This window comes from Cheilinus undulatus, linkage group 2 (assembly GCF_018320785.1).
Source record: "Cheilinus undulatus linkage group 2, ASM1832078v1, whole genome shotgun sequence".
Taxonomy (NCBI): Eukaryota; Metazoa; Chordata; class Actinopteri; order Labriformes; family Labridae; genus Cheilinus; species Cheilinus undulatus.
In genome coordinates, this window is record NC_054866.1 from 53941294 (window position 1) to 54229651 (window position 288358).

At 40.6% G+C, this 288358-nt stretch overlaps 7 protein-coding genes across 12 annotated transcripts; 5 read left to right on the forward strand and 2 right to left on the reverse strand.

Annotated features, from left to right (window-relative positions):
* The first annotated feature begins 22356 nt into the window (after positions 1-22356).
* Positions 22357-111671, forward strand: si:ch211-137a8.4 (golgin subfamily A member 6-like protein 2). The gene is made up of 4 exons (XM_041796252.1): positions 22357-22460; positions 91581-93117; positions 101626-102126; positions 108164-111671. Exons 2-4 carry the CDS (start codon positions 91782-91784, stop codon positions 108184-108186), a joined length of 1860 nt encoding a protein of 619 aa, XP_041652186.1. The 5' UTR covers positions 22357-22460; positions 91581-91781; the 3' UTR covers positions 108187-111671.
* A 13004-nt stretch (positions 111672-124675) lies between these two features.
* On the reverse strand, positions 124676-163488 carry zgc:162698 (uncharacterized protein LOC560165 homolog). Of its 2 annotated transcripts, none has more exons than XM_041797655.1 (22): positions 163269-163488; positions 162652-162724; positions 161574-161671; positions 160472-160591; positions 160310-160366; positions 158369-158434; positions 157080-157142; positions 156384-156449; positions 154177-154339; positions 151606-151667; positions 150577-150760; positions 150398-150497; positions 146605-146698; positions 142092-142160; positions 141609-141717; positions 141468-141526; positions 139421-139524; positions 139267-139340; positions 138456-138517; positions 135213-135265; positions 135069-135099; positions 124676-128829 (listed from the first exon to the last, which is right to left on the reverse strand). In XM_041797655.1, the coding sequence occupies exons 1-22, from the start codon at positions 163404-163406 to the stop codon at positions 128788-128790; spliced, it is 1887 nt and encodes a 628-aa protein (XP_041653589.1). In that variant the 5' UTR covers positions 163407-163488; the 3' UTR covers positions 124676-128787. The 2 variants fall into 2 exon arrangements, with proteins under 2 accessions (XP_041653589.1, XP_041653580.1); XM_041797646.1 differs by lacking the exon at positions 142092-142160 and adding an exon at positions 146466-146540.
* Positions 163489-171759: 8271 nt separating this feature from the next.
* On the forward strand, positions 171760-189483 carry capns1b (calpain, small subunit 1 b). The gene is made up of 11 exons (XM_041811925.1): positions 171760-171917; positions 174193-174247; positions 174385-174421; positions 174882-174974; positions 184908-184965; positions 185057-185121; positions 187381-187449; positions 187572-187650; positions 187730-187846; positions 188952-189010; positions 189151-189483. Exons 2-11 carry the CDS (start codon positions 174201-174203, stop codon positions 189175-189177), a joined length of 651 nt encoding a protein of 216 aa, XP_041667859.1. The 5' UTR covers positions 171760-171917; positions 174193-174200; the 3' UTR covers positions 189178-189483.
* Positions 189484-197080: 7597 nt separating this feature from the next.
* Positions 197081-221845, forward strand: zgc:101731 (SNARE_SNAP25N and SNARE_SNAP23C domain-containing protein). 3 transcript variants are annotated; one of them, XM_041799237.1, is made up of 8 exons: positions 197081-197130; positions 201605-201758; positions 205675-205716; positions 209697-209745; positions 215587-215698; positions 218434-218574; positions 218718-218862; positions 220847-221845. In XM_041799237.1, the coding sequence occupies exons 2-8, from the start codon at positions 201678-201680 to the stop codon at positions 220910-220912; spliced, it is 636 nt and encodes a 211-aa protein (XP_041655171.1). In that variant the 5' UTR covers positions 197081-197130; positions 201605-201677; the 3' UTR covers positions 220913-221845. The 3 variants fall into 3 exon arrangements, with proteins under 3 accessions (XP_041655171.1, XP_041655161.1, XP_041655152.1); XM_041799227.1 differs by having other exon boundaries at positions 197104-197208; XM_041799218.1 differs by lacking the exon at positions 197081-197130 and adding an exon at positions 198618-198691.
* Positions 221846-223469: 1624 nt separating this feature from the next.
* Positions 223470-238234, forward strand: zgc:113149 (uncharacterized protein LOC541363 homolog). Of its 3 annotated transcripts, none has more exons than XM_041803508.1 (7): positions 223470-223573; positions 228752-228923; positions 229427-229521; positions 233047-233194; positions 233320-233499; positions 234803-234856; positions 236857-238234. In XM_041803508.1, the coding sequence occupies exons 2-7, from the start codon at positions 228782-228784 to the stop codon at positions 237729-237731; spliced, it is 1494 nt and encodes a 497-aa protein (XP_041659442.1). In that variant the 5' UTR covers positions 223470-223573; positions 228752-228781; the 3' UTR covers positions 237732-238234. The 3 variants fall into 3 exon arrangements, with proteins under 3 accessions (XP_041659442.1, XP_041659459.1, XP_041659451.1); XM_041803525.1 differs by having other exon boundaries at positions 236860-238234; XM_041803517.1 differs by having other exon boundaries at positions 223478-223573; positions 228748-228923.
* A 16682-nt stretch (positions 238235-254916) lies between these two features.
* On the forward strand, positions 254917-255840 carry LOC121527169 (olfactory receptor 6N2-like). Its single transcript, XM_041813966.1, has one exon. The coding sequence runs from the start codon at positions 254917-254919 to the stop codon at positions 255838-255840; it is 924 nt and encodes a 307-aa protein (XP_041669900.1).
* Positions 255841-266857: 11017 nt separating this feature from the next.
* Positions 266858-285738, reverse strand: LOC121523723 (NLR family CARD domain-containing protein 3-like). The gene is made up of 7 exons (XM_041808727.1): positions 285624-285738; positions 285327-285531; positions 283388-285230; positions 283091-283264; positions 278792-278962; positions 278631-278677; positions 266858-267384 (listed from the first exon to the last, which is right to left on the reverse strand). The coding sequence occupies exons 1-7, from the start codon at positions 285624-285626 to the stop codon at positions 266858-266860; spliced, it is 2970 nt and encodes a 989-aa protein (XP_041664661.1). The 5' UTR covers positions 285627-285738.
* Between the last annotated feature and the right edge of the window lie 2620 nt (positions 285739-288358).

Sequence of the window (288358 nt, forward strand, 5' to 3'; positions counted from 1 at the left end):
GATTTATGAAAATAAAGTAGAAAAAATATTGATGTATGGTGATTTAATGGCATTTTTTTCAGTAGGTGTACATTTTTGCCTCGAAGGTGTCCAGAGGGTTGTAAATTTGAGGAGGGCACAAGGGTTAAATCCCAGCTCGACCATCACACTACTTTTTCTGATGTTATTCTATCCCTTACCATCTCAACAACACCTGTTATTCCAAGCACCATTTGTGATCCCTACAGAAAAAAAGCTGCCCAAGTCCTACCACGGCTGCTACTGAACCAACACTTTATTTGCCAGATATTTTTTTTAGTATTATAGTTCCCTTAATTTACACAAGTTCATTTGAAAGTCTTCCCTATGCCATCCTAGTTCAACACTGTTTATCACCCATATTGCAAATACCACACCAGTGCCATTTTATATCCCATCTCCACCTTTGACATCCACCGTCACTGATATCATTTCTGAAGACAGACCATGATTTGGATTCCAAGCGCCACATAAGTGATGTACCAATTCAACCATGTTTATTATCTATAACCCAATGTTCAACCAACAGTTCCTCTTAACCCCACAAATTAACTATTTGTTATGCCATTTCCTTACCATTTTTCTTTCATATTCACCATTTACCATCCCAGATGCCATTTATGCACCGCATGGTTGCAACATCATTCTCTCATCCCAACACAGATGTTCTTCCAATAATAATAATACCAATGCTTACACACTCAACAACTACTTTTTATGCCAGAAATTTTAGCAGGACGTCCTCTACACCATTTACTATCCCTGACGTCCTCTCTATGTTATCCTAAAGCAACACCCTCCCAGACACCAACCAGTGCAATCCTAATCCCAATTTATCCAAACTATTTTAACTTTGATGGTAACATTTTTGGTCCATAACTTTCCATATGATGCTGTTATCCCCAGCATCATATGCATGCCCTACCACATATACTACCTAACAGCCCAACTTTTAGGAGGATAACAACACCAATAAAAGTTTCACGACTGACATCCCAAAAATACTAAATGAAATCCCACCATTTCCCTCCATTCTGAGTGATACCAAAATTTAATTTCCTCATCCCAGACAGCAGCAAACACATCCCCATTGAGCCATACATTACTGTTTTCTATCCCACACTATCCCTACAGCCATGTGTTATCCCCAGTGCCTTTATCTAGTGATTCTGATTTAATCAACACATTTATTGCAAATAACTGTTGATTTCATCACAGTTTTCTGCCATCACCACCATTTGCTATCCCAAATGCAATTTCAATGTCCTCCCAATGGAGCCCAATTTTCATGTCCCCACACAAAAATCCTAACAAAAGTTAGACCAAAGCTTACACAACTTGCAGGTTCCACTAAAGCCATTTGTATTCCCCCACACCTTCTATTTTCCCAAGACCTCTATGCCATCCCAATGCAATAATTTTAACTACATTTCAAACATGTGACATATTGAATCCATTGTAACCCACTTCAACCAAATACTCTTACTGACACCATTCCTTATCCCTAACTATTCCAAAACTATTTGTTATCCTGAGTCTTCTACATGCCACCCCAGCGATATAGTTTTAACTATCTACAATGCAAACACTTAACCAGTGATATACTTAAACTAATGTAATCCAATGCATCTTCTTGTATTGATGTTATTTAATATTTCTAACCATTCCTTACACCACTGATCATCAGTGAAAATGGTTTAAACAGGCAAAAATACAAGAAAAGTTGCAAAAATGGATAAAAGAGTGGCACAAAGGGGATAAAACATGTAGGAAAATGGATTTGAAAGGGGTTAAAGAATGGCAACATTTTGATTGGAGTATCAAAAAGAGGCAAACATATAGCCAAAAATCGCATGGCAAAGTAGTGAAAAGGGGTTAAAGAGTGGAACCCAGGGGCAATAATTAGCAAGAAGGTTTCAAGGAAGGCTTTTAAGAGTGGCAAAATGGGTGAAAAGTGGCAAAGATATAAGAAAGTGGCAAAAAATGAATAAAAGAGTGATGCAAAGGGGATAAAACATGCAGGAAAAGTGGTTCAAAGGGGGTTAAAGAATGGCGAAAATTGGGTTAAAGAGGCATAAAGTGGCAAAAAGTATCAAAAAGGGGTTAAAAATGTAAAAAATGTATTAAAACTGGTGCTAAATCTCAATTGGGGAGGGCCCATGCCATGTGCAAAGGTACTCGATGACCCCTGCCTTACACCACTTGTTATCCCGAGGCCTTTATATGCCACCTTGACGCAGTACTTCTAAGTACAGTGCAAACACTTGACCAGTGGCATATTGAATCCAATGTAATCCAATGCATTTTTTTGTATTGATGTAATATCTTATTTTTAACCATTCTTTACACCATATGTTATCCCGAGTCCTCTATATGCAACACAGTACAATACTTCTAATTATCTACATTGCAAAACACTTAATAGTTATATTTCTAAACCAGTGCAATCTCATTTGTTTCCTCTTATTGATCCCTAACCATTCCTAACACCATTTGTTATCCCAAGTCCTTTATATGCCACCTCAATGCACTACTTCTGCAAACATTTAACCAATGCCACGTTGAATACATTTTAATCCAATGCATTTCCTTGTATTGATGTCATTTCCTATTTTTAACCATTCCTTACACCATTTATCAACCTGAGTCCTCTTTATGCCACCACAATGCAGTACTTTTAAGTACCGTGCAAACACTTACCCAATGCCATGTTAAATCCAATGTAATCCAATGCATTTCCTTGTATTGATGTTATTTTCTATCCCTAAGTATTCCTTACACTATTTGTTTTCCCGAGGACTACAAATACAAAACTGCTGACTTTGTCCAACCCCAAAATTCAACCAATAATTTCCACTTAAACTTCGTTAACCACCTTTTTTCCATATCAGTTTTAGTCTCATTAACACCAGTTCCTTTCAAAGTCATTTACACTCTCTAACCATGTAACACAAATATCTCATCACAACAAAAAGTCTCTCTATTACAGTAACAAAACCAACGCTTAAACATCTAAAATTCTTAGAAGTGTTCTCCTGCTGCTGACTTGGCCAACACTCTTGTCCAGGATACTCTTGTAAAAGAGATTTTGAATCTCAGAGAGAATATTTCTGCTAAAATAAAGGCTTAATTAAAATTTTAATTTAAAAAATACATCTGAGAGACCCATATTCCCCGCTCTATATACCTGAGATTTACAGTCCCCCACACATTCAGCACCATTTACCAAGCATATGACCATTTGGTGTCCCCTAATGTCTTCCTTTCCATGCCTTTATATCTGTCTGTGTTCTTCTTTCTGTATGTCTATCTGGTGAGTCCATCTCTTCTCCTCTGTCTGTCTGACACCCCAGTGACTGTTATATATCACCCAGTAGCCACAGCTTCAGCCAGGCATGCCAAGGCTGCTCGGCCGTGTCCTCAGGCAAACTCACTCTCTCTCTTTTCATTACCCCATCATCTTTCTCACTCCCATCGATGCCTCCCTCCCTCTCTCTCTCTCTCTCTCTCCCAGTCTATGCTGATGTCCCTCTAGCTCCCTCTCTCTCTCTCTCCCTCTGTCTTAATGCTACGGTCTGGCACTTTTTTCTGTCTCATTTCTTCCTCTGTCTGTCTCGCCGTCTGTCTGTTGTTTTTTTGCTGTCGCTCTCCATCCTCTGTTTGTTTTTTCCTGTGTTGGCGTCGCTGTTTACACACACGGGCACACACACTGCTGTCACCAGAGGCAGAGACTCTCTCTAGACACCTCTCTGTCTGGTGACATCCAGATGACATTGGACTGGCTCTGTTTGGATTATTTTGTGTGTTTCTGCAACTGTGCTTGAGCATGCATGTCTACGTGCATGTTTGACCTCCTTTCCTAATGTCTTTATGTATTTATGTCTGTCTGTCAGATAGATAGATAGATAGATAGATAGATAGATAGATAGATAGATAGATAGATAGATAGATAGATAGATAGATGATTTTTCATTCAGCTTCTGCAGCAGCAGGATGTTTTTAAATCAGAGAGCAGTGATGGAGTGATGGAGAAATGAAAGAATGGAGGCGGCAGGGGAATGAGGTTGAGATAGAGAGCGAGGGAGGGGGATAAGATGGGATGAGAGAGAGAGAGAGTTTATGAAAGGGCGATGGTGGAAGTTAATGCGTAGGTGTAGATAAGAGGGAGGCAGGAGGAGAGCACAGAATGAAGGGATGAGGGGAAAAAGAGGAATAGAGAGGGACTTAAGAGGGAATTAAAGATGAAACCATGTTGGCATGTTTGTCAACTTTGCCCTGAAGCTCAGTATGTGTATGTCTGAGCGCCTTTGTGTATGTGTGTGCAGTCACAGCCACTTACAGCTGTGGAGCCTAATTAGCACACTCATTAGTCTGGTTCATACTACGAGGCCAAAGAGGGACATTCTGGCTGCCTCTGCAGGGCAAAAGTGCAACGGTCCATTCTCCACTGGTGGGTCAAAGTGGGATAATCTGGTTTTAATGCAGGGCAAACTTCATAACACAATATTAGAATACCCCAGCACTTTTATAGGACTGCAGAACACAAGTTGTGATAGGGAACTCAGAGATGTGGCAACGTGTCAACAGAATACATTAAAAATGTTTCAAATCTATAAAGTAAATAATACCTCCAGTCACATGACTGCCATGGAAGCATGGCGGGCAAAAAGCTTAGGACGAGGCAGCTCTGGGTTTATCAGGGGCCCATTCTCTGTTTTATAAGGGGCCATTCTCTGGGTTACAGGGTCCATTCTCTGGATTTATCAGGGGCCATTCTCTGTATATCAGGGGCCCATTCTCTGGATTTATCAGGGGCCATTCTCTGTATATCAGGGGCCCATTCTCTGTTTTATAAGGGGCCATTCTCTGGGTTACAGGGTCCATTCTCTGGATTTATCAGGGGCCATTCTCTGTATATCAGGGGCCCATTCTCTGGATTTATCAGGGGCCATTCTCTGTATATCAGGGGCCCATTCTCTGGGTTTATCAGGGTCCATTCTCTGGGCTTATCAGGGGCCATACTCTGGGCTTATCAGGGGTACATTTTCTGGGTTTCAGGGGCCCATTCTCTGGTTTATCGGGGGCCATTCTCTGGGTTTATCAGGGGCCATTCTCTGGGTTACAGGGGCCCATTCTCTGTATATCAGGGGCCCATTCTCTGGGTTTATCAGGGGCCATTCTCTGGGTTACAGGGGCCCATTCTCTGGGTTTATCAGGGGCCCTGACAATTCTGAATGTAAACTTATTTTTTACAGATTCTTTGATTATTTTTTTAAATGCAGCATAAATCTCACCAATTGATCCTGTTTTTATTTTACGTTTAACTTATATCATTCAAATGTCTCAATAAAAAATGAGTAAAAATTTAATTTTAATTCATTTGAAAGATATTCGTAGTTTCTTTCTTTTTTTAAGGCATCTATGGACCCCCTCACAGCGTCTCTGACCCCCTTGTTGAGAACCACTTTTATAGAAGACAGTGGGTAGGGCACAAGGATGCGAGTGGGGGATGACTTATGGGACAGCAGCCAAGGTTAGTGTTGAAGCCAGGTTAAAGCTTTCAAACATGCAGCAGGGCCTGACTATCAGTGCTGCTTATGCTATTTTTACATTCATCATTTCACAAACTGCAGTGCATCAGGACTTTATCATCAGAGAAGAGTCCTCGTTGTCACCAAATATTTTGAATCCTGATACCTCTGGAGGTTTTTACCAGCACTGATAATGTTCCTGACTGATAAAGGCATGTGGACTCATCAAGGACAGCAATGGCTGCTACCTGGTCCTGCTTTCAACGCTGCATTCAACTGGTTTTAGACTGCAGCATCAACATGTGAGCAGATAGGTCAAAGTCAGCTCAAATACACTGAATGAGTGCTCATTTTTGTGTTGGGGTGCAGGTGTTCCTGCTGTCGAAGCCTCATTAGGTGAGCATATGGACCGATCTGCAGACGGTCCAGTGGTGATGTGGAGCAGAACGAGTCTGACTCAGCACTCCTGCCGCTGAATTACAGCTGCAGGTTTTCCTCCTCTCCACTTTTTAATATGACAGAGTCACTAAAACTCGCCCGACTTGCCTTCACATATCTGAGATGTTTTTATTGGCCGGCTGAGGATTTTTATGACGTCTTTAATCGTTAGAAACTGAACGACTTTAATTTTCTTTTTGACCTTTTCTCCAGACGGACAGCGAGTGTTCTCTGAGCGAGAAACAACCTGTTACTGCGGGTCACTGAGCAGCTCTTAGGAGGCGGACGAGCTTTGCTCAAAGGCACATCGAACAGAGGAGGGATGGGAGCGGAGGAAGCAGGAGGCTGGCGGCTGTCACGTTGAATCATCCTCTCAATCACTTCAGACTCAGAGACACGCTGAGTGACACATCGCTGTCTGGCTCTCTCACTCCATCTTCCTCTATGCTCAATTCTGATTTCAATTAATGAGCTTCAGAGATGAGAGGAGCACTGCCAAATCTCTCTACAGGACTTCACCCAGTAAAAGATGGCCTCTTTTTACAGCCAGAGTACAAACATAACAGGAAGCTCCATGCAGCTGCAGAGCAGCGACTCCTGCGTCTGAGGGAGGATTCAATAGAGTCTGATGTCTGAGGAAAACAAAGGAATCTATGAGGATTCTTACTCCAGTGCTTTTACTAACTTAGTGCAACAGTCTGATCATGTCAGTACATTTACATTACAACCCTGATTCCAAAAAAGCTGGGGCACTGTGCAAAATAAAAAAAAGTAAGTCAATGATTGCCAGCATTTTGCAACCAATTAGGTTCATTGGCAAAAGGTCAGTCACATGACTGGGTATAAAAGGAGCATTTAAGAGAGGCAGAGTCTCTCAGAAGTAAAGATGGACAGAGGTTCACCAATCTGGCAAAAACCGTGTCTAAAAATGGTGAAATGTTCCTCGGTGTAAAATTCAAAGATTTTAAATCTCCGACTATCTACAGTCCTAAAATCATCAGAAGAGAATCTGGAGAATCTCTGTGAGCAAGGGACGAGGCTGAGGGGGCCCTCAGGGGACACTGCATTAAAACAGACACAGACATGATTCTGGACTGAAATCACTGCATGGGCTCAGGAACACTTCCAGAAATCATTGTCTGTCAACACAGTTGGCCGTGCCATCCACAAATGACAGTTAAAGCTGGATCATGGAGAGAAGAAGCCATATGTGAGCAGGATCCAGAACCACCGCTGTCTTCTCTGGACCAAAGCTCATTTAACATGGACTGAGGAAACATGGAAGACTGTTCTGTGGTCAGATGAAACCACAGACGCCGTGTCCTGAGCATCCAGCTTGTTCTCCTGGCTCAGTTCTAAAGCCTGCATCTCTGATGGTATGGGGTTGCATTAGTGCCTATGGTGTGGGCAGCTCTAACATCTGGAAAGGAACTATCAATGCTGAAAAGCAGAGAAGAAAAGAGAAGAGAAGAGAAGAGAGTTTAGTTCGCTAGCTCCTGAGCTCATACATCACTTCACAGTATTCATCTGTTTAAACTTTGATGTAAATATTTCATTATATTTCTGCAGTCACTCCTTTAATCATCATTAGATATGAGCCCACTCATAGATATGACACTCATGACCCCTCGGTGGCTGTGCAGGCCTGTCGTTGCTCTGATTGGTTCATTACGAATGCGTCTATCAGGTGTTTCAGGTTAATATGGACAGATGATGTCACATTAAAGGCTACCTGTTAGCTGGATTGTCTGAGACATCAAACTGGCTTTTCATGATCTGAGAGCAGCTGAGGCATCTGTGATGAGTGGTTACAATGGCATTAAATTACTGAGAGGGAGGCGAAGAAGAGAGGGTTAGAGGGGACAAGAAGCTGTTCTCTGTCCTTTAGTGGACACCTATAACTGTGAATCCTAATAACTCAGTTTTTCTAAAGGTGTGTTCTTTCTCCATAGAGCAATGTCAGGATAGCATTTCTAGAGTTTATGACTCTGCATCAGCAATAGCTGAGACCTGGGGGGGGGCACTGTTTCAGACAACATCTCCACATTTTTAAAGGGATTCTCCTCAGCCTTCGTACAAATGTCCACTCAGGCTGATCAGATTTTGGAGGGCAAGGAAATTCAGCCTGTGTCCATCCCTTGCAAGTGAACATGATATCTCCAGATTGCTTTGAGTGACTATCTTCAAATTTCACCTCAATGTCAGCTCAGATTATAGGATGCACAGCTCAGACTGTGGAGATTGTAGGTCAGAGGTCAGGGTCATTGGGCCTCACTGGCACAGTCTTGATGTCCACACTCTGACATTGAGGCATTCCTGCTACGTCGGTGAGGCCTTAGCGCTGTCCCACCGTCAGATTTTAAAGTCCCTGAGGGATCTCTCGCAGACCTTTGAAGACCTTCTTGCACCCTTTCCAGGAGTGGGCATATGAGGGCACAGTATGAGGGAATTACCCATAGTTCATAGCATTGTGACGTATGAAGGCGATTCCTTGGGGAAGCACACTAGCGAATGTTAAAAAAGCGAAGTGGAAAGAGCAAAATGGTAAAATAAAAAACATGGAGGGTGCAATCAGCGTTGACGCTAGACTTTTTTGTCCCCGGTCAAGATGACCGGCAGTCCTCAAGAATTCCAGCCATTTAGAACAGCTACCGGACACCCGCTTTTATTTTGCTGCATTAACAGCAGCAAAACGCATAAATCTGATATTCTGTGACACATTGATACACAAGTCTGCGCTAAATGGGAGAGAGGACACGTTTTTATTTCCAGACCTGACCCAAAAAACCGAGACAGTAGAAACCAATCCAACAGTAAACCTGACTCAATTTTTACCCCTTTATTAAAAACTGGTAGACACGTGATTAGACCTAGAAACGACTGCACAAAGACTTTCTCTTATTGTTCTTTGTGTAAGTGGTTTAAAGTATCAAAATGAAGGCTGCGCGCTTTTCCTTACACACGCAGTCTGATGCACAATATACGCCCACGTTAATCTCATAAACAACAGTTAGCGTCACATTAGCACCGTTAGCCTGTTAGCTCATTGGCCGCTAAGTTCTTTGTTGCTCACATCAGCAAAATACAGTCCTCCACCGACAACAACGAAGTATCCAAACACATAACAAAAGTGCTCTCTTAGCTGGACACTGCGTTACAACTATATTTCATATGAAAAATGAGTCTTACCGTCAGCTGCTAATATCAGTCCCCATGATGATATCACTGTAACCTCCAATAAACCAGTAAATCCAACCATCCTGGTTTATTTGGACTAGTCCCGAAAAGATAAAAGCTGCAAAGCAGATAGTCCGGTTCAGTCCTCCTCTCACTGACGGCTTATCCAAGACTACTTCTGCTAATTAGCCAGCGTAGGCCTCTCTCTCTCTCTGCTGCTGCATCGGTGTTTCAGATGCTCAGTTGTACCGTTCCCTTTGATTCAGCCTCTTCATTACTCACAATGATGACATACTCAAAATCCCTCCATACCGCTGATGATATTAAGCCTTTGGTTAACCAGGAAAACCTCACTTAGATTAAAATTCTGCTTTATGCGAAAGCTCTGGTTAAACTTTCCCTGCAGAGCAAAGACTGTTGCAGAGTCTCCAGCAGTAATGAGCAGGCGCAGTAGAGAGATAGATTCGCTTTGACGTCATTGTGCATACATAATTAGCCATGTGCTTGCCGTCTGAGGAGATAAACAATCCCAGCATCGCAGGACAGTAGATGTAGTTAGATTAGGCAACTTTTAGTTTATATTAACGCGTTCTCGCAACATATCTTCTAGGTTACACAAAATATAATATGCAAGTATTCAGTATTTACTTATCTGGTCATTTGCATGTTTTCTGCCGGACATTTTGACCGGTTATATTTTTATCTGCCGAACTTCCGCCCTTTTCACCGGCCAATGACCGGTAATTACCAACTAACGGAAACTCGGGGTTCAGCCATGTTCGTTTGGACTTAGTGTCTCTAGAAGGTTTATAAGGATCAGCTTCAAACTTTACAAAAATGTCTGCTCCAGATTAAGGATGATCTGGTTAGATTTTGGGGGAAGTAGGTCAAAGGTCAGGGTCATTTGGCCTCATATTTATCCATTGCATATAGATTTAATATCTCAAGCATGCTTTGAGGGATTTTCTTTAAACTTTACACAAATGTCTGCTCCAACTCAAGGATAGACTCCTAAGAATATGAAAATCTTAGGTCAAAGCATGCGCCAGATTATGGATTATCTGGTTAGATTTTGGTGGACATAGGTCAAAGGTCAGGGTAATTGGGCCTCATGTTAATCTATTGCATGTACATTTAATATCTCAAGCATGCTTTGAGGGATTTCCAAATGTCTGCTCCAGATTAAAGATGATCTGGTTAGATTTTGGAGGAAGTAGTACAAAGGTCAGGGTCATTGGGCCTCATGTTTATCCCTTGCTTGTAAGTGCAAAATATCAAACATGCTTTGAGGGACTGGTCTCAAAATTTACAAAAATTTCTGCTCTGACTTAAGGATACACCCCCAAGAATGTGAAAATCTTAGGTCAAAGGTCAAGGCATGCTCTAGATTAAGGATAATCTGGTTAGATCTTGGAGGATGTAGGTCAAAGGTCAGGGTCATTGGGCCTCACGTCAATGCCGTGTCTGTGAACACAATAATTCAAGAATTTTTTTGAAAGATTATCTCCAAACTTTGCTCAAAGGTCAACTCTGCTTTAAGGACAAGCAGGAAGAATTTGGTGACTGTAGGTCAAAGGTCAGAGTATTTGGGCCTGATGTTCATCTTTTTTTTTTTTTCAGATGAATTTCTCCAAAACAACTCAGCTGATTTTCCTTAACTTTACCTAAATGTTCACTCCAGCCCTTGTCTCTCATACGCAGCATCTTCCCAGACGATATCCTGACTTATCTGCAGTTTGCAGGTGACTCAGTGGAAATTTTCTGGGTAAAGTCAGGGTTTAAAATACTCTGCTGGTTTGTTGAATTTAGAGAAGTTTCAGGAGTTTTGTGCCATTGTGAATAGGCTCTGATGCAAGAATAAACTGGTTAGATTTTGGTTGCAGGTCAAAGGTCACTGTATTCGGGCCTCATGTTGAACCCTTGCTTGTGATTGTGATATCTCAAAAACACTTTGAGTGATTTTCTTCAAACTTTGTATTAATACCGACTCTGACTGTGGGATAAACTGAAGAGCTTTTGGAGGTACAGGTTGAGGTTTAAAACCACTTAGCCATTAATCTTGTACTTTCACTTTCTGCTAATTGCACATCTCATGTAGCCAAGTAACCACCAGGTGGCAATTCTAGATCAGCCCGGGCCTTTCTGTGAGGAGTTAACATGTTTCATCCGATAACCCCTCGGTTAACTGGCTTATCTGAAGCCATTGCACCCCTCTAGTAATAAGTGGATATGAAGTGATATTAATGAAAACAGAAAAAATGCTTTGCTTTCACATCGCTAAAGTCTATAAAGAAAGAGAAGGATTGTTGCACAGTAAATATATCATTCATGGATAAAGCTGCACACTGCTCATAAATACATGAAGGAAAGTGCAAAGTTCCTGTTATCACACCGACCATAAACAGCAGCAAACTCATCCACCGTGCTGTAAAATCAACCTTATCTCCACACAATAAACTCACTGGACAATACTGCAAATCTCAGGTGCAGAGGACGGCAACCATTTTCACATAAAACTTTGGACAATGTCCAGAAAAGTGGGTGTAGACTCTGTCTTTCACTTGTTTAGAACCCAGCGGGGGAGCAGTCAACGTTTGATGTTCTAATGACAGGATGTTGTAGGTCTTTTCACGTGCATTCCTTGAAATTTTAGATAATTTCTGGACAGCCGGCTCTGAAATTTTCTTAAATTTCTCGGTCAGTTGTAAGTCCTGTAAGATGGTGGATGAAGCGTCATAGTCTGACACTATGATGACATTTTTGTCTTTCTATCCTGCATGCAATGAAACGTATTCATAGCAAAAACAAGTGAGTGGAAAAGAACACTCTGCCCTGCAGAGAGAGTACGAGGCTGCTCCTCGCACCAAGATTGCACCAGTTGCACCAGTTGCATGATATAACCTCCATGCGCCTGCCTGAATATTTCCTGTCGCCTTCACACATCAGCTCATCCCCACTTTATACAAATTTTACCAGGGAGCCAGCAGGATAACCACAGAGGAAAGTCATGTAAAAAGTGAGTCTGTCTGCTTTAGCACATGCAGCTAATCCCATAAATACTGGGACTTTTTCAGGAATTTTGTGATTACGGTTTTGATTGGTTACTGTTTTTGGCATTGGAATTACTCAAGCATTGCTGGGTTTGGAGACAGCTGAGTTAAAATCTGTAATGTGTCTCAGTGATTGTAGTATAAAGAATCTTGTGAATCTTGAAGAAATGAAGAAATATGTCACATGTGTAAATCTGCCTAGATCAGGCTGTCCTCACAAACTGAGCGAGCGTGCAAGAAAGAGGCTAGTGAGAGAGGACACCAAGACACCTATGACTACTCTGAAGGAGTTCCAAGCTTCAGCAGCTGAGATGGGAGAGACTCTGCAGACAACAACTGTTGGCCGGGTTCTTCACCAGTCAGAGCTTTATGGGAGAGTGGCAAAGAGAAAGACACTGTTGAAGAAAACTCAGATTCAATCTGGACTAGAGTTCACCAAAAGGCATGTGGGAGACTCCATGGTCAAGAAGAAGAAAGTTTTTTGGTCTGATGAGACCAAAATGGAGCTTTATGGTCATCAGACAACACTGACACCACAAAAACATCATCCCCACTTGGGAGAAGCTTTATTTTCCAGTAAGACAATGAGCCAAAGCATCCAGAGAAAGCTACACAGAAATGGTTTAAAGACACCAAGGGGAATGTTCTGGAGTGGACGAGTCAAAGCCAAGACCTTAATCCAACAGAGAATTTGTGGCTGGACTTTAAGAGGGCTGTTTCCTGCTCTGCAGCCTGACAGAGCTTGAGCAGTTTAGCAAAGAAGAATGGAGTAAAACTACAGAATCCAGATGTTTGATCCTGACTGAGACCTGATGCAATGAAATGAATGAAAACTCATGTGCAATAAGTTGTGTTGTAGTACTCGAGACCGGTCTCAAGACCAGTGTTCATTTTGTCGACTAAAACTATGACTAAAAATGTTTGTCCACAGCCTTTTTAATCCATGACAAAAACTAGACTAAGACCAACAAAAATAGATTTGTAGGGGTGTGCCGGTAGTCAATTGGTTAAGGAGTGCTCCATGTACGCGGGCAGCACAGGTTCGAATCTGGCCCGAGGCCTTTTGCAGCATGTGTCTCCTCCCCTCTCATCCCTGTTTCCAAGTCTATCCACTGTCCTCCTCTATCCAATGAAGGCACGAAAAGGCCCAAAACAAATCTTAAAAGAAAAAAAAGAAATAGATCTGTGATAACTAAAACTGACAAAAAACTAAGTTTAGTTTTTGTCAAGATGAGTAAAACTAGACTAAAACTAGACTAAAATTAAAAAGGACAGAAATGACTTAAATGTGACTAAAACTAAAATGCATTTCCTTTAAAGACTAAGACTAAAATTAAAATTAGCTGCCAAAATTAACACTGCTCCAGACCACATTTTGAATGTCTTGGTCTTGCCTCTGACTCAAGAGCACTTTTAATCAGTCTTGGACTTGGGATTTTCCATCAAGACCGGTCTAGACCAGCAATGATGTACTATTCTTCGACTTCATTAACGTAATAATAAGGAGAAACACTAGAGCAAATAGCTCCACCTGCAAAAACTCAGACATAAGTCCATCTTATTTCTAGTCAGAAATACCTCTGAACACTTTAGGCCTCATTCACCTGACACATCTCGATAAACATCTCATTTTCAGATATTTAAAATGATTGCAGACTTGTCAATGACTTTTAAATAAGTACAAGGATTTATTTTTACTAGAAGTTAGTTGAACAAATCTGTAAGATTTAAGACTTTTGCACATTGTGCTTTGAAAGAGTTGCAGACTCCTTGTGTTTATCTGTCAAATTTATTTTAAAAAATTAAAGAGGGAATTCTCTTTAAGCTGTTTAGTGTTGTCAGTTTTTTACATTGACTTTTATGGTCTTGGTCTCGTCTCAGTCTCGGTCTTGACTCGGTCTCGAGCCCCAAAAGTCCTAGTCTTGTCTTGCTCTGTACACTCTGGTCTCGGGCAGGTCTTGGTGTCAGATAGTGTGGTCTTAAGTACAACACTAGCAGTACACATCATGCACTTTCAAGAGAATTTGTGCAGTAATGCCCGTGAGTGTAAACGTCCTGTGTGGGTAATTTTTGTGTGTTTTGACTCTTTCCTCAGGCACTTTTTAATATAATTTCAGGTACTTTGGCATTTTTAGTGCTTCTGTTGTAATGGTACCATAAGGAAGGATTGCATTCAATCTCATTGCACTAGTACAATGACAATAGAGACTACTTTACTCTTGTTTTATGATGGGCCTAGCTGCCCCAGTTATATTGAAGTCTTGGACAAGAAAGGTACCCCAACATCAAACTCAGGTTCAGATGCTCGTGTTGCATGGTTTTCATTGAAACAGAAACAATGCTCTGTGCCTCTTAGAGGTTTGTTGTCAGAGTGTTAGCAGAATAAAGACCTTTAAAGGTTATCATATCTGTTCTTCTGTTGTCGGGCTGCAGAGTTACACATTAGGGGCTGTAAACAGGGCTGCAGAGTGACAGGAGAGACGGCACATTCAAAGGTAGACGTACTGTCGGCTACGTGCTGGAGAATAGCCAATGGTGAAGGAGTTGTAAAGGGTTAGTAATCTAAAGGAACTCTAATGCATTACCTTTCTTGTAGTAAGTCAGTAATCTTGTAAATAGACATTTGCACTGACAATAAACTGGAAGGAAAGGAAGCCAAATGCAGGAGCTCAAGTCCTGCTGAGTCCTCCATGCACAAAGTTTGCTAACAGCTAGGTTAGCATTGCGGTTACTGCAAGCAAACTTTGGTGCAGACATGGTTCAGGATGACGGCTAAAGCACCAGGAAGGACTTAAATTCTTGTCTCGTGCATGAAAGCCGGACACCGTCTGCTGGTTTTGAGTTGATTTTGTGGCTCGGGATCCTACAGTTTGGGATACGGTGCAGTGTAAAAAATGACATCATCTGGGCTGAAAACAAAGTGTCTGCAGGAGAGCAGACTGCACGAAGATGCTTGACTGATGAGAGGCTTTCAGTGGATGTCTGAAGCGTGACGAAGACGTGACGGAGCTGCAGTGTGGAACTGGGACGCGGAGCAGAAACATCCAGAGAACATCCGGGGCTGCTGTTGGCGAAACCAGGGCCAGATCTGAGAGAATCATGAGATGTTTTATTATTTATTTAACCAGCTCAGGGTGGACAGCTATCCGTCTCTCTGTTCTCGTCCAGTTCACTCTGAATGGTTGATATTTGAAAAAGGGGGGGCCTCCCCCTCCCCTCTCTCCCCGCTCTCCCCCCTCCTGATGCTTTGCCCCTATTGTTCTCAGCCTACACACACACTGGTACAAAACAATGCCTGAAACGTGAATGGAGCAGCCACCACAGGGAGAGTTGTAAGCTGTTGGCGCCCAGACGAGCACCGTCCCTCTCTCTCTCTGTTTGTCTCCATCCTTCTTCCTCCATGAATCCCTCTGTTTTTGAGCTCACGCGTGCATCACGGTCTGCTCAGCAGCACTCGAGCAAATGAACCCTCCAGCAGATCATTTTTCTCTAAACCCTCTTGCAGGGGGAGGAAATTTAGGGAGGGGATGGGGGGGTCTGGTGAGGGGCGGGGCTCTTGGTGGTCTTTATAGTTGCTAGGGGCAACCATAGGGGAGTGAGGGGCGTGGAAGGCGTCCTGTTTGTGCTTGCACGTTGGTTGTAAGTGTCTGTTCGATGCACATGCGTTTAACGTCCTGCTGAGTGACCCCTCGCGCCAATTCTGTCACACAACTGAGAGAGAGAGAGAGAGAGATAGGGGAGACTGGGGACAGCTGTAACTGTTTTATACATTTACTACCACCATCCATAGATTATGTGAAAAATATGAGCCATGTTTTCATAGAGAAACGCACACATGTGCTGTAATAAATGAAGCTTCTTTATTGCATTTACTAGCTTAATACCCCACAGGAGAATTAGAGATCCTTTTGAATAATATAATAATAATAATTCTTTATTAATTCAGAATTTACTCTTAAGATGAAGTTCTCTGTCAGACTGAAAAATATTGTCCAGGATTTTCCACATTCATTTTACCCTCTACTTTTTCAAGCCTTCCAGCTGCTGAGAAGCACCCCCACAGCATGATGCTGCCACCACCTTGCTCCACAAGTGGGGATGGTGTGTTTGCTGTCTTGTCTGATGGCCAGAAAGCTCCATTTTGGTCTCATCTGACCAAAGAACTTTCTCCCACTTGTGGCTTTTTAACAGCTTTTCTCCCTCATGCTGTCATAAACATGCTTTAAAAGGACACAGTGATATACTATCTAGTCAGGGTAAAATAGTATTGGTATACACCATCACCTGGGACCGATTGGGTTCACATAGTCATATGATAAACATGTTTGAACTGTAAAACAATGCAATCACATATGACAGTGTTTAGGCACCAATCTAGGCAGCAGTAATGCTTGTTTCCCAAAGACACACTAGCTTCTTCTTCCTCTCCCCATCTCTGTGCTGTTTTTAAAAATTACTCTGAATGTGGGAGCAGAGCAGGTTAAAAACAATCCTGATGCTGATGAGTAGCATTCTGAAGACTAGCACTGACATGTAGAAGTAAAGTTTATTTAAGTGCTCTGCTCAGGCTCCATCACAACAGCCCATCCTGTGTTACATGAACTAGTCTGACAATCATGAGCGCTGACTCTGCACTAAACCCCTGAGATCATAAATAGGATTGTTCTAGAATTTATTTTAGCATTCCAAACAGACATTAGAATATCCATGTCTGTGTTGCTTTTTATTTAGCATCTTTATTTGGTTTCCCTCGTTTTGGTGTCGTGTTTAATCCACCACAGACTGAACCAACTATCTCAGGTAGTTCTAAATAACCCTTGATGGTACAGACCGTTAGCGGGGCTCCTGTGGGTTTAAAGGAATAAATGAGGGAAACCCAGGGTTATAAATCCAGGACTTTTGCTTCTTTGTGCCAATGAACTGAACCTGTACCTCTGAACCTGTAAATCTTCCTTGCTAGTGGCTAGATTAAAATCAAATCCCAATTTAAGACAAGGATTTAAAAGGGTGATTTTTTTTATTTTGGCACATCTGTTTTCACATTGTCAATTTTGGCCACTTCCATTCAATTTTTGCTATTTTTGAACCTTCTCAATACCTAAACCACCCATTTTTGCAACTTTTAGCTGATTTATGCTTCTTTAAACCTCTTTTTGTATCTTCAACCCATTGTTGTCACTTTTAACCCATTTTCTTCACTTTTTCCACCATTTTAGCGCCCTTTATTGTCACTTAAAGCCAAATTTGCCTCTTTTAATTATTTTGAGTAACTTTATTCCATTTTTTGCAACTTTTTAACCACTTCACACCATTTTTAATGCCCATTTTAAGCTACATTTTTTTGCCACTTTAAACCACTTTCACCACTTCTTTCTGCCAATTTTTGCCATTTAAATCCAATTTTGCCAATTTTACAACTTTTCACCATTTTTAACACCCATTTTGAGCTATTTTTACCACTTCAAACCACTTTTCACCACTTCCTTTGCCAAGTTTTGCCTTTAAATCAAATTTTGCCACTTTTAACCATTTTTCACCACCCACTTCTGCCAATTTTTGCCATTTAAAGCCAATTTTTCAACTTTTTCACCACTTTCCACCATTTTTAATGCCCATTTCAAGCTATTTTCACCACTTTAAACCACTTCCTTCTGCCACTTTTTGCCATTTAAATCCAATTTTGCCACTTTTTAACCACTTTTCATCATTTTAAGCTATTTTCACCACTTTAAACCACTTCCTTATGCCAATTTTTGCCATGCAAATCACATTTTGCAACCTTTTAACCACTTTTCACCATTTTTAATGCCCATTTTGAGCTATTTTGGCCACTTTAAACCCCTTTTTACCACTTACTTTGCCAAGTTTTGCCATTTAAATCCAGTTTTGCCACTTTTAACCGTTTTTCACCACCCATTTCTGCCAGTTTTTGCCATTTAAGGCCAATTTAGCAACTTTTTAACCACTTTTCACCACTTCCTTACACCAGTTGAACCCATTTTCACCACCCTTTCACCACTAATTTCTGATTACTTTTTTTGCCATTTTATGCCCATTTTTGACAGTTTTCACCTTTATTCTGAAATTATTTGATCATTTTTCCATTAGAGTTATTCCAGTTCCTGTTTTATCTCCAGTGGTTGTTATTCAGGTGTAAAACGTGATTGACACAGATTAGCGTTACACTGGATCATGATTTCACTGACCTCCATGGGCCCCGGAAAGCTCTCCCCTTTATCCCCCCACATGGACGGCCTTGAAGAGTAGAGCTGGCAAGAATCTCTGTATGCCTAAACAGTGATTATTTAAGCACAGACAATGAACAGCTGATATCCACAGAAGGAGACCTAGATCACTGATGATGATCCATCACATCGTTCAGTTGTGAACCTTCCCCACCACCAGCAGATCTAGTGACGTTTCACAGTAATAAACATCTTTTTCTCCTGTATCAGAATAGACGGTGGATCTATGACTTCTGATGGAACCGTGCAGGAATAGAGAGAAAGTGTTTATCTGAGGGGTTTGAAATCAAACGGAGGAAAAATTAATGTTTTTGGGGGGGGGGGGGGTAAATTTGACCCACTTGGCAGTTCTGGGTAGAAATGTCCATTTATGGATTTTTATGACACCAGGTGTTAAAAAACAAACTTCTGGGAAAAGTCCATCACTGAGAGACTTCTACATCTTAGTTTTTAGTTAACATAAAGCCTTAACTCACTCATTCAGGTGCTGAGCTGAAAAAAAAACCAAAAAAAACAGAAAAGCACTGCTGTGATCGAAACGTCACTACTTTTGGTGCAATAAATAACTGTTGGAGCCCTGCAGAGTGGTAGACGTTTCTCTGTTCACTCAGTCATAAGGAGTCAGACACGACTGAAATCAGCCTCGGTGTTAGAGACATAAAACGGGCAAAATGGCGCCAAAGTAAGAGCTCCGCTGTAAACCAAAGACGTGCTTTTATAACTGAGCTGAACCAAGCAAGACACACCACGGCTGAGGCTGGATGGACAAAAATCAGCCATGCTTGTTGCTCACCGTCATATTGTTTCTAAAACTTTGACCAAAATGTAAAGCCCAAAACACATGGGCACCGTCTGATATGCATCCAAGCATCTTCTACGAACAACCCACACCAACGGCACCTGTATGGGACGCCCCATGGCACTTTATCCCACTGCTCTATTCCCAGCATGGCTGGTGCAGCTTTTTCCTGAGAGAACAGCTGATTTATCTAACCCGGCTGCTGTAGTAGCAGCTCTGTTGCAGAGCACAGAAGAAGAATGTAGCGCTATCTCCGTCTAAGTTACCTTATTGTTTACTCACTTACCTGGTGAGATGGGAAGGTAATTCGGCACTTCGTGAAGTTTAAATTACTGTTCTTGGAGGTGGAAAGTTTACTTCCCTGTTCTTTTTTGTCCTTTATCCCAAGGAGGGAAAAGTAATTCTGGTGTTTCCAAGACAGCTCACACTCGAGTGCTCAGCCATGACGTATGTGTGCACTTCAGAGCCTGTGTCTGTCTCTGTGTGTGCAGACGTGCTTACCGCTCTGTCACGTCGTCCGCCAAACTGGATGTTTACTAACCTTCATCAACAAGTTGTTGGCTGTGAAAGTAATGACTAACGTGTGATCTAAATTCCCAACGGTGTTATTAATTTCAAAAAGAAACGTGTTACACAACTAGTTACTGTAAAAAGTAACAGAGTTACTGTAATGCGTTACTTAGTAACGCATTACTCCCAACACTGGTGCTGGACTGTTGCACAACTAAAATCCATGATAGTTCTCCTCTGCGTGTAAGGTATGTCACTCTTTTCATTCATGCATTTTCAATCAGTTCAAGTATTGATAGAGCGCTACCATGATGTTTATATTAATGTGACAGTTTGGCTGCTTAATTAGCTCAAAGAGAATAAACACTGCAGCCTAAACTAAAGGTTACAATGTGAGGACTTTTTATTGACTAAAATGTTTTTGAGTTTTAGTGGACAAAGACTAAAAAAGGTTAAAATGACTAAACTGTGGCTTAAACTAAAGCTCATTTTAATTGGATGGCTTAGCCTAGATTTAAAATAACAGCACACAGCAGATCACCTCAGCTGATGGGGCGATCTTTAATGAGACACATCATGTCTGCACAGCCAATGAAGACATCCCAGACCGCCTCTGTAGCAGTCTGAGCAGTCAGACATCAAGTCATCCACTGTATGCACTTATCGCTTAGTATCCACTTACCCAGCGTGGCTCTTAATGCATGGTGTAAACAGGGTCTGTGTGTAATCAGCTTGTCCCTTATAGCAGTGGTTCTCAACCTTTTCAGCCCAAAATAAAGCTGTCAGAGACCAGGGACCCCCACTGTACCTGAAGGTGGTTGAACACAGCCATGAACAAACTAGAATAGTCATGTGGAGACAAGGCTGTCCATAAGGGGGGATAAAAGGGAAGATTTCTGGGACCCAGCCAAACTGGAGGCCCACAGAGGTCAGCAAAACCATGGTCCATTGGGAAGTTAAGCAGTGAAAACCAAATGTTATATCTGACCTACATATTAACCACTCTTTTTGAGGAAAAAAATATCTATTTCTTTTCATTTGTGTAGTATATAGCCTTCTTAAAATGAAAAACTTTTGTTAGAAACATATTTAAAATGGGTGAAAAAATTGCTTAAATTAATGAATAGTTGCAAAAAAAGGCTGGAGAGGGTGTTGGAATTGGATTCTTACAGAACATAAGCGAGTTAAAAGTGGCAAAAGTTACATAAAAGTTGCCAAAAAATAAACCAAAGATGGATTAAATTGGCAAGAATGGTCATCAAAAGTGGATTAAAAAGTGGCTGAAATTTAAAGTGCAAAAAATTGAGGGAAATTAGGTGGACTGGGATGAAAAGTTGATATAAACTGGCAAAAATGGGATAAACTGGGCAAAAAGGGGTGTGAAAGTGGTTAATAGTGGCAATAATGAGGAAACAATAGGCAGAAAGTGGCAGGAACTGGTTTAGAAGCAGTGGTGTGTACAGACTTTTTCAAGGGCAGGGGCGAAAAGAAAAGAAACGGCACATACAGCGCATTATCGCCCCCAAAGAGGGCACTAAGTTTCAGGTGTTTTGGAGGGCACTTTAGACATGTTTACATGTTATACAAATGGCACATAACTAACTAACTAGACAGACTACTCAAGTTAGTTTGTAGTTAGGATCAGCATCCACAAGAACTGTGTAGAGTCAACGCTGGACTGTGAAGAACACAGAAATAAATAAATAAATCCCTAGGGGGTCTGGGGGTCTTCCCCCAGAACATTTTTAATGAAGTAGATGCCATTTCCTGTATTCTAGTGCATTTTAACACTATTTTAGCACCAGATAATCCAAACTGGTTCTGTGAGATATAGTTCTGGCTCGATATAGATCAAAAAAGGGCCCAACATAAAAGTCATTGCAACAGTAATGTTTCATAGTATTTCTTGGTCCTAATGGTCTTCTGGAGTTTAGTGTGTTTTTTTCACCCAAAAGGGCAGTTTAGTGTGTTTTGCCAACCAGGAGGGCACTTTAGCACGGGTTTTGGCTCCCAAGAGGGCACTTTAATGTGTGTTTTGGCTCCCAAGAGGGCACTTTCACGTGCCTTTTTCAACAATTGGGCCACGAGGAGGGGGACGACCGCCACCCCTGTCCCCCTGTGCACACCACTGTTTAGAAGTGACAAAAACAGGCAGAAAAAAGTGATGGAAAGGGTTTAAAATGGGCACAAATGGGTTTTAAGAGGAAAAAATGAGCTGAAATTGGCAAATTTGATCTTAAAAGTGATGAAAAAGGGTTAAAATTTGGTAAAAATGGTGTGAAGTGGCAACAGTGTAATTTAAAAAATATTCTTAGTTTATTTAAGGCATCTGGAGACCCCCTTCTCAGTGTCTCGCGACCCCCAATGGGGTCCTGACCCCAACGTTGAGAACCACTGCCTTGTAGAAACTGAATGAGTAACACTCCCCCCCCGTTGCATTTTCCCCCGGTCTCCCCTACACTGAGAACGACAGAGAGAGAGAGAGAGAGAGCGAGCTAGACGCAGACGCGCAAGGGAGCGAGAGACAGACAGTGAGAGAGAGACGTAGACACAGAGGTAGAGAGAGAGAGAGAGAGAGAGAGAGGATGGCTGGTAGGATTTAGCCCCGGCAGCGTCTTTTCCCGTCCAGCACAACAAGCTTATTACCTTTCTCTCCACGCGCTTGGAAACGGATTTACGCGCACGAAAGGAGGTTTGTTTAACTCATTTATTTCTCTTTTTCTCCTCTCCCTTCATCCCCCAGCTGTTTGCACCCATCTCTGCATCTGATTCATTTTCTTAAATTGACCGTTTTTGTTTGTTCGCTCCCAGCGATTGGAGGCTACAGGTCGCGGGAATGCGTTTAATGGCGATTAGTGGGCGGGTAATTAGCCGTTAACGGTCAAATTAACCTGGTAGTAGTAGTAAGAAGGAGATGTGATGGTGACTGGGAGGGGGGGTCTTGGTGTAGGAAGGGGCTTGTTTTTGTCGTGGATGGAGGAGACGGAGACAGCCGTGGCGGCGGATGGGGACAATGAGCGGGGCTGTTGTTTGGCGACGCTGCTGCGCGCGTTATTGCCCCCAAACCGTTGATGTGGCTGCTTCTGGAAGCAACTGGAGGGGGGGAAATGAAATGGATTAGATGAGTCAAATGGGTAAGCGCGGTGTCGGGGTTGGATTGCTTTGTTCAGTCAGAGCAGAGCACGGATCAATCAGGGAGTCTGGATGTCTGCTCGGTGGGCTGTGCTGGCTTTTTGTGCGCCTTTTGGAGCAACAGAGGCGGATGAGCTTCATTTTTGACGTTCATGTTGGACGCTTTTAATCCCACATGGGGTCTTCTTTGTGCTCCTGCAGGGATGTAAATCTGCTCTTTGACATTTCTGTGATATTTCCACGTTTGTTGCTCTCAGACAGCTCAAACGTGAACTCCTGTGTGCATCTGACGTGCGTCTGTCATCCCTGTCATGTGCGCGTGAACAACAGCACATCTAAAAATCCCCCCAAAGGCGCATGAAGTTGTTTACGCGCCTGGTCGACAACAATAACAAGAAGAGTGCAATAAAGCAGAGAATATTACACAATGCGCGCGCAGAGAGACAGAAAAGGGGGCGGGGGAGGGAGGATGATGGGGGTGCGAGGGTCTCTGAGCCATTTTTTTTTCGATGAAGCGCGCACATGGCGACAGACAGGCAGGCTGAAATCACATCATAATCACAGCCGAGCGTCCATGTGTGAGATGTAAACGAGGTCAGCGAGCAGGAGGCTGGAAACGCGCGTAATCTCACTGTAAAAACATCCATTATTATTATTATTATTATTATTATAGTGACAGACTCTTCTTCTCCCCCTCTATAGAAGCTTGTTGGAGGAGTGCGCATGCCAGCCTCTCTCCCCCCACAATAGACAAGGGGGCTGCTTGTTGGGAATTTGGCGCTTCACTTGTTTTGCTCAAAGAAGAATCCAGTGTGAGCCTCTCTCTGTTGTTGTTGTTGTTCATGTCGAACCCCCTCACTCGCTGCTCTTTTATAGCTATTGATCACCATTAGTATCCCCGTCGATCGGCTGATTAATCGATCATTTATCGCTCTTTACGCGCCGTGTGTGGACTCACTCTGCCGCCCATTGTTCCTCCTGTAAATCAGATTATAATTAACGAGTTAAAACCGGTTCATTAAGTCAAATTAATCAACATTTTCACAATGAATGGAGCTTATTATATTTTATGTAACCCTGCTGGAGGATTTGCAGTCTTGTTTTGTTTGCCTGTAGGCCATCAAATCCTTATCCTCGTCCTAAATGTATCTTTATTTCCTCTTTTTTTCTTCTTGCATCCTGATGGGTTGTGAATTAAAAACACGTCGCCATATTAGAAGCTTTTTGCCCCCCAAAATGGAGGGGGAGGAGGCTCAGAGGAGCTCATTAGCAATGCAAATTAGTTTTTTTTTTCCTCAACGGGCACCTGCTGTCTCGAGCATGCGCGCCGCCGCCGACAGACTGGCTGGCTGGCTTCCTCCTCCCCTTCAACCTCGGGAGCGCGCCTCTCTCCCTCTCCGTCTTCTTCATTAGAATTATGTCCACGGCGCGCGCACCAACGCTATTGGAGCTTTGACGGATGTATGAAAAAAAAAAAAAAAACAGAAGAAGAGGAGCTCGCGCTCCTGTCTCCTTCTTTAAAAGCAGCTCTGTGTGTCTCGCGCTCTAGAGCAGCAGCAGCAGCTGTTAGCATAACAAAGAGGAAGAAGAGGAGGAAAGACAGGGGGGTTTAAAGGAGAGGGAGGAAGAGGCAGACCAAATATTAGAAATTTAGAGCATTATGAGCTGCACATTAATGTCGTGAGGTGATTAAAGGTGATTTCATCAGCTTGAGCATGCACAACAGAGAGCTGGAGTCTTAGTAGCTTTGCCCTCAATGACCAAGAATTAAACATGACAAAACAACATCTGCATGACTGGTAGGGGTGCAAGGAGGCAATGATGTATAAGACAGGTAAATTAAACTGGGCTAGTTTGAACCATGTTGAGTTTTCCTACAGTATTTATGTCACAGTTAAGTGAGTAAAGAGACAATGCAGGAGGGTTTGACACTAAAGGAGTATTTAGGAGGTACCTAGCAGTAGCAGCATTAGCCTCCTAGCCAGGAAGCTAGGCTATACAGATACAGTTTCTCCAGTTAGCGAGTTTTTGGTCAAAATGGGCCACAAAGCAATGTTGGCTCAAACCGCACTATCCAAAACTTTGTAAGCATTTTATTCCATATCCAGAAGGCATTTGTTTTTGTCACTATAAAACTGCTAAAAATACTGAGATGACTGTGAGATTCCTGTCCAGTGTTAATGTCGTCGACTAAAACTATGACTAAAATATCTTGAGTTATCGTCGACTAAAACTGGACTATAATGTCGAGTTTTCGTAGACTAAGACTAGACTACAATGTCTTGAGATTTCATTGACCAGAACTAAACTAAAATGTCTTGAGCTTTTGTTAACTATAACTAGACTAAAATGTCCTGAGTTTTCATTAGCAAAAACTAGATTCAAATGTCGGATTTTCGGTGACTTGAATGAGACTAAAATATCTTGAGTTTTCATTGACTAAAACTAGACTAAAATATCTTGAGTTTTCATTGACTAAAACTAGACTAAAATATCTTGAGTTTTCATTGACTATAACTAGACTAAAATATCTTGAGTTTTCATTGAGTAAAACTAGACTTAAATGTCTCAAGTTTTCATTGACTAAAACTAGACTAAAATATCTCAAGTTTTCATTGACTAAAACTAGACTAAAATATCTTGAGTTTTCATTGAGTAAAACTAGACTTAAATGTCTCAAGTTTTCATTGACTAAAACTAGACTAAAATATCTCAGGTTTTCATTGACTAAAACTAGACTAAAATATCTTGAGTTTTCATTGAGTAAAACTAGACTTAAATATCTCAAGTTTTCATTGACTAAAACTAGACTAAAATATTTTAAGTTTTCATTGACTAAAACTAGACTTAAATATCTCAAGTTTTCATTGACTAAAACTAGACTAAAATATCTCGAGTTTTCATTGACTAAAACTAGACTAAAATATCTTGAGTTTTCATTGACTAAAACTAGACTAAAATATCTTGAGTTTTCATTGACTAAAACTAGACTAAAATATCTTGAGTTTTCATTGACTAAAACTAGACTAAAATATCTTGAGTTTTCATTGAGTAAAACTAGACTTAAATGTCTCAAGTTTTCATTGACTAAAACTAGACTAAAATATCTCAAGTTTTCATTGACTAAAACTAGACTAAAATATCTTGAGTTTTCATTGAGTAAAACTAGACTTAAATGTCTCAAGTTTTCATTGACTAAAACTAGACTAAAATATCTCAAGTTTTCATTGACTAAAACTAGACTAAAATATCTTGAGTTTTCATTGACTAAAACTAGACTTAAATGTCTCAAGTTTTCATTGACTAAAACTAGACTAAAATGTCTCAAGTTTTCATTGACTAAAACTAGACTTAAATATCTCAAGTTTTCATTGACTAAAACTAGACTAAAATATCTTGAGTTTTCATTGACTAAAACTAGACTAAAATATCTTGAGTTTTCATTGACTAAAACTAGACTAAAATATCTTGAATTTTCATTGACTAAAACTAGACTAAAATATCTTGAGTTTTCATTGACTAAAACTAGACTTAAATGTCTCAAGTTTTCATTGACTAAAACTAGACTAAAATATCTCGAGTTTTCATTGACTAAAACTAGACTAAAATATCTTGAATTTTCATTGACTAAAACTAGACTAAAATGTCTTGAATTTTCATTGACTAAAACGAGGCTAGAATATTTTAAGTTTTCATTGACTAAAACTAGACTAAAATATCTTGAGTTTTCACTGACTAAAACGAGACTAAAATATCTTGAGTTTTCATTGACTAAAACTAGACTAAAATATCTTGAGTTTTCATTGACTAAAACTAGACTTAAATGTCTCAAGTTTTCATTGACTAAAACTAGACTAAAATATCTCGAGTTTTCATTGACTAAAACTAGACTAAAATATCTTGAGTTTTCATTGACTAAAACTAGACTTAAATGTCTCAAGTTTTCATTGACTAAAACTAGACTAAAATATCTCAAGTTTTCATTGACTAAAACTAGACTAAAATATCTTGAGTTTTCATTGAGTAAAACTAGACTTAAATATCTCAAGTTTTCATTGACTAAAACTAGACTAAAATATCTTGAGTTTTCATTGACTAAAACTAGACTAAAATATCTTGAGTTTTCATTGACTAAAACTAGACTAAAATATCTCAAGTTTTCATTGACTAAAACTAGACTAAAATATCTCAAGTTTTCATTGACTAAAACTAGACTAAAATATCTTGAGTTTTCATTGACTAAAACTAGACTAAAATATCTTGAGTTTTCATTGACTAAAACAAGACTTAAATGTCTCAAGTTTTCATTGACTAAAACGAGACTAAAATGTCTTGAATTTTCATTGACTAAAACGAGGCTAGAATATTTTAAGTTTTCATTGACTAAAACTAGACTAAAATATCTTGAGTTTTCATTGACTAAAACTAGACTAAAATATCTTGAGTTTTCATTGACTAAAACTAGACTAAAATATCTTGAGTTTTCACTGACTAAAACGAGACTAAAATATCTTGAGTTTTCTGTGACTAAAACAAGACTAAAATGTCTTGAGATCTCGTCGACTAAAACAAGATTAAAATGAGACTAATATGTCTTGAGATTATATCGACTTAAACTAGATTAAAATGACACTAAAATGTCTTGAGATTTCATTGACTGAAATTAGACTAAAATGTCTCGAGATTTCGTCAACTTAAACAAGATTAAAATGAGACTAAAATGTCTTGAGTTTTTCTCGACTAAAACTAGACTAAAATATCTTGAGTTTTCACTGACTAAAACGAGACTAAAATATCTTGAGTTTTCATTGACTAAAACTAGACTAAAATATCTTGAGTTTTCATTGACTAAAACTAGACTTAAATGTCTCAAGTTTTCATTGACTAAAACTAGACTAAAATATCTTGAGTTTTCATTGACTAAAACTAGACTAAAATATCTTGAGTTTTCATTGACTAAAACTAGACTAAAATATCTTGAGTTTTCATTGACTAAAACAAGACTTAAATGTCTCAAGTTTTCATTGACTAAAACGAGACTAACATGTCTTGAATTTTCATTGACTAAAACTAGACTTAAATATCTTGAGTTTTCATTGACTAAAACTAGACTAAAATATCTTGAGTTTTCACTGACTAAAACGAGACTAAAATATCTTGAGTTTTCATTGACTAAAACTAGACTTAAATGTCTCAAGTTTTCATTGACTAAAACTAGACTAAAATATCTCGAGTTTTCATTGACTAAAACTAGACTAAAATATCTTGAGTTTTCATTGACTAAAACTAGACTTAAATGTCTCAAGTTTTCATTGACTAAAACAAGACTTAAATGTCTCAAGTTTTCATTGACTAAAACGAGACTAACATGTCTTGAATTTTCATTGACTAAAACTAGACTAAAATATCTTGAGTTTTCATTGACTAAAACTAGACTAAAATATCTTGAGTTTTCATTGACTAAAACTAGACTTAAATGTCTCAAGTTTTCATTGACTAAAACTAGACTAAAATATCTCGAGTTTTCATTGACTAAAACTAGACTAAAATTTCTTGAGTTTTCGTTGACTAAAACAAGACTAAAATGTCTTGAGATCTCGTCGACTAAAACAAGATTAAAATGAGACTAATATGTCTTGAGATTATATCGACTTAAACTAGATTAAAATGACACTAAAATGTCTTGAGATTTCATTGACTGAAATTAGACTAAAATGTCTCGAGATTTCGTCAACTTAAACAAGATTAAAATGAGACTAAAATGTCTTGAGTTTTTCTCGACTAAAACAAGACTAAAATATCTTGAGTTTTCATTGACTAAAACTAGACTAAAATGTCTCGAGATTATGTCAACTTAAACAAGATTAAATCTAGACTAAAATGTCTCGAGTTTTCATTGACTAAAATGAGACTGAAATGTCTTGTGTTTTATTGACTAAAACTAGACTAAAATGTCTTGAGATTTCGTCAACTAAAACAAGATTAAAACTAGACTAAAATGTCTTGAGTTTACGTTGACTAAAACTAGACTTAAACTTTATAGGGGAGAAATGACTAAAATGGGACTAAAATCCACATACTATATTTAAAACAGCTGCCAACATTATCACTCCATGTTTGTAAGATCTCACAAGAACCAGTGTGATGAAACGTGACTTCAGAAGAAACATATATGGGGGACGGTCAGTGTAGCCAGCTGACTAGACGTCTCAGACGCACTTGTTTTAGTTTCAGATTTCTACAAGCTGGCCTTATTTCTTAGTATTCTTGACTCCGGGTCAGTCGTGTTAATGTTGGCCGCCATGTTTGTTAGGTCGGAGACACTTCCAGGTGTCTAAGTCTATGCTGCTGGGTTCTCTTTGGGCTTTTCTTGGGTGCCTGTGGCGTTTGGATGGTATGGGTGCTGCTGATTTTAGGAATGCAGATACTGACCTGTGTTTTATTGTAAAAACACCCAGTGGCTGCTCCAAAGAGAGACCTCATGGTGGACCTCCTGGTGCATGCAGGACCAAAGATACTTTTACCTAATATTAAAGGCAGGTAGTTGACACATACTGCTGCATGGCCGATACATTGGCTGTAAATACCAGCAGAAATTCTCATATCTGTCAATCCACTGATTCTGATGATAGTGTGCGTGCCTAGCTTGCAGTGGTGTTGGCTAGATTATGTTGTGGGTCTGCTCAAACACTTTTTAAACCCATGCTTTTCAAAGTTAGTTATTCTTATTAGCTGTTGTGAGTATTCTGAGTCTGCCCAGTCTGGAGTCGTAAATATCAGACATATCTATGATTCCAGATCAGGGAGGCCTGACTCAGTTTGCTGCAGTAAAATAATCATAAAGACACCTTATATTTTAGGATAACCTGAACAAAAACCTGCATGCAAGCAGCCAAGATAAAGCTAGTGGATAAAAAGTGTTTTTGGATTTATTTTGGATTTAGTAGGATGATGAGTTGAACAGCAGATAGACTTAAAGCTTTGATATACTCTTAATTTAAAGCAGGGGTCAAACTCAGTCACTGCAGGGGCCAGATTCTGGACTCAGGTCTAACCTGAAGGCCTAACAGGATCACCTTTTCAACCAGAAACCGTCAACCTCATTTCACAGTAATAAATATGAAACGAAACTTAGCACTGATAAGAAATGAGTTTGACATTTAAAAAGTTAAAAGATAAGTTTCAAGGCGCAAAATGTGAGAAAAGTAAATTTATTAGTTCAGAAAAGTCAAAACATGACATTGAAATTGAAAAATACTATTTTTTAAAGGCAAATGTATTAGAAAGAAAGACAAAATTAGGAGTTTAAAAGGTCAAAATAAAAAATAAAAATTGTAATCATGAAATTAAAAGTCAAAATATGATTCAAAATTTTAAATTGTGAGTCCAAGAGGTCAAACTGTGGGATTATGAAGTCAGAGTTTTGATTAGAAAAATTACATAAATACAAAACAATGAGAAGTCAAAGTTATGAGTTGAAATGCCTAAAGTATGAAATAAAAAGTCAAAATCATAAGTTTAAGTCCTAATTGTGAGATGCAAAATTAAAAATATGAAATTAACACACAAATTAATTTTTTTCCCCACATTTTGACTTTTTACTCCTTATTTTTCAGATTTTGTGACTTAACAAGGATATCTTAAATCATCAAGGTTAAGTTCACATTTTTATACTGATGGGCCAGTTATACCAGAAATATATGATAACGCTCATATCTTGCTGGCCGGATTTAACTGTTCCACAGGCCCGATTTGGCCCCCGGGCCATGAGTTTGACACCCCTGATTTAAAGCATTTCAGTGAGGAATGATTTGGCAGAACACATCTTACCTTGAAGTGTTCTGCAGTTAACACTTCTTCTGTTGCTATGAAACTTTGCTATGAAATAATAACGTATGATTATGTAACATTACGACACATGAAGCAAATACTCGGAACTATTTCTTGAGTGAACCACTGGGCGGAGTGACACAGTGCAGCAGCCATGTCTGGAGTGTAAAACATCTCCGTCTCATAATGTTCCATGATTATTTCATAGTGTGGTGAATGTGCAGGTCACAACTTGTCCACGAGAGCGTTTTGGAGTTGTTGGATTGTGTATTTGATGAGTTTGATGAGGGAAAGCCAGAATACCATGAGACACCGTAGCGTTAGCTGAGCAGCTCCTATCTCAACACTGCCGATCTAAAAGTAGCTTGCACTGACAACTAAAGGTAATGAACCTATTGGTAAGACTATAGGGATTATGGCAATGGGCAAATTTGCCAAAATGTTGAAGTATCCCTTTAACTGAAAACTATCAACCATTTTTTCACAGGTAATGAATTATAGGGAAAATTAAACAGTGATGATAAAGGATTTTAAGATTTCTAAAAAACAAAAAAACAGTCAAAAAGAATAAATATCACAGCATCAATGTTACTGTGTGTCCATGTCAAATAAATGATACATGAATAAATGAGTTAAAGGCTCAAAATCTGAGATAAAAAGTCAACTTTTTAAGTCCTTAAGGTCAAAATACAAAATTAAAAGTCAAAATAGGGTATTTAAGAGGCAAATATATGAGATAGAGAGTTAAAAACATGAGTTTAAAGGTCAAAATAGAAGATAAAATTCCAAATTGTGACTCTAAAATTTCAAAATATGAAATAAAATTCTTGATCAGGAGTTTAAAAAGTGAAAATATGGGATTAAAAGTCAAAGTTAGGAGTTTAAAAGGTCACAACATGAGAGAAAAGGTCAAAATTATGAATTTTAAAGGTCAGAATATGAAATAAAAAGTAAAAATCCTAAGTTTAAGCTCAGGTCATAATCTTGGGATACAAAATGAAAATATGACATGAAAACACAAATTAATTTCTTTCCCTCATTCCTGACTCTTTCTACTCTCTACTTTTTTCAGATTTTTTTAACTGAACAAGGATTTTTTTTTTTTATCTGCAAGGTTTAATTTACATTTCTATGCTGGAGAAAATCTGCAGACCTCATCTGGTGAGCCAGTTCTAGTTAAGATATGAAAAGGTCTTGCGGGCCGGGTAAAACTGCAACATGGGCCCCCATTTGGCCCCCGGGCCTTGAGTTTGACAGTCGTGCTCTAAAGCTAGATATTCAGGTAGACGGACACCTGCAGGGCCTGCTCTGTAGATTTATGGTTATTTTAACTGAGACTAGATGGACGCAGCAGCTCTTATTGGGTTAAAGCAGGTCTAACCTTCGACACTAAATGTCTACCTCTCATCGTAAAACCCCATAAAACAATAAAACAGGACATGTTTCATAGTTAAGTCAAACAGAAAGGAGATATGGTCATCTGTCTGCTGTGTGGCATGATTTAAACAGCCCAAATGAAAAAAATATGGCATCCCTAACAACAGCAGAATAAGAGAGTGAAAGAGGAGGAGAGAGAAGGAGGCATGAAAGACATAAGGAAGAAAGAAGCTGAAGAGATGTTTAACTCAACAAAGAGGAAACAAAAACTCACGATTGTAGGAGGGAAACCTTTAGAGGAGTTTTAAGGGAAAGAAAGGAGGATGAGAGGATGGCAACCGAGAAATAGGACATGACAAGAGGCAGAAAAGAAGACAGTAAGAAGAGAAGAACGGAAGAGTTTTAGAGGAGGAAAGCAGACAAGAAGAAGGGAGAGGTGAAGTTAATGAGGAAAGAAAGCATTAGAGGAGGACGAGATGTAAAAGTTAAGATGAGGAGACTGCAAGGAAAATGTGAAACTGATCTTTGAATTATAAGAGGAGAAAAAAGAGATAAAAAGGGACACAGAAGAGGAGGACTAGCCCTTTAAAAGCAGTTTAGAACAAGGTTAAGAAGTAGAGAAGAGGAAGAGGAAGTAATGGAGGTGAGCAGACAGGTAAGGGAGAATAGATAAAGATGAGAGGAGGTGAAGGAGGGCACATTAAAGATGGAGAGGAGGAGAGGAGGACATGAGTAGGAGAAAAAAGAGCACAGTACGGGGACGGTGAAAAATTTAACATAGCAAGTACATTTGGATAAAAGAGAAGAAAATAACTCGTAAGGAGGAAGGAGAAGATTCAGGAGGAGCAGGGAAAGATGGAGGAGATGTCAGAGCGAGGGGTTAGGAGGCCAGGGAGCTCGCTCAGTGTCGGCCTTGTGCTCGCCAACTAACCGCAAAAAATCAGACAGGCGTATAAAAGGGGCGGAGACGGAAAAAGGGTCGTACAGATGCTGAACATGGCGTCCGCCGTGGCAACACAAGGAGGAAATTGTCTGAGCGATGTATACGGTACATTTTCCTCCACTCTTCCTGCATCACATGCGCATCATGAGGGGGTTTTAAAAGCCGCCAAATGCATTAGAGCAGCGTGCAGAAGCGATTCCCTGCATTCCCATGCAGGTTCATTGGTAGTCCACTCGGCTAATGTGCACACGGGGGCTACGTTTATCCTGCATGGGCTTCCTTTTATGCACCAAGGAACTCACATTTGATTTCTCATGAGAATGAAGATGCAGAAATTCTTTAATGGAGTCAAAATTTCATGAAATGATATCCTTATATATCAGATTTTATGAAGCCAGTCAGTCCTTTATCTAAGTATCTACATGCAGCTTTAAAGGATCAGGTCAGAGATTTCAGCAGGAACAGTCAGATGGCCCAATATCACTCATGAAACATGTAGGCCGGCTCTCTCAAGGTTTTATTCATAAGTGTTTATGGGCTAGCTGTGCAGGAAACCCTGAACTCTGCTGCTTTGGTAGCACCTATAAAATCAGGCATAGTTGAAGATTTTATTCTGAAATCTTTCTTTGCAGTTTGTGACTTCCTGAAGAAAATCAGCTTCAGTTTCATAGGATGATGCAGTGAGCTTTGTTTCTGCAGGTATTTCTGTCACTGAGGTGTGTTTTGATGGAGACAGATCGTGATGGTCTGTAATCCATCATCATGCAAGCCTAGCATCAGCCTGAATGATCGAGCCCAGAGTGATGGATCGCTCAGATTCAGCAGGGATCAGGTCTACAAAAGAACATCGTCTAATGGTGCAAAAACATTTAAAAATCTAAATGAGGATTTATTTTTGGAAACAATGCGCTCTACCATGAAGTGGATTGTAATCAAAGTAGAGTTAAACTTTATTTAAACAGCACACTTGAATCAGTCTTTATCTGAATAACATGAATTTACAACAGAACTGTGTGAGGACTGAAGGTGAGAAAGAAAAAGATGTAGGCCAGCCTGAAACCTCACTATACAGCCAACACTTACAGCCGATACGAGCAGAGTTTTATTGGCTGCTCGCTATCACGTGATCCTGAATGCCTGAAGGGATACAGGAAGTAGAGGACAGCCGTTAGGAATAAATGGGAACGGAGGAAAGTTCAAACTTCACAGCTCTATATGGACCTCCACACTGAAGTTATCATCACAACATAACATAAAAAGAGATTTTTACCTCCCATTTACCTGGCAGGTGATCAAATACAAATAGTCAGTCCTGCACAGGGGCGTAGCTAGGGATTTTGGGCCCCCTGGAAGAATATTACACAGGGCCCCCCTTAAACGGCTAGCAAGGCAAAAAATGTTGCATCATTTTTACAAATATCTATGCATTTAAATGTATTTTGAACCATAATTTCTGGATTTATGAGCAATATTTTTTTCCAGTGTTTAAATTAATTTACTTGCATTATTTTGCAGCACTGGGCTATACCATTTGGACATGGTTTAGGGGGGAGTAGGGCCCCCCCAGCATTTTATTTCACTCTATATGATACAAATTTCTGTCTGTTGCTTTTGATTCAATAATGACACTAATTAATGACAAGAATAAACAAATTAGAAAATAAATAAACCTTTTTCCCCCCTGTGCTACGCCCATGGTCCTGCAGACTTACTAGTGTTGTGTAGGCCAGTGGTTGGGCCCCCCTTGGGGGTCACGAGACACTGAGAGGGGGTCTCCAGATGCCCTAAAAAAACTAAGAATATTATTTAAATTACACTGTTGCCACTTCACACCAATTTTGTCAAATTTTAACCCATTGTCGTCATTTCTACCACCAATTTTAACACATTTTGCCATTTTACACCTATTTTTGTCCTTTTTACAGCGCCATTAACCTCCCTTCCAAAGTGCTTCTCATCAGCTAGCTTGTTGTTACACAACAAAAAAAGAACCCTGCTTTCCTCGGTATAATCTGTAACGTTTTAAAACTGCTTCTTCTGCTTCTTCTGCAGCTGCACACCTGAAAACTACCCTTGAATTATGGTGGGTCAGATCGGTTCCTCTTCTGTTATTATCAGAAGTCCCACCCCTTCGTGATTTTGATTTCAGAATGCTGAAAAAGCTCGCTATGGACACAGGCCCTACTATGAGCCACGGTAGCTAGCTCCAGTTTGAGTGCCAGTTCCTTTTCCTCCATTCTTGTCCTCATTCAATCCACATTTATAAACAAACTGGTACCAAATGAAGAGCAACCAGCTCTACTGAGCTGAGCCACATGATCTGGATCTCCAAACAGAGATGGATTTCCCACCACAACGAGAGAGACTGAAAAGACATCAGCTGAGGAAACACGGGTATGATCAGGGTGTAATAAGCTAAACCAAGACGGACCTGGACTGAACCAAACCAGATCGCTTTTTGAAAACTACTTTTGGGACACAAAAGTAGCTCAAGAATGAAGAATGTTGATATTTTTGCACTTGGCATAGTTGTGAGCAGCTCTAAACTTGGCCTTTCAGAGTTTCCCTATGCAGAAATCCCTCCTTGCCCCCCATCTGGAGTTCTCTGCTGCAGCATGACATCATCTGCAAACAACAAAATATCAGCAGAAATGTTCATGTCTGCTGATACCGATATTGTTCCGATAATATCGTGCATCCCTAGATCAGCCATGCTGTTTTAGAGGCAATAAGTGTTGACGATTTTTGAATCGGTGGAAATGAAAATTTCTGCTATTTGCAGGCGGTCAATCTTAAATACTCGCAGACTGTTTTAAAGACCAAAATCTTGTCAGGTGAGGCACTACTTGCATAGAGTTTAAAACAAAACCACGTCATGATGAGTACTGGATAATACAAGAATCAGAGAACAGATACAAGTGACTAAAATGAGAGAGTAGAGGAGTTCAGAGTAGAGCTGAAGCCTCCTGGTCCTAACCTTGCAAAGCAGATGGATACGCCTGTTTGCGTCTTTCTCACTAGTGAATCCATCTTACAAAGCTCCCGTCTGAACCGTTTGGGACCGGTTAGAAAATGACAGGACCAATCAGCGACGAGGGGCAGTACTTTCAGGCATGGCGGAGTCGTGACATAAGCAAGCAGCAACAAGAGGCCGGTGTAATTATGGAGTAAGAGATTAGTGTGGATGCTGCTAAAGCACCAGTTTTATCAGAACTTGACGACATTTATTCATCAAAAGAAGAACAAAGAACAGCAGTGAGTTGTTTTCTTTTCAAAAACGACAGAAGTCGTGTACTGACATGTCTACAGTCGCCATGATTAGCGTTATGTGGTTCTTTCTACAGTCTATGGGCACACCTCGGTCTCAGTAGCTGCTATGTCACATGTTTTGTTGCTCTGATTGGCCCGTAAAGACGTGACAGACAGAACGTTCATCCAATCACCCTCTGAGTTTTTATTTCAAAGGCTCTGCCCTCTCCCAAATGCTGTCTATGAGAAGTTTACCAGATGGATGTGTGAAACACATCCATCTGGCATGCCAGGTTATCCTGGTCCCCTCCCTGTGGAGGTCCTACTGGCACGTCCAACTGGTAGGGGACCTTGATGTAGACCCAGAACTCTATGGAGGGGTACAGGAACACCTCAAAGTCCCCCAGACAGAGCTGGAAAATATTGCTCAGACAGGGAAGTTTGGGTTGACCTGCTTGGCCTGCTACCAGCATACCGGTTTATAGCAAAAGTTCAGAACATCGATCCATCCAAGCCCAGCACTATTTGAGCTAAAATCATGCAATATCAGAACATTTCATTCTAGTAAATCTTCACTTATTTGCCTAGTGATAAAAACCTTCTTGCACTGGTTTTAAACCTTCAGACTTCAGCACAGGAGAGTCTTGAAATGTTGATTACAACATTTTGACCCTTCAAAATGATATGTTTGTAATACCAGGACAATTTCTTGCTTTTTTTGCAACAAAATTAGTCATTCCTGTATCATGGTGCATGTGGTCTGATTTTCCCTGTACAAGTTAAGAATCTCCTAGTATTTTATAAAACACTGAAACATTCTCTTCATATGCCTGGTTTATACTTAGTTAAATCCCAGCTGTAGTGGCCGATGCTGTTTTGAGCGCTGCGGGTCATGGTGGCTGACCTGGAGGGTATTCTGTTGGAGTCAGAGCTGGTAAATATCCACAGGCAGATTATTCTGCAGTTACTGAAAAGACAGAAACAGGAGACATTAGAGGAGGAGGAAGTGCAGCTGCTGAATCAGAGATCTGATGCTACCCAGTGGACCAATCACTGGGCTTGGAGTCTCCACTCCACAATCAGGCACTCTGAGCAAACTCTTAAGTCTTGAATGAAAGACTTACAGCCTACAGTCTGAATGAAAGACTTATACTCCCACAAAGATTAGTCTCATTATTTTTCAATAATAGGCTTTTTGAAAGGATGGAAGCTTTTTACCATGCTCAGTATTTAGAAAAGTAAGCCTTATGTGCCGTATGAATGATGAAATAGAGGGTGAACACGTTGAAATTTCACCATAAACCCTGCTGTTGTTTGACTTTAAATCTAAACTGATTTGTTTGTTTAAACCTGAGAAGAAGTGGACTTGTGGTTTTAAGAGTGAAGTCACAGCTGAAGAGCCTTAAATGATCTTTATTCCTAAGGTTCCTACAGAGGGGGAATCCACCGACTGTAAAGTACGCCTACCTGCGTGGTAGTCCACATTAAAATGGATCTATGTCTCAGCTGATTCGTCCCTTTAGTAAAGATTTTCTTCATGAGTTTCATGGTCTTCATCTCTAGTTTGTCTTCTTTAACAGCATGATGCTCGTTTCATGAACTATTTCCCCTCTCTACTGTCTCATTTAGTCAAAAGTGACACAGCTCCATTACTATGAACATTTATAGCTTTAAAAAAGGACATTTAAAGTAAGGAGTGAGATTCTGGATGTAGATTTATTTATAGGTCATTTCCACCAAGTGGTCCGGCTCAGTTCGGTGTGGAACGGTGCACATTTTTTTGGCATTTTCATAGAGCAAATGTTGTAAATGGTCCCTAAAAGCTGACCTGTACCGTCCCACTTTTCAGCACCCTTCCATAGGGGTACCAGTCTTACCTATCTGTCCCAAAAAGGTGGAGCTAAACGCACAATGGGGTGTTGCACTGACGTCACATCAGCACGCAACACAGCTGCTCAGCTGCGGGCTGCAAAACACGGAAGTCTCTTTGAGGAGCAGCGAAAACGAGAGAAAAAAGGACTAATATCTGCTTAAATCAGAGATATTAGGACTCGACAGAGATCCAAACTGTTTCCTAGTCTGTGGATGTTGGTATTGGGCCACAAATCAAGTTTCCTGACGATTATCTGGACCTGATTTTAAGAACACAAAGCAGAGCCTGAAGGCCCACATCAACCTGGTCTATCCGCAGTGAATGAGAAACTAAATTAATGCTGAAGTTTTGTGAATACGAAGGCTTCAAACAGTTGATTCTCTGACCTGTAACTAGTTATTCATCTGCTTCTTACATTAGATAACCTGTGAAAACATCGCTCTGGGGTTGTTGAACATGTTTGTAAAACTTCAGGCTGCAGACTATTTTAAGACGAGATCAGTGCATCCCGGATTTCTGACTTAATCTAGCTTTATTTTAACACCAGCTGAACTTTTACCTTATTTTTAATGTGGCAAATTCTCACAGTACAGCTCTAAACTTTAATATTTTGTCATATAAACTGTGCTAGACTAGATATATTCACATATCAATGTACTGTTACGACTCTTCTGTTTACATATTTCCATCAGCTGAGGAGCTGTACTGACATCTGTTAACATTATTAGGATGTAGTTAATTTTTTAAAAGCACTTTCAGCTGAAATAAAGCTGTTTAGTCCTTACTCCCTCGTGATTTCTGTCTCTCATCGTTTCTATAACTCTGCAGCTAGACCAGCAGACTCGCGCTGCATGGGACTTCAGATTCATCACCTTTATAGCCCACCCACCAAGTGATGGCATGGGTGTCTGTGGAAACACAAACTATTTTGGGGTTTAGCGTACCAAACCATACCAAACGGTACTGAATCAAACCGGAGCCCCTGATGGAAACACGGCTTTAGAGAATTGTTAAAAATCATTGAAAGTGAAATCCTGCCACCATGTCTTAACTCCTCACAGTACAAGCAAGCATCAAATCCAGCCTGGTTACATTTATTTGTTTATTTTGTGACGGCCGACAGGTAATGTAGGGCCATGCTGGCAGCACAGGTAAATGTTTTTCAGTGGGGCCAAATGCGGCCTGTGACCCATTTTTGATTAGCCCGCAGCAAATTCCAGAGATAAAATGAAATATGGCCCACATTAAAACATGGAGCTTGTGCTTGACTGTAATGTACTTCTTGTTTTCAGCACAAGGCAGTGCTACCATGTTAAATCTGTAAACAAACATTTTGACAAGAAGAGATCTTGTTTAATAACGTCCTGATGGATTATCACAGCAAAGAGCAGCACCAATAACTTTTCAGGGGCAAAGCCAGTGGTAGCCAGGGCTAAACGGGGCCCCCTGAAATCTGATTGGCTCCCCAAAATCCTGAAAATGACTCAATTCACCCTGTCAGGCATTAACTAGCCATTGTGGCTCACTCACTCAATCACAAAGCATGTATTAACTTAGATTGGATTAGTCTTATGACTTCTTCATGGGGAATATGAAAGCGGCCCCACCATCCAAATATTTTTCTGTCTGTGGCCCTCTGTGGAAAAAGTTTGGACACCCCTGATCTACCCAAAGTTCCTTATTGTCTTTTAACATTCAAACAGGAAGTCAGTTACCCCTAGTCTAAGACAGTAAAGCAAGGAAGATGCAAAAAGGTGGAGTTCTGAAAGAAAGCAGAGATTAATCACAATTGAAATCTTCTGCTAGTTGTAAATATAGTCATTTACTGCATCACTCTTCTGCTTCCTTTTTCCGTGTTCACCATCATTTTTTTTTATTTAATAGTTTGATAAATGCATGTTGATGTTGATGTTGTAAAATCAAACATCAATCAAAATAATCGTGATAATGCATGACTGCAGAACTGAATCTCTCGTGCCGTGTCTGGAAATCCGCTGGATAAGTGGCGCCTTATTGGCTGATTTATGACCCACTCTCATTTAAACTCATTCATGGAGCAGAAAGAGGACAAACTCTCTTTTTCCAGATCGTCACATTTGAAGATTTACTGCCTTTATCTGTTGTTGCATCATTAGGAGAGTTTCTTTGAGCTCTTGGTCAGATAAAACAAATGATCTTAGGAGGATGGTGGGATCTATAAATATGATGGATTCCTTCTTATTGTTAAAACACAGCCAACAGTGCATTTCTATAGTGGATTTGATGTTTTAGAGGCTGTTTGCTTCATGAAACAATGTCTAGATGCTGCATTGCGACCCTTTTTTTCACATACCATCAGGGCCTAGAGCTGGAAAAGACAACGCTGGAGCTCCACCAGCTGACATGGGTCACAGTTTAGATGCAGCCCAGCAGATATGAGGAGATTATTTGACCAGAAAATAAAATATGGAGGAAAAAAACCTCTGCTGGAAGACTTAGGAGATAACATCAAATCGGTATTAAGCTACACAGACAGATAGCGTTGCCATGGATAAAATATTTAGCTGGCTTTCCAAATCAGCCTTCCTCTCCTCTCTCCCAAATCCTAACCGGCATGCCTGTGGAAAACAGGGTCAGGCTGGAGAAAAAAGAGAAAGAGAGCGAGCACATGATGGGCAGATAAAGGCTTGTCTGTGTCTGAGGGAGAAGAGAGCGAGGAGGATGAGAGGAGGAGGGCAGCGTGATGAAGGGGCCTCTCTGTTGAAGGAGGGAGTCGCGGCTCTATAGAAGGCTCCCATGGCGGACAGAAACAAGGCATTTAGTCTGTGAGTCGGCCTTGCTAACGCCATAATAGGCTCTTATAATGATGCCACTATGGACAGGGAGGGGAGTGCAGAAAGAAAGCGCAGAATGTCCCTTTAAACTGGAGGTTTGTTGTGAGGAATGTCTATAGTGTGATGGAGGAGGATGAGCTGGGAGGGATCTGGGTGAGAGTTTAGGGAGGAACATGGATGCTGTTTGATCCGAACATTCAGTCTTTTCGGATGCAGCGTGCAGGGAAATTAAGCAAAATCCCTGCACGCTGTCAGCAGTAAATATTTAAAGATCACACCATGAATTATTAGAAGAGACTGCATGGTTGGAGAGCACAAACATTCAAACCTGAGCTGGGTGTTTGTGCCTGTATTTACCGGTGAAAAGTCCAAATGATCTGAAAACATCACTGTCTTTTGTCATCACGGTGCATCCCAGCAGGTTGCTTTCTTAGTTTTAGGTATGGCTTACTTTTTCAACTGTCAGGACGTCTGCATGCACACTTCAGTCACTGGGATATTAGCCGTCTTTGTCCAAGAACACAGGCATGTGGGGGCAATCAATGTTATACTGAAGGATGTCCGACTATCCCACGGTAGAGTGGACATTAACTCTTCCAGCTAGTTCCAGTTGGACCTTTGACCTGCTGACCTTGCTGACAAGCTAGAAAGCACCAAACCTGTCATGTGCTGAATGGTGAAATCATGCACAATCATGCACAATATTGAATTTGTGCAGATATCCAATTCATTTAATTTTAAAATTTCTTTACAAGAAAGATGTGCATGTCAAAGAGAAGCTGAGACCAGCAGTGCTGAGAGGAGCGGAGAAGTAATCAGTCTGGTACGTTGGAGCTTCATCCTTCTTGATTTTGTGGCGCCCTAGACAGCCACCTTTACCTGATGGTACAGTGGTATGCTGTGCCAATATTTACAGTAAGGCTGATATTTGATTTAAAGGGCTTCACGGTGGTGCAGGGGTTAGTGCTGTTGCCTCACAGCAAGAAGGTCCCTGGTGCGCTTCCCTGAGCCGACCTTGCACATTCTCCCACGTGCATGCGTGGGTTCTCTCCGGGTACTCCGGCTTCCTCCCACCACCAAAAACATGCTCATTAGGTTGATTGGTGATTCTAAATTGCCTGTAGGTGTGAGTATGAGCGAGCCCGGTTGTCTGTCTCTCTTGCCCCATCCTCACAGAAATCATAAACAGCTACATTTCTCTGCACATTTTGTCATTGATGTTCAGGTTAAAGCTTGAAGTGGGAACTGTGGAGCGTGCACAGCCCAGTTTGGGTCTGATTAAAGAGGAAATTGATCTCCTACTGCGGGAGTGTCCAAACTATGGTCCGGGGGCCAAATGTGGCCCGCAGCTCATTTTTTATTGGCCCCCCAAAAATACTTTAAATGATTGGTTGTTTGCCTTGTCAGCCATCAATTAGCCATCTAAGCATACCCAATCCCTGAGCATATCTTGATCAAAGACTTGAGACTTGACTGGGACTTGCAAAAAATTACTTGTTTGCATCTCTGAATCTTGGCTCTAGCTTTAAAAGCTAAGCTGTTTTCTCCTTACTTCTCTGAGTTGTTGTTCAGAACCGCAAAAGTACAACAATAGGCCAAGTTAGAGAAATAACACAGGCTGAAGAGGGCTTATTAAAAACAACAGTTGCATTGTTGCATGGTCAGGCTGCACGGCGGTGCAGGGGTTAGCACTGGTGCCTCACAGCGAGAAGGTTCAAACAGCCAGGGCCTTTCTCTGGAGGGTTTGGATGTTCTCCCTCTGCATGCATGGGTCCTTTCAGGGTACTCCAGCTTCCTCCCACAGACCAAACGCATGCTCGTTAGATCAACTGGCGAATTGGCTGTAGGTGAGGGCTGATGAAGATTAGTTAGAAGGGCCCCTGAAAGATTTTTCCAAGGGCCCCAGCAGACTGACTGTCAGCTTCTCCTTGAAGGCTTTCTCACATTTGGATTTATTTGCATAAACATGGACAGAAGCAGGCATGTCAAGAGAGTAAAAATGAGCCCCATGGGAGTTTATTTATAGTAGGGAGTATGAGGTGGAGAAAAAGCGAACAGATCAGCGCTATCTTGATGTTATTTCAGGTTTAAGTGGCTCAAAATCTGATCAGTTTGTCTGAAAATGACCTAAAGTTGTATGATGGTTTGTTGAAACTTCTTTGGTTTGTATAAAGACCATACAGACACATGAAAGTGCTTCAGCTTTTAGGACAGCATCTTTAATTTGATGCAGATGAATAATGTAGGACATGTTTGGAGCAGACAGCGTGCACTTTGAAGGTGGATTTTTGGAAAAAAGAAGATGGTGGAGGTTCAGCCCATGATGCATCTCTTCCTCCAATCGCCCACAGCTTTGATCGGTATTACTGCAAATTTATTTCTGTGTGTGTGTGTGTGTGTGTGTAATGTTGGAAAGTTTCCTGCAGCTTTAGTCAATCAGAAGAGAGCAAGAGTATTAGCAAAACATTAGTATTATTTTACTTTAGTGATGATAAAGTTTAATAGTCCAAGAAGAGAGATGTGTAGGCGGAGTTTTGCAGAATGATCTAAATCTAAATCCTTTCATCAAAGTCTATCTTCATTCAAGATTGATGGATGCATGGATGGATGAGTGGTTGGATGGATGCATGCATGCATGCAGAGTTGCATGGATGGATGGATGGATGGATGAACAATGCTAAAAAAGATACAATATCAGCAGAGCTGAATTGATTCATTTTTTATTTTAATCCATCTTTATTTAGCCGAGAAAATCATTGAGGGCGAGCCTGCATTTAAAATGATGTTGAGCAATAAAAAATAAAATCCATGATTAACAGGAAATATTTACAATATATCAAACATGCCTCAAAAATATAAAAACACAGTAACATGTCAAAAGAAGACATAAAAACAATCAAGGTCAATTAATTAATTAATGCTTCTCTTCACTGATTATCTGTGGTTGATACTCTGGTGTCTGCAGCAGAGAGAAGCACTGTGTGCTCTGTAGTGTGATTATAACAGCTGATGGAGCTACCAGCCAGTAAGTATTAAGCACATCAGCACTGTGAATCAAATTAGACTCAAACGCAGCACCTTCAACTGTCTACCGTGAACTCTGTGAACTCTGCTGCTGCTGCAGGTCAGTCATCCTCCTCCACCCACAGCAGCCTTGGTAAAATCTCCAAACGTTGTATTAAATCCTGAGAAAGACATTTCTTTTTACATATTTGTAAAAACTTGATGTTTCGGATCATCAAAAAAATTAAATATTAGACAGCAATGACCTGAGTGAATACAAAAGTCAGTTTTAAATAATGATTTCATTTATGAAGGGAAAACCATCCAAACTGATCTGGTCCTGTATGAAAAAGTCTTTACCTCCTAAACTGAATACCTGGTTGTTCCATCCTTGGCAGCAACAACTGAAGCAAGCATTTGTGAAAACTGTCAGTGAGTCTTTCACATCACTGTGGAGGAATGTTGTCCCACTCTTCTTTGTAGGATTGTTTTCATTCAGCCACATTGGAGGGTTTTCCAGCATGAACAACCTGTTTAGGTCATGCCACAGCATCTCAGTCAGACCTAAGTCCAGACTTTGACTAGACCACTCCAGAACCTTCATTTAGTTTTTAGTCCATTCAGAGGTGGACTTGCTGGTGTGTTTGGTATCACTGTCCTACTCCATAACCCAAGTGTGCTTGATCTTGAGGTCATGAACTGATGGCAGGACATTCTCCTTCAGGATTTTCTACCAGAGAGCAGAATTCATGGTTCTAGTGGTCCAGGTCCTGGTCCAGACCATCACACTACCTTCACCATGTTTGACTGTTGGTCTGATGTTCTTCTGATGAAATGCTGGGTTAGTTTTTCTCCAGATGGAACAGGAAAGATTAACTTCTGTCTGGTCGTCCTCAGAATATTTTCCCGGGAGTCTTGTGGATCATCAGGATGTTTTTAGTCAAATGTGAGACGAGCCTTTGTGTTCTTTTGGCTCAGCAGTGGTTTTGGCCTTGGAACTCTCCCATGATGCCATTGTTGCCCAGTCTCTTTCTGATTGTTGAATCATGAACTCTGACCTTAACTGAGGCCAGTAAAGCCTGCAGGTCTTCAGATGTTGTTCTGGGTTCTTCTGGGACCTCCTGGATGAGTCGTCCATGCGCTCTTGGAGTCATTTTGTTTGGCCAACCACTCCTGGGAAGGTTCACCACTGTTCACAGTTTTCTCTATTTGTAGGTAATGGCTCTCAGTGTGGTTTCTGGAGTCCCAAAGCCTTAGAAATGTCTTTGTAACCTTTCCAGACTGATAGATGTCAGTGGCTTTGTTTCTTTAGATGGCAGATGGTTGAAGAAAGAAGTTACTAGCAGCATAAAAACGTCATTGGGGCGTCCTTACAAACAGCATTATGCCTAGGTGTGTTTCAGTTGTTCATCCAGGTGTTTTTCATGTGATCACACTTTGATTTTGATCAGATTTTTTGCATAGATGACTACAAATCAAAGTTTCCTTAGTCACCACTATAGATCAAACATAGATAAAGCAGTTAGTCCATGCAGGCCACATTAATCCCAGTCTAGCCACTGGTTAATCATGTCAGTCACTTATCAAGCAAAAAAAAAAGAGCTGAACCAATCAATGAATTTACAATCCTAAGAGCCTTTTTGGCTGCTTGACAATTAAATTAAACAGTGGTTTGGATATTACAGTGATTAAATGTGCCTTCTGTAGCTTGTAATCATGAGAATATGATATGCCAAACTAAATTAAAACTTTTATCAACAAATAAATCCATAAGGAAAAGAATTCTCAGCTGTCACCACAAAATCAAATCAGAATGAGTTCTCCTTCGCCTTGCATGCAACAAGTGTTTACACAGATCAATAAACGGCTCGTACAAGCACGATGTAAATACGTTTAAATGCAACTCCAAACAACAGTCAAGTGATGAATATTCTAATCTCAGGTTTAATAAGTGAGGTAAAGCAGAGTCTTGAGGCTCTCTGCTTCTAAACGATAAAAAATAACATTTAATTATCGCAGCAATCATTGGGTTGTTCTCTCCAGCTATGGCGCAGATAGTCATGGAGGAAAGAAGCATGAAAGTCTATTAAAGTGTCCGCAGTGCTGCATGAGAGATAAACTCCTGCTGCTCTCAAAGTCTCTGCATTTATATTTGTTCTGCAGTTTCTCATTAAAAACTCAGAGGACACCTGCATGGATGTATGATTGAATTTCAGACCTTTTCAGGCTGTTTTACATTTCTTTTACTGTAATGTTGATGGATTTTGTTCTTAAAAGAGGAGGAGAATATCAATTTAAAAAATCAGGAAGTGAAGAAGACAGAGGGGACATGAAAACACCTTTAATAATGTCCTTTTTAAACATGTTTAGGTAGAAACAATATAAAAGATGTGCTCGTATTTGGCTCACTGTCTATAGCACCATTCACATGGATTAGAATTACCTTTGAACCTCTGATAATTAGTGAGTTACCCTCTGACATCAGTGTTGCACTGACATTACATTGCTGCAGTGCATTCACACAGGAGAAGCTAAGTTAAAAATGTAACAATGAAAGTGCACTGTTCAGTTTTTCCTTAAATGCATACAAGAAAAAAGAAATGTGCTCAGTGCATTCTGCAGGTGACATTTCCTGCATGTTTCTCATACACACTGTTATCCACTGTGTCCAATAAACATGCACTGAATTTTCTCTCCCTATATGTTTTTTTAACCATTTTTGATTTGTAGCTGACCGTCCATGACCAACAAACTCATGAAATATCTCCTCTAAATCTTTCATAATGCATTGAGGTCTAAGTAACCTGTGAGCATCTGCAGCTGATCAGAGGAAGAGAAAGTCGAGCATCCTTCCCGTTAATGTATGAGGCGTCTAATGTTAAATATGAACTGCTCCTGTTACTTTCAACAGTCTCTAAGGGATGCTGTTGATGCTATTCTGCACTTTATAAATCTGGGATCATCATGCATACTCAACAACCCTCCTCACAGATCAGCTGTTTTAGCCTCACCACTGAATGTTGAGTGGGACATTTCATTAATCATTAATTGTGTTGTGCATGACATGAACGTCTAAATAAGCCAGATATAAGATCAGGAACTTGTAAAGAGAAGCTGTAGGGAGGAAGAGCAGCTGTGCTTATAAAGAGAGCAGCGGTGCATGCACATTTAGACAGCAGAGTTTAAATATAAGATAAAATTAAATAAAGCCATTTTACACATAAGATTAAATTAACTCAAAGAGAAACACTACTTGTAACCTATATGTGTCAAAACTTTGTTAGCAATCTCCTACACTTCCTATAGTACTTTTAGGGGCACAAAAAGCAGCACAGTCCTTTAAAAACATAATTACCACCCTAAAATTACAGAGATGAAGATTCGCATGGGATTAGTATTACCTGTGGACCTCTGTGTGCTGACGAATGGTTGGTACTTTAACCTGGAATTTTTACCCTGCAAACTACAGACATGGTCGATTCAGCAGGTTTAAAAACACAGACGACCCTAACCCAATGACCAGACGTCCCTGGGTAATACTAATCCTGTGTGAATAGAGCGTGTTATTGGTTCATGGTACGGTCTCTGCTAAAATATGAACTTACAGTGCTTTAAACATGGCCCTGTCTGGTTAAACTCTTTCAGAAATCTGAAGTCAAAGGTTTAAGCCTTGCTTTTCTCTTTGTGTACATGTCAGGTGCAATGTGACGTCTTTTGTAGAGAACTTTTGGACCTTTTGCCTTCATGTGATAGACTGTTGTAGAAAGATTCAGTATAAAGGACACTTAGAGAGAGTGAGAGTGGGGGAAGACATGTCCTGTACAAAAAACAGCATCATACCACAAATCACTACTGCAATGGATGCATCAGGGAGCTAACAGCTAGCCACATCCAGCTCAGTTGTGTTTGAGACTTGGACTTTAGAGAGCTTCTAGAGACTCTAGTTGGTGTAAGAATCTGTGAGTGTGTGCTGTGCAGTTTTGTCGGCTAAAACAATGACAAAGTTCGTTCAGTGAGGAGGCTGAAGTCTGTTTCAGACGGGGCACATGAGGCACGTCCCGGCCATGCAAGGTTGGAAATCAGCTTTTTTGCCTACCTGCATCTCACCTTTTTTTTTTTTTTACCAGCCTCTTTATTCTAATAAGCAATACAATGCATTCAAGTGAAAGGCTGTTCAATAGAGGGAAATGTCTAAATGGCATTGTCAGACTTGCTAAAAGTTAGACACAATTCCTGCAATCTCACATTGAATGCAGGCTTTTTTTTACTACTATCTTGAGTTTTAACTGAGCAAACATTGTTTCAAAGACATCTTTAGCAGATTAAGCAGCTGCAGTGCTACCTGTATGATATTTAGTCAAACCATCCCAGCACACAGCTGAGGCGGCGCTGACACAGGGAGGAGGAGGCAGACCTCTTTGGTCACTGAGAGTATGAACAAGCAGAAAACTGGGACTCAATCGTTGCCATCATGAAATCACACTCTTATGTTATTTTATCTACTTGCCCCGGTGGTGGGCAAGTTTTGTTTTATCAACACAAAACAGACTTTTTAAATAATATGACAGTCAAGGTGGCCCATAAGGGGGGATAAAGAGAGAGGTTTCTGGGTTAGGGTAAAGGCAAAGGTGGCTGAAGGGTGGCAAAAATTGGTTAAAAGTGATGAAAAATACACAGCAAAAATGGGCAAAATGTGGCAAGTAAAAGTCAAAATGGCTAACAATTGGCATTAGGGGCCAAAAATTTGGTTTAAAGTGGCAAAACATGTTGAAAGTGTCAAAAAGGTGGTAAAAAAATGGGTTAAAAGTGTCCAAGAGGGTTAAATGTTGTAAAAAGGTAGTAAAAATGGGTAAAAGTGGCAGAAAAGTGGCAAAAATGGGTTAAAGTTGCTAAAAGGTGGTACAAAAAGGGTCAAGAGTGACTCAAAAATTGGTCAAAAAATTGGCCAAACAAATGCAAAATGAGTGAAAATTGGCAAGAAGGTGGCAAAAATGGGTAAAAGTTGCTAAAAGTTGGTAAGGGGTTGAGAGTGAATTAAAAATGGTGCTAAAATAGGCAAATTGGTCAAAAAAAAAAGTGGCAAAACAAAGGCAAAGTTAGTGAAAATTGGCTGGAAGGTGGCAAAAAGGTTGCTACAAGGTGGTAAAAAAAATTGTTTAAAAAAAAATGTCCAAATAATAGCAAAAGTAGGAAAAAAATGGCAAAAGGGTAGTAAAAAAATGGGTTAAATGTGGTAGAAAGTTCCAAAAAAGTTGCAAAAATGGGTCAAAAGTATTAAAAAAAGTTGCTAAATTGCAAAAAAGCAGCAAAAATAGTTTAAGTTGCCAAAATAAGTGGCCAAACATCAGGGACCTGGAACTATATAAACTCAAGCGAACAGGACTCCTCTTGAAAAGGTGGTCTCGACTTGAAGCATGGTCTGAATCCAGCTGTGGTATTCCTTATTGAGTGGAGTTGTTAGATCAATTTTATCTTATAACCAGAAACCCTCATGCCCATTTCATCCTCCAAGCTGGCATCTTAAAATGATAAAAACATGGGGAGTTTCCTGCAGGACAGGCTGCACAGTTGTGGACTTCAGAGACTGTTTTGGCTGCTTCTTCTTCTTTCCTCTTCTTGGCGGATTTGCAAACCCCCATGTGACAAATGGCACAGAGCGATGTAGGTAATGTGAACGCAGACCAGCAAGGGAGAGGGAAGGAGGGGTCAGTTGTTCCTAATGTATAAAAACACCCAACGACTCATGTGTTCTGACTGTTAAGAAGTCATTTACTGTTGGTTTCAGTGGCGTTATGGTTTGTTAAAGCTGGTTAGAAATCAAATCTGTGGACTAAATCAGACTGCAGTCCAAGCTCAGTCGTATCCGTTTCCTCATGCTCTGCAGACATGTGGCTGATGTTGTGCTGCTCTGAGCCGCTGTGTGTTTTGCACACAGATCCTCCTTCACATGTAAACCTGTGTGAGCGCTTCGCGTGCAGTCTCTCCTGATCCCTCTGATGGATTTAACAGGCTTAAATCAAGTGTCATGTAATTTGAAACTTTATTGCTGCCTGCAGGAAAATCCTCTTTTCTCCCGACCGGCCCGCTCGTGGAGATCAGAGGTCCGGGGTGAAGGTCGGCTGCAGGTTTAGGGGTTTGATGACGGAGACGTCAGCAGGGAGGGTGCGAGGTGTGTTTTTAGTGAGTGTGTTATGTCATCCTGCAGCTCTGCCAGCGGGTTAAAGGAACAATCTGTGATTTAAATATAACAGAAAGGCAGGCTCCAGCAGAACACGGGACTGCAATCTGTCAGTTAGGGGTGGGAAAGATGTCCTGTTTTTCACCCTTAGAGCATGTTGGATTCATTTTTGGGCTTTTTAGGTAATTTTCTGTTTTCTTTTTTGATCATTTTGAATGTTTAATAGAGATTTTCTGATTCCATTTTTTCCTTCACTATCCTGATACCAAGGTGTTTGGTATCGGCCAATACCGAGTCCTGATCTGAACTTTCTGGACTGACTGTGCAGACTAGCAAAGTATTTTAGACCTTTATTTGACCCAAAACATGGCTCAACAAATAGAATCAAAAGTGTTTTTTATGTACATTTATTGATATTTTAATATGGCGACCACTTTTGTCCACTCACACCCTCAGCGTATCTTTTTCTTTTGAGGGTTGAGATATATCGACATATTTTCAAACAAGATATGAAGCCAAAAATATCCTTTCTACTGATATTGTACTGAATTAATCACAGATATGCAGAAAGTTGTGAAGTTGAGGAAAATGGGACAAAATACTGCCTTGACAGTATAAAAAACATTTTTTTTTTAATCATAACTGGTATTTGCTCATTTCTCTGCAAGAAAGTATTAACTGTAGACACAATGGTAATAAATTAAAAAAAAGAAATTGCCCTTATTAAAAATATGATTTTGGGTTCCTGTGTCCCAGCTTTACCACCAGTTAACAGCAGAGCTTTCCTTTAATGCTGACACCGGTCTATTGTGGGGTTTTGGTTCTTGTCACACAGGGACGCCGTGCTTCCCTGAAAACTGTGACTCACACAGATTTCACTGTTTACTCCGAGCTGTGCTGCCTACCGGCCCATGCTGGGGGATTTCTCTCTGCCTTAAGCTCTGTTTGTTCTTACAAATCTTTATATTACATACTGTACATCCACAGCACTCACATGATAGAGGCCGGTCTGATCTGTTGCATAACTGCAAACTAAGTCAGGATGGAAGAAAGAGGACTAAAGAAAATGCATTCTGTTTATTTTCAGGATGCTGCATCAGCTTCTTACACCTGACTCTGCTCAAGAATGGAGAGTTTCTCTTTTAATTTGTTAGAACCTTCCAAATATAAGACCTATAATCTCTAATGTTGTCTTTTACAGAGCTGCATGGCTTGCAGAATATTTTACCTTTGCGTTTCACCAGATAAGTCTTATTTTTACTGATTTCTTTTTTAGTGGTTAAATGTATGGAAAAGGCTACCAAGCAGTACATTTGTGCAGTCGAGTAACACAACCCTGTTCATACTACATATTCATATTAATTCTGCATTACGGTGCTGTGGAAGTGTGAGAAAGCACGGCACAGCTGGCTCCATCGGTCACCTCCTCGCCTCTGTAACGCCTCTCTTACAGCCGGCAGAGAGCAGGGACCACCTCATTCTCCTGAACACCTCCGTGTCGTTCATACTAGAGCAGGAGTTTTCAAAGCATGTGAGATTGAGCCTCCCCTAAGAGAATATTATTCATTCGATGGACCCCCACCCACATAAAGATTCTGATTAAAAAAAAACTTAATCATATTTTCAAAAACTTATGTCTAATTTTAAATATTTTTAACATTTTTCTATCTTTGATATTTTGGTCTGCAAATGTTCTTAAACATCCGTCTTTACCAGGTGATCAGCTATTTGGTGTTAGTAATGAATTTATTGCCAATACTACCTGATTATTCTGCTCTGATAATCCTTAAAGCAGCGTTACTCAACCAAAGAGACAAACTGTTGAAAAGTACCTTTGCAAGAGCCAAAATATAAGTGGTGAAAAGTGGCAAGAACAGCTAGAACAGTAGCAATAAAAATAGGTTCAAGATGGCAAAAATGGCCAAAAAGCAGCAAAAATGGGCAAAAATTGGGATAAAAAGTGAAAAAAGATGGGTGAGAAGTGACAAAAAATATGCGTATCAGATGGCAAAAAAATGGTCCAAAGGTGGCAAAAACAAGGCAAAAACTTGAGTTAAAAAATGGGTAAAAAGCAGTCAAGAGTGGCAAAAACAGACAAAACGTAGGAAAAAAGGGTATTTAATAACAAAAGGATGCTTTAATGGGCTAAAAGTGGCAAAAAAATGGCAACAAAAGGGCAAAAAGTAGGAAAAAAGTGGGAAAAAATGGTAACTAAGGAATGGATGATACGTATCAAAAACTGGTATAAAGGGGCAAAAAAGTTTCCCTTTTTTAAGGTTTTCCGGGGGAATAATATTTAAAATGAAGACACCAAAGAGCCACTAATAATCACAAATCACACGTTGAGTATCACTGCCTTAAAGTAACTATAAGTCTATTCATTTAGCTCCATGCACAGCAGAAGTTAGCAAAGCAAATAACTTTCTTTTTCTGGTTTATGGTTCCGCGCCTCCCCTGAAGTTCTGTGGTGCCCCCCGGGAGGCCCGCCTCAAACTTTGAAAACCGCTGTACCAGAGGACTTTATCCCCCCTGACTGTTTGTAAATTCCTCTGAAACAAGTCCCTTTCTTGGGTTCATACCTCTGAGGTGAGCATGAGTAAAGTGAAGTCAATCGCTAAATTTCCTCTTGTTGAAGTCATGCTACTCCAGGAAGCTATGACAAAGAAATGACGGTGCTTACGTTGCCACACAGAAAAGAAAGTCTTGCCCGGACATTATTGGATGTTAACCACTGGCTTATCTGGAGAAATTCTCGTCCTTTCCAAGAGGCATTTCATTCCATTTCAGTTCCATATTTACGCCTGTGGGACACCCAGCCATCACCATGACTGCTGCAGAGGCTACCTTTATGCCTTTATTGATAAGGAGGAGAGTGGAGTCAGAAACAAGGATGGGAGAGAGAGGAATGACATGCAGGAAAGGAGCCACAAGCCAGCATGTACATGGGGTCATGAGCTACATTAGGGGCTGGATCTTTGTCTGCAGAAATTGTGTGAACTTTCATATAATCTAAACCGAAGTTAATATTTGTTTGTTTGATGTTTGAATGTTTTACTTCTTTCCAAAAAGTGACACATTTTTAAATATTTGATTGCATTTTTTGAGAGCAGTCCTGATGGCCTCAGCTGCAAAACAGGCCTCGAGGGGGTATATTTCTGGGACTGTTGTATTTTCCATCACTGGGTTTGATGCTAGTATGCTGTGTGGTGATTGGTTGAAAAGGTGCAGGTTTCAGACAGGGAGAACTGAACTCTTAAAGTGCCTGAAGTGGAACATTGATGTGGAAAATGGGAGGTTTAATCAGGACTGAATGATGAGATCGAGTTCATTATAAAATTCTGGGAAGTCCCTCTGAAATTCTGCTTGCATTTGCTGTTATTTTATATTATTTTTAAACTAAGAGTAACTGACTTCCTTTTTGGATTCCTGCTTTTATTTTGAAAAGAAAATAAGGAACTTTAGGTAGAAGATTATGGCCTGAACTAAACCATGGGAAAAGGAAGTTTTCCATGGTTTGCATGGGCCAGCTGTATTGATTTACAGGCATGGTTTGTTATCTCATCATTATCAATCCATATGATGCTAACGGCACTAATATGTACGAAATGTAAACTTATGTTATTGTTTCATGGATGAATTTTGTATATTTATGGAGAAAAGATGTTTAATAGTGGCAACGACCTCCAGACTTCTGCTGCAAAGACACTGAGAGTGCAGGGGCCATGAACTTTGAAGGCGTCACCACTTTTTACAGTTTTCAGCGAAGCTCCATTACAGAGCTGTCGTTGAAATGCAACACAAAAACACAATTACTGCAGGGTTTTGAGATTTGAGACAGACAGAAAAACTCTGAGAATCACTGTAGAAGCAACATAGAAAAGATACCTTTTCCTGCACTTGTTTATTGTGTACTGCAGTGGTTCTCAACCTGGGGGTCGGGACCCCATTGGGGGTCGCGAAACACCAAGCAGGGGTCACCAGATGCCTTAAAGAAATGGAGAATACTTTTGTCTTTTGTCTTCATCTGTATTATTTGCCACTCTTCATCAATTTTGCGCAATTCAGACTCATTTTTGCCAAATTTTAACAGATTTTCATTCCTATTTACCAACAATTTTTGCCAATTTCAACACATTGTTGCCACTGTAAACCCATTTTTAGCTATTATAAACCCTTTACTCCACTTTTTACTGCCTGTTTTGCCACCTCTTAACACATTCTTGCCACTCTCCGTATGTTGTTGCCTCTGTTGACCCATTATTGCCACTATCAACCCCATTGTATTGCATTTTACACAAATTTTTGCCCACTTCAATCACAATTCACTGTATGATTTGCCCATTTTGGCCAGTTCAACTTATTTCTGCCTACTTATCTGCCCCAGTTAACCAATTTTTGCCAGTTTAAAGCACGTTTTCCCACTTTTATATCCTATTTCACCTATTTTTTGCCACTCTTTAATCCTTTTTTACCACTTTTTGTGCCTGTTCTTGCCACTTCAACCCATTTTTGCCATTTTTTTTCTCTGTTTTTGCAACTGTTATCAAATTTATTCCACTTCTAACCCATTTCTGCTACTTCTAAAATCCCATTTAACCAACTTTCCCACGACCTTTTTTGGACTTTGCTTTTTTTTTACAATTTTAATTCTGTTTTTAAGAAAAGGGATTTACATTTTTAAGATGACTATATACTATGGCACAAATGACTTAAAAAGATATCTGTTGCTATGTAAAGAGTGGTTATTATTCACGTTAAATACAAAATATGGATATCTAGCTAACTTTACAATGATCTATGATTTTCCTGACCTCCATGGGCTCCCAGTTTGGCTGTGTCCCAGAAAGCCCTCCCATTTATCCCCCTTATGGGCAGCACTGTCTCCACATGACTAATCTTGAATGTTCATGGCTGTGTTCAACCACCTTCAGGTACAGCGGGGTTCCCCAGTCTCTGGCACCTTTATTTTGGGGGTCGCAGGCTGAAAAGGTTGAGAACCCCTGGTGTACTGTATGTGAACATATCTGATACTAACAGGCCTAAAACATACTTATATGATAGCTTTAAAGGAGCTGATAGATCCCTCCAAGAGGGGAAGTGTCTGCAGCATGAGGAGCGAAATGAAACTCACTCATCAGCTGAATCATAAGGAGGATTTGAAAGTTTTGCAGCCGTGATGAATCACAAATAAGCCCATGTAATTGGAGATGAATGCAGTGCAACATATTGCTCATTAACATGGCTGCCTGTGCATCCTTTTCAATGGTTTTTGGGTGGTCTATTCAATCAAAACAGAAAATCTGTGAAAATCCTTGCAAAAATGCGAAGCTGCACCTCTCCGTCTCTTTCTTTCTCTCCAAGAATGATCATGAACAAACCATCCGCACTGAACCGCCACGCTGAAATCTCGCTCAACATTTTTCTTGTGGAAGCAGTGGATTGAAAATAAATGGACCCTAACAGTACTGCACAGGAGAGCCTTTTCCAGATCGCTCCCACCGAGCCCTCCCCAACACTGCTGCTGATGCACAGATACCAAACCTGTTTTTTAGGGAATTTTATTCCTAAATATATGAGTTTGCATGGTAATAAGGTGGGAAAATCGGCAAATAAAGAAGCCTGAGAGCAGCAGACATGACGACAGGCTTCAAGGCAGATATTTAGGAGAAAATGTGCGACTGTGGATTAAGAAGTAGATCTCTCACATGCTGTTAAGTCTCTGCAGGGCCGTGACATCTGCAGGAACAGAATAACAACTTATTAAAGTACTAAAGAAGATCACAGAGAGCCACAATATCCACGTTAGAGTCAGCTACCAAAGATCAGGAGTGTTGATTCATCTCCTCATTGTAGCACCGTCACCTCCTGATGCTGAGGGATGCATGCATGTGCACTAATATGTCGATTCTGACTTAGATTTCCATCGCAGTTCTTTGATGTGAAAGGCCCTGCTATCTGCTGGAGTGTTTTCAGTTATTTTGGTGTCAATGCAGCTAAATAAAATAACACCAGTGCAGAAAAAGTAAGGGCAAAATATGGCAAATCTAACCTAAAACACTGCAAAAATATGCATGATTTTGAGCTATAAATGCGTTTTATTGAGTCTGAAGTACAGCAAGGATACTGAGCATTTATTAGATATACACTCCTGATCATTTTGCATCTCAGACCTTCTGCATGTACACTTTGAGGAACTCAAATCTGGGCAGCATGAACACCAGCAACCGTGGACAACCACATCTGCAAACGACGCTTTGGTCATCCATGTTTCCTGCTTAAAAAATAAAAGATGCCACATCACAGCAGGAACTCCAGATGGGGGGCAGGAAGTGATTTCTGCATGGGGAAAAAGCCAAAGTTCTGGGCAGTATGAATGTTCTAGCTGTTCAGACAGTAGAAAAGAGACAATCTAAAGCTACTTTCAGGTCTTTAACACAGTGGCCATCTAAAGCCTGGACGAGTGGTGGCCTGTATGATCCATCTCCATTATAGGCTGTCACGGTTCAGCTCATTAAACTCTGGTCCGGCCTGTGTTTCTCCATCCAGTCTCACCTGTTGTGATGGGAAATCACTCTGTCTTTAGAGATCTGAACCATTTGGCTCAGCTCAGGAAAAGAAGCTGGTTTTTTGGCTCCATAGAGGCTAGTAGTTTATATCAGGGGTTAGCAGCCTTTTCAGCCCACGACCCCCAAAATAAAGGTGCCAGAGACTGGGGACCCCCACTGTACCTGAAGGTGGTTGAACACAGCCATGAACAATCAAGAATAGTCATGTGGAGACACAGCCGTCCATAGCGGGGGTTAAATGGTGCCCATCCAAAGTGGGGGCACGTGGAGGTCAACGAAACTACGGTCCACCGTAAAACTAAGCCATATTTCATATAACCGGAAAAATAACCACTCTTATCAATGAAACAAATATCTTTTCTAATCATTTGTGTAGTAAAAAGCCTTCTTAAAAAAGATAAATCCCTCTTGTTAATAAAAAAAGATCACTAAAATGCTTTAAAAATTGCTAAAATGGGTTAATAATGGCAAAAAATTGTGGAAAAGGGGGTGAAGGTGGATTTTAAAAGTAGCAGAAATGGGTTAGAAGTGGAAAAAAATTGATAAAAATTGCAAAAAAGGCTAAAATGGGTTAAAGTGGCAAAAATGGGCATAGATAGTGGTAAAGGGGATTTCAAATGTGGCTGAAGTGGCTTTAAATTGGCAAAAATGAGTGGAAATTAAGTGAAATGGGATGAAAAATTGATATAAACTGGCAAAAAAGTGTTAACTGAGAAAGGGAAAACACGCCGATATTGGCAGAAATTGGTTGAACTAGCAAAAATAGACATATCAAATGGTGAAATGTGGTTAAGATGGGACAAAATGGGCATAAAAAGTGGTAAAAAGGGGTTAAAAGTAGCAAAAATGGATCATTAGGGGCAACATTAAGCTTAAGTGGCAAGAATTGGTTCAAAAGTGGCAAAAACAGACAGAAAAAAGTGGTGGAAAGGGTTTAAAATGGACAAAAATAGGTGTTCAATGGTCAAAATAAAATTGGTGGGAAAAATTATTAAAAGGGGTTAAAAAATGCCAAAATTGGTGTGAAGTGGCAACAGTGCAATTTTCTTTGTTTTTTTTTTTTTTTTCAGGGCATCTGAAGACCCCGTCTCAGTGTCTTGTGACCCCCATGGGGGTCCCCACCCCAAGGTTGAGAACTGCTGTCTTAACACATGAGGTCGATTTTCATTGTAGTGTGTCAGCGTTTCTTTTAAAAGCATGTTTTAGACAAAACAAGGAGTTGTATGTGATCTATGTCACCTCCTCTCCAGATAAATCAGCTGAACTGTGGTCAATCTCTTGTCTGTAAATTGTAGGGATCATAGCCAATGGATGGAGACATTTTCTCATGATAACTGCAGGGTATTGCTTCATCAGCTGTAACATTTATTCCTTGTGTTCTTCACTTCCTGTTCTAACATTTGGGACAACGTGACTGCAAGTAACCTAGAGATTATACCATCTCAGTTTGGGCTACTTATATTGATTTAAACACTGTGGGCTGAATTTTATTGTATGGCACTGAGGGTCCAGTAGACTGTTTATCAAATAACCCTCAAATTCCACATACTCCGTCTGCATGCAAAGCCTACTCCGAGGAAAATCGCTCCCTCTCTAGTCAATATTTGCAGTTCAACTGCACATGCTCACCAGCAGATACAGAGGATAAAACATGTGATAAGAAAATGAATGCACTAATAATTAACCTTAGTTAATCATGATTAATGCACTAATTTTCCTGAGAAGAAGAAGACATCCAGAAACGTTCTTTAATCTGTTTGGACTGATCTTCATTTAAAACTATCACAGCTACAATGTTCATTCAGTTTGCTACAGAAAGCCAACACCTCTGTCTTCTGTTGGCATCACACCTTTTAAAAACACGCATATTTGATGGTGATAGTTTCATTTTAAAGCATGTGTTACTGATTATACAGGAGAACAGGATCTTAGTAGGAGCAAACAAACTTTGTTTTGCTGCAGATTAGAGGAAGAGGTTTGAATCTGAAAAATGTATTTCTAAAGCTAGAGGCTGTTTTCTTTTTAGGGGTATCGATGTAAATTTTCTGGCTTTAATTTGACACCCCATGCACATATGACATATGCATCCTATGACATTCAACAGGAGGACTTGCATGAGTCGGGACTATTTTCTGCAGCGGATGAATCGCCCATCATATATTTGAAGCAGTAAGATGATCTCTGTGAGAGACCATCTGCAGGATGTGCATCTATACTGATAAATGAGCATGTCACAGCGTTATCAGTGCTGCTCATCTCTGTGTTTTTGTGACATTGTAGCTCAACTGTGCAGAGGAAGGAGACAGATTCACACTTGGTGGTTAGACGTGCTGCATGTTAACAGGTCATGCCAAAGAACGTCAACAAGCTCAATCTTAAAGTGTCTATGAAATATTAGGATAACGGTGCACCCCTGTGATTTAAAGTGGAGGAAACAGCAGATAGACAGTGAAACAGTCCTCAGAGTGAGAGTGAGATAGACGGAGTGATGTGTCGTCCCGTGGGCTGAATCCAGTTTAAATTGGCTGCTTTCCGAGCTCTGGATTAGACCTGGGCTTAATACCTTTACACTAAAAGGCCTGTGTGTCCCTCAGAGGGCAATCTGCTGCAGGAACACACCAGGCTTTAATCCACAGCAACAACAACAACAACAACAGTTTATCTGCCTGAAGCTCGCCGCCACGCCAGGCCCGCTCATCCTCGCTGCATGTCAACATTTCACAGGCCGCACGCCTCGGATCGGATGTAAACACGGCAAGAACATGTAAAAAAAACACACAGAAAACAAAGAGAAATGTGTCGTGAGGGATTAAAAATCATTCAGTCTGGGTTTGTTTTTGTGTAACGAGTCGAGGGAGCAGCTTATGGTGCTGGCAGCCATCTTTGTTTGGGTCAAAGAATAACCCCTGGTAAAGTCGTTTCTAAATCATCAAGAGAGATCACATCAGCAACTGCTTTTATTATCTAATTACCATTAATCAGGCAAATACATTTCACACTGTTCTGGCACCGTAAAAAAGCGAAAAATTAGCCTTTTTAATCTATTTTTAGTATTTTTAACCAAATATCTGTGAGTTTTAGCTGCTGACAGACAAAGCCAGACATTTAAAGAGGACTGCTGCATGACTGGTGATAATGTGCATTTGTGATTATACTGTACAATACTGCAGCTTGTGACTGCAATTGCAATATGTTCAGTAGTGTGTACTTACAATCTAGTAGATTAATATGCATTCAAAAAGCTTTCAGAAAAACTAAATATTTCCAGAAAAATTAAAGGTTTCCCCTTTTTGAAAATAAATCGCATTAGTGGCACTTTTTTTCTGCAGGCATTTCAGGAAACCTTTCAGGTACTACTTAAAGCAAACTTAATTGCAATTATTGCATATTTACTTTTATGCATGTATGCAATTGCACAGCCTGACATTGCGATAAGATTAATGGTGCATCACTATTAAAGACATCAATTTAGCCAGGAGCTGATAGTTGATGTGTTTCTGCAGGATGGTGATCATTGCATGCATTTTCTTGTTTTTATTCCTCTTAAATTAAAACTATCAAATTTAGAACTGTTGTTGCTAAAGGAAGCCAAAGTCTCTGTCTTCTGTTGCTGTATTGTTGTGCATTTTCAAAGACACTGTGGCATAAGATTGCACACTGTAAAAATGATATTTTATAATGTTTATTATAAAATATTTTATTATAATATATTTATTATAAAAACCTATTACTAAGACTATAGGAATTATGGCAGTCGGCAAATTTGCCAAAATGTTGAAGTATCCCTTTAGGTCATACAAATGTGAAAAAGTAAAGAGTAAAAATAATGAGATAGAAAGTAAGGAATGAGGGAGATTAATTAATGTGTGTTTCCACTTAATATTTTCAATTTGCATCTCGAAATTCTGACTTAAACTTAGTATTTTGACTTTTTATCTCATATTGTGAACATTTAGATTCCAGTTACGAATTTTCAAGATCATGATTTCAAATTGAATCTCATATTTTGCCCTTTTAAACTCTAACTTTAACTTTTAACCCCATATCTTGACTTTTTAAACTCACAATTTAGAATTTAATCTCATCTTTTGACCTTTTAGATTAACAATCCTAAATTTTAAATTATATGTCAACCTTTTAAACTCATGATTTTTACTTTACTACCTTTTGAAAATATATCATTGATTTTGTGTTCTGACCTTTTTAACTAATATTTTGACTTTTTGTCTCAGATTTTGAGCCTTTAAGCTTATCCTTTTGACTTTCTTTAAATATCAGATATACTTCTCATCAGTTCTTCTCCCCCTTTATTAACTACCTGTGAAAATTTGGTTGACAGTTTATGGTTAAATGTTGACCCCCATTAGGCCCTAAAACTAAATTCAGATTTCAGCCCCTGCTGTGGTTGAGTTTGACACCCCTGCTTTCAGGGCTGGTGTAGTTGAATTTTGTGGTTGCTGAGTTAATTTCTCACTGATTACTTCCTGTCTTCATTAAGACCTTGCTTTCAGGATCAAGAAGATGCCGTAGTTTTTGTGCGGAGTGTCCAATCAGGAGCCTGTTAGTTTCAGGGCCTTTGTTTTGCTTTGATCTGATTGGATCACAGTCAGATGTGTGTACAATGTCCAGCAGGGACAATTTTAAAGGAGGCAAAGAATAAAGATGGAATCCAGCTTTATCATCAATGCAAGCATCAAAGTGAGAGTTTTTAATCTGGTGTTAGTGAGGAGGATGGATGGATGGATGGATCGGAGATTGAGATGGTAAATTCAGAGATTAAAGAGAAACCGAAGCCCCAGAGCTCATTCCTCAGATGAAAACCTGAACTTACATGGAAATTTAGGAGTGGTGTCGGTCAGTTAGCATCCACATTTTGACATTCAAGTACAAATATGTACATTCTAGACTTTGTATGAGAAATATGAACAGTGACTGCCCTCTACAGGCTGAAACCATGCTACTACACTGTAATTTTTCTATTGGCTGATGCTGAGGCAGAGCAGGCTTCTGTCATCACTAAGCTCAACATTTCTGGCAGCTCTAGTTTAGGATGTAAATTCAAATCTTTGCAGTCAAAACACTGAAGTTGTAACAGCTGATGGCTGAATTTTGTGAGTAGCAGCTGGCTCCACCAATCAGAGACATCCATGTGGCACTGTAGGATTATGGGTAGTCTAGTTCTTTCCCATGAGATCCTGAATAAAACATCTTTTTTTTCGAAACATAGCTGATATAGTCAGAGTTTGTGTCTTCTGCAGTAAATCTTTGAATCGTTTTTATGGAATAATCAAATCTGCAAAGGCAGCAAAGACTGAATGGTATTGTAGCTGATAAGGGACAATAGGAAGGGTGGAGTGGGCGTGTCTTATCCCTCCCATGACAGTCCAAAGGCATTCTAAAAGAGACATTTTCGAGAGTTTTCAGAGTGACCCTTTGTGCTTTTTCTGTTGCAGTTGCAGGCGAAGAGAAAGAGCCAAAGAACTGCTGCTTTAACTCAGAGAGGCAACAGAGTAGAGCTCATTTCTGCAGCTATCATTACACATCCAGCTGCTGCTTGTCAGCTTCAATCCTCCAGATGAAACTGCAGCAGGTGGAGCTCCTCGGCTGATGTGAACTCTGCCAGCAGGAGGATGAGTTTGTCTTTCGGAGGGCAGAGTTTTGTTTCTAAACCTTTGAACAAATCTACCTGAAATCTGGAAGAGAGTTTGGCCTTGAGCCCGGGAAGAATTGATTGGATTTTTACAGTGATTTGTATCTGGGATTCTGCTGTGCAGCTATGAAGGTAGAGTGGATTTTGTTTTCAATGTCTTCAGGGACGATTTTAGCAGAAAAAGATCCTCAATAGACGGAAAAGGTCTTAAGGTCTTAGGTGTAACAGTGCGCTGGATTTCTATGGAATATCAGAGCCTTTTCCCTTTATTCTTACATGTAATTATTCTACCAATGTGAAGGCAGTGTTGGCCAATCTCAGCCAGCATGAACCAAACAAATGTAAGCTGACCAAGCCAAGTCATCATGGACTGTACAGCGGGCTGAAATCTGCATAAGAGCCTAATTCTGCTGTTTAAATCTGGGCTCTATTTGTTACATATTTCAACATCTCAATGACTAATACGTATAAAAAGCTTTGGAATAACTTCAGTTGATTTCTTTGTTTGTGGTTAATCCTCGTGGGCCAAAGTCTCAGATCAAAGTTTGACCGATAGAAGTTGTTTTTGTCACCAGTGGGCTCACATTTTATTCTAGGTGTCTGACAAAGTTACAGGAAGGATCCCTAAAGAGATAAAACTTTTTGTTCAAGAGGAAGAGATTTTTTTTAACCAGGAACTGCAGTTACATCACCCTCTTTAAAGCTATCAGACTCCCCTCACAAAGATTTTAAATTCACCTCAAAGAAAATGGGAGTTACTGGTCTTCCTCTGCCTCCATCACTCTCCTTTCTGTTTAAAAGCATAAAAATGTGTATGATGATGACCGACACACTTGTTCAACCCTGCCTAGAGGACTGAGGAAAAGGCAGTCCAAATGCCATACCAACATCAGTATTGGGTCTGATATTTGCATGATCTTTATATCAGACTGTGCATTCAATGCATACACCACATGGTTGCATTTATCGTGTTGTAAACAAAGCTGCTGTTAGCTTAGCAGTGGCTCAGTCTGAGTCCTCTCATCATCATATTTCACTGACACTAGAGGGCAGTCAGGTCACAACCCAAACGTCACCTGTTCATGTCCATGTGATTAATGTGAAGCGCAGTAACGAGGTGTGTTCTCTCCTCTCAGTTTAATGTCTGTAATAACAGCAACATGAAGAGTCAGAGTCAGAGTCTGTGATGTGGCCCTCAGAGTCAGTGATGTGGCCCTCGGAGTCAGTGATGTGGCCCTCAGAGTCAGTGATGTGGCCCTCAGAGTCTGTGATGTGGTCCTCAGAGTCTGTGATGTGGCCCTCAGAGTCAATGATGTGGTCCTCAGAGTCTGTGACGTGGTCCTCAGAGTCTGTGACATAGCCCTCAGAGTCAGTGATGTGGCCCTCAGAGTCAGTGATGTGGCCCTCAGAGTCTGTGATGTGGTCCTCAGAGTCAGTGATGTGGCCCTCAGAGTCAATGATGTGGTCCTCAGAGTCTGTGACGTGGTCCTCAGAGTCTGTGACATAGCCCTCAGAGTCAGTGATGTGGCCCTCAGAGTCGGAGATGTGGTCCCCAGAGTCTGTGACATAGCCCTCAGAGTCAGTGATGTAGCCCTCAGAGTCAGTGATGTGGTCCCCAGAGTCAGTGATGTGGTCCTCAATGTCAGTGATGTGGTCCTCAGAGTCAGTGATGTAGCCCTCAGAGTCAGTGATGTGGTCCTCAGAGTCAGTGATGTGGCCCTCAGAGTCAGTGATGTGGTCCTCAGAGTCAGTGATGTAGCCCTCAGAGTCAGTGATGTAGCCCTCAGAGTCAGTGAAGTGGTCCTCAGAGTCAGTGACGTAGCCCTCAGAGTCAGTGATGTAGCCCTCAGAGTCAGTGATGTGGTCCTCAGAGTCAGTGACGTAGCCCTCAGAGTCAGTGATGTAGCCCTCAGAGTCAGTGATGTAGCCCTCAGAGTCAGTGATGTGGTCCCCAGAGTCAGTGATGTGGTCCTCAGAGTCAGTGATGTGGCCCTCAGAGTCAATGATGTGGTCCCCAGAGTCAGTGATGTGGTCCTCAATGTCAGTGATGTGGTCCTCAGAGTCAGTGATGTAGCCCTCAGAGTCAGTGATGTGGTCCTCAGAGTCAGTGATGTGGCCCTCAGAGTCAGTGATGTGGTCCTCAGAGTCAGTGATGTAGCCCTCAGAGTCAGTGATGTAGCCCTCAGAGTCAGTGAAGTGGTCCTCAGAGTCAGTGACGTAGCCCTCAGAGTCAGTGATGTAGCCCTCAGAGTCAGTGATGTGGTCCTCAGAGTCAGTGACGTAGCCCTCAGAGTCAGTGATGTGGTCCTCAGAGTCAGTGATGTGGTCCTCAGAGTCAGTGACGTAGCCCTCAGAGTCAGTGATGTGGTCCTCAGAGTCAGTGATGTAGCCCTCAGAGTCAGTGATGTAGCCCTCAGAGTCAGTGATGTGGTCCTCAGAGTCAGTGATGTAGCCCTCAGAGTCAGTGATGTAGCCCTCAGAGTCAGTGATGTGGTCCCCAGAGTCAGTGATGTGGTCCTCAGAGTCAGTGATGTGGTCCTCAGAGTCAGTGATGTAGCCCTCAGAGTCAGTGATGTGGTCCTCAGAGTCAGTGATGTAGCCCTCAGAGTCAGTGATGTAGCCCTCAGAGTCAGTGATGTGGTCCTCAGAGTCAGTGATGTGGTCCTCAGAGTCAGTGATGTGGTCCTCAGAGTCAGTGATGTAGCCCTCAGAGTCAGTGATGTAGCCCTCAGAGTCAGTGATGTGGTCCTCAGAGTCAGTGACGTAGCCCTCAGAGTCAGTGATGTGGTCCTCAGAGTCAGTGATGTAGCCCTCAGAGTCAGTGATGTGGTCCTCAGAGTCAGTGATGTAGCCCTCAGAGTCTTTGATGTAGCCCTCAGAGTCAGTGATGTGGTCCCCAGAGTCAGTGATGTGGTCCTCAGAGTCAGTGACGTAGCCCTCAGAGTCAGTGATGTGGTCCTCAGAGTCAGTGATGTGGTCCTCAGAGTCAGTGATGTGGTCCTCAGAGTCAGTGATGTGGTCCTCAGAGTCAGTGATGTAGCCCTCAGAGTCAGTGATGTGGTCCTCAGAGTCAGTGATGTGGTCCTCAGAGTCAGTGATGTGGCCCTCAGAGTCAGTGATGTGGTCCTCAGAGTCAGTGATGTAGCCCTCAGAGTCAGTGATGTGGCCCCAGAGTAAGTGACTTTGTCCTCAGAGTCAGTGATGTGGCCCTGAGAGTCAGTGATGTGGCTCTCAGAGATTGAAAATCCTTTTTTAAGTGTCCTAGCCAAAACAAGCAGCTGCACAGTTAAAGTTTGCAGTTATGATTTGAGGTACATAAATAAGCTTTAAAACATGAAATAAATAAGGAAGTGTTTGTCAGAACTGAACTACAATCATGAAAATATCATGCAGATGATCCACAGCCATGCTGAAACAGCCCAGATCACCAGTCCTGGTATTGGTTCTCTGGGTAGCATTGCATCTTCAGCATTTCCATGTTAGGACTTTTCATCTTCTCCAGTGTCTCCTCTTCTCTTCTTTGCAGTAACTGCAGTATAGCCCACTCTGTTTAAGTGCATTAGTGCATGATTTTAGGGATGTGCAAGTGAATCATGAGCATACCTGAATTTGTGCTCTGATGCTGCTCATATGTTTCCTAGTGATGGTTAAACTGTCCTAACCCTGAGCCTGTCAGTGACAGGAACACCTCTCAGCAGACAGACCTGACTGAGTTCAAGGATTTGACCACAGCAGCCGTCACAGCCTGATTCATGGCTGCTGGCTGAAGCAGTCTACGGGAGCAAATACAAAACTTTGTTTACCTTTTACTGAGCTTCGCCCAAAAATCAGTCAACACATTGCCCAGTTTTAAAATCTCCAGTGTATTTTTAAACAACATTTAAAGACAGAACTTTTCTCCACTCGTCCTGAACGGCGGGAGGAAAGCAGTCACATCCTCTGCCTGGCTGCCTCCCTGACTTCTCTGCAAGAATTCAGTCTTTTGTCTGCTTTTGTTGGATCCACACAATGAGATGTGCAAATGGAGATAATGGCGCCCACTTACAAACACTTTCTTCTCTAACTCATTCATGGTGTTACACTTGGTGGTAAGAAGAAAAAGAGCCATTGATTTTACATCACTGCACACATTCTGCCAGTTTGCTCTGGACAATTTTTAGATTTTCTCTTTGGAAAGGCACAAAAATGCTTACATGCTGCTCTCTGTGGTGCTTTAAGGGTGGTGCTTGTCTGATTGAACAGCAGACTCAGACATACTTTACCTTCAAAGGAGGGAACTTTACACTAGCTCTTCTAAACGATATAAGCATAGATGGGAAGTTCAAGTTTGACAGTTACAGACAAAACTAGAAAAATTTAAACTGTATCAATAATGTGTACAACATCAAATATGCACTGATGCTCAGATTTTAATATAAACATTTTAATCTCTATTAATTTGCAGATTTTTGTTCCTTATCTCAATTAATCTCCCCATTTCAAAATTCCACGATTTTGCATTTAAAGCACTATCCTGTTGGTTTCTTGTCAATTTATGTTGTCTGTTCTGTACCTTGTTCTGTAAGGGTTTATGACTTCCTGTTTGGACACAGACCTACTTTATTCTGAAAGAAAATACAAAGCCTTGGGTAGCTTGAAGATTATGACATTAACTTCCTGTTCTCTGACAAGAACAAAGCAGAGAACCTCACAGCAAGGCGATGCACACTGATGAAGAGGACGAGCTGTGTGTCTTTCAGGAGAACAGGTTCAAACTCTAACTCAGTGGATAACTTCACTCATGGTGCAACTATGTCTCTGAGAAATAAAGTGACAAACCCCAGCAAGGATCACTGTACAACAGACAACATCCAAACACAACTAAACATTGCCCAAGGGCATGATGGGAAACTCTGCCAACTCAAACTCCAGATTTGATTCAGCAGTGGGTAGAGCTTACACTTTTCAGAGTTGAACTAACACTGGGGGATCAATGCTGTCAAATAATGCCAACACTGAAGACTGTTTTACTCAGAATGGAGTTAGAATTCAACTTTAAGGTGCTTTCACATTAGGCCCAGTTGTTTCGAACCACACCCCTTCCCTCTCCCTCGGCTTGCTTTCACACTAGCGACATCAACCCGTGCCAGGGTGCACTTGCGTATTTACTTGGTCTGAAACAGCAGGTGGCGGTACACACGTAGCTGGTTTACAACCCCGCAAAGGAGGAGAGGGAAGAAGAAGCTACCATGGCAACCACTGGGGACATGACCTGAGTGAAGATTATTTTTGTTTTGACCCAGCAAAAAGTCCATCCTGCAGCGATGGATGATTAAAATCACTTTTAAGATGCCAGCAACTTCGCTCCTCATATCTGCACATCTACTACAGCTCAGAGGATTAAATGGGCTCACGCTCCGCAGATACAACGGTTTTTGAGGTGACAGGAGACTTTTATTGCCTTTGCACCTCCTCTCACTGACTCCAACTTGTGTTCATCTGTAAGGTGAGTCACAACAGACCATTTATTGGCTGGATTCTAATGATTTCAGCCCTGTATTGAGGAAAAATGTGAACAAACTGCCACGCTGTTGAAAGAAGTTTAGTTTTTACGAAGATGTCATAAAGCTGATATGACGCTCCGGCCCTTATCTGAGCGCGGTTGCATTCACATCTCATCCGAACCGTGCCAGAGTCCACTTGAATCGTGCCCGAGACCACCTCCCCATGTGGGCCTGGGCCCGGGCCTGGGCGTGGTTTGTTTGCATTCACACTACCCAAACGAACCGGACTTTAGGCTCAAGTGCACTCGGATCCAGGACTGGGCCCCTTGTGTGAAAGCCACCTTAAACTCTGAGTAGTTTAATCCTGAGATATCAACACTCCCAGTTGTACTGTGCTGGGATGTGGAAGAGTTCTGTACTCTTATAAAAAAAACAGTCACTCTGGTTAAAACGGACTTAAGCACTGATTTTAAAATGTACTCATAACACTATAAGTACCAAAAAACTAGTCAAGAACAGTAATCTGAGTAAATGTGATTAGTTTCTTCCACACCTGCTTCTGATTGGTTCAGACACCTGGACCATCCTAAAACCTAAAACATAAGACCTGGACTTCACCTGGAGCTTGATAAGTCCTCTAAAGTCAGCTTTAATTCATGCAGACACTTTTAAATCTGCTTCATTTCCACAGAGATCTAAAAGACTGTGAAATTAAAAATGTCTCAGATTAACTAAAGTCATGTTTTTTGTGAGATTTTATTTTGCCTTGAGTTGCAAGTGTGCTTAGTGAAATACCTGCAGTGAGTCCCAAGTATAATGGGACTTTGTTAAATCCAGTGTATCATTGAGATTAATCGCTGCGTCCAGTGAAACATGTCTCCACGCTCCTCATCTGGTCACAAGACCGCCGTCCACGAGCTGAACGAAAGGCCGCCCAGGTTTATAAAGCGTAAAACGAACCCGGCTGACTCCCGTCTCGCTCCCGACACACTTTCCGCTCTGCTTAGCCTCCGTCTGAGAGGTCAGGGGTTCAATTCCCACAGCAGCGGCTATGTCTGGGAGCCTGAGCCCGGGCGTGTGGCGGCTCTTCATCACGGTGACTCTGTCAGCTCCGTGAAGTGTGAGCGCTCACACTCCTCCTGCAGGACTGATTTCATTAAACGTGACTGATGGGTTTTATTAGGAAATACTCGACACTCGGAGAGTTCAGCGCTCCATATTTCCTTAGGACATCTCCATATATCACCTCAAATGTCACCTTCGCCGCTATTTTCATACATTAAACTTTAGTCAGCAATATTGTCACAGCATCGGAAATCAAAGGTTATCCACTTCTCCATTACAAATATATACTTTATTATTCTAGTCTTCTATCCATGTCTGCATAAACCATAAATATGAATGTGTTTTTAGTGTTAGAAGACATAAAGCACAGGTGGAAGCTGGTAGCATTCTGATTTAAGGTCCCCCAGTCATGTGCATTTTTGCTCAAAGTTCCCCTCTGACAGCGCGATGCACAGATTTGAGCAGCAGACGAGATGACAGACTTTTTCCAAAGCGGCTGAAGGTGCTTTGAAAACGTGTTTAGACAGTTGTTTGTGCACAGGTGATTTGATTTAAATGTCCGGACTCAACTCAAGATATACCATAAAGCACCAGGGCCGTGAGACTCAATAACGAGTGCCTTTAAGGCCAAACTTTATTAAACTAAGATTCTGAAAATGTAGAACTGGGTCCTTATGGAAGAGGATTTCCATCTCTAGTTGTAACCTGATAGAACAGCCCAGTTTCAGAAAAGTCTGAAAGAGGTCTCCTTTTAAAATAAGCTGCAGCCCATAGATTTACAAACACGTACAGCAACCACAGAGTGATTTTTTTCTTTTCACAAGTTACCTAAAATAAAAGATAGATGAATAACTGGTTACTGGTCAGAGAATCAACTGATCTAAATCTTCACATTCACAATACTTCAGCATTAATTTACTTTCACATCCATTGCGGATAGATCAGGCTGATGTGAGCCTTCAGGCTCTGCTTTGTGTTCTTAAAATCAGGTCCAGATAAACGTCAGAGTCCAAATATCCCTGATTAATGCCGATATTAGCCTGTTTTCTCCTGTTTTCACCGCTCCTGACAGGGCAGACTTCCGTGTTTTGCAGCCTGCCGAGCAGCTGAGCAGCTGTGTCGCACACTGGCATGACGACAGTGCAACCCTCTATTGTTGTGTGTAGCTCCACCTTTTTGGGACGGATAGGTAAGATTGGTACCCCTACGGAAGGGTGAAGAAAAGTGGGATGGTACGGGATAGTTTTTTTGGGACCCGTTCCAACTTTTGCTCTATGGAAACACAAGAAAATGTGCGCTGAGCTGCACCGAACTGAGCCGGACTGCTTGGTGGAAACGACCTATATATAATATATATATAATGCATTGATTCCCAACCTGGGGTCCGGGGACCCCCAAGGAAAAACTGCTCTAATGCATGAACATAATTCACCCAAACGTGGCTGCAGCTTTGCATGCATCACTGTCGCACAGAAAAACGTGTGATTGTCAGTTTGGGGCCGACTTGAGTGAAAGTGTCTTGTGTTTGTGAGCAGCAGTTTTCCCACACATTTTGCTCACAGGCACCGGTTCGACGCTGGCAGACTTTCAGTTACATTCAAAACGTAATTAACAGTACACTGGTGTGCAGCAAGACTGCTTTAGAAGCAAACAGCATTATCAGAAATGCATGCAGGTCAGCCGAGGAGACCTCTGGAGGAAAATGAGAGCAGATGTATGTTGTGGGGGGGTTTTTGCCTCGTACTAAAAAGTCATGATGCTGTTGTCAACGTCCTCAGAGTTCAGAATCACAAATCCCTTTTTCTCGCACTGAACAGTTACTGCATCAGACTTTCCTTGGAGGAACTTAATGTTGATTGAAATGTCGCTGTGGTAGCAAACGTTGCTTGGAAAGTCTGTTTACATGTGCTGTGGACTGAAATGTTTGCAGCATGCATTCATTTTTCTTCTTTTACTTCTTTTCAATTGTTCCCTTTTCTCTATGTGTATCATTTGCAAGTGATTTCTCGTGTTTATGAGTGAGTGAAGGCTAAAATTTTGTTTATTAGATCAAAAAATATCTGCCATTAATCTTACAATTTCTGTAATTGCTCACAGTTAAATGAATCATTTTGATTGTATTTGAAGATTCCACTATTTGGATTTAAAACTGTTTTTGTGTCATTTTGGATATTTCTGCTGTCTTAAACTTCCTGTTGAATACGGAGCTGCTTTTATAGATTTTAGTTTGAATTTAACAACCGAAAAGGAACGTGTTATGGATCGTTCAGATTTCTTCTGACTCATCCACTGTGATGTCTGTGAGATTTTAAAGTGAAATGAGACTTTAAGGAAGGAAGGACTATTTTACATCACTGTGGCTGCAGGGATGCTGATGTGGATGAACCAAAGTGTGCTGAAAGCGTGCACTTATTGTACTTATTGTGGATCTTAATTGATCCTGATTAATGCAATTAATCTTCACGGCCCTAACATGAAGCTTAGTCATGAATCTAAGGTCGTCTACACACTAGACTGGCTGCACTGGCTGCAGTAATGATTCCACAGATGTGAGATCTCACAGGAACTCACATGATCAAACGTGACTTCATAAGAATAACACATCTGAAGTCCCACCTTGTGTGGCACTCATGTTGTAGCCATAGTCCTACAGGCCAGTCCTCCTCGCTGCCATGTTTTTGGCCCCATAAAGTCCATGACATGTTGTGAGTAATGCCTCCCGGTTTCTTCCCTTTCATTGGCTGTTGCTGGGTCTATGTTTTGTCTAAGAAAGCCTGAATTATAAATATCAAGCATGTTTAGTAGCATCATGGAGGCTCAATCTGGATCAGGAACAGAAAAATAACCATACTGACACCAAACATTTGACTTATAATAATACGTTTCCAATCAGGCTTTGCTCCCCTGGTCTTTGACTTGGTGAAATCGTGGCTAAAAGCCTCTAGTGCAGAGGTTTTTCATTGAAGGTAACAGTCAGAAAAAGGATGACGGGGCCTCTTAAATAAATCCTATCTTTGAGTTTGGTTAAACCAATCCGGTTAAGATGGGTTAAGATTTGCTTAGGAGGCGAATATGCTTAGAACAGTGATTCTCAATCTTTTCAGCCCACAACCCCCAAAATAAAGGTGCCAGAGACCGGGGACCCTGCTGTGCCTGGAGGTGGTTGAACACAGCCATGCACATTTAACCTGAAAAATAAATACTCTTATCAAAGAAACAATCTTTTGTAATCATTCATGTAGTAGCATTGTAATAGCCTTCTTATGTAAATGTAAATCCCCCTGGTTAAGAAAAAAATAAATAAAAAATTAAATGGTTTAAAAATTGCTTCAATGGGTTAATAATGGCAAAAAAAATGGGGGAAAAGGTGGTGAAATTGGATTTTAGATGTAGCAGAAATGGTTTAGAAGTGGCAAAAAATACATAACAATGGCAATAAAAGGGCAAAAATTGGCATAAATAGTGGTTAAAAGGAGTTAAAATGTGACTGAAAATGTTTTAAATTGGCAAGAAAGGGTTAACTGAGAAAGAAAAGGTATGCAGATACTGGCAGAAATTGTTAAACTGGCAAAAATGGACATATCAAATGGTGAAATGTGATTGAAATGGGAAAATTGGGTGTAAAAAGTGTTTAATAGGTCAACAGAGGCAAAATTAAGCTTAAGTGGCAAGAATTGATTTGGAAATGGCAAAAACAGACAAAAAAAGTGGTGGAAACAGTTTAAAACTGACAAAAATAGGTGTTAAATGGTAAAAATGTGTTAAAACTAGTGGGGAAAAGGGAGAAAATTTTTGACAAAATGGGTGTAAAGTGGCAACAGCATAATTTTAAAAATAATTTTAGTTTTTTAGGGCAACTGAAGACTCCCTCTCAGTGTCTTGCGACCCCCAAAGGGGTCCCAACCCCAAGGCTGAGAACCACTGGCTTAGGATAAACAGCTTTCCATTTTTGGCTGACAAGCCGAATAGCAAAATCATTGATTTTGGGGTGGCCAATCACATCAGCCTTGCCCACCACTGGAACCACCCCTGGGGAGGAGGGGAACCACGCTAACGGCTCATCTCCACACACAGACAAGCAGATAAGGGAGCACATGAGCACAGCTGGCAGCTTTGAGCTGTTGTGATTCTTTAGTTTTTACTCAGGAAGGATGGAGACAGCTGTATTTTGGTTGTAAGTATGTCTATTTGTTCTTCCTGTCAAAATGTTTGTTTACAGAAACATGTTGTATATATATGATACGAGGCTCTGACATGGTGCTGGTGTGGATTCGGGCCCTTGATGTTTGGGGAAATCCGGCTTAAAGTGGATCTTAAAATGACCACCCGTAAGATATTTTACACAAACAGATTTAGCAGTTGTGTTTTCATATACACATGTTCAACACGTTCATTCAGACTATCAAAACTCAAAGTCTCATGTTGTCAAATGCCACTTTAACATAAACAAGCTCGACGTGGCTAGCTGTTCCTGCTACAGCCACTGTTGGAGTGATTTCAGCTCTCTTTGTCAGTTGTTTTATCGCGTTGTCGCCACAAATCAAGAAGTTGCTCCTCTGTTCCACACAGCTTCATCTTTACTTTCCCTGCATGGCTGTGTTTGTTGTGCTTCCTCCTTCTTTCAGCTTACTTCCTGATTGCAGAGTTAATTTTGGCAGCTATTTTAAATGTAGTATTAGTCTTTGGACTAAATTAACTTTTAATTGTATAGTTTTGGGTTCAGGTAAAATCACAGCATTCTGATAAGAGCAATGCAAGGGAGTCTGGACTCTAATTCAAATTTGACAACTTTATTAATCCCTGAAAGGGCGATTGGTGTGGAGCAGTTTGTACATGAAAACAGATCAAACTCAGTGACACAGAAAGCAACGACACCAGGCCTTAGTTAACCTTTCGCTTACTACTGAATGCTTAAATAACTGTGACCTTTCATGGTTTGCTATTATGTAACTGCACAGCCTGACGTTGCATTTGTGATTGCAGTTAGATCATTCTGCAGCAATCGTTTTAGTCTTCTTGACAAAAACTAAACCTTATTTAGTAAGAGCTCCTAGCATCAAAAATCTATTTTTACCTCATCTAAGTCTAGTTTTCCTCTTGGATAATAGTCAGTCAACTAACTGCATGGCAACGCAGGGTTAGCGCTGTTGACTCAGCACAAAAAGGATCCTGCTTCACTTCCTGGTCAGGACCTCTCTGTGCAGAGTTTGCATGTTCTAGCGTACGTCTGAGTTCTCTCCAGGTACTCCAGCTTCCTCCTACCACCAAAAAGGTTAACTGGTGACTCTAAATTGCCCGTAGGCGTGAAAGCGCCTGGTTGTCTGTGTCTATATGTCAGCCCTGTGATTGGCTGGCGCCTGGTCTAGGGTGTACTCCGCCTCTTGCCCGGTGATAGCTGGAATAGGCTCCAGCCCCCTTCGAGCTGAATGGGATATGCCAGGGGTGTCAAACTCAATTAGAGCTGAGGCCGGATTCTGGATTCAGGTCAAACCTGAGGGCCTAACAGGGCCAACATTAACCATGACTGTCAACCTCATTTTCACCAGTGATAAAGTATGAAAAAAACAGCACTGATGATAAATCATTCTGAAATTCAAAATGAAAAAAAAAAAGGTAAGTTTAAAGGCTCGAATCTGAGATAAAAATTCTAATTTATCATTTCAAAAGATCAGAACACGATATCAAAAATAGAAAAAAAAATGTTTTTAAAGAGCAAATATATGTGGAGAAAGTTAAAATCATAAGTTTGAAAGGTCAAGATATGAGATTGAATTTGAACTCATGAGTTTAAACATCAAATATGACTCAAAATTTTAAATTGTGAGTCTGATTGTTCAAAAGTGGGATCAAAAAGCCAAAATTAGGAGTTTAAAATGTCAAAGTATGAGCTAGAATTCAAAATAACGATTTAAAATTTTAAAAATGTGATCTAAATTCAAAATTGGGAGTTTCAAGGGTTTAAATATGATATAAAAAGTAAAAAAATATGAATTTAAAATATCACAAATATGAGAAAAAAAATTGAAATCATGTGATTAAAAGTCAAAATATGGGATTAAAAAGCCAAAGTAAGGAGTTGAAAAGGTCAAAATATGACTTAAAATTTAAAATTGGGACTCTGAAAAAATATATGACATAAAGTCCAAATTATGAGTTGAAAAGGTCAAAGCATGAAATGAAAAGTCAAAATCATAAGTTTAAGTTGTAATCTTGAGATGCAAAATTGAAAATATGAAATAAAAACACATTTTTCCCCCCACATTCTTGACTTTTTATCTAATTTGTCTGACTCTTCACTCTTTCTGAATTTTTATACTGGAGGAAATCTGCAGACTTCATACTGGTGGACCAGTTAGAATACAAATATGATATGATCCACGGGCCGGATATAATTGTTCCGTGGTCCGGATTTGGCCCCCGGGCCTTGAGTTTGACAACCGTGGGATAAGCGATGTAGGACATGGATGGATGGTTGGCTATTATTTCATGTAACAGTTGTCGTAGTTAGCAGTTTAATATTTATAATTTCACATCAGAGCATCTCTGATGGTCTTCTGAGCAGAGCTAAATCACTCTGACCACACCTCAAGATAACGTGTAGAACCATCTGATAATGTGGAGACGCTGACTTTGGTCAGGAGGAGGGAGTCTGGGTACTCTACTTAAGAAGTACAACACAGTCAGGCATAACTTCTCATTCCATGGCCATATTTCATTTATTTTTAGAGTTTGCAGCGGGCCAATTAAAATTGGCTGGTGGCCACAGTTGGCCAGTGGGTTGAAGTTCTGACACTCCTTGTCTGCTGTGTTGCAAACCTACCTGCATGAATCATCAGTCAGAGGGAGTGTTTGCTAGAGAGATGAGTCAGTGTCAGTCAGTAAACGGATATGACATGAATGTAAAAGTCCAGTATGGCAGCAGAAATGCGGCCTGTCTAAGCAGTGTGACACCTTAACTAGCACCTTTAGCTAAAAGAGTCTAATTACATGTCAATGCCTTCACACGGCCCTTCAGGCAGGATCTAAGCTCTGCATTTACATTTCCACTTTAAAGCGCTGACGGGAGAGGCATCTGCACCACAAAGGGTTAAACTGGCCGTGTTTGTGTGTGAATGCAGTCCCTGTTGATAGCAGGAAGGTGTGAAGAGGAGGGCTATTATCACAGTGTGAAGAGGGAAACAGTGATTGGCCACTCGGCTCCGACTCCCCATTGACCTCTATTATAGCTGCATTAACAAGAGAATTAGATTGTCATCAGCCGGCAAAAACACATGCAGCTTGAAATGCACCCGAGTGGCAGCCAGAGCGCTCACGTGACAAACTCTCCACCAACTCTGAGACTCAGTCAAATAAAGGAATAAAATCTGTGATAGGACGGCTGAAGAACGGGACGTTATCGTCTGTCTGATGAAGATCATCACCAGACTGGAGCAGAGAAACAGTCCCAATTCTGTTTGTTTCACATTAAAACAAACATAGCTTCCACCCAGTCACCTGGAAATCAGGATATTACCCAAGTTTTTATGTTTTCAAGGAATTGGATTTCAACAGAATGGCATTAAATTTGCCAAAATGACCCAGATTTACATCTAGAGTCTCTTGGTACACAGCGAGAATGACAAAAAGAAAGAAAGAAAGAAGTTGCACAGACAGATAAGATGCATTTAGGCTGGTAGTTTGGGACTGGGAGAGGGCTGCAGGGCTGATATCAGAGGAATGGTGGAAGAAAATACGGCAAAATATCTCTGATGTATGAAAGCCTGTGGCAGACGTGTATTCATAGATTTACTTTGCTCTGGTTTGCTGGACATGGAGTAAGTTTTTATTCTTTATCCTTACTTTTATATCCTGATATCTTTGATAAAATTGTCATCAGGAAAGTAGGTTTTCCTATGATTATGTCTGAATTTCTTAAGGCCTTAAAAAACACCAAAAAGTCTATTATAACAGCAAAAAAAGAGTGAAATAAAAGTTTAGCCCTGTTGTTAGTTTTGTACCATTAAAGTTCCAAACAGCAACATTTTTCATTGAGTTAATTATTTTGAAAATTTGGGTTGTAGTTTCAGATGCGATGTGACTTTCCACAAACTAAGGCTGTCAGGATTAATCGCTTTAATTGTGATTCATTAAGATCCACAGTTCAATCAGGAGACACTTAATATGTGTTTAACAATAATTCATTTTACAGTTTTAGGGAAAGAGAAATGTGCCAAGTCTTTGGATGATTTGGATTATTTCATGAATGTGAAGTTGCAGTGAGACAAACGGCAGGAATAGGATACCCCGCCCCGCCCCACTCCATGGAGTCAGATCACTGGTAGTGGTGTTGATGAGGCAGGATCAGATGAGGAGCAGTCTTATGAAAAGCTGGAACAGGAGCCAATGAGGAGGAGACCTGTGAGGACATGGACTAGATGCTGATGAACTGAATGGAGGTAGCTGGGGTGGAGGATAGTTGCAGTGTCCACACTGAGAGGACAGACCGACTGAAAGAGAGGATAACAGATCTAAATATGACAGGTGCATGACGATTGGCCAAACCAGGCTGTGGCAGAATCTGATTATCTTAGTGAATGTGTGAATCAGCTGATCACCAGAGGGGGGAGAGAGAAAGAATGGAAGAAGGGAGAGATATGAATGAGTAGAAACAGTCTTGCTGCTTGAACCTGAGGTCCATGTAGTGCAATGATTTTTCCCTCTGCCAAGGATTTATGTGATCAGGTGGGTTTGTTAGTTATTTAGTTTGTTAGTTTGTTTGTTTGTTTGTTAGCAACATCACTGAAAAAGTTATGGATGGATTTTGATGAAATTTTCAGGAAATGTCAGAAATGGCATGAGGAAGAACTGATCAGATTTTGGGAATGATCCAGATCACAGTCTGGATCCAGGATTTTTTTAAAGGATTCATTACTATTGGGAGATAGGGCTAATGGCAGAGGTCTGTGCTGTTATCACTTTACACCAGGAGATGGCGGACATGAGTAACTTCAATCCCCGCAGCATTTGTGGGTGTGTTTCTATTCAAAGTTTTGGAGTTTATAGAGTTTGAAAGACACATGCCCGGTCGGGGAGACGATTTGGAGCATAACAGAGAGAAAGGCAGTGAATTGTAGCGAGAATACTCACAATGCTGGGAGGAATAGAGGAATATTCACCCTCTGCCATGATTTCCAGTCGTCCAGTGAGACCATGGGTGAGACTGTCAGTGCGTCTGTTGGCACCGGCAGGTGATGCTTCCACCATGACAGTCCACCTATAGTGAAGCCTATGCTTTGCCTCACCATGTTTCCACCCCAACGGGGAGGGAGTAATCGGCGAATGCTGTAGTGGGGGCACATGGGGGCGGATCCAGGAATTTTTTTATGGGACTCTTCACTATTAGGAGATAGGGCTAATGGTGGAGGACTGTGCTCTCCGAATGCTTTTCTAGTTTAAAATTGTAATTGATTTCATGTAGGAGTGTGTGTAAACAAACCAACTGACAAAGCAAAGAAGAGCGACGGAGTCAGAACTACCATGACGGACTGAAAACAGGCTAATGTTGGCGAGAAATACCAACCAATGAGTCACTGACATTACCATAGCAACAGGCTAGTGTTGTTTATCATAGGGTCATTTTTTTGTATTTTAAAATTACACTTGTGTGTCATTTTACCTTTTTTATATATCTTAAAATCAAGGGGAGCAGTGGTATGCTGTTTAGCTAATGAAGCTTGTGGAGCTCTGGTTAGATCAGAACAACTGTTCAGGATGTTGACGGGATGTTTCTGAGAGCTGGCTCCTATTGAGAGCAATGGGACTATGTTTACTGTGTTCAAGAGATGAGACGATGCGAGCGCCCCTTCTTTTAGTATTCACAACTTGACAGTTGACAGTTTAGGGTTAAATGTTGACCCTGTTGGGCCCTCAGCTTAGACCTCAATTCAGAATCCGGCTCCTCGTGACTGAGTTTGACCTCTCAGCTCTATCCCCTTTTTGGGACGGGTAGGTAAGCTTGGCCCCTTCGGAAGGGTGCCAAAAAAGAAGGACGGTAGGGGTCAGTCTTTGGGACCCGTTCCAACTTTTGCTAATGGAAATGAAAAATCACGCACCGTTACAAACTGAACCAGGGAACAAATGACCTATAGAGGTCAGAGGTTAGATGTTTTTCTGTTTAACAATGCTCATAATTACCAGGAGGAAATTCAGCATCCTGACATCAGAGCTTTCTGCTGCTCTATAACATGCTGTGAACAGTCGTTTTATAAATATCTGACTACTTATGGCAGTGATGTCAAACTCAATCACAGCAGGGGCCGAATTCTGAATTTGGGTCCAACCTGAGGGCCGAACAACATTTTACCATTAACTGCCAACCTCATTTTCACCAGCAATGAATTATGGGGAAAAAACCTTAGCACTGATGATAAATGGTTCTGAGATTTAAAAAAAAGTAAAAAATGGTAAGTTTAAAGGCTAAAAATCTGAGATAAAAATTCAAACTTATTCGCTCAAAAGGCATTTAAAGTCAAAATCACGTTTTTAAAAAGGCAAATAAGAGATTGAAAGTTTAGATTATGATTTTTAATGGTCAAAACATGGGATAAAAATTTGAAATCATGAGTTTTAAAGGTCAAATTATGAGATAAATGTCAAAATCATAGGTTAAAAATGTCAAAAGCTGAGAAAAAAAATTTAATTTGGAGTTTCACAGGTCAGAATATTACTAAAAATTTAAAATTGAGGATACAAAAGGCCAAATTATGACATAAAAGTCAAAGGAGTTCAAAATGTCAAAACATAAGAAAGAAAAAAAAAATCAAAATCTTGAGTTTAAAAGGTCAAAATATTAATTTAAATTTTAAATTGAGGATCCTAAAGGTAAAACATATGAAAAAAAATCAAAATATTAAGTTTAAAAGGTCAAACATTAATTAAAATTTTAAATTAAGAATCTTAAAGGTAAAAAATATGAAAAAATAAAAATTTTGAGTTTAAAAGATCCAAAATATAACTTAAAATTTTAAATTGAGGAACTTAAAAATAAAAAATAAGAAAAAAAAATCTTGAGTTTAAAAGGTAAAAATATTAATTTAAATTTTAAGTTGAGGATCTCAAGGTATAAAAAATACCAAAAAAATCAAAATCTTGAGTTTAAAAGGTCAAAATATTACTCAAACATTTTAAATTGAGGATCCTTAGGTTAAAAAAAAAAATAAGAAAAAACAATCAAAATCTTGAGTTTAAAAGGTCAAAATAGTACTTAAAAATTTTAAATTGAGGATCTGAAAGGTAAAAAATAAGAAAAAAAAGTCAAAAATGTGAATTGAAAAGGTCAAACATGAAATAAAAAGTCAAAACCATAACTTTGCCTGATTACAGTGAGATGCAAAATTTAGAATATGAAATGAAAACAGAAATGTATTTTCCCACATTCCTGACTTTTTATCTAATTACTCAAACCAGTGAGCCAGTTATAATAAAAGTATGACATGACCTGGTGGGACAGACTGTGACACGGGCCGGATTTGGCCCCCGGGCCTTGAGTTTGACACCCCTGGGTTATGGGTTTGAACAATATTCTCAGTAGAAATAATCAATATGCCTGCTATTTTCAGAAGGTATTTGCAGCTGTAAATGATGTCTAGAAGAATCTGAGGGACCGACCATCTAAATCCAGCTTAAATAGCGGTACAGATGAGCTGTAATGGTGCAGCCACACATGAACATCCACAGGCAGGAGGGCTCTTGTCTCTCACTCAATCTGTATTGAATTTCCACTGAACCTTGTTTCAACCTGTTTAACATCCGAGCAGCGTGTCCTTGATTTTCTTTTTTCAAATTTGACTTTAAAATGAGGTTATAGGAGTGATTGCTGGGATCTCGCTTCACGTTTTAGTGATTAGAAAATGAAGATGAAGTCAGGGATGCAGAGAGGCAGACAGATGCAGACAGATCGACTGAAACCGAGATAAAGACTGACAGGAAGGAAAAGATAGAGACGCACAAATAAATAGAGATACGGAAACAAAAGGACAATGAGGAGGAGGACAAATGCCACGCAGACGATGACAGGAAAAATGTTCATTAAAAAAATATAACAGGGATGAAAAGAGAGAAACTGGAGGAGCAACAGGGAGAGAAAACAGCAGAGGAGAGAAAGGCAGCGAGAGGAGAAAGCATGACAGGGTGAAATGAGACAGACAAGGAGAATCCAGACAGTCAGACAGACAGACGGACGGATGAAGGTGAAGAATCAGACGAGACGCCTCCCAATCAGCCCATGTCTGCACCAGTCCTCCTCTTCCCCCCATTCTGCACCCCCACCCCCCTCTTTTTTCCCTCCCATCCCTCCATTTTGTCGTCCTCCTCTCTCCGTCTGATACTGCTCCAACACCTCGGGGCTTCAGCCTCACATCCACCATCCAACACGCTAATGCTCCTCTGCTGCTGCTGCTGCTGCATAATCAGCCACCAAGAAAAAAAATCCTCCCAAAATAAAGACAAACTGAAACAAAGGCAAGCTCCGTCTCGTGCGGCTCAACGTGCCTCAAACAGCTGGGTAGAATCCAGAAGAATCACACATTTATTAAAACTGTGGCACCTTTTTAAAGCTGCAGCTAGGAAGGTTTGTTTCCTCTCCTTACTGTCGTCTGATTCATACTTTTAAAGCAGAAATAAATTCTGCAACGGTTTGAGCTAATCAAGAGAACACAAGCCATGCCTTAGATGAGAGCTAAATGAGTCAACATCTTGGGAAAACAAGCAATATTTACATGAATGCACAAGAAGATAGAGAAAACTTAAACATATGGATCCACATCCTGTTAGAGAAGGGGTGTCAAACTCAAGGCCAGGGGGCCAAATCTGGCCCGTGGTACAGTAAAGCCCGGTCCGCAAAATCATTAATATATTTATTAATATTTATTAATATTTTTTATCATAACTGTCCCACCAGTATGAGGTCTGCAGATTTCCTTCAGTATAGAAATGTAAACTTAACACTAATTACTTAAAATGTCCTTAAGTCATAAAAATGTGAGAAAGTAAAGAGAAAAAGAAGTATAGCTGTGTTATAGATACTCTACATTACTATAAATATTACTTTTTATCAAACATTTGACCTTTAAGATTCACAATTTTAAAAATGTATTTATATTTTGGCCTTTTAAACTCATGATTTTAAATTCATTCTGATATTTTGACTGTAAAAAATGTATAATGTACAATTTTATCTCATAATTTGAACCTGAAAGCTCATAATTTGACTTTTTCCCCTCTTATTTTCACCCTTAAACTCATTATTTTGTTTTCTATCTCGTATTTTGACAGTTAAAACTGATGATTTACAATTTTATTTATTTACATTTTGAAATCTATTTCATAATTGGACTTTCAAAACTGGTGATTTTGGGGTTTTTTTGTTCATATTTTGACCCTTAAAACTCATTGCTTTGTATTGTATTTCATATTTTGACTGTTACATTTCAGGATTTACAATTTTGTCTCATAATTTGACCTTTAAAATGTAACATTTTAAACTCTATCTCATATTTGAACCTTTAAAACTCAGTATTGTTAATTTAATCTTGAATATTTACCTTTAAAACTCATGATTTCAGCTTTTTTTTCTCATGTATTTGACTTTTAAAAACATTTTTTTGGACTTTTAATCTCATGTTCTGACCTTTTGAACTAATATGTTTGATTTTTTTTTATCTCAGACATTAAGTCTTAACTTACTGACTGCTTATTTGACTTTAAATCTTAAAAGCATTTATAATTTGTGCTTAGTCTTTTTTTTATTACTGGTGAAAATGAGTTTGACGGTTTGTTATTAAATGTTGAAATTATTAGACTTTCAGGTTAGACCTAAATTCAGAATCCGGCCTCTGCTGGGATTGAGTTCGACACCCCTGTGTTAGAGTATCCTTATGGGCCCCCCAAAAACTGTTAAAGTACTGGAGTGACGCCGTCTGGTGCCATCTTTTGAAGGCTATCTGTGGTGGTCAGCGTATTGAAATTACATTCAGGCATGGGCCTCCCCAAAATGCAACTATGCAGACCAAAGATCCTGTGATAAATGGCCCTGGGTAACTGCAGGCCAGGAGTCTACAGGCATGCAGACGATGATACAGCAAGTCAAAAGTGCTCGCTGGAGTCCAACGTGCATTTTCTGGTCTGTTTCTCTTGAGTGCTAAAAATCCCCCAGGAACTGGCATAAAACTGCACTGCTTTTTTTTTCTTTCTTTCTTTCTTTTTCTTTGACACTCAAGGATTGTGGGTAATGTAGTAGTGTTGACTGGGATCATGAACAAGCCATGTTTTTCTGAAATTGAGGCCAGTAAGATATGAAATTGTGTCTTCTTGGTGAGCATACAATCTTTTCAAACTCATTAAAGACGTGGTCAGTCTTCCTTGAATGGTTCTGACATGATGTTGTGGCTGATAATGGACAGAGGAAGGAGGGAGTGGGCGTGTCTTATCCCCCTCCCTCACAGTCCTGTTCAAGTTGTTCTAAAGGCAGTAATGGAGGTTTCAGGATAGATGGGGTTTAGTTACTCTTTAAGGAAACGCCATGAGTCGTATCAGAGGGGAAACAAAAAGCAGAGTCTCCTTAAGTTTTAGGTGTTATATGTTTCCATACACAAGTAAACGAAAGCTGTTGTACCTTTGCCTGCAACAGTAGACAGTGAAGTCTTTATCAGGAGCCATGAATGAGGCTGGAGAATCAGGCGTGAGTTAAACATGGGTATAAAGGGACAAACAACTGTCCTTGTCATGTAAAATGAAAGTAAAGTGAGCCCTAATCTTGGAAAGGAGGAGAACTGGTGGACAGGACCGTTCATCCTGTGTGGAGAAGTGTTTCACATGTTGTTTGACGGTCTAAAAACTCTTCGGTTGGAGTAAAATTGTGCCTCAGCAGGCGTTATCCTAGGAAATACTTGTGCCATTCATATTCACGATTCATGGAGTCCCCATGGGGCTTTGGAGAGACTTTCTACAGACTTCTAAAGGGTCAGCTTGGACGTGTTAAGACTCTGCATTCATATTCATGGAAAGAAGTGAAGTGTAAAACTCCAGCTTGCATTGCACTTTCTCCACTTCAGACACAGTTGGTGTTTTAACTGGAATAATGGTGCAGTAAGAATGACATTTTCAAGACTTGCAGAAAGTTTAAGGTGATTAAGAGTATTATACAATTAGCCTGTATCCTGCAGAAGCACAGAAAGAAACAAATGGAACAGAGAGCAGAGCAGACAGGACTACAGCTGCAAGTAAAGAATATCACAAATGCAGCCACCAAGGCTGAATTATTGATTCCCAGAATACTAGATAAAGAGCTCCATGATCCGATTCAGCTGCTAATGCGGCTCTCCAAACATCCTGAACAAACGTATCGCTGAATTAATGAAAGCTTTCATGGACTGTTGTAACTGCAGACATAAACTGAGTGAGACCTGTTCAGCAATGAGCAGCTCTGACGGAGCGTGCACTCATCATGGACCCAAGATAAATCGCTCACGGATGAGGTCCACTGACCCCCGAAAGGCAAAATACTGCGCTCCAGCAGAAACAGAGGCCCTGACACATGTAGGTGGCTGATGTGTAGGACGGTGATTGGGCTTGTTTTTGCATCAGTCTCCCAGAGACTTATTGGTGTTCATCGTTTTCACCTGCTGAGTAACACTCTTGAATCTAATATTGGCTGATAGTAACAGTGTGTAACTGCTTTTGTGTGCAGGGTGGAGGTGTTCATTTCTGTCCCTAGGCTGTCAGCAGAATAAATGAAGTGCAGAGCTCACAAGCTAACAGCAATTTGAAGCTCAGAATAGTAAACGAGAGATGATGCGGCGGTGGGGGCAGGCGGAGGCCATGGGCCAGGTTCATGAGGTCATGTTTACAGGACAGACTAGTACATCTGAAGATCACGTCAGACTACCTCTCTGATTTTTAAAGGTGTTTTTACCTCTTAAAGACAGCCTTCTAGCAGCTTTTATGGTCATTTTTCCGTGTTAAAGCCAACAACACACAATCTGTTTTAATTGCAAATTCATACTTGTGTCAGGTCAATAACAAGCTCTGTAAATTTTTGCATGCATGCAAATTTGTGTCAAAAACAGCCCTATTGAAATCCATTAAACCCACTATTTCTTACCCCTCATGCATTAGGCTTTCATTCTGGAGTCTTTGCAACAGAAACAAAATTTGAACAAAAGCTGTTCAGCTTTCCATCATACCATACGAACACAGCTGAGGTCAGTCAGCCAGGTCTTAAACTGAGGTGCAGTGTCCGATTCCTAGTGATGCAGACTCTCTTTGCTTTACCGTTCCATTCATGATATCGCTTAACCTTGCAGAGCAGATGGATACGCCCGTTTCCTTGTTTCTCACTGGCGAATCCATCTTGCAAAGCTCCCATCTGAACCGTTTGGGCCCGATTAGAAAGTGACAGGACCAATCAGCAATGAGGGGCAGTACTTTCAGGCCTGGCGGAGTCGTGACATAAACAAGCAGCAGCAAGAGGCCGGTGCGATTGGCGGAATAGCTTAGCGTAGATGCTGCTAAAGCGCCAGTTTTATCAGAACTTGATGACATTTCTTCATTAAAAGAAGAACAAAGAACAGCAGTGAGTTGTTTTCTGTTCAAAAATGACAAAAGTCATGTACTAACATGTCTACAGTCGGCATGTTTCGCGTTATTCCTCAGTAGCTGCACACGCGCAGCTCAATAGCAGCTATGTCACGTGTTTTGTTGCTCTGATTGGCCCGTAGAGATCTGACAGACAGAACGTTAATCCAATCATAGTCTGAGTTTTTTTCAAAGCCTCTGCCTTTTCTCAAACGTTTCCTATTGAAGCTTTTCCAGATGGATGTGTGAAACACATCCATCTGACGTGTCAGGTTAGATAGCGCTCTAATGCAGACATGATGCCATCTCTGGGTCAGGTTTGGACACACAACCATGCATTCCAGAAAACCAGCTGAATATCTCATTCCAGTTATCATTATGTTATGTCCAAAAAGGTGGGACAGAGAGCCTTTGGCAAGTGTTCTAGGTGACTAGAAAAGTCCAATAACCGCCCTCCCTTGCCCCACCTACAGGAACTCTGGAGCTCACAATTTGGGTAGCACTGCACTGGGCAATCCTTACCATGCCTGAGCATGCTTGATCACCAAAGTCCAGTTTGTTTAACCAGAGTGAGTGCGCCATTCCGTGCTCGAGTATGGGACACTTCTTTGGCTCATGCACCTTGGGTAGAGGTGGTCTTTGACACAGCACAGTTGCTCATGTTTGCACACAAGCACAGGTGCACAGATCAGAAATGGCATTATTGATGTAACTTTTCCTCTCAACAATAATTTTAAACAACGGCGGAGTGTTAATCCGAGTTTATACAAAGACTCGTGATGAGATAAGTTGAAACTGCATGCATATTTTACTTTGTTTGCATTTGTTGTTAAGATAATCCTTAACATTTCAATCATATCTGGGTACTAGAGAGTGATTCATCAATAAATCATTGTCATCACCTTTGTTGGGTGGCAGTCAAAACTGCACATACGAACACAAAAATGCTGTGCTAGCTGTGAGTGGTTGTAACCAAGCTATCTGCTGAGAATGATTAATTCTCCACAAATTCAGCTCCTGCAGGCTTGAATTCTCATGCATCAGCAAGTATAGCACTGTACTTCCTGCTTACATGCTCAGCTGATGGAGGAGACACTTATCATTTCAAAATTTCCCAGCATGAATATTCTACTGTGGACAAACATTTGTTGGCATTTGTAGCGTTTCAAAATAAGATTTTCATTTCCCTGCTACCAGCTGTCTACAACTTGAAAAGCTGAACTATAGACACCATCAGATGGTCTGATTCAAACTGTGACAGCTCAGATCAGGCAGCTGTGGCCATCGCCAGAGACGGTCTGACATGTTTGCATGGCGTGGAGAAGCTTTGGTCTGAACTGAGTTTTAGAGATAACCTTGCATAGCAGATTGATTTGACATTCAGTCGGTTTGTGCTGAACAAAAAAACCTCTCAGACCAATCAGCATCGTTTAAGGAGAATGAGGCGGTAGGTATTTGTTGTGTGAGTGGGTGGATATAACGGCTGCTGGTGGGGTGACTAGCCTGGATTTAGCCATAGCGACAGTTTTGTCAGAACTGGAAATGGGTTTGCGATCGTTACTGGAGGGATCTGTTAGTGTTTCCAGTGGCTGCTGCAGGGGTAGCTGTTAGCTCGGATGTAGCTGCAGGAAAGTGGCAGTTTGAACGGAACTGGACAAAAGCTTGTCTTGGCAGAGAAGACGTTTTTGCACATCTCTGTTGCCTTGCCATCAGTTTTGTTCACGAGATGCTCCACCATCAACAACCTGAGGCAGTGGTAGCCTGTTAGCTCAGGAGAAGCACATGCGTACAACCTCATTTTGTCTTGTTGCTCTGATTGGTTCTGAAAGTGGAAGGCAGAACATTTGTCCAATCAGCTTCCAAGAATTTTTTTTTTTTTTTTTTTTTTTTTTGCCTTCCCAGATGAATGTGAAAAATCCATGCTGTCGAGATATGAAACAGTCTACTCTGCAAATATTTTAGTGATAATGCCTCAAACCTAGCAAAGCACTTTTGCCTTTATATGTGTTGGGAAATGTTCCTGCCACACTACAATGGTGAAGACAAAGGTTAACCCTTAAGAGTTCCTTGAATATCCTAAAAAATGTGTCCCTAATAATAAAAATTGCCAATTTCCTAAAATCAGCTATAAAAATATAATGTATTAATGTTTATTTTTCATCTTTAAACAAGTCAGTCTTTTAAAACTATTTTACCCTGAAATATACATATCAAATATTAATTATATTTTGTGGATTTTAACCTTTTAAAGGCCAGTATGTTTACACAACTCCACTGTTTTTAATAGAAAAAAATCACAAAAACTCAATTAAAATGCACACGCCACTGTCCAACATCAGCAGTCACACACACTAATCAAGTCAGTAGCAAGGCACCCTTGAAGAAAAAAGAAATTTTGCTGCACAAACTGGGAAAAGTAGCGCCATCTGGTGGACAAATACAAAAATCCAAAATTTAAAGCTAGTAGTCAGAAATGAAATCTTAACATGAAGGAATGCATTAGTTAACATTTAGACAGATGTGGGATCAAGAAATGTAATTTTCAGTGGTTTTCAATGGGACATTTTTGGTCCTTAGGGCCAAATGTGTCGGTTTTTTTGTGTAGTGTAGACATTTCAGGCTAATTTAATGACCCGAGACAGCAGTTCTCAAAGTTTTTAAAAATGAATATACTCTAGCAAATTTAAGCTATATCCATTCAACACAGACAAAAAAAATTGAAAATAAAAAAAACTGAATGGTGCAAAATGTCCCTATGGATTTCTTAAAGGTTAACAGGATAGACATGCAGGAATAAACAGTAAATGTGCAGTACATTCCTTTTTGTAAATGATGGCATAAAGGGACTGGTGTTTAGAGCATTGCAGAGCGGGTCACTACAGGAAGTTGCAGGTTTCAGTTCGCCTTGTCTTGAAGTTTTGATCCTGGCTTAGGAGAGTCTGGATGGTTTGGATCGGGACAAAAGTGTAAATATTCATAAAATAACCAGAAATATGCAGTAGCTTGTAGTTGCCAGACAATGTTTGGTCTCAGTTACATTTTTCTGATGATGGCCCATGTCTGTCTTTTCCCCAGCGTCTCTGGGTCAGTAACCTCGCCGTACCATCACAGTTGTGTCATCCCATCGATTGAACAGTTGCGTTTTTTCATGCCGTGCTATTGCTGTTTAAACAATCAATGAGCAAACCAACCAGCCAGCCAGTCCATCTGTTAGTGTATCAGTCAGTAAATTAACTCGCCAGACAGCCATCTCGTCAGCAGTCAAGAGCTAATGGCAGTAAGCCGTCCAGTCAGTCAGTAAGCCATTCAGCCTCGCCATCTCCCAGGCAGTAAGGCACAGAGTACAGCCAGCGAGCCAAGATGGCAGCCACTCAACCAGTAAGCCTTCCAGTTGGTCACCCAGTCAGTCGGTTGTGGCAACAACAGAGTGAGATTATCTGGAGCATGTGATGTATGTGTTTACACCTCTCTCTCTCTGTCTGTCTCACTGTACTCCCCTCCCTCCCCCGCTCGGCCCTCCGTCTCCCGGTGAGATTGTTTCTCCACCTGAGTGCCTCCCTGTCGGCGTCTCTCTGCCTCCTTCAGTCTGACTCACTCTTTCACTCTCTCCGCTGAGAGCGTGTGACTGTGTTCACTAAACGTCTGGACTCTCACAGCTGAAAGTCGGTTACTCCACATCAGCGTGTGACTCACAGATTCATTGATCTGCTGATTCATTCATTGACTTCTGCAAAGGTGTTACAACCAGCCGCGCTGCATTTAAAGGAGAAGTCAACAAAAATCTAAAGGAGACCTTGTAGCCCTCACTTGTTTAAAGGGCCATTCTGCAGTTTTAATCAGCTTGTAAAAACAGTTCTATAATGTCTTCTTCTGGCATCAGAGGGTCTGACTGCGATGATATAAGAGTCATGTCATCAAGTTTGCCTTTGTTTGAGCTTCTTCAGTGGCTCTGGTTTTTGGAGTAATTTCCCCAATTAGATCCAACAATAAGAAAAAACTCATACATTAGCATTAAATCATGAACCAGGCTATCAGGCCTGTCTCACCTCTCAAAGTAAAGTTCCCTTCAACTTTCTTCATAGTGGATTTGATGATTGTGCATTAGTATCCAAGTTAGACCAACCACGAGCTACCTGAGCGTGGACTAAATACAACAACACCAACAATTCTAGAGCATCAAAGCAAAGTTTCTGATTGCTGGGGTCATGGAAATGTCTACCATGTTGTTGTTGATGCCGACCATTCAACCCTTCAGCACAGGGCTTGACATTAACTTTTTTTGCTCACTGGCCACTGCGGCTACTTGTTTTGGAAAAGTTACTAGCCACTAAGCATTTCCACTAGCCACAGATTTGTTGTTGGGAAACTATGTACTATTTGCCAAATTGGGTACATCTGGCATGAGATGAAACACATGCTCCATTTCTCTCTTTAATGGACATTAGGTTTAAATGGCTATTAAAGCAATTACTAACTTAATATAAAAAATCAGAAATGCAGCTGATTTCATAAACATATCTAATTCTCACTCAGACAAATCTCGACCAGAGAATGCTGAGGTTGTGGCACTAATAAATTCCAATGGCCAAAGTGGCTCGTTGAAGTCCATCCACAGCCTAAATCCACCTGCATTTGGCTAGTTGGTGAGTGTAAATGTCAAGCCCTGCTTTTGCAGCTCTAACAGCCTCCACTCTACTAGAAGGCTTTCTACAACATTCTGGAGTGTTTCTGTGTGAATGTGTGTCCATTCATTCTGTAGAGCATCTATGAGGTCAGGCTCTGATGCTGGACCAGGAGGCCTGGCTCACAATCTTTATTCCAGTTCATCCCAAGGGTAGGGTTGGGTATTGGTAGGGTTTTTTTCTGATACCAGTGCTAAATCAATACTGCCTATAAAGTGCTGGTGCCTAAATGGTGTCCAAATCTCTTGCCTTTCACTGGGGTGGCAGGGTATTGAAATTAAGTATTGATATCTGTGTTGTAATTCAGCGCGGCAGGTATCGTATGTTGTACCATGTCGGTTAGGTTTTTGATACTCATCCCTACCCAAAGGATCTCGATGGTGCTGAGGTCAGGGCTCTGTCAGGCCCTTCCACACCAAACTCACCAAACCATGTCTGCATGTCAGAATAGAAAAGGACCTTCCCCAAACTGTTGGAAGCATAGCATTGTCCAGAATGTCAGGGGATAAGGGGTCTAGCCCAGACCCTGAATAACAGCCTCATACATTATCCCTCCTCCACCAAACTTCACAGTTCCACCATAGTCCATGTCGCTTGGCACTGGACTTGGTGATGTGAAGCTTGCATGCAGCTGCTCCCCATTCATGAAGCTCAGTTTTAGTGTTTGCATTAATGCCAGTGGAAGTTCAGATCTCTTCAGAGATGGATTCAGCAGACTTTTATGCAGCACCATGAGCCTTAGCAGTCGTTAACCCCACTTCTAGCTGAGCTGCTGTTGTTCCTAAACTCTTCCACTTTCTAAAAATTGCAATTACAGTTTGCCTGGAATATCCAGCAGGAAGGAAATTTTACCGTCTTATTGCAAAAGTGGCATCATCACAGCACCATACTTGAAGTCACTGAGCTCTTCAGAATGACACATTTAGGATCACACACATCTGTAAATGGAGATTGCATGGCCAGGTGATGATTTTATACACCTGTGGGAGCAGGTCTGATTCAAGCATCTGAGTTTAATGATAACTTTTGTGTGTCTGTCACAACCAAACAACCCCCAGAATACTGATGATGTTTTTTAGGAGCTCCTCTATTGCTCCTGTCTGAATCCTGCGGCCTCCATTATCAGTGACAAAGGAAAAAAGGAAAGTGCTGGTCCCACGTTGATGAACACATGGTGTAAATTTAGGATGTGTGACTGATCAGGAAACATCATAATTGCATTGCATTTCCTGCTGAGATTTTGATCGAATTCATTCCCATTCAGTGCACAGTCTAGACCAGACTAATTGAGTGTCTATGGCACTGAATCAGACTATTAACCATCTGCTTCTCTCTCTCTCTTTCCCTCTCTTTCCAGGAGTTCGGAGGACTAGTAGGATGCTGATTATCTTTCCTCCTCGCCACTGTTCTCCACCCTGCTCTCCATGACCTGAGAGCACCACCACAGCGGGAGGAACGACACACCTGAGAGAGAGCGAGGAAGAGGAGGGCAGAAGGCCAGGGAAGGAAGGAAGGAACCCACTTTTTTTGTTGTTGTTGTTTGTTTTCCTTTTGTGAAATGGCGGCAACGGAGGCCAATGCGGCGCCGGTAGTCCAAGAAGACGGAAAAACCCCTGAAAGCAAGCCGGCGGAGGCAGAGCAGCCGACTAAAAACGCCAACGCAAACTCAGAGACTGTCAACAGTGAGGTTGTCGATAAAGATGGCACAGCTGTCAACAGCGAGGTTGTGGATAACAAAGAGACTGTGAATAATGACACAGCTGCAGGAGCTGAGGAGGCCGAAGCAGCAGAGAGCGGGGACGCAGCAGCTCCTCAGAGCGCAGAAAATGCCTCCGCAGAGCCCAAGACCTCCTTTTTGGACTCCTTCCTCAACAAGAGCGGCCTGGGGAAGGTGATGGCAGGAAGGAAGAAGAAGGAGCAGAGCACAGCGGCTGGCGGAGGAGAAGAAAACGCAGCCGAAGCAGGAGAGAAAGAGGGAGAGAAAGGAGAGGAGGCTGCAGCAGCCGAAGGAGGAGCAGAAGGAGGTGCAGAAGGAGAGGCAGCTATAGAGAAAGCTCCAGAAAATGGAGAGAAAGAGGAGGAGAAGAAAGCAGAGAAGAGCAAATCAGCAGAGGCCAAGTCCACGGTGCGAGACCTGATCAGGAAGCCCGTGGCAAGGATTTTCTCCCATCGCAGCACTGAGAAGAAGGACGGCGCTGCCGGTGAGACCCAGAAACCTGTGAAGGTTCGGTCCAAGTCCCTGGACCGGCTGGAGGATGCTGAAGCACTTAACACCACTGCTGACTCCACCATAGAGGAGGGAGGAGCAGCAGGAGGCGCAGAAGGAGGCGCGGAGGGAGAACAGAAAGCTTCGTCCTCCTCGGCAACCACCAAGCACATGAAGCGCTGGCACTCCTTCAAGAAGCTCATGGCCCAAAAAGCTCATAAGAAGAGCGGCGGAGGAGAGGAGGGCAAGGAGGAGGGAGCAGATGGAGAAGGAGGCGGAGACTCCTCCACGCTGGACTCCAAGGAGTCGGGGCAGAAAAGGTGGAAGCTGAAACGCTCCTGGACATTCCAGGGCCTGAAGAGGGACCCGTCTATGGTCGGCATCAGCGGCAAGGCCAAGGGCTCCGACAAAGACTCTGCTGACAAGCCGGAGGAGGGAGCGGCGGGAGGAGTGGAGGAGGGAGAGGAGGCCAAGCCTGATGGGGGAGAAGAGGAGGGGAAAGCAGAGGGAGGGGAGGAGAAGGCTGAAGGAGGAGAGGAGGAGAAGGCAGGAGGCGGGACAGTGACACAACACGCCAACGAGATCTGGACATCCTTCAAGAAGCGCGTCATCCCCAAGTCCAAACGCGCCAACACGGAGTGTGCCCCGGGTGCAGAGGATGACGCCGCTGCAGCTGCCGCCGGGTCGGGTAAGATGGCAGTTAAATGAGCCTGATCATGATAAGCTGCAAACATTTAACCCTTTAAAGGGTGCTCTTTGAAAATACTTTAAACCCTAGAATATTCTAAGACATTTTTACTGTTTTCTTCATGATTGGTGAAAACCAAAGTCCCACATCTTTACAGTAAAATAGATTGTTTTGGCCTTCTATAGATCTGATTGGATAATTCATCAACCAATCAATGTATGGATAAATATTGATGGATTATTACACCCCTACCAGCAGCCTTACCTTTTAGGAAACCTAAAAAATATATAAAAGCTATAATAATTTTATCAGTAATGTGGCAAACCATAAAAAACTGATACATGCCAATTAGGCAGAATTAAGGTGTGACTATCAGTCGAAGGGTCTGACAACATTACCGAAAAATCCCTTCAAAGACAGACTTTTATTTTGAAAGGGGATGTTGATTTTTTAACCACAAACAAATGTTTCAGTTGCTTTTTCCCCAAGCCACCAGACTGAAACAGCGACTTCACCACAGATCAGCTGCTGGTGTAATTCGGCCCCGATCGGTGTGTCTGTTTGGATTTTTGTGTGGTTCTGGTGTTTAAAAGGCAGAGCCTCGATCCAGCACGATATTTGTGAAGATATTCACCAAGCGGAGCCGTGATAGACCGGCAACTCTTGTGTTTAGCAGAGCTGAATCACTGTTTTTACCAGTGTAGTCTGGCAGCTTTGAGGAGAGCCAAGTATGACTGTTTCTGCTCATCAAAGAGCGGTGTATCTCTAAATCAGCCTTTCCTGTGAAGTGATGCAGTTTGATCAGGTTTCAAGATGTCAGTGCCATGGTTGCAGGCTGAAGAATTCAAACCTAAAAATGTCTGAAGAGAGGAAAGACAAGGTTTAAAAACAAATATGCTTTAAAATGTCTTTAAGGGTGCACTCAGAAAAGGGCCTGTTGTTCTATACTGTGGTCAAGCACCCCTCCTAAGTTCTCCACAGGCCTCTACTCACATTGCTCCAGGCTTATTTAAACCCCATTTACACAATGCATCAACAGGGATTTACGTACATCAGTCTTGGGAATATAGCCATGTTTCCATCAGGGGGTCCGGTTTGATTCAGTTCAGTTTGGTATGGTTTGGTACGCTAAACCCCAAAATAGTTTGCGTTTCCACAGACACCCGTGCTCTCACCTGGGTGGGCGGGGCTGTGAAAGCATGCATGTAAAGTCACAGACAGCGCAAGTCAGCTGTTCCAGCTGCAGAGTTATAGAAAGGATGAGTGACAGAAATCAGTCAGGAATAAGCAGTAAACAGCTTTATTTCAGCGGAATGTGCTTTTTTAAAAAATAACTACATTTTAATGACGTTAACTGCTGTCAGTAAAGATCCTCAGCTGATGGAATACGTGTACAGAGACGGTTTGAGTCGTAACGCTCATTAATATGTGAATATATCTAGTCTAGAACAGTTCATACGACAAAATATGAAAGTTTAGAGCTGTACTGTGAGAATTTGCCACATTGAAAATAAAGTAAAAGTACAGCTGGTGTTAAAATCAAGCTAGATTAAGTCAGAAATTCGGGGTGCGCTGATCTCATTTTAAAATAGTCTGTAGCCTGAAGTTTTACGAGCCCGTTCAACAACCACAGAGCGATGTTTTCACAGGTTACCTAACATAAGATGTAGATTAATAACTAGTTACAGATGAGAATGAACTATTCTAAGGCTTCGTATTCAAAAAACTTCAGCATTAATTTAGTTTCTCATCCATCGTGGATGGATCAGGCTGATGTGAGCCTTTGGGTTCTGCTTTGTGTTCTTAAAATCATCCAGATAAATGTCAGGAAACTTGATTTGTGGCCAGATACCAATATCCATAGACTATGAAACAGTTTGGATCTCCGTCGAGTCCAAATATTTCCCATTTAGGCAGATATTGGTCCATTTTTCTCCCGTTTTCGCCCACTTCTCACAGCAGACTTCTGTCTTTGAAGCCCGGAGGTGAGCAGCTGAGTCGCACGCTGACGTGACGTCAGTGCAGCCCCTATTGGTGTGTGTAGCTTCACCTTTTGGGTACATTTAGGTAAGATTGGCACCCCTACGGAAGGGTGCCGAAAAGTGGGACGGTACGGGTTGGTTTTTTTGGGACCCTTTCTCTATGGAAACGCCAAAAAAAAGTGTGCCATACCGCACCAAACTGAGCCGGACTGCTCGGTGGAAACGACCTATATGAATACCAAGTGGCAATCCTTAAGGCTTTGAGTGGAGGAAACAGTTAGAAACCCAACAGTTGAGGCTGCATGCTGAGGTGGTCTTGTGTAATTAATCAGACTTCTGTTGTAATCACAATACTTCCTCGTGCAGTTTTCAGACAGATGAGGTGCAATGTCTGCTTAAGGCGATGTGTGTGTCAAAGATCCATTTCAGTTATCATTTTAACTCAAATATTGAGCAGCAGACATTTTTGGTGCACATTGCACACACATATGCTTACACATATGTTTGGACCAAAAATTGAGACTTTGCATATAACCAAGGAGAAGGGAATATAGCAGAGAAAGGGGAGGATGTGGTGAGTAGGCACATGGCCTATGGTACTGTCTGGGCAGGTATGCTGAGCATGTCCCAAGGCCCCGAAAAGCACCGGCAATTTATACACGTATCACCGGGGGTGAAACGACCCAAACAAAGGGATCCAATCGAGCTTGACATTGGCTTCCAAGTGACATACATGTGTGTCAAAATGCGCCCCCCTCCCCAGCCCCGGGTTGTGGCACATCCAGCCACATGATGAAGCCTTTGAGTCCTACATGCCTGAAACTTTTGCACATGCCTATAGGTTAAGAGTAAATTATCTTTGATAAAAAAGGCCTAGCCATCAATCATGTCTATACTCTTTCAATGAAAGAGTGTAAATGTAAAATTTGGCATTCCTTAATACCACAAATTCTATCAAAAAACCCGTTGAGCCCTTGTCTTGGTTGCCTTCATTCAGACTGGTTTGGTGTAGATGCAGCATGTACTGGGGTACATTAAAGTCCACCCCATCATAGGCTGAAGTATTCAGCTAGTAAATATAAAAGCATAGCTTTATTTATGTCTGCCCAGCCTCGATCAGAGTGATGCAGCCCTTTTAAGAGATCTGGATTTTTCTTTCAGCTCAGTAATGAGAGCCGGCCTTCTGGCTCCTAGACAACTCTTTATCTGATACCATATAATCTTTTAAATGTCTTTAAAGCAGCAACCAAAATGTAGAAAAAGGAAACTGAAAAAGAGCCAGCTTGTTCACAAACAACACATCGCAACACCCTAACGTGACTTTTGAGTTATCATTTCATTCTAACCAGGACCCTACGAGAATGGTTTGCTAAATTGAATGTCAGTGCGTCCTTTAAAAGCAGGATCATGACAACACGAGGGAGAAAAGCTGAAGAGGTACTGAAGACATGTTGTTAATGCAGAGTATGGATGAGCATACTTAAGTGCAGTCACTTGGTCTACAAATGGCCAAAATGCAAACCCACATCTTCCATCCGTGCCAGGACCAAAAGGTGCACCATGGATCAGTCATGCTAGTCAAACAAACTGGACTTAGGGGGTTGAATCTGCTTAGGCACAGAATGGATTGCCTAATGGATCTACAGTTTTACTTGGCAGAGAAAGTTCGGCTCTAAAGATGCTCCCCTGGGTCAGTCAGCAGCATGCTTGACTAACCCAGAGAGCGCGTGGCTAGAAACCCTCATATGGACAGATACATTTATGACAATACATACTGAAAACACTAAAATTAGTTCAAAAGCATTTAATCCATAGTAGCATGAATCTGAATGAAGATGCAACAAGGTTTATGCTATAAAGGAGGAGGCTGGGGTGGAGGAGGTGAAGCTTTGCCAGGAGCAGGGTGATGCATGAGCATTAATGCAAGCAGGGATTAGTTAGAATTATGTCATATTTAAATACACTGCTGTGTTGAGAGGAAAAGCTGTGATTGGCTGTGGGAGCTGGGAGGCGATCATTGGGATCAGCTGGACATCAACTAAACACATGTAGGTGTATGACTTGTGTGTCCTGCATGAACTATTACCCTATTAGCCAGGCCTGATCAACACCAACACTTGACTTCTACTGGAAATTAACAATTGCATTTACAACAAGATATTCTGCAGAAAGGAGTTTGCAAGCATAGAAGGGTATAAAAGTTCAGCAGAGTTCAACATGTACCTCTTTAAATATTCAGACTCAGAAGCTGACAGCATGTTCACACCCGTCCCGTGTCTGTCCTTGTCCAGGGAGCGCAGACAGGAGTTGGTGGCTTGCTAACTCTGGGGGAGGTAATGTAATTGAACATTCTCCCAAATAAAATATTCAACATCTGATGTGAAATTCAAATCACACTGCAGCTTCAGTCAACAGCCAAGACTAAATTTAACTTACTCTCTGCCTGTGGCTGCCTGAAAGAAAAAAAAAAAACGCTTCAAGAATACACAACCCAGAGCTCTTTGTATTTCCTTTTCAATGGAGGATACTCACGTTTTGAAGACAGAAAGCTGAGACTTCCTCCGGTAATTACCACATCTCTTCTTCTGTTAAAAGAATGTGAGGAAAGCACTGACAGGAAAACAATGGAGATGCAGAGTGTGCACCAAAGTCGCTGTAAAGTAGATAAAAACACAAAGTTGTTGCACTATAAATGGTGCCTTCTAGAGCGCTTTCTACCTGGAGTTGTGATATTGATTCTTTTAAATCTAATTACACTGGTGAGGAAAGTCAATACTTGATCTCTACAGCTACTGCTACTTCTCTTACTGTCTTCACTTACTGGTCAGACTTTTAACTACAAAAATGATGGACTATAACCTTTAAGATATAAAACAGAGAGCTCATTGGTGATCCTGTTGAGTCAGGGTGAGATGAATTCCATCGGATGGCTTGGTGTGATGGGTTATGCAAGAAATGTAAGACTGTCAGCAGATCACTGAGTTATGATTTTAAGTCATACTGTGATTTATTCCGGAAACTTTACCAAGGGGTGTTTTGCCCCCTAAAAAAACAAAAAGAAATAAACCACATCAAAGTTTATAGAGATGCCTTAAAACAAGCCTAACCAGGGCGACTAAGGGAAGAAAACTACCTTAATCCAGACAGTTTTTTCTAAAAAGTGGAGCCCAATAACATTTATAATAGATAATTTTGCCTTTAGTTCCTTGTAAAAACTGCACACTAGAAACAGCAGGATGGCACGTTAAAATGATGATTTTAAAAGCATAAATGAATATATTTACTACCTGGTTGAAAAGATGATTTTGACCTGAATAGTTCATGTTTTGATGGACACACTGTAAAGGGGGTGAATGTTTGTTTAACTTGTCAATTAAATAGTTATCTTCTGCATAATAAGGTGTGTCCCCACGTCTTTGTCTCCTACCCCCAAATTGCACATACTCCATCTGTGCAGCGATCTGCACAGGAAGCTCACTGCAGAGCAAATCACTCCTTTTCTAGTCCATCTGTGCAATCTGCACACCTGCTACAGCACATCCCAGTAGAGCCAGACCAGTGTGCTGAAGATACGTGCCAGGATCTATTTTCAGTCAAAGGTGTCAATCCACATAGAGCAGATCGACCCTAACAGGAGGAAGAACATGCAAGGCATACAGGCAGTTTCAAAATATGCATGCACGCAATGCACAAACTCCTGACTGTATTTCAGCACAGTATAATCATCAGCTCTCATCCTGTGGAATAAGCCATCATTATGCTAGCAGGTCACAGAGGTAACACAGAACACCGTGGGGAGAAGTTTTGAGCTGAAAAACCACAGGATTTTATGTGAGACCAAACATCATTTCTAGAAAACAGGCTCTTGGACTGAGGAGCCTGACTGTAACCAAAAGGCAGTTGTCACTCTGGCTGTCCAGTCTATGTTGGTTATGTATTGCCTCTGTCTCGATGCCAGCTTAACTTGACACAGCCTACATACAACTATATTATAAGCACATATACTGCCAGATGCATGGCTCCTACAGAACACTTTATTCCATTACTCACTCTGCTTGTTTACAGCAGGGCAGTAGAGCCAGAGGTCTGATAAGCAGGCTACAGCCCCACCTGTGGTGGGGGTCTATGTTAGAGTTTACAGGCAAGGAATCTAACCAGTGATTTGGGCCAAAATTACAACCATATCAATGGTTTAGTTAACCAACTAAGACTGTGGAGTCATTATTGTTGCAAAACTGAAAAGCATGTTATAACATTTTCTGTTGGTGCAAGAATTGTTCGTTTTCTCTCAAATCTTTAGTTGCTCTCTCAAATTTACTACACTGATTTTTCCCCTCTGCACATGCACAAATATTCTTTTGACCTGCTTGCTTCGGTGATAAATACAAACAAAACTTTCTCTGTGCACGTACAAAACTTTAGCTATGTCCTCTTGCCCCCACAGAGAAAGTCTGGAGCATGCAGGGAAAGTTTAGAGAATGAAAATAAAGTTTAAGCTGGCAGAGAAAGTTCAAACCATAAAGAGAAAGTTTAAAGCATGCAGAGAAAGTTTAGAGCTTGCAGGAAAAGTTTAGAGCATGAAAATAAAGTGTAGAGCATGCAGGGAAAGTTCAGAGCATGCTGGGGAAGTTTAGAGCATGTAGAGAAAGTTTAGAACATGCAGAGGAAGTTTGGAGCATGCAGGGAAGGTTGAGAGCATGCAGAGAAAATTGAAACCATGCAGAGAAGGTTTAGAGTGTGAAGAGGAAGTTTAGAGCATGCAGAGAAAGTTTAGAGAGTGCAGCGGAAGTTCAAACCATGCAGAGAAAGTTTAGAGCATGCAGAGAAATTTCAAACCTTGCAGAGAAAGTTTAGAACATGTAGGGAAATTTGAGAGTGTGCAGAGAAAGTTGAGAGCATGCAGGGAAAGTTTCGAGCATGTAGAGAAAGTTTAGAGTGTGCAAAGGAAGTTTAGAGCATGCAGGGAAAGTTTCGAGCATGTAGAGAAAGTTTAGAGTGTGCAAAGGAAGTTTAGAGCATGCAGGAAAAGTTCAGAGCGTGCAGAGAAAGTTCAAACCATGCAGAGAAAGTTGAGAGTGTGCAGAGAAAGTTGAGAGCATGCAGGGAAAGTTTAGAGCATGCAGAGAGAGTTTAGAGTGTGCAGAGAGAGTTCAAGCCATGCAGGGAAAGTTCAGAGCATGCAGGGAAATTTGAGAGTGTGCAGAGAAAGTTGAGAGCATGCAGGGAAAGTTTCGAGCATGTAGAGAAAGTTTAGAGTGTGCAAAGGAAGTTTAGAGCATGCAGGGAAAGTTTCGAGCATGTAGAGAAAGTTTAGAGTGTGCAAAGGAAGTTTAGAGCATGCAGGAAAAGTTCAGAGCGTGCAGAGAAAGTTCAAACCATGCAGAGAAAGTTGAGAGTGTGCAGAGAAAGTTGAGAGCATGCAGGGAAAGTTTAGAGCATGCAGAGAGAGTTTAGAGTGTGCAGAGAGAGTTCAAGCCATGCAGGGAAAGTTCAGAGCATGCAGGGAGAGTTTAGAGTATGCAGAGAAAGTTTGGAGCATGCAGACAAAGTTAAGAGCATGCAGATGAAGCTTAGAGCATACAGGGAAAGCTTAGAGCATGCAGGGAAAGTTTTTTAGCGCCAGGGGAAGTTTAGAGTGTGCAGGGAAAGTTTAGAGTGTGCAGAGGAAGTTGAGCATGCAGGGGAAGTTTGGAGCATGCAGAGAAAGTTTAGAGCAGGCAGAGAAAGTTGGGAGCATGCAGGGAAAGTTTGGAGCATGCAGATAAAGTTGAGAGCATGCAGATAAAGTTTAGAGCATGCAGAGAAAGTTTGGAGTGTGCAGAGGAACCTTAGAGCATACAGGGAAAGTTTAGAGCATGCAGGGAAAGTTTGGAGCATGCAGATAAAGTTTAAAGCATGCAGAGAAAGTTTAGCACTCTCTGAGAGGAGAATGGTTTGAGCAAGAGAGCACTTATTGTTCGCAGGCAACACAGAGGCAGTTTAGAGCACACAGGCAGGTTTTAATGGGAAATTTGAATATAAATTTGAGACTAAGGCTCTCAAAACTCTGAAATGAATGCAATCTTAAGATTTGTAAAAATAATGACTCCATATAAGCCAAATGTCAGTGAGCTGGGGGGGGTAGTTAACCGTTAAGCTGGCTAGTTGTGCTTAAGAAAATCAGGTACCTACTGGATTAAATAATGAGCTATTCGTGAAAAGTTCTCTGGGAGCAAAATGATCAATTATGTCCAAGCCAACATGATAAGCCAGTGTAATAATAGCAGACTCTGTTGGCACACTTAGAGTGTCTTTTTAGGCCTCGATGGCCCAAAAAAACCCTGTCTCAGTGCATTCTTTAAACAAGTTACCTAAATCCTTTTGGATGTGAAAACCACAACCCCGTTATGAATTCATTTATGTAAATCCTTTTTGAGCCACTGCTCTAAAAGGAAGAAGTGGCATGGCTTTAAAATTCAGAGCCTTTTCACAAAATCATCACGATTAATAAGAAATCTCTAACCCTGATCTGTCCTCTTCCCTCAAGGTGAAGAGGGAGCAGCCGAGGAGGGCAAAGATGCCAAGTCAGCCAAGGCCAAGCGCTCACATTTCGGCCGTGCAGTCTCCCTGAAGAACTTCATCCTGCGAAAGGGCAAGTCCACCAGCGTGGACATGGGTGAGGGCGCCAAGGAGGAAGAGGAGGCCACGGAGGCAGCAGAGGGAATAGAAGCAGCAGAGGAGGCCGGAGCTGAAGGAGACACTGCCAACAAGGAGAGCAACGACAAAGATGCAGCTGAGAAGACAACCGAGGAGGCAGCGAGCGGAGGAGAGGCGGCGAAGGAGGCGGAGAAAACGCCAGCCGAAGCTCCAGTGACCAACGGCGAGAACGGCTGCTCCAACGGCACGGGGGAGGAGCACGCCACACACAATCACCAGGATGAGGAGAAGACGACGGGGGGCAGCCCCGTGAAGAAGACCAAGGAGGCAGGAGGAGCAAAAGATGAGGCCAACGCTAAGATCATCAACGCCACGGCGGCTGTGAACAGCGGTGAGTTAGAGCACGTCGACCGGGACTCTGATGAGCCACAAAACAGCAGCAGCAACAAAGAAGGAGATACTAACTGCAGACGAGCGCCAGAGCAAGCACCAGCACTAACAAACGATAGCAGTACAAGCACACAAGCTGAGCTAGCTTTAGCTGTTAGCAGGGAGGAGGACGAGGAGGAGGAGGAGGAGGGGCAGAGAGGGGGGGCAGAGTCTCCACAAAACGGAGAGGAGGAGGAATTATATGAGCAGGGGGAGAGAGAGGAAGAGGAGGAGGAGATGAGGAAGAGGGATTTACGGGAGGCAGCAGTGGCCATCGTTCGGAACGTGATGTCAGCCGCAACCGACCAATTAGAGAGAGAGTTGTGCGTCGACAATGGTCTGAATGGCTGTTACGACACCGACATACGTTACTGAAACAGAAGGTCACATTTCTGCCCAGCTAAACACAACGTTCACACGAATGTGCCAAAATCACACAGTTCTGCACAAGATACCGCACAAACGCACGGTAAATACACAGTTTACATGTTTAAAACAAGTCTGTATTTTCTGTCCAAGAGTTTGATAAAAGGATTGATATATATTTAAAACATCTGATCTGTGTTTTAACTGAAGAGCTGGAGAAAGGTCATGGTTAGCATAGCTTAGCATTAAGACTGCAAGCAGGGGTTAACAGTTTACTCATGCAGAGACGTGGTTAGTGATGATACCGTTAACAGTACTGCCTAACAGTGAGAGCCCTTAGTGATAACATCACTGATACTTTTACATTATTGTTAAGGATTATCCTGGGTCAATATTCACATTTGGTTAATGGAAATTAGAATGGAGAATCGAGCTGAAGAAGGAGTCTTATTGGACCTTATTGGCCTGTGGGACTCCAGAGGCAGCTGACAGGTACCAGCAGACCAAGCGGTTTGCGGCTCAGGGGTTGCTAAGGCAAAAACTGGGATGTGGGAGGAGTTCGGAGAGGCCATGGAGAACGACTTCTGTACGGCTTCAAAGAGATTCTGGTCCACCATCCAGTGTCTCAGGAGAGGGAAGCAGTGCACTGTCAACACCTTGTATAGTGGGAATGGTGCGCTGTTGACCTCGACTCGGGACGTTGTGGGTTGGTGGAAGGAATACTTCGAAGACCTCCTCAACCCCATCAGTACATCTTTTGATGAGGAAGCAGAGTCTGGGGGCTCGGGTGTGAGCTCTCCTATCTCTGGGGCTGAGGTCGCCGAGGTGGTCAAAAAGCTCCTCGGTGGCAGGGCCCCGGGGATGGACGAGAGCCTCCCTGAGTTCCTCAAGGCTCTGGATGTTGTGGGGCTGTCTTGGTCGACACGCCTTTGCAACATCCTGTGGACATCAGGGACAGCGCCCTGGACTGGCAGACTAGGGTGGTGGTTCCCCTCTTTCAGAAGGGGGACCAGAGGGTGTGTCCCAACTATAGGGGGTCACACTTCTCATTTACTGGTTGTTTTCTGAAGAATTCTGTTTATTTGCCTCAATATCCTGAGAAAAACATCTCTGGGCTTCCCGTCATGAGTTGATTTTATAAGATCTTGGGAAAATATTTGATATAAATTTATTATTGCAGGAAAATAAGCATTATTTACCTAAGACAGGGGTGTCCAAACTATGGCCTGGGAGCTAAATGTGGCCCACGGCCCAATTAACTATTAACTGTGCTGTACTTGATAGGTTCAGAAAAAGACAGTGCTACCAGGCTAATTTTGTACACAAACATCTCAGCTGGAAGAATTCATTGGTGTGTACTTTAATACTGTGTATGGTAAAAATACTGGCAATTAAAATAACAATATCACTCCCTGATGAGTTTCGGCAGCAAATAGCAGCACCAATAACAGTCCAGGGGCAGAGCCAGTGGCAGCTAGGGTTAAGCAACACCCCATGAAATCTGACTGGCATCCCCAAAAACCTGGAAATAATTGTCTATAATTTGCCTTGCCAGCCATTAAATTGAGCGTTTAGCTTGCCTGCTGCTTTCTTTGCAAGTTACTCTTGCAACACTCCTCTACCCCAGCTCCTCCTTTATTCTGTTTCTGACTTAATCACTGTCATACACCTTGTCTGGTGGATATCAAAGTGGCCCCAACGTCGTTATATATTTCTGTATGTGGCTCTCATTTAAGTTTGGACACCCCTGACCTAAGATAATGAGGAGAAATAGTTTGAATCTCAAGAAAACAACCAAACAGAGCCGTTGAATTAAAGAAAATGCGATGTTGCATGTCTAATTAAGACTTTCTGATTTATTCCCCCTGCTTCCAGTCTTCATGCTAAGCTAAGCTAGCTAAGTCTGGACTAAAATGTTTATATACATCAAGTTTCAGACACAGAAACCCAGTTTATACGCAGGATCACATATACATAGGCATGCTGACTTTTCCTGCATGATGAAAAACAACGCAGCAGTTATTCAGAAATCCCTTTAAAGAAAATGTTGTGCAGTTGTTTTATAAACGTTTGTTCTCCAGTGAATTACCAGCAGTATTTTCACATAGAGGGAGAGAGAGAGAAGCATCCCTTTCATTTACTGGCTTCTTATTTCATTAAAATGTCAAGTTCACGAGCAGCCGAACAGCAAAACCTTTCAACGATAACAAGGAATCAGGTGATGAGTGCAGATTCCCAGGGCAGCTGCGGTTGAAGGCTGACTCTGCATGAACTTGTACAAAAATATAAATATCCAATTAACCGCTGCACGACACGACCTGTCGGAGAGCGAGCTCGCTACAGCCCCAGTGAAACATCTTTCAGGGTTTGTTAAAGACTAAAGACTTAATACTGAGCCCTAACATGAGGAACTCTGATGAAAAAGATGAAATTTGACGTCTTTTGATGTTTATTTATCCGTGGGGCGGCTCTTTTCCTGCAGCGCCTCACGTCTTTCCTGTAGCTGCTGGACACTGACTATCAGGAGGTGATCTTTTCCCTCCTCCATTATTTATGGCTTCCCAGCCTCCTCTCCACTCAGGGGCAGTGTGAGGCTCAGTGTCCAGCTCCCTGCAACGCTTTGATCTCAGACTGCCCGACAGATGTTTGAGGGGAGTATCGTGGCTCCCGCTGCCACCATACAATTTAGCTGAGGACGCTTTGAAGCTTCAGCAGCTTTTGTTAACATTGAACTGAGTCTAACAGCTAGTCCTGGTGAAATAAGGCCTTCTTAAAGTGCAAAGAGCTGCACTTTATTGGGAGTTTTAGCTGAACATATCACATTCAAAACCAGCTGAGGAGCACATCAGACACTCCAGAATAGTGTTAGAAACTACGCTTTTCTGTTGTGTTTTAACATTCAAACTCAGTCAAACAGCCGTGTTCATGATGTGTGGGGTTTTAACTTAGGAGGATCATCTTTGACACAACTTCCTCACATCATTCAAAAACACAGATGATGTCATTACTGCAGATTTGGCATGTTTACTAAGCCCCAGCTGAGGTTCATCTACCCTAGAATTAAAATAATGCCTTAAAACAGTTTTACTCAACCCTGCTCAACAAAAGAGCCAAATTATTGGAAAATATCTTTACAAGAACTGCACTCTAAGTGGTGAAAAGTGGCAAAAACAGCTTAAAGTAGCAATAAAAAATAAAGAGAAAATGGTCAGAAAGTAGCAAAAATGGGTGAGAAGTGACAAAAAAAACAAGCAAGCTAGAGGTGGCATTAAAATGGTCAAAAGGTGAAAAAAACATAGTAAAAATGTAAGCAGAGTGACTAAAATGGGTAAAAAGCCGTCAAGAGTGGCAAACTGGGCAAAAAATAGGAAACACGGTATTTAATGGCAAAAGGTAGCTTAAATGGGCGAAATTGGGAGGAAAAGGTGCAAAAATGGGGATAAAAGTGGCAAAAAAGGCAAAAAAGAAGAAACAAGTAGTATTTGATGGCAAAATATAGCTTAAATGGGCAAAAAGGGGCAAAAAATGGGACAAAAGTGGCAAAAATTAGGGAAACTTTGCAAAAACAAGTGGCTAAAATGGGCAAAAAAAGTAGTAAAAGGTGGGGTACTTAATGGAAAAAGGTGGCTTAAATTGGCAAAAAGTGGTGAAAATGGCAAAAAATGGGATATTCTGGGGGAATATTATTTAAAATTAAGACACAAAAGAGCCACAAATCATCAGAACAGAGCCACATGTGGCTTCAGAGCCACATGTTGAGTATCACTGCTTTAGGCCCCGTCCACACAGAAAATATTCAGGCGTATACCCAAAAGTTTATGTTGGATCGGCATTTCATCCACACGGAAACGGAAACGACTACCGTTTCGTCTCCATGTGGACGGCTATCCACATCTTTCTTGAAACGACTACGTCACACATAGCGAATCTCCCTTAATGCGCCTGCGCGGGTCAGAGCAAAACATTAATGGCGGACTACAGGGTTGTGTTCGTGCTGCAGAAGCTACTGAGCTTGTTATGGCTTTTACAGAAAAATCTGACGCTCCTTTACCACCAACGTCAAACGTATAAACCATATGTTCTTAAATCCAACGCGGAGAACAACCAGAAGGACAACTGGAAGAAAGCTTGTGTCAGTTTTCTGTGATCTTCTTCTTCTCCTTTGGTGTATTTCTGTGGCAGTGTTACAGCGCCACATACAGGCTTGGCATATGCACTACAGCGCTTTCAGTCGTTTCAGTGGTTCCTGAAACAACTCCGTCTTTACAGAAAACTTTTTCAAAACGAAACGGCAATATATTGTTTTCATCTCCATATGGACGGAGCCTTAGAACGTTATTGATAGGACTGGGAGGGCCCTCCTTACTACTGTCCCTAATCAGCCACACCACCATTCACCATCTACGCTCCTTTTTAGATTTAATAATTAGCCATAATGGCAGAACCATTCAAGGTAGCTGAGGGAGAAACCGGGAGATCTGGGCATGGAGAAGACCATTTATCGAGTCATTGATATTGTTCCAAGAAAACAGCCATTTATTCACAGTCTCAGCCAACAGTACTTCACTACCCACGATCCATTTGGCTGAACCTGCCTTTACATGCAAAACTTCCTCTCTACCTAGTGCTCCTGCTCACAGTGAATTTAACCGCCATTTTTCAATGAGACAGTTGAACTGTGTGACAAAGATAAATAATCACGTAAGCCAAGAGTTTTTATATTGTCCAACAGAATTTCTTTGTAGCCAACAGACATCCTGTCTGCCTTCACTGAGTCTCCACGGTTAATGGAACAAAAGATTTAGCCGCTGTTTTTGTTCATTTTCACCAAAAATGTACAGTTAAGCTAATCAATGTCTGACACCTCAGCAAAAACACAGCTAAACTAAAAACGTCACTGATTGTGAACCACGTGGTTTAAATCGTCATTATTTAACAGCCGTACCTCGCACACACAGACGGGTGTGTTGATAAAGTCGTCTGAGGGTTTAGTTACTCCCTCTGGTAAGACTAACAGAGCAGTTATGGCCGCCGTGAGACTCTCAAACGTCCTGTTGGGCCTCCCTCCTCCTCGCCCCGTCCCTCTAACTAGCCGTATCTCCGATAGTTAGCTCTCTGTTTGCTGTGGAGGAGAAAAGCTGGTTTAGTAGACATCAATAGAGTTGAGTCCATCAACGGATTAGTGGGCAGAATCAAAGTGTCACGGAGCCTCCTCAACAAGCCAGATTAAGCAGCCTTCTCTCTCTCTCTCCCTGTGGGTGGGGGTGGGGTCAGACAGAAATACAGACACACGAGGCGACCGTCAGGTTATTTGATTTCAGGGGAGAACTTGTTAAGGTCCAGAGTACCAAACCCAAAGCAGAATGTGAAGGCAGGTAAAGGGAATGTTTTTCCTCCTCTCTCTGTGACGCTGATCCTCCATTACACTGTGAAAACCTCATTCTCTGTCATGAAGCTGTTGTGTTGTTGTTGTCTACTTTGTGTACGTCGTTTTTAACTGAGACTAACCCCACACTAGAGGAGCGAGCATCCACTAAACACACATAAAACATATAACCCTTTTATATGACTGTTTATTATTATTATCCTTTTTTTAATACATTTTTTCAATCTCTTCTGTTATCATTTACCAGACAAAAAGGCGGGAAACGTGTGAGGCCACACAAAGAGGATTAAAACTGCCCGGGATTCGCTGAGCAAGGAGCTCTGAGCCCCGCCCCCACCCTCACCACCCTCGCCCTAACTCCTCCTCCTCCTCCCGCCCTCCCCTTCCTCCTCTCTCCCTTCATCCCTCCTCCTCCCTCCCGAATAAACGGAGTAATCACGTGTAAACAGATCACCATGGTGAGAACGAGAGAGAGAGAGATTGAGAGAATGAGAAAGATGCAATCCATGTAGAAGAGAAGTGAGAATTAATAATCACTCAGAAAGCAATAATTCAAGCCCTTCTTCCTCTCTTCATCCCCCTCTTCATCATCCATCCATCCACCCCTCCGTCCGATACATTTATACATACAAACAAACATGTACATCCAGTGTTTTTATTTTTTCTTTGCTTGTCTGTGAGATTTTATATTGTCTACGAGAGAAAAGAAAAATGCAGAAATGTAAAAAATGAAAATCGAGACATTCCACCCTCCCCCTTTTTTCTCCCCCCCCCCCGTCCCGTAGAGCTCAACAGCTTGGCTCCTGAAGTAAAAAGCCCCTTCATTTCCTCCAAAGCTGATTTAATCATTAGCCAAAACCATCCTAGGTAGACTCTGAGCGGGCTACCTGTGTGTGAAATGATGGCGTACGCTCCTGAAGACACACGTTCAATGGTATCACCCTCGTTTAAGAGAAAATCACCTTTATTTGCTCTCTATGGGAGAAGGACTACATTACCCACAATCCTCGGGTGTCACAGTGACGCCTTCAGATGTTGATAAGAGAGGGTACTTCATCCAGACCGTGCTGGCCTCGCCTCCTTCTAAATCAGGTGTGGGCAACTGGCAGCCCGTGGGCCACATTCGACCCTCTTCCTCACTCAAAGCGGCCCGCAAGTCGAGTTTCAAGTATAAAGAAATGTAAACGTATCTGCAACGACAACATCACAAATATCAGCATTTCTGTTATTATTTTAGATTATTTAGCCATCTAAAGGCATTTGCAGTAAATGTTGCTGTAATTATGGCTGTGAAGATCCCTCATATGCATCAAAATGTCCAAAAACCTTCAACCAGTTTAAACCTAAATCCAAAAATATGACAAGAATAGTTTTTAAAAGCACGTCATAAGAGAAAATAAGAGTTAGAGCACTTTTCAGCCCATCAACCCCAGAATAAGGGTGCCAGAGAGGGGGACCCCCACTGTACCTGACGGTGAATAGTAAAACACAGAAGAGTCGTGTGCAGACTTACATCCTAGGACTTCTCAAACATTCCTATGATTTCAGCATAAATCTCATGAAGAGAGTATTCACTTTGAAAATCATGATTAATCAGATTAACTGTGATTGATAAAGGTCCTTAAATAGTGCATCAATCCTAAAATCATGATTAATCCCATTAACTGTGATGAATTGTGGTCCATAGATAGTAATTAATCACATTAACTGAATTAAAGTCCATAAATAGTGCATGAATTTCTAAAATCATGATTAATCGCATTAACTGTGATTGATAAAGGTCTTTAAATAGTGCATAAATCCTAAAATCATGATTAATCCCATTAACTGTGATGAAATAAGCCCCACAAATAGGTCACTGATTTTTAAAATTGTGATAAATCACATTAACTGCAATTGGTTATGGTCCTTAAATAGTCCATTTATTTCCAGAATAGTGATTAATCGCATTAATAGAATTGATTATGGTCCATAAATAGTGCGTTAATTTCTAAAAACATGATTAATTGTATTAATTGTGATTGACTAAGGTCCATTAATAGTGTGTTGATTTCTAAAATTGTGATTAATCAGATTTACTGTGATTGACTAAGTTCCATTTATTGTGCATTAATTTCTAAAATCATGAATAATTGAATACTTTTTTGTCCTCTCAGCTCATGCCTTGGTTAAGCCAGTTCCCTTTAAGATCCGTAACAAGTTCCTTTTTCCGTTACTCTTCCTGTAAAAGCATTCCTATTTAAACTGGAAACAGGAAGTCAATTATTCTCCTCAAAAATCAAAATGACACACAAACAATTTCAAAATAGGGGAATTTCAAAATGCCAAAAACAAAGGATGTGATTAATTCTGACAGCCCTGACGCAAACATCTGATGTTACTCTGTTTTATTGTGATGGCGTGTCAATTCCTGGTTGTTTCCCGGCAATCTTGAGAAGCTAACACATAATCATGTTTTGTTAATCCCAAGATAACGTGATAAGTAAATAAAAACTCAAGAAAACAAAATTCACTTGTCATGACTGGAAAATGGAGTAAAATAAAACATATATGCATGTCTGCTTAGGGCTTCCGTACATCACTTAGTTTCTTTTACTTGACACCAAGTTACGACCCATTTTTGGGTCCTGACCCGCTGGTTGAGAACCTCCATGTGGACACAGAGTCTCCTACATCATTATCATTAATAATATAACCTCTACAATAGAGATGCAGGTGTTTATAGTCGGGGTGGACTGATTATCAGCCTGATGGATTATTCAGCGTTTGGAGGATTTCCTGTGTCAGCGTTTATTTTACCGATCACTAATAAAGTTAACTGAATCAGACGAGAGCCAGCTTTGCTCTGAACTAATCATCGGTTACAGAATCGACCCTGAAAATCCGACACTGTACAGTAAACATCCTGAAAGTTTGAAAAGCTGTCGTTTCCAGTGAATTAAGGGAATCATGGTGGATTATGGGATGTGTAGTTCCTTTGTTCCCTATCAAACATACATGCTAGCACATTTGCTTGTTTTCTGTCTTTGTCATCACCGTTTTTGCGTTGACTCAAATGTTTTATCGTCATGACTATGATTGGAACACTGATATGATGATTTCCTGAAACGTCATTGGAGGATTTAAACGGGAGAATTGACTTCAGAGCCGCCCCAAAAAGTAGGCGGTCCCTGTTGAGCTCTACTTTCCTCCTTTGCTCTCTGTCTCTACCGACTCCTGATTGGTGGATTTAAAGTACAAAAAAAAGAAAAAAAAAAAAAAGACTGTTAGTTTTATATCGACGGCCATTTTGGTTTGTAGTCCCTTTCCCCTCGTCCTCCCCCCTTTTTCGCCCCCTTCCTCTTCCTCCCCTGTCCGTCCCAGTAGATATTTGACAGTACAGCAGGACCGTGTTGCTACAGTATATAAACTGCCCTGAGGACTGCCACTTCCCAACCAACACTGCAATGTCTTCAGCTCTGTGTGTTTAATGTTTTTAGACTGTTATATTGTGTACATGAATTTAAAAAAAGAAAAAAATCACCATCAAATATTAAAGTCAAAATGTTTTTTTTTTTTTCCTGTTCGGTTTGGATTTTTCTCTTTTTTCTTTCTTGTTTTATTTTCTAAAAACACATCTTCTCACTGTTACCGCAGTCTGACGATATGCTGTAATTAAAAAATAATAATAATAATGATGATGATGTTTTGTTGGTCCAAGTTTTCACATGTCCGCTAGCAAATTGTCAAGAAAAAATAGTACAATAAAGACTAAAATCTAACAACTAAACTGCAAGTCATTGTGAGCTGATTCTATTTTGATCTGTGTGCTGTGCAGAGGGAGGGGGGAAGGAGGCGGGGCCAGGTTACACGCTGGAACGCCATTGGACGCTCATTAATCTGTGTATCGATAATCTCATCCCTTTACGTAAGGGGGGAATAATACGAGATTTCTTTGTATTAAAGTGGATCTGTATGTATTATCTGGCAGCAGGCGAGGGGAGGGGGGCGTCCATATGCCAGCCACAGTCCCCTCACACCAACGCCACTGCCACTGCCGCCACCGCCGCTGCACTATTTTTAAAGTTTACACATCAGGATTAAAGCGCTGTAGTCACACCAGATTACAGCAGTTTAGCAGCATAAATATCCACAACAATAAAGAGAAATCTGAAGTGGCTAAAAGCGTATGAAGGAGGTTTTTGTCTCATTCCTTTGGTACAAGAAGGGAAATCCTCATGTGACAATACAAGAATATTTTAGGCAATATTTCCCTGATCCCACCAAAATCTGAGTGGTCTGCAGAGGATTAACAGGGCTTGATGATATTTATATTGATGTTTAAATCTCTAATAAAGAGGGATTTGAGCCAAAAGGCCTGAGAAAGCTTATTTCTGCAGTTTGGGGTCATGGCAGAGACAGAAGACGAGTAAATCTGCAGAAAGAAAAGACGTGGATGAACTGCAATGATGGAAATATGCACCCGGATCTACGTCCAAAAGTGAGGCAGTAAACTTTTGTTTAACCCTCAGGCATCACTAGGGACATTTTGGTCCATTTGGGCAAATTTTTCGTCTGTATCTGCTCACCATTTTGGCTGTGTTAGTGCGTGTGGTCTAATTTTTTTAACAAAGTTTCTTTCTGGGCAAATCTTTGAATTGAAATTTCAATTGCTGTAATAGGTCAGGGGACACTGCGAAACAAATGTGCTACCCTTTAAAGACATTAAGGACAAAAATGTCCACTTCCAAAAAACTGCTATAAAAACTAAACAGATTCATATTTTTTCTGCATTTTTTTTGCATAAATCTCTTCAACAACTTCAACTGTGCTCAAAACTACCAAACATTCAATCATTTTGTTGTTTTTTTTTATGAAAAAAAAGTTAAAAAAAAAAAAAAAAGTGATATCTTCCTCAAACCAAATGTTGGATGGCTGGAGCATTATTTCTAAATTGTGCTTGGATATGTCTATGATTAGCCAAAATACTGACTTTGATGCATTATTACTTTTTGTGTAGAATCCAATTTAAAATTTACTACCCTTCTGAGTCATTAAGGACAAAAACGTCCCATTGACTCCCATTCAAACCACATTTTTTTTATCTTTAAGTATCAAACTGGCATTTAAAGGGTTAAAATCCTCAAAATGATTAAATGTTTGGTAATTTTAGCACAGCTGAAGAGATTTATGCAAAAAAGCAGAAAAAAATTAATCTGTTAAGTTTTTTTACGGCAGTTTTTTGGAAGTGGACATTTTTGTTCTTAATGGCTTTAAAGGGTAGTGAATTAAAGTGATGCCTGAGGGTTAATGTAGATTAGCCAGATTAATCTTTTTTAAACTTCTTTTTTGATTTTGTTCAAGAACAACCTGTTCTATATTTGTAAAAGATGCATTTAAACATGCTTTGCATGTCCTTGATTTCCTCTCATATCTGAGGTTCTCAAAGAAGGAATACACTGGTCCAAATTATCCAACAAAAACAGGGGTGTCAGACTCAATCACTCAATCAATCCGGATTCTGGATTCAGGTCTAACCTGAGGGTCTAACAGGGTCGCCTTTTTAACCAGAAACATTCAACCTCATTTCACCAGTAATAAAATAAAAAAAAAAAAAAAAAAAAAAAACACTTAGCACTGATGATAAATGATGATGATTGACATTTGAAAAGTTAAATAGTGAAGTTTAAAGGCTCAGAATCTGAGAAAAGTAAATTTATCAGTTCAAAAAGGTCAAAACACGAAATTGAACTGGAAAAATAATGTTTTTTTAAGGCAAACATATTAGAAAGAAAAGTCAAAATCATGAGTTTCAAGGGTCAAAATATGAAATAAAATTAGTAATCATGAAATCAAAAGACAAAATATGATTCAATTTTTAAATTCTGAGTCTAAAAAGTCAAACTAAGGGATTATGAAGTCAAATTTTGGAATCTAAAATATGCAATAAAATACAAAATAATTGGTTAAAAGGTCCAAATATGATTTGAAATGTAAAATTATGAATCTTAAAGCTGAAAATATTATATAAGAAGTCAAAATTATGAGTTGAAATGCTCAAAGTATGACATTAAAAGTCAAAATCCTAAATTTGAGTCCTAACTGAGAGACGCAAAATTGAAATTAGGAAATGAAATAAACAAAACAAAAGAACAAACAAACAAACAAACAAACAAACAAAAAACAATTGGGCCTTGCTGATCACAGCATGGAAATGTAATCTTTAAAGTATTTTTAAAAATATATATATATTTTTTATTTTAAGATGTATGTATGGAGGAGGATTAGAAACGTTTAAGCCATAAAAAATGGTATGAATTTTTTTTATCCTGAGAAAAATGACAGAATTTTGATTTTTCTTAGAATTGAAAAAATGCATGCCAATTTTTTTAATGGCCCTAATACTTTTTCATATCCATACACTCACTGCAGTGTAAAAAAGCTTTTAACATTGTTCCCAAAAATACAATTTTCTGCATTTTTGTGAATAAATGAACATCTCTAAATCCAGTTGTTGCTTTGTATGTGCTTTGTTTGAAATTGCAGAGCTTCAATTGTAAACCTTTTCACCAAATTTCTACCTACCTATGCATATGTTCCGTAAAATATTACCTTCAGACATTTGGAGGAGGCAGAAGTGAAAATTATTGGACTCCTGCATGATGTAAAACAAGTTCTGAATGATAATGACACTTTTAGATCAGTTAAGTGCACAAAACAGTGCAGTATCTTGGTAAAGGAAGGAAAACTGGATATTTCAGGAGACTGAAGAGAGATCATCACACTGTGGAAAGATTTGTGTGTGATTGAGAGCACAGACGGGTTTGTTCAGATAAAGATGTATTCAGGAAAGTTTCAAATTCATCGTTTTCAGAGAGCAACTGTGAAAAATGCGCTGATGAGCAGCAAATAGGGATTTGAAGCTGCAGGATCAGGATCCTCCAGAGGAGGGGTGTCCACCTCTAGGCTTGGGGGCCAAATCCGGCCCATGGCACAGTTATACCTGGCCCACAATATCATATCACATTATAACTGTCCCAGCAGTATGAGGTCCGAAGGATTCCTCCGGTATAAAAATGTCATTTTAACCCATTAAAGCCTGAAAACAAAAATTATCCCCAGAAAATTCCCTTTTTTTGGAACTGAAATAATTATTTAACTTTCTACAGAAATCCAAAAAAAAAAAAAAAAACATAAAATTTAACATATATATTTTTTGTATCTCATTTGATACATTAGGTGTTTTGGTAACTGATAATCCACTAGCTGGAATTCTTATCATTTATCAGATTGTATTCAGAAGTATTTTTTCTGTAATTTATGAACATATTGATTAGATAGAGGTATCATAAAAGTGTGTATCAAATATGATACAACAGGCTTTAAGGGGTTAACCTTGATGATTTTAGTGGAGTCATAAAAACTGAAAAAGTCAAAATAACAAGACTAAAACTCATGAATGTTGTGGCAGGAATGAATTTGTGTTTTCATTTCATATTTTCAATTTTGCATCTCACAATTATGACTTAAACTTATGATTTTAACTTTTTATTTCATACTTTGACCTTCTAAACTCATGATTTCAAATTCAATCTCATGTTTTGACTTTTTCAACTCCTAGCTTTGACTTAAATCCCATATTTCAACCTTTAATACGAACAATTTAAAATGTTAACTCATGTTTAGACCTTTAAAATTCATGATTTTGGCTTTGTCACATACATTGAACTAATAAGTTTGACTCTCTCTTCACTTGAGGCTTTTTAAATCTCAAAATCATGAACATCAGTGCTAAGTTATTTGTTTCTCATAATTCATCACTGGTGAAAATGAGGCTGACAGTTTATGTTTAAATGTTGGCCCTGTTAGATTCTCAGGTTAGACCTAAGTCCAGACTCCAGACCTGCTCTGACTGACTTTGACACCCCTATTCAGAGGCTAGCTGACGCTGTATATGTAAAGCTGTATTTTAGCCACCTTTAACCAACACCTAAAGGAGAAATGTTAGGCTCAGAAAAAAATAAAGACTCATTTTCAGACGGTTTATTCACTGCTGAATGCCGTGCTACACTGGATGGTCCAGATGGATGGAGTTCTGGACGGTTGGTGGATGGCCACCATGTCCCAACAGCGTCAGCAAGGAGGAGGTGGAGTGATGTTTTGGTCTGGAATCACAGGAAGTGAGTTGGTAGGCCCCTTTAAGGTTCTTGAAGGTGTCAGATTGACCTCAGATAAATATGTGGAGTTCCTAACCTCCTGTTTCCTACCATGGTACAAAAAGAAGAACCGTGCCTTCTAGGGGAAAAATCATTTTCATGCGAGGGAACGCACCATCCCATGCAACACAAAATCCCACTGAGGCCTTGGCTGCTGTGGACAAAAAGGGAGAGAAAATCCTGTCATCCCCTGACCTTTAACCCCACTGAGAACCAGTGGAGCGTCCTTAAAAGGACACTTTATGGGGGCAGTTTACATCCAAACAGCAGCTCTGGGAGGCAATTCTGACGTCCTCAAAGGAAATACAGGCAGAAACTAGACATGGACATACAAGTCCACTGAATGAGAGAGTTGTTAAGGTGATATCACAGAAGGGCTCCTGTGTTAATGTGGAACTGGATCTGTGAACATGGTTCTGATAGAAATAGCTGTGATTTGAGAAAAATTACCTCCTTATGCAGAAAATACAACAGATTTCTGTTTCAGTCCTTTAGAAATTATTGAGTGTCTTTTAAACTCTGTTTTGCATAAAAATTTAGAACACTGTATTTGAGTCATTTTGCAAAAAAATAAAAAAAAAATAAAAAATACAGATTACAATTAAATAGTTCAGGAATGAAAAATCCTATTGGCTGCCAATTACACAGACTATTGGGGGGAAATGATCAAAAACAGTAAATGCATCATCATTTGAGTAATTTTCCAGGTAAAAGTATGACTCAGACAGTCAAAGTCAATGTTAGCACTCACCTGAACACATTTAGACACTCTGCCCAAGGGCATCATGGGAAAATTCTGCCTAAATGCTAAATTCTCGCCAGATATGAAATCCACTAATACAGGGGTGTCAAACTCAATCACAGCAGGGGCCGGATTCTGGATTTAAGTCTAACAGGGTCAATATTTAACCATGAACTGTCAACTCATTTTCACCAGTGATAAAATATGAAAAAACACACTGATGATAAATCATTTAGAAATTCAGAAATAAAAATGATGAATTTAAAGGTGTAAATCTGAGATAAAAATTCCAATTTATTAGTTCAAAAGATCAGAACATGATATTACAATAGAAAAATAATGTTTTTAAAGTGCAAATATATGAGGAGAAAGTGGAAATCATGAGTTTAAAAGTCAAAATACGACTTGAAGTTGTGAGTCTGATAGTTCAAAATTGGGGATTGATTAATTTGTGATTAAAAAGCCAAAATTGGGAGTCTTAAAGGTCAAAATATGATATAAAAAGTAAAAATGATGAATTTAAAATGTCAAAATATGAGAAAAAAATTGAAATCATGAGTTTAAAAGTCAAAATATGGGATTAAAAAGCCAAAGTAAGGAGTTGAAAAGGTCAAAATATGACTTACAATTTAAAATTGGGAATCTAAAAGATAAAAATGTGACATATAAAGCACAAATTATGAGTTAAAAAGGTTGAAGTATGTAATGAAAAGTCATAATCATAGGTTTAAGTCATAATCTTAAGATGCAAAATTGAAAATAAGAAATGAAACACTACGTATTTTTTCCCTCACATTTTTGACTTTTTATAAAATTTTCCTTACTCTTTACTTTTCAGAGTTTTATGACTTAACAAGGATATTTTAAATAAGCAAGCTGAAGTTTACATTTTTTAAACTGGAGAAAATCTGCAGACCTCATACTGGTGGGCCAGTATGAGGTCGGCCGGATTTGGCCCCCAGGCCTTGAGTTTGACACCTGTGCACTAATCTGATCCAACACCAGCTCAACTATTCATGATTGTTTGAAAAGCTCTTTTGAAAATGCCAACAATGCACCACAGGGCTCATGGGTAATGCAAGATCAGGTTTAGTTTTGTGGACTTGGTCAGGATAAAATTCACATTTTCTTTTGTTTTTCTCAAAATGAATTGTCATCAAAATTAGGTGTATTTATAGCAGGCTAGAAACTTGGGTTTTTATTGTTGATATCACAGATTATATTAACATTTTCTGCAGTTTATTTTTCTCACTGTGCAAAGATGAATTCAGTTTCAATGTTGGAAAGATGAAGAAGAAGAAGCCTCTGCTGGTCATGATAGCTGTGAGGATGTTTTTGATCTGAGTTTGATTCTGTTCAACACTACCACTGAATTCTGTTTAAGAATATGTGTCAATGTCTAAATATTCTGTCAGCATCGCTAAATTAAAAATGTTCAGGAAAAAAAAACATTTGAAGCACCATAAAAGTAAAAAAAAATCCAATAATGAAGACTCAGGACTGATGAGCAGCCAGAATCCTACAGCAGACAAGAATGGGACAACAATCCTCTCCCAAAACTCCAGCAACATGGTCTCTCTTCCCAGATATTTACAGAAAAGGAGCACGGCCACGTCCCTACTTTTCTGAGATGTGTTGCTGCCATTAAATTCAAAGTGGGCTAGTATTTTTCCTGAAATGCTAAAATGACATGTTGTTTCTGTTCTATTGAGAATAAATATGGGTTTATGAGATCTGACAATCAGTAGCTGGGTTTCCATTACACTTGGAAATGCGCAAAATCAAAATAGTGCAAAAAAAAAACTGGCAATGAAAACACCTGAATTAAAAAAAAAAAACTAAAATATCGCTAAAAAGTTGTTACACGTTCATGAGGAGGTTTTCAGGCGTTTCGATATAGAAATATATCGCAAAAGTGCAATGGAAATACTTTTTCTGCATTTACAGGTCACGGGACGTGACGTACGGTGTCACATGACCAGTCACTCCAAGACAACATGGCGCTGTACGTGTAGGCAGAAGAAGAGACAAGACTTTTCTTAACATCATACTTCTACCCTTGTACGTGGCTTTTGCCATACATACGGACTTTACCTCTGAACTATCATCCGTTGCCTTCGTCTTTTGTTCAAAATGATCAAGGCAACCGCCGTAGATGTAACCAAAACCGTACTAACACGCAACGGGTTTTGAGCGTCAAGCTTCCCTGCAGCAAATTCACGCAATTTAAGATTTTACAAGAATTGCGAGGCCTATGGCCAAAACTCCCTTCAATGGAAACGCATTCAAAGCGCAATTGTACTTAATTAAAATTTAAGAGATATCGCTTTAATTTTGCGAAAAACTGTAATGGAAACCCAGCTATTGACTTCTGTTATTTACATTTTAAACAGCGTCCCAACTATTTTGGAATAGGGGTTTAGTTGTCTTATCCAACTACTTTTGAAAATGTGTTTTACCATAAATCTGACTGACGTCCTGACTCCGGGATCACTCAACTCTTCACTCGTCCTGTCGGCGTCCCTCAGAGGGCTCGCGGGCCACATGTTGAGCCTCACAGCAGCACTAATAGCACATGTCTAGCCGTCTGTGAAGTGTGTGGTGACGATAATTCCCTACTGTCAGTTGAAATGGGCAGCATACTGTCTTGCTGTCAGGCCAAATCTCTGGGATTATGTTATTACAGCCGTAATGCCCGAGTACAGTAGCTGTGAACACAAACAGGAACAAAGTGAGGAGAACTGCTCCGAGCTTCAGAGACGTTTGGGAGGACGACAACGCTGTCAGTGAACAGACACCATCACTCCCAGCCTCGTCTCAGAAACAGCTCTGGGCAGCAGATGGAGGAAATGTGGGCACGGTTATGATTTCTGCAGTCATCTTTAGATTGGTCTATAATTAGGTTACAGTTAAGGTCAAAGACGTGGAAGCAGGCAGAACAGATGGATTACACGGCGGGATTATAACGCAGAAACAGCTGCTGCTATACATGGAGGCACACCTACACGTGCTGCGCTCGTGTCTTGACTACTACGTGAAAAATAAGCGTGTGAGGCGTTAGAGGGGCCGGGGGACTGGCGGTGACATTTAGGCTGCGGCTGCTATCATTAGATCAAATTAGATTCTGCAGATGGAGGATTCGGGGTCAACTTTAAAGACTTTTGAGACACTGAGGTGATGTTAGAACCAGATTTAATACCAGCTCATTCTTGATTCATTCAGCTCAGCGGTTTCTTTGTAGTGGACACCTTATCTAAAACAAACCTAAACCTCCCTATAGAGCCCCTGTAGCCCCACAGCCCCTTCTTTAATTCACTCTGGACCAGTGGGTTTCAGAGTGTGAGGTGGGCCTCCCCTGGGGGGCGCCACAGAGCTTCAGGGGAGGAGAAAAACCATAAACCATAAAAAAAAAAGGGTGACTTGCTTTTCTAACCGCTGCTGTGCATTGAGGAAATTAGCTAGACTTATAGTTACTATAGGGACTATGCTATACAGCAATGTTACTCAACCAAAGAGCAAAACTGTTGAAAAATACCTTTGCAAGAGCCACAATCTAAGAGGTGAAAAGTGGCAAAAACAGCTTGAAGTAGCAGTAGAAATAGGTTAGAGGTGGCAAAAATAGTCAAAAAGCAGCAAAAAATGGGTGAAAAGTGGTAAAAATGGGGAGGAAAAGTGGAAAAATTGGCAGAAAGAAGCAGCAATGGGTAAGAAGTGATAAAAAGAATGAGTGGAAAGTGACTAAAATGGGCAAAAAAAGAGGAAACAAGTGGTATGTAATGGTAAAAGGTAGTTTAAATGGACAAAAAGTTGCAAAGAATAGTAAAAACAAGGGGGGGGGGGGGCGCAAAAAATGAGATAAAAGTGGCAAAAAGACATTGCAAAAATGAGCAAAAAATTTGGGAAAAAAAGGATATTTAATGATGAAAGGTAGCTTAAATAGGCAAAAAGGTGAGAAGGGGTAAAAATGGAATAAAAGTGGGAAAAAGAGGCAAAAAGTTGTAAAATGGCCAAAAAAATGTGAAAAAGGGGTATTTAATGGCATTATAACCAAATAAGAGGGAAAGGCAGATGTTTAAGGACATTTGCAAACCAAAATATCCAAAATATATTAATGTTAAAAAAGTTTAAAGATTAGACATAAATGTTTGAAATGTTTAACCCTTTTTGTGGGTGGGGGTCCCTGGAATGAATAATTTCTTCTCAGGGGAGGCTCACTCTCACACATTTTGAAAATTCCTGCAGATCCGGCCTGTGGCACTTTCCTGCATGTCTCTCAATAAAGGAATAAAAAGACGTAATTATCACAAATATTTAGATTTATCTTTGATGCCACTATGGACTGCGGGTCATGTGGGCGTGCTTGTTTTGTGCCTTAGGGTCTACCAGACAGAGTGGGAGAACATTTTTGAATACACCGCCCATGTTGGACGTGACAAACAGAAAACCAAACACACAATGTCATGTCAGAGCAAACATACAGTGTTTTTATAGTTTTTTAAAGACTTATTTTGGGCTTTTTGGGCCTTTATTAGTTGAAGAGGACAGTGGATAGAGTTGGAAACAGGAGAGCTGGGGAGAGACGTGCAGGACAGGGCCATGGGCTGGATCTGAATCTTGGGGCACGCCTTAAACCACTAGGCCAGGGGTGTCCAAACTATGGTCCAGGGGGCCAAATGTGGCCAACTTTTGATTAGCCTGGAGAAAATTCTGGAGATAAAATGAAATATGGCCCACATTAAAACATGAAGCTTGTGCTTGACTGTATTGTACTTGTTTTCAGCACAAGGCAGGGCTACAATGTTAAATCAGTAAACAAACATTTTGACAAGATATCTTGATTATAAATGTCCTGATGGATTATCACAACAAAGAGCAGCAACAATAACCAGTGGTGACCAGGGCCAAACAGGGCCCCTGAAATCTGATCCTGAAAAATGTCTCTATTTGCCCTGTCAACCATTAAGGCTATACTCAATCACTAAGTATGTATTTACTTACATTGGATTAGTCTTACTAACTTTAAATCCTCATGGTGAAGAATATGAAAGAGGCTCCGGTGTTTTTATACTTTTATTGATACATTTTTAGGCCTGCTTTCTGGACTTCAGGAGTCAAAGGTGCTAGTTTCGTTTGTTGGACCCTTACCTTTATCTGATACCAGACAGGGCGTTGCTTTGATTTCTGGACTGTTATGTGATGAAGGCAGGCAGTGAGTTTGTATTTTTGCTGTTTTTCTCACACTAAAGGGCTCGTTTCTGTATTTCTGTGAGCCTACACTGATGGCCTTAGTTCAAATCTCAAGATCATCCTCTTTCTAACAGTCTATAACGTCACCAAGTTTACATATTTTGTGCTTTTAATAAGTGTTAACTGCTTAAAAGTCCAAGCAGCCAGAGTTTCAGCTGTGCAGGATAGAGAGAGTTAAGTTTTAACGTCTTTACGGGGTCCCTAGTAGTCCAGGGCTCCAGGCCACTGCCTTTGCCTAATGGTGAAGTCCACCTCTGTCTGGATCCAGGAATTTTCATTTGACTTTGTTCATTTTTCCTACCAGGAGCTGCCTCAACGCTGTCACTTTATTGTTTATGACAACCGAACATTTCCTGCTGCTGCAGCGTCCCATTAGAAGCATCTAGCTGGCAAACATGAGCTTACTTTTATTTTGAAGAAAAATTTGCCTACTTATAGGAAATGCCTGAGTTTAGTTAGTTTACAATTAACCACTCATCAAAAAGCATCCAAGGTGGGGCGCAGATGGCCTAGTGCTTGAAGCGTGCCCCATGTCATGGGCGGCCTGGGTTCGAATCCGGCCTATGGCCCTTTCCTGCATGTTTCTCCCCTGCTCTCGTCCCTGTTTCTGGCTCTATCATCCGTCCTCCTCTATCAAATAAAGACGTCAAGGGGAAGTTTGATTCTGTCAAGAAGTAAAAGAAGAAGGAGCTGTTAGTCTACAACCAGCCTGAACCACAAGAGCTGCAGCCTTCTACCGGGACCCGGTCTCTTCAAACGGGGACTGTCCACAGAAATCAGGGATGTCTTGTCACTCTACCCTATGCTCTTGAAAACCTGAATGGACTGGATAATGGAGTAGGTAACGGGTGGCGAACTGACTTTACTGATGAGGCTGTGATCCTTCAGACTGTAGATGTCCTCTCTCTTAACTTGCTGAGTGAGGATGCTGAAGTGTTGGGAATGCATGACTTCCAGACCAAAACAAAGATCCAGGTATCAGGGGTTGCCTCAGAGTTGGCCATAGAAAACTGTGTCCGTGTGAGAACCTGGTGAGTTGTAGAGCAGTTCACCAACTTGGCAGATTAATCCATCGATTGCAGACTTGGACTTGCAGATAGGGCACATGGTCCTCAGTCCTCCCTCTACACTCTTGTGAGGCCTGGATGTTGACTTATGACCAGAGGCAGCACTGGACTCCTTTGTGGTACCGCTGTTAGACTGCGTGTCTAATGCTGACGTGCTCAGGAGAGCGAGGATGGGAAGGCTCAGCTGCTGACGGACACGCATCAGTCCTAGAAGGAATCACCAAAGCCTCCAACACGGTGTAGAAGCTGCAGACCTTGAATCATGTTTCCCATAAATATCAGAGCAAGCACTTCAAACAGATCATTCACTCGCCAAATGTTATCCCAAGTGTTTTATTTATTTATTTACAAAGCCAACAGCACAGGTCTTTACATGGTCAGGGTGTTTCTGGACTACAGACGGATGCTGCTATGTTGTGAAACCCACAAAGACAAAACTGGAGCACATTTTACTTTGGAGAGTTTACATTTCCTCCCCAAATGACACACAAGCATCAAAATCCACACTGAGTCTTTTTTCATGATTCACATTTAAAATGAGTACAAAGGCTTTCTGACTCTGAGCGACTCTGAACCCAAAACTCCAGACCAAACTGGAGAATTGTTCTCAACTTTTCTGATTCAGTGAAATTCAACAGTCCAAAAATACAAATACTGCTCTGATGTTTTGCTGTTAGGAGTCCTGGATGCACATTCATACGTAACACTTTGATTTTCAGACCAGAACAGTGAGACTTTCCCAAAGCTGAGGTCAGACTGACCATTATGAGCACGGTTAAAGCCCAGTCTAGCAGACAGAAGGTTCTGGGATCCATCAGCCCTGAAGGCTGATACTTTTACCCGTTTAATGTGTCACACCACATCTAAGGCGCCACACAGCCTCGTAACAGGAAGTTTAAATGTTTGATTTTTCTCTCTGCCTTCTGTGATTGGTGCTGACACATCAGTGACGTTGACCAATGGGAGCACAGAGCACTCTGCGTTCTAAGGTCACAAGTAACAGACTAAAAAAAATGAGAGTGGCAATAAATAAGATGTTTTAGCAACCTACGTATAAGCCATCACAACACCCGGATAGACTATGGTCTAAATCAGTGTTACTCAACCCTTCTCAGCCAAATCGTTACAAATACCTTTGCAAGAGCCACAGTGTAAGCGGTGAAAAGTGGCAAATAAGGGTTAAAGTGGCATTAAAAATATACTAATGGTGGCAAAAATGGTCAAAAATCAGCAAAAGGGGCAAAATGGGGCAAAGTAGACATCAAAATGGGGTAAAGGGTGAAAAAACAGGGAGGAAAAAGTAGCAAATATGTGTGAAAAGTTACCAAATATTGAATTACAGGTGGCAAAAATGGTAAAACAAAACAAAACAAAACAGGGCAAAAAATGCATGTAAAAGTGACTAAAAACAGGCAAAGGGGTAGGAAAAATGGGAAAAAGGAGAAAGGAGTGGGAAAAATGGGGAAAAGAGTGGCATTTAATGGCAATTCAGCTTAAATGGGTGAAAACTGGTGAAAAAGTGGCAAAAGGAGTGGCAAAAGCAGACTTAAAGCAGTGAAAACGGCTTATAAGTGGTAAAAAATTGGAGAAGAAATTGGCTAAAATTGCAAATAAGGGCAATGGAAATATACAGACTAAGAAATAAAGGTTGGTAGTTAAAGCCAACTGTATAAGTGTGTGAACTAAACTGATTAATGTGACTTGCAATGGATAATTTCTGAGGTCAAAGTTTCCTATTTCTAAGATTTTCTGTGGGAATTATGTTTCAAATTGAGACATGAAGGAGCCACAAACCATCACCAAAGAGCCATGCATTGAGTATCACTGGTCTAAATACTGTGCTGTCTTTTCACCAGGTACTGGAACACAAGCTGCCTAATGTAGAAGTCTTACATTAATGGCCTGTGCAGCTCAGTTAGGATCTTGAGATCATCCAGTCTGCAAACTTTGTGCAGATTGGGCAAAAACTGTTTCTGCACCCTGACAGCTCAGAAAAACAAAGCCGTTCCATATAAGGTGTTTGTGATCATGTGATCTTGAATGTCTGCTCGGGGTCAGGAAGTGGGGGACAGCCATTTGGAATTTTTTTAACCAGTTAAACCAGGCGTGGAGGCAATCCATATCACAAAGTCTTAGTCCTGCAGACCTCCTAGCATCACCCAGCCATATGAAGGGAGACCAGAGTCAAGAGGAGTCTAGGACTGAGCTTAGAGGCTAGCTGAGCCACTTTAACATATAAATAATCCATTTTTAGTCACAAACATGCTTGAAATTAAACAGTTATGGACTATCAACCAAATAAACCTTGTGGAGTAAGAGACTGAGTGATGATGTGTCATACATGCCTATGTGAGCCACTATAGCCAGCTCCTGTTTGAGTGCCAGTTTCCTTTCCTCCATTCTTTGTCCTTATTTAATCCACATTTACAAAACAAACTGGGACCAAATAAGGGCAACCAGCTCTACTGAGATCTGGATCTCTAAACAGAGATGGATTTCCCATATTAATGCTAAACCAGGACAGAACTGGACTGAACCAAACCAGACTGCTTTGTGGAAACGGATCATACATAAGTGTTGTTTGACTCCGCTCGTTCAGATTTTAGAAGGAGGCTTTTAATTCCTGTCTGCTGCCAGATCCCTGTTTTTAAACTTCTGCATCTTCCTTTCAATGACCAACTGTAAAGTTTCGGTTTTTGACATGCATCCTCGTGGTCTGGGAGCAGAGAGAGAGGACTATAGATCTGTACAACTAGAACAGGATTCCCCAACTCCTCAGCTTTGGCAGGTTGTTGATACTTTCAGTTTCTTCATGATCTAAAATGGTCTGATGGCGTACCCCTGCTGTGGACACGGACCCAGAATCATGTTTGCTGTAATGTTCGGTTTATGTTGAGCTTCAGCCTCATTCCAGTCTAAGAGGATTGGTCGGAAACCTCCATGTAGACCGTCCCGTCTGTGGGTGAATTCATGGCACAGGGTGGTCGTCTAATCTGATACAGTGACCATCGTAACTAAGATGGTGTAGTCAGCGTAATGTATAGTGGCTCCAACTAAAGAGACGTCAGTCCTAGCTGTCAGACACATCAGGAGTAATCCTAATCTGGACCCGTACTCTTATTCTGATGCAGCTGCAGTCCATTATGTTTTATAAACACTGAATCAAATAGAGTCTGCAGATAATCAGAGTTAAAGATAACAATTAATGAGAAAATAATAATCAGGCCAACCATAATTGCCTGGCAGGAGCAGAAAACATTGCATGTGATGTTGCAGATAACAGCGAGCAGAGCCGACAGGATTTTCCCCCGCGGCTGTAGAGCATGATGTAAAGAACGTTTACTCCATTCAGAACAGTCAACATTAAACGGCCCAAACACACATGCATTGTTGTGAATATGCTCATATAAATACACACCTATACACTCATGGCTGCTGCAGGCAGTATGGGCCACTGAGAGCAGTAATGGCTGCTGTCACAGCATGGAGAAATGATTTCTAATGCAGAGTGGTGATGTGTGATCTAGCAGAGAAAAGGCTGAGGAGTATTTTCTGTCTTTGTCTTGAAGTCGGCCACGTTTAGGGATTCTTTCAGACGTGGGGGGGGTCTGATGTGACTTCATACCACCTCACATGGAGTCTCTGTCCATGAACAAAAAACTCAAACAACGTCGTTCACCGCCTTTAACCCCGAGATTAAAGCTCCAGGAGCTCTGTCTGATTATAACTTTGGTTTGGATTTAATTATGCTATTAAATTCTGCAGAGACTAGGCTTCTTCCAGATTTAGATGGACCTTTTCCTGATGTTAGAGGAATTCTCATTCTGGCTGGAAAACATGGACAACTAGAATAGCTGTCTGAGGCGGCAGGCCCACGCCTAAGCAGCCCCCCCGAGGAACTCACGCTCCCATTGATTACTATGGTGTTCAAAATTCAAAGTCCGAGAAAAACCAAACAGGTGTATGGATCATCACCAAAATCTAACTGATTCTTCCCTGTCACTATCCCAATATTCCCTGAAAGTTTGGTGAAGATCTGACTTTCCGTTCTTGAGTTATCTTGTACACAAACAAACAAACAAAGACAGGGAACCCTTCACATAACCCCTGTCGATTTAATCGGCGTGGGTAACTAAATAGTGTGCAAATATATGGAAGGAGATCAGGGCCAACTAAAAGAACTTTTTTTTTTTTTTTTTTCAATTCCAAAAAAAAAAAAAAAATAGAAACCTGAAAAAAAGTCAGAATTCTGAGATCAAAGTCAGCATTATAGGAAAAAAATTAGGAATTCTGAGATGAAAGTCGGAACTCCAAGATTAATGTCTAAATTATAGGATTGAAGTTGGAATTCTTACATTAAAGTGAGAAGTGCTGGAGAATGATTAGACTTTCATGTACACGCCTTTAATCAGACCCAAACTGGACCAGGCACTCTGCACATGCTCCACAGCGTCCATGCTGGGCTCTGACACGGAGGTCAAATATCATACATGTGGAGCTTCGTAGAAGTCTCTGTGTCTTCTGCCTTTAGAAATCACCATGAGCTGAGCTAGAGGCACAAAACTTCCTGTATTTGTTTCTACAGGACAGCTTAGGCCATGAAAAGAGTGACTTAAACCCAGTCAGCTGTTTGTGAAGCTGGCAGAGCAGAGTGGGATGTGCTTCCATCAGTGAAATATTTTTCCTCCTGTGTTTGCACACAGGGAGAACAGCAGCAGTCCAGTTAAATTTCCTAATCCAGGTATAACCTTAGCTCCACTACACTGTGCATGTAAACACACTAATGTGTGACAGTAACATTTCCTCTACCTTTTTAACCCCTGAGGGACCACACCTCTTCAGAAAGCACATTAACATCCACAGTGATGCAAATGCTTTTATTTGGGGGTTTTCTTTAAAGCCAATTAGCTCACAAAGATTCTCCAGAAGTAGACGCGTGTACGCCTGCCAGAAAATGTGATGATCAGCCAGTCTGTCATTCTTTGTGGCCAAAACTTTCAGCAACACGTTTCAGACGGACACAAAACAACAGCGAAGAATGAAAAGTAAATATTTCTTCCATTTGCAACAATGGTTTCTTATTTTAGCCTCCACTTTTACTTTTTAAAAGGATCCAAAGGAAGTTGCTCGACAGGTGGAAGTAAAAACAAAACAGCTGTGACAACGAGCGCTTTTGTTAGTGCAACAGTGAAAACGCAAACGTCTGACGAGACGATCTGAAAATCACAATTCAACATGTAAACAGAGAAAAGGCAAAAAGAGCCGCTTCATAGCAGAGAACCTCATTAACATCAAATCTGTCAAAATATACTGTATATATAGAAATATAAATACAAACAGGCAATAAAAAGAAAAATAAAAGGATCTGTGTGGCGCTGTGATCGATTCGACTCCCAGTGTATGTACAATCAAGGCTTACAAAGCTCATAACTTCAGGGATTTAATCACACACCTACGCCTCCGTCTCACCTCCACCTGGGTTCTTTCATCCATCAGTCCGTCCAAACAAGTGCAATCAATCAGTTCTTCTTCTTTAGAAATCCACAAATATACATCTGTGTTATTTATCTGTCAGTCATACTGCTTCATCTTTCTTCTAATCACTCATTCCTCTTCTTCTTCACTCCATCTTGGACATCTCAAATTTAGTCGTCATGGTTTCCTGCAACAGAAAAGACATGATCATTAAGACTGAAAACAGACGCACAGAAATGCTGGTTTTAAAGAGTACTTAAAAGCTCCTGCACTCTTATTTAGCTGAAAACCACTATAGTGGTGCTGCTGATCATTAGTTTCAAATGTTTACATCTGAGTGATTCAACTCCTCATTTTGTTTTACATCACAGATGGAAGCAGCCAAAAACAAATCTTAATGGTTTCCAGTGGGTGACCACAGACGGAAAGACAGTTTCAATTAACTTTTTCATCTCTGAACTAGATCTTACACAAACTTGCATGATCAAACATGACTTTAGAAGAAAAACAAAAATGTGCCCAGAGATATAGAGAGGAGTTCAGGACGCCACCTAGGTTCCTCCCTGTGGAGGTCTTCCAGACACGTCCAACTGGGAGGAGACCTCAGTAGACCCAGAACTCACTGGTGGAATTATGCATGGATGGATGCATGGATGGATGGATGGATGAATGGATGGATGAATGGATGGATAGATGGATGGATGGATAGATGTATAAAGGGATGGATGGATGGATGGATGGATGGATGGATGGATGGATGGATGGATGGATGGATGGATGGATGGATGGATGGATGACTGGATGGATGGATGACTGGATGACTGGATGGATGGATGACTGGATGACTGGATGACTGGATGGATGGATGGATGGATGGATGGATGGATGGATGGATGGATGGGGGTGCGGGTGGATGGATGTATAAAGGGATGGATGGATGGATGGATGGATGGATGGATGGATGGATATATAAAAATGGCGACTGCCCTTTTCAAGCTTAACCCTGACTTTAATGTCCTCCTTGGTGAATCTTCACAGTTCCCGTCCTTCTGTCATCCCTTCCCAGTCAAACATGGGTAGACTACTTCATGGATGTGACATCTCTCTATTTCAGACTTTCTGAATCCTCCACCCCTCTCTGCTCTGACTTCCGTCCATCCCTCCATCCTGTAACCCCTCAGTTAAGAGGTCGACATTGTTAAGATGATTTCTTTTCTTGCAGACGTGATGGATGAGACAGCACACAGGCAAGTGACAGAAGAGATCACAGCTGACATGAGGGAGCCAATTTGTCCGGTTTAAACAAGAAGTCTGCTCTGTAGGAGAGCTAACAATGCTTCTTGGTTTCAATACTAATTTTACATTTTTTACAGATTGATGGAGAAGCCTGTCAGATGATGGATGGCTGCAAATGAAAGGCTCTGAATAAATGTCAAGAAGCTCTTACTGCTGTCTTTTCATTTGTTACCAGAGACCCAAAACAGCTGAAATTAAATACAATTAGGGGACTGTTAGAGAAAGAGCACTGATTTACCCTTAACTACATGATACAAACAGAAGTATTTGGCCGTCTGACCATTTCACCAACACCAACAGGGACTGTAATGAGGTTGTATTCAAATACATGGACTTTTAAGTGGAGTTGTCCCCCTTTTGCAGCTCTAACAGCCTCCACTCTTCTTAGAAGGCCTTCCACAAGATTTTGAGTGTTCCTGTGGGAATTTGTGCCCATTCATTCTGCAGAGCATTTATGAAGTCAGGCACTGATTTTGGACAAGAAGGCTCTTCCAAAAGTTGGTCGTCCAGAAAAACTGAGCAATCAGGGGAGAAGGGTGACCAAGAACCTGAACTCCAGAGATCCTGTGTGGAGGTGGGAGGACAACCATCACTCCACAGATGTGGGTTTTTATGGCAGAGTGGCTAGATGGAAGACTCTCTTCAGTGCAAAACACACAAAAGCCCACTTGGAGCTTGCAAAAAAGCTGCTAAAGAACTCTGAGAAACCAGATTCTCTGGTCTGATGAAACCTGAACTGAACTGTTTGGCTACAGTTTAAAAGTTATATGTGGAGGAAACCAGGCACGGTATATCACCTGCCTACCATCCCAACAGTGAAGCATGGTGGTGGCAGCATCATGCTGTGGGGGTGTTTTTCAGCAGCAGGAACTGGGAGACTTGTCAGGGTTGAAGGAAAGCTAAACGGAACAATGGACAGAGTTATCCTCAATGAAAACCTGCTCTGCAGTTCTCAGGACCTCAGACTGGGCCGGAGGTTTACCTTCCAACCCTAGAACTGTGAATGTCTTTGAGGGGCCCAAGGCCCTGACTTGAACCCTATCCAACATCTCTAGAGAGACCTGAAAATGGCTGTCTACTGATGGCCACCTGAGATTGAGAGGATTTGCAAAGAGGAATAGCAGAAAATCCCTCAATCCAGGTGAACAAAGCTCGGTGCGCCATATTCAAAAAGGCTGGAAGCTGTAAATGCTGCCAAAGGTGCTTGAAAGTAAAGGAGCTAAATTTTTATGTCAATGTGGTGTCAGTATACAAAGTATTCAGTTTTTAAGAGTACAAAATTAAAAAGGTGCAGGGAGTCTGAATATTTTCTGAATGCACTGTAGTTACTTTAAAGGCCCAGGGAGGGAGGGGCATGCAAATTATGATCATGTAAGTGCAACGGTGCTCATGCATGGGGTGCCAGGGTAGTGAGTGGTTGTGGAAGCAATTCTTAAAATCCTCTGTCTCTCTTAAACTGTCATATCCGTGCAGCATGGCCCATTTGGCCCTCTTGGCTGCACAGCATGGAGGTAGGAAGAGGATTTCTGTTGATGACTCAACAATAATAAAAACATCCACAGTAGCAGGATGACTCCATCATACACCCAGATGATTACTGGAGTGATTTCCATGGCTGCATCTTCTTCTTCCTTATGCTTTAAGAATCTGAACACCAACTACGCCAAACTGCCAGATTGCCTACATGGAAACAGCCGATCTTTGTGCTGGCACACTTTTGAATCACATTGAGTTGAGTGATTCAAGTTAAAAATACATTTAATTAATACAGTTTGCAAAATCACCTGTAGTAAATATATGATGACAGGGTGGAAAACTTGAGTGATAGCTTGGTAGGATATCAAAATTTACCAATAATCCTCTGACTAATCATAACGGATTAGAGTATTTATAAAAACACAAGTAAAAGTACATTTTTCTTCCTACAGAAAAGGGATGCATTAGAACAGTGGTTCTCAACCTTTTCAGCCTGTGACCCCCAAAATAGAGGTGCCAAAGACTGGGGACCCCCACTGTACCTGAGGGTGGCTGAACACAGCCATTCAAGAATAGTCATGTGCAGACAAGGCCGTCCATAATGGGGTATAAAAGGGAGCTTTCTGGGGCCCAGCCAAACTGGGGGCCCATGGAGGTCAACAAAATCAGTCTTTTGTAAAGTTAAGCTGTGATATCAATGTTTTATATTTAACCCGAAAAAATAACCACTCTTATCAATGAAAGAAATCTCTTTTTTTAAATCATTTGTGAAGTATATAGTCTTCTTAAAAATATAAATCTGTTTTGTTAAAAAAAAAATAATAATTAAAATCGGCTAAACAATGAAAAAGATGGGTAATAAAGGCAAAAAATGGTGGTGAAATTGGACATATAAAGTAGTAGAAATGGGTTAGAATTGGCAAAAATTATGTAAGAATGGCAAAAAAAAATCCAAAAAAGACAAAAAAATTGGCATATAAAGTGGTAAAAAGAAATGGGTGAAAATCTGGTGAAATGGGAAGAAAAATTGATATAAACTGGCAAAATAGTGCAGACTGAGAAGGAAAAAATAGGCAGATATTGGTAGAAATTGGTCACACTGGCAAAAATGGGTATATCAGAGAGGGAAATGTGGTTAAAATGGGAAAAAATATGGCATAAAAAGCAGTAAAATTGAGTTATTAGTGGCAATTATTGGTCAAGAGGCAACATTTGGCTTGTGTGGCAAGAACTGGTTTAGCAATGGCAAAAAACAGGCAGAAAAAAAGTGGAGGAAAGGATTTAAAATTGCAAAAATAAGTGTTAAATGGCAAAAATTTGTGGGAAAAAATGATGAAAACTGGTTAAAATTTGGCAAAATTGGTGTAAAGTGGCAACAGTGGAATTCAAAAAAATATTTTTAGTTTTTTGTTTGTTTGTTTGTTTTTGAGGAATCTGGAGAGCCCCTCTTTTCTCGCACCCCAAGGTTAAGAACCACTGCATTAGAACATGCATTGGTGAGTTATTGCACTTTATTTCTACCACCTTTTTTCTATCGTCTTACAGGAGATTCATTAAATGATTAATGTTGCCTCTCACGTCAAAGGCGTGGATGGAGATTAAAACTAATAAATCTTTTATTTAACTGGAGAAAGCAGCGAGCTATAACCTTAAATTACCTCTACCAGTGCAGTGGATAATCTGAAGAAGGCAGAATTTTAATCTAAACCAGTCAAAACCTTTCTTCCCCCCCATCCTTTGTCCTCTGACTTGTTCTTTACATCCTTCATTTTTCACAGCCATTAAGGACATTCCAGCATGGACGCACTTATAGATTCTATGGGTTTGATATGGATTTTAAAGTCCTTCAGTGTTCACACAGCAGCTTACATAAGATATTCATTTTACATAAGAGGCACTTTGTTGATTGCTGGATCTCTTAAAAAGCTTCAGCTCGGAGATGGGAGTGTAAATAATTTGGAAAATGGTTCAAACAAAGAGCTGACAGAGGACATACAGAGCAGAACAATCCTTTTTTTTTCAATCACACTTTGTGTCTTTGGGAATTTGTTTCAGGTCCGCACCGGATCAATAATCGATGCTTTCCTCGCACGAAAGCACATCGCCATCGCACTGCTCGCCATGACAACAGAGAGGAGGATAAACAACAGTGTGATGTAACCTGACAACACTGGCGCTCTGCAGATTGTCTGCTGTCCTCTGCTGGTCTCAATCAGAACTACAAATATCAGAAACGAGTGTTTTTGCATGAGTAATTCTGAAATTTTTTAATTCTGTGCTTCAACCTTTTCTTTTCTTTCCTGATCTCTTTTTTATTTTTTATTTTTTTTATTTATTTGTTGTAACTCTTTATATCAAATGATGATTTCATTTATTAAGGGTAAATCCATCCAAACCTACCTGGTTCTATGTGAAAAAGTCGTTACCTCCAAACCCTAATAACTGCTTGTTCCATCCTTGGCAGCAAAAAACTGAAGCAAGCATTTGTGATAACTGCCAGTGAGTCTTTCACATCACTGTGGAGGAATGTTGTCCCACTTTGTCCCACTGTCTGTCCAGAAAACTAGGACAAAAAGTTATGGAGACAGGGCCTTTTCCATCTGTGCCACAAAATTTCAGACCACCACAAAGACTGAAACTAAGGATATTTTGTCTCCATTTTTATTTTTATTTTAGTTAGTTTTTGTTTTTTGGTAAAGTTTAGTTTTTATTTAGTTTCAGTTAACTAAAATGATTTTTGAATTTTTGTTTTAATTATTTAGTTAGTTTTAGTTAACTATAACAACCTTGATGTGGTGAATAAGTGAGTGAATGTGAGAAGAAGCTGTTCATAGACAGTCTACAGCTCCTGCTATCACTGAGCTATCACTAGCTTAAAGTCATTAAGAACAGTATCGGTCCAACATTAGCCCACTTTACTCCTCTCTAGTTTCAGCCAAAACACTCAGAACTCTCCTCTAACACTCTGTCTTCATTTGAGAATAACAAAACACGCCTTAAAGTATGGATCTTTAAGTTTTTGAGGCACAAAAAGTCTTTTAATTGCAGTGTTACTGATGTTGTTTAACCTACTGCCATTCAGTCTGAGGTCTTGTTTTCCCCCAAATGAGGGTGTGGTCACATTGGAAAGCAGGAAGTGATAGTGCACTGCTCTGACCTATAGAGAGGCGTGAGCCTTTCCAAATCATGTCCAATTTAGCACAGGTGCACTCCAGTCAAGGTGCAGAAACATCTCAGCAAAGACCAGAGACATGGAGGAACATGAGCTACATTTATAGGGTTATAAAGGCTCTGAATACTGATGTCAGTGTGATATTTCAGTTTTTAATTTTTAATAAATTTGCAGAAATGTCTAAAATTCTGTTTTCACTTTGTCATGATGGAGTACTGAGTGTAGATTAATGAGAAAAAAATTAATTTAAATGACTGTAGCATCAGGCTGCAGCATAAGGAAACAATAACTGTTCCATCTCTAACACTGGATCTAAGCTGTATGTAGCAGCCATGTTGTCAGCCTAAAGAGTCTCACTACTGATTTATATTTAAGTCTATGTATGTTTTAATTCAACCCCTAATGATCAGCAGATTTTTATATTTAATGTGATATGATTAAGTCACAGTCAAGTAGTGAAGTGAAAATTAAAGGTGACCTACCTCATCTGAGTCCAGCAGAGGGGGTAAAGCTCTGGATCAGAGAAAAAAAAAAAAGGAATTTTAGGATGAAATCTGAATCACTTATCTGTTGTGATGAATAATATGTAATTATAAGTGCAAAATGCCGTGTTGATGGAGACTTACACATCTGCCATAGATGACGGGATGTTCTCTTCAACCCACTTCAGATCCTCATCCTAGAAAACAAAATAGTGTTTTTTAATGTATGACTGTCATGTATGAACCTCCCAAAGCTGACAGACTGGCCAGAGTCCATGTCTGCCATCAGGCTTCAAAGCCTTCAGATGAAACGCCTGTTTTGGTCAGACTGACCAGACCAGACGGTGTCATTTTAGGTGTTTTAGGCAAGGTTTCGTTGAAGTGGCAGGACACCTTCCTGCAGCTATAGCAGCAGTATCATCAGAGCAAAAAACCACACTGAAAAATGCTTGCATTCTTCTCCTAACCTGCTATAACTGGAGTTTGATTCACCACCTGGCTCCACTGATAGTGAACCCTTATGCTTTGGCTACCGATTACGTAGTTTACTCCCAGGCAGTGGTGGCACACGCCTACTTTGTCAGAGTTCTTGTTGCTCTGATTGGCCGCCATAAATGTGACGGACAGACCGTTTGTCCAATCATCCTCCAAGCTCTTTTTCTTCCCTGATGGCACGGGCATATTCCAAGACTACAATGCCAGGATTCATCAGGCTCCCATTGTGAGAGAGTGGTTCAGGGAGCATGAGGCATCATTTTCACACATGGATTCAGCACAAGAGTCCAGACCTTAGGCCCACTGAGAATCTTTGGGATGTGCTGGAGAATACTTTACACAGCAGTCTGACTCTTCCATCATCGATACAAGATCTTGGGGAAAAATTAATGCAACACTGGACAGAAACAAATGTGACATTGCAGAAGCTTACAGAAATGATGCCACAGCGTATGCGTGCCGTAATCAAAGCTAAAAGCGGTCCAATGCAAGCAGCGTAAAAGATGAAAAGGTGACGAGTTAAACTATCCGACTGCGTTTTGGTCATTCTGAGACTTAAAATGTACATGTAAGTAAGCATCTGGGGCCCAGATGTACTATAGGTAGATGGGGCCAGTTGCTGCTGATGGTTTTCAAACGTTTTCCCTCGAAGCACACCTAAGATCACGTTAAAATCTCAGGGTAAACCATTATCATATCTGTTACATAACAAGTGTTACAGCAGTTTTAGCTGTTGTGTAGTTGTAGTGATAATGTATGGTTGTCCAAATTCCCTCATTGCCTCAACCAGTGTGTCTCAGTACACCATTTAGGAACCACTGGTCTAGATGGATGTAAATATAAACTTAGCACAAAAAGTACAGAAATTTGTGTTTGGTAGATTATTTCTTTGTTGTAACAATGCTTCTTGGCAATAAATCTTATACCGCTGGAAAGCCTGTTTATTACCCTTTTAAATTATGTCACATTTGTAAGGAACACGCATTTGTGGGATGAGCAGCAGAGCTGAGTATGTGGGTTGTGTCCATGAAAACTTTGCCAAATATTCTCCAAACGCCAAACAGATTATTCTGCTGTTGCTATTAACTCTTGTTTTGAGCTTCTGGTACCCCCAGGTGCTGCCAATCAGGTGCCTGACGCGGAGTATGCTATGCTGATTACTGCACTGATGGAGAAACATCTTTTGGTGGAGGCTGTGTGATGGTGTGGGGCGGCATCTCCCTCACAGGAAAAACCAGGCTTGTCATCATTGGAGGCAATCTCAATGCAGAGAGATATTGAGATGAGATTCTGCAACCAGTGGCAATCCCACATCTCCACAGTCTGGGACTGAACTCTATCCTCCAAGATAACAACGCTCGCCCCCACAGAGCGGGGTTTATCAGAGACTGCCTCCAGAATTTGGGAGTGGAGAGGATGGAATGTCCTGCCAGCAGTCCTGACCTTAACCCCATTGAACACTTGTGGGATCAGCTTGGGCGTGCTGTTTGTGCCAGAGTGACCAACACAACCACATTGGCTGACTTGCGACAAATGCTGGTTGAAGAATGGGATGCCATCCCACAGCAGTGTGTGACCAGGCTGGTGACCAGCATGAGGAGGAGGAGCCAGGCTGTTGTGGCTGTGTATGGTTTTTCCACACACTACTGAGGCTCCTGTTTGTTAAATGAATAAATTGTTAAATTGTCAATATGTCTTGTTTCTTCAAACTTCAATCATCCAATCCACCAAACACCAAACAAGAGTCAATGGCAGAATCTGCTGTTTGGCATTGGCAGAGAAAAACAAAGAAGAGTACAGACATAGTTCAAACAAATGATATGAATGTTTAAACAAAGTGAAGCATCTTAAAAAGAAATGCAAAAGTGTAGAGGGAATCTTGAGGGTCACAGGGACTCTGAAAGTACTGCCCCTCATCACTGATTGGTCCTGTCATTTTCTAACCAGGCCCAAACGGTTAAGACGGGAGCTTTGCAAGACGGATTCAGTGAGAAACACGGAAACGGGTTTGCAAGGTCAGGTGAAAGCAGCATTAAAAATAAAATAAAGGTGGCAAAAAGGGCCAAAAAGCAGCAAAAATGGGTGAAAAGGGGCACAACAGGCAAAAAATGGCAAAAACTGGGTAAAGAGTAGCAAAAATAGAGAGAAGTAGCAAAAAAGGCAGAGAGTGGCGAAAATGCCAAAAAAAAGTGGCATAAATCAAGCTAGAAATTAGTGACAAGTGACTAAAATGGGCAAAAAGCTGCAAAGAGAAGCAAAAATGAGAAAAAAGCAGCATTTAATGGCAAAAGGCAGCTTAAATGGGCAAAAAGTGGCAAAAAATGGCAAGAAAGGGGAAAAATTGCAAATTACAAAAAGCAGCCTAAAAGTGGCAAAAAATGGGCAAAAATTGGTAGATAGAAGCGGCAGAATGTGTTAACAGCAGTAAAAATGTATCAAAAGTAGCAAAAAAATGGGAAAAGGGGCAAGAATTTGCAAGGGCAATAGAAACAAACAGAGCAAAAATAAAGGTTGACAATAAAAGCCTACTGTACGGATAAATTCTGAAGTCAAAATTTCCCTTTTTAAAAGTTTTTTGGGGGAAAAATATTTCAAAGTAAGAAATTAAAGAGCTACATGTGGCTCAAGAGCCATGTGTTGAGTATCACTGCTCTACAGTGAGAGTCGAGCCACGAGCAGAATCCCAAACTCTGGGGCATTTTTCCTCTTGTTAACTATGCTGGAAACAGGAATGCCTCACTCTCTAGTTCTATTAATGGCTCCAGCAAACAGAGCTTTTATAAAGCCTTCATAAAGACCTTTAGTCTCAGTCACTCACTCACTAAATGATTTTTAATTTGTTAAAAACAGTAGTCATTATTCCTGAGCTGAAAGCATTTCACTGTCACTCACCACTTTGTTGGCTTTGGCCGTCCCGTTGGTCTCATTTTTCATCCCCCTCATTTTCATCCCCTCTGGAGACACAGCAGTAAAACACAGACACGTGGATTAGACTGGAGTCATTCTCTGATAAATATTTCACTGGAAGCTGATCACAATGGGAGACTGATTTTTCACTTATTTTCTGCTCTAAAAATCTTTGAAGAAAGAAAAATACTTCAAATTTGGGTAAAATACTAAAAATTTTGAAAAAAAATCCTTGCCCAAATCCCCTTTAAAATTCCAAATAAATTCCCAAAATAAAGGCTGGAAAGGCTGTCCTAGAGCGACCCAGCCAGAGCCCTGACTTGAAACCCCTCCATCTCTGGAGAGACCTGAAAATGGCTGTCCAATGACCGTCCCCATCCAACCTGACTGAGCTTGAGAGGATTTGCAAAGAAGTATGGCAGAAAATCCCCAAATCCAGGTGTGCACAACGTCATATTCAAAGAGAATGGAGGCTGTAATTACTGCCAAAGGTGCTGCAACTAAGAACTGAGTAAAGGCTCTGAATACTTCTTCCAATGTGATATTTCAGTTTCTATTTTTAAGAAATTTGCAAAAAAAAAAAAAATCCAAACTTCAGTTTTTTACTCTCTCATTTTGATGGAGCACTGAGTGTAGATTAATAAGAGAAAAAAAACAACAACTGTAGCATCAGGATGCAACATAAAACTGAAAAAGACAAGGGGGTCTCCATGACCTGTAAGTGAAGGCAACTAGGCAAGAAGGAAGGAAGACAGAAGGAGAGGAGGGAAGGAGATAACGGGGTCAATTTTCTAACCAAAGGCCTCGTTCATCATGGGCTCCTTCTCCTCTTCCTCGCTCTCTTCATCCAACAGAGGGCTGAAAGCATACCTGACAGAGAGAGAAACCACTTTTATTTTTCAATTAAAGAGACAAAAAGCTGTCAAACACAGTCCGGACATCTCCTCTACCTCTGGTTATTGGCTGACGGTCGCCATAGGAACATAATGACCAATAGGATGATGGAAAACAAGAAGCGCCAGAAGGCATCGTCTATCCACAGCTCCCTCCAGTCCTACAGTCACCAAGAAAGAGAAAGAGAAAGAGACGTTTTTAACGACAGCACTTCAAAAGAATTCAAGACTGCTGGTTTTCAGGGAGAAAAAGGCTGAAGATGAAATAGATTTCTCTCCCTGCTGGCCTGAATATCTCACTCACTGAGTTTAGAGAATAATTCAAAGACAGAAGTAAGTTCAAAACGTGTTCTGATAGGCCAGAGTCAACTATCCCAGCAAAGCTCTGTGATATAGCATGCGTAAAACTTGAATTAAGATACATGGACACTAACATCAATGAACTATCATTACTTTAAATGATTTAAAACACTGATGAAAATATGGACTAACCTCATAAGCAAAGTGGAGAAATATCATGGATTTTAGATTTGCAACAATCCAGCACTATTAATCAGGTCATTATGTGAACAGGAACAACTTTAAAAGTATCAGCCCCCTTTGGATGTTTTACCCTTTTATAAACCAATCATGGTCAATACAATTTGGCTGTTTTAACCAAAAATATTTTACCAAAAAAAACCTCCTTAATGCAAAGGTGAAAACAGATTTCTACAAAGTAATATCAATTTAATAAAAATAAGTAATGTAAAATAAGTGACAGCATAAATATTCACTCTTAAAAGTGACTGACCTAATCCAACAGAGGTCCAGACAGTTGGTGCTAGAAGTTTCACAGTGAAATGGAGATCACCTGAGTGCAGTGATTGTAGTATAAAGACACCTGTGTCAGGAAAGACCAGTCACTGGTTCATCAGTGTTCCTGGCTACCATTACACCATGAAGACAAAAGAACACTCCAAGCAACTCAGAGAAAAGGTTATTGAAAAGTCTAAGCTGGGGGGGGTGGATACAAAAACATTTCCAAGTCTCTGAACATCCCCCAGAGCTCAGTTAAATCCATCATGAAGAAATGAAGGAACATCTCATGTGTGTAAATCTGCCTAGATCAGGATGTCCTCACAAACTGAGTGAGCGTGCAAGAAGGAGACTAGTGAGAGAGGACACCAAGACACCTATGACTACTCTGAAGGAGTTCCAATCTTCAGCAGCTGAGATGGGAGAGACTCTGCAGACAACAACTGTTGGCCGGGTTCTTCACCAGTCAAAGCTTTATGGGAGAGTGGCAAAGAGAAAGACACTGTTGAAGAAAACTCAGATTAAAGCTGGACTAGGGTTCACTAAAAGGCATGTGGGAGACTCCATGGTCAAGAGGAGGAAAGCTTCACCATTCCCACCATGATGGTGGCAGCAGTTGGCAGCAAGAAAGATGCACTCCTGAGTTATATCTTGGACTTGTAGTGTTTTTTCATACTTAAATTGACAACATTTGTTGAAACCTGTGAAAACAAAGAAGATGGATGGTCCAGGACACCTTTGAGAGAAACAACGTAACTTTCCATCAAGAAAAACCCAAAAAAGGCAAAAAAGAAGACCTCAGTCTCATTCAACTCCTGACTAGCTTAAAAGCCAACAACAACTGCCAGTAACTGCAAGGAAACCCTGCATGATCAACAGGAGACTACTGAATGCTACCTACCAAGGTAGCATGGGGCGGCGTGTACAAATGCAGCGGCCTGGCGCTCCATCACTAGCAGCAAAAAAAGCCCTACACTTGCACCAGAACTGACAGCGTGCCCACAGAGTTTACATCTTTCCTGATGGAGATTATCCAGAAAAGTGTCTGGATCTCAACAGCACAGGTTTGGGCTCCTAAAAAATGTAGTTTAGTCTTCTTTGATACAGCATGACAATGTAAATCATCGTTTTAATGATACCACCGTGTTTTAGAGACTTAACATCCAATAAATACCAAAATAGCATGAACAACATTCCAAACTTAAGTCTTCTGTGACTTGAATGAATGAAATCTTTATTGCCCCTATGGCTATGGTACCTCACTTATACATCATATGAAGCTTTCTGTCAAACAAAAACTACTTACAGACTGACACTTGGACATCTTGAAGGTCTTGGTGGTCCAAATGATGAAGATGACCGATGCTGCAAAAAAGGTAGAAGTTCTTAAAATGATGATACAGCTTTCAGCATTGTTAGGCACAAAGTCCAGATGGATAATTCTTACCGATGACAGCGAAGATTAACGTGTTGGTGAAGTGTCTGTAGAGAGAGAGCTTCACCACATTCCTCCTCAGCCTCAGCAGCTTCATCGTCTGAGCCAGACTCACAAAGATGTGACGGCACGGTCAAGGAACAACCATGAAAATCAACTCTGCAAGCCCATACACTCTTCAGGATTTCAGTTTGAGCTTTCTCTATCCAGAATAAAATACATTATGGAACAGCCAACACTATCAGGCCTTTGTATTCATGATTTAAAACATTACTGCTGCAATGTTTGGATGAAAGAAGAGGAACATTTTCACAAAACTATTTCATCTGTCAGTAGATGCTTGACAATGACTGTAAACACTTTAACATCTCATCAAACTTGTGGTTATGTTGTGCTTGGTGCATGTCGGGTTTTTGCTGCACATTAACACAACAAAGCAGGAAGTAGAAAAAAGAGAAAGTGAAAGTACTACAGGGAAGATGTAGTAGCGGATATCCACCAGCAGAGGGTAGAGTCGAGCACAGCCAGAGGAATAGCAGCCAGGAGAACTACATCATCTTCAGCCTATAGAGAGAGGGGAAAGGAGGATAGAAGAAGAGAGAGGGATTAAGGGGGAGAAAGGATGAGAGTAAGGTGATTCAGAGGGATGAAGAGTCAAAGGCCGGGAGTGAATGGGAAGAGAGAGGGAAGAAGACAAGGAAATAGGGACCACAATCAGGATGATTAGCAGCTACAGTGTAGTCAGCAAACACAAGAAGAAGGACCTCAGATGGGAGACTATCAAACATGACCACAAAGAACACCACATCTGTTTAAGGCAGCAGAGAGAAAAAATCATCAAGAAAGCAGAGGCCCAGATAGGCAATGGTGTGCTTATTCCCCACTATTTAAAAAGCCTTTTTTTTTTGAGGTGGACAATATCATGGGTATGGTATCAGTATTAGCAGCTATGAACATTTCTGGCCATATCTACAATCACTATACTGGCTGTAAAGATTCTGCACTTTGAGTGTAAAATTAAGAGGCTTTTCTTGGAAAATTTTGCTCACTAGAAACAATTTTGTGCTCTTGCTGTAGTTAAATCAGAGGTATCCTGATCATAATTTGATAGGACCATTTCAATTTTTCAGTTTTATCCTGGTCTGACCTGAGGATAAACATTTTAGGTGACATTTTCTTTCCTGTGATCTGTTATTGACATTTAAAGATTACTTCTACATTGTCTTAAATACATTTAATTAAAAAAAAACAGAAAACACACACACACACACACACACACACACACACACAGAAAAAAAATGACAGTCTATAAATGTTCTTTTCAAAAGGGGAATAAACATCTGGACTGCAGGAGGTCACACGACCATCTCTGATTTTACTTACAAGTAATTTCAACCAGAAACCTGTGTCACCAGCCTTTATTTTATGTATTAATGTTTACTTTAATTTAATAATTTGCACTTGAGTTCCTTCAATTCACAAACAATTCTCCCAAAAATTCATGGAAAAGAAAGAATATATATATATATATATATATATATATATATATATATATATATATATATATATATATATATATATATATACACAGTGCTTAACAAATTCATTAGACCACCACCCAAAGTCAGGTTTTATGCCACAGCTGCCCTAAATTAACAGCACTGGTAATTACCAAAATCATTTTTATGTTTCTGCAATGGTTAATACGCCAATATGTAGAAGCTCTTTAACCCAAATGATATTTTTAATGCTAAAATATCATTATTATTGTCATCCATGAATTTTCAAATTTACTGATTTACAAAAAAACTGAAAAAATAGTAAAGCACATTAATTTTTCTTGATTAATATGTCAAATTATAGTTATTTACTTGCATTCCTGAACAGAAAAATGAGTTTTAGTGGTTGAATGTTATGCTTGATTCATTTCTGACTTCTCAGAGAAGCCCAGTGAGCCGGCTCAGATTTGGGTGAATTCAGTTGGTAAATGGTAAAACGTGGAGAGCTCAATGAAAATGAAAGAGTCCGCATTAAAGCACTTCATGATGCTGGATGGTCTCTGAGACAGGTGGTCTAATAAATTTGTTAAGCATTGTATATATATATATATATATATATATATATATATATATATATATATATATATATTCCTGAAGTTCAAAACAAATTCCACCTGGAATATCTAACCAAATTTGAAAAAACAGACACATATTTCCTTCAAAAATCCCTTGAAAATTTCCTAATTTCTTCCAGTAAATATCCAAAAAAAAAGTCCTTAAAATTCTATGAAAAATCGGCAAAATTTGGAGAAAACTCCTCACCCAAATCTTCTATCAAATTCTCCAAAAATTACAAATAAACCCCCAAATAAAAAGCAAACAATGACGGTCGATAAATGTTCTTTTCAAAAGAAAAATAAATGTCCAAAGTGCAGGAGGTCACATGACAATCTCTGATTTTACTTAAAACTTTCCCAATTTCTTCTGGCAAATATTAAAAAAAAAAAAACACCCTTAAAATTCTATGAAAAATCTTCAAAATTAGGAGAAAACTCCTCACCCAAATCTCCAATCAAATTCCCCAAAAATTACAAATAAACCCCAAATAAAAAGCAAACATTGACTGTCTATAAAAAGGCTGGGAAGGCTGGGAAAGGCCATCCTGGAGTGACGCGGCCAGAGCCCTGATCTAAATCCTATTCAACATCTGACCTGGAAATATCTGTATACTGATGGAGTTGCCATTTTATGTTTGTTAGCCTAAGACAAATAAAATCTATCTAAATGAAACTGGAATTTAATTTCTATGTTCATTTAACCCTGTAAGCGCGAAAGTCCCAAAATTGCGACAAGCAACATTGCTGAATTAAACAGGCAGTAGCTGCAAATGTGGTGCCTAATGTTCTTACTACTTTACACCAGGAGATGGCAGACATGATTAACTTCAATCCCAGCAGCAATTGTTAGCGTGTTTCCTTCCAACGTATTGGAGAGAGAGAGAGAGTTTGAAGACGCACCACCGGTCGAGGAGACGAGGAAGTGGCAGAAGTGGTTGTAGTCGGAGCGTAAAAGAGAGAAAGAGATGGATGCGCAGATGGTTGAGTGGTTTAAGGCGCTACCCATGTACGCGGGCGGCCTGGGTTCGGATCCGGCCTGTGGCCCTTTACCGCATGTCTCTCCCCATTCTCTGCCCCATTTCCAAGTCTATCCACTGTCCTTCCTCTATCAAATAAAGTCATGAAAAGGCCCAAAAATAAATCTTAAAAAAAGAGAGCGAATTGTAGCGAGAACACTCTCAATGCCGGGAGGAACAATGATATATTCACCCCTGTGACGATGATGTTCAGTCACCCGATGAGATGGAGACCAGCGCTGCATCGGAGCCACAGTGACTCCGTGCGCCAGGAGAGTCCACCAGCAGCACATGCTTTTCCTTACCGGGGCCAGGGTGGGAGTAATCGGCGAATGCCGATGAGGGGACATGGTGGGGGTTTCAGGGGTGGTCAATACACAACATCCACTTGTCCAGTGAGATCGAAACTGCCGTGCATCTGTAAGCAGCCGCTGCAAGTCTGTGCGCCACGCGAGTCCACAAAGCAGCACATATCAAAGCCGATGCTTTTTCTTATGGTGGCCGGGGTGGGGACATGGTGGGGGTTGCAGGGGTGGTCAAAACACGAATATTGACGGAGGTAACGGGAATAAAAAAAACACCGCGGAGGTAGGGGCAGACGTGGTAGAAGCAGTGGCTGCCTGGTGACATCAGAATGTGCAAATTAGATGAGCGAATTTACTCCCACCACATACTGAAGATTTTTCTCATTTACAGTATGCCTTTATCTCTAACCACTTTCAAGCTACAGCCTTTTGAAATCTTGATATCAAAATTGAATATTTTCTTGAAAAAACTGTTGCGTGCAAAGAGTTAACATTCTACAGAGAATTAACTCTCTTCTTCCCTCCTTGTTAAATTGGTAACTCAGGAATAAATCAAATCACAGAAACAGAGATGTTTCTGAAGGAATTATGAATTATCCAACAAATAACTAAAATCAAAGACTGTTTCACTCAGAAAGAACTGAATATCTTTCATCTGACTGCCTCTATCTGCTTTATTTGGTAAATGCAAAGAGTTTTTTACACGCTTTAAGCCCGCTGTTATTAATAAATACTGTTATTTCCTGTTCAGTGATGCATCTGATTACAGCTCAGTCTTCTCAATCATATGCTCACACACGCTGAGGTTTTGTCACGTAAAACAAGGATTTATGCTAAATTTACCTTACTGTTATTACTGATAAAAACTCATCAAATACAGGCTGAAAATGAATGATCTTGAACACATCTTAAGAAGCTTTTACAAGTCAAATTATAATTCAAAGCCCTCTGTTTAACTGCAGACTTTAGTAGATAATAAAAGGCCCATCTACTTAGTAATAGGGAATGTGTTGTGAATCAGTAAATAAAAATGGATTCTGAATTGAATGGTGATCCCCAGAACTGGAATCAAATCCTGAAAGATTCACATCTCTAGTTTACTTCCTGTTGAATAGCTGTGATATGGGATCACACAGTATTAATCTCTTTGTGCAGAGCTGTGGTGAATGATTTTCAGTGTTTATGAACAGACAGGGACTTGTTTATAGTTCTCTTTTGATTTCCACTCAGGAATAAACGTTGGAGTTTGCCCTTCCAGTTTAAAGGTTTGGTAGACCTCTTAATGCTTTTATTGCACAGATTTTTCTTTACAAATATCTGATATATCTGTCTTCTCCCTTTCTACTGCATGTGTCACACTTAAAATAAAGAAACTACTGCAGAAGCTGTGTTAATGTTTGCATTTGTGTGCGTGTAAACATTTCAAGGATATCCACCAGAAAATAAGGGAGTCAGTGAAGGCCAGGACAATGTCAGTAAGTCTAATGCTGGTGGTGTCACCGCCATCCTGGAGTGAGAAACATGTTAGTTAAGCGCTCAGAGACACACACTCCCATAGTGGTGTGACTTACAGCGTTGACTCGTAGGATCCCCTCCACGATGGAGAAGATCAAGTAGAGCAGACCGACTCCGACAACTCGGTGGAGCAAAGCGCCGAGTCTGGGCCTGAAGGACAAACAAAGTCGATATCAATGAGAGTCAGGGGACTAGTGATTGTTAGGTAGTCTGTTTTATGTTGTCTGACAACTTTAGATGGGCATTCCTGATCATTGCTCACATGTTTTACATCTCAGTGGGTATGCGCTCTTTTTGCTCCTCTAATACCACCAACACCTGATGGAACTGTTGCACATTTTATATTTATATTTATATTTAAGGCAATGAATGAGTCTAAGTTTGACGCTAATATGCTATGTAGTTATGAGGAAAACTGTACTCCCAAAATGCCTGAAACCAAAAGTTGCCAGAGAAAATAACTGTTTTTCTCAAGAATATACTGGTAAATACACGTTTAACATGCATTGTATTTGCTAGTAATGGCTGACAGGTGGATTTCTGAAAAACAAATGAAGCATAAAGTCATTCCTGATAAGATTTTTTTTTTATCTCAGTAGTTTTTTGGAGTTGTTTTAATAGCTGCAGGGAGTTCATTAACATAAATACCACAACATATGTTTTTCCTCTGCACATGTTCTGAATTTGATAATGTTCTGGGGGCCGGACAGGAAAATGTGGGGGGCCTGGTGTGGTGCCTGGCCGACAGTTGATGATCACGGCTCTACAGATTGTTAAGTCATGGAAAAAATGAAAAAGTAAAGAGCAAAAATGATCAGATAAGGTAAGTGTACCCATTAAGCCCACCAAAATCTAAGTTCATGTATTTTTCAAAGATACTAAGATGGTTTATAAACAAAATCATTTGTTAAAATGAAGAATTAATCTCTCATTTGAAAGTACATTTAAGTACTTATGCATATTTTAAAGAACAAATTAAAGAAATTTTATGAATAAAGTCAAAAGTCTGGCATGGTTCCAAATAAGCCCACAACCACATTTATTGACAGAAATATAAAAATCTATCATATTTTTCAGGTAGTAAACATATTCATTCAGTAACATGTTATACATGTTAAACAAATTGATTTTTTGAACTTGGATTTAATGTTTGGCTTGTGAAAATGGACCACCACAAACATGACTAGGTAGGCCTAAAACTAATTTTCATTGGTTTCAGTATTTAACATTTCATTGAACATTTTATTTAATATTTACAAAATTTGATTAAATATTGACAAATAAAACAATGTGTTTGTTTTTAAAAGTATTAAATGACATTATAGTGCATCAACAGTATCTTATTGAACTTGGATTTAATGTTTGGCTGTAACAATGATGATTTTAGGACAGTTGCTGTAATTCTTCCTTTTTGTTAGCATTTTTCTCACCGTAAACAAATTATTATGCAAAATTAACTGAGATAACAATTCTTCTGGGCAGTGTGCGATCTGTGATGTAATCGTGTTAATGAAGTTAGTATAACAACATCCAACACAGGATTACAGTGAAAAGCTATCAAAAATGTCATTATTTCCTATTGAAACACATAAGGTGGGCTTAAATGAAACACACTGGGCTTAAATGGTTCTACAGTGACTTCCAGGGAAATAAAGATAATATTTTCTCACCAAAATGAAACAAATGTATAAAGAAATGCCTGTAGCCGAAATATGCTGTAAAACTTGCCATCCCTCTTTAGCCAAACTTTCTGAATTATCAAGTAATTCTTGTTCAAAGTTGACTTACACTAGCTGTTTTTTTGGGTCACTGTACCATTTAAGCCCACCTTGGAAAAAAGACATTTTTGAAAATACTTCACCCACCCAAACCATTTTTGGTGTCTTAATTTGAAGTTTTATGTAAAATGAATCAGAAAACACTTAGTTTGTGTACTTATCATTTCTAATCTTTAAGCAGTGTATCTATCAGTAGGGCTAAATGTATTGACTAGTGATTAGCTCGCTACGCTAGCTAGCATGACTCATCTTTTCACGTGAAACTAAATAGTAAGAAATGACTAAATGACGAAAACTACTTGTTTATACACAAAAAAACAAATCAATAATCTCTCGAATTACATAATATGAATGTATTTACCAAGTCAGTGGCTGAAAATAGTTGAAAAGAGGTTCTTTCTGAGGGGTCCCAAAACACCAAAGTTTTGAGGCGACTTTATCTGAGCCTCCTTGAGACTGCCCGAATGTAGGCGAGCCTTATTCAGTATCGACAAATGTGATTGGTGTCAAATAAAAACTGACATTTAATTAAGAAATTGTGTGATTGGAAAAATAATGTATAACATTAGACAGGCCCCTCTTTTTTCAAATTGACTTCAAAGTTGCAAGTGGGCTTAAATGGTGCCTGGGCTTAATGGGTACACTTACCTCAAATAGTCAGGAATGTGGGGGGAAAATTATTTGCGTTTTCATTTCATATTTTCAATTTTGCATCTCAGAATTATGACTTAAACCTATGATTTTGACTTTTTATTTCATATTTTAAACTTTTAAATTCATATTTTTGACTTGTATCACATATTTCAACCTTTTTGGATTCAAATGTTAAATTTTAAATCATATTTTGACCTTTTTAACTGAATATTTCAATTTTATCACATGTTTTGACCTTTCAACTCCTTACTTGACTTTTAATCTCTTGTTTTTACCTTTTAGACTCAAAATGTATCATTTGAACTGACATTTTGACATTTTAAAGTCATGATTTTGACTTTCTATCTCATATTGTTGCTTTTTAAAAAATTTTTTTGATCTTCAATAATGTATTTTGACCTTTTGAACACATATATTTATTTTTTTTTATCTCAGAGTTTGAGCTCTTAAACTTATCTTTTTTACTTTTTTTATCTAAAAAGTTTTTTTTTTTTTTTTTTTGCCCAAAATTTATCACTTGTAAAAATGAGATTGACAGTTTATGGCTGACTGTTGACCCTGTTAGGCCCTCAGTTTAGACCTAAATACAGAATCCGGCCCCTTATGTGATGGAGTTTGACACCCCTGCTGTAGGTGTAATGGTCAGACGGCTGATTATTTCGTCCATATATTATAATTTACACTGCTGATATGCATGGTGAATGTATACGGAGGTTACAGATATCATGCCAATAATCCCCTACATCAGGCCTATACAACTGGGGGCCCTGGGGCCACATGCAGCCCAGAACCAACCCCCAAGTGGCCCAGCCTGAGGTCATGCCAGAGATGCAGAGGGCAACCTGTTTTGCAAGTTTCATAAATTCCCACAGTATTTCAGACCATGAATGCAACACTTCCTGGCTGACAGAAGGAGCCAGACGATGCCGAGTACAAAACATGTCTCAACTGTAGCTACAACTTTGCTAATTTACTAAATTTTAATGCACTTCATAAGGTGTGACCAAAATTATTTCTTACAGAATTTCATTTTATTTTTTCATTCTATTTCTTTTATTTCAGTCAAGTGAAAAAAAACATTTCTACTACCTCAGGTTATTGTCAAATACAGCTCTGTTATGTTTTTATGCCATTTTTGATGTGCTTTTGTCAAGTTGCCAAATTGAAAAGGGCGACTACGAATAAAGAGTGCATATTTTTCATCAAATTGATCTGTACTGGTTCCACATTTGACATTACCAGTTGCTTTTTGGGTGCCAAAAATGTCTGGCCCGGCTACATTTCTTGATTTAAAAATTTGGCCCAGTTGAATTTGTGATTGAATAGCCCTGCCCCACATCCCTGATAATAATTACAACAAAGAGGATGGAAAGCATGAAGCAGACTAAAGAGATTCACAGAAAATGTTTTATCTTACTTAACAATGCCGTATCCCAGACTGGCGATGATCACCAACACTCTGGCCAGCGTCCTCTTCACAGCAGAGAGGACCTCAGCGAACACCACCGCGCCGTGAACTGCAACGGGCAAAAGAACAAGTTATTCCTAATCACACAACCACCAGGTTCAAAATATCCCCTCTGAGGCGCCACTCACCTGACAGGCCGTCGTATCTGATGCTCTGAAACTCGGCGTAGTACACCGCTTTCTCCAACATGCCCAGGAAGATGACTCCTCCGATCCAGAACTGGATCCTGAGCAGATCCCTCCAGTAACATGCCGACAGAACCAACCACAGCACGGCCAGCAGCACATACACGATGCACATCACCATGTAGAACTGCACAGGGAGAGGTCGACAGAGAGGTTAGGCTTTATTAATGCATGGAACTGTGAATAAACACAGATTCTCAGGCAGTAGTTATTGAGAACCGTTAAGATAAATGATGTAAACCGTGGCAAGAATGTGGGCATGCTGAAAGGTTGCTGCACACCTTTAAAAAACAAATTTCAAATCATTCCATTCTGTTTTTATGCTTATTTTACACAGTGCTATAAGTTTTTAGGATTTTGTATTGTGCATTAAAAGATGGAGTTATCCTTAAAACGGCTTGAAAGCATATATGTAAAATTCCACCAGCAGGGGGTTCTCAACCAAGACAACACCACAGCCTGACGAGTAAAGACCAGCACTGCCCAGCTCCACTGTTTATTTATTTTAAACTGAGGACCATGTCCAATAAAAACTTCTCCTCATAAGGCAAATTCACTAAACAAAAAACAACATTTAATTTTTATTCATTCATTTCTCATTATGAGGGAACAATGCACTGAAAAAGGCACTTCCTGGTTCATGCCAGAAGCTGGAATGTAACTACATATCCGTTTTCCGTTTAGTAAATCTGCCTGATGAGGTTTTTTATTTTATTGAGCAGAGTCCTCAGTTCAAAACAGGAAGTAGTATTGAGAAGGAGGCTGTGGAGGTGGGCGGGACTGAGCGGTGCTGGTGTTAACTCACTGGAAATGCCGAGTGTGGTGGGGTTCAAGTTACAGAGGGGAGTTTGGGCGATTTCTTGGATAAAAGTAGATAATTCAGTGCAGAAGGTCTACATACCGAGTCTTTAATAAAGATGGTTCGATTTCTGTGGCGGTTTATTTGTGCATTTGTGAGAGAGTGTCTCTTACCAGCATCAGAGGCCATTCAGAGGCCGATATGTACTCATGAGGACCCGTCATGCTGATCTGAACTGCAAACACAAACAAATGTCAGATCGACTGTCACTGATGGATGGTACCTAAAATATATGAGACCAAAGCTGACGCGTGATACCTCTGAAGCAACATCCATGCTTAAATGTTTTTAATTCAAGACCCAAACTGCTGTTGCACAAAACTTCTACATTAATTCACTTTCACATCCATCACTAATGAACCAGGCTGACGTGTGCCTTCAGGTTCTGCTTCATGTGCTTGAAATCAGGTCCAGATAAACGTCGGGAAACTTGATTTGTGGCCACATATCAACATCCGTGGTCCAGGAAACTGAATGGATCTCTGACGAGTCCAAATATCCTTGATTTAAGCAGATATGAGTCTGCTTTTCTTCAGTTTTCATCTTCATCTCATGAAGCAGACAGCCCCGTTTTGCAGCCAGGTTGAGCAGTCGTGTCACACTTTGAAAGTGACGTCAGTGCAGACCCGTATTGTGTGTGTAGCTCCAGCTTTTTGGGACAGATGGGTTCGACTGATGCCCCTATGGAAGGGTGCCAAAAAAGTTTGACGTTATGGGACCCTTTCCAACTTCTGATATATGGAAACGCAAAAAAAAAAACTGTGTGCCGTTCCATACCACTCGGTTGAAATGACCCATTAGTCTTCCAGTATTTTAAGCAGGACTTTTTGGAGCACCACTGGCTCGCTTTAGATTAAAAACTTCCAGGATGTGTTTTGTTTTGTGGAAACAGAAGCCCTTCCTGGTCATAGATTTGTGGGTAATTCTGTTGTTAATATGGACTATAACAGCTGCTACCTCACAGCAAGAAGGTTCCTGGTTCACTTCCCAGTCAGGGCGTCTCTGTGCAGAATTTAGTTGTTCGCTTCCTCCCACCAGCAAAAACATGCTCATTCAGTTAACTAGTGACTCTAAATTATCCATAGGTGTGAGCGTGAGCATGCCTCGCTGTCTGTCTCTAATAACCAGCAACCAAGCAATCAAGCAATCAATATGAAGAAATCCTAAAAAAATGACTTGAAGGTGTCAGATCCCTCTGCTACAATCAAACATATTCCCCACAGCACTATCAGCTTTTCAGAATCACCTGAACATCGACAGAGGAAACAGGAAAGATGTCGATGGTTAACCAGAAAATGCATCTACAGCGCTGTGAAGAGGTATTTCTCCCCTTCCTGATTCCTCTTTTTTGCACACTTAAATGTTTCAGATCATCAAACAGATTTTAAAAGTGGACAAAGATAACCTGAGTAAATTCTAAATGCCGTTTTTAAATGATAACTTAGTTTATTATAAAGGGAAAAAGTCACCGCTTCCACTTTAAATAATGAATTAACTGTGATTAAGCACATTGTTTTGGGGAAAGCTGAGTTCAATTTGACAATCTACATCCAGACCTGATTACTGCCAGACCTGTTGAATCCAGAAATCCTTTGAATAGTCTGACAAAGTGAAGTAGACTAAAAGATCTCCAACACATCATGGAGCCATCCAAAGAAATTCAAGAACAGATTTGAAACAAAGTCACTGACATCTATCAGCCTGAAAAAGACATTTCCAAGGCTTTGGGACTCCAGCTAACCATGCTGAGAGCCATGATCCACAAATGGAGAAAACTGGGAACAGTGGTGAACCCTCATAGGAGTGGCCGGCCCACCCAAAAGGTTCCACGACTCATCCAGGAGGTGACAGAAGCGCCCAGAACAACATCTAAAGACCTGCAGGCCTCACTGACTCAGTTAAGGTCAGAGTTCAAGATTCAACAATCAGAAAGAGCATCATGGGAGAGTTCCAAGACCAAAACCACTGCTGACTTGTGGGAAAATATTCTGAGGACTGACCAGACAAAAGTGGAACTCTTTGGAAGATGTGCATCCCTACCACCAACAGTCAGACATGGTGGTGGTAGTGTGATGGTCTGGACCAGGATCTGGACCACTTAACCATGAATTCTGCTCTCTACTAGAAAATCCTGAAGGAGAATGCCCGGCCACTCAAGCACATTTGGGTTATGTAGCAGGAAAATGATCCCAAACACACCAGCAAGTCCACCTCTGAATGGACAAAAAAAACTAAATGAAGGTTCTGGAGTGGTCTAGTCAAAGTCTGGACTTAGATCTGACTGAGATGCTCATGCTGGAAAACCCTCCAATGTGTGCAAAGAAGAATGGGCCACCACTCCTCCACAGTGACTCACTTACAGTTATCATAAAAGTTTGCTTTAGGTGTTGCTGCCAAAGACGGGAGAACCAGTTATTAGGGTTAGGGGGTAAAGACTTGTCCACATAGGGCCAGGTAGGTTTAGATAGCTTTTTCCCTTAATAAATATTTAAAAACTGAAAAACTGAATTCTGTATTTACTCAGGTTATCTTTGTCAGAAATTAGTTTCTTGATCTGAAACATTTAAATGTGGCAAACATGGGGAGAAAATCGAGAAAGGAGCAAATACTTTTCCACAGCACTGTACATCTTTATCAAACAAGTGCTCAAAGACTCCATGTGGCTTCAGGTGTGTGAGACTGACACTGTAGACTCCAGGATGCAGGTGGATTAGCATTGTTAGCAGAGCTGGCGGGGTTGGGGGCTCGACTCTTTGGGTCTTTGATTTCTGCGATGCTCAGGATGAACATGTACGGGCCGTCCTCCCAGCTCTCAGCCACCACATCCAAGTGAGACGGAGCAGCAACCTGAGCGAGACAACACATTGGAGATTTCATGACGTTTACGCAGCTACAGACATCTGTTGACACCAAGATACCACAGACAGGACAAGCATGATGTGTAAAGCTTCAAGCTAGATTGAAGGGTGTTGTTTTCTACTTTTGAAACTTTCTAAGACTGAAAATGTGGTGTAATAGTACAGCTTTGTTCTGTTAAAAGGGAGCTCAAAATTAGCAGCAGGACATGTCATATAATTGTTGCAGGGAAGAAGTTCTGTCGTTGCTGCCTGAACATGTCTGTGACATCCAACATGTCAATGAATCGTGGTCTATCATGGCTAGAGAGCGCAAAACACGAACAAGATACAGCAGCTTCCAGAGCAGTTCACACTTTCTTATGAAGCATTCTATGGGATTGATTAGAGCAGTGGTGCCCAGCCTTTTACCCCCTCCCCCTTGCATCTAAGATGACCTAAGGCCCCCCAGGACCCAGAAGAAAAGAGTGACACAATGCCATCAAAAATACACTTTACATGTTATATATTTTAATCATGTTTATTAGCTGCATCTCCCTTTCTTTCCCTCACTCTCACACGTCTCTGATTTAGTGAGAGAAATTAACTTCATATCACTGTTAGGATTTTAAATCTGAGCTGAAAATGTGACTGCTAGCCTCCTGTGTCACGAAAAGGATTTTTAGATCCACTCAAACTAAGCCAACTTTAAGGGAACATTGTTGGCTCCTTGTTAGGCAGTGTTTGATTGGCTCAGGATTAATCCATCACATCAGGCTTGTCGTTAGTTTATTTTCTGTGTTTTGTCCCTAATGTTTGACATTACCACATGTAATAATCTTGGCGGTCCTGAAACATACGCGACAAGCTTGTTAAAAACTGTCGGTGGGGAAAACAGAAATGCAAGAGTCCATCCATCCCTGATAGAATATCTTTTTTCACCGTCATTTTTTCTGATTCTGACTCTCTCTGCATTTCTGTCAGTGTTTCCGTGTTCGATGCCAGCACTGTGTTGACCGGTGCTACCATAAAGTCTGGAAAAGCAGCACCTTTAAAATTAGACTAAGGCTGAACAATTTGTGAAAATAATCTAACTGCAACTTTTTCCAACAGAATTGCGATTTAATATGCGATTATTTAGGTTCCTCATTTTATGTGTTGTTGTCAACAAACATAAGCAAGAAATAATTCTATATCATAACAAGCACGATAAAAGATAACAAGGGATAAACAATTAAGAAAAAAATATCTTATTGTGATTTTGGCTCGTAAAGCAAATTTGATATCAACTGCTAGATTGAAGGGGATGATCATTTCTCATATCATTCTCATTTTGATGAAGAAAATACATACGTGAGAAAAGTAGGATTTTTGTTTCAAAAAATTAAAATTAAAAAGACACATGAATGTTTGAATACTGTGAAGCATTAAAAAAGATTATATCAAACTGGTATTTTTTTCAGGTTAAAGAAATATTGCAGCATGCCAAATTGTGATTTAATCTAATTTGTGATTAATTGCCCAGCCCTAAATTAGACTGCCGTTGAAATAAACTGACAGTAGCCCTGTTTGAATAGGAAACAGGTTTTATGTATGGCACATCCAGCTGCAGGGGGAAACAAAGAAGCAGCGTCAGTCTGCAGCTGGGTCTGCTCTGCATCGATGCAGAATCATCCACGTCTGCACTACAATGCATCATGGAGGAGATTATTTTCAACACCACTCATGTAAGGACTCATCTAGAAAGTATATTCAACACAGGAGAACTCGTCAGTTCAAACATTTCAACAAGGAAATTCTACTTATTGATTTTAAAGTGCTTTAAACGTGTATTCAGCCTCATGGTCTAAATCTGGATGTTCATGTGATATAATCTGTAGAGTTTCAATTACTCTCACTGTTACAGTGCAGCCTTTACATCTCTGTAAGATGTCACCAGTGTCCATAAATCATCTTTAACATGCTTTCTGAGCAACGTGAGCCTACATGAATAATCTCATATCTGCCTATGAACAAGGACCTCAGGGCGGGTTCAGGAGTCGAGATGCTGGACTGACCTTTTTAGAAGGAGCTGCAGCTTTTCCTGTTTCTGCTGAAGCTTCTTCCTTCTTCACTGGAGCGGCCTGAAAGATCAGAGTAAATACGCTGTGTTTAGCTGAGAAAGAGGGGAGACCTTCCTAGGACCCACAGAGGGGCCCAATGGTTCATCCTAAATGTCATACAACCTCATGAGTGATTCAAACAAAAAGACATGTATTTATTCAAAATGTGACCCCCCCCCCCTTTTTAAAATAGGAATGAGCCTTTTATATTTGCAATGTTAACATCGTGAATGGCGCTAAGCCACCATGCACGTGTTCCTACTACAGCATGACATCTAAGGGGGGCTCATTCACTGGGCCTTACAGGGGCCCATCACTTCAGCAGGCAGGCCTGGTTCAACATATTAGAGTTTAACATCAAAACATGCCTTAAACTGCAGACGCTTCGGTCCTTAATGCAGGAATACTTTATGTTCAAAGATCCATGTAGTGACCAAGTCTGCCTAAGAACCTGAAATTCTGCATGTTATTCAAACACCCCGTGATATGAAAACTGACACCCTGCAGGTTCGTCCTCCCCCGTGGACTCAGGGGAATGTTTTTGTTTATGTCAGTAGGCTTCATTAGACACAACCTATAGGCAGTATTATATCTTCACTACATATCGTTTTTCTTGTCCTGCTGTCTAAGGAGTGAACTGGGTGTGCACACCTTTGGTTGGGGTGGAGCCACCTCTCTCCTCCTCAACCCACCCGGAGTCTTCTCTGTGGTCACCTGAAAATAAACAGTAGATTTAAGAAGAAGGAAACCAACAGTCATAAAGTAGCATTCTGATTTCTACAACCAAACATTTTGGTAAAAGAAATATGGGCTGTATTATTCATAGAAATGATCACATCTTGCAACCAGAGGTGAAAAAGTATCAGACTACTGCACTCAAGTAAAAGTTCAGTTACTTTGGTTAAACTTGAGTAGAAGTAAAAGTTCAGTTAGTTTGGTTAAACTTGAGTAGACGTAAAAGTTCAGTTACTTTGGTTAAACTTGAGTGGAAGTAAGAGTTCAGTTACTTTGGTTAAACTTGAGTAGAAGTAAGAGTTCAGTTACTTTGGTTAAACTTGAGTAGACGTAAAAGTTCAGTTACTTTGGTTAAACTTGAGTAGAAGTAAGAGTTCAGTTAGTTTGGTTAAACTTGAGTAGAAGTAAGAGTTCAGTTACTTTGGTTAAACTTGAGTAGAAGTAAGAGTTCAGTTAGTTTGGTTAAACTTGAGTAGACGTAAAAGTTCAGTTACTTTGGTTAAACTTGAGTAGACGTAAAAGTTCAGTTACTTTGGTTAAACTTGAGTAGAAGTAAGAGTTCAGTTAGTTTGGTTAAACTTGAGTAGAAGTAAGAGTTCAGTTACTTTGGTTAAACTTGAGTAGAAGTAAGAGTTCAGTTAGTTTGGTTAAACTTGAGTAGAAGTAAGAGTTCAGTTAGTTTGGTTAAACTTGAGTAGAAGTAAAAGTACTGGTTCTAGTTACACTCCACGTGTGGCTCTTTAATGTCTTCATTTGAAACATTATTCCCATTGTTGCCACTTCTTTTTGCCACTTTTATCCTGCCTTTTGCAATTTTTACCTCTTTTGCCACTTTTTGCCCATTAAGGCTGCTTTTTGCAATTAAATGTTATCTAGTTTCAATTTTGCCACCCGTTGATGCATTTTGCCCATTTTCCCGCCTTTTTGCTGATTTTTGCCATTTCAGTCACTTTTCACTTATGTTTTGCCACGTTTTGCTACTTTTGGACCATTTTTTGCCACCTGTATCCCCTTTTTGCCACTTCTTACCCATTTTTGCCACTTTTCCCCCCAGTGTTTGCCCCTTTTTGCCACTTCTCACCCATTCAAGCTACCTTTTGCAATTAACATGCTTTCTGAGCAATGTGAGCCTATATGAATAATTTCATATCTGCCTATGAACAAGGACCTCAGGGCGGGTTCAGGGGTCGAGATGCTGGACTGACCTTTTTAGAAGGAGCTGCAGCTTTTCCTGTTTCTGCTGAAGCTTCTTCCTTCTTCACTGGAGCGGCCTGAAACATCAGAGTAAATACGCTGTGTTTAGCTGGGAAAGAGGGGAGACCTTCCTAGGACCCACGGAGGAGCCCCATGGTTCACCCTAAATGTCATACAACCTCATGAGTGATTCAAACAAAAAGACATGTATTTATTCAAAATGTGACCCCCCTCTTTTTAAAATAGGAATGAGCCTTTTATATTTGCAATGTTAACATCGTGAATGGCGCTAAGCCACCATGCACGTGTTCCTACTACAGCATGACATCTAAGGGGGGCTCATTCACTGGGCCTTACAGGGGCCCATCACTTCAGCAGGCAGGCCTGGTTCAACATATTTTACGTTTTGCCCATTTTCCCGCCTTTTTGCTGATTTTTGCCATTTTAGTCACTTTTCACTTATTTTTTGCCACGTTTTTATACTTTTGGACCATTTTTGCCACCTGTATCACTTTTTTTGCCACTTCTTACCCATTTTTGCCACTTTTCCCCCCAGTGTTTGCCCCTTTTTGCCTATTTTTGCCACTTCTCGCCCATTCAAGCTGCCTTATGCAATTAAATTCCACTTTTAGCCCATTTTCCCCCCATTTTTCAGATTTTGCCACCTAAACATATTTTAAGATAAGATATTCCTTTATTTGTCCCACAAGGAACAATTCCAATTTATAGCAGCAAAAAGTAGTAAAGACAAAGCAGGCCATTGGTGACAATAACCCAATAGAAATAGAGGACAAATAAAAGTAGTGCCCTTAAGAGCATTAATAAACACAGACATTTGGAACATCAAACATCAACTTACAAATTATAAATAGTATTTACAAAAAGTGATGGACAGGTTGGATATGTTACAGACTAGGTTTGGTGGAGATATTTATATTTACAACTATATAAACATGTATACATACACAAATATATATATACAGTGCTTAACAAATGCATTAGACCACCCTAACCCTAACCAAAGTCAGGTTTATGCCACAGCTGCCCTAAATGAGCAGCACTGGTAATTACCAAAACCATTTTTTATGTTTCTGCAATGGTTAATACACCAATATGTAGAAGCTCTTTAACCCAAATGATATTTTTAATGCTAAAATATAATTAATATTGTTATCCATGAATATTCAAATTTACTGATTTACAAAAAAACTGAAAAAATAGTAAAGCACATTAATATTTCTTGATTCATATGTAGAACTATACATATTTACTCGCATTCCTGAACAGAAAAATGAGTTTTAGTGGTTGAATGTTATGCTTGATTCATTTCTGACTTCTCAGAGAAGCCCAGTGAGCCGGCTCAAATTTGGGTGAATTCAGTTTGAAATCCCTCATTCCTGTTCAAAATGGTAAAATGTGGAGAGCTCACTGAAAATGAAAGAGTCCGCATTAAAGCACTTCATGATGCTGGATGGTCTTTGAGACAAATATGACAGGTGGTCTAATAAATTTGTTATGCACTGTATATACAAACATGTATACAGATTATACTAATTATTGCACGGATTATTTTGAGCAGTTTCCGTTGTGGAGCCTAACAGCTACAGGAAGGAAAGACCTGCGATACCTCTCCATCTGCTTTTAAACAAATGCTCATCAACAATGTGTATGTGCGCAAGCAGGGTCCGATTTCCACTGTCCTGAAACTGCTGCCTGCGAGTGCCTAAGCTTATAAGGAAAGTGAATGCATTTTTTTTCAGTTATCCTCTGTTCAATGGTGCGCTTCACTTTTCTAAATATAAAATAAGTTATGATTTATTATCCAGGTCTAAACTTTAAAATATTAATAGACTGAAAAATGTACAGCATGTGCAGAATACCAGGGTTGACACCGTCAATGTTGGCTTAAGTGTCTGCTTTGATTAAGAGAAAGAAGCAGAAAAATGTCTTACTGGTTCCTGCGGCAGTTCTGTCAGACGCGTTTTCACCGGCAGCGCATCCAGGCCGAACTGGGAGGATGAACAAACACACCTATTTAAATATACAACCTACAGTCATTTTATCAAGAATATGTTTGCTTTTTGTGTCAGTGTTTACATGTGTGGCTCTAATACCGTGTTAGGCTTCATGTTTTGCTTGCAGCTGATTGGAGGATACTGGTGAAACATGTAGTATCCGTTTCCTCCTCCTGGTATCACCTTTGTCGAATTGAAGTAATTCTGCGCACGCTTTGTCTGGAGACAAAAGACAAATGTAAAAGATGCAGCGACCAAGTTTTGACATATATCATGTCATGGTAAAAGAGAGAAATAAGAGGCATTCCAAGCATGAAAAAATAAAAAAAATGACGAAGAAAATACTTAAAAAGCCTTTATTACAACAACCAAAGCCCAGCAACAATGGAAAGTGATCCGATTTGTCTATTAGAGGGGAAAATTCTCACGTCTAGATGCAGCTTTTAAGGCACTGGAACTAGCCCTAAGTGTTCAAGTCTGCAGCCTCTGAGGGGTGAGAAGGTCTTCAAATTAAGTCTGAAGTCACGTCTGTGTGCCTGGCACATAAAAACCTCACTGTCTCTGCAGATCTGGTGTGATGGGGTTAAAGCATGGACTGGGTTTTCTTGCCTCGTGTTGATTATTATTACAAATGACCAGAGGTCCACCATGTCTGCCATGTTTTTAACGTTCTATTTGAGCTGGTTTATAGAATCTGTTGTTTTTTATGTGGATATGTATTTTATTGTCTTGTTATTCTGTAAACTCTTGTGCCATTTTATGCTGTTAATTGTTGTACATTTTATGAACTGTTTACTCAAAGGCCCAACTAGGGACAAGAGTTGGAAACTAGCAATTGCTATAAACTCCCCGTGCAGCACATCAGATTCATGCTCTACTATGGAACTATGTCAAACTGCATCGTCCCTATCAATAAATAAAATTCAAATTCAATCCCCAGGTAGTACTAGTCCCTTACTAATCGTTTCTGTGATGCATCAGGATGCAGATGAGGATGATTCAGTGACTGAACATAACCTTATACGGCATTGCTCGTAGATTTTTCTACTCCAGCTATTAATTTTATTTACAAAGTTAAGATCTTGATGGAGACATTGAATTTATATTTAGCCTGAGCAGCTGTATTAACAAATATGGATTTGGTTTCACTTTGGTCGTGTTAAGCTCTGAAACCTCCAAAAACAACAGAAATCTGTCTTACATCCAGGCCGAGGACTTCATCGTAGCAGTGTGAGTTCCTCAGATACCACGACACGTTTAGCTGAACAGGAGAGGGGTCGTTGCAGGTCTCTGACAACACTGGACATAAAAACAACCACATAAATGTGTTAAACAATGGAAAGTTTAAACACAGGGCTGACGAGTGTAACACAGATTTAAGGATTATTGCGTATGGCAGCGTTACTCAACCCTGCTCAACCAAAGACCTAAATTTTTAAAAACAAACCTTTACAAGAGCCATGATCTAAGCGGTGAAAAGTGGGTGAAAGTGGCAATACAAAGAAGTTAAGGCTGGCAAAATAGGTGAAAAAAGCTGCAAAAAAGTGGCAAAAACAGCAGAAAATGGCAAAAACTGGGTGAAAAAGTGGCGGAAATGGGTAAGACATGACAAAAAAATGACTTACAGGGGGCAATAATGGTAAAAATGTGGCAAAAATGTGACAAAAATGAGTCAAAAATAACTAAAATTGGCAAAAAGCTGAAAAGGATGGAGGAGAATTAGTGAAAAGTGACCAAAATTGGTAAAAAGCAGCAAAAAGGCGGGAGAAAATGAGCAAAAAGTAACTAAAATTGGCAAAAAGCTGCAAAAATGTGGGGGGAAATGAGTGAAAAGTGACTTAAATTGGCAAAAAAAGCAGCATAACATTGGGGGAAAATGGGTAAATGGGACATGTAATGCAAGAGGCACCTTAAATGGGCAAAAGGTGGCAAAGGGGATAAATGCAATTTGTCAAAAGCAGGAAAAAAGAGGCAAAAAGGGGAAAATGAAAAGGGCAAAAAAAAAATGCAAGTAAGTACAATGGAAATATACAGACAAAAATGGTTGACAATTAAGTTTGTTAAATAAAGCCTTTTTTTATGGTTTTCTGGGGAATATTTCAAATTTAGACATAAAAAAGCCACACATGTGGCTCCAGAGCCACGCGTTGAGTATCACTGGTGTACAGCTACAGCTGAAGTTGCCTTCTTACAGTCTCTGCTGTTGAGCTGCAGTAAACTCACCGTAAACCAAATCTACTAAATAAATAAATTCATAGCCAGTGGGTTGGCCTCCTTACATTTGAGGTGGATGTAGCTGCTGTTGAAGAGAGTTTTAGTGAAGAAGAAGAGGGTCGGCTTCTTCAGAGTTTCCTGAAACAAACAAACACAAACAACTAAAAATAAAGCTCTGTTTACATTTTACAAAGACTTCTAATAAACACAGAATCTGTTATGGTTAATAACATCCTTTCTCCTAACAGCACTATAAGAATCTGGGGACTGAAGACACTGATTACTGAAGGTTGTTCCTCATTCTTGCTGGTCATCAGTTTTTTAACAGTGTGGGGGTTCCACTGTCATATTTGTGCTTCATTAGTGCTCCACACATTTTTAAATTCTACACAAAAGACTTTTTTCTGTAGTATTATCACCAGTGATTCTGTTAAACCTTCCTTAAGTGGGTTTTGGTGACATGTGTCAGAGACTGAATGGACTGGGACACTGATAAAGTCATCCATCTGAGATAGAGGAGTTAGCTAGCTAACCATGTTTACATGTTAGTGACGCAGCAGAGTTAACATCTGCTGAAGCAGACCTATTAATCCACTCTGAGCTCTTTTAGCTCTAGAAACACTTTAACTCACACATGGAAGCAGGAACTGACACCACATGAACGCTGTTTCAGGAAACTCACACTGTTGACGTCCAGGATCCACTTCCCGGGTTCAGACACGGCACTGGCCGGCCCCCTTAGCCCCGTTAGCATCATCAGGAGCAGCACCGACGACCAGAGTCCCGGTCCGGTCCGGCCCGGGCCCACAGAGCCCGCCATCTAAAGCCAGGAGGAAAATGGAACAAGCAAAGGTAAAGCAGCCACCGCGACAACTCACAACAAGCTGGCTAGTTCCGGGTTCCGGCTGACGTAACAGGAAGTGTAGTGATGCATTCAGAGTCTGATGGAAGTTACAGGTTTTCTCCCATAAACGGTGTCCTTGCACGCTAAAAATGCTTAAAAAAGACCAAGGCAGTATCCTTTCTTATAACACCATCCGTTTTTTTCATGCAGATTATTCCTATAAGGACCAGTCTACCGAAATGATGCAATTTGTAGTCCCATAACCAAAACAATCAGTTGTAAAATTGGTTTGATTTAAAAAATCATGCATAATAATTATTAAGATAGGTCAGTTAGCTTTTGTAACCTTAAGTATATATTTCAGATAAATCTAGATTACTCCTATTTCTATTTAAAATAAACAGTACTTTGTAATGTGGGGTGACGAAGTTTAACGTGTTTTGTAAACTATTTTGGTGACATTTTGTTGATTTACATTATTATGTAATAATAATGTTTTGTTGACTCCCACTGATCATGTCTAAACCCCTTAGGCAATGTGGCTTCTTTACTTTGTACCCTTGTCCATATGGTTGCTCTTACATTTTCACTGAGACAAATTAAAACATTTATACCCGAAAAAGATGGGCATTGAAATGCTTGTCATGAGTGGATGAAAAGTAAAATTTACTTAAAGGTGCAGTTTTTAAAACTGAATATCAACATCTAGAAGTGGGTTCTAGATTGCATTTCTCTGTTGGAAACTGTGGGAGCCAGTTGAATTTAATGTGTATCTGTAATGTGAATACAATACAATACAATACAACAACTTTATTTATCCTTTTTTCCTCTATGTTACCATGGAAACATGTAAAAATCCAAGATGGCAGCATCCATGGAGGGGACCCTCCCTATGTATGAATTAAAGGTTTATTCTGAGTTGTTTTCTTCAAACTAGCTATTTTTGAATTTAGATGACAAAACACTTATTTAGATCGACCGTCTTAGAAATGTTTTGCTTTATTTTACCAAGTTTGTTCAGCTAAATGCTTTTACAGTGGCTAAATATTACACACTGCACCTTTAAGTTAGTGACCGAGGGGAAGGAAACGAAGCTAACTTACCAACATTGCTCAAGTCACTGACATCTATCAGTCTAGAAAGGGTTACAAAGACATTTCCAAGACTTTGGGACTCCAGCCAACCTCGCTGAGAGCCATTATCCACAAATGTAGAAATCTGTGAACAGTGGTGAACCTTCCCAGGTGTGGCCGGCCTACCAAAATGACTCTGAGAGTGCATGGATGACTCATCCAGGAGGTCCTAGAAGAACTCAGAACAGCATCATGCCAACAGACAAACATGGTGGTGGAAGTGTAGTCTAGACCAGGACCTGGACCACTTGAACCATGGATTCTGCTCTCTAGCAGAAAATCCTGAAGGAGAATGTCCGGCCATCAGATCATGACCTCAAGATCAAGCACACTTGGGTTATGGAGAGGACCATGATCACAAACACACCAGCAAGTCCACCTCTGAATGGACTAAAAACTAAATGAAGGTTCTGGAGAGGTCTAGTCAAAGTCTGGACTTAGATCTGACTGAGATGCCGTGGCATGACCTTAAACAGGCCGTTCATGCTGGAAAACCTTCCAAAATGGCTGAATGAAAACAATTTTGCAAAGAGGAGTGGGACAACATTCCTCCCCAGAGATGTGAAAGACTCACTGACAGTTATCACAAACACTTGCTTCAGTTGTTGCTGCCAAGGATGGAACAACCAGTTACAAGGTTTAGGGGAAATGACTTTTTCACATAATAAATGAAATAATCATTTAAAAACTGGTAGTATTTACTCAGGATATCTTTGTCTAATGTTAAAATCCATTTGGTGATCTGAAATATTTAAATGTGAAAAACATGCAAAAAATAAACTCTTTTTTTACAGCACTGCATCTCCTGAGATGCTCGTAAGGATGAGTTTGGTCTGACATTGTGAAGGATTATTTAGATCAGGCTTATTCTTATGTATTTAAGATTTGGATCGCTTTGACAGGCTACATTTGCACTGTTTTTTTAAAACTGCATCAACAGATGCTAAATAAGTAGAGGAGCTCTTCCCTCTGTCCACTAGAGGGCAGCTAAGAGTCATGTTTGCCCATTTCACTGAGGCTCAAATACACGGAAAGACAGAGCGCTCTGCTGCAGATATGAGGGTTATATTGGGCTCAAAGAGAAGGTTAGAAACTAGGGGAAATACTGTTAGGTGTGTGGTGTACTGAAAACATTTTTTGCTCAAGATTTTGTGTAGACGGTGTTATTTTCATTGTGTTTTTGAGTTTTAAGAATGTTTAGTTGAACTTTGGTGCAGAAGAGTGAGCTGATCTTTAGTGGCTACTTCCCCCTGTGCTCCAGGATACTTGGTGAGAGGTTTCATGTTGATTCTCTCTTGACTTCAGTCTTTAGATGAAAATGTCTTTTTTGTTTTAGACACATTTTATTCCTTTTAAACCTTCATAGTTTTGGTCTAGTTGTCAAAATCTCAGAAACATTTGTTCCAGTATAAGTCAATAAAACATCCTTAGAATTTAGTTTTTATTTTTAGTCTAAACAGTTGTTTTCTTTGAAATGGTTTAAATGCATAGTTTATCATTACTACAGTTGTAAAACACTTTAATTATCTTTAAATACACTGATGATAAATAGACACAGTGGATTACAGGTATCCAACGGTCCAGCACTAACATTTTAGTTACTTTTTAGTCTCTTTTTAGTCTTCTTGATGAAACTTAACTTACTTTAGTCAGAGTTTTAATATCAAATATATTTTGATAGCTAGCTGCACAGCGGCGCAGGGGTTAGCGCTGTTGCCTCACAACAAGAAGGTTCCTGGTTCCCGGTCAGGGCCTTTCTGTGCAGAGTTTGCATGTTCTCCCTGTGCATGCATGGGTTCTCTCTGAGTTCTCTGGCTTCCTCCCACCACCAAAAACATCCTCATTAGATTAATGGTGACTCTAAAACTGGCTGTCGGTGTGAGAGTGAGCATGTCTGGTTGTCTGTCCATATGTCAGCCCTGCGATTGACTGGCAACCAGTCCAGGGTGGGGTAGGCTCAGGCCCATCCGCAGCCCTGAACGGGATAAGCGGTGTAGAAAATGGATGGATCTTTTTTAGCTAGTCTTAGTCTAATGTTTGGCACTAAAAAAAGTAGTCAAAGAGAAAGTTTTCATCAGAGTTTCAACTGACGAATTCACACTGATGTCTAAGTTCGGCCCCCCTGAAATTATTATTCAGACTCAGAGATGCACATGTTGTTTTTTGCAAGTCCAAGTCAAGTCTCAAGTCACCCATAGGTGCGACTTAAGTGCGACTCGAGTCCAAGTCGCGGACTCGAGTCCTCACCTCTGTTCAAACTGGCCTTTGAGCAGTACCATGGAGTGTCACATTCAGGGGCGTAGCTAAGGATTTTGGGTCCCCAGAAAGAAATTTTTTTTTTTAATAATAATTCCCCCATATTAATGAACAATATTTTTACAGTGGTTTATTTAAATGTACTTGTGTTATTTCCTTCATATTAATTTCTGTGTTTATTAGCCTCAGCTTGCTCTCTGTCCTGCTGTCTTATCCTCCACTGTCCTAAGGTTAGTGTAGTTTCGTTAGTGTAGTTTTGAAGAGAAGAGTAGGGGCTCCTTCGTATTTCATTTTTCTCTATTTGATTAAAAAAATCAGTCGACCAATTCATTTAGGTGCTTTTGATTCAATAATGACACTAATTACTAAGAATAAAAATGACAGGCTTCTAAGGAGCCTCTACCCACTGTGGGCCTGGGTAATTGGTCATCTTAGGGTATCAAAAAATAAAACAGAAGAAACTGAGACAACTTTTATGAAAAACCGTTACATGATTGTGAAAAAGCACAAAAACTGCAAAACAGAGTAGCAAACATGGGTAAAAGGTGGAAAAAGTGTCAAAAATGGGTTAAAAGTTGCTGCAATTGTCAAAGTGTGGCAACAAATGGGTTAAACTTGGAAAACAGTGGTAATGATGGGCTCCTCTCCTTCATGAGGACAGTTGGTGTTAGTGTGATGAATCCAGTGGACTCTAGGACCTCTCCTTCATGAGGACTGTAAGTGTTAGTGTGATGAATCCAGTGGACTCGAAGACCTCTCCTTCATGAGGACTGTAAGTGTTAGTGCGATGAATCAAGTGGACTCGAAGACCTCTCCTTCATGAGGACTGTAAGTGTTAGTGTGATGAATCCAGTGGACTCGAGGACCTCTCCTTCATGAGGACTGTAAGTGTTAGTGTGATGAATCCAGTGGACTCTAGGACCTCTCCTTCATGAGGACTGTAAGTGTTAGTGTGATGAATCCAGTGGACTCTAGGACCTCTCCTTCATGAGGACTGTAAGTGTTAGTGTGATGAATCCAGTGGACTCTAGGACCTCTCCTTCATGAGGACTGTAAGTGTTAGTGTGATGAATCCAGTGGACTCTAGGACCTCTTTTTCATGAGGACTGTAAGTGTTAGTGTGATGAATCCAGTGGACTCTAGGACCTCTTTTTCATGAGGACTGTAAGTGTTAGTGTGATGAATCCAGTGGACTCGAGGACTTCTCCTTTATAAGGACTGTTAGTGTTAGTGTGATGAATCCAGTGGACTCTAGGACTTCTCCTTCATGGGGACTGTTAGTGTTAGTGTGATGAATCCAGTGGACTCTAGGACTTCTCCTTTATAAGGACTGTTAGTGTTAGTGTGATGAATCCAGTGGACTCTAGGACTTCTCCTTTTTAAGGACTGTTAGTGTTAGTGTGATGAATCCAGTGGACTCTAGGACCTCTCCTTCATGAGGACTGTGTTAGTGTGATGAATCCAGTGGACTCTAGGACCTCTCCTTCATGAGGACTGTAAGTGTTAGTGTGATGAATCCAGTGGACTCTAGGACCTCTCCTTCATGAGGACTGTGTTAGTGTGATGAATCCAGTGGACTCTAGGACCTCTCCTTCATGAGGACTGTAAGTGTTAGTGCGATGAATCCAGTGGACTCTAGGACCTCTCCTTCATGAGGACTGTAAGTGTTAGTGTGATGAATCCAGTGGACTCTAGGACCTCTCCTTCATGAGGACTGTGTTAGTGTGATGAATCCAGTGGACTCTAGGACCTCTCCTTCATGAGGACTGTAAGTGTTAGTGTGATGAATCCAGTGGACTCGAGGACCTCTCCTTCATGAGGACTGTGTTAGTGTGATGAATCCAGTGGACTCTAGGACCTCTCCTTCATGAGGACTGTAAGTGTTAGTGCGATGAATCCAGTGGACTCGAAGACCTCTCCTTCATGAGGACTGTAAGTGTTAGTGTGATGAATCCAGTGGACTCGAGGACCTCTCCTTCATGAGGACTGTTAGTGTTAGTGTGATGAATCCAGTGGACTCTAGGACCTCTCCTTCATGAGGAGTGTTAGTGTGATGAATCCAGTGGACTCGAGGACCTCTCCTTCATGAGGACTGTAAGTGTTAGTTTGATGAATCCAGTGGACTCTAGGACCTCTCCTTCATGAGGACTGTAAGTGTTAGTGTGATGAATCCAGTGGACTCGAGGACCTCTCCTTCATGAGGACTGTGTTAGTGTGATGAATCCAGTGGACTCTAGGACCTCTCCTTCATGGGGACTGTAAGTGTTAGTGTGATGAATCCAGTGGACTCTAGGACTTCTCCTTCATGGGGACTGTTAGTGTTAGTGTGATGAATCCAGTGAACTCTAGGACTTCTCCTTCATGAGGACTGTAAGTGTTAGTGTGATGAATCCAGTGGACTCTAGGACTTCTCCTTTTTAAGGACTGTTAGTGTTAGTGTGATGAATCCAGTGGACTCTAGGACTTCTCCTTTATAAGGACTGTTAGTGTTAGTGTGATGAATCCAGTGGACTCTAGGACTTCTCCTTTTTAAGGACTGTTAGTGTTAGTGTGATGAATCCAGTGGACTCGAGGACCTCATGAGGACTGTAAGTGTTAGTGTGATGAATCCAGTGGACTCTAGGACCTCTCCTTCATGAGGACTGTAAGTGTTAGTTTGATGAATCCAGTGGACTCTAGGACCTCTCCTTCATGAGGAGTGTTAGTGTGATGAATCCAGTGGACTCTAGGACCTCTCCTTCATGAGGACTGTAAGTGTTAGTTTGATGAATCCAGTGGACTCTAGGACCTCTCCTTCATGAGGACTGTAAGTGTTAGTTTGATGAATCCAGTGGACTCTAGGACCTCTCCTTCATGAGGACTGTAAGTGTTAGTGTGATGAATCCAGTGGACTCTAGGACCTCTCCTTTTAAGGACTGTTAGTGTTAGTGTGATGAATCCAGTGGACTCTAGGACCTCTCCTTCATGAGGACTGTGTTAGTGTGATGAATCCAGTGGACTCTAGGACCTCTCCTTCATGAGGACTGTAAGTGTTAGTGTGATGAATCCAGTGGACTCTAGGACTTCTCCTTTATAAGGACTGTTAGTGTTAGTGTGATGAATCCAGTGGACTCTAGGACTTCTCCTTTATAAGGACTGTTAGTGTTAGTGTGATGAATCCAGTGGACTCTAGGACTTCTCCTTTATAAGGACTGTTAGTGTTAGTGTGATGAATCCAGTGGACTCTAGGACTTCTCCTTTATAAGGACTGTTAGTGTTAGTGTGATGAATCCAGTGGACTCTAGGACTTCTCCTTTATAAGGACTGTTAGTGTTAGTGTGATGAATCCAGTGGACTCGAGGACCTCTCCTTCATGAGGACTGTGTTAGTGTGATGAATCCAGTGGACTCTAGGACCTCTCCTTCATGAGGACTGTAAGTGTTAGTGTGATGAATCCAGTGGACTCTAGGACCTCTCCTTCATGAGGACTGTAAGTGTTAGTTTGATGAATCCAGTGGACTCTAGGACCTCTCCTTTTAAGGACTGTTAGTGTTAGTGTGATGAATCCAGTGGACTCTAGGACCTCTCCTTCATGAGGACTGTAAGTGTTAGTGTGATGAATCCAGTGGACTCTAGGACCTCTCCTTCATGAGGACTGTAAGTGTTAGTGTGATGAATCCAGTGGACTCTAGGACTTCTCCTTCATGGGGACTGTTAGTGTTAGTGTGATGAATCCAGTGGACTCTAGGACTTCTCCTTTATAAGGACTGTTAGTGTTAGTGTGATGAATCCAGTGGACTCGAGGACCTCTCCTTCATGAGGACTGTGTTAGTGTGATGAATCCAGTGGACTCTAGGACCTCTCCTTCATGAGGACTGTAAGTGTTAGTGTGATGAATCCAGTGGACTCTAGGACTTCTCCTTTATAAGGACTGTTAGTGTTAGTGTGATGAATCCAGTGGACTCTAGGACTTCTCCTTTATAAGGACTGTTAGTGTTAGTGTGATGAATCCAGTGGACTCGAGGACCTCTTGAGGACTGTAAGTGTTAGTGTGATGAATCCAGTGGACTCGAGGACCTCTCCTTCATGAGGACTGTTAGTGTTAGTGTGATGAATCCAGTGGACTCGAGGACCTCTCCTTCATGAGGAGTGTTAGTGTGATGAATCCAGTGGACTCGAGGACCTCTCCTTCATGAGGACTGTTAGTGTTAGTGTGATGAATCCAGTGGACTCTAGGACCTCTCCTTCATGAGGAGTGTTAGTGTGATGAATCCAGTGGACTCTAGGACCTCTCCTTCATGAGGAGTGTTAGTGTGATGAATCCAGTGGACTCTAGGACCTCTCCTTCATTAGGACTGTAAGTGTTAGTTTGATGAATCCAGTGGACTCTAGGACCTCTCCTTCATGAGGAGTGTAAGTGTGATGAATCCAGTGGACTCTAGGACCTCTCCTTCATGAGGAGTGTTAGTGTGATGAATCCAGTGGACTCTAGGACCTCTCCTTCATTAGGACTGTAAGTGTTAGTTTGATGAATCCAGTGGACTCTAGGACCTCTCCTTCATGAGGACTGTAAGTGTTAGTGTGATGAATCCAGTGGACTCTAGGACCTCTCCTTTTAAGGACTGTTAGTGTTAGTGTGATGAATCCAGTGGACTCTAGGACTTCTCCTTTATAAGGACTGTTAGTGTTAGTGTGATGAATCCAGTGGACTCTAGGACCTCTCCTTCATGAGGACTGTAAGTGTTAGTGTGATGAATCCAGTGGACTCTAGGACCTCTCCTTCATGAGGACTGTAAGTGTTAGTGTGATGAATCCAGTGGACTCTAGGACCTCTCCTTTTAAGGACTGTTAGTGTTAGTGTGATGAATCCAGTGGACTCTAGGACCTCTCCTTCATGAGGAGTGTTTGTTTCCGTGTGAGTGTTTGTGGGTTGGGCGGGGTTCATGATGCATTGAAAAAAACTTTCTGCACAACTGGTTCTGTGGACTCTGGTAGAGGGAGTGCCATCCTTCAGTCTGAGTGTCTTCCCTCCTTCTCTCTCAGTCTGTCAGTGTGTCTTTCGCTCTCTTGGCCTCTCCCTGTGAGTCTCTCCTCTCCTCTCCTTAAAGCTGAGCTTTTGGTAAGTAGCACTAAAACCTTCCTTTTGTCGTGTTTTTGATGTTTTCAGAGCGTAGTAGCAGGTCTGTGTTGTGTTCAGGGACCTGTTGCTGTGTTGTGCTGTTTTATTAACCCTGTTTATGTGGAGGTGAAGGTTTTTGCATATCCGCCGTGTCTCCAGTGGTGGAAAACCACCAGAAAGTCAGTCATTTGGTCGAGCTGCTTTCAAAGTCTGACTTGACTCAAAGTAAACTAGGAGTGGCCCTAAAGGTGCGTCTGTAAACCGAGTCAGTGTTGCTCTGTTCACTCATTAACACATGAATATTTAAAGGTCAGATACACTGACATCCTCTAATACAGTAACAGAAGAACTAAGAACAGTAACGTCTGAAATATACTCCTTTACTAACAGGTAAAGCCCAGCAGATGAAAGATTCTCATTATTCTGCTTTACTGGCCATGTAGGCTTACACAACAAGGAATGTGACTGGTTAGCTTTGCTCTCAGTGTGCAGGAATAAAACATTTAATGCAAAAATAAATAAACTTTAACAAAAGATTTAGATATATCAGCTATTGTAGGTATTATTTCCAAGTCTGTGTGCATTGATAGTGTGGTTGCTAAATGTGCAAAGATGCTGACTAGACATGATCAGAAGTATGGACCATGCAGGGATGTGTGCAGATGTACATGAGGGAGGTGAGATCATTTAAGACAGTTGATATAAGATGAAGGATTTTACCACAGAGAGCCCTCTTACAGCATTTCAGTTACAGTGAAAAGATCATATCAGTTATCAGTTAGAATATAATGTGTTGTTATAGTATTGGCACTTGGTATCTAATCAGGTTTTATGCACGTAGCTGGTAAAAACAAAACTGTTCCTATGGAGTTTTCTGATTTTAATTTGATCTTTTGTATATGTCTTATGTTATGGAAAGCACTCTCTAATGTCTGTTTTGAAAAGTGTCTTATAAATACTGTTATTATTATTATTATTATTATTACCATCATAGTATGGTAAATATATGAGCTAGTGCAAATGTGCAGTGAGGTGAGGCATTTTACCACAGTGAGATTTTTTACAGTATTTGAGATACATTGAAGTCAGTCACAGACAGTCCAGGATATTTTACATTAAACAGGTCAAAGGTGCTTTTATAATGGAAATTCTATTTTCATTACTAGTTGTTTGGGATGTTGGCGCCACAGAGATTATAGCCACTTCACTTTTTCCACAAACTGAACTGTGACCTCTGTGAACACCCATCGACAACAAAAACAACAGCAATTATGACGAGAAAAATAATAAAAATAATGATAATAGAGATAATAATTAAAATAAAAATAATAAAAGTAACAATAATGATAATAATAATAATGACGATAATGATAAAAATGTTGATGATAATAATAATAATATTTATAATAATAAAATGATAATAATAAAAGTAACAATAATGATAATAATAATAATGATGACAATAATAATAGTGATAATACGATAATAATAATAATATTAATAATAGTAAGGAAAATAATAATTATAATAATAAAAATGATAATGATAATAATAATGATGATATTAATAATGATGATGGTATTAATACTAATAATAAAAGGATAATAATAACATAATATTGATCACTATTATAATTATCAATAATAAAATTGATAATTATAATAAAAATAATAATAATAATGATGGTAATAGAAATAAAAATATAATGATAAAATAATAATGATAGTGATACTAATAAAATAATGATTATAATAAAAATGATAATGATAATTATACTAATAAAATAATAATAATAATGATAGTGATACTAATAAAATAATAATGATAATAATATTTATATTAATAAAATAATAATACTGATAAAAATGATGATAATAATAATAATGATAACTATAATAAAATAAAAATGATAATAAAAATAATAATGATAATAATAAAATTATAATAATACTAATAAAATGGTAATAATGATAATAATGATAATGATATCAATAAAATAATAATAATGATAATCATAATAATAATAATAATAATAATAGTAAAGATGATAACAATTAATAATGATAATAATAATGAAAATGATAATGATATAATCATGATGATCATGACAATAATAATTATGATAATATAACAATGATGTCGATATAAAATAGTTACAACCATAATGATTATCAAAAATAACATTAATAGAAATAATAATAATAATAATGACTGACTGTCATTCAGGATCCATGTTACTTACATGTCTGCATGTTTCTGTCTTCTTGTCTCACAGATGCCACCATGTTTCTAGCAAAGAACCTGCTCTGTGGAATCATCAAAGTTGTCACGTGAGATGATTTTTCCTCCATCTTTGATCGAGCTAGGCTAACAGTTTCCACCTGTCCACAGTCTTTGTGCTAAGCTAGGCTATCTTTGGATGGATCACCTGAAGGCTGCTGTCTGACCTTTGTTTTTTGTCCAACAGTGACATCGACCCTTCACAGTTCATCCCTTCAGACCCTGTAAGTACCAAACACCTGGAAACGCTCTGATTTAAACCTGAAGAAGCAGCTGCAGGACTTCCTGTGTTCTTTCTAGTCTAAATAGTTATAACAGAAAAGAAAGGAACTTTTACTGTTGTCAGCAGATCAGAGTCAACTTTGGATTAGCAGACTTGTCCTGTTCTTTAGCCTGATTTGTGCACCGTGTAGACAGACAGCACCATGTGCAATAGAAAGCTTTATGATGTATATATGAAGCTTTTAAATTTTTTATAATGTGATAAACTTTTCTACAAAATTCCCAGCCATCACAGAATATTGGAAAGTATATTTATCACATTCCAAGTGTTGTGCACACAGAAAGACCTCTGGTTTGAGAGCCTGAAATATGTCTGTTGAGAACCCAAATCCAGATTTAATGAGCTAGCAAACACTGAGTGCAGTCAGATCTAACAAGAGCTCCTTATGTCTGTGTTTGCAGCCTCCCACTCGCAGACCGCTCAACTTCGAACAGGCTCACGAGAACGATGAGGAGAAACAGTTCCGGAGGGTTTTCCATCAGCTTGCTGGAGATGTGAGTCCACACAGTCATGTTTGATTCAGTTTGTCCTCCTGTGTTTGCCAGCAGACTCCAGCTGACCCTGAAACTAAAGATTTATGTCAGGAAATGATCTGCTCTCAATCCTCGTTTGCACCACAGACATTTATCCTGCTTATATTTATTATAATGGAGCTCGTTACAGATGGACGGCATTTTTCCAGTCAAAGCCTTCATAATGTGTCAAGTCGTGGCTCCTTATTTGCCAAAGAAGTTATTTACCATTCTGAGGCGGCTTTGAAATGTGGCGGAGCCAGTCGTCTCTCAACTGGACGGTCAGGGTTTGATGTCCAGCTCCACATGTGGACGTGTCTTTGAGCTGCTTCAGATAGGTGCATGGTGTCTGCGTAACCACTGTACCACAGACTGATTTTCATTTTGGCATGCTTGTTAACAAGTGGGAACTTTAAGACTGCCTGTGTCTCATGCACAGAGTCAAGAGGTTAAAAGGCTGGCTAATCTCTTAACCATAGCAGAGAGGAAAAGGCTAAATAGAGAGTCATAATTAGCTTGTTTAAGCAGATATGTATGTTCACATCAGTAGAATACGTTTGCACTGACAAAGGACACAAGATAAAATCATAAGCTTGATAAAGTTGTTCTGTCGCTGGAGCTTTCAGCTCAACACCTGTAGAATTTGTCACAGTATGATTACACTTAAAGGTACAGTACACCTGAATGTAAACAATTGTTTTATTTTTATTCACTTAGAATAAGCATTTCATCCATGCATAGGGACTTTTTACCTCTTGCATGTTTCTACAGTGCCATATAAGGGACCAAATAACAGTTGTGCATTTTTCCAAAATTCCCGTGGTTGCTACGGTTTTCATCAGAAGTGAGCATCACAGACTAGAATCTGACTGTTTTATGTTGCTAATATCCCCCGATTTTATCCACTGCACCTTTAATCATGTCCTGCTGCTGCTGCAGGCTAACTTTAACTTTGAATTAGGGCTGTCATGATTGATCCCATTAATTACGATCAATCAAGGTCTCGAATTAGTGCACAAATATTGTTTATTTATTATCAAAAGCCACATAAATTTTATTCATTAATGTCTCTTCTAGCTATAAAACAAATTTCACATAGTTCTGATGAATGCTGTCGGACAAGTTAATCCTAGAGGGACCACAGGAAATGGCAAAATTTCACACATTTTTTTAAAATTGCAGACTTCCAGTTGGGAATTCACCATGATGATAGGAAACTATTTTGTGGGTATTAAGAAGCTGAATATGTGTACTGAATTTCATTCCTGTAGGTGAAACAGTGTCTTGGGGCTGTGTTTTTTTGTGAGTTTAGGGGGTGCTATTGAGCCAATTTCCCACACTCATATTGGGTACCTATAAAATATCAAGAATTCCTGCAGGCCACATGTCCATGCCAATTTTCATGAGTTTTCGTGCATGTTCAGATACTCAAAAGTCCAGTCAGCTGTGTAAAATAATAAGAATTATCCTAAGGATTTCAACAGGGTCCTCGCACCCTCAGTGCTTGGGCCCTAACAACATATCAGTCAGAAGAGACACATTGAATAGATAAAGAATTGTTTAATAATGAGTGACATGGAAATGAAATTAACTTGACAGAATTTCTTTGGCACATGGACTGTATGGGGAGCTTCTGAGATCAAGGACTGACTGATCCGAGCGACAGCAGAATAAATACCCCATAGAGTCCAGATGCTGGTGGTAGTAGCTTGAAGGGCTACAGATGTTTAGGACTTGATGGCTCATGATTCTGCAGGCAGGCGGTGATTGGGGCAGTGGAGGGTCACGTGAAACGTCAGCATGAAAGAACTGAGGAAGAGAGAGAGGCATATTTAAAATGGAGAGCATAACGATGATTGGCTAACGATGAGGGAGAGATGTCATGCTATTGGTCAGATAAGGCAGCTGATGTCCCGGTGACATACCACAGACTGTTAAAGCCCACAGACAATGACGTCCCCATGTGAGACAGATTCAGCAATTAATAGCAGACAATAAGTGATGGCGAAAGAGTGTAATAATTAGAGAGGACTAAGACTGAAAATGTGAATCCATAGTCTTCCTGACTGAACTTACGCTAGAGCATAGCCCGGTTTAAGTTCAAAACTCTGATGTTTGTAATATTAAAAACATTAAAAACATTTTTTTTTTCATCTTCTACATGCAGTTTACATTTACTTGAAGGGGATTTTCAAAGCATTGAATATGTTAATAAAGAGCAATGACTTTATACAACTTTTTGCATTATTTTTTGATATAAGATTTTAATCAGTTGTCACATTAAGGTTGTAAGTGACACATAAATAACAGTAAAAAAATGCACAAAAATATCTTTTCCAGCTTCTTTTACATCAAATTTTCAATCAAGATCAGACCTGAATCTCTGATGTTTGAAGCCTATTTTTTTTCTTCACACTACACGCAAATTGATTTCCTCGATTATCACAGCCTTGAAAATGTAAACAATGAGCAACAACTTTGATTTTTATGCATTATTTTTCCTTAATTGCAAGATTGTAACAAATTTTTACACTCAGGGGGTTCATGCTGAAAATGAAGACCAAACATAACTAACAATAAAAATGCTACACCTTAAAAAAATCATCAATTTTTAAATCAAATTTATAGCTGATCATACATATCAAATATTTATTTATTTTTTTCAACCCTTTAAATGCTAGTTTAAATGCAAAAAAAAATCCTGATTGTTGTTACATAAAAAAATACAAAAAATGTTTTTTATATATATATATATATACTACATGCAAATTGGATTCCTTGAAGGGGAATTTTACAGCTTTGACTATGTTAATAAGGAGTGACAACTTTGATTTTTATGCATTTTTTTTGCATTATTATTTTTTAAATAATTGTTCGCACCCCTATAGGAACCCAGGGAAAAGAAAACCATTTCCCTTATGCCAGATATGTGCGCTTTGGCAGCATCCAAACCAAAAACTGTCTGAAAAATGTTAACACAAAAAAATCATTATTTAGCACTGTCATTTTATTTTAAGAGCCATATTCACTCCATAAAAGTGAAGCGACACATAAAATAACTCACTGCATGATGATTACAAGCGCTTTGCATCTGCATTTAACACACACCACTCCAACAGTGATAAAACAGTTAGGATTATTGATGATTACTCCAGGTAGTGTATGGCATCTTACCTGTAAGTAGCACCTTGAACAGGTTGATGAAGAATGCAGAGGAGCATCTGAATGTAATTTAGTAAAGCTCTGTGGCCTACAGTCTGGCACAGCTGTCTAGATCACTAACGTGTGGCAGCAGGATGTGTGATGTAATAATAGTAGGCTCACTCATCCCTACTCTAATCATGTTTTCTCCAATCTGGCACCACTGGCTGGTTTAACCATCTGATGTGACCACAGGTCTCACAGTAAAACCTCAGAGGCTTTGTTCTCTCCTTTTACGGGTTGTTTACGTCTCCTCTCTTCAGTCTGTTCACAGACTTCTGACCTGGTCTCATTAAATCACTGACAGAGAGAGAGAGAGAGAGAGACGGTACATTTTCAGGTGGTTAATGTCTAAAAGCTGCACAGCTCCTCTTCAAATCAGCTCACACTACGTTATAATTAATGTAATTCACAGGGCACACAGTGGGCTTTATATTCAATCAATAAGTCGGTTATTATATTTACCTGTAATCTGAATACAGCCCTCATTCCAAAAAAGTTGGCGCGCTGTCCAAAAGGAATAAAAAACAGAAGTCAGTGATTTTTAAATCTCATTTTATTCACAATAGAACATGAACAACACATCAGACATTAAACTGAGACTTATTAACATTTCAGGAAAAATATGAGCTCATTTTGATTTAACAGCAGCAAAAAATCTCAAAAAAGTAGGGACAGGCCAGGATGACCAATGTGTAGCATCCCCTCTTTTTTAACGACAGCCTGTAAACACCTGAAAAGTGAGGAGACCAGATGATGATGTTATAGGAGAGGAGTGTTGTCCCATTCTTTCTGATGTAGGATTTGAGCTGCTCAAAAGTGCAGCAAATGTATTCTATTAGTGAAAAGTCTGGACTAGGGCTGAACGATTTTGGAAAATAATTGAATTGCGATTTTTTTCCCCCCAATATTGTGATTTGATACGTGATTATTCTTTAACTTTCTTTATTCCTAAACAAGGGCTGAACACTTCATTAAAGATATCACATCCTGATGATTTGACCTGTATTGTCAATTGGATATGAATTATTTCATTAAAGGGTTTTTGTCATTCTCATATTTAATAAGAAAAAATGCAAAAATGAAGAAGGTAGGGTTTTTTATTGACTATTGTAAAAAAAATTGGCACTTGAATGATTGCATGATATGTCATGCATAACATCTCTGCTGCAAAATAAAACCTTTGAAACTGGTAATTTTAACAAAAATTTTAGGTCAAAGAGATATTGCACCATTTGCGATTTGAAAATTGCAGCAGGCTATGTTGTGATTTAATCTAATATTCTATTAAATGCCCAGCCCTAGTCTGGACTGCAGGCCAACCATTTCAGGACCTGGACTCTTCTCCCGTGAAGCCATGCTGTTGTGATGGATGTGGTATGTGGTTTAGCTGATAGAGACATTGTCTGGATGGGAGCATATGTTGCTCTGAAACCTCTCTCTACTTTCAGCATTGATAGTTCCTTTCCAGATGTAAGAGCTGCCCACGCCATAGGCACTAATGCAACCCCATACCATCAGAGATACAGGCTTTAGGACTGAGCCAGGAGAACAAGCTAGATGCTCCCTCTCCTCTTTAGTCCTCAGGACGCAGGATCCTTAGTTTCCAAAATGAATTCCATATTTCATCTGACCACAGAACAGTTTTCCATGTTGTCTCAGTCCATGTTAGATGACCTCTGGCTCAGAGAAGATCGTGGTGTTTCTGGATCCTGTTCACATCTGGCTTCTTCTTAGTTTGATCCAGCTTAACCTGTCATTGGTGGATGGCACAGCAAACCAACACTGTTGGGTTCAGATGATCGTTAGAATGTTAGGGATAGATGAAATTAAAGTAAAATAAAAAAAATGACAAAGTTCATTAAAAGAAAAATAATATGACAAACATGAAAATTAAATAAAAACACAATTAAAAGAAATTCAAAAGTGAATAAATACATTTAATTTTTTCAATTAAATAAAAAACAAAAAATATTTTTTAATATATCAAATTTAAAAGTAATTAAATAATATAAATATATGTGTGTGTGTGTGTGTGTGTGTGGGGGGGGGGGGTGGGTGTGTGTGTGTGTGTTTATTTAAAAATCAAAAGAGATTGATAAAAGTTTATTAAGGCCCAGCTTTTTTTCAGTGAAGTCTGAATTCTTCACTCAGGTTTCCTGTTTCTTTGCTGTTTTTATGGAGTACTGATTCTGTATTTTTGTGAAGTTGTAGACACTGCTGCGTTTGGGCTTTTGTTGTTGATTACTGTCATCATCCCTCTCAGTTAGGTGACCTTACACATTCTAGCATGCTTCACATTCTAATGGAACTATGTGTGTTATGTGGTTCTAAGCTCCAGCCTTTCTGGAGTGTGAGGAATCGTTTACTTAACCCCACCCTCTGACTGACACACCTTGTTCTTTTAGGTCCTCAGTCATAAAGGGTAAAGTGATGCAAAGCTTGGACCTAAGACAGTTGGACTTGGTTTTAGGTGTTGGACCACTTGAAGGCCTTAAAAAAAGTCCAGTCGAGGCATGGATGGCGCCCCTTGTATGCCCCTGCATGTCACCCCCACTCTATCCAGGCCTGACCACAGAATTGTCTGGGTCCCTGACAAACCAAGAGCCCCCATCCCCAGCTGTGATTTATCGATGATAGTGCATGTGTGATCAGTACCATTGGTGTTAGCATCCTGGCTAACAGTTCATCATTCAGGAGCTGAAGAAGAAGTCAATCTACTATTAGTTCTGGCTTTTAACCTCTTTTAATCACCTTTTCAACCAATGTTTACCACTTTTATTGGCCACTTTTCATCAGTTGTGCACATTTTTTCTGCCACTTTATCAATTTTAAAACCATTTTGCCTCTTTTAACCAATTTTCCTAATTTCTACCCATTTTTGCCTGTTAACCCTTGTTCCACTTTCAACAAATTTTCACCAGTTTGAACACATTTTGGCCTTTTTTAATCCTATTTCACCCATTCTGTTACATTCAAGTCATTTTGCCACTTTTTGAACCCTTTCCATCCCTTTTTTCTGCCCATTTTTCCTCCATTAACCCATTTTTGCCTCTTTTAGCCCCTTTTCCCCATTTTGTCTGCCTGTTTTTACAATTTTTAAGCCACTTTCGTGACTTTCTGCCTTTTTATTTTTCCATGTTTAACCCCTTTTTGCCACCTCTAAGCCATTTTTATTCTGTTTTAAGGAAAGAGGTTTACATTTTGAATAAAACTATATATTACAGCATAATTAGATTAATCAATGATTTATTGTTTTGGTAAAGGTGGTTGTTATTCAGGTAAAAAAGAAATCAAATATTGTTGTCACAGCTTAGGGCCTCTTAGCACAGGGCCCCTGAAATCTCTCCCCTTTATCTCCCTTATTGGCGGCCTTGGCTTAACATCCCAGTTTCTGACTCTATCCACTGTCTCCTTCAATTATAAAGGCATAAAATGCCCAAAATGAATCTTTAAGACAAAGAAAGAAAAGGGCCCAAGTGCCTTTGGATCAAGCGAGATGTTGAAACTGTCACTCTCTCACTGAAACATTGACCTGATTTCAAACATCTTCTCTTCCAGCTGAAGTGTGGTTGTTGATCTCCTTTTTGTCCGTGAATCTGTCCGTCTGTCTCTCTGCTGCTAACCTGATCCCTCACCACACCTGTCTGCCTGCTGGCGGCTGCATTCCTAACTCCACCCTCCTCTGTCTCATCCGTCCTCTCACTGCCGTTGTCGTTCGTCTCGTATGCCATCAGGCCAGACTGGTTCTGTAGCCTCCAAATATCAAATTCATACCTGTCCTGAAAACTAACAACAGCAAATTCAGTCAGAAGTTTAACTGAATATTTGGTGTATTATTTACATTTGTATTCTGCCACCTTCATTGTTCAATCGTCTGTTTTCAGTGGTGGTTTGGACGAAAGATCCTCACTCTCATCAGATCTCAACTGGTTTTTATCTGCCCCCTTTCTGATCCTGATGTTTTTTGCATATTTATCACACTTAAATGTTTAGAATCATCAAACCAATTTTAGTATCTCACAGAGACAACCCAAGTAAATAGAAAATGCAGTTTCTAAATGATGAGTTTATTTATTAAGGGGACTGTTAAATCATGAATTAACTGTGATTAGCCCCAGTTCTTGGAAAGCTGAGTTCAGTTTCACTGGCCACACCCAGGCCTGATTACCACCAGATTAGCTGAATGAAGAAATCCCTTAAATAGAAGCTGTCAGACAAAGTGAAGTAGGCTACAGGATCTCAGAAAGAAATTCAAGAACAAATGAGGAACAAAGTGATTGAAATCTATCAGTCTGGAAAAAGTTACAAAGACATTTCCAAGGCTTTGTGGCTCCAGTGAACCACGGTCAGAGCCATTATCCACAAATGGAGAAAACTGTGAACAGTGGTGAACCTTTCCAGGAGTGGTCGGCCAACCAAAATAACTCCAAGAGTGCAATGATGAGTCATCCAGGAGGTCACAGAAAAACCCAGAACCACATCCAAAGACCTGCAGGTCTCACTGGCCTCAGGTAAGGTCAGAGTTCATGACTCAACAATCAGAAAGACACTGGATAACAATGGCATCATGGGAGAGTTCCAAGGCCAAAACCACTGCTGGCAAAAAAGAACACAGAGGCTCGTCTCACATTTGCCCAGAAAAATCCTGATGATCCCCAAGAATTCTGGAGAAAAATTCTGAGGACTGACCAGGCAAACGTTGAACTTTCATGCCAACAGTCAAACATGGTGGTGGCAGTGTGATGGTCTGGGGCTGCTTTGCTGCTTCAGGACCTGGACCACTTGCTGTGATTGATGGAACCATGAATTCTGCTGTCTACCAGAAAATCCTGAAGGCCAACGTCCGGCCATCAGTTCATGACCTCAAGCGCTCTTGGGTTATGCAGCTGGACAACAACCTGAAACACACCAGCAAGTCCGCTTCTGAATGGCTCAAGAAAAAAAGATGAAAGTGTTGGGGTGGCCAAGTCAAAGTCCGGACTGAAATCCAACTGAGATGCTGTAGTGTGACCTTAATCAGGCCGTTCATGCTGGAAAACCTTCCGATATGGCTGAGTTAAAAAAAATTCCTCCACAGCGATGAGAAAGACTCATCACCCGTTATCACAAACGCTTGATTTCAGTTATTCCTGCCAAGGATGGAACAACCAGTTATTAGGTTCAGGGGAAATTACTTTTTCACACAGGGACAGATAGGGTTGGATTTTTAAAAAGGCCCCATGTTTAAGAAGACAGACTCTCCCACTGAATATCTGCAAATGTGCCATGGACTGAGGTCTCCTTTCAGGTTCTGTTTTTTGGAACTTTACTCATGGCCACAGACGGGTTCCTACTCTCCTTTCAGCCTCTCAGCTGAGTTTAAAATGCTTTTTTCTATCACAGATAAACACTGCACCAGTTTACTGTATCCTCTGCTAACATGTGGAAACATCAGTGCTGGCTGCAGGGCGTTGGAGACGAGAGACGTTCGCGCTGCATTCCTGCCATTGTCTGGCAGGGAGGCTCATGCCTCACAGGCGTTGTACTGTTTGTGTGTAGTTGTGTGTGTGTGTGTGTGTTTTCTGACTCATCAGAGGGTGTGAGCACAAGTTAAACCAGAACTGAGCCGGCTGTCAGTGGGTGGATTTTTCTGCAACAGCACTCAGAGAATGAAGATGATGATGGTGTTGTAGTAAAATAAGGACCCACCCACCAGACTGTGCTCCAGCTGGGTGGGGTCATGAGGTTAAGGTGGAGACTGCTGGCTGTTCTTTCTGGAAACTTCCTGTGACTTTTTAAAGGTACAGACCTGCTTCTTCTGTAGGGTTAGGGCTGTCTCATTTCAAATGCTTCCTTGAATATGGCCAACAAAGTTCACCAGATAGACCATTTCACATATCCATTGGAGAAGTGCAAAAACGTCTCTGTCAAGAGAAGTTTTCAGTGTGTCTCTTGCTCTTGTCTTAATACAGTAAAGAGATGTGGTCCAGTTCTAAAAAACCTGCTGCTTTACTAAAGCTACATCTGAGCAAATCGCTGCACCAGCAGCTATCCTATGCCAGCTTACAGCACAGTTAAACCCCTCTGTAACTACCGCAAACTCAGGCAAAAGCAGGTCAGGAGAACAGGAAATCACCTTTACGCCATGAAATGGTTTCAGCGTGGTTGTTTTCTTTGTTTTCATAAAGAAATGTCCAGTTCTGATAACAAGCCGAGCGAATTGCTCCACCTCCGTCTCCTCAAATGCCACTGATTGGCCAGACCTTGCTGACACAACTGCTCGAGATTGAAAATTTTCAAGATGGATTAATCTGGTGGCAAAGATGTAGTCTGGCCAATACACCAGGTTACAACAATGCACCCTTCTTTCCATTTGCAACAGAGGATCCATCCAGAGCATCCTTTATGATCACATCGATGCACCACAGAAATGACCCCCAGCTTAAAGAGCTCTGAAATGGCTTAAAATAAAACAAGAAAAGCCTTTGGTCCAGAGATAGCGCGGCATTACTTCACAGTGTTTAGAGGAAATCAGAGAGTTGTTATAAGCTCATTTGTTCCAGCAGTGAGTCAGACTGAAAAAATATAAAAGAGCATAAAAAGGAAACAGATTCAGCCGTAGTGAGTCACATTCAGATCAGCTGTGACTCACTGGATGTTCGGGGCTTCCTCTGTGGAGAAAAAAGCAGCCATCCACCCGGCTGATCTCTGTATTTCTGTGTGCTTTAACAGGATATGGAGGTGAGCCCCAATGAGCTAATGAACATCCTCAACAAAATCCTCTCCAAACGTGAGTCTGCTTCACTGATTTCAGACTTTTTTTGGAGGTCTAGAAACTACAACCTCACACCTTTACATCTTTTTGTGTTTGATTGTTTCAGATTCAGGCCTGAAGACAGACGGTTTCAGCATCGAGTCCTGCAGGAGCATGGTGGCCGTCATGGATGTATCCTTCAGTGAATTGAACCAGTGAACTAAAGTCCCATTCACACATCCTGGACCCTTCCTGAAGTTTCTGAGCTGTTTAATGTATAAATGCAAACAGATTATTTTTCACCCATGATTTTTCTTGACAACCCCCTAAAGCAGGGGTGTCGAACTCAAGGCCCGGGGGGCCAAATCCGGCCCGTGGAACAATTTAATCCAGCCAGCAAGATCATATGATATTTCTGCTATAACTGGCCCATCAGTATGCAGATTTCCTCAAGTATAAAAATGTCAACTCCCTTTCTTAATACAGAATTGAATTCCGTTAAAGTAGGCAGAAAAATCTACAGAAAGTGACAAAAAATGAGTTATAAAGGGAAAAAATAGGCAGAAATTGGCAAAAATGATTTAAAAGTTACAAAAACAGTTAGAAGAAGATGTGGGAATGGGTTACAAATTGCAAAATCAATTTAAAGTGGGGAAAATTTGCAAAAACATAGGGAGAATGTGGCTAAATGGGTAAAAATAGGCATGAAAAGTGTTGAAAATGGGTTAATAATTGCATAAATTGGGTTGATTGGGGCAAAACTGGGTTAAGAGGCAAAAATTAGATGACAAGTGGCAAAAACTAGGCAGTAAAAAAAGTGGAAAGGGCTTAAAAATGACACAAATGGGCAAAGTTGATGGTGAAATATGGCTAAAAATGGACAGATAAAGTAATAAAAATGGCTTAAAAGTGGTCAAAGATGGTAGAAAATGTGGTAAAATACAAATATTTGGTAGCCAAAAAGGGTATAATATCAAATAGGAGTAGAAGTGGCAGAAATTGGCAAAGTAATTAATTTGGGTTAATAACGGCAAAAATGGGTTAACAGAGGCAAAAAAATAAGCAGAAAGTGCCAATAATAATTTAAAAGTGACAAAAACAGGTAGGAGAGGGTGTGGACAGGGGTTACAAGTGGTAAAAAATGGATATTGGGTGGTGATAATGGAGAAAAAATAGTTACATGTGGTTAAAATAAACAAAAATAAGGAAGAAATATGTTGAAAATGGGTTAAAGCTTGCAAAAGTTGGGTAACGGGCATAAACATGGGTTAAGAGAAAAAAAATGCACATTAAAAAGTGGTGAAGAAGGTTAAAAAAATGACACAAATGGCCATGGTAAATAGTGAGCTGTGGCTAAAAATGAAAAAAAATGGACAGATAAAGTAATTAAAATGGCTTAAAACTAGTAGAAATTGGCAGAAAATGTGGTACTAAAATATATAAGGTAGCCAAAAGGGGTATAAAGTCAAAAAAGGGATAGAAATGGCAGAAATTGGCAGAAGAACTGGTGAAATGGGGTTAATGATGGCAAAAATGGATTAACAGAGAAAAAAAATAGGCAGAAATTATTTTTAAAAATAGTGAAATAATAAAAAAAAATAGTGAAATGTGACTAAAATGAGTAAAAATAGGCATTAAAAATGGTTTAAAATGGGATAGTAATTCTAAAAACGGTGTTAATGGGTAGAGATGGGTTAAAAGGCAAAAAAGCAGGCAGAAATTGGCAAAAACAGGTAGAAAATGTGGTGAAAAGGGGTCAAGAGAGACAAAAAAAGAGATAATATAGTCAACAGTCAATTTGATTGGCAAAATGGGATAAAAGTGGCTAAAATGGTGTACAGAATTTTATTTTTTTTTAATGATAAAATTGTGTTTAAAGTGGCAGAATAAGCGGGAGAAAAAGTGATGAAAAGGTGTTCAAACAGGCAAAAATGAGTCAAAAGGCCCCAAATTGATGAAAAAATGTTTCACCAAGACTGGCACTAACCACTGATTGATTCATGAATAAATCTCAGCTGGGGGGCTTTTTCTGAGTCTATCAGGGCTCCAGACATTTCTGTGGGCAGGCCTGCTAACAGCAGCCATCGTTAGTGTGGCTCTATTCCCTGCATGCTGGTAATAGTTAATAACTTAGAGCTACCTGTTTAACAGCTTTTCTCCCTCACGTTGTCACAATCATGCTTTTAAAGGACACGCTGATGTAGCAGATCAATCTTGTTGTGTAGGGTGAGTCGGATCTAAGAGCTGGCTGTTTTTGTGAGCATCAGGAGATGGCTGACGTTTAAGAGGAGGTTTCCATTTGTCATATTAAAGACTAGAAAAAATAGACTGAGCTGATGTTAATGATTCAGATCCCTAATAACAGCCAAACCCATCACCTAAAGGGCTGTTGCAGGATTCTTGTGTTCTCAGCTCTGGTTACCATGTTTGACTTTGACTCGCCCCCTTCAGAGTGACAGCACGGGAAAACTGGGCTTCCATGAGTTCAAATACCTGTGGAACAACATCAAGAGGTGGCAGGTCAGCTCAAACTCCATATTTTTAAAGATTAAATCTAAATAGATAAAAGTGGATGGTTGAAACTCTAAAATGTTTTCGGGTCTTTTCTGATATTTGTGTGTCTGTTTGGTTATTGTCTCCAGGGAATCTATCTGTCCCATGATGCCGATGGTTCAGGTGTGATCTGCTCTAGAGAGCTGCCACATGCCTTCAAGGCTGCAGGTGAGTAGGCTGCTCTGTGTGGAAGTGCTGGCTCCATCACTCTCAGGTGTAAAGGTTCACACTGATCGTGTTTGTGCAGGTTTCCCTCTCAATGACCAGCTCTTTAAGATGATTATCCGGCGCTACAGTGATGAGCACAGCGACATGGACTTCGATAACTTCATCGGCTGCCTGGTGCGACTGGACGCCATGTGCAGTGAGTCTCTCTCTCCTCTCTGTTTTGACCTGATTTACTGATGCATGCACTGTAGACCAGGGGTGTCTGAACTGGGGTCTAACCTGAGGGCCTAACAGGGACAATATTTAACCATAAAATGTCAACCTTATTTTCACCAGAAATGAATTATGGGGGTAAAAACTTGGCACTGATGATAAATGATTTTGTGATTAAAAGGTGAACATGATAAGTTAAAAACTCAAAAACTGAGATAAAAGTCAAATTCATAAGTTTAAAAGGTAAAAACATGACATTTAAAGTTAAAATATGTTTTTAAAAGGCAAAATATGAGATAGAATATTGAAACCATAATTTTAAAAGTCAAAAACTGAGATAAAATTCAAAATCATAATTTTTAACAGTCAAAATATGAGGTAAACATTGAAATCATGAGTTTCAAATGTCTAAATATGAAATAAAATTAAAATCATGCATTTTAAGGTAAAAATACTAGAAAAAAGTTAAAATTAGAAGTTGAAAAAAGTCAAAATGTGACATAAAAGTCAAAATCATGACTTTAAAAGGTAAAAAAACTGAGATAAAATTAAAAACCATGCATTTTTAAGGTAAAAAAATGAGATAAAAGTTAAAGTTAGGAGTTGACAAAGGTCAAAACGTGAGATAAAGGTCAATATCATGATTTTAAAAGGTCTGAATAGGTTTTGAAAATTAAATGTATTAATCTAAAAGGTGAATATATGAGATAAAAAGTCAAACTTATGGGATGTAAAGGTTAAAATTTGAAATAAAAAGTCAAAACCATAACTTTTAGTCATAACTGTGAGATGCAAAATGGAAAATACAGAGAAAACATGAATTTCTTACCCGTGTTCTTGACTTTTTATCAAATAATTATAACAGCACATATATATAACAACATAACGGGCCGCATTTGGCCCCCGGGCCTTGAGTTTGACACTTGTGCTGTAGACCCTCAAATAAAGATCTGTAGTTAGTTTAGTTCAGAGCTGATGTGTCTGCTAATCTGCATCAGAACATCTTACATTCAAAGGTAAACACTAAATATGCTCTTCTCTGTGGGACAGTGACTGATATCTGTTTTTGTGTTTGATTTTATTTTTAGGAGCCTTTAAGACTCTGGACAAGGACAACAGCGGCTCTATCGAGCTCGACGTCAAGGAGGTAAAACAGTTATTATCTTTCTATAAATGCTTCATTATTTCTTAGACTGCCACCCTTTTTTTACTCAGAAAGAAAACAGGGCTGTTGAACAATGGGCTAGATATGAAACTATGAAATCTTTTCCTGTTTGTGTCCCTCAGTGGCTCCAGCTGACGATGTACTCATAAAGAACCAGAAACCTTCTTCTCTTCTTTCATCTCATTCCACCTTTGTGAGCTTTCGGATGTGCAATAGTGGCTGAAACCTGCCGTCTTCATGCAAACAGGACCAAACATCAGCATAAAGCAAGATAGCCAACAGGGACCAAAGTGCTGCTGCTGCACTGTCCTGCTGCTGCCAGGCAGAGGCGCTACAACATCCCTATGTTACAGATCTCTTTGTTTAATGTTCAACTAAAATTTTTAACAGTTTTTAATGAGGCTGGAACTGTTTTTTAAATTGACTCTGAATTTTTAAAAGAATAAAACAATACAGCCGACTTTAAAACAGTGTTTGGTGCTTCTTTTGGAGGGAAACATTCCTTATTAATATTTGTATTAACCTTTTAAAGCAGTGTTACTCAACCCTGCTCAACCAAAAAGCCAGATTGTTTTTAAATACCTTTACAAGAGTCACAATCTAAGTGGTGAAAAGTGGCAAAAACAGCTTGAAGAAGCAATAACAATGAGTTAAAAGTGGCATTAATGGCCAAAAAGCAGCAAAAAATGGGTGAAGAGGGGCGAACATGGGGAGAAAAGGTGAAACAATGGTCAGAAAGTAGCAAAAATGGGTGAGTAGTGACAGAGATCTACAATCAATCGTTTGTCATCGTCATAATATGTAACAATGAAATTTCATTCAGAGCATTTATACACTGCATAGTAATAAGTGCAAAAATGGTGCAGTCCCTTAAGTCACTTAAACCCCTGCCGTGTAAAATTAGCACACTATACACAGTACTATACAGCAAATTATTCAGTGCAGGCACAAATGTAAACAACAGTAACAGTGGTACTGCAGCATATAGAGGGCATTTCAACACACAGAGGGAACACAGTCAATTGAGTGATGTTTTGATTAATGCAACAATGCAAAGTCCAGTTCACAGCTATAACAGTGGGGAATGGTGAGTGTTTCTGGATGGGGCAGAGAGAGGAGGGGGACAACCTTTAGCTGTGCACCAGTCTGGTGGTTTAGGCCCATACAGACCTGTACCTTCTACCTGAGGGCAGCAGGTGGAATAGGTGATATGCCGGGTGGTGTTGATCATGCCTGATGTTGTACACTTTCCTCAGACAGTGGGTGGTGTAGATGGTACTGATCTCTGGAAGAGTAGTCCCAATGATCTTCCCTGCTGTTTTTACCACCTGTTGGAGTGTCTGCTGATCAGCCTTAGTGCAGCTGGAAAACCACACTAAAAATCCATAGGTTAAAACACTGCTGATGGCACAGTTGTAAAAGTTCACCATCAGCTGCTTTGGGATTTGGGGTGTTAATGCTCCAGGACAGGTCCTCCGACATGTTTACTCCCAGGTAAAATTAGTCACTCCCTCCACCACTTCACTGCCGATGGAAAGCAGAGAGTGGTTTTGTTGTCTGTTTCTGCGAAAAATACACAATAATTTCCTTGGTCCTCTTGATGCTAAGAACCAAGTTATTGTTGCCACACCATGCTGTTAAATGTTGCACCTCAGTCCCGTATGGTGTCTCGTTGTTGTTGAAGATGAGGCCAAGGAATGCGGGGTCGTCGGCAAATTTGACTATGAGATTTGTTGGAGAGGAGGCGTAGCAGTCGTGTGTACAGGGTGTAGAGCAGTGGGCTGAGCACACATCCTTGGGGGGCCCCGGTGTTCGTGAGGAGTAAAGAGCAGGTGGCCCGCCAACTCTCACACTGTGTGCGGTTAGTTAGAAAGTCCATAATCCGGTTGCAGAGGGTGTTGTTTAGTCCCGGGTTAAAGAGTTTGGCCCGGAGTTTGTAGGGCCGGATTGTGTTGAAGGCCAAGCTGAAGTGGACGAAGATCAGTCTCGCATAGGTGTTTTTGTGCTCTAGATGTTCCAGCAGTGTATGGAGCACAATGGCGATGGCGTCCTTGGTCAACCTGTTCTCCCTGTATGCAAATTGGTATAGGTCCACTGTAGATGGTATTGCTCCTTTAATGTGTTTGATGACCAGTCTCTCCAGGCATTTAGCAGGTATGGAAGTGAGTGCCACAGGTCTATAGTCATTTAGACATTCGACTGTTTGGGGATGGGCACTGTTGAGGCTGCCTCGAAGCTTGCTGGGACCCATGCTGTGCACGGCGACAGGTTGAAGATGGAGGTGAAGGTGGCCGTTTACTCAGCTGCGCAGCCTTGCAGGACCCGGCCCAGCACTCCATCTGGTCCAGCGGCCTTTCTGGTGTTGATGCTGTGGAGGGCGAGTCTCACCTCGTTTGTGCTCAGGACTGGGGCAGTGTCAGTCGAGGGGAGGGGAGGCAGTGCTGGGTCAGTGTTCTCCCGGTCAAAACGGGCATAAAAGTAATTTAAGTCCTCGGCTAAGGTGGGGTCCACTGAGGTAGATGTAGGTCTGTTCTTATAGTCCATAATAGCCTTGATGCCCTCCCATACCTGCCTGGGGTTTGTGGAGCTAGCAAATTTAGCCTTAGTATGCCTTTTGTAGTGTAATTTGGCAGTACAGATGCCCTTCTGCAATTCAGTCCTGGCTGTGCTGTAAGCGACGGGGTCCCCAGATCTAAAAGCTCTATTCCTATCTCGGATTAGTTGTTTTACGCTTTGTGTCATCCAAGGTTTTTGATTTGGTGACACATTAACTTGTTTCCATAATGTAATGTTCTCCACACAAAAGTTGATGTAGTTTAAAATAGTTGTGGTGTGGGGCGCGCTGGTAGTCAAGTGGTTAGGGCACGCACCATGTACGCAGGCAGCCCGGGTTCGAATCCGGCCTGTCGCACCATTTCCTGCATGTCTCTCCCCGCTCTCTTCCCTGTTTCCAAACCTATCCACTGTCCTCCTATCTCTAATAAAGGCACAAAAAAGCCCAAAAATAAATCTTAAATAAATAAATAAAAATAGTTGTGGTGTATTCGACCAGAGATGAGTTACAGGTGGCCAAAAATGGCCCAAAATTGGCAAAAAAAATGAGTGAAAAGCGACTACAATAGGCAAAAGCAGTGAAGAGAGGCAAAAATGGGCAAAAATAGGAAACGAGTGGTATTTAATGGCAAAAGGATGCTTACATGGGCAAAATAATCATGTAAAAGTGGCAAAAATGGGCCAGAAAAATGGGAAAAGGTGGTATTTAATGGCAAAAGGATGCTTTAGAGGGTGAAAAGTAGCAAAAAATAGGGAAAAGTGGCAAGAAGAAGTGGCAACTAAAAAAAGCACTCAGAGAGCACAGACCTCCGCTTTTAGCCCTATCTCCCAATAGTGAAGAATCCTTTAAAAACATTCCTGGATCCAGACGGTGATCCGGATCACTCCCAAAATCTAATTCACCGATTACTCCCTCCCTGGTGGGGTGGAGACACAGTGAGGCAAAGCATTGGCTTCGCTACATGTGGAAGTCATGGCAGAGGATGAATATTCCTCTATTCCTCCCAGCATTGTGAGTATTCTCGCTACAATTCGCTGTCTTTCTCTCTGTTATGCTCCCACTTGTCTACTCGACCAGGCATGTGTCTTTCAAACTCTATAAACTCCAAAACTTTGAATAAGTTACTCATGTCCGCAATCTCGTGGTGTAAAGTGGTAAGAGTGCAGACCTCCACCATTAGCATTATCTCCCAATAGTACAGAATCCTTTAAAAAATTTCCTGGATCCAGACAGAGATCTGGATCACTCCCAAAATCTAATCAGTTCTTCCATATGCCATTTCTGACATTTCCTGAAAATGTAATGAAAATCCGTCCATTACTTTTTGAGTTATGTTGCTAAAAAATGAACAAACAAACAAAAATCAAACAAACAAACAAACGAAACGAATGAATACATAACCTCCTTGGCAGAGGTAAAAATGGGCAAATAAGTCAGAAAAAGTGGTATTTAATAGCAACAGGTAGCTTAAATGGGCAAAAAATTGTGAAAAAGGGCAGGAAAAAAAGATAAAGGGGGTATTTAAATGGCAAAAGGTAGCTGAAATGGGTGAAAAGTGGCAAAAAAAATGATGAAAAAAGGGCAAAAAGTTTTCCTTTTTTAAGGTTTTCTGGGGGCATAATATTTAAGATTAAGACATAAAAGAGCCGCATGTGGCTCCAGAGCCACACGTTGAGTATCACTGATTTGGCCTTGTGCATTATATTTGATGTGCTAACTTTTGGGACTTCAGCATCCTGAGTGAAACCATCTTTCCCTTTAAAAACCAGATAAATAACAGCAGGGACCTGCAGTGCACAGACAGTCCACCAGGGGGCAGCCGCTCTGTAGGCTCCTCATAGAGGACACACAGTGATAGTGTAGAGTCACTGTCACAGATGAAGAGAAGAAGGAAAACACTTAAATCCTTTCTGATGGTTTAACAGGATTAAAGTAACTCAAAATTGTTTTAAATCTATGTCTAAAATCACAAGCATACTAATAATAATAATGTAAATAAGCACAGCTTTCTCATGGCCGTCTATAATGCTTCATAACAGTAATCGTGACTGATATTATTGCAGAAAAATGAAAAAGAAATGTAAACTGCTAGGGGTGTCAAACCCAATCACAGCAGGGTCCGGATTCTGGATTTAAGTCTAACCTGAGATCCTAACAGGGACAACATTCAGCCACAATCTAACAACCTCATTTTGACCAGTAATAAAAAAATAATAATAAAAAAACAGCACTGATGATAAATCATTCGGAAATTCAAAAAAGTAAAAGTAATAAGTTTAAAGGCTCAAATCTGAGATAAAAATTCCAACTTATTAGTTCAAAAGATCAGAACACGATATTAAAAATAGAAAAATTATGTTTTTAAAGAGCAAATATATGCCGAGAAAGTTGAAATCATAAGTTTGAAAGGTCAAAATCTGAGATCAATTGTAAAATCATGAGTTTAAAAGTCAAAATATGACTTAGTTTTAAATTGTAAGTCTGATAGGTCAAAATATGGGGTTAAAAAGCCAAAATTAGGAGTTGAGAAAGTTAAAATATGAGCTAGAATTCAAAACAATGACTTAAAAAGTTAAAAATGTGATTTAAATTTAAAATTGGGAGTCTAAAAGGTCAATTTATGATATTAAAGGTAAAAATTATGAATTTGAAATGTCAAAATATGAGAAAAAAGTTGAAATCATGAGTTTAAAAGCCATAATTTGGGATTTAAAAGCCAAACCACAGAGTTTAAAAGGTCAAAATATGACTTAAAATTTCAAATTGTGAATCTAAGAGATAAAAATGTGACATATAAAGTCCAAATTATTAGTTGAAAAGGTCAAAAGTCAAAAAAAGTCAAGTCATAAGTCAAAATCATAAGTTTGAGTCATAATTTTGAGGTGCAAAACTGAAAATATGAAATAAAACACAATTTCTTTCCCCACATTCTTGACCCTTTGTGAGATCTTTCCTTCTCTTTACTTTTTCAGGTTTTTCTGGCTTAACAACGATGTTTTAAATAATCAGGTTGAAGTTTACATTTTTAGACTGGAGGGAATCTGCAGACCTTATACTGGTGGGCCAGTTATAACAGAAATACCATATGATCTTGTGGGTTGGATATAGCAGTTCCTGGTGCCAGAGACCGAGGACCCCCACTGTACCATAAAAAACTTCAGACACATCATTAAAACTCTGTTGATGAATTGAACTCTTGTTTAAACCTGCTGAACAACTAAAAGGACCGCTCGAACTCAACTAAGGACAGTTTAATAGTACAATAAGCCCAAATTGGTGAGTGACATTCAGCCCATGTTATGGCATGACATTTGTTGGTAAAAGGGATTTGTAAAATTGTATTTTTGTTTTGATAGCGCATTTGTGTACAAATTTCAGTTAATGTGAAATTTATATGGAAAAAAAAATCTAAAACGTCTGTAAAACGTCTGTTCTGCCCCCCCCCCCGCTAACCCAGGATCAATCATCATCAACATTTCCCTTCACCCATCATCATCATCATCATCATCATCATCATTATCATTATCATCATCATCTCCCTTCACCCAGCGTGGCCTTACCAGGCCGGAGGCTGGTAAGATGAAAATGATCATTTCCCTTTTCCCTCATTACGATTTAAGTTGATTTGGAAAAAAAAAAAAACAAGGACTTGGAGTAATTTTTTGTTTTGTTTTGTTTCCTATTGTGATTATTTAACCTGTGTTTACTTTTACATTTTTCATACAGTTTTGAGTAACCTTATCTGAGTCTCCTGATGGATGAATGGATGGATGGATGGATGGATGATGGATGGATGATGGCTGGATAGATGGATGAATGGATGGATGATGGATGGATGGATGGATGGATATATGATGGATGGATGGATGGATGGATGGATGGATGATGGATGGATGATGGATGAATGGATGGATGATGGATTATGGATGGATGATGGCTGGATAGATGGATGAATGGATGGATGATGGATGGATGGATGGATGGATATATGATGGATGGATGGATGGATGGATGGATGGATGGATGGATGGATGGATGGATGGATGATGGATGGTGGATGGATGGATGGATGATGGATGGATGGATGGATGGATGGATGGATGGATGGATGGATGATGGATGGTGGATGGATGGATATATGATGGATGGATGGATGGATGGATGGATGGATGGATGGATGGATGGTGGATGGATGGATGGATGATGGATGGATGATGGATGGATGGATGGATGGATATATGATGGATGGATGGATGGATGGATGGATGGATGGATGGATGGATGGATGATGGATGGTGGATGGATGGATGGATGATGGATGGATGGATGGATGGATGGATGGATGGATGGATGGATGATGGATGGTGGATGGATGGATATATGATGGATGGATGGATGGATGGATGGATGGATGGATGGATGGATGGATGGTGGATGGATGGATGGATGATGGATGGATGATGGATGGATGGACTGATGATGGATGGATGGATGGTGGATGGATGGATGGATGGATGATGGATGGATGGATTGATGATGGATGGATGGATAGATGATGGATGGATGGATGAGTGATGGATGGACTGATGATGGATGGATGGATGATGGATGGATGGATGATGGATGGATGGTGGATGGATGGATGGATGGATGATGGATGGATGGATGGATAGATGATGGATGGATGGATGATGGATAGATGGACTGATGATGGATGGATGGACTGATGATGGATGGATGATGATGGATGGATGGTGGATGGATGGATGATGGATGGACTGATGATGGATGGATGGATGATGGATGCATGGATGGATGGATGGAAACCAAGGTGAAATAACTAAAGGCATAAATGACCTGATTTAGTCTAACTAGAATGAACACTGGAGTTTTTATGCATCATTTTCTTGTATGTATCACTATTTAATTAGTGTTTACTAAAAATGTAGTAATCTCCATATTAATGTTCTAATTTGGGCAGATTTTTAGATAAAGCACTAAAAAGATGTAAATAATACATTCAGTAAAATAAGGAGAATAGTCGGGGATAAGACAAGGAAAATATTTTCATCGTGAACTTAAAAAAACAGTGGAGGTAAAACGTTTTTAATGTAGAGGACAAAGGCAAAATGATGAAAAGAACCCCCACCCGCCCCCCCAAAACAAACAACCAGTGAAGTTATATCGAAAATACTGGAAACGCCTAAAAAAATTTGAAATTTCAATTGAAAAAAAAAAAAAAAAAAAAAAAAAGATATGACATGGCAAAAAGAAATCTTGAGGAAAAAAGTCAAAATTTGAAAGACACATTATAGAATCTTTAATAAAAACACTGAAATTCGGGACTTGGGTCAACCTTTTACCTCACAACATCGCCCTTTAATCTCACATCGAAGGCCCTGATCTCCTGACTCCATGTTAATGTCGTTATTATCATCTTCATCCCGCGGTGTGTTTGTGTACGGGCGGGGCTGTGCCGGTGTGGGGGAGAGGGGCGGGGCAGAGAAAGGAGAGATGCTGAGGAGACACGACGGAGGAGAGACAACAGGTTTGTGAGGCTAACTGGATTTATTGCGGAAAAACTGAACAAAAACTCAAAGCTAGTCCACTCAGGAGCGGATGAAAGGTAGGAGGAATTATTTCAGTGTTAAACAAACGGAAAATGAAATTCTACTGAGATAAAAACTTACAGAGCTTGGTTTTAGAAAACTCTAAACAGTGTTTGACTGGACTGAAGCCGTCTGTTTCTACTAACTTTCATTTTAACACGAGGCAGAAAGATTTCTAATGAAGCAAAGAGTAGCTCAACAAAGAGCCAAGGTTACGTCCTTTATGTTTAAACTCCGTAAATTCAGCAAAAGTCAACGATGGTTTTATTCTTCTGTCAGTGAATTACAGTAGAACTGTCAGGCTGTAACCGTTTATGTTAGCTTAGCATTGCCTCAGTGTAAACAGAGTTTTAACAGCAGGTGGACACCTCTGTGATTGTTGACAGCAGTGATACTCAACCTGGGGCTCTTTTGTGACTATTTGGGGCTCTTTTATGTCTTAATTTTAAATATTATTCCCCCAGATAACCTTTAAAAAGAAAACTTTTTTGCCCATTTTTACCATTTTTTGCCACTCTTCATACAGTAAAGCTAAAAGTGACAGAGCTCACCATTAGGAGCTCTCCTGTTCTCTACAGACCGTAATATCCCATCAAAAACAGTCCCCACAACCTAAAACCAGTCACATATTTAGTCCAATAACAGGACTACATCCATGGACTGGTGTTGTATAACTGGAATGTGCCATTGTTTCCAGTATGGGAATCTATGAGTTTAGGTAAATTCATGATGTAAATTATTGATTAATTCAGGGGGAAAAAAACAAGAAGCAATTTTTATTTCCTTTCTGTCATCAGAAACTTAAACAATGGAGCAAAAGCTCTAAAAATACTCCTTGACAAACTGGGGACCCACTTTAAACACCTTTGGGACCCACTTTTGGGTCCTGACCCACCAGTTGAGAGCCACTGATCTAAAGTCTGTGATAGCCAATGAGGTTCTGGGTTAAAGGGAGTTGCCAGCCTCTCTTGTGATGTCACTAGCCCTAGCCATTTAAGGACAGACATGCTGTCAGTAAAGTGAAAGTAGTCAAATTAGTCAGTCTGCAGTCTTTTAAATATGAGTGAAGATATGCAGATGTAAAGTTCAGATATGTATTTCTCCACCACTACAGTTTTCTTTTGAGGCTCATTAATTATGCAGAGTCTCAAAAATGCACATTATTGTATTTTTTCCTCTATTTCTGTGCCAGTAACTCTGATAGGGATTCTGGACCTTTCCATAGAGACCTATGATGTCTCTCTGTTGAAGCGTTCAAGAGTAGCAGCCTTTCTATCAGGTATCCTCATGGGGTCCTTTTTGGAGTCTCCACTTTGAAAACTCCTGGACTTGTCCTCCTAAAAACAGGAGTAGAATCCTCTTTTCTGTTTTGGTGTTTTCATCTTTGAACCTGAGCTAGCTAAGGCTTCATGCTTGGTTTTTCCAGCTAATCCCTCCCAGCTGCAGTCATCAACAGGCCACACTGTAAACAGTCATTACTCTCCACCAGTAGCAGCTACGGTGAGTCTGACAGTTTGTGAAGAAATTTCAGAGTGTCTTCTTTCTAAAGACACATTGGATGTGCTTGGACTCTAAATGGTTCAAACACAGTGTTCAGTTTATTTTGGGTGTGCTTAAATGGGTGTTTTTACCTAATTTCACATGGATTTCTAAGGGTTAAGTTATAGATTTAAAAAAACAGACTAAATCAGTGATACTCAACGTGTGGCTCTTGAGCCACATGTGGCTCTTTTTTGTCTTAATTTGAAATACTATTGCCCCAGAAAACTTTATAAAAGGGAACTTTGACCTCAGAAGTTCATCACATTAATCAGTTTGTTTCCCAGACTTATACAGAGGGCTTTAATTGTCAAACATAATTTTCACCATTTTGTGCCACTTTTTACCCAATTAAGCTACCTTTGCCATTAAAACCACCTTTTTGCCCATTTTTGCCTCTATTTTTTGCTACTTTTTCCCCATTTTGGCCCTTTTTCGCCTATTTAAGCTACCCTTTGCCATTAAGTACCCCTTTTTCCCCATTTTTTTCCCATTTCTGCCCCTTCTTTTTGGCACTATTTCCCATTTTTGCCACTTTTGTCCCATTTTTGCCCCTTTTCACCATTTTCACCACTTTTTGGCCATGTAAGCTACCTTTTACCATTAAATACCACTTGTTTCCTCTTTTTTGACCATTTTTGCAACTTTTTTTGGCCACTTTTATCCCATTTTTGCCCTTTTTCACCTTTTTTTTTGCCAAATTAAGCTACCTTTTGCCATTGAATACCACTCGTTTTTTATTTTTTGCCCTATTTTGCCACTCTTGACTGCTTTTTGCCCATTTTAGTCACTGTTCTCTCATTTTTTGCTAATTTTTGCCACTTTTGGAACATTTCTGCCATCTTTAACTTATTTTTATTGCTACTTCAAACCATTTTGGCCTCTTTTCACCACTTATTGTGGCTCTTGCAAAGGTATTTTTCAACAATTTGGCTCTTTGGTTGAGCAGGGTTAAGTAACACTGGACTAAATGATGCAGACACGATATGAAATAGGCTAAATATTCTCACTGGGCTGCATTATTATAAACCAAAGATGCACCAAGATGGAACTCTTAGTTCAATAGCTTGATACTAACACATAATGGAAATTGCTATGGTGTGCTAACATATTTAGCATGGTATCCTCCTGTTTCTAATAGGTAGGATGATTTATTTTGTCTATTGGCTTTATATTAAAAGTTACTGTCGTGTTTGTGTACCAACCACTGAAATCTGCATAGTGAGCTGATTTGTGATTTGTTCAACTGTTTCTCAAGGAAGTTCAAGAGAAAGTATACACTTCTATATTTTTAAAATCTACATTTTCCATATCACACAGGTCTGAAAATGTCCGCAGTGAAAACTGGCCTGCAGATATACGTGTGATATTTAGCGGCAGTAACATCAAGAGTCCGTCTCCTCTCTTCTCCGTCTCTCCTCCCTCCTCTTCTTTATTCCAGCAGGTGGTGATTAGTGTTTAGGGCTAATTATGAAGCTCCATTCTGATAACACAATGTGTGAAAGAAAAGTGTGTGTGGGAGCTACAGTGGGGAGGGGGAGTGTTTGAATGGTTCTGTTAGGAGCCCACACCTGGATGGACGTCTGATCATGAAATAAGAGGGGGTACATGTTTTCAGACGGGATGCTTGGTTGTTTTGATATCTGCAGATGTGAATCACACATTTAGAAAAATAAAAATGTGAACAGGCTTGTGGCTGAGTGTCTGCTGTCTGAATTGAGGAGAGTCAAAAATTTTCAAGGAGAAAATCCATCCAAACCCACCTAGCCCTATGTAAAAAGAACGCTGTACCCCTTAAACCTGATGACTGGTTGTTCCATCATTGGTGTTTGTGATAACTGTCAGTGAGTCTTTAGCATCTATGTGGAGGAATGTTGTCCCACTCTTCTTTGCAGAATAGTTGTCATTCAGCCACATTGGAGAGTTTTCCAGCATGAACGGCCTGTTTAAGGTCACACCACGGCATTGCAGTCAGATCTAAGTCCAGACTTTGACTAGACCACTCCAGAACCTTCATTTGGGTTTTTAGTCCATTCAGAGGTGGACTTTCTGGAGTGTTTGGGATCATTGTCCTGCTCCATAACCCAAGTGTGCTTGAGTGGTTGGACATTCTCCTTCAGGAATTTTGCTAGAGAGCAGAATTCATGGTTCTATTGGTCCAGGTCCTGGTCCAGACCATCATACACCACCACCATGTTTATCTTGTGGGTCATCAGGATGTTTTTAGTCAAATGTGAGTCGAGCTTCGTTCTTTTTGGTCAGCAGGGGTTTGGGTCTTGGAACTCTCCAGTAAAAACTGAGAGCCAAGATTAGTTGTAGTGGAACTAAATAAATAAATAATTTCAACTGGAGATAAATGTAGAAACAGGGTAATGTGAAATGTACCAATAAAGAGTAAACAAAGTGGCCTTAGTGCAGTAAAATAAACTATAAATATATCAATAACCATATGAGGTTTATAAAGGGGACCAAGTAGAAAAAGGTGTATCAGTGCAAATATGGTTAACTTTACTGTGGACCATGATTTTCCTGACCTCCGTTACCCCCTCCTCCATTTGGCTGGACCACAGGAAGCTTTCCCCTGTATCATGTATCCCCCTTTATGGCCAGCCTTGACTATACATGTAATAATAAGATCATATAATCATATTCATTCTTAATAAATAAATGAATAAATTGCAGAAATCCGTCAGGTGTTGGTTGTTTTTTAAATCTACGGTCTAAGAATAATAACGGCCACAGAGCTGTATACTCAGGTGAATTCAAACAAGCTGAATGAGAACTAAGGATGTTCTGGGTTTCCTGCTGCCAGCTCGTCTCTCTGCTTCTATTGTCGGTCATTATAAACACTCATGGTGTCACCGTACTCTCCAGGTGCCAGAACCACCTGATGCTGCAGTCTAATCTGGTCACCTGGGACTGAGCCCACACACGCACTCATACACGGATGGCGACGATGGCGTCAGACCCACCCGTCTTGACAGAGCAGGAGGAGCTGCAGAGGAGAGCCAATCATGTCACAGATGAGGTAATAAATGGATTTTTTTTTCATTAAAATTGAAATTCCTGTCTCCCAACGTAGATGATTTAAACTTTGCACCATAGTTTAGTTTGATGTTGGGAATATCTTTGTTTTTAAAATTTATTTGGTCATTTTCAGTTTTAATGTATTTGAAAAGTAAAGCTTTCTCTATTTTATCTTATTCATCCCCTGGTTGTTAAAGGAGTTTAGAAAGTCTCCATTTAACCGCCCGATAAGAACACATCATTAATGTATTAATCATTTAAAACAGGGGTGTCAAACTCATACTGGGTCCTGGGCCAGATTTGCTCCAATGAGACGACCTGAGGGCCGGACTATTTAGGCCAGGGATGTAAAAGTCAGTCACAACGGGGGCCAGATTCTGAATTTAGGCCTAACCTGAGAGCCTAACAGGGTCAACATTTAACCATAAACTGTCAACCTCATTTTCACCAGTAATAAAACATGAAAAAAAAACCTGATGATAAATCATTTTGAGATAAAAGAAAGTCAAAATGATGAGTTTAAGGGCTGAAAACCTGAGATTAAAGGTCAAACTTATTGGTTAAACAGGTCAAAACAAGAATTCAAAAGACAAATTGTTTTTAAAAGGCAAATATCTCAGAAAGTCAGAATCATGAGTTTAACGGATCAAAATATGAGGTGGAATTAGAAATTATGAGTTTAAAAGCACAAAATGAGATAAAATGATACATTTTGAGTTTAAAAGGTATAAATATGAGATAAAATAAGAAATTATGAGTTTAAAAGCACAGAATGAGATAAAATTAGAAATATTGAGTTTAAAAGGTCAAAATATGAGATAAAACGAGAAATCATGAGTTTAAAAGGTCAAAATATGAGATAAAATGAGAAATTATGAGTTTAAAAGGTCAAAATATGAGATAAAATTAGTAATTTTTATAAATATAAGATTAAATTAGAAATTATGAGTTTTAAAGGTATAAATATGAGATAAAATTAGAAATTATGAGTTTAAAAGGTATAAATATGAGATAAAATTAGAAATTATGTGTTTAAAAGGTAGCTAAAACTATGGGATTAAAAAGTCAAAGTTAGGACATGAAAAGGTCCAAATATGACAGAATTTTAGATTGTGAATCTAAAAGGTCAAAATATGATAAAAAAAAAAAGTTAAATTTATTAACTGAAAATTTAACGATATGAAATAAAAAGTAAAAATCAGAAGTTTAAGTCAGAATCATGAGATGCAAATTTGGAAACATGAAATGAAAACATTTTCCTTTCCGACCTTTCTGACTTTTATCTAAATATTTTTACTCTTTACTTTTTCAGATATTTATGATTTCACAAGGTTATTTTAAATAATCAAAGTTACATAAGCAGGAGAAAATCTACAGACCTCATACCTTTGGGCCAGTTATAATTAAAATATGGCCGGGTATTACTGTACCAGGAGCCTGATTTGGCCCTCGGGCCCTGAGTTTGACACCCCTGATTTAAAACACAATTTAAGATATAACAGGAAACTTCTTCAGAGGTTTTTGATTTAGGCCCTGTTTACATTTTTACTGTGCATTAGAAGAGGATATCAGGACTGACTGTCCCTCCTCTCATGCTAACAGCAGCTAAGACATCATTTCTGTGGCTCTCTTGCTGTGGCTTGGTTTCCCTACATGTTGTGTGCAGTGAAGATGCTGCTGATGAGAACGAATGGACCCACAACATCCCCTCTGGTCTGAGCATGAACTCAGGCATCACATCATTGGTACCACAGAGCATTCAGCTGTTCAAAAAGCTCTCACAACAACCACTTAGCACTTTATTGGACCTGCTGCTTGACATTCCTTCCATGCTGCACTGAGCCTTAATAATGCTTTTGTTTCAGTGATGAATTTCCCCTATGTTTTAGTTTCTTTCACGTGCTGTGTCATTGATGTTGATGTCTTTTGTTGTTCATACTTTTATTGTCTTGGCGCCAGACAAATTCCTTGAGCGGCAATAAAGGTTTCATTCATTTATTCAGTTAGCTTCGAGCTAAGAGGCTGGTGGTGCATGTTGGCAGCAACACCTGCAAGACAGCATGTGTGATAACTGTGAGTCTTTACCATCTCTGTGGAGGAATGTTGTCCCACTCTTCTTTGCAGGATTGTTTTCATTCAGCCACATTGGAGGGTTTTCCAGCATGAACGGCCTGTTTAAGGTCATGCCACAGCATCTCAGTCAGATTTAAGTCCAGACTTTGACTCAGCCACTCCAGAACCTTCATTTAGGTTTTAGTCCATTCAGAGATGGACTTGCTGGTGTGTTTGGGATCACTGTCCTGCTCCATAACCCAAGTGTGCTTGAGCTTGAGGTCATGAACTCATGGCTGGTTCAAGTGGTCCAGGTCCTGGTCCAGACCATCACACTACCACCACCATGTATGTCTTGTGGATCATCAGGATGTTTATAGTCGAATGTGAGACGAGCCTTTGTGTTCTTTTTGGTCAGCAGGGGTTTTGGCCTTGGAACTCTCCCATGATGCCATTGTTGCCCAGTCTCTTTCTGATTGTTGAATCATGAACTCTGACCTGAACTGAGTCAGTGAGGCCTGCAGGTCTTTGGATGTTGTTCTGGGTTCTTCTGGGACTTCCTGGATGAGTTGTCCATGTTCTCTTGGAGTCATTTTGGTAGGCCGGCCACTCCTGGGAAGGTTCACCACTGTTGCCAGTTTTCTCCATTTGTGGATCATGGCTCTCATTGTGGTTCACTGGAGTACCAAAGCCTTAGATATGGCTTTGTAACCCTTTCAGACAGATAGATGTCAGTGACCTTGTTTCTTTTATCTTTAGATTCCTTTAGGTGGCGCCATGATTCACCTGGTCACCAGTCACCATGACTGACCTGGTCTGCTGTATAGCTTGTATCATAAAAAGCATCCATCATAGAAATACTGCACAAAGAACATTAAGATTTAAAACACCACCCACAAGACAGCGTCAGAGGACAGTCTTCTGCCCGAGGGGAGTGTCTCTTAAAGGATACCTGGCTCACCTGGTTGCCATGGAGACTGTCAGTTTCCCAGCGCGGTAGTCTGCAGAAAACACCCGGCACTGATGAGCTCATTGACTCAGTGTGGGGCTTAAACACGCTCACTCACCCCCTAGTGTGTAAAGGCTACTGTAGGTCAAAGCCATTTGTCTCCTCATCATCAGCTCGGTGGGGAAGTCCTCAGGGATGGATGTGATATTTTCAAAACACACACACACACACAAATACACACACAGAGCAAATAATGGAGAGATGAGTGTCCCAGCAGAGTGTAAACACAGGTCGTCATGTCAGCTGTGTGTTGACTGTGAAGGTTCAGGGCAGAGCAGCTGTTAAAGGGTCATTCTGTACAGTAATCAAATAAAAAAACAGCAGGTCCTTTCACATCATCAGGTACAAAAGCTGAAATCTGAACTTTTTACTTATTATTCATGATTTTAATAAACCTGTACTTTAAACTGGATTCTGTATAAAAACTGTACAATCTGCTAATTGTGATTTGCAGCAAGTTAAGTGTTGTGGTTTCTGTTTGTATTGACCAGTCCCGTAGCTGCAGGCTTTGGTTAATGCAGAAGAAGCAGCCTGTAGAGACCACAAACATAACGGCAACATTACCAGCTCCCATAAGTGGTAGTCCAGTAATATTCTATCTATTTTATCATCAACACATGAGCTTCAAACATGCTCGACACTGTAGTGGAAGCCCGAAAAGCACCAAAAATTATTGATCAAATCTCTATTGAACAATTGAGGCAACAATAGGCAAACATTCCCATTTACTGTGAGAAAATCACTTTACCTAATGTCTATCTTAAGGTAAACTCAGCATGTCATCAATGTTGCATCCACAGTTGATTTGAAGTTTTGTGAAGTTTTGATCCATATCAAAGTATTTTTTATCTTTCAGTCACTGGAGAGCACGAGGCGGATGATGCAGCTGGTCGAGGAGGTAAACACTCACACACACACACACACGCACACACACACACACACATACATAAACTCAGAACAGAAAGAAGTGTCAGAGATTTAGAGTTAATATCATCATCATTATCATCACTATTATCATGTTACTGTGCTCCTATTTGCCTCAGAAAACTAAATTCTGTGTTTTTCTCATTTTAAGCTAAAAACATCACAATACACTTAATTTAAGCCTGATTTACCCAAGACATACAGATACAAATCTTTTTTTTAAGGTGCTAGCTACCGTGGCTAGCTGTCACATCCACTGCGGTAGTGAGTTCAGTCCAGCTCCTCTTTTCTCTTTTGGATTATGGTATTTTTAAATGTTTAAACACTCATCACACAAATCAACAAGTGTTTCCTCCATTTCTGACATCCATCTAACTTTATGCTTCATGTCATAGCTGTGTTTGTTATCCTGAAGATGATAGTATATAAGATTTATACTAAGATTTATCGTTCTGGCAGAAATTTGCTTTATTTTTTTTTAACCAGAGTTGAGAACCAGAGAATTAAATTGTTGTTTGATTTAAACAAATTATCATTCAAATTTGGGTTCTAAGGGTTGTATTGATGAATAGCCAATTCAAATACTCCAATAAATGGCACTACAGCATGTTAAAATGTAAAGATATGCTCTGGCTGACTTGTTCTATGGTAGGTGATAAAGGGTTAATATTTTTTTGGATATTTTGGGCTATAGATGTCCTTAAACATCTGCCTTTCCCTTGTATTTAGTGGGAACTATACGTTTTTATCTGAACAGTTGATGCAGGATTGCACAACAGATCAGTGACCAAAATTCCTTTCACTTCCTATTAAAAATTCCCCTGGTTTTGGTCACTAGACTTTTTGCTCAGTCTTAAGATGAAGGTTTACACAGACCTTACTGTCATTAGCTTGTACATCTCTGCAAATTAAACACTTTGACCTGAGTTTCATCCGGACCAATGCAGGAAAATCCTAACTTGAATAGCTGACTCTAAAGCATAGTCCCTATAGTAACTATAAGTCTATCCATTTTGCTCCATGCACAGCAGAAGTTAGCAAAGCAAATCACCTTTATTCTGGTTTATGGTTACGCGCCTCCCCTGAAGTTCTGTGCCGCCCCCCAGGGGAGGCCCGCCTCACCCTTTGAAAACCACTGATTTAAACCATATAATAGCCGTTGTTTTACCTTGCTGCTGTAAATGTATTTTACTGTTTGTATGATGGTGCTTTGTAACTAACTCATTAACATATGAACATACTAACAAAGCAATTTAATAACAGATGAACAAACTAACTAATAAGCTATCAAAAAAATGTAAGAACTAACTAAATAACTGGCTAATTAATTGATTAACTGAGGAATATAAGAACTATAATCAACAAATGAATGCTCAGACTGATTAGGAATTAACTTACTAGTGAACAAACAAACAAACTAATGAATTTAATCCCTAACTAAAGCATGGTATAAATAACTAGCATACTGACAAAACGGACGGATGAATGAAGGAAGTAAATAAACGACTATTATAGAGAATAACTTATTTACTAGTTAACAAACAAATGACTGAACTAATACACGAACTAACAGCTAACATACTAACTAAACAATGAATGAATAAACTAGCTTACCTTTTTTTCTAACACAAGATAAGTAACTTTAAAACCAACAAACAAATAATTAAAAAAATTTAATGCATTACTAATGAAAATAATCAAACACTAGCATATTAACAAAATAAATAATAAATTAGGTGTCTAACTGACTAATTCACTAACAGATTAACTACCTAACTAAAACTAACTAGATAATACATTGACTCATTACCTAACCAACAAATTAAGTAACTAAATTAATTTCAAACAGTCAGATGAAAAAAATAAGTAATTAATTGACCAACAATAGAGTAATTAACTAACTAATGAACAAATTATTGAATGAACCAATAAACTAACACACAGACTTTCACATGAACTAGCCTACCAACTTACTAATGAACTAACTTACTAATAAATGAAGGAACAAGCACATGACCTTAATAACTTACTAACACAGGAAATAACTAACTTACTAATGAACGTATTATTGGCACCCTCAACGTCATATTTGGTTGCACACCCTTGGGAAAAAATAACTGAAACCAATGGCTCCCTTTAACCATCAACAAGCTTCTTACACCTCTAGACTGGAATTTTGGACCACTCTTCTTTAGCAAACTGTTTCAGTTCTCTCAAATTTGAAGGGTGCCCTCTTGCAACAGCGGTTTTGAGATCTCTCCATAGGTGTTCAATGGGATTTAGATCCAAACTCATTGCTGGCCACTTCAGAACTCTCCAGCGCTTTGTCTCCAACCATTTCTTGGTGCTTTTCGAGGTATGTTTGGGGTCGTTGTCCTGCTGGAACACCCATGACCTCTGACACAGACCCAGCTTTCTGACACTAGGCCCTACATTGCGGCCCAGAATCTTTTGATAGTCTCCAGATTTCATGATTCCTTGCACCCAGTGCCAGAGGCATCAAAATAACCCCAAAACATCTTTGAACCTCCACCGTGTTTGACTGTAGGTACTGTGTTCTTTTCTTTGTAGGCCTCATTCCATTTTCTGTAAACAGTAGAATAGTAAGTAAGTAAGTAAACTTTATTTGTATAGCGCTTTTCACAGACAGTAGTCACAAAGTGCTTCACAGTAGTAGACGTAAAACAATCGTACAGTCATACAGAATGATATACTTTTCCAAAAAGCTCTACCTTAGTCTCATCTGTCCAGAAAATGTTCTCCCAGAAGGATTGAGGCTTACTCAGGTACATTTTTGCAAACTCCAGTCTGGCTTTTTAATGTGTCTTTGTCAGCAGTGGGGTTCTCCTCGGTCTCCTGCCATAGCGCTTCATCTCATTCAGATGACCACGTATGGTCTGAGCTGACACTTTTGCACCCTGAGTCTGCAGGACAGCCTGAATTTGTGTGGAAGTTGACTGAGGATGTTTATCCACCATTCCAACTATCCTGCGTTGCATTCTTTTGTCAATTTTTCTCTTCTGTCCATGTCTAGGGAGATTAGCCACAGTTCCATGGGTTATAAACTTGATTATATTACACACGGTGGACAAAGGAATTTCAAGACCTCTGGAGATGGTCTTGAAACCTTGAGATTGTTCATATTTTTCCACAGTTTTGCTTTTTAAGTCCTCAGACAATTCTGGGCTCTTCTTTCTCTTCTCCATGCTTGGTGTGACACACACAGACACACAACACAAAGGTTGAGTCAACTTTTAGACATTCTAACTGGCTTTAGGTGTGATTTCTAGATTGCCAGCACCTGTTACTGCCACAGGTGAGTTTAAATGAGCATCACATGCTGGAAATAAAATGATTTACCCACAGTTTTAAAAGGGTGCCAACAATTTAGTCCGGCCCATTTCTGAGTTTTGTGTAAAATTAGGTCAATTTTGGCTTTTCCTTCAGTTTTTTTGTGTTGTTCCAATGCACATAAAGGAAATAATGTGTAAACCAAAAACATTTGTAATTGCAACAATTTCTGGGAGAGATGGTGTATTTTCTGGAAGAATTCCAGGGGTGCCAATACTTTGTCCATGACGGTATAACTAAGCAGAGTCTAGTTGCATCATCACTCCTCTTTGCTAAAGCCTGAATCTCCTGAAAACTATCAGGATAACACTTCATTTCACTCCACAGCACTAATTTAACCATGATACAAAATAACAATCAGAAGTATTGATGATTTAAGTATTAACATGTAGTAGGAGTGAGCAGGAGCTTTCAAACATTTTTCCTGGTGTCATGATCACAAAATCCATTTTTTATGGGCCCTCAAAGGTGTTTTTTTTTTTTTTTTTTAATCATTGAGCTGAACGGAAACTCATGTTTTCTGAATGAATCAGGGCTCTTTAAACCTTGTTACCTGTGATGTGCTCTTTCTATTAATCTACTACTATGTGCTTGTTTCTGCAGAGTAAAGATGCTGGGATCAGAGCTCTGGTGATGCTAGATGAACAAGGAGGTAATCATTTCTGTCTGTTCTCAACTTTCATTACGTTATTTAAAAACATTGAAAAAAATAAGTCCTAAACTCTTTATGTTGGGCATTTTTGTTTTCAGTCACCAAAAAAAGAAAAAAAAAAACAAAACAAACAAAAACACTTCTTACTCATTTTCTTATTAGCCCTTCTGTGGAAATCTTATTTTTAAAAATATTTCCCAAGTGCTGTTAAACAGATGAAGGAATTTTTAACGGCTTTTCCAAACATCCTTTTCCTCTGGATGCTAACATTATTTTACTCTGCACACAGAAACAAAATTATTTCACAAAAACACAAACCTAAATGAAGATCATTTAGACCCTGGTAGTTTTTGTGAAATGATTCTGTTTCTGTGTGCAAAGTAAAATAATGTTAGCATCCAGAAGAAAACTATGATGTTTGAGAAGCTGAGTCAAAAAATCCTCACTCTGTTACTGTAACTACCAGACTTTGTTTATGAACAATTTAAACTTTAAAAATCTGAAAATGGGGAAATTTTTTTTTTTTTTTTACCAGCAATTATGGCTCTTCTGTTCTTCAGAGATGTACGGTCTGCAGCCAGACCCCTCTCAGAAAGAAACAGATTTATGTTTTTTGTAATATATCAACAACACCACAACGCTGGTGAGAATCACTCTGAAAACGAGGTCAGAGGTGCAACCAGCGCTGAAAAGCTGCCTGTGGACCTATCAGTGAAAATGAAGATCACAGATAATATTACTGAAGGGATCAAGTTTATAAACAACAGGAGGGGGCCAAGCACTGAACCTTGAGGGACGCCTTGATGAGGGTGAACATCACCTGGACCAATCAGATCAGTTAGACGAGACCTTTTCCTGCTGTTGTTACCCCACCCCCCCCCACCCACACACACACACACACACACACACACTATATAAAACTGGTGTTCCTCACAGAGCAGCTGGAGCATATTGAAGAAGGCATGGACTCCATCAACAGGGACATGAGAGAGGCGGAGAAGAATCTGACAGACATGGCTCCGTGCTGTGGTTTATGCGTTTGGCCAATCAGGAAGTATGTCAGGTTTCCAGGATCCACACCCCTTGTATCCAGTTCCATTAAAATCATTGATAAAGTTTTGATTCAAGTTAATTCGACAATAACAACTCTATTTTCGGGTGCTAGCTGCTCCACAGATCAACTGAAACGGTATATTCCAGCCAGTCCGAAGTTAAGTAGTTATTTTTATTCTTGTCAATATTAAGTGAAAAAATCTACCGATCCATTTAGCATCAAATAATTATAGATTGTTAGACAGCAGCTACTTACTGCTGCTGTAATTTGCTCTTTTTATCTTTACAGGGACATACAGTGCTTTAAAAAGTTTTAGCCCCGTTCCTGATGTTTTATGTTTTGGCATATTTGTCACATTTGAGTGTTTTCAGATCATCAAACAAATTCTAATATTAGACATAGATCACCCGAGTAAATACGAAAGTCAGTTTTTAAATGATGGTTTCATTTATTATGGAAAAAATCCATCCAAACCTACCTGGCCCGGATGAAGCTCTCAGAGCAGATGCCAGGTGCCCCCGGCCGCAATGTTGTGTTACAGACGATTTGCTCTGTAAAGCCTACAAGGCCGGGGCACGTATGGGCCGCATTGGAAATTCGCTGTCCCACCTGTTACGGGGCCTTTCTGCTTCCATGCAGGATGCTTTGGTTGATGCCCCAATTTGTAGCCTGGTAGACGCTTCGCTACAGGCTTTTGCGCTAATGGCTAGGGAACTTGGCCGCGTGCTCTCTACACTGGTACAGGCGCACTGCCAGGTCTCGCTTGCACAGTCACCCTTATCGGAGCCATGTAGGCGGACTCTAAGGAGTGTTCCTGTAGTCCCAGGGGAACTCTTTGGCTCATCCGCTCTTGAGGCCCTGGAACGTACTGCCCAAGCCACACACACCCGGAGGCAACCCTCCGGACTTAATAGACGTGGGCCTCTCCACAGTGGCTCTAGGAGTGCTATGGACGTCGGAGGTTGTTTGGTTCCATCGGCCTCCTTCACTGGAGCACCGGCTACCCAATAGCATGGTCAGAGGCCTGTACACTACCAACAGGACCCTTCCAGCCTTCACGGCCCGCGCCTACCTCGACCTACCCGGCGCCCCCCCAGGCCCTCAAAGGGTCAAGGGGCTAGGAGATGAAGCCAAAAAAGGTTCCAAAAAAGACCGGAGGATTACGCCCAGTCCTGGACCTGAGAGCCTTAAATGTGTTTTTAAAGGTGATACCATTTTACATGCTGAGCAACAGGTATGTGCTTCAGGCAATTGCCCAGGTTCACTGGTTCACTTCGGTTGACCTGCAGGATGCATATTTTCACGTTCCGATTGAACCTCACCACAGGAAGTTCCTGCGTTTTGCCTTTCAAGGCCGGCACTTCCAATTTCAGGTTCTTCCATTTGGTCTTTCCCTCTCACCAAGGGTGTTCAGCAGATGTGTGGCAGCAGCCCTCTCACCCCTGCAGGCAAGTGGCCTGAAGATTTTGCCCTACCTGGACGACTGGCTGGTCTGTGCCCCGTCACGAGACCAGGTGACCCGGGATACGAATCTGCTGCTAGATCATGCAGGTCATCTCGGCCTCAAGGTAAATTTCAACTAAAGAAACCCGACTCCAACACAGGTCACCACCTTTATTGGGTTGACCCTGAACTCACTCACTATGACTGCGTGTCCCTCAGCGCAGCGAGTGGACAGCATTCTGTCCACGCTCCCCACTTTTCAACTGGGCAGAGTGCTGCCTTTCGCCATGTTTCTCCGTCTGCTGGGTATGCTAACTGCTGCCTCAGCGGTGGTTCCTCTGGGGCTGTTGTCTCTCCGACCCTTACAGATGTGGCTGACTAGCCTCAGTCTGGATGCCACACGACTCAGACACAGACAGAGGAGGGTATCGGTGTCCCGCCAATGCCTTCTCTCCCTTGCCTGGTGGAGGAACAGGGATTATATTACGAGGGGGGTTCCCATGGGCGCCCTCCCATCACACCGGGAAGTTCTCTGCACAGATCCATCCCCCAGGGGGTGGGGTGCAAAGTGGCAGGGCAGAACTGGCCAAGGCAAATGGCCTGCTCGCCACCAAGGCGAGCACATAAACGTGCTGGAGCTTATGGCAGTACAGCTAGGCCTTCAGCAGTTCCTCCCATTTCTGAAGGGGAAACATGTCATGGTGCGATCAGACAACACTTCTACAGTGTATCACATCAACCATTTGGGGGGAACCAAGTCAGCAAGACTGCTGCAGGTGACCTGGCAGCTGCTGACCTGGGCAGCCCCCCATGTGGCCAGCTTAAGGGCTGTTTACATACCAGGGAAACATAACCTGGTAGCCGATTTCTTGTCTTGCCAGAAACCTCCGCCGGGGGAGTGGCGACTCCATCCAGATGTGGTGCAGCAGATCTGGGATCGCTTTGGGAGGGCAGAGGTGGATCATTTTGCCTCCAGAGAGTCGACCCACTGCCCCCTGTGGTTCTCCCTGGTAGAAAAACCCAGCTCTCTGGGCCAGGATGCCCTGGCTCATGACTGGCTGAATGTCCTCCTGTATGCGTTTCCCCCATTGTCCCTCATATTTCCAACACTTCAGAGGGTCCTTCAGGAGGGCCTCAGACTACTCCTGGTGGCCCCATTCTGGCCAGCCAGGACTTGGTTTTATCTGCTGCGCAGACTCTGCGACAGCTCCCCCATGCACCTCCCAACCAGGAAGGATCTCCTATCCCAGCTGGGGGGTCAGATATTGCATCCCAACCTAAGTTGCCTCCGGCTCTGGGTCTGGCCCCTGCAGGGACGTCGAGAGCCTTGTGGACGTGCAGTGGTAAAATCCGACACACTATTCTAAACGCACGAGCCCCGTCCACCCAACTTTTGTATGCTAACAGGTGGAAGCTTTTTAACAGGTGGTGCTGTAAAAGGGATGTGGACCCAGTACACTGCCCAGTCTCAGATATATTGACATTCTTGCAGGAGTTGCTAGATCAGGGACGGTCTCTTTCTACCCTGAAGGTGTATGTTGCCGCAATATCCTGTCAGCACTCTGATGTGGACGGCAGCACAGTTGGTAGCCACCAACAGGTATCCCTGTTTTTAAAGGGTGCACATAGATTGCACCCTCCACCACAACCCATAGCACCAGTGACAGATCCCACACTGGTGCAATGGGTCGTGGTGGAGGGTGCACGTAGATTGCACCTTCCACCACGACCCATTGCACCAGTGTGGGATCTGTCACTGGTGCTGGATGCCTTATGTTTATCTCCTTTTGAGCCCTTGGGGCACCTGGACCTTAAGTGGCTGTCAATGAAGGCTGTATTCCTCTTGGCAATGGCATTGGCTAAACGTGTAGGTGAGCTGCAGGCTCTGTCAATCAATGAGTCTTGTCTCAGGTGGAGCCCTGGCAGGTCAGGCATCACACTCTGGCCTGACGTCTCCTTCCTCCCTAAAGTGCTGTCCTCATCCACCCTTAGTCAGCTGATTTGTCTCATACGGTTTGACACGGGCACTCCTTCTGAGCCTCTTTGCCCAGTACGCACATTGGAGGCTTACATTAATGCCACTGTGGCCATACGACAGTCAGAATGCCTGTTTATGTGCTTTGGGGGTCCCCAGAAGGGCCGGGCTGTTTCTAAACAGCGCCTGGCTCACTGGGTTGTTGACACTATCTCCCATGCATATGAGGCAGGTGGCCACACAACACCATCTGGAGTTAGATGTCACTCTACAAGAGGTTTGGCGACATCATGGGCTGCTCTAAAGGGTGTGCCACTTGATATTATTTGTGCTGCAGCTTCATGGAAATCACACAGTACGTTTTCTAGGTTTTACAGGGTGAACGTTGCAACGTTGACCTTGTTGATACAAGTCATCCAGTGCTAAAGCACCGCCTCTGGCAGTCAGCAGGGATGAAATAGAACGATAGTTACGTATGTAACTACGGTTCTATGAATCCTGGATGACCGCCAGAGGGCTCAGTCACTCGGAATCCTCGTGGCTCGCGAGAAGATTAAGGGACTGAGCACCTGACGACACCGGAAGATATAGACTCACCGGGGTCATCAGGGGGTCAAGTGATTCCGTTGGTATATAAGACTCGACCTGCACATGCGCAAGACTGACAATCCAGTGCTAAAGCACTGCCTCTGGCAGTCATCCGGGATTCATAGCACCGTAGTTACATACGTAACTATCATTTTTGGGGCTTTTTACACATTTATTGGTAGAGAAGAACCATGGATAGAATCAGAAACAGGGATTAGAGATTGACGCACATAGGGTGCACCTTAAACCACTAGGGCCATCTGTCTGCACATTTATGTACACTTGATCCCATCCTTTAAAACCAAAAAAAGAGCTGGACAACAAAATGGAACTGGGCACATGGGACATGGTGCAAACAGCTTTGTCATGTCAGCTCAGCCCCGTATGGCCCTGCTTGGTGAAGTTTAGCTGAGCAATAGTTAGAGAAAAGGTATGCCATTTATGATTTGTGCGTGCATTATATGAGTCTTTATTTTGGGTGTTTTATTGTGAGGTTGCAGGTGGCTGGTTTTTCAGTTCAGCTGTTTTTATTCTTTTTTTTTTTGCAAATGTAGATTGTGAATTTCCTGTTGTGTTTCTGGATTTTCTTTTGTTTTCCTCTCCACATCCTCTCCGTCCTCTTTACCTGCTGCTTTCCTGCTCCCCTCTTCTCACCTTTTCATTTCTACTGCCACGTCCACCTCCTTTTTCTCCCTCCTTGCTTTGACTCTGTCATGTCTTTCCTCCTCTTGTGATTCCGTCCGTCTGTCTTTCCTTTCTCTTCCTGTTTCTCCTCTCATAGAGCAATTGGAGCGTATAGAGGAGGGCTTGGATCAGATCAACTCTGATATGAAGGAGGCTGAGAAAAACCTTACCGACCTGGGCAAGTGCTGTGGCCTCTGCTCCTGTGATAAGTAGGTTGAGGGGCGAGCGCTGTGTGGGTTTGTATGTGTGTTTGTTGGACTGGTGCACATTATTCAGAGGTAGGTACAGAGGTTTTAAGAAAAAAGCTCTCAGTTTTTTGTTAAAATAGTGATGTGTACTGACTTATGTAGATACTTAATGTGTCATATCTGTCTGTAAATAATGTAAATGCTTGCTAGCTGCTTTATTTCTCTTTGGTTGCATGCTTGTGTTGTTGCTGTTTGGGCTTTTAGCTGTTGTGATTTATCTTTCAACGTGGCTGTTGTCTTTACTGTATTAAAAAAACCACTGCTGCACCCATACAGTCACACATGCAAGGCAGGCATGGGTTATTTGCCCTTAAATTTATAGCACAGTTTACTCTTCATGATAACAGTGTTATACAAAGTTAAAGAAGACGATGCATTTGCATGTATATTGAGGTAATGTGCAGATATATAAAAATGGTAGACAGATCTCATGTCTGAGCAGGAGATGACAGATCAATGATTTTTTAAGTCACTCTGTGTTCACTTCTTTCTATAGTTTTAAGTTTCATTTCTCTCCTGCTGAGGTGTGTCAGGCTGCTACCAACAACACCACATTTCCTGATGTTGGCACCAAAATAAAGGGCAGCAACTACAGACTTTTATTCTGAATAACATGATTGAAATAGCATGTTTATCATCGATTTACACCCTGCTCCAAATTATTATGCAAATGATATTTTTCTCTGATTTTCCTACCTAGTCGATGCAAATGACAGAGTTTTTTTCAAGTCATCAGCTGTTAGAGCATAATTCAAATTTTATTGAACAAACCCCCCAATGATAACTATTTTTTTTTTCAAATAAAAACTCAAAATGCACTGTTCCAAATTATTAAGCACAACCGAGCTTTAAAAGATTTTTTAGGTTGTAAAGACCTTAAAATGATCATTCATTGAATTTGCAGCATTAGGTGCTCATATTTGCTGAAATCAAAGCTATTTCAATCAAAAACATCTTAACAGGACAAGTTCCATGTTAACACAGGAGCCCTTCTTTGATATCACCTTCAAAATTCTTGCATCCATTGAACTTGTGAGTTTTTGGAGAGTTTCTGTTTGAATTTCTTTTACAGGATGTCAGAATATCCTCCCAGAGCTGCTGTTTTGATGTGAACTGCCTCCCACCCTCATAGATCTTCAGCTTGAGGATGCTCCAAAGGTTCTCAATAGGGTTGAGGTCAGGGGAGGATGGGGCCACACCATGAGTTTCTCTCCTTTTATGCCCATAGCAGCCAATGACACAGAGGGATTCTTTGTAGCATGAGATGGTGCTTTGTTATGCATGAAGGTCATTTTGCTACAGAAGGCACAGTTCTTCTTTTTGTACCATGGAACAAAGTGATCAGTGAGAAACTCTATATACTTTGCCGAGGTCATTTTCACACCTTCGAGGACCCGTAAGGGGCATATCAGCTCTCTCTCCATGATTCCTGCTCAAAACATGACTCCGCCCCCTCCTTACTGACATCACAGCCTTATTGGGACATGGTGGCCATCCACCAACCATCCATTACTCCTCCATCTGGACCATCCAGGGTTGCACGGCACTCATCAGTCAACAAGACTGTTTGAAAATGAGTCTTCATGTATTTCTGGGCCCGCTGCAACCATTTCTGCTTGTGAGAATTGTTTAGGGGTGGCTGAATAGTAGGTTTATTCACGACTTCAAGCCTCTGGAGGATCCTACACCTTGAGGTTGGTGGGACTCCAGAGGCACCAGCAGCTTCAAATACTTGTTTGCTGCTTTGTAATGGCATTTTAGCAGCTGCTCTTTTAATCTGGTGAATTTGTCTGTCAGAAACCTTCCTCATTATGCCTTTATCTGCATGAACCCGTCTGTGCTCTCAATCAGCCACAAATTTTTTCACAGTATGATGAGAACGCTTAATTTTTCATGAAATATCGAATGTTTTCATACCTTGTCCAAGGCATTGCTCTATATGAGGCTTTTGAGCTGCAGAGATCCTTTCTCTTTCTCATACTGCTGAAACCTGAGGCCCGCTTAATAATGTGGAACATATAATAATCATCACAGGTGTCTGAGATTGATTTCACTGATCAAAGAGCCCTGAGACACAATATCATCCATGAGTTTCATTGAAAACAAAAAATGGAATGTTTATGACTCTAAAATCTAATTTGCATAATAATTTGGAACACGGTGTAGCTCACCAGTGAGTTTTAGGAGCTACAGAGTTTACTGCTGCTTCTCTGACCCTGCTAAATGCTACAGCCTGCTTTTGTGACTCATCATGGACTTAAAGCCTTTGAGTCATGGGTTAAAACACACCTTTTAAACTGTTGGTGAAGCCTTCAGTAGATAGATCGCTGCAGCGCCAAACTAATCACGATCAGAGTCGATCCAGGGCAGGACGCAGCCCCAGACAGGCTGACAGAGACGCTTTGCGAAGTTAGCACACTTGCTACATTGCTGTTTTTTTAGACATCAAACTTGGAGAAGAAGTTTCAAACTATTTCTAGTTGCATTTGCTAAAAAAAGAAATGTCAAAAAATTACTTAAGTACATCCAGATTCACTGTACAGATATAAATCTAGCTGAACAAGCAGCAAACCACCCAGTGTTAAGGTGAGGTAAAGTTCTCTCTGACCAGTAGGGGTGCAGTGTGGCTATCATGCATCACATTTAGATCAAGACTAAATAAAGACATCCATAATGTCGCTCTTTCTCTCTCTTAGATTGAAGGCCTTTGAGGAGAGCGGGGCATACAAAGCAGTGTGGGGTGGAGGTCAGGATGGCGTTGTGTCCAATCAGCCGCCCTCGTCGCGAGTCATGGATGAGAGGGAGCAAATGATCATGAGTGGAGGACACATACGGAGGTACACAGAGAGTTTAATGATGCGTGTTATTGTGTGGCAGCTCCAGTGAGTGTTTGCTCTCCTTCACACAGTCTGACATGTAATACAGGCAGTCATCAGTCACACAGGCAGCTGGACAAACATGCTCTTTGTTCATCTCTCAGGGTGACGAACGACGCCCGTGAGGACGAGATGGAGGAGAACTTGGCTCACATCGGCAGCATCATGGGAAACCTGAAGAGTATGGCGCTGGACATGGGCAACGAGATCGACACACAGAACGTCCTGATCGAAGGCATACAGGGAAAGGTACGGCTGTCACGTGTCAGCACTTAATGAAGCCCTGCTTCATGGGGTGATTACAAACATTTCAAACAGACGTAAATAAAGAGCCAGCCAAGAGGAGGGAAGGGCTCTTTTTATCCATAAACTGGACTTGTTTTTTTCATTTATTTATTTTGAGCTTCACATTTCTGGGCTGCATTGGGAGTACAGTGCAGATGTTTTATTTATTTATTTATTTATTTATTTATTTATTTATTTATTTATTTATTTAACCTTTATTTAACCAGGATTGATTCCCATTGAGATATAAAAATCTCTTTTACAAGGGAGTCCTGGCCATGACAGCAGCATGATAAGATGATCTTGCAGTTTTGCAGTTGCTTTGGGCGGGGCTGGTGGTCTAAAAATCCCTGTGGGTCTCTGATCCTCCAGGATAACTAGAGCTGACAATGCTGAAATGAATAAATAATGTTATAATAAACTTATTTATATAGAAACCTAGTTCCAATGTGCCTCACAACATGTAAACAGAAAAGTAATATGATTAAGACAGTAAACAGATTTATAGCAAAAGTAAACCACTAAAACTGCTAAAACAACCAGTCCAGAACATATTAGCGAACTAAGATTAGGTAATGAAATTTATTATCATTATTTAAAACTTGGTTTAACCTCCTGAGACCTGAGCTTTTGTTTGGAATGCAATTTCCCTTTAGATTTATTAGAGATTTCCTAAACATAAAAAAATCAAATACACTCAAATTTCCAAGACATGACAAGAAATTTCAGTGAAAACTCTTAAACATTTTTCAAAATCCCATAAACTACCCCAAAATTTCCTTGAACATTCCTCAAATGTTTCAGTAAAAATTTTTGAAAAAAGCCAGCAGATTTACATCAAGCCCCCCCACCAAAAGAAAAATCTATGAAAATTCCTGAAATTTTAAGCAAATTCACTAAAATGTCAGAGCACATTCCATTGAAAATATACAATCAAGTTCTCAAAAAATTCCTATAAATTCCTCCAAAATTCCATAGAAAAAATGATGGAAATTTTTCAAACAAATTACCTAATATTCACAAAAAAATCTGGAAATTTTCAGAGGAAATTCTCCCCCAAATTTACAATCACTGTTCCAAATAAATTTCCATTAAAAAGCAGATTACTTTAGCTGTGCAGAAGTGTCTTTAAAAAATTCTAATAGCATAGATTATATTTTTGTCTTTAGAAAGTATAAATGTGATGTCCTCATATTTGCATGCAGAGTTTTAGGATGATAAAGCCTGTTAAAAGCAGTTAGAATTAGGTGAACTTTAAACCACTAATAAATAAAAAAAACAGGATAAAACTCAGACTCTATGATAGAAAATTCACTATTTTGGATTTAAATCAGATTTAGTTTCATTTTGGCTTGTTGTTTTTTTAAACTAAGGATAACTTAATTTGTGTTTGGATGCATACTTGTTTTTATTTTGAAAGAAAATAATGAACTTTGGGTACATTGAGGATTATGACATAATTTTTTTAGAGATTTATTTTTGGGCTTTTTATACCTTTATTGATAGAGGAGGGTAGCAGACAGAATTGGAAACAGGGATGAGAGAGCTGGGGAGAAACATTCGGGAAAGTGCCACAGGCTGAATTTGAATTCGCATTGAGAGCCCTGTGCTGCGCCCTGCACATATGAGCATGAATCAGAGCGATGAAAGAGCACCATGGGGAGCTCAGCCTCGTTTCCCTGGCTTGTGTTTGAGTGTGCATAAGCATACAGCACTATAACAACATGGAACCTGTTGTCATTCTTCCTTTTCAGTGTAACGAGCATTCTTCGCTGTTAAGTCCATTCTTTCATTCAGACATATCACATAAATGAAATAGCCTGCACTTGTACAACCTGCTAAATGGAATGAGGCAAACCTTGAATTTGGAAGCTAAATGAGAGCTCCATATCCCCAGAAGCTTCTAAACAATACTTCCTGTTTCTGTATCCTGTCTGTCTCTGTGCAGGTGATGCTCAACGTGTCTCGCATCGATGCTGCCAACCAGAAAGCCAACAACCTCATGAAACGATAGGAGTGCTCTTCCATTTCATTGTCATCCTAATCTGCTCTGTGCTTTTTCATGTTGTGCCACAGCACTGCAGATGCTGTTCTCTCGTGCTAGATTTACTATCATTCAAACTTCCTGTATACCACTGCTATGATGTTCTTATAAGGATTGCACAACACTGAGTAGTGACCTTGTTTCTCATGTTTTCCTACTTGTACTCATGTATTCTGAGTTTTCCTGTGGTAGTTACTAGTATGATTCTTTTGAAAGATGTCATAAGATAAATATAACTCCATGTTTGGCACTGCCATGTTGCATTTCACTCTCCTACTGCCCCTCAAGGTGGCCTCTACAGTCAGCCAGCCAAGAGTGAGATCACAGCAAGCTTTAATGGTCCCTGTGGGTAAACTGGGTCACTGCAGCCGCACCAACACTGCCAGCAGCAGCAGCAGAGAGCACAATCAGACAAAATTCTAAACCGAGAAATAATTTCCAAAACAACATGAGTGGAGCAACGCGGCTGATTGGGCCTGGGCGTGAAACTTGAGAATACAAGTGGCCTTCCTCTTCTTCTTACCGGAAAGGAGACATGTGGAGATTATTTATCCAAATTTCTTAAGATAGAAATAAAATCACAGAACCATCAGCAACTTGTTTATGTCAATGTAAACATGGTTGTATAACACACTCCCCTCCCCCCGTCTGCTCAGAAATGTTGCATTTGAGAGTCCTAAACGTGCATGATGGCGCTCTCTGCAGGTGCAGATGGGTATTACCCATGAGTAGCAAACACGCATTTGTTCCCAGAGGAAGATCTCTGGTGACACCAAGCGGACAAACATGGAACCTGCTCCTGCTGACCTCTCCATCTTCTCTCACTACACTCAGATGTAAAATGGTGGTGAAGGGATGACATCTCATGGAGGATTTTTGCCATTCTGTAATGAGTAAAATGAATCATTCCTACATAAAATGCTTTTTTGTGTGTTTTTAATTATAGCCATGCTTTTGTGGTTGGCACTGTTTGAGACTCTATGGATGTGTCGATCCTCAAAGCTTCATTAGTGCCCAAAATCAGTCAAATTTAAATGCATATCCTATATTTTAGGGACAGGCAAGTGGCAGCCCACAGGCTACATGTGTCCCCCCTTCTTCACTTGTTGTGGCCTGTAAGTAAATTTTATTATACTGTAAACAAATCTCTCACAGGGGATTTTAACCTATCATTACCAGTGCAAAAACATGAAGAAAATGCATTCCAACATGGAAAATAGAAAAGTTCTGTGATATCTATTCATTACTGGTAAATATTTGGTCCTTTTGCATGAAATACACACATGTAATTGGGTGTAGTTGTTTCTTAATAAAGGGTATTACATGCATAAAATGAAAAAAAAAAAGTAAAATAAAATAATAGCTGTTAAATCTGCCATACAAAGCATTTAAAAGTGGCCTAAATTGGCTTAAATCAAGCTGATTTAATTTAACCAATTGATCAATTAAGCAAACTTTATTCATATAGCACCTTTCACACAAATTCAAATGCAGTTTAAAGTTCTTTATAAGAGAGTGGAACAGTTATTGACAGAGCGGTTAAAGTATTAAGGGATAAATAGGGCTGAACAATTTTGGGAAAATAATCTAATTGCGATGTTTTTTTCCTCAGTATTGCAATTAAATCCTTTTTTTTTTTTAGTTCCTCTTCTTATATGTTTGAAAAAAACAAGCAACTAATTCTTTTACATTATAAAACATTACATAAAACAATTTAGGAAAAGTCATTTATTTAGTTTATTTTAATTGCTAATTCAGTTGAAGGTAGTGATCATTTTATTTATTTTATTATTTTATTTCATAATGTTTACTTTTTTAGGAAAGTAGGATGTTTTCGCAAAGTATAGAAAAAACATAACTGATGTTTGCATGATGTGTTCAGATAGCTTCTCTTCTGCAAAACAATAAATTATATTTGGTCAAATTGCCATCTTATCTAAATCTCAATTAATTGCCCAGCCTAAATGCACACTAATGTGAGATTAGTTAAATGTCAATAAAAAGAGGAATGATTCAAATAATAAAAGAGATATAAAGGCAAGTCAACAAATAAAACAGAAAACATCTAGAGTTTTTGAATATATTTATGAGGTTTTAAATTTAGGTGAAATAAAGCTGGTGACCTTTGTTGACCTAACAGGCCTCTGTCGGTCCCTGTCTTTTGATTTCTCTTAACTATGACACAATGGCACGGTTTGTGCGCATGTCTTGATGTTTGCTCTGATGTCAAAATATGCACGCTGTGACTTAAACATACGCAAAATATGGCGCAACTGGCCTTGGACTAATTAGTGCTGTCAGCAGTGGGGGGGGTGTGATGCCTGGGGACGTGTGCAGCATCGTGAGGAGGTTTAATCACCAATCCAGGTCCAAAAATACCAAACTGAGGACTTATTTGCGCAAAATTGTGAGTTTTGTGTTTGTTGTACTGGGGAATGTGGCTGATTGTTGCACAGTGTAATTGGGACAGAAGGGGGCGCGCTGAGGGCTGAAAATGTTGCGCGTGCAAGAGAGAGAAAAAAATTCTCTCGCGCTGCAGAGTCTGCGCAGTTGTGTTCTTCTCGTCACTCCGAACTTTCGGGAGAACCACGGAGGAAGAAGAGGAGGGAGAGAACAACGCCATTTTTACTGGTAATCCTCTTCTACATATTCAGCATTTTCACTCTATAAACCGCTCCAGCTGTTGATACACGACAAACTCTGAAAACATCAACGGTAAACAAACAACTTTAGTTACGCAGCGTTGCCTTAATCGCGACGCCGATGCTAGCAGACGGTTCGTCCTCCATGTCGGCTACCGTTAGTCACGTAGCTGCACCGGGCGCAGAGAACTGTCGAGTATATCACGTGGCGTTGTAACCGCTCGCTTCGCGCTCGTGTTAAATCCACCTTTCCTTGAAGAAATTCCCGGTAAGACTGCTGCAGTCGTTTAAACGTAGCGGTGTATCAGCGGTGCGGCGCTGGCAGAGATGGCGGAACCAGTGGGCTGCGGTCTGTGTGAACTGCTGCAGCGGGAGGAGAGGCAGGCACGAGCTCAACAAAGACACAGGAAGAGACACGCTGATTGGCTCTGATGGGTCACATGACCAGCAAGGCTCATTGTAATTTTATATTGAGAAGTTCTGAAGAATTGCGCAGTTTACCTGCTGACAACTTCACTTCTCAAAATGCGTTTGATTACATAAAAAATACTTTATTTAGGATTAGTAAGAAGAAAAAGCAGAATTTAAGGAAAAATCACATTTGCCATTAAGGAAAGCTGTTTTCCTACCTGTTGAGTTAACTGTGTTTGATTGTATGATTCATTTTCAGGTGACTTTAGACTTAAGGATTCAGATAGATATCTAATCAAGGATAAAGAAGAATTAAATAAGTGTTCTTTACTTTGGTGCAAGCCTTAATAAATGTATTTCTAATTTTGACATCTAACCTGAAGGGGGCAGTGTTGGGCACAAGCTGAAGAAAAACAAGGTGTTCCCTGTGTCCACTATAGTATTTGTTTTTCTTTTGATGTTAGAAAAAATTGTTGCTTCCACTTCTCTGCTTCTGATTGGTTATGGTGATGTTTTATAGATGCACGTAGCTTCACAATGCCTTAAATCTTTGGATACTGTTTACCACTAAGGTCTATAACAAATCTTAAGCCCTTAATTCATTGTACTCTGCATGATTGAGTGGGATGGCCTTCATTGACCACAGATCATTGAGATATCCTTATTCACAAGGCTATACTTAATCTGCTTCCATCATTCTTGTGTATATTCATGTGAACTCTGTGACTCTATCACAACATTTACTGTTGCTCTCTTCTCTTGAAATGTGTAAAAGTAGGACGAATCTGCTGCAGCAGACCATGTGTCTTGAGGATCTGGTCTCTTTAAATCTTTTTAAAGTAGACTGAAGGCATTAGAGGACGATAAGTCATGTTAAAGGTGTTTTTGACTGATCATTTTCTGCTCTGGGAATTAGAATTCGATTTTTCTGTTTTGGTAGCTGCTCTGTTGTTTATGTTTGGGTCTTTGTTAAATGTGCTGCTGCCTGTCTTGGCCAGGACGCTCTCATAGAGAGAGATTCCTGATCTCAGTGAGGTTTTCCTGGTTAGAACTTTACTTTCAGGCTTTGTGGAAACAATTGTTAATTATACTAGCATCAAAATGTAAAAAATCCTACATAATATTGTATGAAACAAGGGGAAAACAGTCCCTTACATTTGAGAAAGTAATGCATTTATTTAAATATTTGACTGTAGATGATATTTTTCTACCAGCTGACATAACTGGATGTTATTGTTTTATCCGTTTTCAGGGCTGCATCTTTTGACTTTAGCCTGGGCTTTAAAAAATAGAACAAATAGTCGAATTGAGTTAGGTAATCATCTAACCCTGGTTAAAGAAGAAAAGTATTCCTTCCTGTGGTGCAGTCTTCACAAATGCATTTCTCATTTTAAATTCCAACCAGAAGGGGCCAGTGTTGGACACAAGCTCAAGAAAAACAAAATGTTCCTGTTGAACACGTGTGGCAACATGTAATGCCAAGCTTTTTGGAAACATTTTTATTAAATACGAGCTGTACCATTCAATTCAATGCAGATCTTTTATTCATTCATTTAGAGGCATTGGATATAAAGGCAAACAATTATAAATATAACACAGAGGTGTACAAACACCAACAAACATGACCAGTAATGATAACTGCTGTTAATGTGACTGATTAATGATTAAAAGGCTGTATAAACAACAAAGAGTCAGTCCAGTAAGGTTAAAGCATATAAAGTCAGAGTATACACCAAAGGAGTTTCCAGTAATGTGAATGCAGAGGAATGAACAGATTTTAATCGTGTTTTGATTTACAGACAGTCAGATGTGACACTAAGATGGCATCAGAGGAAGTTCACTTGAAAGCACATGATGAAAATGTTAAAATGCTGTTTTTTTGGATGCTCTGCTGCTTGCAAAGAGAGTTAAAAAATCTAATTTATGTTTTTATTTCCAAAGAGCACTACTGGGAGTTTAAATGGTGAGACACAATATTATTTATATGATATCAGTTTCAGCAAATATCAGTTTCAAAAGAGGCCGCTGTGTTGACCGCTATGAACATTTCTGCCCATATTTACAACTGATATTTCTACACTGCACAAGTGCACGGAATCTGACAGATAAATAGAATACTTCCTGTGCACAGTCCTCTGTAGGTCATCTGCAGATCTTCTGCAGGATTCTGGTCTGGACTAGGGATGGGCATTTGGAAGAAACCTGCCAACTCGAGCATCTATAATGTTAACGATCAATTAAGTGATTAATCATTATGTATGTATCAAAACATACATACATGGGCATATTTGTATATGTATGTATAACATATATAACAAAAACAGGTAACTAATGACTGTGTTTCTCAATGTTTTTTTTTTTTTTCACCCTTCAAAAGCCTAGGGCTTTGGGGGCAGTCTGAGAAATGACCGTTTACAGAAACTGTGAGTTCTGTCAGAAAATTAATAAGCCACATAACTAACTGATCAGTCAGGTTAAAGTCAGTGATCATTTGCTCTGTTAAAAAGTGAGGCAGTGTGGTGTTAGAAGCTGATGAAAAATCAGGAAACAGTCGTGCACAAGCATGTGGCTTTTCCAAGTGTTTTTTAAAGGTTGTTTAAGATAAAAAGTTTGCATCCTCCACACCTCTCCCTGTCTGGTAAGCAAATTGGAGTGGATCAAGTTTACCCTCCACAGTTAAAAGCACACGATTATCAGTATTCTTTCAAGAGTTTTCTTATTAATGATGTCAGGGCTGCTGGTCTGAAGTTATTTAGTTGTTTGGAATTAGAAATCTTGGGGACCAGTACTACTGTAGAAGATTTCCAGACAGAGATAGAATGACATTAGAATCCAGTGACAACTGAAAGATTTGGTGGAGGAAACCGCTAAGCTGGTCTGCACAAAATCTGAGCATGTGACCACAAATCTGGTCAGGACTAGGGGCCTTCCTGATGTTTTAACATTTAAGGTGATCTCTCACAGCATGCTCACTGATTACAATCTTACTTTCTGAGGAGAGAGGCTCTTTGAGGCCCTGTTTACACAACAACATTTTCAGGTGAAATTGTTTACATGAGAATAGCGTTTTGGTACCTGGAAACGGAACAATTTGGAAACAGGCTCCAGAATGGAAGTTTTTCAAAATGCCCCCTTCTCCGTCTCTGTATAAACAGGGAAAACGACAGTTTCTGAAAACGCACATCGCACCACGGCTGCAGTCTGCTGTCAAGCGTGAGTGTCACAGCTCTCTGAACCGAGCCATGTCACTCGACACAAGCCGTCTGAGTAGTTTACTGTGATTCATCTTGTCAAGTCACAGACAGCTGGGTTTAGAAGGGGAAACATTAAGTTACCCTTTACTTCAAGATAACCACTGTAATCATCATCGTAGCCAGGCAAAGAAATTCCACGGCTCAAATTAGCACAGAAAATGCTTTGCAAGATCAATCTTTTCATAGCATAGATATCCGCTTAGAATAATTAACTTCTCATGGACAAATTCAGCTCAGACAGCCTCAAATTTCTTGTGGATTTTCTCATAAAGCATGGTGCTGCTCATGAGCGCAGCTGGAGGCTTTTCAGAATATTTCTATTTTCCTATATATCTGCTTCTTGGAAATGATTTAGGCTTTATCTTTTTTCTTAATTTTAATATGGAAACTTCAGCCCGTAGACTCTCCTCCTGTCTCCTCTTCTGTTGGCTGCACATCAGTGCACGGCTAATGGAGGAGACAGGATTGAAGCTTCCTGTTAAGGTTAAAAAAGACAGCTGTAACTTCCAAGAAGCAGATAAAATTAAAAAGGTACGATGGAGGAGGATTCAATGATGAATTATTCTCACACACCTGTGTGTGATAAAAATGTCACGTTATCAAAAAACATGAAAAACCGTGAATGTGCAGCACTGTCCTTCTTGTAGAGACAGTTTTAGAGTGCAGTAAATCACCTTATCACAGTGTTTTGTGTTTCCTGCGTTCTTGTGTAGACGGAGATTGTTTTCAAAATATTGACGTGTAAACGTGGAACTTTTTGGAAATGAAAACAGAGAACAAAGCAAAAACTTTGTCGTGTAAACAAGGCCTGCAAAGGGAGAAATTTTAGAAGGGAAGGCCGTTCTGTAGCAGCTGGTTGGGTCATGGAAGTCTGTTGTGGCCCCTGTACACTGCACAACAAGCGATGCACAATCAGGCTGAAAGACGTCTTGACTTTTTAGTTGTGCAACTGAAAATTCCTGTCAGATGAAGTGTATGCTTGGCTTAAATTAGGATTGACTTTTTAAGATTGTGTGACCCATCAGTGAAAGCATTTATTCCTGAAGCAGTGTTACTATGCTGCCTCTCTGATGTAAATAAATCCTGGTAACTGGTGTTGATCTACAGAAATGGCAGAGGCTATGATAATGATAATACCTTTAAAGTGTCAAGAAAGGGCAGAGTAGAGCAAACCGAAAGAAAAAATATAAAGCAGTTTTGTTACCTCCACAAAGCTCCTTCCAGTCGTGCCAGTGTCAGGATAATGTCACCAACCCTTCCCGCTTGCTTGTGGTGAATTTTCACCAACATTTCCTGCTGCATTTTACATCAACTCACCCTAACTTTATGTCGATGATAAACTAGGGAAGCCTGGAAGAATTCCAGGTAAAACCGGTGTGATTAATGTTTCTGTCTGCATTAATACAAACATGCAGCTCACCCTGATGCTCTTCGTCACGAGTTTTGTCCTCTTATTTTCTTTCCTCCCTTTCTATTGAATCTTTCTCCACATCACGAGGAAGAAGAGAAGTGGCTGAGGCATAGCTGTAGCCATGTCAGCCCAGTGGCGTGAAGAGGACGACCTTCGGCAGGGAGGAGGCAGAGGAGTGCCACTGAAATCCAAACCCAGGTTCTCCTTCCACGAGGTCAGAGTTCTCCTGGATGCGGTGAAGAGGAACAGATACATCCTTCTTAGTGAGTACAAAGCCGATTGTCCTGAAGGCTTAGTTTTAACTATAGGTTTTCTGATCTTGTCTACACTAAGGTTGTCAAAATAATCAGAATTTTGTCACTTTATTAAAACTTTATTCTTTAAGCTAGTGGTACTTAACCGGAAGGTAGGACCCACCATCACGTCCTCAGTGGGAAATCGTGACCAAAATTTCAAACCGCTCAAATGTATCAGCTGAAAAATGTTGTAGTCTGGACCGTAGAGTGAACCAAACCTAAGACTAAACAAAGAGAAAAAACATGTTTAAAAAGCACTTCATTATAGAAATATGGATGACAGGCTTTTTATTTACTACATTTCCCATGAGGACATGAGAATTTTGGTTGTTTCCTGGAGATCTTGAGAAGAGGACTCGTTGCCACAGGAAAACCAGCTTTGTTTTCTCAAGATAATGAGATAGAGACATTGTTGTGATTATTTAACATAACCTGCACTGAATTTTAACATCATAAATCCCTCCTTTTAGGGAAGTTTAACCGAGGAGTGTCAGTCGACACCAAGAAACAGACATGGATTGAGATCACCAATCAGATCAACGATCTTGGAGAGAATCACAGAGAGGTTTGTCATCACTTTGTTTTCTGATTCATTATTTTACTGTAGGCACACTTGTGTTTTGAAGTCTGATTATATTTGGTTTGGCATTAATAAACTTGGCACAAAAAGGAAGAAAATGAGTGTTTGGTAGATTATTCCTTGTTGTAACAAAACGTCTTGGCAATAAATGTTGTAGCAGGGGTCATCAAGTCAGTTTTCACAAGGGCCAGTGTTTTCTGTGGGGGGCCAGACATTAAGATAAACTGGAATAAAATCAATATTTCTTTCTAACTAACATACTCTTGTAAAATATTATTGCCTTCAAAAATTAATGGAACTTTAAGCCTTTAACAGTGAGATCTGTCCCTAACAACTATACTGCAGCCAGCCACAAGGGGGCGATTGAGAAATTTTGGTTCATATTTCTGGAGAACTCTTAATGTCTATTACTGAGTTTTGTGCTAATTTGCTGTGTCGTGACCGACCAAAAACACATGCAGGACACATATCAGTGAAGATTCTCATTGAGGGAAACTGCAGTCTCAAAGTAACCTCGCAAAGCAGATGGATACGCCCGTTTCCTTGTTTCTCACTGGCGAATCCATCTTGCAAAGCTCCCATCTAAACTGTTTGGGCCCGGTTAGAAAGTGACAGGACCAATCAGCGATGAGGGGCAGTACTTTTTGGGCGCGGCGGGGTCATGACGTAAGCAAGCAGCAACAAGAGGCCGGTGAAATTATGGTGGAAGACATTAGCATGGATGCTGCCAAAGCGCCAGTTTTATCAGAATTTGATGACATTTCTTAGTTTCTCAGCAGTGAGTTGTTTTCTTTTCAAGAACGACAAAAGTCATGTACCGACATGTCTACAGTCGCCATGGTTTGCGTTATGCAGTTCTGTATGGAGTTTATTTCTTGGTAGCTGCACATGCGCAACTCGGTAGTGGCTATGTCACGTGTTTTGTTGCTCTGATTGGTCAGTTAAGATGTGAAAGACAGAAAGTTCATACAGTCACCCTCAGAGTTTTTTTTTTTTTTTTTTTTCCTTCTTCCCAAAGGCTTTGCCCTTTCCCAGTTGCTGTATATCGAAGGTTTTGCAGATGGATGTGTAAAACAAATCCATCTGGCATGTCAGGTTAGTCTCAAAGAGCCTTATGTGTAAAAGTGATACAAAAGACTGCAACTTTAATGAAGATAACAATACTAAGTATGTGTTTAACAGGCCAAATTGTAGAACTACGAGTTGCTTCTTGTTTGATAAGTCGGTTAAAGGTTTTATTAAACAGGCTTGCAGTTGATGATCACTGTTTTATGGCATTGGAAAGCCTGTGTATTCCCCTTTTAAATGGTGCCACATTTGTAAAGAACATACATTTGTGGGTTGAGCAGCAGAGCTGAGTATGTTGGTTGGTTCATGAAAAATTGGACAAATCTTCTCTGCCAATGCCAAACACATTACAAGCACATCTTAATAAATTACAATAACAACAAGTTGGTTTATTTCAGTAATTCAATTCAAAAAGGTTAAGTCACAAACAGGTGCAGGTTCATTACACTCAGTCTGATATATTTCAAGTGTTTATTTCTTTCAATTTTGATGATTATGGCAGATGATGAAATACCAAAAATTAAGTATCTCAGAACATTAGAATATTACTTATAACTCATAAAAAAAGGAGTTTTAACACAGAAAATATTGGACTGCTGAAAAGTATGAACATACACAGTACTCAATACTTGGTCTGGGCTCATTCTACTTGAACTATTGCAGCAATGCAGCGTGGCATAGAGGCGATCAGTCTGTGGCACTGGGATCCTTTGCAGGTGATTGTAATTAATTAGCCGATTAGAGTGTTACACCATGAGTCTCTAATATTGAACTTTTTCACAATATTCTAATTTTCTGAGATACTGAAATAAAGACTTTAAATATGTCCATCTGTGTGCAATGAATCTATATAATTTGAGTTTACCCTTTGAATTGAATCACTGAAATAAATCAACTTTATGATGTCATTCTAATTCATTGAGATTCAACCGTATTCTGCTGTTGTTACTGACCCTTGTTTTGAGCTTCTGGTACCTCCAGCACCTGTACACATGGGCTCTGCTACAGGGGTAGGTAGGTGTCAGCTGAAGAAATGGCGTTCCATGTTTGACTGATCTGGATAAGGCGCAAGCTGGTGTTCAGTGAAACCAAGTTGCAGCATTATTTGGAGTGAGCCCTAGTACCATCTCCAAACTGAAGGCCAAGTCCCATATATGGGATGATGTCAGAGACAGACTGGGAAGTGGGCGTCCCAAGAAGACATCACCCAAAGAAGACCGTTTCCTCACCCTGTCAGCACTTTGGAACTGTAGGCTGTCTTCTACAGATTTGCAGTCAAGGTTTGCAGGACGATACGGCTCTCTGTCAAGACAATCCAGAACACCCTGCACCCAGATCCACGATCTCCAGTCTCACAGTCACTGTCTGCCATGACTGCCCTTCACCATCAGGCCCATTTTTGCTGGGGTCAGCAACACGTGCTCTGGAACCTGAACATGTGGAGGAATGTTACATTCAGTGATGAGTGCAGATTCTGCCTACAGCAGTTGGATCGTAGGTTCAGAGTGTGTAGAAGAGGCAGAGAATGCTATGCTGATTGCTGCACCAATAGATTAACATCTTTTGGTGGAGGCAGTGTGATAGCATGGGTCGGCATCCCCCTCACTGAAAGAAGGGGCTTGTCATCATTGGAGGAAATCTCAATGCAGAGATATCAAGATGAGATTCTGTCACCAGTGGCAATCCCATATCTCCACAGTCTGGGATGAAACTCTATCCTCTAAGATGACAATGCTCGCCTCCACAGAGCGGGTTTATCCGAGGCTACCTCCAGAATTTGGGAGTGGAGAGGATGGAATGTCCCGTCAGCAGTCCTGACCTCAACCCCACTGAACACTTGTGGGATCAGCTTGGGCGTGCTGTTGGGGCCAGAGTGACCAACACAACCACACTAGCAGAGAAGATTTGGCCAATTTTTTTAATACTCAGCTCTGCTGCTTATCCCACAAATGCATTTTCCTTATAAATGTGGCTCCATTGAAAATGGAGATAAACAGACTTTCCAACAGTATAAGATTTATTGCCATGAAGCATTTTTACAAAAAAGAAATCCAAACACAAATTCCTTACTTTTAGTGCTAGGTTTAGTTAAATAATTAGAAGAAGCTAAAAGAATATTAACTGATGGGAATGCTGCAGCACATAAAAATGTTCAAAGATCTGTTTCAAAAGAGTTGGCTGATGTGGAACACCTTGGTTCTGGTTGTAGGACTGTTGAGTTAACCTGTCCCAGAGCACCTGAAGCATCCAGAAAAAAACATGCTTCACATTTTCTTAGCTTTACTTGACCTTAGAAACCAAACTACTAAGAAACATTAATTTATTTTGTTTTTTTGTTTTTTGTTTTGCTAAGAATGCTTGCATGATTTTTACAAGCATTAATGAAGCAGACTGCTGTGATTTAAAAAGGGATCTTATATAGAGGTTTAACCTTTTTCACAGGTACGTCAGATCATGAAGAAATGGGCTGACCTTAAATGTGACGGAAAGCGACGTCTTCTAGCCCTCCGAAACCCCCACCTTAGAAAGAAGAACATGGGCCCTGTGGAGAAGATGGTCCACAAGATACTGATGATGAGTCCTAGAGGAAGTGAGGAGGCTTTGTCTTTGGATTATGCTTTGTTTTTCTGTTTAAATATATTCAGGTTTGCCCAGTGTTCAGACCCTTACCCATTGTCTGTTTACTAACCGTTTTGTTCAAATGTTGGTTCTCAGATGGCGACAGTGATTTCGACTTGTGTGAAGATGAGGATTTACCAAAGACCTTCAGTAATACCCCACCTCCAAACCATTCCTCTTACTCCTACCTCAGCATAACAGACACTTCCCAGCCTGTACCTGACAGATTCTCCTATGACATGTCTCCTCTGTCCTCACCAGAAGATGATGCTGGCGGTAAGTACACCCAAATGCAAAATAGTGGAATTTTAAAATTAGATCAAAAGGTTATGATTTATCGCAATTTACTTCTGTAATTCTGATCATGATTAAAATTTTGATCCTTTTAGAGCTCTAATTGAAACCCAGTGCTGTTATTCTCAAATTTCCCAGCTGACCTTGAACATATTATAACTGTTAGTAAGCTCATTAACATCTATCCTGCTGGTTTCAACACCACTTCAGCACTGGATTATTATTATTATATATATATATATATATATATATTTTTTTTTTTTTTTTTTTTTTTTTTTTTACCCATGGGACTGGCAGGGGGAAATATTGGAAAAATATCACATCGAGATTTTTTTATGGCTGGATTACAATCCTGATTTAATGACAATTCTTTTTCATTCTGATTTTCAAGGCTAGATTTTTATGTTAATAACTAAGATTCAAACTTATTCCTCATTTTGACACCTTCCTAAAATAATGTCCTAAGTCATATTTTCAAGTTTTTCAGGAGGCAGAAAAAGCTGAATCAAATATAGAGTATAGATTTTTGTTTGTTTATTTTTAATTTTTTTTTAAAGATTTATTTTTGGGCCTTTTCATGCCTTTATTAGATAGAGGAGGACAGTGGATAGACTTGGAAACAGGGAAGAGAGTGGGGAGAGACATGGGGCAAAGGGCCACAGGCTGGATTTGAACCCAGGCTGCCCGCGTATACAGTGCGCATCTTAAACCACTCGACCATCTGCGCACCCAGTATAGGATGTGTTTTAACCATTACAGACAAAAAGGTTATGACAGCAGATGTCAGTCAGTTTTGTAACATAAGAGAATTGAAAGACATAGGCCAATTTATGAACAGGCCTTTGTGACTTCAGCGGTTTTCAACCTGACTTAGGCCAAATTACTTCTGGAATAAGTGACTTGGGAAAATGAATATACTTCTTTTTCCCACTACTGTGACAGACCATGAGGAAGGGTAAGCCACAAACATTTAAACTGCTAGTGAAGCACCCAGAGACTCAGGAGACAGAGACTGCTGCTCCATCTCTTTAATGACTGTCTGATTGTCATTTTCATTGGATGGTCCCTGATCAGAGTCAGAATAGTCAGGACCATCTCCTGCTAAGAAGGGCAAACACTTTAGCCCTTTAAAGCGTATCTGGTGTAAATCATACGGGTGCATTCTGTGCTGTCTGTCATCATGGATCCATTTTGCATCATTTGCATTGTTGAATTTCCATCTACAGCTGAGCTGAGGGCAGTGATGTGACTTCTTTTGCTGATTTCTTTTGTGGTTTTTCTGCAGGTGATCAGTTCCAGTCCTCCCCTGAGTTTGACTTTGACCTGGCAGAAGATGGAGGTAAGAAAGCTTATAGACAAAGTATTTTCAGACTGAAAATCTGAAAATTGAAATTGCTCTCACTCCTGGCAAGTTTTTGATAACAAAAATACCTGTTGTCTATTATTATACACTTAAAACAAGTTTCCAGGAATATCCAAGGTTTTAGGAATATTCAGGAAAGTTTTTAGTTAAAGCTCTCTGAGTGCAGTTTATTGGGGAATACTGCACAGAAAACAGCAAGAAAAAAAAAGATGGTAAAATGGCAGCCTCTTGATTCTGCAGTGCTGTAAAAAAAATATTTGCCCCCTTCCAAATGTCTTTTTTTTTTCTTTTTTTTTTGCACATTTGTAACATTGAATTGTTTCAGATTTTGATATTAGACAAAGATAACCTGAGTAGACACAAAAGTCAGTTTTCAAATGATGATTCACTTGATTAAGGGAAACAAGTAAAAATGAATAATAATTCAAGGAAAATTAACTATTGAAAATAAGGCATTGCTTTTGAATTGTAGTTCAACAAAATCATTTTAAAAAACAAACTAATGAAACTGGACCAAATGATGGTACACCTAACTTAATATTTTGTTGCACAACCTTTTGAGGCAATCCCTGCAATCAAATGATTTCTTTAAAGGCCGGCCCAGACTACAGGATTTTTTAGGTTTTTAACGGCGGGCATCGTTTCTCCTGCTGTGTACAGGGGCATACGACGGTCAACCACAGCCCGTTGTACGACCACACGACCTGCTCCCGACTGGTCGTGAGGATTTCTGGCTTGTTTAATATTTTGGTCATACGACTCCTGACACTTCACAGTCAGAGCAGAAACGCAAGCAGAATAAACAACTTTGGGGGATTGTTTTCCTTTGTAAACGGTCAGACAACATCCTAAACTACCATGACAACAGCTGGAATGACTTTCTGATGCACCCCCGTTATGATAAAGTAAATAAACAGGACCTGAGGTGATGATGTTTGTGTGTGTGGGATAGAGAGAGGTAGCGATAGAGGGGGGAGAGAGAGAAAATGAATGGAGACAGTACACCCTGAGTGTGTGAGTCTTTTAAAAAGGAAACTCCGCGGGTTTCTGTCGCAGTCCGTCCCGATTTCAGTTGCACAGTTTGAGCACTCAGGTTGTGCACGATTGTCGGATCTTACAATGTGAGCACACAACTCATGCGTGATGGTCGTGCATCGTAAATGATTAAGTCGCACAGTGTGAGATGACATTCTGCCACAACCGTCATACAGTCGGCTTGAAATCGCACAGTGTACGCCTGGCTTAAAGGTGTCATACTCTGAAAGAGACTCAGTAAAACATGACTTGTTAACAGTGAAAACCTGTATAGTTTACTTTTTCAAAGAAGAAAATTCACAGGAAGGTAATGTTGATAGGAATCGATAAAGAATGAAATTGGTTAGCGGAATCAATAATTGCATCCGTGTCTATAAAATCTTATCAATTCACATTCCTAAGCCCATCTGGCACCAACAACCATGCCATGTTTTAAGTCACTCAAATCCCCTTTCTTCCCCATTGTGATGCTCTGTTTAACCTCAGGGAGTTGTCTTGACCACATCCAAGTTTGTAAATTTATTGAGTTGCTGCCATGTGATTGGCTGATTTGTGTCAACAAACGATTGAACAGGTGTACCTAATAAAGTGAGTGTACATGTATGTATGTAACATTGAGTGCTGAACAATTTTGATTCATATTGAAAGTATGATGTAATGATAATAATGCTGGAATTGAATTTTTCCCTAATTTTTAATTAGAAAACAAACAAAAATAAGGAAAGAAGGATTTCTTACCATCTATTCTAATAACACATGAATGTGTATGATGTAAAGACCAGGACGTTGATAATGAAAAAAATGGCTAAATCAGTATTTTCACACATTTCAGGTTGAAGAAATATGACACCTTCTATGATTAGTAAATTGCTGCAGGACATTTTGGGATTATTTACCCAGTCTTGAAATATACTGACATCTTTTCTCTGACTTTAATCCAGCAGATCAAGCCGTGGACTTTGATGACAATGAAGACTCCATGCTCTCCTCCTATCCTTCCTCACTCCCTCCACCCTCCTCCTCTTCACTGGATCAAGACCCACTGTCTGACACTCAACTGAGAATCAAACCAGTCCACACCTACTCCCGAAACAGCACCCAAAACAACAACAACAACCACGTTCAGAACCACACCTCCTCCAAAGCAACACCTGGACACTCCTCTCCCTCGTCAGTGGCCTCCACCTCCTCTGCTCCCCCGTTAGTGTCTGATTCCGTTGGAGCTTCCTCCTCTGCTGCACCTCCTCCTCCTCTTCCACAGCCTCCTACGAGCTCAAGCATGACTTCCTCCTCTTCATTTGTCTCCCCTCTTCCTCCTCCCCCCTCCTCCACATTTGTTACACCTAACGGCTCTACCTATCAGTCCACACCCTCCTCCTCCTCCACTGCTGTATCTTCCTCCTCTTCTGCTTCAACCACAACTCCCACTCCCTCCTATTCTAACTCTCAACAGCCGTCTAAACAGGCCCTCACCCCCAGCTCATGTGACCCCCTCCCGGCCGGAGCGTCCACCCGTCGAGCCCAGGACCACGTAGCTCAAATGGCGTCTCAGAGCCTCCAGCAGCAGCGGGCCAGCAGGATGCTCCTGGCGTCGGTGTCTCAGTCTCTGGAGGTGCTAGCTCAGTCCGTGCAGCTGCTGGTGGAGAGCCAGCAGGAGTTTGTCCAGGAGTCTCTGCTGCTGCAGAGGGAAACCGTAGAAGTCCTCAGGGATTTCTCCAACACAGCACTCACGATGCTTAGAGACAAAACCAACAGCGGACAAATGCCCCGACATCATCTTCATCATCCTGCTTCACAGGACAAGCATTGGTTTTAAAGATAAAGACGACATAAGCCAAGTTCAGATGACTTCTAGTCAGAGTCGCCATTTATCTATTTATCTTGACGCCGATATAAAAGGAAAGTAGGGACGTTTGCTCAGAGGCTCTCGGACACATGCAGTCTTAGTCTCTGATATCAGGGGATGTTTATTTCAAGTCCTTTTTTTTTTTTTTTTTTTTTTTCTTTTGGTAGGCTTTTTTGTTTAATGGATTTTAAGGGTGCTTTCACATTAGGCACGATGGCTACCCCTCCCCGCTCCTTTATTGGCTTACTTTTAGATTAGGACTCATTCTGTGCCCACACCCACTTGTGTGCATACACTACAGATTAAATGTTTACCTGTTTTAATGGTAACCAGGATAAAATTCCCATGGTTGTCATACGGTTCATATTTTTATTTTCTTTAAAATGTATGCGATAACCAGCATGCATTTTTGTTTTTTTCATCAGAATAATATAGAGGTGGATGGTAAACCGGTGATTACCAGTTTAAATGCATGTGATGTTCTGTGTTCATTTCATCTGTTTTTCCATCGTTCTCTCAAGGCTTACAGATATGGATCAAAAGTTTCATTACCGACACCAATTATGGGGCACTGTTGACCAATGCAGCCAACAATTCAACCCAGAGTAGCAGAACACAATGAAGAACAATAATTTGAAAGAACTTAATTGGGTTTTCAGAAAAAATGTTAACGATGCATACATTACAGGACGGACTGTTCTTTCTTTAGTCTACGGGACGGATGGAGCAGCATCAAAGTAGCTCAGGGAGAGACGATGAAATCTAGTGGATCAGTTTTTTAATGTCCACTCCAACATAATAGACGCCTCTCAGTATGAGGATATAGACGGTTGTACAGTTCAAAACAGAACTATTTTTATTTGTTTAAAGCACAAATGAACTTTAAAGCTGTTTAATTGTAGAATCTGTGCTCTTACTTGCAGATGTTTCTCCCTAGCTTTCCTCCCTTCTGCTACCAAACGCAGCGGTGATTCACAGTGAGCGGTCATATATAAAGTGGTGTCTGGTTTTCTAAACCATCAGTGTGCAAAAAAAACCATTTGTCTGGACAAAGTTAATGAAGTTTTATTTTGATAAGCTCAAAAGGCAGCATCCCTAACCGTCTGCTGAGGTTTGATCAGGGAAGAGACTCACATCACAGTCAGAGGAGCAAAGACACTGTTGTTTCAACTGTTACAGTCGACATTGTTCAAGAACCCCTTACCTGATGGTGCAAACTTTGAAAGGGCACATTTTACAATATTTAATGCATTGACCAGCAGGTTGCTGCAGAAGAAAAAGAAAAAACTTGACTTTTGAACACAGAAAAGTTCCATAGAGAAAAGTGGGTTTTTTTTCTGGTCAATTTGCAAATTTGTCCCAAAAATGAAATGAAAAAATTGTGGTATTCATGATCTGGCCATAAAGAATTGTGATATAATATGATATTGTAAAACTGAGTGCGAAGGAAGAAGTGTACACATAGAGACTTATGAAACTAGAAGAGCATTTAGAGAGCGCAGACCTCCGCCATTAGCCCTATCTCCCAATAGTACAGAATCCTTCAAAAAATTCCTGGATCCAGATGGTGATCTAGATCACTCCCAAAATCTAATCAGTTCTTACTTTTGTCATTTCTGACATTTCATAAAAATCTGCCCATAACTTTTTGAGTTATGTTGCTAACAAACCAACAAACCCTGCCGATCACATAACCTCCTTGGCAGAGGTAAAAATTCTAAAAAGTAGTTTTAACAGGGTTTTTACTGTTTTAAAAGTACAGTCTCTGTGCTGTTATTTTGACTGACAGGGTTCTTTAATATCAAACTTTATGAAACTATTTGAACAATGAATCAGTACTTTTTTGTAGTTTTTCAACAAATAACATCAATCCAGTGATCTTTTAGGTCATGGTAAGAGTGATATGAAATTTTATTGTCTTCACATGTCACCTAAAATGTCCACATATTCCGCCTGCACCACGGTCCACTCACTAAGTGCTCTCTTTATAGTCAATTTTTGCAAGTCAGTTGGCCCAGTCTTGTCCAAGTCTTGTACTCTCCTAGATCCACACCAGGCCTATTTTCATTGTAATGTACAGTCTGTAACAGCAGGTGGCAGTATGCACCAAGGACAAGAAAGTAAAAGCTACTGTTGCAACCACTCAGGTCATGACATTTGTTTGTTTTATGCTGTGAAGGAGAGTCCATCCTGCCACCATGGATGTTTTTTTTTTTTAAGTCCTTTTTCAGAAGCTTTTTGTACTTACTGAGCTACTGTGCATCTTAGAAGATTTAATGGGCCTATGCTGCACAAATACAAAGTTTGACAAGACAGAAATTTTATTGCCTTTGCAATTCACTGACTACACTTGCAGTGAGGGGAGTCATAACAGGCCATTTGTTGACTAGATTCTGATGATTTCATCTGTGTGTTGAGGTAAAAATGAACAAACTACTGAGACATTTAAAGAAGTTTGGTTTTTATGTTGACTGTCATATTAGGGCGTGGTTGTGTTCACTTTAAGAGTCCAGCTGGAATGAGCCACCTCTCCAAGCAGGTCTGGCCCGTTTGCATTCACACTGAACAAATGGGACCAGACTTTGGCCCCAGTGTACTTGGATCCAGGACCGAGCCCCTAATGTGAAAGCACCCTTAGTCAGGCTGTAGGAAATGTGATGCCTCATGATTTTGCTAACACCAGGTTGTGGAACGATGCAATCTCTTGTGTTAATGGTTGATAATATTACAAAGTACAAATGCCTTCATGAATAAAGACCTTCAGTTGTATTTAACCCAAACCTGCTGCAGGCAAAAGAAATAGCAGTGATGGTTTACTCAGATTCATGTTGTCAAGTCCTTTGCCGCTGTAAACCTGGTTAGAAAGCAGAGGAGGCACTGGAACATTGCTGATATATTTGTGCAATTTAGACACTGTGCAGGACTTTGCTTGCCACTTAAGGTACTTAAAAACATGAAAACACCCAACACTGGGTGCCCAGGACTAATGTTTTTCTTGTCAATCATTTATTTTTTACTGGAATGTGTCAAAGTTTAAAATTCTGATATGCGAACAATGTTACTTTCAAGGCCATGTTCTGAGCTGCTGAAATCACGCGGGGTATATACAGATGGACTGAGTGGATAAAGCTGATTTATAGATACTAACACAAATGATGAAACACTAGACACTGCAAGAAAGGACTGCATTTCATTCAAGGATTTTGATATCTAAGTGAACTTGGACACTTGTTTTAATGGTTACCTGAATAAGAAGAGATGGAATACAGGAGCTAAAGCGAGTAAGAATAAAGAACTTATCCTGCATCTCTCCCATGACCAATTTTATATCCTCTGCTCTGCGAGACTGTTTCAGCTGATCTCAGTCCCTGTGGTCACACTTCCTCATATCTGTGGCTCTACTTAGGTGATAAGTTTTTTTTTTCTTTTTCTTAAGGGCAGCACAGCAGAGATTGTAAGAGCTAAAAGCACATGGATGATCTCTTCCACCTTTGTGAATTAGGATTAAAATGTCCTCTGTAAAAGACTCATTAAGGTTACAGCTGAATATCTAGATTGGGGTGTCAAACTCAATCACAGCACGGGACAGATTTTGAATTTAGGTCTAACCTGAGAGCCTAACAGGGTCAACATTTAACCATAAACTATCATTCACCAGTTAAAAAAAATGGGGAAAACATTTATCATTCAGAATGATAAATGGTTTTCAGATTTAAAAAGCCGAAATTAGAAGTATAACGGCTCAAAATCTGAGATGACAGTCAAGCGTATTAGTTAAAAAGGTCAAAACACAAAATTCAAAGTCAAAATACAGATTTTAAAGGGCAAATATATGAGAAAAAATGTCAAAGTTGGGAGTTTTTAAAATGGAAATATTACATAAAATTTAAAACCATGAGTTTAAAAGGCAAAAACATGACTGAAAATTTTGAATTGTGAGTCTAAAAGGTCAAAATGTGGAATAAAAAGTCAAAGATTGGAATTGAGAAGGACAAAAGGTGAGATCAAATTGGAAACTGAGTTGAAAAAGGTCCAAATATGACTTTAAATTTACTGTGAATTTTAAAGGTTAAATTTAGATGTGAAATGTCAAATTTGTAAATTTAGAAGGTCAAAATATGAAATAAAAAGTCAGACAATAAATTTGATGGTGAGATGCAAAATTGAAAATATGAAATGAAAACATTTTTGTTTCACATTCCTGACTTTTTATCTAAATATTTTTACTCTTTTTCACCTTTCAAAGGTTAAGTTTACCTGTTTATACTGTAGTAAATCTGCAGACCTCATACCAGCGGGCCAATTACAATAGAAATATGATGTGATCTTGCGGGCCGCGTACAACAGTACCATGGGCCAGATTTGGCCCCCAGGCCTTGAGTTTGACACCCCTGATCCAGAGGAAGCAGTTTGCTCCTGCTACTAAAAGAGTAGAGTTAAAGTCTAGATAAAGGACAAACTATTTCCTTCTTCTGGTGGCCTCCCGTCTAGTATCGGACTGTCCAACTTACATGTGCAAGACAAGATCAGATTGGGATTTTTTCAGTAAGGGGAAGTTTTGTCTTTTGCCTTCATCTGCCTCTTAAGTTAGCAGGTGGTGACACGCAGGTATGTGAGGTTCTAAATGTCAACTATTGTTTGTCTGACTTAACCAGACATTATAATACATACTTAAACACCATATGGACAAAGTAATTGGCCACACCTTTTAATTTTGAAATTCAGGTGTGTAAATCAGACCTGAAAAATAAAATCATCACCTAGCCATGCACTCCCAAACATTTGTGATCCTAACAGGTCGCTCTGAAGAGCTCAGAGACTTCAAGTGTGGTACTGGGACAGATGCCACCTTTGCAATAAAAGATCTGGTGAAATTCATCCCTGCTGGATATTCCACAGTCAGCTCTGAATTACATTATTAGAAAGTGGAAGCGTTTAGGAACAACAGCAACTTCCATAGGTGAAGAAGTCTGAACTTCCACTGACATTAATGTAAACACTAAAACTGCTGCAGGAGCTGCATGAATGGGTTTCCATGGCAACAGCAGCATGCAAGCCTCACATCAAGTCAAACAATCATTGTATAGCGCTAATCCATAACCAAAGTTATCTCAAGACACTTTACAAAGAGAGCAGGTGACACAGGTGTGGGCTAGGGTTTGTGGTAATAAAAACTGAAATTCCAGATGAAAATATAGAATCTACTGGGGAGTGTCCTAACCCCAAAACAGCATGCAGAGTGGCTTAAGTTCAACAATAATAATTTATCTTATATGATGCCAGGTTAAAACAGTTACAAGAATTTTAAAACAAAAAGGCTAGAAAAATAAAAAACAGCTAAAAACTGGTAGGGGTCCCTGAATGTCCGGCCCAGTTTCCCATCTGCATTGTACAGTCCAGTAGCCTTCTGATGTTAGTCCTATGGTCCAGCGACCAGCAGCTGTCGGCGGCTTGGTCGAGCCTCCAGCTGGCGGACACAGAAACAAATCTAGGTAAACATCATTGTGCCTGCAACCAGAGACCCTATAAGTTGGTTTAAACAAAAAACTAAGAAGATGAGCCATGAATTCCAAATTAAGAAAAACCCAATAAACTAGATGAATGAACTCAAACAGCTTAAAGAATAACAAAATCATAATAGAGCAAACTAAATTTCTGAGTAGATCAAAACTAAACTAAACTAAACAAAAAAAAAAAAAGCCTGCAATTACAAGTCATAATTCTAAAAGAAATTTTCCTCCTTGAGCTGCCAGGGCTCCTCCTATTTACAACTTACAATCAAAATAAAAGAATGGAGGAGAGACTAAACCGGGGGAGGGGTCAAGCATACATTCACACCTCCTCTTTCCAACGAAGCGTCTGTCTCCCTCCTAGCAGCAGTCTTTGCTGTGATTAAGTGTGCGTGCCTACCTGTCCTTCCCCGCTCCACCAGGTACTTTGGTGGATCCTTACTTCCTGCCGCTTCTTTCAGCACCACAGACCAGGCAATCAAACCATCCGTCGGTTGGCCTTCTTGTCTCGTCTGTTCTCTCTTGTGGCGTCTTCCTCCGCTGCCCTCTTTCTGCGCACCTGCGTTCAACTCCTAAATCACCTGGATGGCCTTAAAAACACTGCAGAGTGCAGCACACCGCTCACCCTGCTACATCACTAGGAGCATGATTAGCCTACCGGTGTGTTGATTAACCCCACAAAAGTCCAGGAAATGCCTCTACACACACATCCAATTGTGCCTGTACACAAACATGCATATGCACACAGTCACCCTGTGACACAGGTCTAGACTTCACTTCTAGACTCTGTTGTGGCCTATTATAACAGATCAGTGCTAGTCCAACAAAACATGACCGAACAAAGAGCCAGGACAAAAGAAAACCTTTGAAAATTTGAATTGTTTCAAAAGGGCGTCAATGCTTACATTATACACTGCCTGGCCAAAAAAAAGTCACCACCTGGATTTAACTAAGCAAATAGGTACAAGCCTCCTATTGGATAATTACTGCATGGGCGATTATCTTTCAGCTGGCAACAAGTTATTTAACCCCAGCTGATGCAATGAGTAACTTCCCATTTCTTAAACAATGGATTTTTTCTTCCCTAATGGCACGGGCATATTCCAAGATGACAATGCCAGGATTCATCTGACTCAAATTGTGAAAGAGTGGTTCAGGGAACATGAGACATCATTTTCACACATGGATTGGCCACCACAGAGTCCAGACCTTAACCCCATTGAGAATCTTTGGGATGTGCTGGAGAAGGTTTTGCGCAGTGGTCAGACTCTCCCATCATCCAAATTAAAATTAATGCAACACTGGATGGAAATAAATCTTGTGACACTGCAGAAGCTTATCGAAACAATGCCACAGCGAATGCGTGCTGTAATCAAAGCTAAAGGCGGTCCAAACGAAATATTTGAGTGTGACCTTTTTTTGGTGGCGACTTTTTTTTTGTCCGGGCAGTGTATTTAACCTCCAATTTCCCAAGGCTGCAGGGAAATTTTGGTAACTAAAATAGAACTTACCTCATTATCTCAGGACAAACAACTTTGGTTAAAGGTTGACAATTAAAGAAAACATTTTTAATCACAATTATTCTCGTTACTTTCATAGTTGGCACACGATAAATCGCAAATTAATCACACCATTTTTATCTGTTCTAAATGTGCCATACAGGAATATTTCTTAAGATTTGAATACTGTTGTTGACTCGAGTAGACCAAAATGCTTTCCTCATGCAAATGTTTGTTCATTGCAACAATCCAAAACAACAACAGATCATGTCCAAAAAGTTGTCTAGATTTAGCTCAAAGACATAACCTGACCCGCCAGATGGATGTGTTTCACACATCCATCTGGGAAACCTTCCATAGACGGTGTTTGGGAAAGGGCAGAGCCTTTGAAAAAAACTCGGAGGGTGATTGGATAAATGTCTTGTCTGTCACATCTTTATGGGCCAATCAGAGCAACAAAACATGTGACCATTAGACTCTTGCCGAATTCGAGCAGATCTGTTCAGATGGGAGCTTTGCAAGATGGATTTGCCAGTGAGAAATATGGAAACAGGTGAATCTATCTGCTTTGCAATGTTGATACTACAAAGATACTGAATGCTCCAAATATATGCTGAGAGCACAACATGGTAAAGTTAAGCCCAACAAGCCACAAAAGATGGAGATACTGACCTTAATGAAACATTATTGAATAACACCGCAATGTAGTGTCTAACTTCAGACTTCTAGTTAACTCCTCTGTTCTCAGCAGTAACTCAGAACAACAAATCTCATCATCACACATGGATATAAAGGACATAGTCACTTTAGTTTAAATCACTTAAAGATCATCTGTGTAAAAGAGACTGCTGCTTTGACTACTGCAAAGGAAGCGTGCCCATGAAGTTTTTATCTTTCTCGATGGAGGTTTTCTGGAGAACAGGGCGCTTGGAGGACACGGAGCAGCACAACCCCTACAGCTGGGTGGGGATGAGGTAGAGACGGCATTGTGCGAGAAGGCAGAAGCTGGGCAAACAAGCCGGGGGCTGAAGGCCAGGCTAAGAGCAGCCCCACACAAACTTGTTGTACCAAGCGGCTGTTTTACCGGTGTCTTACAGCTCCCTCACTAGCAGGATGAACGACGTGGGGCTGCGGATTTCTAACCACCACTTGGACGACTGTGGTTGCTGCTGCAGAGGAGACTGCCAAACGAAATTTGGGGATGGTGGCGGGGGGGTAAACGGACCTTCAGGAGACGTGATTGGACCAGATAACTGGCATTTTAAAGGAAACAACTAATGCACCGCTACTCCTGCTTTATTGGGCCTGTACATGGTGAAAATAAATAAATAAATGAATAAATTATACTGGCTGCAGAGTGTGTCGGGCCACCGGGGAAATGCCCAGTATTCCAGATCGCCGGTCTATCTCTGATTGCAGAGTTATCCGAGCATCTCCGTTATAAACAATCCAGCATGGCCTGCCTTTGGCTAGGGGGGCGGCTCTCTGCAGTGGCAGTTTGGTTTGCCAGCAAGTGGTAAGGTGTAAATAGTAAGGGCAAATAACATCAGTCTTATCTAGCATGATCTGAAAGCTGAACCTGTCATTCAACAGTCACCGTACTTTATCCATTTCTGTTTGCTGGCACTGCATCATGATGGCGCCGCTTCCTGACCTAGCAAACTACGGGATGGGTCGAGGGTCACACAGAACACATGTGTTAATCTTGTAACCCAAAAACAGTGGCATTAAAAGTAATTTTAGTTAACACATTAGTAACACATTAACTTTGACAGCGCTAAACTACACCTAAGTTTGTATTCATTTAGTTCCTGTTTATCTGTGTGATTTCCTTCACCTGTAGCAGCAGACTGCTAAGCTGGAGTAAGGCTGCTCCTGATTGGTTCATTGTCCTCCTGCTTTGTTGTCTACTCAAAGTCAAACAGTAGTTATCTTCATGTTTACAAGTTTGAGGGACACACCAGTCACGTTTATTTGCTGTTTTAAGCTTCATTGATTCCACGTGCTGACCAGAACTCCCAGTTTATCTGGAGCTGTTTGTCCACTTCATGTGCTTTATTTCCTTTATACATCAGTTTAAATTAACACTTCATGGCAGAGAAACTTAGGAAACATTTCTAAGAATTCTCAGTCAACTATTGATGTTGGACATGTTATTATATGCTATCCTTTCCTGTACTGAAGTGTATTTCTAAGTGCTGAATATGTTAAAGTGTTTAAGATAAATGTCTGTGATGCAGATGTTGTAAAATCACTGAGTAATCATGTTCAATAATCCTGATCTAAAATCAATGAAAAATAATGATGATTATGATTTTTCCATCATTGATCAGCCCTGCTGTATATTCTATGATTCATAAACACACTACTGTTCACGCCATGGTTTTATATTTTTCATTAACATTTGTAGAAGCCATTTTAATAATGGTCCGTTTCACTGAAGGATTCTGATTTTGGTTTATGTTGGTAAAACATTAAAGTCAGATCATTTGAAGTCAGAAAATAATTGATGCTAAATAATGAATTGAAAGAAGAGACTTGTTTTGTGTAACAGTCAGAAATAAGCTCTCAGTTGAATTTCTCCTAAATAGATGTGGCTCTCATATTGATGTGATTCTGTCTCCACCTGGTGGTTTACTCACACAACTGCAGCCACCGTCCAGACCTCAGCAAAGGAAATTCCTCCTGAGCTGAAGGTGGCTGAGTGTGTCTAACGCTGCAATCTTAATGCTTTAAAACGGCCAAAGATTTATGTAGCAGTAAAAACTCGTTTTAATATTTATCCCCCCAACTAACGCTTAAAGTCACACACCTGGGCAGGTGAGTGTGATGTAGATGTAAGAAGTCTCTATGAAGTCAGTGAGTTAGCTGTGGGCCAAAGATAAATACACGTAGATGCTGAGTGTTTAATGGAGATCCCCAGGTTGCCATGTGCCTTTTGGTAGCAGGTCCAAAGTAGACAAAGAGAAATAATCTACCGCACACTAAGAGACTTTAATTAAACTTAGCGAACAAAGCGTTTCCCATGTAGCTTCTTCAGGTTTGCCCAGTATAATCAAACGGGCGTACACAGGTGTGCTTGATACACATGGTCATGTGACCAATAATCAACCAAATCACTCAGCATAACAACAACCAGAGAATATATAATACAACAGAGTTACAAGAATAAAGAAACAAAATAGGAGCTGTACAAATATCAAAGGTGAAAATCCATAACAAGGGATGGAAGACCTAATTGATCCAAGTTACAAAAATATGTAATATATGAGGTTATATTAACTCTTAGGATCAATGACCTCCTCGACCTGGGTTGCTGAAAGAAGTTTATTAATAAATAATTAGAATTAAAATGAAGCAGCTGTCCCTCTCACTGATTAGGGTGGGGAAATTACTGAAGGTTAGGAAACCTGTTTTATCTCTCCCTGTGGGTCTGTATCACCTGTAGGGAAGAAAAGACAAATCATCAGGATCTACATCTCATAAAAAACAGCTTAAATCTTTTGCTCCATTGAGGCCATATGGTTCAATAGTATTCAGTTCATAGATCCAAAAAGCCCCCCTTCTTAAGAGTTGGTTCATCAAATTGCCACCTCTAGGTTTGGGTATAATTCTTTCAATACCAATAAATTTCAGGGTCGAGGCTGACCTGTGATTTTTCTCCTTGTAATGCCTTGCAATGGCACAATCCATGTTACCATTTCTGATGGCAGCCTTATGTTCTGCAATTCTCCATTTGAGATTACGTTTAGTTTGGCCTACATACTACATCATACCACTAGGACATTTCAAAGTGTAGATATCATGGGTGGAGAGGCAGTTAATAAATTGTTTTCTGTCACATTTCTTTCCTGGGAGAGGATGGAAAAAAGCTTGAGTATTGAGTGTGTTAGAACAGTGTGTACATTAGCCACATTTATAGTTACCGTACACCTGTTCAGAAAGCCAACTGGTTTGTGTAGGTTCTTTATACATAGAGGTGACAACGATACCTCTAAGATTTCTCCCTCTCTTAAAGCAGAAACGAGGCTTAGAGGATGCTGTGTGGATTAGGCTGGGGTCAACCCAAAACACACTGCCAAAACAACAAAGGAGTTCATCAGGCCAAAGAGGCTCTATCTAAATCCACATACAGGAATGGCATCAGAGACAGAACAGTATCCTAAAGAATGCATAAACCACACAGCTTCCACATGTTTCCAGTGCCTTTTATTTGGGATGGTGTGTTAAAAATGAAGAACCCATATCTATGCTGGACTTTGGTTTGGTAGGTACTGGATGTGTTGGTATCGGTACCATCTCAGGACTGGGTTTTGTTACTCATCCATTGACATGATCTGAAATCTGAATGTGACTCTCGACTTTGTTGGTGTTTTATCAGTCGTTTCATTTTCGTTAAATATTAAAAGCAGTCCTGCATGCTAACATCAGTCACTCCTCTTAAACAGAGACAAGCTCCTTGGTTCAGTTCAGAAACACAGCTTCTGTGCATGAACTTTGGCAGCATAATAACTACATGAAGGCGCTGCGACCGGCTGGAGTTTGTATTACTCTACTTTAATCAAAGAGACTAAAAAGAATCCCAGAATCCTTTTCAGCACTGTAGCCCAGGTGACAGACAGTTACAGCTTTTTTAAGTTATAAAATTATTAAAATTAGAGACAAATTTGACCCGGATGTTGATTCATCCTGAATTTCTGGTACAGCAAAGTCAGCTCTAGAACCTGATAGCCACATGGAACATTTCTACCAAATTAATCTTCAAAAACTCAGATCAATAATCTCTTCATCTAAACCGTCAGCCTGCCTGTTAGATCCGATCCCAACCTATTAGCTAAGTCTGTTTCTCCTCTAGTTAGCAGGTCTACCCTGAACATGATAGATACGTCATTAATGACAGAATATGTGTTGCAGTCTTTGAAGTAGGTGTGATTAAACCTAAACTTAGAAAGCAAGCACTTGATTCAGCCTCCTTAGCTAACTATAGACCCATATCTGATCTCCCTTTGATTCCTAAGATCATCAAGGAAGTAGTGGCCAATCAGCTCAGTGACTTTCTTCTAAATAACAGACTATTTGATCAGGATTTAGAGCCACCATAGCTCTGAAACTGCTTCAGTTAAAGTGACTAATGATTTCCTGCTAGCTTCTGACGGAGCTCTTCTCTGTCTGTGTTTTATTCAAGCACAGTGCTGCTTTTTCATTCCACTGACCATCAGATCCTGTTACAGAGAATCACAGCAGTAGCATTAACATGGTTTAAATCCTCTCTCTCAGACCGATCTCGGTTTGTCCATGTTAATGATCAGTCTTCTACTCACACCAAAGTTAGCTCTGGAGTTCCTCAGCGCTCTCTGCCTCTCTCTCTTTGCTTCCTTTTGGTGATATTATGAGGAACCATGCCAGAGATTTAACTGTTATGCTGATGACATCCACCTGTATGTATCCATGAAGCCTGATGACAAAACTCACTTATTTGCACTAGAAGCATGCCATAAAGACATTAAGACCCGGATTGTCACAAAGTAGAAATATGGTTTTATTATTTGTTTATAGAATTTTTGCATTCATTTATACTTGGAATTTTTATACAGATATTTATTCTATTGTGATTCTGATTGTTTTAATTGCCTTGCTTTGGTTGCATGCTTTTAGAACCATTCTGCATTGTTGAGACTGATTTTAGATGAACTGCACCTGTAAAATGACAGATCAGTGCACCAATGTGGTGCAGCAGCCGAGCTGCTGCTGCCCATCGGTGGCTGAAGGGAGGGCCTACAACAGCAGAATGAGGAAGTAAAGGACACGGCAAAGAGGAGGAAGAGACACTGGAGGCAGGAAGAGGAGTGGATTGTGAAAGTTCGGGGACACACGACCATCTCGAGGATGAAAGAAAGGAGCCACCATGGAGCAGATGTGCACGGATGCCAGCCAGCCAGAGTGTGGAAAATCCAAAGTGTTACGGCGCGGAATACACACAGTGGCAAGTTGAGGAGTGAGGAGCTCTGCTGGTGGTGTGACAGCTGTGGGAGCATTTGGGATAGCAGACGAGAAGTGGACAGCGGGTGTGTTGCACCAGAATTCTTTTTTTTTTAAGATTTATTTTTGGGCCTTGTCATGCCTTTATTTGATAGAGCAAGGACAGTGGATAGACTCTGAAACAGGGAAAAGAGTGGGAAGAGACATGCAGTGAAGGGCCAAAGGCTGGATTCGAACCCATGCTGTCCGCGTACATCGCAAGTGCCTTTAACCACTTGACCATCTGCACTCCCTGCACGATTTATGTCTGTCCTTTTGATAACTGTTTTCAAACTTGTCCTAACCTGATTTTAAAAGACCAGAGAGTTTGATTCATTTTATCACAGGATGAGCAGAAATGTCCAACTCCTTCACTCAGACCAGACTGAGGTTATTGTGCTTGGGCCAAAACTCCTCTGAGAGGCTTTTTCTAAGAATGTTTCAGCCTTAAACGGCATTAGCCTGACATCCAGCTTCCTGGACATCTCCTCCACCCGTCCCGTCACTGTTCCTGCACATCTCCTCCACTCGTCCCATCATGTCCGCCACTCGTCCCATCACTGTCCCTGCATGTCTCCTTCACTCCTCCCATCACTGTCCCTGCATGTCTCCTCCACTCGTCCCATCACTGTCCCTGCACATCTCCTCCACTCATCCCATTGCTGTGCCCCCACATCTCCTCCACTTGTCCCATCGCTGTGCCCCCACGTCTCCTCCACTCATCCCATCACGGTCCCTGCATGTCTCCTCCACTCGTCCCATCACTGTCCCTGTATGTATCCTCCACTCATCCCATCACTGTCCCTGCACGTCTCCTCCATTCGTCCCATCGCTGTCCCTGCACGTTTCCTCCACTTTTCCCATCACTGTCCCTGCATGTGTCTTCCACTCGTCCCATCACTGTTCCTGCACATCTCCTCCACTCGTCCCATCACGTTCACTGCACGTTGCCTCCATTGGACCCATCACTGTCCCTGCACGTCTCCTCCACTCGTCTCATCACTGTCCCTGCACGTCTCCTCCACTCGTCCCATCACTGTCCCTGCATGTCTCCTCCACTCGTCCCATCGCTGTGCCCCCACGTCTCCTCCACTCATCCCATCACGGTCCCTGCACGTCTCCTCCACTCGTCCCATCACTGTCCCTGCCTGTCTCCTCCACTCATCCCATCACGTCTCCTCCACTCATCCCATCACGGTCCCTGCACGTCTCCTCCACTCGTCCCATCACTGTCCCTGCCTGTCTCCTCCACTCATCCCATCACGGTCCCTGCACGTCTCCTCCACTCATCCCATCACGTGTCCTCCACTCGTCCCATCACGTTCCCTGCACGTCACTTCGATTTGACCCATCACTGTCCCTGCACATCTCCTCCACTCATCCCATCACTGTCCCCGCACGTGTCCTCCTCTTGTCCCATCACTCATTTTATCTAAAAAATTTACTGTTTTCTGGACTTGCAACTCTAAAATGTCACATTTCTCCATTAAAGCCAAGAAAGACAGACCTCCTGCTTAAACTGTTGATTCCTGATACTAAACAACAGTGGATGGAAACATACATGGACTGATCTAACTAATTTTGTGAGAATGTGTTTCATCTTGAGATACATGTAGGTGGAAACTCCACTTTAGTAGAAAGTTTCATCATGTTTCACCTACTAATGTGCACATAAAACCAGATTTACAGATAAAAGTTAGCATTTTAACTTTGTAAGTCCTGGACAAAGTTCTGACTCTCCTGCAGGATTCAATGAATAACCCCTAGGAGATGGAGCTAATTAAGATGTTTGTGAAGCAGGCTACCATCTCCATGGTGTCCAAGAGTCCACACAGACGTCTCCAGGGTCTGGTCTGGTGTAGAGCCACAGATAGAAAACACTGATGAAGAGAGGATCTCCTCTGAGGCTCATTACTGTCAAAGTTACTATAAACAAGATGAAAGAACATGTCAGTGCCAGGACAAAACTACAACAATGACATTTGTTTGAGTTATTGTTTCATAAAGTTACCACTGACCTTTCTCTGACCGATAGATAGATAGATAGATAGATAGATAGATAGATAGATAGATAGATAGATAGATAGATAGATAGATAGATAGATAGATAGATAGTGTCATGGATGAAAGTATTGGTTTACACGTGTTTATTTCCTTTATGTTCATTGCAACAATACAAAAAAAAACAGAAGAAAAAAGACAAAATTGACACAATTTTACACAAAACAAAAAATGGGCCAGACAAAATGATTGTCACCCTTTTAAAACTGTGGGTAAATCATTTTATTTCCAGCATGCGATGCTCATTTAAACTCACCTGTGGCAGTAACAGGTGCTGGCAATCTAGAAATCACACCTGAAGCCAGTTAGAATGTCTAAAAGTTGACTCAACCTATGTGTTGTGTGCCTGTGTGTGTCACACCAAGCATGGAGAAGAAAAAGAAGAGCCCAGAATCGTCTGAGATCTTGAAATTCCTTTGTCCACTGTGCGTAATATAATCAAGAAGTTTATAACCCATGGAACTGTGGCTAATCTCCCTGGATGTGGATGAAAGAAAAAAATTGACAAAAGAATGCAACGCAGGATAGTTGGAATGGTGGATAAACATCCTCAGTCAACTTCCACACAAATTCAGGCTGTCCTGCAGACTCAGGGTGCAAAAGAGTCAGCTGGGACCGTACGTGGTCATCTGAATGAGATGAAGCGCTATGGCAGGAGAACCAGGAGAACCCCACTGCTGACAAAGAGACATAAAAAAGCCAGACTGGAGTTTGCAAAAATGTACCTGAGTATGCCTCAGTCCTTCTGGGAGAACATTTTGTGGAAATCTTGAACATCTCTGGTCATATTTCCCAGGTCAGCCTAACCATGTGATCCAAACCCGAACTGAATCAGGACCTCTGTTAACTATTCCACCTCTAAATTTTCACTCTGATTGTACCTAAAGGGTCTAGAGTTCATGAAATAGCTACAGAGCATAACCTGTCATGAAGAAAATGACCCTGTTTAGTAAGGGTGTGAATCTCTCCTTCTCAAGATGATTTTAATCAAATCTCGATTCACAGGCTACGATTCGATTCACTGACGATTCATTATAACACAGAACGATTTGGTCTGATCTGATTGGGTTCGGTCAGATTCAATCCAGTACAAACTGATTATAGAATCAAAATAACTTTTTTCTTTAACAAAAAATAACAAAAAAGGGGAAACAAGATAATTTCATAATATTCTAAATGGACTTGATCTTCTTTATAAAAATGATGAAATGTTAGGTCTCCTGTGCAAACATTCTGAAACACATCCAGCTACCTAGCGAGCACCTACTGTGAATGGAAGGTGCTCTCATTTCAAGGTAAAAGGTCACCACGGGTCGTGCAAGATTACAGGCGCTGAGCCAGAGTATGGCGAACAGGCTATGAAAACAAGCAGCCGAGCCTCAGTGAACTGATCTCTAACGTTAAAACCAGTCCAAAGACTGGTTCATGCCTCATTTGTACAGATCTAGAGCTCTGTGTCCCGATGCACTCTGACCTTTGATGTTACGAAAGGTTAACTGGTCCATATCGGACAATCTTTACACCTCTACTCTTTAGGTTTGGGCCTAATAAGGTCCTCAAATCATCAAGAAAAATAACTAACCGTTATTCCAGTACTGGGGAGAGTAATTTCCTCATTTTTCTGGGGCTTGGTGGTGCAATGTCATGAACTCAGCTAGGGCGCCAAAATGGCAGGACACGGCCCTGCTGTGATGAGTCTGACACTGTGGCGGTCCCTGGACATAAGGTCATCAGGGAACAGAGCTGAGTTTTTGTGGAAGACACCCCGTGTCATTAAAGAGGGTTAAAGAAGACGAGACTCTTCAGATCAGTGAGGAGAGATCTGTGATGAGAGGCAGACCAGAGAGCAGACCACCTTAAACATTCAGACTTTATTCACTTTGACGTTAAGATTCTGACTTTGGCATTCAGCTGACTTTAGAGGATTTAAGGTGGAAGGGATTTACTTTTTTACTGCTGATATTATTTATACTGACAACAGAAAAAACTGAGTTTCCAGTTCCTTACATTCACATCAGTCCTTATTTGAACATCAGGGTGATGACTGATCCCAAAGGTGGTAGAAGGATGATGGGAAATTCCACTCAGATTTCTTTCTTCACATTCACTGCTTACATCCACAGTGGACAGCTGAAATCTGTGTATTTTATCACTGTTCTGCTCCTCTATCTGTTCATAGTTCTTTCTAATGTTCTGCTTGTTGTGGTCATCGTTTTAAACAGAAGCTTACATGAACCCATGTACATGCTTCTGTGCAGCCTGTTTTTTAATGAGCTGTATGGTAGTACAGGGCTGTTTTTCTTTCTCATGGTTCAGATTCTCTCAGACATTCACACCATTTCTCCTTCCCTCTGTTACCTGCAGGTCTTCTGTTTGTACTCTTATGGAGGTGTGGAGTTCTGGATACTGACCGCCATGTCTTACGACCGATACCTCTCTATCTGCTTTCCTCTGCAGTATAACACACGAATGACCACTAACAGAGTCTTGTCTCTCATTGCAGTGAGCTGGCTGATTCCTTTTCTGATAGACTGTGTTTTAATCTCACTGGCTGTAACTTCAGAGTTGTGTGACACTGATATCAACAGACTATACTGTGATTTTTACTCCATTTTTAAACTGGCATGCCATGGCACAGCAGCCAGCCATTTCACTCAATTAATTTCCTCCATAGTCCTAATCTTATGTTGTGTAACTCCAGTCCTGTATTCTTACACCAGGATCTTCAAAGTTTGTTGTCGTGGCTCCAAACAGACCAGACAGAAAGCCTTCAGCACCTGCATGCCTCATCTTGCTTCTCTTTTCAACTTTATTTTTGGAATTTATTTGGAAGGAGTGCAGGCTAAGTTTGATGTTGACGGTGTGCCCCAAACGCTGCGAGTCTTTACATCACTGTACTTCCTCATCTGCCAGCCTCTGGTCAACCCTCTGATATACGGACTCAAACTGCCCAAAATCCGTATCAAATGCAAGACTCTCATTTTTGGTTGAAGGTGTGATTTTAGGCTTAAAGATTTGATGAATCTGACCTGTTATTAAACCCATGCTGCTTTGTTATTGTATCTAAATGTTCTTTCTTGTTAAATCCAGTGTTTCCCACATGTTATACTTGGGCAGGTTGCCCAGGCAAACTAGTAAACCAAAGTAAACTGACAGGACATTTTGGTATTTTCCTACTTTAACAGTCTTGAGAAAGCCATTTTCCACCGTATACAGCCTAAACCAGTATTTAAGCCTGCTTTGCTCTGAGAAAGATTGCTCTGCAAAGTAGATGAGGATCTGTGAACACGTATTAGGTTAATTTCTCCAGAATGGGCCTGAGATCCAGGGAGAGATTGCACCAAAAATATGAAATTCACACAAATTTCTGAGCATAATCAGTACCCAGTGTGACTCCTGTCTGGGTCTCAGATGTATGTTACTTAAGAGAAAAGCTGAATGACACTGAAACACTGTCCGTTTCTCTTTCATGATGCAGGGAAAATTCTGCATACATTTAAAAACCAACAAGGATTTTTTTTTTTTTTTTTTTTTTTTTTTTTGTCAAAAAACCAGACATTTCAAAAGAACTGATCTCAGGTCTCAACAGAAGTTTGGATCATTCCTGCAGCAGCTCACTCATGGGTAAGAATGACTGCTGACAACAGAGTGTTTCTCTCATAGGTGACAGCAGTGAGCAGCTATGTGGGCCACCCAGGTGTGGTTACCTAGGTAACAGCCATCATTTCACTCATCCATTACCGCCCCACTACCTGTGTGCATCTGACACTCTGCATCCTGAAACGACATGAATGAGGCTCGTCCACAAGTAGTGGTGGACTGCAGGATTTAATATTGATCTGATACTGGTAAATGCAGAGCCAGTCTTGCCAGTAGAGACACTTTTCATTTATAAAAGATGCAGCATACATTTTTCTAATATTAATATGAATAAAATAAAACAAAACAAAACAAACAAACAAACAAAAAAAAAAAAAAAACAACCCAGACTTATTCATACATCAGCTATTTATCAGTCATCTGCAGGTAGACTGATTTTAACAGCAGGACTTTAATCAAATCTATGTTTCTATTATTATTTATTTTTTTAGTAATATTGAACTTGTTATATTCGACACTGAACAGTTTAGGCTGTCAAGTCCTGGCTGTGTAGTACATTGACAACAATTCCCATGTTCTTCATATGTCTGGGCTATGGGGTAGGCTAGTGAGATGGATCAAAGATATCTTCAATTTGCTTCACAGCCAGCAGTACCATACAAGCCTTTCCTCAAACCATAGGAATAAAAAAAGTACAGACACATAAGAAACATTAAGACACATAGGAATAGGGATGGGTACCTTTCACATTTGAACCAGTACGGTACCAATTTCCAGTATCTGTGAACTGGTACCGATACCCAACAGTACCCATTTTCGGTACCTTTGTGTGTGAATAACATGCAATAATAAATGTTAAATAACCTTAAAACTTGTGAATTTTAGTTATTTATTTCTCAGTATAAAAACACTATCAAATATATCAAAAAACATCAGATTCAGATTCAGACAACTTTATTTATCCCAAAGGGCAATTCAGTTTTTGCAGTCTACCCAGACCATACATACAATTACAAACAGCAAACAGAGACAATAATAAATAAAAGTCAGTATATGACAGAGATGCTCTTCAAACATCGTTTGTAATGTGACATCACAAGTGTTTTAAAAAAAATTACTCCAACATGAAAACCTAAACTACTATAACTACCCAGTGGTTTTTCTTTATATTGCACAAATTAAAACCCAGCCCCACTACCTCCTATGCCTCTAATTTCCCCTCTTTGAAAAACTTGCGTTTGGGTTCATGGAGGATTTAAAACAAATAAACAATAGAGTATGGAGTCAAAATAACAAAATGAATGAATAAAGGTATAAAATTTTACAAATGAAAGTAAACAAACTACCCCCTCGACCATGAACTACATGTACTGCACATCTTCTTTCTACGTGCAGTTCTTTTTCCAACAAAACTAAGCTGTCATCTTTCTCTGTTAAGAGCAGAGTCTGCTCCTCACTCATCAACCAATCATGTAGCCGTCCACGCAGAAGCATAACCGGGACATAATATGTAAAACATCACACACCTGAAATGTGCACCCTGAGTCTGTTACATTCTATCTGTATTTACTCCAACAAAAAAAAAAAAGAAAGTGGCAAATTGTTTCATTCTGCAATGAAAATAAGCAGTGAGGACTGTGTCATTCCTCCAGAATCACTCTGAATCCATCCCGACAGAGCGCTTCATGCAGCACCAGCTGTGCCAAGTTAGAGGGATGGAGAGCAACTTTTAGGTCACACATACTTCCACAAACTTAATCAACAAAGGAGAAAAGACAGTAGGATTCTTTCTAAAATCCACAGCCATTTCTTTTGTTTTAAAAACGTTAATCTTTAAAAAGGAATTCTCACACCCTTCAATAAAATCAGTTAAAATGGGGCCATGGTCCGGATCATATTTGAGAGAAGCGACACGATCAGAGTCATCTGCAAATGTGATTATGTGCTGCTTCTCATACTGACTCCCACATTCGTTCCTATATAAAAAAGTAAAAGCAGTTAAAGAACATATCCTTGTGATAAGCCAGAAGAAGAATTGCTAGAATCCGATAAAACACCATTAACCCTCACACGTTCAGTCCTTCCAGTTAAAAAGTCCATCAGCCAGCTTCTCGGCCAAAGATCAATGTTGTGGATGCTACGTAATTTTTCTGCTAAAATGTGGGGCTGAAAACTGTTAAAAGCTGAAGAGAAATCAATAAAAAGAAATTGTCTTCACTCCCTCGAGGTGAGTTAAAATCATATTAAGAAGTGAAGTGTGGCAAGAGCTTCATAAACATCCCTGCCAGGTCTGTATGCAAAGTGTAGAGGATCAAGTTCAGCATTTACAATGTTAGAGAGCACATCATAACAATCCATCCAAAAGACTTCACTGCTAAAGAAGTGAGTGCTACAGGCCTGTAATCATTGACAGTCCTTGGGGCACTAATGTTTGGCACAGGTCAGGGACGCTGTTAGGCCGTTTTTGAGGGGCTGAAGAAGGGACTGAGAGCCGGGGCTTGGCATTATAGCATGCACCAAATTTTTTTCTCCACACTTTAAAATGCTTGATTAATGAATTTATTATTAGTTGTAGAGCATTTATCAGGACCTATAATCTGGCTCACTCCCTTTTCCTTAGACTGTCCTTTCCTGAGCCTTGAGCAGGTCTTCCTTTTTTCTAATAACAGCCTGAGTGAGTTTATGAGTTGGTATTTAAAGGCTTATATGCTGGAGTGAGTTCATGGAAAAGATGTTGGAAAACATCTCCATTAATGAATTTAGTAAAATATAAATGTGTTTTATACAGTTTCATAACTCCTCTCTTTCTTCTTTTAAGCTGTCCATGTTTTCCAAATAAAACTAGTTTATTTCTGCCAGTCACTGATATTTCTCTGTGTCTGAAGACAGTCTATACCAGGGGAACTCAACCTTATTCTACCCTAGAGCCTTATTGTCTTAAAATACTTCAGTGAGAGCCACAGTCCAATTATTCCAGTAATTAAATGGGATGCAATACACCACATAAAAATGTCTATAGAGTCAGAGGAATATTCTGACACATCCATCTGGTAAACCTTTGATAAACAGCATTTTGGAAAGGGCAGAGCCTTTGAAAGAAACTCAGAGGGTGATTGGATGAACGTTCTGTCTATCACATCTTTACAGGCCAATCAGAGCAACAAAACACACGACGTAGCCACTACCGAGGAGTAAACTCCATAGAGAACAGCATAACGTGAATCATGGCGACTATAGACATGTCAATACACAACTTTTGTCATTTTTGAAAACAAAACAACTCACTGCTGTTCTTTGTTCTTCTTTTAACAAAGAAATGTCATCAAGTTCGGATAAAACTGGCGCTTTGGCAGCATCCACGCTAATGTCTTCCGCCATAATTGCACCGGCTTCTTGTTGCTGCTTGTGTACGTCATGACTCTGCTGCGCCTGAAAGTACTGCCCCTTGTCTGTCACTTTCTAACCGGGCCCAAATGGTTCAGATGGGAGCTTAACAAGATGGATTCACCAGCGAGAAACAAAGAAATGGGCGTATCCATCTGCTTTGCAAGGTTATCAGAGGAAAGGGTATGTTACTAATAATGAACATTTATTTTTGTTTTATTTATGAAGTTCCACCTGGTCTAATGACGTGTTAAAAAAAGAGTTTGAGCTCTGAGATGCTTTTCAAAGAGCTGATAAATTTAATTTGGTTATTTGTGTATTTATCTCTCACACTGGGACATTTACGGTAGTTCTGTGGCTTTATTAACATAACAGAGATGCTTTCTATTTTTTCCACTCATTATTGATGCTTTTTCGCTAAAGGGGGAGGGGCCTCATATTGGTCTTTGGCCTGAGCCTCCAAATGACTAAAACTACCCCTGCCTTTCACCTGCAGCTCTCTACATCGTTCCACCCCACCCCATTCTGTAGCTTTGGTTTCCTGTTTCTGCTCTGTTGACAGTATTAATCATCAGCAGTACATTAAAGATCAAGCAAAACATCGGACAAGTTTTACTAGATAATACGTTATCTCAACATGTGATCTGTGTGTGTGAGGGTCGCTGATTGCTGCAATGGCTTTTACTGTTTGTTTGTATCTTGTGTAAAGCACATAAAGTCTACATTTGTATGAAATGTGCTATACAAATAAAGTTGAATTGAATTGAATTGATGACCGATGACTCATATTGCAATGATCATCATAAAATATGAGTGTGGGAGAGCATGGGCAGAAAGCGACTAAAGAAACTTGTTAAAACGAGGGCAGAAGAAGCTTCAGTTTGAACACAAGCCAGCACACCTCAATGAATGATCTTACTGAAGACACCCAGCACCAGCAGACTTCCTCTGCTCTCTCTTACACACGTTCCTCTGTCACACACAGACAATAATAATACACGGATTAAAAGTAAATAAAAGTTTTCATTTAGACTTGGCACTAAAGAGCTACAGGTGACTGGAGAGCCATGGGCTGAGTATCTCTGCTCTATGCATTAGGCAGAAAGTAACGTAAAGCTGTGGCACTTTCCTTGGCCTAATTAATTTCATCACCGTTTCAACTGTAACTATTTTTAGGGGGGCTGAGGAACATTTTAGTGTGGCTTCAGCCCCTCAAAAACAGCCTAACAACGTCCCTGGGCTGAATAAATAAATAAATAAGTGGATACATCACACAATACTTACTGAATAAAATCTCAAACTCCACATCAGAAGGTTTTCAGTCCCAAACTCCCTCCAGGATTAAACAACGCAGTGATTTTTTTCCAGCAAACACACGGAGCCGTGGGTGATTCAGGGAGCCAGGGAGAACAGAGCATTCACAGTGATTATACACAATAAATTAGCTTGATATTTTACAAACATATTCATATATTTCCTGACAGGACATTTAAATTATTTAAATTATTCGTTCATTTACCCAGAAGCTTACCTCTGCTCTGCTTTTCCAGTGAGTGAATGTGGCTAAAATCAGATATCAGACGTTTATGAAGTTGCGTGAATGGCAGGAGTTGCTATGGAAACAGGGGAATGAAATCCCGCTCTGCCCTTGTTTCACAGCTACTTTTCCGTGGTGTGGTTCACAGCAGCAGGTTTACACAGAGGAGACATCAGGACAAAGGAATGATAGATCCATTTATTGGTAAGTAGAGGAACATTTTCAAACATATCAACATGAAACTAGTCCTACAAAGTTTTTTAAAGCAGTTTAAGATATAAGTTATCCCTGATTAAAGTTGTGTAGCTGTCCGCCTTGTTAGCTGATGTTATTCATGGTTTGTGCTAGCATAGCATTCTTTTTGATAAAGCTGCAAGATGGCAGTGAGAGTTTATAACACAACTGAACAGTTAGAACAATAGAATGGGTGAAAGGAACAAAAATTAAATTATTCAAGAGGTGGAGATTAAAACTCAGGGTTTACATTAAAATGGAGAGATAAATTATTAGGTGATCTGATTTATTTGAGCTCAGCATGAAAATTGTTGCGTGAAAAGGTCATGCATTATAAACTTTGCAATATTCTGGTGTAGACATGAATTGTGATAGTGTTCTCAATTATATCTTACAATCTTGAGTGCAGAAAATAGCCTCTCAACATCTGCTGTCTGGACAGGTGCTGTTAGGGCTACTGCAGCTGCAATGCTGAGAGCAGGAACACCCAGGTGCCCAGGTGCCTTACTTTGACATTAAATTGGGAGATAAATATAAAAATGAGTTTTTACTGGTACATGTTCGTCCTTCTGTACTTGTAACTTCTTTAGCATTATTAATCCCAATAACAGAACAAACTAAATATCATATTTTCCCAAGAAGCACAAATTAAAACAAATTTAAAGTCACAAGGAGGTTTGGGTAGACAGAGCTCTGTGTGTCTGCTAGTACAGGAGAACAAGGGGTTCCAATAATACTAAAAACAGTCAAATTAAAACAGACTTCTACTCATTTTTTTTCCTTTCATAATTCCTCTTAATGTGAATTTTCAATCTATATGTTACAAAAACATGGTTGTATCCTTTCTCTGTGTATCTGATCATTCTTGATTGTTTTCATTCTTGAATTAATTCACTGGAGAACAGCTGATCTCCAGCTCAGTGAAGTCCTCTCTGTTTAATATCATATCAGTGGGCTCAGATGTATTGATTATGTCACCAAATCAATCACTCCTAACAACACGTTACGGTTCTAAACCCTGTGAATAAAGGGGCTGTTTTGATAACTTTAGACTTCTCCGAGTTTTAACTCAGCATAGTGTTAATGTTCGGGTCTGTTTGTGCTGCGTTTGGTGTTAGCATCTTAGCCAAATTTTACCTCCGCCGTCTCAACAGGTGAAATTTAGGAGCTGCCGCAGTTCTTAAACGCTTTTCTCCAAAGCGGCAGACATTTGAAAAGTTATTCAATCCTTTATATAAAGTCCACATGACTTTTTCCTGAGGAGCAGGACTGTAACTGAAGTAGATTTTGGCGACAACACATCCAACCACATGACACACATCCATCTACCTAGCAAGTACCTACGGCGAACGGAACTCTCGTTTAAAGGTAAAAGGTCATCGCGGGTTGTGCGAGATTACAGTCGCTGAGCCAGAGCATGGCATAACGGGCTGTGAAAACAAGCTGCAGAGCCTAAACAAACCGATCCCCAACATTAAAACCGGTCCAAAGACCGGTTTGTGCCGCAGGGCTCCACGGACCGCTGATGTCAAGATCAGTTAACCGATCCATATCACCACTAGTAAATACGCAATCACAGATGTTTGACAGGTCGGCCGGTGCTAATTTCGACACAGCACCACCGTCACTACTGGTGGTTGCGTGCAACTGCAGTTACATGTGACTGAAATGACAGATCCCGACAGGAAAATGCTTGGTGGAATAAAGGATTGAAAAACTGAAAAAACTGAGCCTTGAGCCGGTGGCGGTAAGGAAATTGCCGGTGGCGGCCGCCACCAAATTCTCTATGCAGGAAAAACCCTGCACACAGTGATTTATCTCTCCTTTACATTTTTAATTTACTCTCCATGAAACCTTTCCCCTGAAATGCTTCTTCATTTCCTCTTCATCTTTATCCACTGCCAACACTAGCCAGAGGAGTAAAATTAACCATGTTAACATAGTGACCATGCTACAGATTAAACAAAACCATCCACCTCATATTAACTCTAGATAAATTTAAAATAAAGGCAACATAAAGCTTGACTGTTCTTACAGTCAATATCTGACTATCAGAACAGTTGTTAGTTTCAGGCCAAGTATCAGCCTGTATTAAAAATAAGTATCCATAGCATCAATGGCAGTAAGATCCTCTGTTTCCACTTGTTACAAGCCAACGTCTAATTCCAGTAATGAGGGACTTTAAATTTGAATGTGTTCAGAGAGGGAGAGAGACTTGAAAGTGTCATTATGCAGTACCTCCAAACACCACAGGATGGCGCCTGTAACACAGAAAATGCAGGAAGTCCACTGCTCCTCTGAGCTTCCTGTTACTGTGGATCACATCAGCATCATTTTACTGTTTCTTTACATCCAAAGGTCCTTGGCTCCTCTCGCTACACGAATTCCTCACATTCGACACCTCACTGGACATTGTCCCTTACATATTTGATCAAGAGTGTGTTTGACCTTTGTTACACACTGATTTTGCTGTCTGTACTTTGACATGTGGTGTGTTAAATTAAAGAAAAGGACTGGTAGCTGGGTTGTCTCTCTTCCATGTCAGTTCTACATTGATCCAGGTGTCATAATTCCTCATTACATCAGGACTGAAACATGAATAAAGAAAACTCCTCCGGTAAACAAGATATTTGATTGTTGCTGCAGGAGGCAGAAACACGACTTAACATGTGCATGAAAGAAATGTGAATAAGAAAGTTGATGTGGATGTTGAGTTCATGACTATTAAAATGATTCAACCACTTCCAGTTAATCCTGCTAGATCTTGCTATTTTTTCAATCACTGCAGCTGCTCAAAAAATTTGACCAATCATCCTTTTTACCTTACATCTCATCAGGTAAGTCACCAGACTACTTTTCATTGTTTTTAGCAGAATGATTGTCCTGAGGTTGGTGGTGTTTTTAAATATTGTTTATCAATCAGTCCATTTTCTTCCACTAGTCTGAAATCATACTCAAAGGCTCTCTTATCTAATAGTGGGCATTTACTATGAGTTAAATATTAGTAATACAAGATAGCAGACTTTCCAAGATATTCAACTTCATCTGAAATAACAGCTACTTTAGCTGATTTTCAGGAATGTTTATAAACAGCTACCAGTTGCTCATTCTCAGAAATATTTCATGCGAGTAAAAACATCTATCCTAACTAATTTTAAGAACTGTTTCATGTGAGTAACAACAGCTAACCAAGGTCATTGAAGAAATGTTTTATGGGATGAAAACAGCAAACTTTATTCAGTTTACTAAATGTGAAATCTATGTGTCAACAGCTAACTTTGCTGATATAATAAATGGTTTCATGTAAATTATCACAGCTAGCCAAGCTCTATTTTAAAATGTTTAGTTCATTGTAAGTGATGACAGCTTGCTTAGCTTATTTTCATAATGATTGTTACTTTAGTTAGCTTAACTTAAAGAAATGTAAATTGTTAAATAACAGCTATCTTAGCTTGTTGTTAGAAATGTTCAATGTGAGAAACAACAGCTGGTATAGCCGATTAAACTGTATCATGAATGTAATGGGTTTATGTTTACATGAAGTATAAAGTCTGTGGAAACTCCAAAAAGAAGCCCATCTAGACGTTTCACTCCTTTAAACAATTCCAACCATGGGTCCAAATGTTGACAATGTATGAGCTATCTGGACAGAGCAATCCCTCTTCAGGTTAAAGCAGCTGTTTGTCAGGAGGATTAAGACCCCCCTCAGCTCTGCCTCTTTGTCTGTTTCTAGGTTGATCTAAAGGTAGGGCGCACTCACACTAGGCCATCCGTACCATGCCTGGGCCCATTTCAGCCTTAAGTCCACTACATTTGGCCAGTGTGAGTGCAATCGTTCCGTGCTTCGGCGCGGCACATTTTGCGGCCCTGGCACGAAAGGACAAGGTGGGCCTAGGCACAGCACGGATAGAAATGAAGGAGCACAAGCGCGGTAATGTGACGTAACATGAAGCAACAACAAGAGGACCTGCTTGAGAGCGCAGAGAGCTCACCAGGCATCAGCTGCATGCAAGAGAGAGCAGGATTTTTTTCTAGAAAGAGAGAGCTATATTTTTTGTATCACTGTATTTCAACATGTTACAAAGATTTTATAAGAGCTGAAGAATTTAACTTCGCACAGATCCACTACGATCTCATTAGATCCCAGTCAGTCCACATTTCTGACCAGTTTCTAGCAAAGTCAGTCAGTCAGAGGTTTTTTGTTTTTTGAAGTAAAGCTTCTTTCCTTGACTGAGCCACAACCAGCAGCTCACAGGATAACAAACACCTTTCATCCTACGTGTGTAAAGGAGAGTGCCTAATACGTGGACAAGTGTGTGCCGGGGTTAATAACACGACTGATTTAACCCCTTTTATTATAAAATTATAATGCCAAATTATGACCCACTGAATTAACTTACCTTTAATTCTATTTCAACTCATCAAAAAGTAAAACTGTGTTCTTAATCGCTGACGTTTGAATGGAGCATCATTTATTAATCCTGTGGCATTTTCACCACCAGCTCTCATCAGAGGGTTAAAATTACTCTCTTCATGGTTTAAAAAAAAAATCTTTTAAGTGAACATCTAATCCTGCTCTGGATATAGGCTGTCCTGTGACAGGAGAGCTTGTTTGGTGCAGCAGGCATCCAAATATATGCAGAGAGATGGCACAGTTCATAGCGCATAAAGGAGTGCCGGGGGTTCAGATAGTATATAGACACGCAGAGGAATGATTGTAGGGGCTCATACGAGTTACAAAGTCCAGGTTTCATTCAGCAGAAGTGCTTGAAACTCTGACCAGGCTCCAGATTATATGCTGTAGAGAGCAATAACTCTCCGCTATGAACCGCTTTCTCTCTCTCTCCTCACTGGGCTCTGTATAGTTAATGAAGCTACTGATCCCAGGTCAGGTGAAATAACCCCAATGTCAGATCAGATATCGTATAAATCTGTTGCCATTTTACAGCCTAAAAACAACAGTTATGTATACTGAGTCATCAACATGTATAAATTAATCAACAGTGGATGCTTCGTGTAATGACATTGGCACGTGACGTATCTGTGCTCAGGCCTGGATGTGTTGAGCAGCGTGAGTGTGGGCCAAAGGGGGGACAGGGGAGGGGGTCAAATGGGCCTCAGCATGGTTAGAATACAGCATGGTACGGATGGTCTAGTGTGAGTACTCCCCTAGTCTGAGACAGCTGGTCAAATATTTTCTACAGTCTGTGGTTGAAACTGAGGACAGAAATGATGACATTTTCTCCTTAAAGATCACACACCACACAGAGACACTGAGGAACCAGGACAGATGGTAAACCCAGGATAGAGAGGTTCAGTGAATGTGGTATTGAAGGTGTGGAGGTGGATCAATGTGTCAGAGGAGATGCTGTAGAAGGACAGAGAGCCAGCAGGACAGTCCACATACACTGATACTCTACCAGAGACCGAGGAGGAGGAGGAGACTTCTGTTTTTATGTTATTGTGACAGACAGAGTAACCTTTATCAGAGCAGGTCAGACTCCAGGACTGTTCATTACATCCAAACAAACATTCATCACTGTATCCTTTCCTTCGGATTCCTCTGTAACTCACTGATACATCAACTTCTCCTCTCCACTCCACCTCCCAGTAACAGCGACCAGTCAGACCAGTCCGACACAGCAGCTGAGACCAGGAAAATCTGTCTGGATGGTCAGGATATGACTGCTCCTCCTCCACATATGTCACTGTCCTACTGTTGTCAGACAGTCTGAGTTCTTTATTGACTGTGTTTTTGTCCACTTCCAGCTCACAGGCGTCTGATGGAGAGAACGAGACACAAGACAGCTGACGGTTATCATCTGTTCATTCAGAAAAAACTTTACTGACAGTTACTGAGAGTCAGTGAAACTTACATTTACTAGGGCTGGGCAGTTAATCACAAATTAGATTAAATCACAATATGGCCTGCTGCAATTTTCAAATCGCAGAAGGTGCAACATTTTTTTTTACCTAAAATTTGTGTCAAAATACCAGTTTAAAATGCTTTTTACAGCAGAGACATTATGCATTACATATCATGCAATAATTTTAGTGGCATAGTTTTTGGAATAGTGTACCAAAAAATTCCGTTCTTCATTTTTATATGTTTTCTTATAAGAATTATATAAAATTGTCATTACCTTTAATACAACAGTTCATATCCAATTTGCAAAATGAGACAAAATCATCACAATTACATATTTTTTCAATATTGTCCAGCCCTAGTTTAATCTAATATTGTGTTGGCTATAGTTCAGAATAAATTACTGTTTGTTTTTGTTGAAAAATACACGAGATGAGGAACTTAAGAAATAATCGTGTGTTAAATCACAATCGCAATATTGGGTAAAAAATTGCAGTTACATTATTTTCCCAAATCGTTCAGCCCTAACATTAACTATTCAGCCCTGAATCCTGTTTGACAGCACTGACATTTAATCATTCAGTTTAGGGCTGGTCAACAGATCCAGTTTTTAAAACAGATCCATGGATTTACAGATGAGATATATAGAGGAGCAGATAAGTGAAATAATCGTTCAAATGGTGATACAAGCATGACATTTGGTACATGTACTCTTCAAGGTCTCTATTTTCAAAAATAACACTGGCCATGCAAAAATCCAAGATGGCAATCATTTTCCAAGATCATACTGAGCCCATTGTAATGGGTTAAAAAACTGAAGAAAAAACCCCCCACGATTATTGTCCAAGTCTAGGTTTTTGGACACTAAAATGGCAAGTGAAAGTAATTTTGTCCATGGCAGTTGCATATTAGACTTTTACCAAGATGGTGTCCAAGATGCCTGCCGCAAAAGACAAATTTCACCAGATCTCAGCTACTAATAGAGATAGACAAATGATTTTTGTGTCCAAAACTACCTTTTTTGGGTCAGAGATTCTAATGGACTTGTTCCAATAACCATAAAGGCTACCTGAACTGCTGCATCAAAATGGCATTAAGGATGTCTGCCATGAAACATATTTTCATTAAAAAATTTTGCCAGACGCACTGGTAGTTGAGTGGTTAAGGCGTGCACCATGTACACGGGCAGCATTGGAATATGGCCTGAGGTCTTCTGAGGTCCTTTGCCACATGTCTCTCCCCCACTCTCGCCCCTATTTCTGAGTCTATCCACTGTCCTCCTCTATCAAAATAAAGGCATGAAAAGGCCCAAAAACAAATCTTAAAAAAAAAAAAAAAAAAAAAATCGCCTATTTTGTTTAATCCTGCCTTCCAAAATTATTTATCCAACAAAGAAACTATTCTGAATTCCTGCCATGTCCAGTAGGTGGCAGCATAGTTGTGGGTTTTGGAGGGACTGATGTGTATTTTGTCCGGGCAGTGCCAGGGTAGCTGAGGGAGCCTTCTGGGGTCCTCAACGTGTGCTTTTTATTAGTTACCCATTTTCTGATCTGGACTTTAATGACCAAACAGCCTCTGAATACATGAGGATATGTAAGTTGCTAAGATGTTTATTGTATCACTTTTTGTCTTTTGATTTTTGTCTTTTGACACACTGCATAACCTTGTAATAGATACAGTCGGCATAGAGAGGAACGCCCACAAAATGTCACATCCGGTTTGTGCCGAGGAGGAAAACAAACCACTTTCCACAATGCCAGGCAACTGTTGTATACCCTCTTGCACTAAAAATAAGTAAAAAAAAATCAAAATCTGAAGTTTTATATTTTACCACATCAAAGCACAGAGCAAAGGAGAAGAATGCGGTGCCTCAAGCGATCCGGCGGGAGGATGAGTTTGGTCGCCTGTGGGATCCAAACGTGTAAATCTGTAGTCAGCACTTCATTATAGGTAAGACAGTGTTATGTTCACCTTATTTAAACAATGTTAGATAGTTTCGTAATTAACATGAATGTTCAATTACTAGTTTTAAGAGAAGTTAACTAACTGCTATGTTATGCAGGCTACTATGCCTCATTACAAAAGGTAACGAGTATACAGCGTAATTAGTGTGTGATGAAGCATAACTCCGACAAAACCACTTGTAAAAAAAGTGATGTGCCTCCAGGGACCAATAGTTTTTGAGGCTGTTGTGTGTGTAAATTTCTGCGTGATATACCAAGTCGTCAATAACCAATATGAAGCTCCTGGCTATTGTGCAATAACAACCATTGCGTGGTGCACAAATTCACTAAAACGTACTTATTTCCTTGTCAGACATTGAAATTATGACAGGTTTAATTTATCAGTAAACGTGATTTTGCCTCTTACCGGGTGATTCAACCAGGTAGCAGAAGATGTCAGGGAATGACACATCAGGCCATTGAATAGGATTATTCGTCCACTCTTTAATAAGATACGGACAAGAATCAGATCCTATTAGAGTAATTTCTTAATGTATCTGTCTCTGTCAATTGGCTGTAAGGAATCAATGAGTGACATTCTAGCGGTTAGCATATATATCAGAATTTAAAATCCTGGGCTGACATGCTGCGGGCGAGGGGGAAAGGATTGTTTTCCCCCTTGAAATGCCCTGCCCCCATCTATGACGCAACTGTGATGCGACGCCGACTGTGTCTATGCATGTTCTGAGTTGATTATGTCATGATCTAGTTGAATCAGTACTCAGTAATCTATCTTGTTCAGAGCTAATAATGCTAAAGCTAATGCTGATGTATGCCAGTGTGTTTTGTAGGCCAGTTATTAATGCTTGTGTATTGACTCCCTGTTGATTTTGTTTTGTCAATCACAGAAACCAGAAACATTTGACTGTTCATTCAGTAATAATTAAAGTTCAGAGGAAAGTATCCCTGTTCTGTGCTACTCTATGACTGGAGTCCACAGCTGATGAAGAGCCAGCTTAAGATTTAATAATAGTCTATACTATCTTACCTCATATTTTCCAATAGAAACAATACACAGATCTATTCATATCCTGGCTTAAAACCCATATTTTCAAGGTAAGGGGATTCAAAGGAAAACTTTATAAAAAACTTAAAGTTTTACATTCATTCAAAGATTTTGTTAGCTGCCACGTTAGTTCCAAAAGAAGGCCAAAGTTCAGCAATGGTACCCATTCATTCCATCGTAGTTCTTATGGATGTCAAAGTAATCAAGAACGTCTCAGTCAGAACCAGCAACGATCTTTGTAGTCAAGAATGTGGCATCGATTTATCAGTTAATGTAACCCTTTATGAATAGTGTAGGTCCCACCACCATAAATAACCACCAGGGTCAAAACTCAAAGGTACTTTTTGGTTCCCAATGTACGCTGACAATAGTGTCTATTACACCATGGCATTTAAAAGGAAAAAAAAAGCTAAATAAATAAACAAATATTAAGAAGAGAATGAATTGAACTGACACATTTTTTTCATGTCACACTAACCCACCATGGTCATACTGTAAATACTAAAACTTCTCAAAGGGAAAGAAGATCTTATTGCTGGTGCACAGGAATGGTGCATAGGAAACAACACACATGTATATATACATTCATGTTAGTACAAATAAGCACCATGATTAGAAATAAAGGTAAAGAACTTTTTTAAAAATGCCAGAGGAGTAAAGAGTCACACCTCACATTTGCACAGTGCTGTACAGGTGAGACCCAGCCTGTAGCACTTGCACCTGCCATGACAGCCTGATTTTCAGCCGCATTTGGTCAGCTGTTGGCAACTCTTGGCTATGGGGGAGGGAGTTGGCTGTCCAGAAGACCTGCCATTCTTCACCAATCTTCTGCCATCCCGTCAGCAGGACTCTCTGCTTCTGGCTGACACTTGGTTGCCTGGGCCCAAACTTAGCCAACCTGGTAGGCAGCATGCCTGGTGTGCTGGAGCAGAGCTGCTCTGGTTGGTGGAATTGCCTCGTAAGGTCTCTGCTTTCTGGCAAACATGTCAAGTCTGGCCTCACCCACAGTGGCAGCAGTGCTGGACCTGTCATACATTCGTACGACAAACTTCTTCAGTATCTCCAGTTTGCCATCTTCCACTGTGAGAGGGTACTGGCTCAGCTTGGAGAAGACAGAGGAGGCCTCTAGACAAATGTCCCATGTTTGCCAGGCAGTTTTCTTGCCCTTGTTGCAGATGGCTGTCACTTTAGTCCCATGTGATCTATACACCATCTGGTTAACTATTTTATTTATTTATCCGTTTATTTGTCAGGGACAATACATAAGCATTGCTGCATTTAATTACAGTGCAACCAATGCAATGTATAAAAGACATCTAGCCATGGCTAATTTGCAGTCCTTGTCCCTGGTTAGGCTTTTGAGAAATAACACTTATAATACAACAACAGGATAAAATGGACATAAAAGACTAACAATCGCAGTAGACATAAATGAACAACCACAAAAAATACATAAAAACAGCAGCAGCGAGACAAACATAAACATGCAGCCACATACATAAAAGCTAACAGTAAGGCAGACATAAACATGCAGACGAATGACAATGACTAAAATGACAGTTAAGAGAATAGGTGAAGTAGCTAAGAACAAAGATAAAAAGGAGTAAAATGAGCTGAATGATATAAAATTTTTAAGACATGTAGCTTAGTGTTAACAGATTTGCCATTGTTTGAGCCATTGTTTTATCGTCTGAATACTCAATACTTATCGTATTGAATACTTTGAAGTCAGTCAGTCTCTACATGAGCATCATGTAGAGCCCCCTTACCCTTGGCTTGGCTCTCCCGTGCTGGCACACCCCGTCAATTCAGGTGCAGCTATCTCTATCTAATAACTATCAACTACTGTTTACTAGCTAATTAATATGGGGCTGTTAGACAGCATTTGAGACACTAAACTAAACTACAACTACTAGTTTAATACTGAATGTAGCCGGCGGCCTTTTTGTTCTTTTTCAGCTCCCGTAGTCTAGGTTGCATGGTTCGGTCTTTGCTTTGGCGGCGCCGCCCACTTCCTCAATTTGTGAGCAGGTATCCTACTATATAAGCAGCTCCGCTTTGGCACGTGGGAGGCTGCTTCTTTTGTTTGATCCCCTTGCTATTTGGCTGATTCCTGGATGGTGGTGCTGCTAGTGTAGGCTGACTGAGAGGTGTGGGTAAGCGAAGGCTCTAGATGCATGCAGCACAACTGTTTTGCACCGTCTTATGATTGTTTTCTTGTCACAGATCCTGCCACTGTAGCGTTGACACGGACGGTTGAATGACTAATGCTGCGCTTCTAAGGTATATAAACCATTTCTTAAGTCAGCATATGATGGGCATTTTGATGCAGCATGATATTAACATTTTAAATGAATCTCTTTGTAGATTTACTGCCGCTGCTGCTTTGTTTTAGGGTTTTGTTTTAGTGCTTTATTTTGTTAGTTTATTTTGGTGTTTATCTTTATTTAATATACATTATTTGGGTTAAGTGGATAATCCGGTCTGTTTTGGTTTCTTAGAGTAGCGTTTTGTTATGTTAGGCTGATTGTTTCCCTTTCTTTGTACATTATTGTTAACTTTGTTTTTCTTCTGTTTTCCCCTGGGTTCCTGGAGTATTGCAGACTGAGGGGTGTCCGTCACCTGAGCGCGTTGGAGCTGCCGGCGGGGATAGGCCTCACCACCTGCACCTCACTTTCCTTTAATTGTGTGTGAGTGGTTTTTGGCACCTTTTGATTTTTCTCACTAGGCATGTTTTCTTTCTTTTTGGCTTTAGTGTGAGTGTGTGTAGGGTTTGGGCACCAGTGTGTGTGTGTGGTAGATAGTCTGCACCCCCTCTCCAGTCACTAGTGAGTCTATAAACCCTTTGTCTGCAATATTCATCTCAAACGATTTGTTTGGTTTAAATCTTTATCTAATTAAGACAGTTTGTTGTGTTTTAACAATTGCATATTTTATAGTCTATAATAAATCTTATATTTTTTCTACAAGTAATACTGACTTGTTACTATTTTAAAAATTTGTTCTAAATAAACCACATTGATTGAGCGTCAAACTTGTCTGACTGATTTACTTACTGCCAATTTGCCTTCTTATAATGGTCTTAAGGTAAATGTGTGTTTGGGTAACTTTAAATGCTTTCCAAAACATAAGTAAAATAATTTGGCCTAACCTGGAGCGCGGCCACATACAGTATTATCAAAGCTAGATCAGCTGACACTGAACACCATGCTGAGTTACACAGCAGCGATGTCACCAGTGTGCACGGTTGTGTGCTGAGATTCACTCTACTGCATTTGTAAGCTCTCATCATTGCCTCACTTCTGTACTTACAAATGTGAAAATAGCTCCATTGGATTCTACGACCCAAAAAGTTTACGTGCACACCAAAAAATCATGTGTATATGTTCAGTAGCTGCCTAGGGATGGATACTTTAAATTAATGGCGGCCATCTTGGATGCCATCTTTGTAATCAAATTTTATGTTATGACAACAATTACAACAAAACTAATGAAACTGGTTATCAAGAAAAATTTTTATCTTTAAAAAATCACTAGTCAACAATTTGAAAAATGAAATAAAGCAAAATGTGGTCAGGCAAGGCAGCCATCATGAAAAATGACCACCATTTTGGATTTTTACATGGCCAGCATTATTTTTTGAAAAGAGTAGACCTTGAAGAGTATATGTACCAAATTTCATGCTTGTATCACTATTTGAACGATTCTTGTGAAATATGCAATTGTCCACCTGTACTTATAGAGAAAGACAATATCATTCAGATCAATAGTTTATGATGGAGATGATTTCAATCATGATTAGAAGCATGATATTCAGTAATAATAATAATAATAAACATCCATTCAAAGTTCTTTACAGACACAAAAACAATACAACACAATTCAACAGCAACAAAAGAAAAGCTAGTTTACAGTCAGAACCACCAACAGTAATCTGTTATTGACCACAAGATCATCTCTGTCAAATGTTTAGGCTACATGGAGAATGATCATTTTATTGACTGGATGATTTGAAGAACCATTGGTAACACTTTATAATAACTACAGACTTTTAGCATTAATGAAGCATCAGGAGATACAAGAGCTGTGCATCTTCACTGCTCTCATGATTCCATTACCATTATCAAGACAACCATTGGATTTGATTGAAGATCAGGATTCATCAGGATAGGCTGCTGCCTCAATCACTCTGTTTACATGGACTTGTGGATCCCTGTTCTGATCCTCATCCTGGTTCTGACCAGATCCAGGATTCCATGTTTCCATGCTCACAGATAAACCTGTTTTTTCAGATCCCTGTAGATATGATCAATACTAGTATCCTGGTTTCTGATCACTGGGTCTTATTTTCACAGGCATCTGTCACATTTATTTTCTTCAAAGCCAAACTGTGACAATCATGAAATCAGGGAAAATGAGAGCACTGTGGAATATTTCAGCTTTAGCTCTATTAAACACCAACGTCAGGTTACAGATATGGTGGATCCTCATTCTAACAACAGGAGAAGAAAGATTCTGAGCCCCAGGCTGACCGTCAGTCAGTGTTGTTCACATTTATGTTTAAAATGAGCTTCATCACAGCTCAGATCACACTGATTCAAATCAGCTAGCTCAAGTTCACATTTTAAAATGAGGATCTAAAATCACAGTCATGAACCAATAAAATCCAGTTAGAGATTTAGACAAGGAAAGGTCCTAATGAATCCACACCAGTAAAATAAACACAGACATATTAGTTCCTCTAAATGTTTCAGGCTGTTTACCATACCTGTTCAGAGGTTATCAGAGTTGTTCTACGGGAATTTGACTTTAGAAAACCATCTGATTTACACGAAGAACGTGTGATTAATGTAGAGGTGGGAGAAAACTACAGAAAAGAGAGTGAGAGGATGACAAGGAAAGAAAGGGAGATCTCAGATGAAGAGGCCCAACTACTGATGTTTCAATGATTATCAATATTATTATCATTATTATTGATCATTGAGAAAGTTTAGCAGAGACTCCAAGAAGGAGCTTAGCTATCATGAAACTGACTTCATTCACTAAATAACTGTCCTGGAAACAACTTCAAAATAAAGCACTATGTGAAAACAAGGCTCACTCATAGTAGGCCAAGATAAAGAGCTTTTACTTTGAAAAGAACACAGGAAGTGTGATGATATCTCCATTCAGGTATGGGTGGTGTTGACAGATGTATCAGACACAGCAGCCTCTCTCTGGACAGAGCAGACCAGCTGTCCCTCCACCACACATCCAGAATATTTCAAAGTGTCTAAAGAGACATCAACACTTTCATCAAAGTCACACCTGCACAGGTAGTCTGCAGCTGGCAGAAAACAGGATACAGCGTATACATGCCACAGTATCCTGTTTTCTTTCACACTTCTCCAGGGAGAAAAAACAGGTTTCTCCAAACCAGGATAAGGACAGATCCTGGTCTATGAACATGTCTACATGAACAAACAGAAACCAGGACACTAAAGTCCATGGAAACACAGTCAGTTATAAATTGGAGCTTATCTGACAACTAAATAATATTCAATAAGAATTCAAATATTAGAATTAGAATTAGTGCTGTCAAAATAACGTCTTCATTTCAATGAATGACACCAGAAATAAGGTGAAAACTATCTGAACCCAAACTAATCCCACTGTGGTCATCCGTCAGCATTTCTACAGTAGCGTTGTAAACTTGATGAAAAAACAAGCTAAACATTTGGTGGTCTTTAGGTTTGTATTATTTCACTGGTCTGAAAGATCAGCACCATCCAGGATTGATCAATAAGACAGCCTGCCTTCATCTTTATTGTCCAAACCTGAAATTCAACTATTGATGTTCAAACTTCCTTGTTCAAAGTTTACTCCTGTCGCTGCTACAAACCGTGTCAAAAGTTCTGATGGCTCTCAAAAGCACGCTCTTTGGTTACCATGGTTTGGTGACATCATCAACAAGAAGCTTCCTGCACCTTGGCATGTAATGAAAACTGATTGAGGAGGAACAAAACAAGACAAGGTAACTTTGAGACTAATGAAACACTGATGAAAAGGCAGAGAGACTAAAAAGAGGGCTGAGGCAGAGAATAAAACCTGATTCATGCTTCTGCATCGTGTCGACAGCGTAGCTACGCGTAGCCCTCTGCATCGACGCAGACCCCTACACCGTAACCTGACGCGCACCTCCAAACGGACCGCAAGGGCTGTGATTGGTCCGCTCAAAATGTCATTTCCAGCAGTTGCTTTTTCTGGTCTTTCTTCCTGTTATTAGCGCACATATCGCAATGCTACATCATCAGTTATGTTTGCAGAGGTCGCGTTAACCGAATATTCTCCATCATTGACAGATTTTTTGAAAGATGACTGAGAATTTTGAAGGCTGTCCGTCATTTTGATTGGCTGGAATGATGAGGATGCGCCTGCATTTCAGCACACACACAGATGCATGGACCTTTTCCATTTTGCACACGAACTACCAAGGAGGTTATTTAATCTATTAAAATCTTGTAGCCAGTGGGCTCTACCAGTGACCTCAACATCATAGATTAATGAAAGCGCGTTGGTCTCTGTGCTGACAGCACACAGAGAGGCTGCTGCAGCCTGCAGGTGTTTCAGTACACAGGTCGGCATGTAGAGGTTTTTGCACAATGAGCCTGTTTCATGTTCTAATCATGTCTGCACACTGATGTCGAAATTGTCGTTTTATTTGTCGTTTTTTTCGTAACAGGTTCGATTTTATGCAAAACTTTGTATGTGTCCAAGGTGACCGATGATTCAAAACAGTTCCCGCTGCTTCCACCTTGCTTGCTCACCACTGAAACCTCACTTTAAACACCAAGGATTTGCTCATTTATCATGTAGATTTCAATCACGGAAATATAACAAAAAAGAGATGGGTGAATGATAACTCAGATCAGCGCCTGTTGCTTTATTCTCTCTTGCTCGCTTACCACCACCCAACCCTCCTCTTGTTCTCCATCACTCCAACTTGTCTCAGCGCTGTGATGCATGAGCCTGTGCTGTATGAAGCTCTCTGTCAGGATGGATCCAGCGGGATTTTAAAGGAGTGACAGACAACAAAAAAGTCCAGTGCAACCTACTACTACTACTACTACTACTGGTTGTAATCACACACCCAAGCATCCACTCTTTCATTAAAAACAGACGTTGTCTATTTCAGCAGAGAGCGACACAGCCGCTCAGATGTGACCCCTCTGAAACCACACACACACAGCCACACACCCCTAGCGACATGACAGTGAATTGCAGAGCGACGCATTCCCTCGACGCAGAACTTCAAATGGTCAACGAGGGCATTGCGTCACGACGACGGTGTACCTACACTGTGGACGCAACGCAGAAGCATAAACCAGGCTTAAGGAAACACTGATGAAGAGGCAGAGAGACAAAAAGAGGGCTGAGGCAGGCAGAGAGCAGAGCCACAGCCAGTGTGAGTGTTGGGGGTATAAGGGGGATGACAGCTGAAAGGAGGAACAGATCAGATACAGTCAACTGTCAGTTCACTCTGAATAATGTGAAGAGCAGAGTCAAATAAGGACAACAATGGATTATAGACACAGACACATAGACAACCAATGACAAACAGGATCAGACAGTAAATCTTTGTCATAATCAATGTTAATCCATATTAAACATCTTTATCACCTTCTTCTCTCTGTCCTTCCTTCCCTCTCACACATCTCTGATTTAATGAGAGAATGAACTTCAGATCGTCCTGTTAGGATTTTAAATCTGAGCTGAAAATGTGACCGCTAGCCTCCTGTGTCATTAAAAGGATTTTTAGATCCACTCAAACTAAGCCAACTTTAAGGGAACATCGTTGGCTCCTTGTTAGGCAGTGTTTGATTAGCTCAGGATTCTGCTAAAGCCATCATATCAGGCTCTTAGGTCATTGATTTTCTGTCTCATGGTACGGTACGTTCACTCCACAGATGTGACTTTAGTCTGGTAGTAATGTTTGACATTCCCACATTTAACCATCACCACGGTACTGAAACATACGAGACACGTTGGTTTGAAACTGTCAGTGGAGACGATGAACATAGAAGAGTCTGTCCATTCTAAAGATGTCAGAATTCTGGAATCTTTCCATCCCCAGAGACATGAATAAATAAATAAATAAATAAATAAACTCACACTTCCTCACACCAGGCGTCAGTCTGTGCAGTCCACCATGGTCCAACCTGGAGAAGAAACCAGATCAGAATCTACTTCATACATCTTCATTTAAATCCAGCATCAGTTAAAACCAGAGTTCATCAGTCAGAAACAGAGAGAGAGTGTCTGCCTGTCTGTACCTCAGTGTCTCCAGTCTGCAGTTTGGATCCTCCAGCTGAGCAGACAGGAGCTTCTCTCCTCCTTCTCCTGGATGATTGTAGCTCAGGTCCAGCTCTCTCAGGTGGGAGGAGGAGCTCAGAGCTGAGGCCAGAGATGCACAACCTTCTTCTGAGATCAGACAGTTGGACAGACTACACACAGAGCACAGAGGTCATGGTTTTATTGGCTGACTTGAATCAGCTGATTCACAGCCATTGGTTCATTCACAGCTGTGTTACCTGTTCCATCCAATCATCATAAAGCTGAACAGCAGAGACATTATAACTAGATAAGAATCAATATTTACTCTGATGACAAGGAGTAAAGGTAAGATGGATGGTGAGACCAACTCATGGATTGGTTTGACATCAGCAGTGAAAAGTCTACTGTTCAGTCTGAAAATGGTTATTTGATGTGTTGAAACAGTATTTGATCCATGTTAGTTTTGTTAGATTAGTCTGGAGAATTACTTTGAGCCTCCCCTGGGCTCACCACCTGTGGGAGGGGCCATAGAGGTCAGGTGCATTGTGAGCTGGGTGGCAGCCAAACGCAGGGACCCTGGCGGTCCAATCCTCGGCTTCAGAAGCTGGATCTAGGGACGTGGAACTTCACCTCTCTCTGGTGGGGAAGGAGCCTGAGCTGGTGCGTGAGGTTAAAAGGTACCAGCTAGATATAGTTGGTCTCACCTCGACACACAATTTGGGCTCTGGAACCAATCTTCTTGAGAGGGGCTGGACTCTCTTCCACTCTGGAGTTGCCCTTAGTGAGAGGCGCTGAGCAGGTGTGGGCATACTGATCGGCCCCAGGCTGGCAGCCTGTACATTGGGGTTTACCCCAGTGGACAAGAGGGTAGCCTACCTCCGCCTTCAGGTAGGGGGATGGTTTCTGACTCTTGTTTGTGCTTATGCACCAAACATCAGCTCAGGGTACCCACCCTTTTTGGAGTCGCTGAAAGGGGTGCTGGAGAGTGCTCCTTCTGGAGACTCCTTCATTCTGCTGGGGAACTTCAATGCTCACGTGGGCAATGGCAGTGAGACCTGGAAGGGGGTGATTGGGAGGAATGGCCCCCCTGATCTGAACCCGAGTGGTGTTTTGTTATTGGACATCTCTGCTCATCATGGATTGTCCATAACAAACACCATATTCAGGCATAAGGGTATCCACATGTGCACTTGGCACCACGACACCCTAGGTCGCAGCTCGACGATTGACTTTGTAGTCATATCATTGGACTTGCGGCCCCATGTCCTGGGCACTCGTGTGAAGAGATGGGCGGAGCTGTCAACTGATCACCACCTGGTGGTGAGTTGGCTCCGCCCAAACATATTATGAGGGTCTGCTGGGAACATCTGGCAGAGTCCCATGTCAGAAGGCGCTTCAACTCTCACCTCCCAAAGAGGTTCAACCATGTTCCGGGGCGGGGGACACTGAGTCTGAGTATGCGGCTTTAGAGGTTGCTAAAGCAAAAACTCAGACATAGGGGGAGCTCGGAGAGGCCATGGAGAATGACTTCCATACAGCTTCGAGGAGATTCTGGTCCACCATCCAGAGTCTCAGGAGAGGGAAACAGTGCACTGTCAACGCCTTGTATGATGGTGCGCTGTTGATCTCGACTCGGGTCGTTGTGGGTCAGTGGAAGGATTACCTCGAAGACCTCCTTAATCCCATTGACACGTCTTCCCATGAGGAAGCAGAGTCTGGGGGCTCAGGAGTGGGCTCTCCTATCTATAGGGCTGAGGTTGCCAAGGTGGTCAAAAAGCTCCTAAGTGGCAGGGCCCCGGGGGTTGGATGAGATCCGCCCTGAGGTGGGGCTGTCTTGGTTGACACGCCTTTGCAACATCACGTGGACATCGGGGACAGTGCCCCTGGACTGGCAGGCTGAGGTGGTGGTTCCAGTCTTTAAGAAGGGGGACCAGAGTGTGTGTTCCAACTATAGGAGGATCATACTTCTCAGGCTCCCCAGTAAAGTCTATTTAGGGGTCCTGGAGAGGAGGGTCTGTCAGATAGTCGAACCACATACTCAGGAGGAGCAATGTGGTTTTCGTCCTGGTTGTGGAACAGTGGACCAGCTCTACACTCTTGGAAGGGTCCTGGAGGGTGCATTGGAGTTTGCCCAACCAATCTACATGTGTTTTGTGGACCTGGAGAAGGCATTCAGCCGTGTCCCTTGGGGAATCCTGTGGAGGGTGCTCCAGGAGTATGGGGTAGTGGTGGGAGTATCGATAGTAAAGTATCGATATATCGATATTTACAAAGTACTCTTTTGGTATTGATCCCTTTAGCAAAGTATCGATACAAAATGAGTACCACAAAATATGTCTCACAACAGCTTCTCCGCCGAGCGCCTCCCTGCCTCTCTCTCTTTCAGACTGTTCTGGCTTTACTGCCAGTCCGTGTCATGTGAATTTGGAGACCAATCAAACATGTCTTGCCTGCTCGTCCGTGTCACATGGCTTTAAGGACCAATCAGACATGACATGTCGATCCTGCCGTACTATGTGACTTTGAGGACCAATCATTAATGAGTAACAGAGTCAAGCATCTCCACTTGCTCGCGTATGAAGTCATTTTATAGTTTGCGATGTGAACCTGGCTGTCTTTCTCACTCATTGTGGTCCCTTAGTACATTTTAAAATTGTAAGAAAACATTAAAAAAAATACTGACTTGTGTTTCTTACATTTTTGCTTCAAATTAGTTGGTATAGATGGCTAATATAGCCCTTCTATCTGAATTTTTTTAAAAAAGAAAAGAAATTGGTTATGTTATTAGGTTATGTTGTGGCTATTTTAATTCTATATACAAGGTTGTGCTATGATATGATATGATGTTTATTTTATGTTTATTAATATTTTAATATTATTATTATTATTTACTTTTTTATTCATATATTTATTTTAACCTGCTAAAACATTTTATTTAATTAAATTTTCCCCCCAAATGAATTTCTGAATGACCTGCATACACCTTTTAACTGCCTGAAATGTGTAACTTTTGAAAGTTTGCAAGTCCAATATTTATTCTTTCTTAAAAAGTATCAGTATCGGTATCAGTATCAATAAAAGTACATGAAAAAGTATCAGTATTGTATCGAATTAAAAAACACTGGTATCGCCCATCTCTAGTATGGGGTACCGGACCCCTTGATAAGGGCTGTTCTGTCCTTGTATGACTGGTGTCAGAGCTTGGTCCACATTGCGAGAAGTAAGTCGGACTCATTTACGGTGAGGGTTGGACTCTGACAGGGCTGCCCTTTATCACCGGTTCTGTTCATAACTTTCATGGACAGAATTTCTAGGCGCAACCAGGGTGTTTAGGGGGTCCAGTTTGGTGGCCTCGGGATTTGGTCTCTGCTTTTTGCAGATGATGTGGTCCTGTTGGCATTATTAGGCCGCGACCTTGAGCTCTCACTGGAATGGTTCGCAACTGAGTGTGAAGCAGCTGGGATGAGAATCAGCACCACCAAATCAAGGCCATGGTCCTCAGTTGGAAAAGGGTGGGATGACCTCTCCAGGTTGGGAATGAGATCCCACCCCAAGTGGAGGACTTTAAGTATCTCAGGGTCTTGTTCACGAGTGAGGAAAGAATTGAGCAGGAGATTGACAGGCAGTGCAGCATCGGCAGTGACGCAGTCTCTGCATCAGTCTGTTGTGGTGAAGAAAGAGTTGAGTCGAAAGGTGAAGCTCTCAATTTACCAGTCGGTCTACTTTCCTACCCTCACCTATGGTCACAAGCTGTGGGTGGTGACTGAAAAAACAAGATCGCAGTTACAGGCAGCCAAAATGAGTTTCCTCCGCAGGGTGTCTGGGCTCTCCCCTAGAGATAGGGTGAGAAGCTCGGCTATCCGGGAGGGACTCGGAGTAGAGCCGCTGCTCCTCCACGTGTAGAGGAGCCAGATGAGGTGGTTCGGGACACTCCCTGGTGTGGTGACCTAACCTCGGCTAAGTGGAAGAAGATGGATGAATGGATGGATGAATCACTTTGAGACCACTCATGTTTGAGTCAAGATCAACAGTCCAGGACTACTGCAGACCCATGACTATGATTTCAAGTCATGTTCATATCTGTGACTCCATATCCTGAACAAGCTTCTGACACGAGTCACTTTCAGAGCATTATCGTTCAGGAAGTACTAGAACCCGAGGCCTGAGCCCAGAGGATCACAGTTTTAACTGAGCAACATAAAGGAACTTAAGCTTTAAATCATTCAGTCAAATACCACTCTAATATATGAAGAACTTGTGTTCCCTAAAGACATTATCTCAATCAGCTGCACACTAACCTGAGAGTTTCCAGTCTACAGTCAGAACTCTTTAGTCCATCAGACAGCAGCTTAACTCCTGGATCATGTAGGTTGTTGTTACTCAGGTCCAGGTCTCTCAGACTAGAGGACTGGGAGCTGAGGACTGAGGACAGAACTTCACAGCTTCTCTCTGACAGGTTACAGCCACTCAACCTTGAAGAAGAAGTACAGGAATGCAATGAAAGGAATACAATGAAAGCTACATCACACAAAAATCCATGTAGTTCTGAATAAAGATGAACTACATTTAACCTTGATCACTGAGTCTACACCTACAGAGCTTTGTTGGAGGCTTTGACCACTGGCAGCAGCCTCAGAAGAGCCTCCTCTGAAGCAGAGTATTTCTTCAGGTCGAACACGTCCAGATCTTTTTCTGATGACAGTAAGATGAAGACCAGAGCTGACCACTGAGCAGGAGACAGTTTATCTGTGGAGAGACGTCCTGATCTCAGGGACTGTTGGATCTCTTCCACTAGAGAACCATCATTCAGTTCATTCAGACAGTGGAACAGATTGATGCTTGTCTCTGCAGACAAATTTTTACTTATCTTCTTCTTGATGTACTTCACTGGTTTCTGATTGGTGATTGAGCCTCTTGCTCTCTGGTTTTGTAGACCTCTGATATGGTTCTGATTGGTCTCCAGAGAAAGACCGAGGAGAAAACGGAGGAACAAGTCCAGGTGTCCGTTTGGACTCTCTAAGGCCTGGTCCACAGCTCTCTGGTATAGGTTTTTAAGTTTCTGTTTCTCTTTGAAGATTTTAGATATTTTGGATGTTGTTTGTTCCTCTGCCATCAGATTAACTCCAGAGTTGAAGAATGTCTGATGGACATGAAGAGCAGCCAGAAACTCCTGAACACTCAGATGGATGAAGCAGAACACCGTGTCCTGGTACAGTCCTCTCTCCTCTCTGAAGATCTGTGTGAACACTCCTGAGTACACTGAGGCTGCTCTGATATCCATGCCACACTCTGTCAGGTCTGGTTCATAGAAGATCAGGTTCCCTTTCTGCAGCTGCTCAAAAGCCAGTTTTCCCAGAGACTCAATCATCTTCCTGCTCTCTGGATTCCAGTGTGGATCAGTCTCAGCTCCTCCATCATACTTGATGTTCTTCACTTTGGTCTGAACCACCAGGAAGTGGATGTACATCTCAGTCAGGGTCTTGGGCAGCTCTCCACCCTCTCTGGTCTTCAGCAGATCCTCCAGAACTGTAGCAGTGATCCAGCAGAAGACTGGGATGTGGCACATGATGTGGAGGCTTCGGGATGTCTTGATGTGGGAGATGATTCTGCTGGCCTGCTCCTCATCTCTGAATCTCTTCCTGAAGTACTCCTCCTTCTGAGGGTCAGTGAACCCTCTGACCTCTGTCACCATGTCAACACACTCAGGAGGGATCTGATTGGCTGCTGCAGGTCGTGTGGTTATCCAGAGGCGAGCAGATGGAAGCAGGTTCCCCCTGATGAGGTTTGTCAGCAGCACATCCACCGAGGAGGACTGGCTAACATCAGTCAGGATCTCATTGTTGTGGAAGTCCAGAGGAAGTCGACACTCATCCAGACCGTCAAAGATGAAGACCACCTGGAACTCTTCAAACCTGCAGAGTCCTGCTTCTTTGGTTTCAGTGAAGAAGTCATGAACAAGTTCCACCAAGCTCAACTTTTTCTCTTTCAGCACATTCAGCTCTCTGAAAGTGAATGGAAAGGTGAACTGGATGTGCTGGTTGGCTTTGCCTTCAGCCCAGTCCAGACTGAACTTCTGTGTTAAGACTGTTTTCCCAATGCCAGCCACTCCCTTTGTCATCACTCTTCTGATTGGTTCATCTCTTCCAGGTGAGCCTTTAAAGATGTCTTCCTGTCTGATGGTAGTTTCTGCTCTGTGTGCTTTCCTGGATGTTGTTTCGATCTGTCTGACCTCGTGTTCTTCGTTGACCTCTCCAGTCCCTCCCTCTGTGATGTAGAGCTCTGTGTAGATCTGATTCAGAAGGGTTGGGTTTCCTGCTTTAGCAATCCCCTCAAACACACACTGGAACTTCTCCTTCAGGTTAGACTTCAGTTTCTGTCGGCACACTGGAGCACCAGTCCCTGAATAAATGAAGAACAACTGAAGTGAGTGAAGAGATCCTGATATAGATGTTTGTGTCATTAAACTATCTCAGGTTGGTGTTGTAAACTTCCTGGTCTTTGTTCCATCATGTTAAATCTGTTAAATGTTCTTACTGCTCTGCAGATGGTCAGCCAGCTCCTCCTGCTTCATTCTCCTCAGGAAATGGAGAGTGATCTTCACAAATGCCTCTTTGCAGCGTCCCATCTGCTCTTCATCTTCACTTTGACTCTCAAAGCATTCTGGGTAATCTGGACTCAGAACCCTCTGGAGTCTCTTCAGCTCCTTCTTCACAAAGGTGACAATGTTCTCCTCCAGCAGCTGGAACAGAAAGAGCCTCTGATTGTGTTCTCTAAAGCAGGAGAACTGTTGTTCTTGTTCTGCTATGAGAGTATAAAAGTGTGTTAACACACCATAAATGTGGAGTCCAGGTCTGCTGGATTCTGCTGGGCCGACTGATCACTGTGAACCTCTGAGCTCTCCAGCTGATCTCTGTGGGGAAAACATCAAGTTTAAGGACAGGTGATGAAGCAGATTACTGGATGTGAACAGCTACGAAAACAAGTAAAAATCATCTATGTAGGTGGATGAAAATCATCATTACACCATCAGGTCACATGACCAACAACAGATCATCAACATAGAAAAACAGTGTAGTCACACATTAAAAGATTGTTCTAAAAGTGAGTTCTGAACCAGGACTTGAATGTGGGTGTGTCAGTCCAGTCTTGAATATGTGTGGGGAGTGAGGTCCAGAGAGAGGGGGCAGCTATGGAAAAGGTCTGACCCCCAGGTTCACTGATTGGTTCTGAGTAGTGGAGAGAGGAGGTTGGCATCAGAGAAACAGCAGCTATGGGGAGGAGAATGATGGTGGAGGAGGTCAGTGAGGGAGGAGGGGACCTGCTGGGTCAAGGTTTTGAGTCTGGGTGGAATGAAAGCATGGATCAGGATTTCAGCAGCAGAGAGAGAGATTGGTGGGTGGAGCCAGGCTGTGTCATTAAGGTGGAAGAAGGCGGTTCATGTGAGCTGGGAGATGTGTTGATTACAGGAGAGCTTTTTGTCAGTAATGATTCAGAGATAAGGGGAGGGACATGGGGGAGTTTAGATCTTTGAAGTTAAAGTTTGGAGTAGATTCGGTGAGGGATTTGGGGATGATCGGTAAAACGTCAGATTTGTCAGTTTATTGTGAGGAACTTGGTCATTATCCATGTTTCTATTTTACTGAGACAGTTGGTGTGGAGTGGGTTCATGCGTTGATGGAATTTGTTGAGGTATAAAGCTAAACCTTGTCAGTATGACAGTAGTATGTGCCAAAATAATACGTGTTCAGATAGGAGAAGGATGTGAAGTCTGAGGTCATCTGGTGGAGAAACAGGAGAAAGTTGTGTCCTGGGAGAAGTGAACAAGAACAGAGGACAGGAGCTGAGAGATGTGTGGATGAGGATGAAAGGCTGGCAGAAGAGGGAACTTAGGGAAAAACTGCACCATCAGGGTTTTTTCTTGGCTCAAACTGAGGCACAGGTGGTACCATTCTGATCATGGATACTCCAAACTTTCTAGGGGGGTCTGGGGCCATGTTCAGTAGTACATTTTACAGTTAAATACATCAATCTAGTGCACTCCAGAGCATAAGTAAGAGGCTAACTCTATCAAAGAAGTTCTCTCCTTCTTGAAGCTACTTAAACCAGAGATGCCCCGATAGCAATTTGATTGGCCAATTGTTGAATGTCCATCCATCCATCCCTTCTTCCATCCATCCATTCTTACCCTCTTCCATCCATCTGTCCATCCATCTCAGTGATTCCCAACCTGTGGGCCGTGCCCCCCCAATGGGCCGCGAAGGTATTGCAAGTGGGCTGCCAAATCATTTCTAAAATAGTATGATTTTTGTTTGTGCATGTGTGTGTGTGTGTGTGTGTGTGGGGGTGTGTGGGTGTGTGTGTGTGTGTGTGTGTGTGGGGGTAATTATATAAAAATAGAAATATAATAATTATATATAATGTATTATAATAATAATATATAACAAAACTCAGTTACGTTTGAAAGGATATTAAAAATGTTCAAATATTCTTTTCATTATTTTGTTTTGTATTTCCTTCACGTATCAGATTTCCTTCAAGTATCAGTCCTTATGTTTAATCTTCAATAAAATAAGCACTCTGAGAATGCATTATATGGCCTCTGTATTTTTAGGGTTGGAGGTGGGCCACAAAAATTTTGAGACTTAAAAGTGGGCCCTGAGTTGGAAAAGGTTGGGAACCACTGATCCATCTACTTCTAATTTCCTGGTCTGATTTGCTAAAAAGATTTTGAATTACACCAGTTCTTGTCTTTAAAACTGTTATTAACATGAAAAAGTTTTTTTGCCCTTCCTTTAATGGGTGTTAAATTTCATGTCCTTAAAAAACCCTGACCGTCAACTTTTCATTGAAAAGAATCTTTATAATCTGATCAAGCAGGTCTTGTGATCTGTATGATCATCTCTGATTTAACTAACACAAATTTAAAACAGAAAACTGTCTGTCCCATTTATTTATTTTATTTGACCTTTACATCCTGATTTCTGCTTGAATAGTTTTTTTTTGTTATTAAATTATCTATTTAAAAGTATATAGTAGAAATATCTATTTGAATAATATCTGATTCTTGTTTTGATTCTACAAGTATTTACGCTCTGTCTGTCCTCTGAGATTTCTTGATAAATAAAATCATAGGAACTGAGAAGTTTCCTGCAGTTGCAGATTCTGACTGGAGGAAATATGAAATACACTATATTGCCAAAAGTAGTCGCTTACCTGCCTTGACTTGCATATGAACTTAAGAGACATCCCATTCTTAATCCATAGGGTTTAATATGACATCGGTCCACCCTTTGCAGCTATAACAGCTTCAACTCTTCTGGGAAGGCTTTCTAAAAGGTTTAGGAGTGTGTTTATGAGAATTTTTGACCATTCTTCAAGAAGCGCATTTGTAAGGTCACACACTGATGTTGGACGAGAAGGCCTGGCCCTCAGTCTCCGCTCTAATTCATCCCAAAGGCAGGGCTGTACAGTGCAACATATATGTCGCAAGAAAATACAAGAAAATTTGTCTGTGCTAAGAGATTTTCACTCCTCATTGCAAAGGGGCTGTGACAAAAGGAGAGAGG

Coding starts and splice junctions, on each gene's coding strand:
- si:ch211-137a8.4 (XM_041796252.1), top strand. CDS start 91,782: ATGGCGGCAACGGAGGCCAATGCGGCGCCGGTAGTCCAAGAAGACGGA. Junction 93,118..101,625: donor TGCAGCTGCCGCCGGGTCGG/GTAAGATGGCAG, acceptor TCTTCCCTCAAG/GTGAAGAGGGAGCAGCCGAG. Junction 102,127..108,163: donor CACGGCGGCTGTGAACAGCG/GTGAGTTAGAGC, acceptor ATCATTTACCAG/ACAAAAAGGCGGGAAACGTG.
- zgc:162698 (XM_041797646.1), bottom strand. CDS start 163,406: ATGGCGGGCTCTGTGGGCCCGGGCCGGACCGGACCGGGACTCTGGTCG. Junction 161,672..162,651: donor CAGCTACATCCACCTCAAAT/GTAAGGAGGCCA, acceptor TTTTATGTCCAG/TGTTGTCAGAGACCTGCAAC. Junction 157,143..158,368: donor CTGCAGCTCCTTCTAAAAAG/GTCAGTCCAGCA, acceptor GTTTATTTTCAG/GTGACCACAGAGAAGACTCC.
- capns1b (XM_041811925.1), top strand. CDS start 174,201: ATGTTTCTAGCAAAGAACCTGCTCTGTGGAATCATCAAAGTTGTCAC. Junction 174,248..174,384: donor GGAATCATCAAAGTTGTCAC/GTGAGATGATTT, acceptor TTTGTCCAACAG/TGACATCGACCCTTCACAGT. Junction 184,966..185,056: donor CAACAAAATCCTCTCCAAAC/GTGAGTCTGCTT, acceptor TGATTGTTTCAG/ATTCAGGCCTGAAGACAGAC.
- zgc:101731 (XM_041799237.1), top strand. CDS start 201,678: ATGGCGACGATGGCGTCAGACCCACCCGTCTTGACAGAGCAGGAGGAG. Junction 201,759..205,674: donor CCAATCATGTCACAGATGAG/GTAATAAATGGA, acceptor TTTATCTTTCAG/TCACTGGAGAGCACGAGGCG. Junction 205,717..209,696: donor TGATGCAGCTGGTCGAGGAG/GTAAACACTCAC, acceptor TTGTTTCTGCAG/AGTAAAGATGCTGGGATCAG.
- zgc:113149 (XM_041803508.1), top strand. CDS start 228,782: ATGTCAGCCCAGTGGCGTGAAGAGGACGACCTTCGGCAGGGAGGAGGC. Junction 228,924..229,426: donor GAACAGATACATCCTTCTTA/GTGAGTACAAAG, acceptor CCCTCCTTTTAG/GGAAGTTTAACCGAGGAGTG. Junction 229,522..233,046: donor TTGGAGAGAATCACAGAGAG/GTTTGTCATCAC, acceptor CCTTTTTCACAG/GTACGTCAGATCATGAAGAA.
- LOC121527169 (XM_041813966.1), top strand. CDS start 254,917: ATGATGGGAAATTCCACTCAGATTTCTTTCTTCACATTCACTGCTTAC.
- LOC121523723 (XM_041808727.1), bottom strand. Junction 278,963..283,090: donor TGTAGACTGGAAACTCTCAG/GTTAGTGTGCAG, acceptor CTCTGTGTGTAG/TCTGTCCAACTGTCTGATCT. Junction 278,678..278,791: donor TGCAGACTGGAGACACTGAG/GTACAGACAGGC, acceptor TTTCTTCTCCAG/GTTGGACCATGGTGGACTGC.